The 243491-nt window shown below is 45.9% G+C and overlaps 3 protein-coding genes across 5 annotated transcripts; 2 read left to right on the top strand and 1 right to left on the bottom strand.

Annotated features, from left to right (window-relative positions):
* Window positions 1–9956: 9956 nt before the first annotated feature.
* EHD3 (EH domain containing 3) lies at window positions 9957–44980 on the bottom strand. Its single transcript, XM_051613601.1, has 6 exons — window positions 44385–44980; window positions 37057–37233; window positions 26767–26864; window positions 14503–14915; window positions 13244–13408; window positions 9957–11989 (listed from the first exon to the last, which is right to left on the bottom strand). Exons 1-6 carry the CDS (start codon window positions 44609–44611, stop codon window positions 11462–11464), a joined length of 1608 nt encoding a protein of 535 aa, XP_051469561.1. The 5' UTR covers window positions 44612–44980; the 3' UTR covers window positions 9957–11461.
* An 8261-nt stretch (window positions 44981–53241) lies between these two features.
* CAPN14 (calpain 14) lies at window positions 53242–74634 on the top strand. The gene is given in 22 exon segments (XM_051615031.1): window positions 53242–53472; window positions 55751–55766; window positions 55769–55810; window positions 56707–56825; window positions 57461–57524; window positions 57527–57593; window positions 58641–58815; window positions 59484–59549; window positions 60629–60714; window positions 62143–62215; window positions 62841–62954; window positions 62956–63001; window positions 63655–63828; window positions 64579–64590; window positions 67384–67544; window positions 67546–67629; window positions 70732–70819; window positions 71561–71571; window positions 72541–72597; window positions 72993–73061; window positions 73203–73276; window positions 74432–74634. Coding segments are annotated over 22 exon segments (2013 nt in total). The 3' UTR covers window positions 74616–74634.
* Window positions 74635–118202: 43568 nt separating this feature from the next.
* GALNT14 (polypeptide N-acetylgalactosaminyltransferase 14) lies at window positions 118203–237024 on the top strand. Of its 3 annotated transcripts, none has more exons than XM_051615323.1 (15): window positions 118203–118348; window positions 162463–162632; window positions 186821–186919; window positions 202488–202555; window positions 205070–205135; window positions 206854–206975; window positions 211417–211504; window positions 212180–212264; window positions 214664–214767; window positions 220368–220494; window positions 223640–223732; window positions 225037–225120; window positions 226977–227121; window positions 235230–235349; window positions 235980–237024. In XM_051615323.1, the coding sequence occupies exons 1-15, from the start codon at window positions 118223–118225 to the stop codon at window positions 236136–236138; spliced, it is 1656 nt and encodes a 551-aa protein (XP_051471283.1). In that variant the 5' UTR covers window positions 118203–118222; the 3' UTR covers window positions 236139–237024. The 3 variants fall into 3 exon arrangements, with proteins under 3 accessions (XP_051471283.1, XP_051471282.1, XP_051471284.1); XM_051615322.1 differs by having other exon boundaries at window positions 220353–220494; XM_051615324.1 differs by lacking the exon at window positions 226977–227121 and having other exon boundaries at window positions 220353–220494; window positions 235980–236110.
* Window positions 237025–243491: the final 6467 nt, after the last annotated feature.

Genomic DNA, 243491 nt, shown 5'->3' with positions numbered 1-243491 from the left:
CTGGTGTATCTGTTCAAGTGCTTTGTGGGTAGCTGAGCTTCTGGACCATGAAGAAAAAAGAGAATTTTTGAGTGTATAACCCATGACCATGCTCTTAAAGGCAGTTTGGCAACAGGACTGTGCAGAGGAGACAGGCTGATGTCCTAGTTAAGCTCACCAAGTGCCACCAGTGATGCAGAGCATATCTCCAAGCTCTGGCACTTAGACCATGGCGTGACCAGACTTTGCCAGTGTGGGGAATAATGTTTTTTATTTTTATTTGTTTTTTGAAGCAATGCTTCTCTCAGCATGGCTTGGGGTCCCTCTTGGCTGGAGGAGTACCTGTGAAACCAATTCCAGACAGATTCAACATCTCCATCCTTCTATCTCATAACAGATAGTGAGTGCACTTGGAAACCTGGCTGTGCTTCATGGTTTCTGCTCTGGTACCCCAATCTGAAACATATCTTTCAATACACAGATCAACATTTTTTCACTCCGCTCCTCCCTTCCCTGTTTTTAAATGATGGTCTTCAACCCAGAGCACTCTGTGCAGAGAGGTGAGCATGACAGTGTTCAGCATTTCTAGGAAATGGGATCATTTCATGATTACCTGAAGTCTGTGGCCCAGCATAGTTGATAGAGCATAACTGTACTCATGTCTGAACCCATTTTTCTATTTTAATATGCACTTATCTTTCTAATAGGGTATTTGAAGACATTTATCTGAGACCCAGTAAAACTGTGGCCTCTTTTTTTCTCCTTGGATTACATTCATTGTTTGCACTTGCAATCTGTTAGGAAGTAAATAGCTATTTGCTAGGGCTGTAAAAATCACCCTTTCCTTGTACCTTATCTCATCTTCCTGGGCAGAAGTCAAGAGCCTCTTTCTTTCCCTCCTCCACCCTTTCCCTCTTGGAGATAAAAATGAATACAAATGATCCAAAGGGTATAGTATGCCAGGTATTTTGCACACTCATCTCTGGAGAGCTGATAGGAGCAGCCTATCTCTCTTGGAAACAGCCTCTTGGCCTGTTCTTTCTTGCTGGAGTCAGCAGTTGCTTGCAGGGCTGGGAGGTACTTGTTTCCTGTACAAGGAAAACTACAAGAATTTCAGGGCAGGTGATGAGGTTACATCTGATGCTGAGTTGCCTCAAGAATAACTAATACTATAAGCTCATTGGCAGGTCTGGTGGCTTAATTGCAAACCTCCAGCCAGCACAGTGGTGTCCTTGAAAGGCATTTTCTTGGCTAGAGAGGGAAAAACGGGTTGTGAACAGGTCTGGCCGGCCTTGGAGATGGTGGGAAGCCAGATTTGAGAATCCGCTTTCCCCAGGGGTCTCCAAGTGGCTTAGGTGAGCTCACCAGGTCTATGTCATCCTGACTTTGGCAGTCTTTCTGTGTAATCCACACCTCCAACATTCAGGTCTGCACCAAGAAGCTGGGTGGGTAAATACCCTCCTGGGGAAAGGCCACGTGCCCCTCAGGTTGTGGCAGTGGCCTGTGGCTTTTGGCCAGGCCACACTGGCTTTTGTTGATAACTGCCCTCCTGAAAGGAAGTGGTGAAAGGCCACCAGTCTGCCTTTATTTCTGTGAAACATCTGAGGCGACCTATTGCAGGCAAATTGTTGGAAACATTTGTGACCTTATGTGACCCCTGCAGGGCTGGAATAGAGGCAGCTGGAAAGGGCAATGTGTGCTTGTTTGTCATGTTAGCAGTTTATCATCTCCTGCTCTGCAGGATTTATTTGTCTCCTCTGTGAAGGAGACATCCAGGTTTCCAGCTGGGTGGAGAATAGCTGCTTTGGGATGGCTGGACAGACCCTCATGGAGGCTCAACTGGCTTTCAGCATGCTCTCTTTGCACCAGCCTACTCTAGCTGTGTGGACGTGGCACCTTACCCAACTTCTAGTAGTTTCCCTTCCATACCCTGTTTCTAGGTCTGGGGCTCCCTTTGTGTCTTTGGCAGCTTCTCCTGAAGGCTGGGGGGGGAAGCTACCTCTGCTCTGGTGCCTTGGGACTTGATGTGGAATGGCTTTCTCCAGGGGTTTACAGGACAAGGGTCTTGCCTATCTCAGAAGGTCTTCGACATGTCAGAATAAGCACTTCTCTTTCCCCTTCCACTCTTCCACTGCACAGGTTGGATGAAGATCTGTACTTCCCCCAGACTGTAGTAGGAGGGGAAGAAGAACAGAGGGTGGCCTTGAGAAGAGGAATTGCTGTGAAAAACCACAAACAAAGCCAGTAATTGCTCCTTCCAGGTTCTCACAAGAGACGTGAAACTCTGACCTTGGGTCTGAATTGAAACGCTGCCAAGGCAGAGATGATGTGGTGCTTCTGGAGTTTGACCCAGCTGTGTAGCGGATGGAGGGGGAGGGAAAATCTGGTCCAGCCTAGACTTTGCCACTTCATAAGCAGCACATAGTCTATTCTCAGCGTTGTTCTGCCTAAGTGCTGAGCCTGAGGCCTGGCAGAGCCTGCTTCCCAGCATCTCCTCTTATAGACATGAGAAACATAGCTCATAAGGCTGGAGAAGTATTGAATGCAAAGGGCTGAAGCAACTGAACTGGCAGACCTTAAAGGAAAGTACTGCTGCCAAACCTCAATGATTTGTCAGTCATCATTCCTGCAAAGTGTGTGCTGGAAAAAAACAAAATTCCCAAAAAAACCCCTCTGCCAGGTTGCATGGTTGCATGGACAGCTTTGAGATTATCTGTGGTCTGTGGACTATGGTTTGGTATCTATGGGCCGGATGTTTGAGTCATCCAACTGCTTTTGTTGCATAGCATTGCTATACTTGATGGCTACAGCTGAAAAGGCAAAGTCCATGTCTAGCTCTGTCAAGAACTAATTGCTGGTTATAGCGTTTATGGCCTGCCTTTGGCTGAAGCAGGTATGAACCAGAGCTTAAAAACTAGGTCCCAGCGTATGGGGTTGACATTCAATGCTTACTTAACTCTTGTTCTGTAAATATCTCTACCTGCTCCTGTGTATGAGACCTCTCTGGGCAGTAAACTTCTTTCTCAACTGCTCTTCCAATTGCTGGACTATCTGTTGCCCCTGAGCAACCTATGAATCTCTAGACTAGTATTAAATGGCAACCACTAGATCGTCTCCTTTCCTCTTTCAAGACTGCTCAGTTTCAGAAGGAAGCATCAGGTCTTGCAAGGCTCTGAAGGAGGAAGGGATTTATGTATGCTCTACTAATGTATGTTGGGAACTGCTGGTTGGACTCTGGGAAGCGTATCGTGATTTCTTTTTATTATTCAGTTTGCATACTGTGGTTTCTTGGCAGAGAGGATGTTGGTTTGCTTTTTCCCCTTGGCAAGAGGATTCATCAAAGATGATGCTATTAATTAGAGACCTGTCGTGTTCGGCCCAAACCACAACATCAATGGTGAGCCATAGCCCTAGAATCTGCCACGGAATGATCCATACTGCACTGGAGAAGGATGGAGCTTCAGACCATTCCACCCCTTGCCTTTGCGAATCACATATGAAAGAATTACAAGCAAAATCTACATTCAGCACAAAAGTTTTCATGAGTTTCACTCATGCTGCAACACCCCCCTCCCCCAATCAAAATAAAGATAGCAGCACAATACCACACAGAAAAGAATAATTTAGACACAATCCACTCCTTGTTCATTTACCACAATATTAACAACAAAACATTCCCCATAACCACACTTCAGTCCATGTTTTGCCTGTTACTTTTCCTTATTTATATCCTTGTCTCTGTTCCATCTGGGGTGCCAATAATATGGTGGTTCTTTGTCCCTCTTTCCTGCCTGGCTCATCATTAATGTTGTGGTTTGGGACAACACGACAACAAAGGAACATCCACATGGCTCTCCTGCTGACACGCACAAGCACACTCTGGGATGAGGACAAAGTTCATGGGTCAAGACAAAGGACAAGGAGGGTTCTTCACCGATTAAGGTCCCAGGCAAAACAGACTCAACTTGGGGAAAAAAATAATAATTTAATTTCACACTAATCAAACACACACAGGACACAGACAACACAAAGAGCAGGGCTTACATATGTTATCCCCACCCCTCCTTTCTTCCTGGTCCCAAATCACATCGTTCCCGGTTTCTCTCCCTCCTTCCTCCCAGTGGCACAGGGGGATGGGTCAGTTCACGGGCTGGTGGTTCTTGCCGCGCCATCCTCCTCAGGAAGCATTCCTTACGGTTCTTCTCTGCTTCCCTGTGGGGTCCCTTCCACGGGAGAGAGTCCTCCACGAACCTCTCCTTCATGAGGCTATTCTACAAGGTCTGGAGCAAGCTGCTTCAGCGTGGGCTTCCCACAGAGTCACAGGCTGCTTCGGGAACAAACTCCCTTTGTGCTGGGGTTTTCCAAAGCTGCGCAGAGTCCACAGGAAGCAAATCCTCTGGCCACAAAATCCAAGTCCAGTGGCCAAGTTCACCACTTCTGGCACCCCCAGGGAATGTTCCACCACATTCCTCCACGAGTGCAGGGGGACACCCTGTCTTCTCGCCATGGGTTGCAGGGAAACTTCTGCTTGGGCACCCTCTTCCCCTCCTTTCTCAGCAACCACCAGCACCGCTCTCATCCTCCTGCAAAGCTCTTCTCCCCCTCTCTTAGCTCTGCTCGGGTGTTATCGCAGTTCTTCCATACGTTAATCGCTAAGGCACACCTGTTGTCCCTCTAATGGCTCTTTGGTTGGGTTTTGGGGCAGGGGGAACTTAGCCTCTTAGTGGAGCCACTCCTGTGGCCCTTTCCCTGCTACCAAAAAACCCACCAAACCAGAACTAGACCTAATCTTCCTTGTGCCAGATGATGTGGTCCTTAGTTTGCTGAAGATCTATTCCATGCTAGAACTGGACTGACAGGTGCTATTTAGTTATTATAGATGCTTAAGCATGACTGGTGTATGAAGGAACTCATTACTGGCATATTTGGGTCCTTCCATCCTGTTGGGTCCGACAGGTGTTGGGAACGGACTGCCAGAGGCTAGGATGATTCTGTGACGTTCCTCCGTTCCTCTCTTACAGAGAGGGCTTTTTAAAGGGACCAAGGGTACACGCAGAGCTCGCCTCTCACAGAGGATCGATCGCCTCTGGGCCGAATCTTAGAGCGGAGACAAGAAATACCGCCCTCACCACGCCCACAAATTGTTACTGAGACCAACGTTTAGTTTACGAATTAACCGGCTTATTACGGGTTAACACAAATCGAGGGACCAAGGCTCAGGAGAGGTAGGCTAAGGATATGTCCGGGAAATAATTAAAAAGTCCTATGCCCTTATTAAATGTACACTCCAAAGAAGAGGTGTACAATCAATGGAGTATAAGGATAGGAGTTGAGCCCAGCAGAGAATTTAAGGGAGAGGGTGTGTATGGCTTTGTTTACCCTCTCGTGGCGCGTGTTTTCTGGAATGCGGCTTCTTTTCCGGCTGGCAGGGCTCGGTAGTAGGTTTGGGGGGGTAGGTAGGTAGGCGGCTTCCCGGCAGCAGGGGCGAACCCCCTGCAGCGTCCTGGCTGGCAGCGGGCTCCGGTGGCAAGCTCGGGCAGGCTGGAGCCCGGCAGACTCCGGCGACCGGGGATCCCTTGGGGAGCGGGCTGGCTCGCCCTCGTCTTCTCCGGGCAGCGGTAGTGGCGTTCCAGGCGGCTTCTGGTACTGCAGCCCGGTCCCCTCCAGGTTTCAGGCAGAGCGCAGCAGCAGCCTCTTTTTGTAGATCAGAGATCACCGTTCAAATTAGATATCACTGTTCAAATTAGCCAATTAGCATTGGCCAGGTACGTACTCTTTCAGAGGCAGTCTTTAGCCTTTTGTCCATTTTTCTGCCGGTTATCATAACCCTTACGCTCTTTTCTTGTTTTGTATTTATCTGGTAGAGTGGGGGACCTTTTCAGTCCATCCTTGGCTAAATCAGCAAATAGATGTCACTCTTGTTTTGATGGCTTGAAAGACATTTTGTTTAGTCTTATGTGGGGGTAGGAGAGAAGAGGGATCATTCCCCACACATCCTAATTAGGGAGAAACTCTGCTTTTTAGAATTTAACATCCCTGCTAGATGCCAGCTGGGACCCCATACAACTGTGTACAGTTAGGTTACAAACCGGAGACATCTGTGCTGTGTGACATGTAAACTTCAAAGATGGTTAGATGTGGAACATTTCCCCTTGTTGTCTTTGTGAATGGCTTAAACATGGTAAGCAGACATACAGTGAGCTCTTATTTTGATTCCTTTTCACTGTCTTAAAAAAAAAAAAAAAAAAAAATCTGCTTTGGAAGCTATTGTTTGGAGGTAAGGTAAGTGGCCAGTGAGCTTTCTCTGGGAGCTGTGCTTCCTTCTGGCCCCTGTGCTGTCATCACCTTTTAAGGAGCATCTGTGATTCTCATCTTACTGATAAATGCAGAGGGTGGTAGACTTGAGTGGTGGGTAAAAGCTAATCAGAGAGTTTATAGTAGGCATTTTGCTAAGTGATCTTTTGAGGTGTAAGGAGACCCACGTACACCCTTTGTCTATGCAATGGCACAGGCAGAGGAAGACAATATAATCCAAGGCCTATAAATATCTCCCACGTTCATGTATTCAGAAGACACTAATGGAGTCCTTGCTGATGCTTGTTTACATGACACGTAGCTAACTGGACAAGAGCCCATTGGAAGCCCTACCAACGCGTATAGTGTTTGACATGCTCCTGAGCAGTGAAGTGATCAGTGGAACAGGCACACCACAAAGAATGTGTGCTGTACTTGCCAAGGATTTCTCTACTTTTGGGCAGAGAGGAATTGTTTCAAAGTGTGTTCGTATAGCTTTAAATACGGGCTTTGTCACTCCGTTTGCACTGCCTGAATGAGTTGGAAAGCTATGTGATGATTGACTTGCCTGCACTAGCCTTGAACTTCTTGGAATGTTGAGTTTCCAAACTAAGCCTTGTTTTCCCCCACCCTTGCACAGACTGGGAAGAGAAGGGAAAGGTTAATGAGTACAAGGAAGGAAAGGAAAAGACCAGAGAATAATAGATGCTGTATTGTGAAAACTCCATGAAAATAACTTGAATGTTACAGTCAAGCTGCTCCTCTGGAATAACTCAATGCTGTTCTCCCTGAGTGTTTCCAACACCCTTCTGTCAAGCTTTGAAGCATTTGAGGACTTCTGAGCATAGGAAGGGTTTAAACAGTCTATCATGTCCCTTGATTTGCCAAAGCCTAAATGTGGACTCACCTTATCCCTCTTACCGCAGCTTGTCCCTCTAGTAAGAGAAACATTGAGAGAAGGAAGCCATCAGTGATACAAGGTGTGGCATGTTCTGAAGTGAATTCTGGAGAGCTTGTCCCTGGTTCTTGCTGGGCTTATAGGAATACTGTCACTTGCCTACAACTCTGTTGTTATACAGACAAAGCACTAAGGTGTAAGGAGAGCAAGATAAAAGAACAGTTTCCAGACCTCAATCTGAATGTCGTTGTATGAAGTTTATGTTGGAATGCAAGATGATGGAAAAACTGATTCTAACTTTTTCCGTTTAAAAATCCCTCTAAACTCCAGGATGCTGGATAAATTCCAGTGCACAGAAGTAATTGCCTTTTGCTAAACTACATACCTCCTGTGAAATGTTATTCAGGGAACCTTGTGCAATTACTGTCCTTCTCTTCAAATAAGTGGTTGACGAGGGCTGTTGACAGTCACGTTCCACAGTAGAGAGAACCTGATTTTCAAGAAGCCCATGTATTAGCCCATATAGTATATAGGTACAGATTTTCTCCTCCAAATACTGTCCAGAAAACAACAGAAAGACAGAAGATGAAATGCAATTCTTCCTCATAGAAAGGACCTTTTTGTTCTTCTGACATTGTGCAAGCTCTTCTGTCTGAAGGTGGGTAGAGGGGCATGAGAGGATCAGAAAAACTGACATATTCATGTGGTAAAAATCTCCTGCCCACAGATAAGAGCAGATTAATAGGTTCGTCTGTATAACATCCTGGGGAAACCTCGTCCAGTAATTGAGAACTGCTCTTAGAAAAAGGAAGCTCTGTTGGACACAGGTAGTTGCCTTTGGGAGCATGGCTCTGTGAACCAGCAAGAAAAGGAACAGGCCCAGAAGGCTGGTAAACAGCCTGAGGTACTGGTGAGCTTGGGACATCACATCCTTGCCACATATGTGCGACACAGTACAGATACCTGGGATTGCCCAAATAGTCATGACCCTAAAAGGAGAGGTAAAAATAAAAAAGGGGATGGAGGTGGTGGTGCAACTTGTCTGTGTGAAGGTGATGGAGAAATTCATATTTTTCTATCGAGAACCTCAGGGTGCCTGAGGTTTGGTGAGGGTTATGTTTGGTTTTATTTTAAACTACCCAAAGAGCTTAGCAAGCATGAAACATGCAGGATAAACTTACCTGAACATGGGGAGCTATTTGTAAACTGCCTCTCTAGAAATGCAGCCTCTCAAGTTGTTGTCCTGTTCCCTCTAACAGGGTTGCTTCATCTCCTGCCTTGTTGCTGAAGCACAGTACAATTGAGTAACTGCCTGTCACTAAAATGCTTGTGTTGGTTTTCCCCTTCCGTGTGACTGGGGAAGTTGCAGTGACAGTGCAAGTGGTTTCTGAGCGAGTGCTGAAAGAAAGCCTCTGTGCTGCAGTGTTGAGGTGGTGTTTTGTGCACCTGACCTGTGCTGGCAGAGCTCTTTGTGCTGCTGTCCTGCTGGCACTTCTGATGAAACATCTCAGAGGGGTTGGCACAGGGACATGTAGGGCAGGAGCCTCTGAATGAGGTGCAGAGCTGAGGCAGGAGCTGTGGCACATGCTTGTAGTGCTGGCATTTCCTGGCCATGGTGCAGGGGGTGATTGCTGCTACCAGTGACTTTGAAAATCTCTTGCTGTTTCAACAGCAAGCTTTTTTTGACATGGCTATAGCACAACCACAGTCTATGCAACGAAAACTTGTACATCCAAGCAATGAACCAGAAAAAGCTTTGTACCCTGAAAGCCATTTGATACCTAGTCCAATGAATCTTTGGCTTACGTGAACTCTTTGCTGGTGTATACTGGAAAAAGTCTAGTAGACTTCACCTTCTCCCACCGCAGCAATCTTCTGCTTTGTAAGAAAGTGTTACATTTCAGCATAATATGACTGGCATAATCAACAGCTGTATGAGTAGCCATCAGAAAATCAGGCCCACAAAGGTAGGGTGCTCCATTCAGCCTCAACCCTGTCCCTGAACCAGGAGTCAGATGGATGCCAATTCTATAGGAGGACCTCAGCTGCATTAGCTGTGCATGCTGTAATGATGGATAAACTGGGGGTTACTGGGTAGTTGAACTGGAATGATATAATCTGATGACTCTTCTCTAAATTTGCATTTATTGCTGCTTGCTCTCCACCCTTATTTCCTCTCTCATGCTGTACATGTGCTAAATGGAAACTCTGTCAACCTTTACAGCTCACGCCTTCCTTCTGAGCACTTTCCCAGCACCACTGTACCTGCTCTAACTGTCTTACTCAGTGCACTTCACTGGCCTAGCTTGGGGAAAAATGAGTACTGTAATGAACACGTAAAGAAAGAACAATGAAGACAGAAGTAAAATTAAAGCCAGTGAGATTTAAGAGTAAGGTTTTTTTGTGTTCTTTCTAGATGTTGACAATTTTGTAACATTCTCATCTGTGACTGGCAAGCGGAAACTCCTTCAATATATTCCTTTTCCCAACAAAATATAAGGTTGTTACCTCTCCCCTGTGTTGAACACAGCAAATTGTAGGTACAATTCCACTGGCTTCAGCAAGTATTGAAGTTGTGAGTAGACTGCCATAAGAGAGAAATGTTGCAATGTTAACCAGTCATTCAGCAGTATACATAAGACCAGCAGGGCTGATCTGTACATGCATATTTGGGAATGTGCTAAGGATGATTTACTCATTCTGTTGCACATAGAGATAAGGTTGCTTGTTTTTTTTCTTCTTTTCAGCTGCATTTCATTTTGCTATGTAAAGAAATAGACAGATCTGGCCTTTCTTTTTTAATAATGTTTTGGGACCAGGGTGTACAAAAAAGGTTAATGCATTAGTTTTTTAAGACAAATGATAAATGTACTGCAATAAGCACATCCTACATACACAGAATATAATTCTCTATATAATATGAACACAGAGATATAAAATAAGTTATACTTGTCTTGGTTTTCCATCACAGTAGGAGCTTAACTTATATAAAGTGATAACAGGAACTGAAACAACACGCTGCTCCAAAGCAACAACAAAAACCAGTAGAGTGCCTGTGTGTGTCTTTGAGAAACAAAGTAGGAAATTGTGGGTTTTCTGCCAAAATCAGGTCTTAAAAACAAAAATATCATAGAGCATGAAAGAGGTGGGGAAGGTCTCTTGGCTCAGGGTGGAAGTTCTGGAGAGGATCAAGTGTTACTGTGTTACTGTGTCATGAGGAGAATGGGTGAGTATCTCTGCTATATTTGTGGGGGCACAGGCTGTAGAGCAAGCTCTGCCCACTGCCCCACTGTGTTATCTGCTCTTATGATGGACCATCTACCTGACAGTGTGGGTTTTTTATCCTTACAGTAAGAGTGGGACCTAGAAGTTTTCATTGTGCATGGTGATGGAAAGCAGATCACCTCACAGGAATGATAAACACCACCATTGTTCAGAGAGAAAACATGACCCAATGGCTGTGAAACCTCCAGTGAGCTTAGGAGTGGTGTGCTTCCCTTCCAACCTACCTGATGTCTGCTCCTAGTTTCCCCTCCTTCTGTTTCCCTTGGGAGGGTGGCTCTTGGTCATGCCTGCAGAAAAAATCTCCTACAGGACTGAATGGGAGGTAGAGGTGACTGGGAATTCTTATTGCCTGCCCACAATGAACAATGAGGAACTCCACCTGCCTGGTTCAGAGCTGTTTCAGATTTTATTTATAGTTTTTTCTTTAAGGATGGGGAAATGCTTGTAAATTTGCATCCAACAGTGAATTAGGGTTCCTAAAATTACCTCTGGGGTTTAATATCTAGTATTTTAGTGGGGGCTTATTTTAATTAAGAAGTGCTTTTTAGTTTGGCCAGTAGTTTGGAGATCTTGTGGTTGCCTCTTCACCATCAAGATCACAGTTTCCTGAAGTTTGTGAGACCCATTAAACAGCAGAAGGTGCAGCCAAAGCTCAGGAGTGACACTGGCAGTTAGCGTATTTCTTAGTGACTATTCTCCCCTCAAGAAAATAAGAGTCCACTTCAGATTTTTCTTCTGCTCCCACTTATCAGATACTTCTAGTTTCAACATACTTTCTTTACCTTCATACTTACAAACTACACATTAGAAAGCACAGACATTACACTGGAAGAGCTAATTGCATATTATCATGAAGGATTGGACTCTTGCTCTGCTTTACTTTTCATACAGCAAAATACATATAAATCCAAAGGTGATCTCACATCTAAACATATAACTTAAGTTAAACATGTTTTTCTAGATATTTTTCCCCCCTTCCCTTTCCCTCTCCCTGTAATCTTCCTTTTACTCTGTTATTTTCCTTTTGGATGGAGGGAGGAGATGGGAAGGGAGCTCATTTGGCAGCTCATGACCCTCCAGCTTGACTTTAATGAGATGATTCGCCAAGGCAAACTCCTCATCATCCAGCATACCATCTTTGTCAATGTCGGCCAGTTTCCATATCTTGCCCAGCACAGTGTTGGGCAGTTTAGACCTTACCATCTCTTTCTTTGCATTGGCACCGGTAATTTTACCATCAACGGGCGAGAGTGTGTAGAAGATCTCATCATACATGGGCTTGTCCCTGGCCACCACCCATTCAGCATCATCGATCCCTTCACCAGCGCCTTCACCATAGCCATGGCCAAATGGACCATGCAAGGTGCCCTCGAAGGCTCCTCCCTTCACCATCTGGGTTGGCCGCTGTGACTCTTCCTGGCGTACAAGCACCATGAGCTGGGCGATGTCATTGGCCAGCATGTCTTCCACAGTCTCCAGCAGCTTGCTCTTCAGAGGCTGGAACTTGCTAAAATCCTGGGCTTGCAACTGATCCTTGAAGCAGGACAACACAGCAAAAGGTGAGTGACATGACCATGCACAGTGCAGTAACAGTGTAGAGTGGGATGTCTGTCTGTCGCTTGGCTCAAAAACCTGCTATGGCAGAGAAATGGGAAGCTTGGCATTTCTTCCTCTGCTAGCCCTCTTCCTCAGCACGTGACGGGGTCCCCCTGGCTGGCCTTGCTGTTACTTAAGTGCTCCTAAAGCCCTACAGAAAATAATCTTACCGGCTTGCAAAAGGGGGACGATAAGGCAAAGAGAGAAGTGGTTTACTCAAAGACCTGGATAATGGCTATATGCAAACAGACTCCTTTCCAGGCCTTGAAGACGAAATTGTTCAAGGCAAACTGGTTGTGCAGCTTTTGCTACATGATCCAGCCAGTGCTTTGTGTTCCCTCACTCTCTGTATTCTGGGAAGGCGATGGCATGCTGGCAAAAGACTATTTTACTCATCATCATGCAGGACATCTTTCAGATGCCATAAAGACAGTAGCATGTCTATAAAGAGGTGAGCATGTCTGTAGAGCATGGCTCAGTTTTTGTAATTTTCACAGGTAAGCAAAAGTGCTTTCAGTAGGGCCTGCAGATAACTGTCTTCTAAAAACTGTGAAAATACATACAGCTTTATTCTTCACCCTCTACTCATTAAATCCACAATATTCACTCCTACTGGATTGGTATAGTTATTTTTAAACAGTTAAAGACACATTTTAACAAGCACTGAATTGGATCTTCTGTTGGATACACGCCAGAGATCTCATTCCCAAGAACTAACAGAAAATACATGTTTTAAAAAAAGGAGCCGATGCTGTATTTTCCATAGGGAGTGAGTAATGACTTCAACAGCTAGAAACTCAGAACAGGTTTATGCTTGGACTGAAGCCACGCAGCAATGTAGCAGTATCCAGCATTGTTTGATTATACAATACAAGGCTCTGATCCAAGGTCCTTTGAAGTCTTTGACTTACATGAACACTGGGTCAGGCCTCAGCTCTGCAAAACAGAAAACCCACTTCTCTGCTTAAAATAGAAAAGGGGTTTTAAGTTTCTGCAGCCTCCTTTCTCTCTCTCTAGAAACAAAGAGTGAAGCAGAAGACAAAAAAAATGCAGCCATTGAGGAAATGGGCATATGTAGGCTTTTTAAGATATAACTTTTCTTTAAATATAACTTAGCAGTATTCTTAGGCCTGAAAAATTTGCAAATGGAACCTGGATGTCTGGTGCTCTGGCTAAGATGCCACTGCTTACCTGCATCTTTCTCAGATTAGGGAAGTCTCCTGGTGAGATCTGATGCTCCCGTTCAATCCGGGCATAAATTTCTCCCAAGTTGTTAACAAGCTCTTTCTTTTTATTGTCTTTCCCAAACACTGAGGGCATTTCCTTCTTTAGGGAGCTGATGATGTAGGCATGGACCTGAAGAGCATTAAATGATATGAAATGAAGTGTTAAAAGAGCACGTCAGAAAATTCTTTCCAGCAGAGAGAATCTGCACCTAGTACTCAACTCCATCTTGTCCCACCCTGAAGAGCAGTCTCTTCAGTTGCCTGTACCTACTTGTCATTGCTTCAGTGCTGTTCAGCTGTGTGTTCTGGCTGTGTTGAGACCAGGTGAAGACAGGGTATGAGACAGAGGGCATACAGAGAGTAACATTCATACACACTTCCTGGAGCGAATGATGTTTTGATTATTTTCCTTCCACTGGGCATGGACTTCCAATGAATAGTACCTTTCCAGTCCAAACCAAACATTCAGGTTTTGGAGCTCCCTAGACTTTGTTTAATGTTTTGGTACCAACACCAGTCTGTAACTTATGTGACATTTTGCTTTCTGGGTTGTTGGTTTTTTTTAATTATTTTTTTTATATATATATATATATTTTTTTTTTTGTTTGGGGTGTGTTTTTTTGTTTTTGGTTTGGGTTTTTTGGTGAACTAAGCATTTTCTCTTAAAAGTAAGACCCTTGCACAGACAGCTTTTTAAGGATCTTTTGATCTCTTTTTCTCAGTTGATACGGTGTTCTTGCCAGTATTCTGAGGGCCTTCAGTCAGCTCATTTCAAATACAGAGAGATACAGCAGGTTTGTTTACTGTTCTTCTGAGTGTCCACCTCCTCTGCATCCATCTAAGCCAATACCTCGCTTGGCTAAGAAAGTTTAAGGCAAAAGACCCACAGCTTACCAATTCCCTTGGTGTTTGATTCTGACATACTGAATTGGTCCTGATTGCTACCACAGAGCAACTGCTTTTCAGAATCCTTCAAGTGCTACCTGCCTTATCTGTGGCTGTCTTCCTCTCTTTGGACTGTCGTGATTGATGCACCAAGCAGGGGAGGTGCTTTCTTCTTTGAGGTACATAGGACTAATAAGCAGGGCCTGAGTAAAATGGGATGGAAAAAAGAGTAGGATCCACCAGCTCTGCAAGACAAACTGGCCAAAACCATCTCCCCATAGCCTGCATACTGCAGACAGCCCAAACTGAATGCTTGGCTTCTTCTGTGACAACACCCACCTTGGCCAGCCGAGCTCTCTTGATGAGATCATTCAGCTTCCTCAGGGCTGCATTGCGGGGCAGGCTCTGGATATCTCTGAACAGGTCCTGCTCCTCTGCCTCAAACAACTTGCGGTTGTCAGGAATGAGCAATGGGTGGGACCAGAAGGAGCCAATGTAGACCCTGATGACCTCAGGAGTGTTGACAATCTTTCCCAGGGACCACATGAGCGCACCGTACACCCGCATCAGCTGTTGAGTCTCTATCTGGTCAGCCTTGTTGAGAACAACTCTCATCTTGTCCTCGTGATTCTTCAGGGCCTTGATGACCTCGGAGAATTCATCAGAGATGTCCAGCTTGTGCGCATCAAAAAGGAGAATGATACGGTCAACCCGCTCTGCAAACCACTCCAGTACAGCGGCAAAGTCATAACCTGCAGGGGGTGGAGGAAAAAGCAGAGACACACATGTATGGGAGTAGAGAAACCTGCCTGCTTTATCTGACTATGCCATTTGTGGGTAAATTTGCAAAGAGGAAGCTTCTCCAGTAGATCAGGGAGCTTGATAAAGAAACATCAAACATCATTCCTAGTCCCAAAGAAGGTGGAGATAAGGCTCCAAGAGGACCTTACAGTAATCTTCAAATACCTGAAAGGGGCTTATAAGAAGGCTGGGGAAGAACTGTTCATAAGGGCATGTAACAACAGGACAAGGGGTAATATTTTTAAACCTAGAAAAGGGTAGATTTAGGTTGGACATGAGGAAGAAGTTCTTTAACATGAGGGTGATGGGTCATTGGAACAGGTTGCCTAGAGAGGTGGTGGAGGCCCCAAACCTGGAGACATTTAAGATCAGGCTTGATGGGGCTCTGAGCAATCTGTTCTAGTTGGAGATGCCCCTGTTTATTGTAGGGGGGTTGAACCATTGAATTAAAAACCCAGGATTCAAATAACCTGACTTACCTGAATAACCATCCTGTCACACCCGCTGCATGTACACAAAGCAAAATTATTTGTGTGTACTTAGCTAAGTACTTGATGCTTAGAAGACAGCATTCCTGTGAACACCAGAGGTGGACTCAAGCTACAAGCAGTGGGTTCAAATTTCACATGCCTCACAGCTAAGGATAATGCATGCACAGCGTTAGACTTGGGCCTACCCCTACACAATACAGGGCATGATAAATAGTGTTATGTGGAGATTCTTTTAAAACAGCAATGACAGCAACAAAATGACCTTTCCTAGGTCTGTGATGTTTTTTCCACCTTTGAATCCTCACTGAGAGACTGGTGCTCTCCTTTTGCTCTGTCAGGCTCTCCTGTGCAGTGCAACATCTGGGGTTATCTGTGTTGCCAGAGTGCTGCACTCCATTAGGAGAGATCAGGACACAGAATATGCTATTTGCATCGAAATCCTTTAACATGCTATTTTAATCCTGGATTTAATGAATGATAATTAGTTCAGTGATGGGTTCCTCCCCCATTTTTTTTCCCTTTCTGTCCTCTCCAAAACCTAGAGGGCAACCAGTGCATCCTAGTCTTTGGATTAGTACTCCAGAAGGAAGGACTGCTGACTCCTTGAGAGTCAATTATAGTTTGCTCCTTAGAAGAAAAGGGGAGAGGGGACCTGTTCTTGCCCTGTTCTCTTCCTCAGGATCTACAGAAATCATAGATGGAGGAGACAGATGTTTGTCCCACCAGTGGTTTTCTGTTCACTAACGACACTGATGCTGCCTCTAGTCACACCAAGTGATGCTGGTCCTGGCTCTTTGCTCAGCTACATCCGATGCAGAGATCTTCAGAGAATTCAGACTTGCTATAACTTTAGACAAAGACCTGCTGAGCATACTTTTTGGTATCTGTGTATCTTGTCCATGTATCTAATCTCTGTAACAATCATGACTTGGGACCTCTTGCAAATGAAATAAACTTGCTCCTGTTTGCTTTCAGGTATTAACAGCCTTTAAATCTTAGATGTCCTCACTGTAGGGAGCTCACCGCCATGTGTCTAATTGCATATCTGCTGCAAAGCTATGCATGCAGACTCCTGCCCAAACTGCATTAGGAGGCATGGACAGAAAGAGCCAATGCCAATACTTCATTTCCCTTGGACTGCGCTCAAGCTGTAAGCTGTCCCATGGCAAGCAGATCAATGAATTTGCAAATAAGGATTCCCCTGATCTTTGCTAAAACCAGCATGCATACCCATATTTAATGGTCAGTTCTCCCTGGGCTGTACTGGAAGTCATATAGCATGGTAAGACTGTATTCTTCATATGGAGCGCTACACAGCTTTCTTTTTCAACACGGAAGAAATGAGTCAGGGCAACTTTGGAGATGTTTGTGCATTGAATTCTGTCAGATATCACTGACTGGGACACTTTCTTGTCAATCTGGCATGTTTGAATTGCACCATGACTGCTTCTTTCAGCCTTTTTCTTGTGGGAATCTAGGGAGAAAGAGAGTCAAGCACACTTTGTAATACTACAGAGATGTCCTGTCACATCCTGGTGATGTGGATGGATTCCCATCTTCTTTACTTCAGGAGAAGTGGAGACTGATTATTTTTAAAAAGGAAAAAAAAAGGCAGTATTATAGTTTTGGTATTAGCTGAGGACTGACCTTAGTCCTTTGAACTGCCTGGGTCTCAACGTTCTACCCAACAACAATGTGCCCTTGTGGCCAAGAAGGCCAACAGTATCTTCATGTGCATTAGGAGTGTGTCCAGCAGATCGAGGGAGGTTCTCCTCCCCTTCTACTCGGTCCTGGTGAGATCTCACTTGGAGTACTGTGTCCAGTTCTGGGCTCCCCAGTTCAAGAGGGACAGGGATCTACTTAAGAGAGTCCAACGGAGGGCTACAAGGATGATTTAAGGGACCTGCCTCATGAAGAAAGACTAAGAGACCTAGGGCTTTTCAGTCTAGAGAGGAGAAGACTGAAGGGGTATCTAATTAATGTCTATAAATAGATGAGGGCTGGGTGTCAAGAAGGCAGGTACAACCTCTTTTCACTTGTGCCCTGTGATAGGACAAGGGGCAATGGATTCAAACTCTAGCACAGGAAGTTTCACCTCAACATGAGGAAGAACTTCTTTACTGTGAGAGTTACAGAGCACTGGGACAGGCTCCCCAGAGAGGTTGTGGAGCCTTCTCTGGAGACTTTCAAGACCTGTCTGGATGCCCTTCTAAGTGATCTGCCCTAGTTTTTTTGGTCCTGCTCTGGCAGGGGGGTTGGACTCTATGATCTTCGGAGGTCCCTTCCAACCCCAAACATTCTGTGGTTCTGTTTGTCCAAAAGTATCTTCAGGTGCTTAGCTCTGTTGATTTTATCAGGTGTCAAGCCTGGATCCAGAGCAGCACTTAGAGGGTATCTGCTCTGAGAACCCCTCTCTTTCCTATTAATGAACAAAAATGTTGATCTACTCAAAAAGGGGAATTAATACCTGGTCAGATCTTTTGTATATTCCCAGCTGTTATAGTAACATACAGTGACTCTTGAATGCTCCTGTCTAGATTAGCAGACTTGCTTTCCCAGCTTCATTGCTTGTATGGAAATAATCTCCTGTCAGGTGTTCTGTGTATCTTCATTAAAGAGAGAACAAAGCCCTGGGGAGTACCACTTGGTGATGTTTCAGAGGAGTCACAACAGCATGGGTTCATGTGCATCCTATGCTGGGACAAAAGCCCAACCCACATGCTGTATGTCCCGCTTGCTTTGGTGCTTAAGGAAACATGTGAGACCTCTCTTGTTGGAGGCCAGCTAAGCAAGAAACATCTTTCTTTGTGTGCAACTCTTAACACAGCCAATCACACATGCATCCTCCTGTAATGGAGGAAGCTGGCAAGAAAACCAAGGTGATTGTGTATTTTGTTCTTAAGTGACAGAATCCTTAAGAGGAGGAAAAAGGAAAAATACCTGGATCATTGTTGTTGCTTAACATACAGCATGCCAAGTGGAAAGGGCAGGTGGGATAGACTCTGTTCACAACTATTTACTTGGAGTTATTGACTGTGATGGTGTTTTCTCAGACAGGTGCCTACACATGGGTTATTCATAGGGTTGATTTTTTTTTTTAAGTCTTGTTTTTAGCATATAAAAGAGGAGATTGCTACTAAAGCATTTGGATAGCAGCATGACAGTGTAAAACTCTAAGGACAAGCTATTAATAAAGATGTTTAAACATAAGGTCTTAAATTTGTATTTTAATGTTTAGTTCAGAGCTTTCATTTTCAAAAGACTTCTCAGCAGCAGAGCGAACTTGAGACATTTTGCATGACTCCAGCCAGAGCTGGGGGTGCTCAACACCTGAAAACACATAAATCTTGTTCTGTGACTAAATCTAAGCACGATAGTCTCACTTCAGTTACCCTCTTGCCCCTTTTTTATCTCTCAGATGTGTAGGGCCTGACTCTTTCTTCTGGCAGTTTATTACAGTACGAATTTACACCAAGAGCTGATCTTTTTCACAGTCAAATTAGTTTTCAGAGTGTTCCCTTGCTCATTACTCTGCAAATGCATTACCTCTCTTTACACCCTCTTTTAGTGTTGTAGAGTGTTGCTAAGGCCTCTCCCAAAAGCATCCAGTTACTATCTCTGATTTGGCAGCATTCCAGTAACAAAGTTATCCACATAAAGCACAATTTTATTATGCAGTTACTGGGTATTTGGGAAGCCATCTGCTTGCCAAAGTTGCACAAACAAAAACCTATTATTACTGAACAGACTTAACATAAAGCTAACAAGTCAGCAGGACTGTCAGTGGATTCAGCCTACAGAGAAAAAATTCTTGCAGAAATCCTGCCACCCAGATTCTACAAGGCTGACTGGCTTAATGAATATTTGCTTGTGCACTCCTGGAATACCTGGCAGCAGACATTTCACTCACATCTGGCAGGATTATGCAATTACATGTATGTGAAGTCAGACTAGGCATGATACAATCTTTACGCTGACTGTGGGAAGATGAATGACACCTGACCCAGCATAAAATCTGAATGTCACATTTTAAAGCTAATGTAAACCAGCAACAAGCCTGCATATATTGGTTCAGCATTTCTCACTGTGTAGCTACACTGATTATTTTTTTGTTTGGTTGGTTTTTTGTCCAATAGTAAGCTCACTACTAGATTTCCTATCTTGTGAAACTGTGGCCACAGCCCCTGTGGTGGTGGAGTTCAGCTGGGATGGAAGGGGCATAGCAAGATCAAGTAATGCCAAAAAACCCAAAGCTGCTGCTTTGTACTAGATATCTCACAGCTTGCTGTCAATACTGCTTTAAACCGTGCTGCTGCTTTTAGGAATTTACCTCTTTCTTGCTGAATTTTAGTCACTAGGAGCTGCCTTCCTGTCCTTTTAAAGCTGCTATTATTCAGAGACTGAAAAGTCACTAGATTGTGGCCCTCTACAGGGCAGAGTTTTATGGCTATGTCCCTGTTTGTCAGCTGATAGATTGGCTCTGTGTTTCTGAGGACAGGAACAGAAGAAGGGATAGTCAGCATAGCAAACACTGGCTACCTAGAGATGGAGGAGCCCTTGGAGATTAAATGAGTGCCTATTCCAGGGAGCTAGTGACTTGATCTGAATCACTGGTGACAGTGATGTCCTACCTGAAAGCCCTTCTAAGTCCAGGGAAGAAGACTATATTATGGAAAAACAAGCAGGCAGCTCATACTGGAGGGTAAGAATGTGCCAGCAGGGACAGGTGCTACCCAGGTGTGACAGATGGCCGTAAGCAAAGGAGAAGGAAGGTGACATGATGGTCAGGGGAAGAAAATGAGGGGAGGAAGGGAGGGTAAGCAACACATGCATTTGAGGACAGATAAAATGGCTGGGAAGCAGGGTTGGTGACTGTTATAAGATCCAGGGAGGGATAGCACAGCAGAGAGAAAAGGGTACTGGGAAAGAGTATGAGAGATGAAACAGCTGGGACTGGATGGAAAAACTGTGATTTGGGCAAGTTTCCCTCAGGGTAAGAAGCTGGTGGTGTCCATAAGGAAAGGAGAGAAGATGAAAAACAAGGGATGCATATTAGCTGTACATTACTGCAGCTCATCCTAAGTCATCTTTGTAAAAAGCTGCCCTAGTCCTCTCTGCAAGTTGCTGCCTTCCAAAGGGATATAAAGATATTCCTGTAATGTGTATCTGTGGGTGTGTTGGGAAGTAGACAGAAGTCCTTCAGGATTAAAAGATTTCTATAAATGTTACATGTCATAATTTCTAGAGCAGGTTTCAGCTTGCCAATCATTTCTGCCTTTGCTTATACTTAAAAGAAATAATCTGTTCTGGAGCTGATAATTCACAGCACTGAGAGATGCATCTTCCAGCCAGTATTCTGCATTTCTTCCCCCTCAGTACCACAGACCTAATGGAAACATTTACAAACATTTTGGAGAGTTAAAGGTTTCCAAAGCAAAGGCAAAAAGACTCAATAAAGCATGGCAAATCTGCCTATGTTCTCAGCTAGCTGTCAGATTTCTAATGCTAACATTTACATTACCCAGTACCTGGAGTGACAGAATGTGGCCTTTTGCTTTCATTGTGTTTATTACAAGGGTTTCAGGTTTGGAAGAGACCAGGAGCCTGCAGATCTCTTGCTTATGTCAGTGAAAAGTGAGAGAAACCCCACTAGACACAGTCAGGTTGGGTGGAGTAAAACTGATGAGAGTGTTGTCCAGAGCAAAGCTTCCTTACCACAGCCTGTTTGGCTTCTACGTGCCCATAGCAGAAGTTGTCTCCTCCACCCTTTACATGTTTTTATCTTTGTCATTTATGACAAGTGGGACTGAGTGTTTCCTGGTATTTGGGCCAATCATCAAAACAGTTTCTAGCCAGATTTTGAGACGTCGGAAGGCATCTAAACGTAGGCCAAGTTTTCAAGAGAGGTCAGTGCTGAGTAGTGCTGACACATAGCTGGAATTCCAAGGAAATTTTTCTACTATAGCTTCCAAACACAACCTGAATTCTCCCAGGACATACAGTTTAAATCTGGGCAGAAATCATGTTTGAAAACCCAGCCTGAAATGGCCATCAGTAACTGAAAGCTGCTACCAGTGACCATGAAACACAGTCCTTCTCTGTTGTTACTCAGGTTGCTGAAAGACCACCTGATGGGCATAAATAATGCAAATTGATGAGATACTGAGGGGCATAACTATCTTTCCTTGATGAAACAGATACATAGGGATATTTCTGGAGTACTCAGTAGACAATAAAATTAACAGTTGATTGAAATATCAGACCTGTTAGATCAGCTGTTGAAAATGAGAAAAAAAATAAGTACTTGTTATATGTTAACAGTAGTGAAAACAAAAAGCACAGCCTTTCCTATTTGAGCAACTATTTAATTTCAGTTCTTTTGCATTACTTTTTTCTCCTCCAGTTCTCAAAATGCAAAACGTAGCAGTATTTCCAACCCAAATCATGATGACAGCATGATGACCCTGTCTCCTCACCATGAAAAAAATCATGGTTTGTTCTTCTCAAAACCCAAATACAATATTGAGGTTTTGTCTTCATCCTACTTCCAGGTCAGAAAAGTTAGGCTTGCAGCTTCACATATTTATGAATAAAAAGGGCTAGAACTGTGCAGATTTTATGCTAATTTTTACATTGCTTGTAGAGGAACTGCAGAACTGTGTGACTGCAGGAACAGAGCCTTTCAGCAGAACAGTATGTGCTTGTGAGACTGTGATAAAATCAGGCATGCTGGCAGAGCGCCTACTGCCTTACAGTAATAGAGGTGAACCGGGAAGTCAAAACTAACCAGTGCACTTTCACCCTCCCAGGTGGACTGAAATATAAAACACAAAGAATCATCACCAGTGGGGAGCAATATAGGAAATATTTGAAATGCCTCCCTTTTAGATGCTCTCAGGGTGAATGTGTGTATCATGCTGTTGCTAGCACCGGTGACAAAACTCTGGAAAAAATATTTTCTTGTTGTCATTTTATCCTAAACAACATTGCATGAAGTGGAAGAACATAAATTCCCTTGGTGTTTGCCTTTTCCTTGTAAGCATGACTATTTGAGAGACAGTTGGAGAGCTCTACACTGCCTAAGAATGTTGCCATTAGCATTTTTCTTCTTTCAGGCTGATGAGTAACTAAATATCCCTGGTGCTGGTCATTGGGAGGAAACTTGTCCTTCCCAGGAGAGACAGGAAAGCTAGTGTGCGGTTTCCTTGGCTATGGGAAGCCTGGGCTGCACTGCAGCCACCAGAATGGAACTGGGTGGAAGGCTGGAAGACTGGAATAGTGTGTTCTGGAAGGAAAGCTGATAGGGAATAATGCAGCCAATCCTTAACCTCCTGGCTAGGAACTGTGCTCACAGCTAAAGAGGGAAAGGGAGGTGGTGACACATACAGGGTTAAGATAAAGTAAATGTTCAGGATATGTTCAGGAAGTACTACCCTGAAACAGGGACAAAATACAACTTGGCCAGGCCATTACTGACCCTAGCAGGCTTGGATCTGCTTAGCTCAGGACATGTGTAGGTTGAGACTGATGGTCAGCAGAGCGTGAAAGGCTCAGCTGCCCAGAGATGGCACTGCTGCTGAAGCGCGTGAGTTGCTGTAACCCGGTGGCTTGGTTAGCATGGCAAGATAAATTATGAGGAAGTCATAATTCCTGTCCTGACTTTGCATGACGTGACCTATTGTCCTCCCCTTTGTTCTCATTTATTTCAGTACAGTCATCCCTTTCTCATCTTTCCTCTGAGAAGGATAGCCTGGGCTCATTATCTGACACCAGAACAGTGTTTTGCATATGGACAGCATCCATATTATTATCAAACTGTCAAAGCAGCCAAAACTCTTCTGCTTTGGTACTGTTCTGCCTCCCCTGTTGGCATTTCTGTAGCTTACTTTTGCCTCATGATCAGCTGGAAACAGTAAAAGGAAGAAAAATAAAGCAGAGCTAGGGACAATGCCTAGCTCTCTACATGTGGACATTAATCAGTACATGAAAAAGACTGGAAGATAGACAGATGTTTTCCAGGCAAGGGTAATACAGAAGCAGTGAAGGTCAGGATGCTTTGGGCTATGTCATCCTAGGAACACTGCCCACCTGGCCTGTACATAAAACCTGTATATCCTAGGGGGCCTAGCTACCACACCTGTGACACCATAGGTGTCCACCACAAAGAAGTGCATGAGTCACAGGTGCTATGTAGGACAAATCTCTGCAGGCAGCTTCTTGGCTACATTTTTTTTCAGAACCTGAGAGCAACAGCAGCTGTGTCAGTGCTGGTGATACCATTGCATGCTGAGAGGATGTGGACTTCAGCTATGATAGACTGCATCACCCTCAACCACTTGATGGGCCTGAACCTGCAGGTCTGCTACTGGGAAACTCCTTGGGCTGCTTTGCTGGGGGGGAAAGTGGCTCTTATGACCACATAGGGGTGGAAGAGAGCTGGAAAAAAGCCAACACAGAGCTCTTCTTCAGGATTATACTGCATTCCTTGGAAGAAAGCTTGCTATCCATTAGCAAAGCCTTTCTGGTGGCTACAGGAAGCTGACTACTGCTAGTCCTAACACTGGTGTGCTGGGGATTCTGCATGCTGTCTGTCCATCAGGAAAGGGATTGTGCTATTCCAACAGCAACCAGAAAGTGAATTTAATCCAGAGTTGAGTTCAGAAAAAAGCTTCAGAACCTGGTCTTGGCCCTTGAATCATTCCTTCAAACCCAGTTTCCTTGCTCCTGCTCCTTGAAACACAGATGTAATAACAGGAACAGCTATTGCCTTGAAACTCAAGGGTAAAAGGTGGCCTTTGTGGATTGCTAAACTTTGATACCGTGGTATTCTGCTAAGCTGTCACTGTATAGATTAGCTAATGCTCTTGACATCTAATGGGGAAGGAGACAAGACTTGGGATGTTCCCAGTGAGAGGAATTTCCTATTTTTAGAACTGTTGCTGGTTCTCATGGGATGAACAGGCTGGGAAAGCGTGCCACTTCTTCTGCATCTTTACTTTTCTCCTAAAATTTATGACAGGAAGCTGTTTTACTATCCACTCCTTTCCCTGACCTTACATCACAGGTACCCCAGTCTTAAGAGTTTTAAAACCTAGCAAACAGTAGGGGTACAAAGAGCTCCTCTGTTGCCAGGAGTTACGAAACTTCACAGTGTCTCTTGGGAAACTTCTGCAAGACTCCCTCAGGTCTTCCTTCATTCCAAGTGAAATCTGAGCGGGCTGGGAAGGTATAGAGGCAGGAGCATTTTGTTGTGCCAGCAGTTTTAGCACTGTCTTGGTTTCTGCCTAGAAACCACATTACTCCTCTGTCTGCCTCCAGAACAACTTGCTAACAAAGGCTAGCTGGGTCGTAAGCCTGGTGGCAAAGGCACCAGTCTCACCACTTTTTCCTATTCTTCTTCCATGGGAGCCAGGAGGTGAGCACTCCCTCACAAACCCCAGCTTCCCTGAGATAAGCTCAAGGTAATGCCTGGCAGCAGCCCTTCCTAAACATAAGGACCTCAGCACTCTTTTGACTCCTTCTGCTCCCTGGGCAGATCCCCTGCAGACAGAAATTGCTGGAGTTCTGCCTGCTTCAACAAAGCTGTGTCGATCTACACCAGTGGAGGATCTTGTCCTGTAGCTACTGAAAGACCATTCAATGTGGCCTGCATGACCAGTTTCAGGCTGACCTGGATATAAACGGCAATGTAGTGAGATCCCACTGACCCTGTAATTTTAAATGTCATGATTAGGTCAGTTGACAGTGCTTGTCTGGTTGGAGGTGTAGCAGAGCAGATTCCTGAGATGGTAGGATGAGCAGGAGAGTGCTGTGCTCCATCTAGAGTTCTCACCTCCAGGCAAATGGTGGAATGACCACACAATGCCAATGCTCAAGCACTTAATTGCACTACGAGCAGAAAATTTTTCAGGTAGAATTTGTCTGACATGCTGCAACAGGCCTTCTCTGCTTATAAGGAACATTCCCTCAGCTATTCCCAGATGTTTGGAGAGGCATTATTGGCTCTGGTCAAAGTGCACCAGTGACTTTCCTAACAATGCACAGAGTGCATCAGCATGTTCTGGGATTGCTGGCCCTTACTAGAGTACCTGCAGTAAAGGTACACCAAGGCCCTAGTCGTATTTTTTGACTGAAAAATGTTTACACCATGTAATACAAATTTCTGTTTATCCCCACTTTTAAACACTTCCTGCTGAAGGGAGGAAATGTTTACAGAGCATGGATTTCAACTTTCTCATGAAGGCTTGTGCATCTTGCTACGTTTTGTAAACTGCCTTCTGTAGTTGGAAAAAAAATGTGAGTTTTAAACTAAATCTAGCTGTCCTTTAAAGTTTCATTGACACTTTTTTAGCTGAGGTCTTTGTGGTGGAAGATCCCAGTAAAACAATCAAGACCTGGATCTGTGCAAGGTGGTTCCTCAAAAGAGAAAAGTAAGTTTCAAGAAAAACTTCAGTGCAAAGGAGTGTTATGAAAGTGGGAAATGTGTGAGTCACCAGAAATCTCATGGGACAGAACACTGAAATATGTGAAAGGCTTCAGAAGTCTGAGTGTAGCCTATGCTGCTGAAACTTAATTGTGCATTGTTTATAAGTTGTGTGAATGAGAAGTGATCTTCTCAAACCTGAATGCTGTGATTACTGCTCTTGGCTTTCTTCCAAAGAAATTATGCATAGCTACCAGCTTTGTCTAAGGACCCTGTAAGAAATGTGAGCTATGCCACCCTACAGGGTAAGAAAAGCCCACAGATGTCAGGTGTAAAGTATCAAGATGTTGCCCACTTCAGAGGATCAACCTGACACACTCAGAAGTTCGTAAGAGGCTCTGCAGTATTAATCAGATTCATTTAGCATCCCCAGGATTTCCAGATTCCCCACTGTAATGAGGAACCTGGGTGCCAATGGCTCTTAAGACCAATCTAGTCCTGCACTAGATTTAGGAAGCCTAGACAGTGCAAGAAACCTTTTAGATCAGCTGGAAAGAAACCAGGTAGATTGCCATGGAAGCCTTGCCTACGGCTCATCAGTAACTCACTGAAAGCAAATGTTTCAGGAAAGCAGATAGGTACTAATTGACTCTTTTTGACAGAAGTCTGCTCCACTGGACAATCCTGGACTGTGACACAGATACTGCTGACCTTGTCACCAACCTTCCCTGAGAGCAGATTGGAAATCGAGTCCAAAGGGACATTGATAAAGTCATGCTGTATCTCTCAGAGGCTCCTACTAGTGTTTCTGTCTATAGCTTCTACAGGTCGAGATGAAACTCATATAGAATCCCTTTGGTTTCAAAGAGAACTGGACTTCAGACTTACCTCTGCTAATTCTCTGTTTTTCTCCAGAAAGGATTCCTGGTGTATCAATGACGCTGATGCTCTCTAGCACAGGATTAGGCAGCTGGGCACATACAAACCTGTGTGAAAATAAATGTGTTTAAAATAAAAGCCAAAGGTATTTATGGTGTGCTGAACATCAGAGGCAGTATGAGAGAAGCCAGGCTGTGTGTTGTGTTTTGGGCCTAACACGACAACAAAGAAACAGCCCCCCCACACACACACTGTGGAATGGGGAGGACAAAGGCCAACTTGAAGCTCATGGGCTGAGGCAAAGGACAAGGAGGGTTCTTCACCGATTAAGGTCACAGGCAAAACAGACTCAACTTGGGGAAAAATACTAATTTAATTTCACACCAATCAGATGCACACAGGAGACAGACAACACAAAGAGCAGTGCTTGCATATGTTACCCACTCCTCCTTTCTTCCTGGGCCCAAATTACTTTGTTCCTGATTTCTCTACCTGCTTCCCCCCAGCAGCACAGGGGGACAGGGGATGGGGTTTAGTCAGTTCACAGTCTAGTGACAGTCTGTGGTTCCTGCCGCTCCTTCCTCCTCACAAAGGATTCCTTACAGTCCTCCCTTGCTTCTCCATGTGGTCCCTCCCATGGGAGAAAGAACTCCACGAACCTCTCCTTCATGAGTCCTTCCCATGAGGTCAGGAGCAAGCTGCTCCAGCATCTGCTTCCCACAGAGTCACAGGCTGCTTCGGGAACCCCCTGGCGCTGGGGTCTTCCATTACTGCATAACCCAAGTCCACTGGCAGCAAAATCCAAGTTCACTGCTCCTGGCACCATCAGGGAATGCTCCACCACGTTCCTCCATGAATGCAGGGGGACAGTCTGCCTGCCATCTTGCCATAGGTTGCAGGGAAACTTCTGCTTGGGCACCTTCTTCCCCTTCTTCCTCACCAACCACCAGCACCGCTCTGCCTGTTCAGCTCAGCTCTTTCTAACTGCTCCCTCTGCTCAGGTCTTACATTGATTCTTTCATATGTTAATCACAGAGGCTCATCTCTTGTCCCTGTAAGGGCTCCTTGGCTGGGTTTGGAGCAGGGGGAGCTTCTTACTGGAGCCACCACTGGGGCCCTTCCCCCACTACCAAAAAAAACCAAAGCAAACCAGCACACTGATCTTGCTTACAAGTCTTTAGATGGAGCTTGGAGTTACTCTTAATTTAAAGCAGTGAGAAAGAAGCCAGAACTGAGCACTTTTTATAACTATTTTGCTGCTTCTGGTACATGGTTCTCAGTCATGACCTGCAACAGGTTTTTTATGTGGCTCCCAGATTGTGAATTATTAATGAAAATGTGGAAATCCAAATGTTTTCATTTGCTGTTTAGATTTTAGAAAGAAGTGGTATTTGCTTTTCTTCACTTAAGTGTTCCCCTGCAGGGTCCTGAACTCAAGTGAACTGAAATAACTTGTTTAAAAAAAAATCAGCAATGTTGAAAGATTTTTGTTCTCTTTTACATTTGGTCTTAGACAAAATGTGTCATTTTTGCACCACAGAAATCCTAAAGCATATCCAGCTTGAGACTGCAAGAGGCTGCTTAGTCTTATCCTCCTCCCTCAATGCAGGATCAATCAGATATTTGTCTACAGTGTTCATCAGATCCACAATGCAGACTCACCAACCTTTGCTGAGACTCTACTCCCTACTTAAGTATCCTTACAGCAAAACTTATTTTCTTAATGTCTAACCTCAATCTCCCCTGCTACAATGTATTTCAGTCTCAAACACAGGAGACAAGGAAATGTATATACTATTATCATGCTGTCTCCTCTCAGCCTTTCCTCTGAAGAAAATAGTTTGGTCTTATTTTTTTTCTATCTCTTTTGAGTTCTCTCTAGCTGCTTTTCCAGCTGATTTCTAAATCCCTGAAGACCCTTGCAGCTTTCCTTTGGGTCCTCTCAAACTGCTCCATGTATTTCTTCAGGCACAATGCTCCAAGCTGACATGGTACTCCCTCTGTGCAACCTTGCCAGTAGTGAACAGAGTGGATAGATTGCTCCTTATCTCTTCCATGTGACAGTCTCGTTTATCTATCTCAGTAAGATGTTTGCTTTTCTCACAGTAGTATGTCACTGTTGACTTACATTCAGTTTGTAATTCACTTCTCCCCCCTCTGCAGCTCCATTTCTGTGTAATTGCTCTTCAGCTAGTTGTTCATGTTACTGTGGGAGGAAGCAGAACCACAGGAAGGATGGGAGTTGGCACAAGGGCCACTAGATGCAGTCAAGGCAGACAGAGTCCTGCACTACTCTGATTGGCTGGTTCTGATGAAGTGCCTACAGCTATGACTTCCTCCAGGTTATGCTTCAACCTCACCCCAATTTTTCTACTTGTATGACTCCAAGAAGATCCTGACAAGAGTGAATCTTCATGGGTTAGATGAATGTCTTCTCTCCTAAGCTGTCAGCTATTTCAGCCCACATTCTACATACAGCCTCTCTCCCACATGCACCGCTTAGCAGGTGGCATGAGTGAGAAAGTGGCAACAGTAGAAGCTGGAGGCTGGGTTGATTCTCCTGTTGAGTGTCAGGAACAGAGAGGCAGAGAACTGGGGGCACAAGGCTGTTCCCTGTCCTGCTAGCCCAAGTTTGCTCTCCACTGTAACAGCCCTGACCGTTCTTTGTGGTCTAACATTAAATGGCTCAGGCAAGGGGATTTTCCACCAGTTTTTCTAGGGAAAGTACTCCATAGAAGACTTCAGATACAAGATCAGAGGCCAGCGTGAGTGGCTGCAATCTAGCTCTGCTGGCAAGGTTGTTAAGGCTGCGGCCTTCCTGCTGTCCCAACAGAACTGCAGGTCCTCAGGGGGCATGACAACTAATTGTGTCTGGGGCCATATGAAGGGAAAAATGTGGTGCTAAACTAGTTTTTTCACTACCTCTACAGGCAGAGCATGAGGGTAAAGGAGAAACGTGTTATCCATGATGATTCTTGGTGCTGACAACACAAAAGCAGGATTGACTCCACCTTAGCTTCCCTAGACACACTTTGAGGGTGGGAGGAATCCTGCAACCAAGCCAATGTGATATGAAAGTAATGGCTGAGATCCCTGATTTTTTTTCAGGCCCTTGGTGCCAAATAAGTCCTCCTGCTAGCAAGGTGCAACCTGTACTATCTCTACTGAGATCCCTACAAAGCTAGCATATTGCCAGAAGAGCTGGAGTGGAGAGTGGCCTCTCTCTCAATACCCAGGAACCACCTGGGGCAAGAAGAGGACAAGAGACAGGGTCAGAGAATGGTACTGCAGGCCTGCTATTCTTTCAATCCCCAGCAGATTGTCAGCCCTATTTCTACCCTTAGCCAGGAAGGTATAGGCAGGCACTCCATCTCCTAGGAATGAAGGCAGGGAGGAGACAGACTTTGAGCAGCACCATTAGCTACTGCCACCCTGCCAAATCCTGACTGTACCTTTTGTACTTCCTTTGATTCCTGGAAGGCAGCAGATCCCATCCTCTATTGGTGAGGGAGTACAAGCTGAGGCTGGATGCTTACTCCTGCTGTTCCTCCACTTAGCTCCCCAGGAGCAGCAGGCTCTGCACCCCTACAGGACACTGCCATACCCTGCCACCTCTCAGCTGAGACCATCAGTCTGTGTGAATGCTACTGCCTTGTGCTGCTCTGTTCCTTTCCATTGGTGCCCATATCTAACTGTTACCGTTAAACACCCAAGTCTAAAGCAGACTTGCCCATGGTCACTCTTAGATTAGAGGGGCTGCACTTTGACATTGCCTCCCCTCTTTAAATTTCCTGCTTGCAGTTTCCAACTAAGGTCAGTGCCTTAGTAAACACACAGCAGCAGGAAAATATGTGCAACGCAGAGACAGCCCTGCATTGTCTCCTGCCAAGAAGCCAGGCCCAGAACAGGGTAAGTGTCGGTGGCTTGATCCAGTCCAGTAGATGCACCTTGACTTACATCTGCGAAATTTCTGGCCTTCTGAGTCAATTCTTGCGTGTGCTTAATCTCCTAATTAATTGGGTATTACCATCTGCATATTCAGCACTGTGATGCTCATACTGCTGAGCAAGTCCCCCTTAGCATGTCTTCCTCTATGAGTTTAGAAATCATTAATCCCTTTTTATCTACCAGCAGAAAAGGGGTTAATTATCTGTTGTGGCTACTCCCTGCACTGCCAGTAGGACTTTGCTGCTGCTGCAGCATCACTGCTGGGCCCCGCAGCCCTGCTGTCCTCACAGGCACTTAACTTCACTCTTGCAGGAGAAGAGTAGCAGGTGAGTAACAAGAGCACGGCATGATGCAGTGAACTAGGCTAATGAACAGAGACATCCCTTTCTGTATTCAGAGCAAAGTACATTCAGGACACATCAATCAGTCCAGTTCAGAAGTGTTTGCTTTTTAGCTCTCCATGCCTGGCCTTCTTATTCTTGATATTGCTCTCCTCTGCAGTAAACTGTCTGCCAGCTGTGGCTGTTCTTGGGTGTCAGCAGAGAAGCTCTGAATGATGTTCTCTTCATCTACTACCTCTGCACTTTAAAGTAGAAGGTGTGTTATTTTCTTAAGGCAAACCACCTTCCTCCCCTGGTGCAGGGAGTGGGCAGCCACCTGACTGAACTGTTGGCCAGGTACAGGTGTTCTGGGCCATATAAAGTATTGAAAACATCCCAAAGTCTGTGTGGTGCAGGATCATGCTTATGTATTTGAACTATGAACCTGTGTAATGATCAGATATTGCTTGCAGAGTCACCCTGAAGCACTGTGAGGTTCTTGGCATAGAAGTGACTCCAGCTAGGACCCTCTACTCTCATCAAGCTTCTCCCCATGCACCTCTGCAGGTCCCCTCTCTGTCTCACTGCAGCCTACACCAGTGCTTCTGTGGTCAGTGCTGGTAGGAGATGCTGCACTCTCTGGAGTGCAGTACTGGATTACTCTAAGCTCAGAAGTTAGAAAGAAAGTCAAAGCCCAGCTTTCCTGTTTGGTTGGCTGAGCACTTGCCATGTTTGCCACTTCTCCCACATTATCTTAGCAGGGAAGGCACTGATGAAGGGCATTGTCAGTTTGTTCCTATCTGCCTGCTGTAGCACACTTTGTGCTCATCTAGGATATGGGTGTGTGCTGCTGGCTTCCTGCAAGGCTTAGGTCCAAAATTCAGTAAGGCTGAGCTAAGTCTAAGGGATGAAAAGGTTATATTCCTCATGTCACAGAGCTATTGTCCAAACCTCCTGCTACAGTTTTTTTATGGGAAAGACATTAGAGCTGTCATCAGCTTGCACCTGAGGTACCAGAATGGAGAGAGCCTGATTTTGCTACAAGGGGGACACCCAAGGAATGTTTAAAAATGCAAGAAAGTGAATATATGCATATTGTGCCAGTTCCACTGACTTAGTGGCTGTATCTCATTGGACTATTCAGTTTCAGGGAACTGAGCTGAGGGCAGAGGCAACTAGGAATATAAAAGCAAGGGAGAGCTAAGTGTAATGAAGACATTTACTTCTAGACTCCTGCAGGCCGTGATGTGTTTTGTTTGTTTGTTTGTTCAAGTAAAATGAAGGTTTGTCCCACTTTAATTTATTTATGTGCCTTTCAATGAATGTTTTACATGCACCTGGTAGGACTGGAACGGCTTTGCATCAGCCATGTGGATGGGGCAAAAAAGAAAGAATAGTGTAATGCCTTATCCCTTGAAATTGTTAGTTATGCTGCTCATTAGAATCACAGAATGGTTAGAGTTGGAACAGACCTTAAAGATCACTGAGTTCCAACTCCCCTGCATGGGCAGGGACATCTCCAACTAGATCAGGTTGCTCAGAGTCCCATCCAACCTGGCCTTGAATGCTTCCAGGGATGGAGCTTCCACAACTTATCTGGGCAGCCTGTTCCAGTGCCTCACTACCCTCACACTAAAGAATTTCCTCCTGATATCTAACCTAAATCTCTCCTCTTTCAGTTTAAAACCATTACTCCTTGTCCCCTCACTACAAGCCCTTGTCCAAAGTCCCTCCCCAGCTTTCCTGTAGGTGCCCTTCAGGTACTAGAAGGCTGCTATGAGGTCCTGCCAGAGCCCTCTCTTCTTCAGGCTCCAACTCCCTCAGCCTTTCTTCATAAGAGAGGTGCTCCAGCCTTCTGATCATTTTCATTGCCCTCCTCTGGACACATTCCAACAGGTCCACATCTTTCTTATGTTGGGGGCTCTAGAGCTGGACACAGCATTCCAGGTGAGGTCTCATCAGGGCAGATTAGAGGAGCAGAATCACCTCTCTCGACCTGCTGGCCACACTTCTTTTGATACAGCCCAGGATGCAGTTGGCCTTCTGAGCTGCAATTGCACATTGGCATCTCATGTTGTCCTGGTTTGAGCCAGGATGAAGCCAATTTTCCTTTTACTGATTTTTTTTTTTTCCTTCAGTAAGCTTTCTTTTAACTAGTCACAGAGCCTTCCGACTAAAGCTGGTAAGAGAGGAATGTTCCTGTAACTGCTGGGGCTTCAAGGTCGCACCTTCACTCTGCCAGCTCAGACACTACTGGGAGATCTATGCCCCCCCTGTAGGAGGCTGAATTAGACAGACAGCAAAATTTGCCAGAGATATTCCATTCCATACATCTATGTAAGCTCAGAGGAAGATCAGAGATCAAAGAAGACAATTCCTTCCTTTTTCTTCTTCCTTTCTCTTCCATCCATGGCCAGCGTCCATCCATCACCGTTGACCCTCAGGCTTGAGCTATCCTGGCCCTCATAACTCTCCACTTTCTCCAGTAGCTCCGGAATTCTTCAGGACTGTTGGCAGCTAAGGAGAATGCTGTGAGAGTTGCTGGGGGTGGGGGGAGGCGAAAGGCTTTTGCACATATCTGAACATATTTGTATATAATTGTATATATTTTCTTATATCATTAGTGTTTAAAGCTGTATAGTTTAGTTTTCAATCCAGCCAAGTCTCTCTCTTTTTCTCTCTCTCCTTCCTTACCTAGGTGAGAGGGGGAGGGGATTGAGAGCATTGTTGTTGAACCCGAGTCAAACAGTGACACATGTCTAGCCTTTGGTTCACTAGTACTCCCAGGTCTTTTTCCACATTGTTGCTCTCAAGTGTGTCCTCCCCCAGCCTGTATTTATATCACTGGTTGCCCTGGCCCAGATGCAGGACCCTGCACTTGGCCTTGTTGAACCGCATGAGGTTCACCTGGGCCCACTTCTCCAGCTTGTCCAGGGTCCCTCTGGATGTCACCCTGTTCCTCTGGCATATCAACTGCACCACCCAGCTTGATGTCATCAGCAAACTTTGCTGATGGTGCTCCAAATACCACTGTCAGTATCATTAATGAAGATATTAAACAGCACTGGACCCAGTTTGGACCCCTGAGGGACGCCACTTGCCACCATTTTCCATCTGGACATCGAGCCATTGACAACTACCCTCTGGATGCAACCATCCAGCCAGTTCCTTATTGTGCTGGTTTACTTTGGCAGAAGTTTTGATAGTGGGCAAAGGGCCCCAGGGGTGGCTCCAGCAAGAAGCTGAGAAGCTCCCCCTGCTCCAAACCCAGCCAAGGAGCCCTTACAGGGACAATAGATGAGCCTCTGCGATTAACATACAAAAAAACTGAGATAAGATCTGAGCAGAGACCACTTAAAGAGCAGCTGAGTTAAGAGGCTGAGCAGTGCTGGTGGTTGGTGAGGAAGAAGGGGAAGGTGCCCAAGCAGATGTTTTCCCTGCAACCTATAGAGAAATAGCAGGCTGTCCCCCTGCATTCATGGAGGAACATGGTGGAACATACCCTGAAGGTGCCAGGAGGGGAGAACCTGGCCAGTGGACTTGGATTTTGTGGCCACTGGACTCAGATTATGCAGCTTTGGAAGACCCCAGTGCCAGCAGAGGTGACTGCTCTCTAAGCAGCCTGTGACTCTGTGGGAAGCCCACGCTGGAGCAGCTTACTCCAGACCTTGTATGAAGGACTCATGAAGGAGAGGTTTGTGGAGGACTCTCTCCTGTGGAAAGGACCCCATGCGGAAGCAGGGGAACCAGCAGCCTGTGAATTGACTCTAACCCTCATCCCCTGTGGGGAAGGAGGGAGAGAAACCGGGAACAAAATAATTTGGCCCAGGAAGAAGGGAGGACTGGGGTAACATATACAAGCCTTGCTCTTTGTGTTGTCTGTGTCCTATGTGTATTTGATTAGTGTGAAATTATTCTTTTTCCCCAAATTGAGTCTGTTTTGCCTATGACCTTAAATCAGTAAAGAACCCTCTCTGTCCTTCATCTCAACCCCTGAGTTTCTAGTCAGCCTTTGTCCTCCTCATCCCAGAGTGCATGTGGGGGGGAAGTTGAGTGAGCAGCCATGTGGCTGTTCTTTGTCATGGTGGGCCCAAACTATGACACATCCACTGAACAGTCCACCCATCAAACCCATCTCTCTCCAATTTAGTGAGAAGGATGCTGTGGGGGACCGTGTCAAAGGCCTTGCAGAAGTCCAGATAGATGACATTCACTGCTTTTCCCTTGTCCACTGATGCAGTCAGTAGAAAGCCACTAGCTTGGTCAGGCAGGATTTGCCCCTGGTAAAGCCATGCTGGCTGTCTTGAATCACCTCCCTCTCCTCCATGTGCCTTAGCATGTCTTCTAGGAGGATCTGTTCCATGATCTTCCCAGGCACAGAGGTGAGACTGACAGGTCAGTAATTCCCAGGGTCCTCCTTTCTACCCTTTTAAAAAATGGGCATAACATGTCCTTTCTTCCAGTCACCAGGGACTTCACCTGACTGCCATGACTTTTCAAATATCATGGAGTGGCTTGACAACTACATCCATCAATTCGGTCAAGACTCTGGGATGCATCTCACTGGGTCCCATGGACTTGTGTATCTTCAGGTTCCTCAGATGATCACAAACCTTATCTTGACTTTCAGGGTGACTTTGTCTCTCTGGTCTCCATATTGTGGGCCATCAACATGAGAGTTGTGAGGAGAGGAGTTGCCAATGACTGAAGCAAAAAATTTGTTGAGAATCTCAGCCTTCTCCTAGTCTGTTGTTACCAGTTCACCATTGTGGCTCACCAGGGGGGTATGCTTTCTTTAACCTTCCTTTTCTGGTTTATATACCTGTAGAAGCCCTTCTTGTTTTTCTTCACATCTCTTGCCAAATTCAGTTCCAGCTGCACCTTGGCCTTCCTGACCTCATCCCTACATAACCGGGCAGTGTCCCTATACTCTTCCCAGGACACCTGTCCCCTCTTCCACTGCCTGTGTAGTTCCATCTTGCCTTTTATATTGACCAGCAGATCTTGACTCAGCTACACTGGTCTCTTGCCTTCCTTGCCTGATTTCTTACACCTGGGGATTGAGATCTCTTGTAATTCTATTGATCCTTAAAGATCTGCCAGCTTTCTTCTGCTCCCTTGTCCCTAAGAGCTGTTTCCCATGGGGTACTATTAACTCCTTGAAGAGCTGGAAGCTTGCTTTCCTAAAATTTAGGGTCCTAAACTTCTCATCTGCCTCTTACCCCTTAGGACAGTGAACAGCACTAGTGCATGATCACTGCAGCCCGGGCTGTCTGATGTGTTCACTTACATTTGTGACCATCAGGTCCAATAACACATTCCCCAGATAGGACTGTCCATTTCTTGACTTAAGAAGTTGTCATTGAGGCACTCCAGGAGTCTTGCCATGCTGCTTTTCCAACAGATGTTGGGATGGTTGAAATCCCTCAGCAGGATGAGAGCCTGCAATCATGGTGTTTCCTCAAGCTGAAATAAGGCACTTCATCAACAAGCTCCGCTTGATTGGGCTGCCTGTAGCAAACTCCAGCCACTAGGCTCCCTTTGCTGTCTCAACCCCTAATTCCCATACAAACTTTGAATCAGCTCATGGCTATTCTTTAGGGACAACCCTTCACACTCTATCCATCTCTTTACATAGAGAGCAACATCTCCACCCCTTCTTCCTCTCCTGTCCCTTCTGAACAGCTTGTAGCCATCAATAGCCACACTCTAGATTCATTCCACCAAGCTTCTGTAATTGCCACTACGTCATAGCTTTCCTGTAGCACAGTAGCGTCCAAATCCTCCTGTTTGTTGCCCATGCTGTGTGCATTAGTGTAGAGGCACTTCAGCTGAGCTGGCCACGTCACCTTCTTAGAGGGACACTGTTTTATACCCCCAAGGTGTTTCATGGATGCTATCTTCCTGTCGCCTGTTACCTCTATGACTTCCAGACCTGCAAACTCCCGTTTGTTTGCAGCAGGTTCAGTTTTCCACTCCCCCTTAGGTTTTAACTTTATTCTCTAGCCCAACTAAGTTCTTGAGTACTGACCTGTTCAAAAAAGCATTGCCAAAGGCATTGAGTTTCCTGAATGGTTTTTTGGGATCCACCACAAGTGCGTTTCCAGGAACGATTCCTTCCACATCTCCTTGCATAACTGCTATAAAGGAGTCAGTTGTAGGCTCTGGCCCAATCCTCATCCCAGGGAAATCCTGCTCCAGCAGGTACCTGTAGACAAAAAAAACAGGGTGTGGGCATGAGTCATGAGCTACCCAAGTCCTAAATGAGTTGTACTGAAGATTGCAGTATAATTATGAAGCTCAACAGTATGAATCCTTCCAAGACTATTTTTAGCACTGTCACTGAATTGCTCGATAAATGCAATAGTAGCTTTTTTAGTCAGGATCTCCACATTTAAAGCTTTCTTATATCAGGTATATTAAGAAATTGACAAGATTACAGCTGCTGAAAAAGATCCTATAATGTTTAATCATTTTGTGAATTTAATCCTCAAGACTTCGAAACAGATTTTGCATAGCAAAGTAAAAACAGTGGTTCACTGCCATCACAGTTAATCCTGAAACCTTACCGGCTTTTGGTGCCAATATCAATTATTTCACTGCTACACATTTTAGCAGACTCATCCAACTAATGTGCTTAGCCTCCAGTCTGAATCAGTCACTTAATTGCCAGCTTCTTCTGTACTTGACTGTTGAAGTCTTAAAGTTTCCCTTCCTGTGTGCTTCTAAAATGCAGCTACCGGTCTGCAGTACAAGCTGCTCTAGCATATAGAGCATTAAGCCTGTGGGTAGCAGAGTATATCCCAAACATTTGTTATCAAGCTAAACAGCACAGTAAGCACAGCATCCCTTATTACTCCTAAGCCTCTGGCAGCCTCTTTGGAGTTTACCAAATTTCAGGGAAAGATAAGTCACTCATGGACTTTGAATATGACCCTGGCATCAGATCCTGACTTATCCTGCCAAATTCAGGGTGGATCAGTGGGACATGGGGCAGTTCCCTTTGGCTCATAAAGGCCAAATACCAACACTGAGGTCAGGTCTGTGTTTGTGTGGGAGGGTGCACAAAGCATCCCATCTGGTGGTCCTGTGCTGAAAACTAAGATCATTGTGTCCATGTGGCTTCTGAGAGACAGGTATGGGATGGTGTTAGACCACCTGGTCTGGTGGTAAGCTCTGGACTGTTACATAATGAACATGTGACTGCTAGATTATTAGTTAGTATAATACTGTGTTGCTTGTTGCCAATGGCTGGCACTTCCTCTACCATTGCTTTGACCTCATCTTCAGCATGTAGAAAGTAGAAAATATAGAATTGTTGTCACGTTAATCAGGGGATTGGGAAGAAAGAAATGGAAAAAGGGCTGAGGATTTTTCATTACTGAGATCAGTTCATTTAGGTGAGTCTTAGCAGAGAGGGTAAGTTCATAGAATCATATTATAGAATAGTTTGGGTTGGAAGGGACCTTAAAGATCATCTATATCCAACCCCCCTGCATTGGCAGGGACAGCTCCCACTAGATCAGGTTGCTCAGAGCCCCATCCAGCCTGGCCTTGCACACTTCCAGGGAGGGGGCATCCACAGCTTCTCTGGGAAACCTGTGGCAGTGCCTCACCACTCTCACAGTGAAGAATTTCTTCCTAATGTGTCACCTAAATCTCCCCAGTTCCAGTTTTAACCCATTACTCCTTGTCCTATTGCTATAAGCCCTTGTAAAAAGTCCTTCCCCAGCTTTCCTCTAGGCCCTATGCAGGAGACTACAGGATCATTGTGTGAAGACTTTAACTTTTTTTGGGTTCCCGCTCTCACCATTCATTTAAGAGGTAATCACCATCCAGTGTTTAACAAAACTTGTACTTGTTCAGCAGGGCTATTTAGTAACATCATGTCAGCAAGTGCATCTTCAGTTGCCAATTGGCAAGGCTAAATCAACTGGCTGTAGAGGTAAAACACGGAAGGGAATAGCCAGGAAACACTGCAAATCACAGCCACAGGCTTAGTACATGTTGGTTATATCCATATAGGCTATATGGATATAGGAGTTGATCACCTCCCTTATTGGTATTTTACCATGTGTTTTCTTGTATCTTTTATCCAAAGTACTTCCAAGTCCTGTGCTTACCAGAATGTCACCAGAAGTGACTTCTCTTGACAGCAGCAACTCCGAAGTGGAACAGCAGCCATTTGGCACTTCCCAAAAACCCTGAAATAATACAGGAAGGCTTCCAAGAAGGGTACAGCCCCCTGAGCTCCTATACTAGGGTAGATATGTCCTGTCTACCTAAAGCCTACACAGAGGTTGCTCAAACTTTCCCAGAGAAGTAGCTAATTACTTAACAAAAGCAGATTGCACCTCCATGGCTGGTGAAGACAATTAAATTTAATGGCAGCTACAGTAACTTCTCTCTAGCTTGAATCAGCCACTTTTCTCCCACCAAGGGCTCTGTAGACATGAGAGTTCTTGGCTCACTTCCCTGGAAAGATACTTACACTGAAACAGCTATTTGCTAAGTTAGAAATACTCTGGAATTTAAGCTCAGGCATCCTGGATGGCAAATCAATAATGTCAGCCCCTGATAAACTGCTGCAATGCTAGTCACTGCTATTGGCTTTCCTATGCTCCCGCTTTGTACTTTGCTTTTGGTTTGACACAGTGTGTATCAGCTTTTTTATCAGCCTATGACACTAACTCAATCCATAAAAATAAATCTTTGAGTTCTCCCCTTGCAAATACTAGATAAAATAAATAGGTAGCAATAACAATTATCAAATGCAACAAGTGCTTTTGAGAAACACACCTTACTCCCAATGCTAGGTTGCAGCCTTGCTGTAACAATTACCTGTATGGTTATTTTACAGGTTTGAAATGCACATGTAATACAACTTTTGAGCAGCAGGAGACAAAAAAGCCCAGGAGTTTTGTCATTTATAGACAACGCTTCTGAGAAAATCTAAGGAACAGTCCTGCATGTAATAGAAACACTCCTCCTCCAGCCAGGCTGCTTGAAAGAATTTTATAATGTATCATAGCTCCACTCAGCTAACGTTTCAAATCATTTTTGAGCTTATTTATTGTACAAGACTTAAAAAAAAAAAAACCAAAACCAAAAAACCCTAACAAAAGCACTCTTGTACAGAAGTGGCTACAAGCCAATGCTAATCGACTTAATGTGTAACAAGTGGTACGAAATCAGAGAGATGAAAATTTGCACTGCCTAGTATCATAGCATCTAATTTAAGTAAGGCTTCTCTGGGAGATTCAAATACATAGTGCAGCAGGCTGTATGTAGCATAAGAATGTTGTGGCACACAGGACAAATACAAAGGGACTTATTGACACTTGTCTGACGGGTGGAAGCCGCTTTTGCTAGGCAGTGATGCCAGCTGCCTCTGCTAACAAAAAAAAGCTACAGATCACAGGCAGTTGTAATATTTTTGGGGATTTCTGATAGAGCACCAAACAATGGCTGTGGAAAACACTGACTGACAGATTAATTTCCTCCACCTGTGCAGTATGCCTTACTCTGAGCTGCTGAACACCTTCAGGAGCCTGGAGAGTGACCTCCAGCCAGGTTGGGGAAGCCTGCAGAGAGTACCAGACAGGAGTATTTGTTATTTTACCATTTTTATTTCCAAGGGGTTTTTTGTGGTTTTGTTGGGTTGTTTTTTTGTTGGGTTGTTTTTTTGTTGGGTTGTTTTTTTGTTGGGTTGTTTTTTTGTTGGGTTGTTTTTTTGTTGGGTTGTTTTTTTGTTGGGTTGTTTTTTTGTTGGGTTTAAATCTACATCTTTTGAATGGCCAGTCTGCTTTTTGGTGAAGTACCTGGAGCTGGTATGCAGCTGGGAGCATCATGCTCTTTGCCTTATTTTGCGCCTGTCCCTGCTTCTCTTGAGGGAGAGGTGAGGGACAAGGGCAGGAACGCTGCATTAGTGTCAGCCTGGCTTAAGATACCCTTTTGCAGGTGGGTTTGGAGCAGCATAAGAAATTCCAGGCTCTCTGGGCAGGAATGCCACAGGATGCGGGGGAAGGGGCGTTTGCACATGATGAGTCATGCAAGAGCCATGCAGGATGTTTCATGTGGCAGCAGAGGTGATATGGAGCAGGAAAGGGAAGAAAGGCAGAGCAGGAGGAAATGGTGACAACTGCCTGGTGAAGGCAGAGATGAAAGGCACAAGGTGGTCACACCAGAGCTCTGTGCGTTGCCTCTGACAAACAGTCTGGAGAGGCCAGGATGTGTAAGTGATTAGCTACAGGAGGAAGGGGCAGCTACACCAGGAAAGCAAGACATGCTGACAGTAGGGCTCTGGCAGGCTTGTTTATATTACTAGTAGGACAGCTGGATAGAAGCCAGGATTATTTTTAGAAAATACCACAGAATCTAAGTTAATTAGGAGTAATGTTCTTTTCTGTGCGCCTACCCTCTTACAGGAAACATAAAAAGCAATAGCCTTGCAGAGGCAGGCTCCAGTGGCATCCTGCTGCAGCTGTCAGCTGTTCTCAGGTAGAGGTGTTGCCTTGCCCTTGCCATCATCGCCTTTCAGACTCTGGCCCTGCAGAAAAGCCTCAGCCAAATGTATGCTGAAGAGAGAAATGGGAGTGAGAGTGAAGAGAGGATACAGCAAGAAGTAGGAATGGATAAGCTGCAGTTAGTGATACTACACCTTTCACATAGCAAAATAAGGTTATCTGGGTGCCTAAAGCAGGGGAAAGAACAGCCTGGTTCCACTGAAAACAAGCCAGTGCTCTAGTCTTACTTTGCTGGCTTTGACCCACAAAACTCACCTTCCTCCTTCCTGCCTCAGCCTCTAGGAATGCTTCTTACTGCTGACCTTGACTGCTTTTTGCCATTGCCTCCTAACAAGTCAGCAGCCTCACTGCAAGACACTGCAGCTTATGTGCTTCAGAGCTTTGCATTTCTTCCTTGTTCCATCTCAGATTTCCCAAGGATGATGTCTGAGAGATAAACTGACCTCAGGTAGGTAACAGGTTCTTTGTCCATGTTGACATCACTGGGAGCTAGGTGAACTGGGACCATTTAGTGACACTAAGTCATCTCCCTAAATTGCATAGCAGTATAAGCAGGATACAATATAAGACTGGAGTGGATACATAAGGATAACAATAATTATCCCTCATGCTGACAAGATTATGGAAGAAGTGTCCAAAGGATGTCTCTTGCTTCACTCTAATGTAAAGACATAATGGTTGTTTGCCCTCCCACTCCCTTCCTCAGCCCTCTTTAACTCCTCCCTGCTCTCAGTTTTATCTCCTACTCATCCTCCCACAACAACCCTGGATGCCAATCTGGTGCTTATCCCAGCTCTCTGACCAGCACCTGTGAACTCACACTTGAAGCCTATCATGAGCAACACTTAAGTCTTCTGGCATCTCCTGCTTTTGGTTTGGAACATACCAGAGTAACAGACCCTCACACTCCTCCTATTGTAAGAGGCCCTGGGGCTCCCCAACAGCTTTCACCTTCTTATACACTATTACACACAGATAAAACTGTGTTCCTGGGCAGCTTTCTCAGGACCATTTTACACTCCTGTGAAACAGATGCTTCTGGTCACTTCTGCTTGACCATAGTCTCTGGGTAGGCTCATCTCAACTGTGTGCACAAAGAAGGCTGGGAGAAGAGGACACAAGCATAAATTAAATGCAGCGTGGAAGAAAGGCTCAGATCAGTTTGCTGACAGGAGAGCAAAGGGGTTGCTGCCATACCACATGAGTGCAGATTCAATCTTCTTTTCCTGCAACATCCTTTGGGCACCCAAACTTCTTGCGAAAGGAGGTCAAGCTTACAGAAAAAGGATTCACTGAACAGAAAGGGTCTCTGCTAACTGCAGCATGCAGGTGAGACTGTAGGGAAAAGCTGATGCTGGCTATCCAGAGAGGAGCATTTGGATGAGATGCTCTAGTTACACAGCTAGCAACCTCAAGAATGGATATTCAGCAACCTCATTTTCAAGGGAAGTTTTGATCCGAGGTGTCAGTAACACAGAAGACAGGAAAAGCCCTTCCAACAGGTTTGGTACCAAGTCACAGAACAAAGATCTGGGGTGGAACCAGACAACTATGTAATCCAAGCTAGCCCCTCTAATTTGCAGAAGAGCAACTCCCTTTCTAACCATGTGCCAAATGCTTCTTAAGGTTATTCATGCCTCTTTTCCATCTACCAAATGACTTTTTCACACAAGAAAAGTCTTTTTGCTCAAACTTTGTTTGCCAGCTGCATGATAAGGCAGCAGAAATGTATTTTGTTCTTGGCTCCTGGCTGTGGCATTAACTAAAAGAAATATTACAGCATACAAAACCCCCACTCTCTGTGTTTCTCAAGGTCACTCCTGAAGTGGTACAGACAATTTGATTAACCTCTCTACGCTCCACAGCTCACTCCTCCACCAAGAAATGCTGGCAGAAGAAAGGACTGGCTGCCTGGGGGTTTCATCCAGATTTACACTGGGGTAATTCCACAGATTTCAACATGGCCACACCAGAAAAAGTCTGGAATTCAATGCCAAGCTTATGAATCACATAGGAAACACAGTACAGCTTCAGCTATGATCCCAAGAGAAAGGCTGCTGCAAGTTGAACCAGCAGTGTGGTTGAACAGCCATCTCTCCAACCCATTCCAGCTGAAAAACTTTAACCCTCTCCTTTACAGTTTCACATCAAACCGGCTGCTGGCAGCTGCTCTTTCTTTACAGTTACAAATGAATTTGCTTCTCCCAAAAATCTCAACACAGCAGGACACAGTTAAAACAAGGCTTACTCTTGAAACCCTGAAGATGGGCAGGTCTCTCATCTTCACACACGCCCCAACGGGCACACATGCTTCTCAAAACTAGGCTCTGAGCATTGCCTCTAGGTGCACTGCAGAGAAACATCTAAGCCAAGATACAGAACATTACAAACCCAAGCACGCACTTTACATTTCCCTAGACCATAGGTTGTTGCCCGACCACCCAAAAGCTACATCAAGTTGGAAAGACTGGCTGCTAGAGGTGCTACCCTGACCCAAGCAGCACCGGTATAACCCGGGCCAGGCTTGACGCAGCCTTTGCACTTTGAACGGACAAAAGGGCCCCGAGTGACTCACACCTCTAGGCTAATACCCTGCCTGCACTTCTCAGCCCTGGACTATTTTTTGCCACGCTGGTGTTTCATGGGACATCTCACACCACCCTGTCCTTACAAAGGAACCCTCTTAGGGTTTTAGTGGAGGTGGCACAGAGCAGGGAAGTGAGAAGGGATCCCGGCACAGCAGGGGAAGCAGAGATCCCTTCTGCCTCACCACGGCCCAAAGGCGTCAAGGGTGCAGGCATGCTCAGCAGGCAGCCCTCCAGCCAGGTTTTACCTGATGAAGGTGGTCTTCCCAGTGGAGTACTGCCCCACAAGGAGCACCATGGGCTTGTTGTCGAAATCAGCATCCTCCAGGGCCGGCGAGTGGAACTCGTGGAACTTGTAGTGCTCCTCCAAGGGGAGCAGTTTGGTTTTGTAGAGCTTTTTCAGACCCTCGCTGACCGTCTGAAAAACCTCGGGGTCCTTCCTCCGGCGGTCGTCGGTGCCCAGCCAGCTGAACATCTTGGGGCCGCCTGAAGCCAGCTCCGCAGCGACCACCGAGGCTGCGGCGGGGGGCTGCGGGAAAGGGAGGCGCCGCTGCTTGGCTGCCGGCGCGGGCTACCCCCGCATGCCCTCCCAGGCCGGGCTTGCGGGCGCGCTCCCCTCAGGCGCCCCGCCGAGAGGGCCGCCTTCCGTTACGCGGCCCTCACCGGCGGTTTCAGTCAGAAAGGCGGTCCCCACGGGAGGCTGGAGAAGCCGTTTCTCCTCCCAGCCTGGGCTGAGCCGCGCCAGCGAACACCGCCGACTCTCACGCCACCGCCTCCCGGCGTGGGCATGCCGCAGCGGCAGCGCGGGAGGGGCGGGCGGCGGCAGCTCCGGCGGGGCCCGGCGGGCGGCGTTTAAGGGCCGCCCCACAGGAAATGAGGCGGCGGCGGAAGGTGACGGCTTCTGGCGGGCGCCGCCCGTGCTGGGGGGCGTCGCGTCGCGTCGGGGCGGGAGGCGGCACGAGGCGGGGGAGAAGCGGGGGGACGGTTCGGCCCGAGGGTGCCCCGGGGGGCGCAGCTTTCGCTGGTGGGGCCTGGGCGGGAATTTGCGGCACGGCGGCCATTTTATTCCCTCACTCACTTGAAAATCAACCCCTGTGCGTGCAAGTTCGACAGGGAGCCAGCTGTTTCTGAACCCTGCCATCCCCAGCCCTTCCCCAAACCAGTGACTCGGCTGCACTGCTGCTGCCCCTCACTGCTCAGGGGCTTGCAGAGGCAAGGCTGTGCCCAGAGGAGTTCACCATTTAAGCAGATGAGAGGCGAATGAGCTGCTGTCTGCAGTCCTTTGTCCCTTCAGCAGTTAAGGCTGGCAGGGACAGCTGCGTGGGTTTTCCAGTGGTGACCCAAGACGCAGCACATCCCCAGGGCCAAGCCATAATGGTGCACTGTTAGGCTCTTCTGACTTCTGAGTGACTGGGACAGAATGGGGAAACTTCTGAAGTATCTCTGAATGGCTTCTTCACTGGAGTTTCTCCACTGGGACTGAGAAATGTGGCAAGGGTCAGTTTTGGAAGTGGTCTTGCTGTGTGGCTGCCTCCTGGCCTTTCCTGGCTATTTGCACACAGGAGAAACGCAGGCCTTGTTTAAGCAGAGGTGGTGGTGCAGCGGATTAAATGCAGTTGTTTTTCACAGAGAGGGGACACTCAGAGACATGTGTGGCCTCATGTGCTTGGACAACTATTCAGGTCCCTTTCTATGTATCTGGCTGCAGAAATAGCTGTTTTCCTGGATGCTCCTGTTTGGTGATCCATCCTATACGCTTAGAGGTCCTGTGGACTGACACAGGAGGTGCAAGCACTGACTGTAGGGACCAGCTTTCTTTTTCTGGAAGAAAATAGCAAGCTGTCTGTATTTTCTGAAGTTCAGGCTTCTCTGCTTTCCTGCCAATGCCTAAAGCTAGTGGAATTAATGTTTTGAAACCTCCTTAAACAAATGTTCTTAATTTCTTTAGTTTTATAAATAACAACTTTTGTCTCTAAGAATTTGATTACTCCTTTCCAGAGAAAGCTTCTGCAAATGAAGAGCCCTGTAGAAAACAATATGTTTTGGCATGAATTCCTCATTTTGTAGGAAAAAGAAGCTTTAATCTTTTAGATAGTTCTGCTATTTAAGGTCTGTGCTCCTCCAATGCCATTCTGGTATTTCTACAACTATATCTGGAGTCTCTTTGGTGCTTGCTTATGTATCCTCAGAGCTGAGTAAAGGTCAGGCCAGGAAGCCTTTGATTGTCAATCTCCCCAGGCCACTTTGATGCTTTTCCTGAATACAATGAATGTAGGAGGAAAGCAAAGTTTTTGTTGTGCAAGCTGTGGGAGCTGACTGCTACAGGTATGGCAGAGGCAGGCTTGTCCCATGTTTACTAGAAGAGGATAGATATTAAACATTAAGTTATGCTAATCATAAATATGTGTACTCAATGGTCAAATGGCAAAAAAAAAAAAAAAAAAAAAAAGTTTCCTTGCCTTGTCTGAAGAGAGTCCCCTACCTTTGGATTCTTTATCACCAGGGCAGATCATAAACTAAGTTTACAGTTTTTATAGCTTTCTTTAGGTGACTCACAAACATTGCACAATTTTATTTATTTTCTGCTGTTTTCTTAGCCATTTCTCTCTGGAAGGCTGACTTCTTCAAGGACTTTGTTTACCTTGAAGTATAGAGCTTGCCAAAAGGAGAAGTAAAATTAGGAAAGGAAATTTAGAGTATAATTAGGTTTTTCTTTTTTCCAGAATTTGAACTGAAAATTGTAATTTGTTTTGTAGTTTACTCCATTTCTTAAACAGGGATGGGGACAATAGCAAGTGACCAAGTTTGAAAAGTGCTGGTGACTCAGTACCTTAACACTTTGATAGTTAAAAGAAACTCGGGGAAGCAGTGTAATTCACTAAAACTTCCTGCCAGTGCAGTTACTGTCTCTGTTTATTACCAAGTAAGAAACCCAAATAGACAGTGTCAAAAGTTCAGGTAGCAATGGATTCAACAGGGGATAGTCAGGTTTGTGGGAAAAGGATGAAGGGAGAGGAAGGCTCTGTGGGCCCCCAGAATTAAACCAAACATGCTAATTTGATAAGTAAGGGATGGTGAATTTCCTCTGGTGCAGCTAGCCCAAACTTCTTGACCTCCTGATCTTGTCATACGGCCTAGAAATAAAATTGTCTCCGGCGTAGTCCATTGATTTCCTCACTCATTGCTTTGCCTTTAGAACTCAGAAAGCTGCTGTCTTCCTGTCTTGCCCTCATTGCTCCTTCATGTTCCTCTAAAATATTCTCTATTATGTTTCTCCTACAATTGTTCTGAAGTGTCTTGGTATGCACATGGTGTTCTCTCCCTATCCTGTCCATACTGCTCTTATTCATTATTGCTTGGAGTGGAACAAGGTGCTGGTTTCCAGAAGTGGCACCAGAAATGAACAATGTGGGCTTGGATAATGTATATACAGTGAGTAGGAGGCATGCTTGCCTGCAGAGGGTTTACTCCTTAATCTGTAAGGCAAAGAAAGCACACAGGGGACAGACATCATTAACCCATGTGATGTCTGTAATACTGCTGGAAAGAAAAATCCTCCGAGCCTTTTGCCATGCTTGCCATGCAAAAGCTTTTAGGTTTCTCCTGGAGCTCTTAGATGGTTTTGACTATTTGTCATAGGATATTATGCTGGTTTGGTTTGGTGAGATTTTTGGTAGTGGGGAAAGGGCCCCAGGAGTGGCTCCAGCAAGAAGCTGAGAAGCTCCCCCTGCTCCAAACCCAGCTAAGGAGCCATTAGAGAGACAATAGCACCTCTGCGATTAACATACTAAGGAGCTGAGATAAGACCTGAGAAGAGGGAGCAGTTACAAGGAGCTGAGCTGGAGAGGCAGAGTGGTGCTGGTGGTTGGTGAGGAAGAAGAGGAAGAAGGTGCCCAAGCAGAAGTTTCCCTGCAAACCATGGCGAGATGGCAGGCAGTCCCCCTGCACTCATGGAGGAACGTGGTGGAACATTCCCTGGGGGCACCAGGAGGGGAGAACTTGGCCAGTGGACTCGGATTTGCTGCCAGTGGACTCTGATTATGCGGCTTTGGAAGACCCTGGCACGAGGGGTGGTGACTGTTCCCGAAGCAGCCTGTGACTGTGGGAAGCCCACGCTCGAGCAGCTCCAGACTTCGTGGAAAGGACTCATGAAGGAGAGGTTTGTGGAGGACTCTCTCCCATGGGAGGGACCCCACGGGGAAGCAGGGGAGGACTCTAAGGAATCCTTCTTCCTGAGGAGAAAAGAGCAGCAAGAACCACCAGACTGTGAACTGACTCTAAATCCCATCCCTTATCCTTCTGTGCTGCTGGGGGAAAGGAGGTAGACAAATCAGGAACAAAGTAATTTGGGCCCTGGAAGGAGGGTATGTAAGCACTGCTCTTTGTATTGTCTGTGTGCATCTGATTGGTGTGAAATTAAATTATTATTTTTCCCAAGTTGAGTCTGTTTTGTCCACGACTGTAAATGATCTTCACCCATGAGCTTCTAGTTGGCCTTTGTCCTCCTCATCCCAGAATGTGTGTGAGGGGGGGAGTGAAGTGAGCAGCCATGTGCCTGTTTCTTTGTTGTGTTAGGTCCATACCACAACACATATATACAGACATATACATCCCTCAACCTTACATAAATGCTCTTTTTAGAAATTGTTTGATTTAGTGATTGACAAAGTAAAAAACCTGTCATGACACTATCTGTTCTGAGAAAATGTGGGGGTTTTGAGGGGATTTCCTTTCTGAGCTTTTTTGTAACCTGAAAGCAGAAATTCTTTTAAAATGTATTAATACACAGTTGAATGCAAATTCCTGTTCTGCTTTGTCATTGATATAAGGAGACACTGAGTTTTGTGAACTGAATAATCAAATGGCTAACTAAATAAGGAGGCTGCCATCCACTGAAGCAATGGGTCACTCAAATAGTAGTATGCATGATGGGTTGACCTGTTCTTTCATGTCTTCTGTGGAATATTTTGCATTGGGCTGTTCAGAAATTTTCTATCATTATTCAGTATGCTTTTTCCCCCTCCTCCTGCTTCTACCGCAGTGGTTGACTAGCTCTTGAGGTTACATAGGCGAAACATATATATATATATATATATATATATACACACATGTGCACACAAGTGCACACATAATTACCGATAACATATATACTATTTATAAGCCGCAGGCATCACTGCTAGTGGAACAGTTATCCTTCACTGTGAGGACACACCTGAAGAAGGTAGGACATCAAATGCCAAGTACTATGTAGGGGGATTTCTTAGAGGTTTGAAAGGCATATAACTCTTGTCACCACTTCTTGGAGGCATGGTGCTGAGACTAAGCTGTCCTTTAGGATTAAATGGGTTTATGGGTTATTTGATGCTGCTGGCTGTGCTGAATGCAGCAGCTGCTGCTTTACTTTTCTATAGAAGTGTTGAAGGGAAAAGCAAAAAGTTCATATCAGCAAACATGAGAAGAATGACTGTGATGTTAAGTAACTAGATGAGCCGTGTCAGCTGCCCTGCATGTCGCAGCTCCAAGCTTCTGCCTACCAAATGGTTGGGAACACAGGCTGGTGTCTTAGCGAACCCAGATGTTTTGCACCCTTGTTCTCTCAGTTTTGCTGTTTGGGATGGTTTAGTTGATACTTGAGCACAAAGTATTCTACAGAGATCAAAAGTTTCATCTGTTTTTAACAGGAGTTGTGAGCAGTCAGAAGTTCTAATGATTAAGGTGATTATGAACAGGATGTTTGTAAGCTTAAGGGGTAAAGGACAAAGCTTGAGTAAATGAAGTTTTCATATTTCTACTAGTTTTGATGTAGTTGGGAAAATTTACACAGCAAAGAATACGCATTTTAAATTCTCAACCAAAATCTTAAAAAAATGAATTTTTGTTTGGAGGGATATTGTTTGAAGTTCTGAGATCCATCCAGGCATTTTTGCTACAGACTTCTGTTAACATCAGTGGGAGGTTCTCGAGCAAGTTCAGTGCTTGGCCTTGAAAATCTCAGCACCAGAAGGTGTTAATCAACTTTGCGGCAAATAATCTAAGCATGGGAAGCTCAGTGAAAGGTCCTCTTCCTGTCTGTATGTGCATTCATTTTATAAGAAAATACAATGCAGTGCTTCTTTCCAAGATATTTCTATTTGCTAAAAAGCCTACTGGAAGAGTGGCAATAAATTTTGACATTTTACTTCTGAAATACACCTCTATGTTTAGTCAAAGACTTGAGGTTGTACCTGCAAGTGCTGTTTCTATACTGTGTGTTTAGAGACTAATAGAGGCTAACAAAGCCTAATACGGTTGCCTTTCCTTTTGATTAATGACCGCTAATTTCTGTAGCTAATATTCTGCTGTATTATGAGAATGGTTGTAAAAAATGGGCCCACATCGTTTGTTCTGCTCACCCTAAGATTTATTATTTTGCATACAAACATTTGCTCTGTTCCACACAACTGGAAGAGGCACCTCAGCCTAGATGCAAATGGTCTTCGTTAGATCAGAGGAGCTAGGCTGAGCTCTGTCAGCTGCATGGTTAGCCCTTGAATTGCCCACTGCCCCAGCATTGCCTGAGATGACTTATCTCAGAGACTAAGAGGCTTTTGGAGAAAGAGACCAGCACCAACCTCTATACAATGACCTTTCAGATAGTTGTAGAGACTGATGAGGTCTCCCCTCAGCCTTCTCTTTCTCAAACTCCTCCCAGCTCCTTCAAGCATTCTTCATAAGATTTATTCTCTAGGCTCTTCACCAGCTTCGTTGCCCTCCTCTGTACTCGCTCCAGCACCTCGATATCTCTTTTGAATTGAGGTCCCCAAAGCTGGATGCAATACTCCAGGTGTGGCCTCACCAGTGCTGAGTACAGGGACACAATCACCTCTCTACTTCTGCTGGTCACACTATTTCTAATACAAGCCAGGATGCCATTGGCTTTCTTGGCCACCTGGGCACACTGCTGGCTCATACTCAGCCTCTTGTTAATTAGAACCCCTAGGTCCTTTTCTGCCAGACAGCTTTCCAGCCACACTTACCCAGCCTGTAGCATTGCATGGGGTTGTTGTGGCCCAAGTGCAGGACCTGGCACTTGGCCCTGTTGAAGCCCATACCATTAGCATTAGCCCAACAAATTAAACCAGGAGGTGGAACACCTTGTAGTTGTCTAAGCAGTGACTGTTCATGACACATAAAATGCTTCATTGCGTCTTTTGTTCAGAGATTTTCAGTTAATTTGGAAAAGAGTTTAAAATAATACGACTACAGGCAGGTTCTGTTGGGAGCTTTTCAAAACATATGAAGTAGCTGCATTATTGTCTCGCAACACACATGGTTACAGTCATGGCTGCTGGCTCAGTTTCTTGAAAATAAGGCTACATGTTCAGGTGATTTAAACTTCCATTTTTTAAAACATCAGGGTTTTTTTCATAGGTTTTCAAGGCCTACCCATAAATTTTTGTTCTTTTTCAAATAAATGCCAGGCTGAAGTATGAACTGGTGAAGGGTTACAGTTATTTTATCTGGCATTGTGGGTGCCAGACCAAAAAATCAAATCTCAAGTATTTACTCTTCAGTGTAGCTCAAAGTATGTAATTTGCTCAACAGTTCTTTTCCTGGGGAGCAGCAAAATGAGAAATTCTTCTTCGTACATGTTTTGTCTGTCTATATAAAGTGCAACCAATCTCTAGGATGTTTTCGTCCTTTTGTTTTTCCCTTAATCTGTGTTTCTGTTGCTCTTGTAGCTGTGAAGGTCAATGGCTATAAAAAGGCAGGGTCTGGAGGGAGAAACAGTATTTTGCATCTGGACAAAAAAATAGGCAAGTTGTTAGGCACTTGAGTCCTTTTTCAGGTCTGAAATCTCTACTGTACAATAGAAATTTACATTTTTATTTCCAAGTTTATATTTTAAGGATTTTCTCTGGGTTGTCCAGGAGGATCAGGCCTCATGAATCAGTTGTAGAGTGGTTTTACAAGTAATGAGGGTTCTGCATGGGAGGATAGTGCAATCTGAGGTTGTTTGGTTCCTCACAGTGAATGCCAGTGACCTTCAACTTTGATGGGAGTAACAACCCACTGGTTCCTAACTGAGAACAGTTTCCTAGAGTGCCTGGGGTGATGATTTTGAGACTCAGAGAGCCTCCTCTGCAGGGAAGCCTTCCAAATACTGTATAATTATGGCATGTGAACCATTTATTGAACTTTGTAGCTCAATTGATTTTTTCAGTCTACACTGTAATGAGAAGGCTATGATTGTGATCACCTTGTTACCACGTTTGAGCATGATTTCCCTGCTGAGGTTTTAATAACGATTTCTCCTAGGAGCCCACCACTGGCAGCAAAAGGTGATGACTGCTAATGTTTAACTTAGCTGCTAATATTAAAAAAAGGGCTGTGAAATCATTCTTTGCTGTTTTCAGTGAGGGGGGATGAGAAACATCTGTCTTGGATGTTACAAGAAAAAGAGATCTCAGCATGCTATTTCATATGTGAATCTGTCGTAATCAGCAAGATGGAATGTGATCTCTTGGGGAAGATTGTCTCATTCTCCAAAATGAGGCAAAAGGGGCAAAATAACCATTGAGTGTTTGTAATGTCTTTGTAACACCTATCTTCCTACTTTTTTTTTTTTTTTTTTTTTTTTTAAGAGAAAGAACTACATGCCAAAATGAGATTGAATAAAGACTGTGATTCATGTTGCAGCATGTTATGAAAATATACTGGGAGCCTAAAATAGTCTGGAGAGAGACTCAGAATAGCTGTGTGTATGGCTTCGAAGCTCCAGCAAGAGTCAATGAGGTCACTAATTTTTATTTTGCTCAGATGTACGGTGAATGTAAAGCCTTGAAAATGCAGTGGTAGGTGCTAGAGTAGAATCAGATGAGTCCCTACTTCTGGAAGTGTCACCCCCTGTATTTCTCCCACCCTCCACGCTCTGCTGGCTACAGAGAAAATGTTAAAAGCTATGATTAAATTGACTTTTTACGTTGTTTTAGTTATCAGGAATTATTGTGGAAAAGACACACCTCATCCCAAGAAACCAGGAGTTTCTAGCAGGACTGTGCAGGGTGAGATCCCTGCAAAATCCTTGGTGGAAAAAATTATCCTGGTGTTACTGTAGACTTCACCATGGCTTTTCTGACATACTTGAAGAAAAATAAGTCTCCAGGGCCTTTAGGCAGAAGTGTATTTCAAAAACACACCCCACCCATCCAGCAGAACTACCAGGCTTTGCTGGAGACATGCGTGAAGAGCAAATGCTTGTTCACAGATTACAGCTTTCCTGCTCACATCAGCTCTATTGGAACTGGAACACTGCTAAAAAAACTACCACAAAATTTACAGTGGAAGAGGCCACCTGTAACTGACTTTCAGTGAATAATCTAATGTAAAAGGATTATTATAGTTCATAGCCAGTAAATAGTGTAGGCAGACTACTCTTGCACTTTGATTTAGGTGTGCCTTAATGCTTCTTGAGATTACCCTTACTGTATCAGCTGTCATTTTGCAAGCTGGGGTACATGGAGTTTCATTATTGCCTTTGAAGCATTTGCTGCCCAAAATCATAACCAGCCTTATTCAGTTTATATCAAGTAATGCTTGGAGCAGGCAAAGGGACCAAGCAAAGGAGAGTGAGGGGAGTCAGTGTCTTTGGAGCTCACAGCATCCCAGCATGATTCCATGTTGATATTTCTCATGGTGATGGCCCCTCTCTCCAGAAATCAAGATCTTGATCTTTTAGAAGATTTCTGAATTCCTAGACAGCCCTTAGCCTTTGATCCCTCTCCCATGAACCACATAACGTTGTGATCCTGGAGGCAGTGGCAGGTGTCTTACCCTCTTGCTGGGCTGTTTTTTTTCCTACTTAACTGTTTATTCAGTTCTTTATTGTACTTACAGCTGTCTCTTCCCAGCTCTCAAGGTTGAGCTCCTGCCACAATCAGTAATTGATCATCAATCAGTGTTTTTAGTTCTGGGACCTCTGTTTTCTACTTATGCCCATATATCCAAGGCCTTTGCTGGTATCCCATGCTTAAACTGAACACCACAACAAGAGACACTTGGTTGCAAGTGCTGAAAACAGAGCAAGTTCTCATAACAAAGGGATAACAAGTCTAGGAGGCCAGGACAGGGGCTCAGCACAGAGTTAACAGGCCTTAGATAAGGCCTGTTAACTCTGGGCTATTGCTAGCAATGGCAGTTCTATTCTTACTGAGCCACTGAGCAACATATTGACAATCATATCTTCACATGTAGCTGAGAATTTCAGTAGCACTCACTGCTTATGTTACCATGTCTGTCAGGGAATTCTGCCTGATAATTGCAGGTAGCACCTTCTAGCTAAGTTATTTTCTAGCTGTCATATTTTTTCAGATTTAACCAATTTACTAGAAGGGCTGAGTTTCTGCAAAACTCATGAAAATCACTGGGAAAGTAAAGGCACCTTTGCAAACTGTTCAAGTGAGCTTGAGTATAGCAGCCCCGGTTCTCACAGTTTCATACGCAATTTTGTCTTGCAGAAGGTTCATGTTAAGTCAGGATCTGCAGGTGATGAAAGAAGGCAGTATTCAGGGGCCTGAGCTGGGTTGTGCTGGATGCTGTGAGTGAGTCAGCTATATCAGCATAAAGGTATTTGGGAGGGAAACATGAGTCCTGGCCTCTACAAAGTCCTTCAGGTGTCCCTCCACCTCAGAGATACGAGGAAGGATGTTGTGCTTCCTTCATTCCCTGTGCTGCATGAAAAATGCTGAGGTTCTGCCATTCAGCCTGCAGGCTTGTAGCTTGCTACATCTATGACTGATGGCCTGCAAACTGGACACCCAAATTCACTAAGGACAGGGGTTGGTATCTAATTACTGTACCTGCCTTCTGAGGGTTTGCTGTTTCTCTACTACTGCCTGAAGAGGAAACTAACTGTGAAAATTAGCTTGAGCAATTTATGAGTCATTAGAGTGAAACGTAATTTTGACACTTAGGCTATTAATTTAACGCAGAAGTACTTGTGAGGGAAAAAAATAACAACATAATTTCTCTCAAATAATAATTCACAGACCCAATGGTGTTACAGCAACAGGAACTTCTATAGCAGCCATCAGTTAGTCTGTAGCTTGATTGTTCAAATTGTGGAGATGTCAGCTAGGTCAGCTGAAAGTTTTAACAATTATGCTCTGATATTGTAGCCTATTTTGGCTGAAACTTGTCAGTAATTACAGAGGAGCAGAGCTGGCAGGTGTGAAGGGTTGCCTTCTCAGCAAGATGTTCGTGGAGATCCATAGCAAAGGACCTCAGTGCTAGTGGCTTATGTTGGAGACCAAATTCATTGTAGACAAAGCACATATGTTTACCCAGGCCTGTGGTCACGTTAGCCAGAGCACATGATAACAGTAGAGATATACCTGAAACAGAATAATGTCTGCTGGGTCGAAGGGACCCTAAGTATTTTGAAAGCTTTGAACAGGCAGGAGTGTTTTGTGTCATGTATCTAAGAGGTTTTTATATCCTAGACAAGGAACTTGCTGGATTTCCCATCTTACGAGTTTGCAACTCCGCATGCAGAAGTCCTTGACTTCAAGCTAAACTCACTTACGTTAGTGACTTAACTGTTTCCCTCTTTTCTTTTTGGTTTTGTGCTTCCCAGGCTATGCACAGAAGTCCACTGCAAACAGAAATCAACTTGATTTCTGCCAAGGCTTGGTGGGTAAGGAAGCTACTTTATAAAAATAAGTATTCTTATACAAGCTAGCATTTTGTGTGGAATTTTGACTGTATAAAACGTAGTATAGAAATAAAAGGTGCGCATATCCTTATCTCTTCACTTGTCATGGTCTGCATGAAGATGGGATAGGCTCAAAGTGTGATTTGAAGGGTGAGAGGCGTCTCTGTAAGCTGAAATTGCCATTCTCAGTGTTGCTCTGTACTGCATTAGCAAGGGATGCTCCTACAGTCTTACTGGTCTGTAATATTGCTGCTTGACAGACCACAGAAGCAGGAAGATCTGAGACTTTCACTATCTTTGTATCTAAGGCTTAGTGTGAATGCATTCTCTTCCCAGATTTGCAGTTAGGAAAATATTTTTTATGTCCATGTTGCCCAAAATAAAAGGAGATATTGTCATCTGCACAATAGACAGGAGCAGGACTTTAAGTGCTTTACGCCATTGAACACGAAGTCTGATAAGTACAGTCTTGCATGTGAAATCCACTGTAAATGTTTTTTCTCTTTTGAAAAGTTTTATTTTTTCTAAGAAAAAGGGAAAAGTTTTTTTTAATAGTGTGCATTTACAGAGAACAGAAAAAAAACCATACAATGTCAGTAAAAAACATTGAATGTTTCCATTGAGAGCTATTTCTTGTTAAATTTCTTGTTTAACCAAACAGTATCCAAATGAAAAATCATGAGACAGCAATTATAAACCAGTCATGGTTAGGTAAATAAAGCACACATCTGCATAGTCTCATTTTCTGTATATGATTTCTTACAATTGTAAAGACATCAACACAACAGTTCTTGGGCTAGGATCTTGGTAATTTCCTGAACCTAGCTACCAGCTCTCACTTTTCAGCCAGCTGCATTTGTCCATGTATCTTGGCACAGAGGACTGCTGATTCCTGGCAGCCCTTGAAGCCCTGATGTTCCATCAGGACATCTTGGCTGCAGTTGTGCCACAAAACCAGAGCTCTGAGAGGAAATATGCTGGCATTTTCCACTTCCGGGTGCATCTGCTCCCCCAGAGCGCAGAGGGGTCTTCAGAAGTCCTTTGTCACTTTTGGTGTCACACCCTTAGATATTTTATATGTAGTTCCCTTTGGCCAGGGGCAAGTGGCCAGGGGGAATCCCAGCCTAGAAGGCATCCCTCTCACAAAGCAACACACGCAGTGGATCAAGTACAAACTGCTCTGAGAATATACCTCTCCTTTGCCCTTCTTCCCAGCTGTGCCCTATCCATCTTTTAATTCAGACAGAAGTCTTCTTTCATAGTGGCAGCAGTCAGCAGGACTTAAGCACGTCTGCTTCAACCTTCTATCCTCTTGCCCAGCTCTTGATGCATCTCTGCTACCCTGCAGTTAGGAACTCCTTCCCCAAAATCCCAGCTGTTTCTCATTTTTCTGTTTAATACTTTTTTACACCTCATACATGTTTTGTCTTCTCCTCTGACAGGATGGGGTTGAGGAGTTGGCTCTATGGGTGAGTTCAGCACACCCCCACTGTCCTAAAGCAGTCCTTCCTCTCTGAGGCAGCTTGTCCCAGTGTGCCCACAGCTAAGCTGTCTTGCCTTTCTACCTTTCCTGTTGTTTGAAGGGGAGGTCCCTTCAAAGGGAAACACCAGCTCATTCCTTTCCCCTGACAGTTCTGGCACTTCAGTGAATGGGTTGAGGTGGTGGTTGGTGATCATCTACTGGTGAATGACGCTGGGGGGTCTTTGTTTCTTCAGTCTGTAAGAATGTGTTTTGGGGAGCCCTTCTGGAGGAGGCGTATGCTAAGTAAGTGTCTAAGTGCTAAGTAAGTTATGTAAATAGTGTCTCTAAGATATGTTGGTTGGTGCCTACACAGTTTGTTCTTGTTTATAAATGCATGTCCTAGGCCTTGCCACATTTGGAGTGCGGTAAATTGTTATCATCTTTCTATTATTACACAGTAAAAGCTGCCACTACAGTAGCTGTTTTCAATCCAGGCCCTGGAGTTTAAATTCGAAGGTTTAGGAGTGGGTGCGAAAGACCTATCCTGGGGAGTTGTCCTCTGAATGTTAAAATTGTTTGGAGTGTATTGGCTTGAATAATGCCTTCCTTGTAAATATGCAGAGGAGTAGCAGGCCAAAAAACCTGATTTTCAAAGGTGGATTATTTCTGATGCCTCCTTTGATGTATTATTGATTTGAGAAACCTCCAACATATTTTGCTTTGGGAGTCTGCTGAGGAATTGTATTTTACTTTTGATAGAAATTCCTAATCTGGGGTCCTCTAAAGTAAACATATTGAATAAGTCACATGGCATGGCAAGAACACTGGCTTCACTCCAGGGTGTTTTATCTAGGATGGTTTATTGGGACGAAGAAGTGAGCAACAAGACATAACTGATGGGGTATGTTAATCTTCGGCTGAAATAATCTCTGCAGGGCAAGGACAATTCCTAGTTAACAGAACAAAAAGATCAAAGCAAATAAGATGATTTTCAGTTGTTTCCATTTGTGGTTATCATTAGAACAGAAAGAGTGGAGAAAGTTGGACTCCAGTGGTGAAGAAATTCAGTTTGGAGACTAAACTCTCAAGGCACAATATGCGTCTGAAGGCACTGTATCAGTGTCCCATGGCAGCATTTGCTAAGGCAGAAGTAGTGATGAACGCATTCTCACTGCTGTGCAGCGAGGGATGATAGCAAGTGAAGAGCTCCTTTCAGACTTTTTTAGGAGGCAATTTGCTAGATTCCTCTCTTCCTAATTGAGAAATATTCCCCTAAAAAACCCATGAGTTACAGCCTTCCTCAACCTGTCATCTGTGACTATAACCTTATGTTAATGTCTTTTTTGCTAGACTCTGTGGCTCCTATGAAGATCTTCAGATTGGGCAAGTTTCAGAAGTCTTGGTGGATTTTACAGGTTGTGTTATTATAAGGATCAAGCTTGCAGCAGCTCCTCCTGATCTATGGGATATCCTGACAAGAGCAACCTACATCAGATCTTTCATGGGCTGTCAGACACATTTAGGGGTGGGGCTTGAAGTAACATTATATAGCTTCACAGCTAAAATTCCCTTTGCACAGCTAGTCCCTGTGACTCAAAAAGTATCAAAGCTGATACTTTCTGTAGAAATCACATTCTTAATGTTAAACTTTGCACATGGATGATTCCCTGCTACTCTCAGCTCCCTGTTGTTATGTTTAGGACCTGGTTTATCAGTCAAAGAACCTCTATTAAATAAGGTCCTACTGCATTTTCCCATTTTTGTTAAATTTTCTGTTTTTACAGATGGTGCAATGTGACACAGAGACTCATGGACTGAGCTTACAGCTAAGAGAGAGAGGTGTGTAGTTCAGAACATTAATTCAAATCTTGGCTTCCAGGCCTTATGCTAACACTTCTACTGTAGGGAGAGCCTACTCCTACTCCTGCACATTTTAGAATTGAGGTGGTCTCTAGCCAAAGATCTACAATTTAGGAAGGGACCTTCCCAATCAACCCTTCAATCCCAAGCATGGTGCAAAATATGACTGCTGGGAGCTCAGACTTTATTTTTTTACGGTTCAAATCATTCTCCATTTCTTTTGAGAGTAATTTCTCATACAGGTACAGGTTTCTGGTGTTGGTATGAGTGTACCATGTCAGTAGGGATAGAATAAAAGGTTTGTTTTGTTCTGTTTCTCTTCCTTGTATACAGAAAACAAAGGTCCTGAAGAATGGGTTTGTTGCTGGCCATGCCTACACAGTAACTGGTATTAGAAAGGCAAGACTAGCCCTAATGTCCTGGGCCCAGGTTTGTTTGGATGTCAGCAGTTTTTATTGCAGTCATAGGTTCAACCCTTAGTCAGTGCAGCTACGATGTGTCCTGCCTAATGCTCTTCTCTTAGTCTAAGGCTAAAAGAGACTGTGTGCTTTGTAAAGATTCGCTTTCATGTGTGTCCATTTTAGTATCATGACCTTGACATAAAGGACAATGGATCAGCCTATCTCTAAGGGTGGGAATGATTCACAGGGCTCTGCTGAGACCATCACCTACAAACTGAAAACCTACTTGGCGTAAAAAGCCTTCCTCTGAAGTCACAGGAGAGGCCATAGAAAAATAAAGATATTTGAATACAAGGGCCAAAACAAGAAACACTGCAGATAGAATTGTGACTCAATCTGATCTGCAGAAGGATCATATGGAGCCCCCTAATGATATTTGTCTAGAAGTAAGGGGCAGTAAAATAACTGGTTCCAAAGAGTGGGAGAAAACTTGAGCTTTCCTCTCTTGAATCGATGGATGACTATTTTGTCCAGCCTCAAAAGGAGGTGGACAAGGATGGCAAAAGACTCCAGGGCTTTGGACATTTGATATAGACATGGGTGAAAATGCATTCAGTACCTCTAGCAAGAGATACTAGGAAAGAGTGGAAGAGATATTGTGAACTGGATTATGCACACCTGTGTCTCACACACAGCAGGAGGGTTTTAGGTATGGACTTTATCAGTCTGGCTCCTCTGATGGGTTGAAGAGCCAGGCAGGAGTAAGAGATTGACTGAGCATGTGGAGCTGATGTGACATCGGCTCTTCTGGTCTATGTTGCCAATGAAGCCCTTAGGCAGCCCAGCTCCCTCTTCCCTAGCATGGCATCCCTGTTCAGGAGGCACTAATCTATGAGGTCACTCCATGGGCTGCATTGTGCTATGCCACTGCACTGAGGTAGGAATGTGGCTTCATCCTGGCTCAAACCAGGACAGAGAACAAACAAAATATTTGTTAGTGTGCAGCATAGTACAGTAATGTAAACCAAATGAGAACTGCAGAGACTTTGGTAAGGACAGTGTTACTGTTTTCTGCAGGTGACCTGTAAATATGGACCAGAAAACTTAGTGAGACTGAGAGATCCATGGGGAAAAATTGAATAGAAAGGAGACTGGAGTGACAGGTGATTTTAAAAAAGGGAAGGCTGATGCTGAGTGGGAAGGAAGATTTCTTGGACAAAAGCTGCTGCCATCTTCAGGCAGGAATTAGTGCTAAGCAGCATCAAGATAAGTTGTTTGCACACTCTCTGGTGTCAAAGCAATGGCTCAATACGTTTGTATTTCTTCAGCAGAAAATGCTTACGTAGTTGGGCTCACTTTAGACATGAAGCTTCAACAAGCTCAGTTCTGCTTTTCCATTCACTGAATGCCACAGGAAAAATAATACAAGCATTGGATGCTGACCACATTGCTGTGGTCTGGATGGCATGCAAGGTGACAGATAACTGTACAGGAGGCTCTAAACAAACAGCATGTTTCAGGGCACATAGGATCCTTTAGCACAGGAGGGACCGTGAAAAGTCATCCATAGGCTGCAAAGTGTTGGAATTGGGTGGCTGCAAAGGAAGCCTGGCTGTTTGAGGAAATCATACAATCATAGAATGGTTTGAGTTGGAAGAGCCCTTAAAGATCATCTAGATCCAACCCCCTCCATGGGCAAGGACACCTCCACTAGACCAGGTTGCTCAAAGCCATTACCCCTTGTCCTATCTCTACATGCTCATATAAAAAGTCCCTCTCCAGCTTTCTTGTCAGCCACCTTCAGGTACTGGGAGTACAAATACAATTGTGTATGAGATCGGAGGAATAAACTAGTGAGGCAAATGGGCCCTATATTTGCTTCTGCTTGAATTTTTTATTTGGATTCATGAAAGACAGTGGCTTGCATTCTAGACTATGGACAACTGTAGACTTTTGTCCTATTCCTCTTCGAAGCAGAGCATGTTCCTTCCTTGGAAGCTTCACTTCCTTTTTCTGCACAGACCCTATTTGCTGAGGAGGAGGGAAGAGCAAAGGGAGGTGTTGGGAATGTAAGTGACTTTCACCTTGTCTGTAGGACAGTAACTTCTCTGATGCGTGTCTGTCACATAATGACCAGCTGTTCCAGTTGAAGGGCATAATGAGCAACATACTGTAGGCCTGCCTTTTAAACAGCTCCCGGCTGCCTCTTAGCTGTCCTAGTAATTCATTACGCCTAATACTCTTCCTATTATGTCTCCTTTGACAGAAAGTTAACTAACAAAACTGATTTAGATTTTTATATTTTAAGTATTTGCAAACTGCATGCGCAAGTGAATGGGCTGTCTAATGGAAAGGGGCATTTCTGGCTTCTGCTGGAAAGAACTGGAGGCATTAAACGACAACTCATGGGACCCTGAGTGCTTGTGGACTCTCCTGTAGCTTGAAGGCATGAGGAGCCTGTGTTTAGTGGGCAATGAACATGGGAGATATGTGGGGACAGGGATTTGGCCTCTTTTTATAGAGGAAGGCTGTGTCCTCTGCCTTGAATTTGAGACCATGTTTGATTATTCACTTCATGCTTTTGCCCTCAGCTCTTACAAGTGGGAGCTGCTGAGCCCAAAGGAGATTATGCTGAACAAAAAGAAGGAGGATGAAGAATTCTTAGTAATGGCATAAGTCTTGCCTCTCCTCTCTCTGCCAGTAGCTCTGAGGCTATGTCTGGAGATCAAGCCGCACATTGTCATTTAGATCAAAGCATAGGTGATGTGCTTTGTAACAGCCCATGCTTGCTTTCTTGCTCTCCTTTTCTGCTTGACAATGTAAGAAGCAGTAGTCATGCTGTCACGAAAGAGATGCACTGTTCTTCAGTGGCAAGAGTGAGGGAGAAGCAGGACACTGCCAGGTTGCCAGCGATACTGGAGGCTTGGGCAGCTTTCAGGAGCTTTTGTCCTGCCTGTTATAAGATAGCTTTGGGAAGGTCTTGCTTTCCTTGTTTGTGGTTTCTTCACAGCTTCTGCCACGAGGTGGCAATGTTGTCGCCCTCGTAATTTCACTGCTGTCTTTGGTGACACTTTAATTTCTGCTGCTTTCCTTTGCTGAAACTTCAGTCATACATTTTCTACTGTTAGATTTTGATGTTAGAGCAGACGCTCTCTTCTTTACTGCCCAATAAAATATGAACATTACCATATGTAACACAGAGTGGTGCAGCTTCGAAGTTCCCCGCTCCCTTTTCTTTTTATAAGCCTTATGGACTAAACTAAACTGCTGACAAGATGTCTCTTGATAGTCTTTTCCCACTATGTCTCTGTGAGATTTCAAGATTCATTTTGTAGATCTGATGATCTGTAAATTAACTCCAGATCTGATGAGCCAGGAACATGGGAAGAGATGGACGTACTCCCTTGAGAAGAGGGAGATGGGTTAAAGGAAGCACAACAGGAGGAAGTCTGCTCTTTTGGATTACCCTGGGATAACCTTGCTCTGCTGACTCAGTTACCAGCACCTTATAGCTATAAACACAACCCTGACAACAGAAACCTTCACTTCCTGCTAAACCCTCCACACAAACATCAGAAATAAGCCACTGAAGGACTTCAGCTATTTTCTGCTATCAAAGTTGATGCATTACTTGCAAATATAGGGCAGTGGGCTGGTTATGGCATGAAATGAGCTGCAGGAACCTAGAATCAATTGCCAGCACTGCGCTTCTTTGGGACTTTAAGCTTGTCTGTTAAAATTTGCATCCTCAGTACCTTCAGGGAGTATTTTAAGTCAAGTGAATGGGAAATGCAGAGGCTCAGCCCTTCTGGAAGTAGAGCAAGTAAGGTCTGAAGTCAGCTAGCCCATACACCAGAGATGACAGGAATAATGATGCATTTATAAACAAAATGAGCTCTTAGTTGCAGATGAGTGGAAATGTAGTTCCTTATTCCTGGGCCTTTCTCCTGTGGTTGCACTGCTAAATTTGTAAACTGCACCCTAAGATTAAATCCCTGTCGGGTCTGGAGGTCCAGATAACCTGTGATGTATTCAATACAATGCCAGGCATAATGTGTGAAGCTGGCAACCAATTGTGATGGAAAATTACATAAAAATACTTTTCTTGTTTTGCTTAGGAACATTTTGGATGAACACTCAATATTGGCTGAATGTTTTAGCAGCCTCAGAGAGCAAGAAAAGCCAAGGTCCCTGCAATGTGGTTATATCCCTGATGCAGAAACATAGCAGCAAACACCAGAACTGAGCTTCTTACCTCTTCATTGGATTTTCACTTTGTAGGTTTTGAAGGATTGCTTTGCCTTTCTTGCTTTCACCAAATAGGAAAACTTCCAGACCCTGTAAATTGCAGAGCTTTTCAGACCAAGAGTGTTGCTGTGTGCAGGGTGGTGTGTGCTTTTTTCTCCTTGGCTGTGCCCAGTCTCCTCACACATCAAAGCTAGGCTACCTCAGGCTCTGTGCCTCATTGCTGCCTCTCCAGCATGCTGGGTGTCTGCCTTCAGCGTAGTGAGAAATACATCTTCCTTGAGAGCACACTGAGCTTTATTTTGCCCTCTTTGAGAGTATGTGCAGGAGCTGGGCAAGGGTGCCAGGAGTCCCTTTATTTTGGGGCAGGGAGAGTGATGTCCACAGGTTATTTCCAACCATGGTAAAATTGTGCTTGAGAAGTGTTCCTAGTATGATGTGGTAGCTGCCCATATGTGGATGCTGCTGGTTCCCTGTGTTTCCTGGGGCAAGTGGATATCACTAGAAGGAGCAGAAGTTCCCCTCTTTCAATTCGCTGCTTATCTGAATGCCTTGCAGAGCCCTTTCCTTCCTTGTAAAGGGCCACAGCTCTTGCTGCTGTAGATTTACACAGTTATGTAGAGGTGGCTGTGGGGAGGGATTTTCAGGTGGGGAGCTGAGGTTTCTAAAGGCAAAGACTCCAGCTGAATTAAAGTAGCTGCTTCAAAGAAATGATATGGCTATGTTGTGCAAAGCCCAGGGGCCCTGTCTGACAGGATGCCCCGTTTCTTTTCTTTCTGCAGGTGGACCTACAAGTGAGTCCACTGTCACTGCTGCTGGCTGCTTGTTGAGGGACCTGGGCTGGTGCAGCTGTTATGACAACATGGAAGGTGTTGTGTTTGCCTTTTGTTCCTTGGTGGACAGCTAGTAACAATGTATTTGAGTTCAGTGAGGCACCACAAGTAAGTTACTACTAATGCAGGAGTATCTACTGACTCTCCTGAAGAACAGCCATATCAGGAAGGCTCAGTGGCCTTAAAAAGAGGCATTAGTTGTTCAACTTTTGCACTGGAGTTTTAAAGGTATTATAAGGGGCAATAGTGTTTACCTGATCTGCACTCTGTCCCTCCTGCAATTGCAGGGTGGTACCCCAGTTCTTCGCTGTGTCTGAGCTGGACTCACTGCAGCTCGCAGGGGAGCCAGAGCCACTTTCTGCTCCCTCCCAGTCTTGGGATGAGGTAGAACAGATTCTGTGTCCCAGGCATGGGAGGAGTCTTCTGAGGAGCTCAGATTCCTTCCTGGCTGAGAATGCTCTGGAGCTGATGCTACAGATCTTTTTTTCTTCCTCAGGCCAGTTGTATTTCTCGCATTTTCTTTAGCCAGGATCCTGCCTTTGGAACCTGAGGTTGGGCTCTGGAAATTAAACCCTGATATAAGTCCTACCTTAGAGGGTGATGTAAACCAGGAAAAGTACTCCTTTTATCATGAAAGGGCATATCTTCCAGTCTGTTACTATGCAGAACACCTCTTAAATGAGAAGCCTTTGAGTTTGGGCTGGCAAAGAATTAGTTTGAATGTATGGTCAGGGCAGCACAGTTGTGTTTCCAGTTGCTGCATTTCCAGCATGGTAACCATGAAGTAAGATGCCACTCCTTCCTGATTGTAGAATCCTGAAAACAGCTGCCATGAGACACAGGACAGCATGCATTTGTGTGGGTGGGGTCCTCATTCCGTAGCCATGTGGACACTGTTCTCTGTAGCTGCAACCCTCATTCAGCAGTGACCTTAACAAACAGGACACTGTCCTCACCAGATAAGGAACAGTGGCAGTCAATTGGAACACTGTGGAGGTAGAGTGCAGAAGACCCACTTTTTTGTTTGAGGCAATTGAACAAAAAGAATGCATGAAAATAAGGCTCACTGTTTGTCCAACCCTGTTGAGGGGGATCAAGCAACCACATGGACCACCATTCTCCACTGACTCATTTCCAGAACATTCTAAAACCCAACACCAAGTCTGCACAAAGTAGGCCAAGCCTCACCTAGGAGAGGCAGGGCTAAGTGTTATAACAGGCAGACTTGGAACGCTTGGTGCGCACCTGCCATCCAAGAATCACAGCTTCACACTAAGATTGTCACTGGATCCAAGGGTGGTGCTTATCTTTTCTTCGTCTCTCTCTGTCTCTAACCTTATTATGGGCACATAAGGGTAAGATTGTTTCTAGTGTAGCAGTCGTAACCGCTTGGTTCGAGAATACAATCTTGCCAAGTTTTGCTGGTTGTAAACTGTTGCTTTGAGAATAATATTTCTGTATGGTTTTTGGACAAGCTTCGTAACCTTACCTGATTTTAAGTAAAGCTATTCATGTTTGAACATCCTGGGTAATATTCCTTATCCTTAAGTGCTGCACAGAGAATTAAAGAAGTGAATCTTGCCTACTGGGTTGTTAAAAGAGATTAACTAGAAGAGGTTAACTTTGCCCCTGTTGCTGTTGAAAGATGTTAACTTTCCCTGTACCCACCGTGTGGGATGGGCCTGAACCTTACCCTAACCCACCTGAGTGGGACAGGACGCTAACTTAAATATTTTGGGCACTATCAGGGTTACAAGTGAGTTAAACTTGTGGCAGAGGGAATCTGAGTGTGGCCCCAGCACACTGCTGTGCCGCACTCAAGGGGGAATGGTGGCAGCTGGGACTTCAGTTTGAGTTTTGTAGCAGTTGCCACAATCAATACAGAGAGATGGCAAGACAAGAGCATCTAAGGTATTGGAACTAAAGTCAATGAAGTATTGACTGGAATATAAAAACTTTAAATTTATCATAAAGGGCATGAGGAGGAATAACTCTGAACCCTTCAGGAGAAAGACTGCTCTATTAGCAAGTAAAATACTGATAAAGAAATCTATGAATCTGTGGAGTAAAGTGGCTAAATATTTTGAGGAACTGCCAGGATCAGAAGGTGACAGTGGTCTTAGGTAGCAGGATTAATTATTTGGCTTGTGTACTGGGCACTCAGTGGCATTAAAATTAGTTCAGTGTTGCCTGGATCAACACTTTATCCATCCTTCTATTGCAGAAAAGTGCCTACAGAGCAAAACATCTGTAAGAGCCTAGAGTGGCAGGCAGATCAAGAACACATGCATGGAGTCAGGGTTAGGGATTAGGTTGCTTCTGCAGTACACTCAGATCACAGATGCTCTGAAAAATCTGCTGCCAGATCCCTAGTGCAAAGGACAAGCTGGCAGCAAAGTGCATGGTACCTATGGGTTAGGAGAGGTGTGCAATTCCTAGAGCAGTTCCTGTCTGCAGTTGTTTCTGCCAGTATAGAAATCACTTTTGCAGTGGCTTAAATTGACAGGAGCCTTCCAGTCCTTGTTACTGTTCCTTGCAAGTATTGTTACATTGTTGATAATGTTGCAGAAAGCCCCGTTCTTTATTAATTTAGTCTTGGGCAGGTGTGGCGCACGCTAGAACCGCTGTGTCCTGCGAAGAGAAAGGATGTTTTAGGCCCTGTTACCTGTTTGCGCTGTAAAAAAAATCTGAGGTGTGAGTAAAGCTTGTCAATGCCATACCTGTGAATTTTCCATGTGCCTTTTGTCTGTTCAGAACTGGTGCAGAACACATTACTCTTCTGTTTCTTCCCTCAACAGTACCAGGAAAGCAACAGAAAGCTGCCTCCAGTTTTCTTCACCTGGGATCAGCCTGTGAACAAGCACCAGGTCTTCCTTGATGAGCGGGAAGTGACTCTTGACTTCCACCTGGAGCCCACCTGGTGTCTATGTCATTGTCCCATCCACCCTGGAGCCTCAGCAGAAGTCTGAATTCCTCCTGAGGATCTTCTCCAGGAAGCATGTTCTTCAGTGATACGCTGCTGCCCCTCTGCCAGTATTTAACTCTCTGGGATCATCTGGTCTTTCTAGTCTAAAGGGGGCTTCATAAATACTTCACCATGCAAAAGACAGCAGAGTCCCTTTTGGAGAGGCTGGCTGTGGGTCTCTCACAGCATAGAATGCCCAGTGGATGAAGCACTGCTTTTGGTCTTATCCTTTCTAGAAGTGTTGACCTAGGCCCACAGAAGGGATTTTTGAAGCAAGCTTGTGTTTGAGGCTGGAGAAAGACAGCAGTTTTTAGTGCCAGTAGACCCTTCTGGCAGTGCCAGCATGGTTGTTTGTGCAGAAATGGTACTTTGGGGATTTCAAATGCCAGCAGCCCTTGAGGAGCTGTATGGGCATGAGAGCTTCCTTACTACAGCTGTAACACTGGGGGAAAAAACAAGCTGCAAAAGTGGGTTGGGGTCCCTTCTGGGGATGGGGGATCCTACCCAAGATAAGACAAACACACAACTCTGGGATACCTCTTTAATTTGTCTGCTTTTTTGCCGAGAAATTTCCAGAGAAATGGGTGGGAACAGTTCTCACCCTCTCTAAGGTGAGTATGAGAAGAGTGGGAGATTTATAGTTTGGTCTTCATCTCTGGGTGCTGGGTTTTTCCTGTTGCTCTGCCTGTGGACAGGCTGAGTGAGAGGCTTGTATTGCAGCACTTTTGAAAGGGCAGCTTCTGTTTACAGGCAGATTCCCTTGGGCCATATGGATAGCTGCAGTCAAGTGTGGGGGATGAGAAAATTTTTAGATGCCTCTGTTAGCTGCCTTTTTGCAAACTTATTTTAGTGACACCGTCTTATGTGCTCTGTAGCCTTTCCTGCTCATGCCTTTTTGGAGATTCCTGGTCCATTCCTGCACTTCTTCCCACTCCCTTCATGCCTTGAAAGTTTTGAAAACATCATGGGACCTGAGTGGTACTGTTCCCATGCAGTGGTCTACAGAATCTTTTCAAAGCAACTGAACTCAGTGACAATGCATGCATATGTGCAATTTTTGCAAGAGAGTTTATAGCATAGTCTGTTCCCTGGCATAAACAGGACCATTCCTTTTTTTTTTTTTTTTTTTTTTTTTTTTTTTTTAATCCTAATCTCCTCTGTATTCCTGTATAAAGGAAGATAGAGACCCTTCTCTCTTTCCTTGGCATGGAGTGAACCCTAGCCTTTGTTGTTGCACATGCAGCATGGTGGGAGGGAAATATTCCTCCCCACTGAGTATTATCTGAGTATTTCTTTCAAAGAAATAGCATTTCCATGAGGTGAGGAGCTACCTAAACAGTGAGCTACTTCAGTGGTGTAGTACTGATAGCAATGGTGGGGAGAAGGCGGAAGGGCAGGGGATGAGAGTGTAGTTCTGGGAAACCATCTTTCAGTAGTCTGACTTGGAGGGTGGTATTTTTTTTCCTTGAATTAATTATTTAATATTTTTTAAAAAAATATCTTAAAATTGTGGATTGGTATGAAGGTGAGGTTTGGGAGGATGTCATTGCAAAGCATTTTGAACAGATAAGTGTGTTCATGAGCTGCCAGGGTAAACTCCTCCAGAGCTGTTATGTAGCTCTGTGGAAGTATGGGAAACAGAGAGGGGCCACTGGAGGTTGGGCTCAGTGTACAGTGCTGGTTCCACGCAGCAGATTTAACCACAAAGCTTAGAAATGTGTTAGCTTTGGGACAGGCATACTTCTCTACTTAACAGGGTCTGAATGCCTGAAACTTAATGCCACAGGACATTGTGGATATGACAGTATCAATAGGCTCAAAAAGTATTAGTAAACTAATGGGCAGCAGGTCCATAAGCAGATACTTAAGAACTAGGCAAGGATGTACCCTCCAAGGTCTCTTTTTCAGCACGTGTGGGTGCCAGGAGAACCGGAGAATGGACTGCATAAGCTGCCCAGGCTCATGTGCTCTCCCTAGACATTAATTCCTATTGCCTGTATTGGGGACAAAGTGGTGGATTTTGTGAATCCAGCCTACCCTTTAGGGTCTTCATAACACTCATTGGAGAAAGTTGCCTACTATAGAACACCCCCTGAAATACTGACATTTGTCTCACACATCCTTCCACTTTGTTGGCAGCTGACTTGTTTTGATAGATGAAGTAAGTACTAGGTATCCCATCACCTTTTTTCACAAATTTTCCTGGTAACATATGATCCTTGTTGTGAAAGATTCTTCTTAATGATCTCTCTATCTCTCTGGCCTGATTTGGGACAGAGATGACCTTCAGGAATCCCGTTTGAGGGATGTAAATGTTTCACCTTTCAGAAAAGCTGGCTGTTTTTATTTAGCAGTATACTCTGTGTTCGACAAACACAATTTCACAAAAACACGTTTGCATTTTGATAGCAATGCTTTGATGGAAGCTGTTACTAAAAACAAGCAGTGCTTTTAATTTATGCAACTTGTTTAAGATTTTGATTTTGAGTATGTTGTGCCCTTCAGATGTGCTAGAAATTGCCACATATTGTGAGGTCCTGGTCCTGTCAAGAGGTTTAAGTACACACAGAGTGAGCAGTACTGCCATTTCTCAATGCATTTACCTGGCATGCTTCAATGATGTGAAAACCGGCTTTTTTTTTTTTTTCTCCTTTTTTCTTTTTTTTTTTTTTTTCCTTTTCCTTAGAGTGGCATTTTTAAGAAGTCCTCCAAACAACAAATTTCAGTTTCTAAAAATCCTGTAAGCTTCAGTATAATGAGGAGGTGAGAGCTCTGCTTTGAAAACTTTGGGGAGTGAGTATTCCAAAGTTTCCGGTTTATTTTTTATTTTTCTGGTTGATTATAAGAGGGAAATATTTGAAGCTGGTCTCTTGACAGTGTACTTGATGGGACAGATGGCACCAGGACTGAAAGGTTAATGCTCTGGATCCTCACTCAGTGTAAATCTATGTGGAGCCCTGAGAACTCAGCCCAGAGCAGATTGCAGCTCTTGCAGGCTGAGAATCTTGTCATATTCAAAGAGTGTCTTTTCTATTGATTTTCATATTGGCCAGAACGGGGCCAGAAAAGCAGAAAATTAAGATGAAACATGCAGGGAAAACAAAAGAGGAGGAAAAGTAATTTAAAACTTGAAAAAAAAAAATAAATTCTTCTCTGCCATATCACAGAATCCTGAAATAAATGCTGTTCAGCTCCAGAGGATCCTGAATAATACATCTTGGAAAAGCAAGTGCTGAAAAATAATGTTTCTGTAAAATATACCCCTTTAGAGAAGAACCTCAGCTCCTGAATCTGAATTCTGGGAAGACTCTTCTGATGCCATATTAGCTTTCCAGAGAGAAAGGATTTGCTGGGGTATGAATCAACATTTTATAATTTTATAAGTGAAGCTAATCTAGTTTGAATTTGAAGAAATGAAAGAATGAAGAGGAAGAGCAAGCATAGGTATTGTGTATGGATGCAGACTCCGAATTTGACATCCAAACCCAGCCTGACCTCAGCCTCAACTCTGAAACTGTATCTCATTTCGCTCTGTGCCACTGCTACAGTTTTGTCAGCACCACCACAAGAAGGTGTAGCGAGTTAGCCTGGTCTGTAGGCAGTTACGTGGTGGAAGGGCATCTTGTCTTTACCTTGATGTGCCCGAATCATGCCGGCTATTCCTATTTACTGTTCTCTGCTATGCATGCATAGGGCTGTTCTATGCTCTGTGTTTGGGAGACAGGATGGACATGCAGGTATAACTTAAACTTAAGAGAACCAGGTGAGCCTTGAGGTTGTCTTTCTCATGAGGCCTGTGACATCTACTCTGCCAGTGGCAGTCCAGAGCACTCCACAAGCTCATAATTTGGCCCTCTGTTATAGATAATGCTGCCTGGACAGCAGTGAGGCATTGAAGTGGCTCATTTCTCTGAATGACAGCAGTGAAGTTACACATGTAATGATGAATCCGGTTTTCTTTCCCAGGGTCTTCACTGGTAATAATACAGAAGAAACACCATCCAGCCATTATAGGCAACAAAAAAGATAAACAAAAGACTGATGTGGTGCCTTTTCCACTTAGGCTGAATTTGACATTGTTCCATTTCCTACAAATGAGGACAAAGATAGCTCTTCTGTCTTTGCAAAGTGACCCACCAGCCACTGTCTTACCTTGTGCAAAGACCATGTTGAACAGAGAATCTTGATGTGTCATAAGTTATCATATGACATTAATCTAAAAACTTTACCGTACTTGATTCATATTTACTAAACAGGGCTATTGCAAGATTAAAACATCTTTGCTTTCTGCAGAGAAGGAGTTAGTGAGTTATGGTTCTGTCCCTTGCTCAGTCAAAATAAGTCAACCTATAATCATGATTTGCAGTGAGATTAGAGTCTATTTATGTTACTCTTTATGTAACTTATGTATGAACCAGGAATTCTAAGCTTTGATATAGCATCATGTTTTCTGTCATGCCTGTACTTTTAATTATATTAACAGAGCTGGCAGTGTGTCTGTGAAAGAGAGACAGATATGCTTAGTACAAGGGTTTCAATTAATCTGCAGTGCTGCTCCCCAGAGCTCTTCAGGTCAAGTGGCTTAGCTCAAGGTCATACAGTAAATTCTGTTTTGGATTACAGTTTTGGATATTCTTTTCCTTCCATTTTCTGTAATAGCTGAAGATGGTGCACCATATTTCATTCATATTACACGCCTGCAGGGAGCTCATATTGGATTTTCTGAGACTAGTAGAATCCATCCTGTTGCCTCAGATTTTTGTCATCATAAATGATATGTCTTCTCAAGTGGGTCTAAAGTTTCACAAAGGCTTTGGCCTTGAGCCTTCTCAAGTGAGAGGGAATTTTGTGAGTCCATTTTTCTGAGACATGTTCAATGATGCCTTAAAACAATCTTTTTCTTCTTTTTTTTTTTTTTATTTTTTTTTTCCTCTCCATATTTCCAGAATTTTCACCTAAGTTTCATTCTGGATGCCTGCCAGGGTATCTTGGCACTTCTGGATGTATCCTTGACATGAGTGATACTTCTGATTAATGTAATACTTCACTGGAACATTATTTCTTAGGGCAGACTGAATGTTACTATGATTTCTTTACCACCAGGACATGGCCCTCCTTATTGAACTTCTCACCTTCCATAATAACAGTTCAATTGTGATGGAATGGAATTGGTTTGGGAAAGGGTGGATTCCTGCTGCCTCTGAAATCAGCAGCCAGGTTTCCATTGGCATTAGTGGGAGGATGATCAAGCCTATAGACAGGCTTCTGGGGTAAGAAATCATTATCCTCATGTTAGAGTGGTGATGAGGTTTTGGTTTGTTTGTTTGTTTGTGTGATTTTTATTTGAGTACTCTCTGATGTTTAATTGAGATGTTCTCACCTTAATTCTCCCATGAAGCTGAATACCTCTGGAACACTGAGTATCCAGGAATTCAGAGTCCTCTGGAAAAGGCTGCTTTTCTATTTGGTATAACAATAATTTCTGTGACACCTTGCAATATCTCCCTGCTCACAATCCCTTTGGTGTCTGTTGATTTTTGAGGGGTTGTTTTGTTTAATTTTTTTTGTTTTGGTTTGGTTTGGTTTGGTTTTTTTCCCCTTAAGGAAGTTTTCCAGAAAAAAAGACACTAGCAAATCAGAAAAGCTTGACCTTGTGGAACTACATGCAGCTGTACAGGAGACAGGGGAGCCCACAGCACATCTCAGCAAATCTCATCCTCTTCCTCATAAAGGCTGGAGAAAGCTGAGGGCTGGGAAACATCTGGAGAATGGTAGGTAGAGCCCAGGAGAAATGGAAAACACCATAGGCCATCTTAGCCATCTTGCTTCCTTCTTTAGCTGGGTAAACATATTTGAAAATATTTTGCTGTGGGATGGACTATTTAATCTTTGCCCCAGTGTGGTCTCATACTGAGTTCTCTAAAATAGAAGTATCAGTCTATTTTAGACCCAGTTTTAAAATCCTTTCCTGCTAGTTGCTAATTTAATTTTAAAAGACTGTGTGGAGTTGTGCGGATACACGTGGGAGGCTGGGTCTAGTAAATTGCTACCCCTGATTAACAGCTCAGGGGCTGAGCCTGGAAGTCTGGGAGTTAAACAGAGGCGATACTGGTGCTAGACTTCACCAATCTAATGCCTGAAGCTTGATCTAGAAATGGAAGACCATACACATGGGACCAAATACTCTGTTGCTGTTACTGATCTTTATGTGGGGGCTGGTGCTCAGTCCTGTAGCTGTGTTTGCAGGTTTACAGTTTAAGCATCACTCTTTTTGGAGTGTGATTCACCCAGTTCATCTGAGTCAGTGAAAGCACAATGAGAAACCGAGACAGACTTCTGCTAATGTAAATCCCAGGACGAGAACTGAAAATACTTTTGTTCCTTGCAAATGCTGCTTGACATTGGGATTTATGCTTTCTGTATGAGCTTTCTTTGGGTTTTTTTCTTAATCTCTTTTCCTACCCTCTTGTAGAGTATTTGTCTTAAACACAGCTGCTGTTATTACTTTCATTCACTCATGAGCAAAGGTTGCCCCTGTGTATTTTATTCTGGCAGGACTGTGAGTATAGGCAATCAGATCTGAACCCTTTTAAGTTTGTAGGAGATATCTCCAAGTGGTCCTCTGGTTAAGGCTGGCTGATATTTGATAATCTTAGGGGAGATTTGAAAAACTAAGCTGTTGGAGACCAAGCTGACTGAAGACCACGCAGTTGTGCATGCTGTCAGTTGTGTGTGCTCACAGCTGTGTGCACACCCATAGCTGTGCACATTCAGCTGCCTAAAACTGGGAGTTGCATTTGTTTTCCTTTATTTATTTATTTATTTTCCCTTTTATGAAGGCATTTCACTCAGGAATGAAGTTTGTAATTTGGTGGCAATCAGATATGGTAACCCTGACTTGAAGATCTGCTTTGAGAGCTTTGTGTACTTCATGCTTTGGGTGGAGATCATGGAGATGAGGCTGGTGCAGCGAGGCTGGCCAAGCAAACTGGGCTGCCCAGCTAAGGCCTGGTACTTCTGATGCTTTTCCAGATGAAAATGGCAAGGTCAACATTAGAAGAATTGGGTTTCTGCTTAGACCAAGAGCAATGAATTTAAAGGAAAGGACAGATATAGAGGAAATCAAGCTTTCCACCAGTCACTTTCTACAGACATGCAGGTTGTACATATCAGTGTGATTTAGCTCCCTGCAGGTTTGCACAAGCCTTCTATAGGAGGAGGTAGGTAAATTATAGATGGAGACTGCTTGTTTTCCAGGAAGAGGAGTGCCTTGGAATACACCTTTTCCAGGAAGAAGGGAATCTCAGAATATACCTTTGGTGGGACTGCAGTTGTGATGATGAAACAACTTATACTCAGTCTGTGAGCTTGTGCTGTAGACACTTTGCATGTGTCTCTTAAACTGTAGTGGATGCAGTTGGGACAGCCTGCATTTTGAGGTTTCCCGGCTGGAACCCTTGGGGATCTTCCAGCAGCAGAACAGAGATTTGTAAAATTGCAGAAAAGCAGGGGTTGGAAAGGACATCTGAAGGGCATCTATTCCAAACCCCCTGCTGAAGCAGGTTCATATAGAGCAGGCTGCACAGGATTGCATCCAGGTGGGTTTTGAAAATCTCTGGAGGGAGACTCCACAACCTTTCTGGGCAGCCTGTTCCAGTGCTCTGTCACAGTCAAAGTAAAAAGCTTTACCTCATGTTCAGATGGAACTTCTTGTGTACCAGTTTGTCCCCATTGCCCCTCATCCTGTCGCTGGGCACTGCTGAAAAGAGTCTGACCCAATCCTCTTGACATCTGCCCTTTAGGTATTTATATGTATTGATAAGATTCTCTTTCAGTCTTCTCCATGCTAAACACACCTAGGTCTCTCAGCCTTTTCTAATCAGAGAGATGCTCCATTCCCCTCACCATCCTCCTAAGCTATCTGCTGGACACTTTCCAGTAGTTCCTTGTCTTTCTTGTACTGGGGAGCACAGAACTGGGTACAGTATTCCAGATGGGGCATCTAGGGCAGAGTAGAGGAGGAGGATAACCTCCCTTGACCTGCAAGCCACACTTTTCTTAATACACCCCAGGATGCCACTGGCCTTCTTGGCCACAAGGGCACATTGCTGTCTCATAGTTAAGTTGTTGTCCACCAGGACTCCCAGGTTCTTCTCTGTAGAGCTGCTTTCCAAGCAGGTCAACCCCTAACCTGTACTGGTGCATGGGGTTACTCCTCCCTAGATGCAGGACCCTACACTTGCCTTTGTTGAACTTCTTTAGGTTCCTCTATGCCCAACTCTCCAACCTGTCCAGGTCTCGCTTAATAGCTGCACAGCCCTCTGTGTATCAGCCACTCCTCCAAGTTTTTATAATCAGCAAACTTGCTCACATGCACTTGTGAATAGCTTACAAACTCTGCCTTTGAGATTTTTCTTGAGATGGGGTGTCTTGGCTGATGTTGATCTCTTGGCTATCAATTTGATGCTCCTCATTTATTTCTTTCACAGAGGCCTTTTGCAACTTAACATAAGATGGCAAAGGCATATATCTCTAGGAATCTGAGGTAAAGCCCTTTCCCTGACTGACAAAAGCAGGCTCCTTCATTTCATGTGGAACTGTGTGTTTTGTGCTGTAGTGTTGAAAAAAGTATCTTTACCTGATCACTCACAGAGTACTTCAGAATCAACAAGAGGCTTCAGGCTTCTATGTCTTGTGCTTTATTATGGCTTCTCCTCCTTTTGGAGACAGAAAATCTCCAATGCCCCATAGTCCAGTACATTTGTGACTATCACAGAATTCTCTCAGGGATGGGTGATTTCAACCTGCTTTCCCATTACTTTACGGTGGATGATGATGACAATGTATTCCTGAAGCAATGCTGTAGAAGAGGGGACAACCAGGCCTGTACCAGGATGTGAAAGGCTGCCTTGTATCAAATTTTCACTGGGCTCTCTGGGCTCAGCCCTACAAATTGCCTCTTATGTAAAGAGGCAGACTTGCCTCTGCCTCAGGCAGACTTGACCTAATGAACACAGACTTGATGAAATGAAGTTTTTTTCTAATGAATATATTTATTTTGAGTCCTATTCCACATCAGATAACCCTTCTGAGAAGAGACTGCTACATGTCAACCACTACAAGAACACGATGTGACACCTTAGCAACTAAGTTGTTGCTGTCACCTACTTCATGCTGATGTTACCCTGTTATTGTTCTAGGACATTGTGGTACTGTCCAGAGGCTGTGCTTTGTGATGTGGGCTCTTAAGCCAGGGAGAGAAACTGCCCCTGTCCTGAGCGGCCTGTCACTTAATAGTGGAAAACCCAGTTCTGCAGCTGGTAGGCCCATGGTAGAGGGCAGAACCAACATTGATTTGACCAAGTGGTGAGCTGAACCTTTGTTGTGGATGGAGGATGTGATGTTTTCAGCTCTATTTCAGAAAGGCAAGAGGTTTTCTCTCCTTATTGAAAAGTACAGTGATACATAAACTGCTGTCATATTGTTTTTAAGTCATTGGAAACTGGCAAGGAGTAGATGTTCTCTGTAGCATGATATAGGAGTAGTCTGGTAAAACATTTGGATATTTGTCAGTTACTTTTTATAAAGTTGGATAAGAAAGAGAATGTGTGTACTTTGAAATCATGCAGGCACATGTAGGTTGTAGCTAATTAAATAGTGGAGACCAGGTGTGTAGCTGTCAGCATGATTAGAGAACATGTTAGAAGTGGGACTATTCACATCAGACTCCATGCTAGAGTTACTTGTTGCATCTATCTTTTGCATCACTTTCTTACCATTTATTTATTTGGTCTGGAAATGTCCATACTAAGTGGCTGTTATAGGTTGCTGCTTTGATTTTTTAAATTATTTTTTTCCCCCCAATTCCTGTGGATAGTACAATTGTGTCACTTTTCCAGTGCACAGCCTAGCTTAAGTGCTGAACGAAATAGCTCTGATGGGAATGAACATATAATGAAAGACCGTACTCTAATGCTTTTGTAGGAAGGAGTTATATTAAACTTGCATAGACAGCCTTCCCTCTGTTTTTTGTTTGTTTGTTTGTTTTTGTTTTTTAATTTTTAAGTGCTTAATCTCATAAATATGTTTTTAGAGTGCACATGAGATTCAGGAATGCGATGCACCATATAAAAGAAAGTAAATACAAGCAAAAGACAGCTCAGGTATATGCTTACCACTGTATTGAAGCGTTTAACAGCATAAGCCTATTGAGAGAGAAACCCTATCGTATAAGTGTTCCCAGTCAGGAGGCATTGAACAGTAAAAACAACTGTGGACTCTTTATTTCTGTGGGAAACTGTTTATTTCTTCCCCACACAAGTCTAAACAAAATGCCTTTTAAGCCAGCGAAGGCCTCTCCTGATTATCCCCAGCTAACGAACTAAACCAGACTTGCTTCTCAAGGACAACTGAACCCAAAACAACAGATGTGGTCCGGGACAGAAAGGATGGGCGACAAGCCGTCCTGTGCCCCTGGCAGTCACCGCCTTAAAGTGGGGCTCATGGACGCTCATTGGCTCTGGGCAGTGACACTGACTGGACAGGTGGGTCAGGGGGTATCAAAGGGGCGAGGGCAGCAGGTGGGCCCTTCCCTCCTCCCTGAGGCCCGTTCGGACGCTTTCTGGGTGGGACACCCCTCTGGTGCGGACACTGGTGCTGGGACCCTGCCTGCCTGCCTGCCCCGGGTCCAGCCTGAGCCTCAGCGCCGAGCGTGCCGGGGTCCCGAGCCCTGGGGTCGGGGCCGGAGCCCCCTCCCCGTGTTGAGGGGAAACCAGCGGCCGCTGCACCCGCTGCCGAGAGGCCGCCCCTCCGACACCACGGACCTGCCGTCCTGCCTGGCGAGACGGGGCCACCGACCAACGCTGCCGCTGGGAACGGAGCCGTCGGGGACATCGCGCGCCACCCCCCCGTACACACTCCTCATATTCACACACAGCGCGACCTCTTAAGGAGGACTGACGTCGGGCTTCCTTCCCTCCTCCCTTTGGTCCTTAATCCTCTCCACTAAAAAAGCACAGGACCTTTTGCATTGCCTCCCTAAAGGGCACTTTCTCACTGTGTATATATATATATATATATCTATCCCTGGTAGCCATTCACATTTGCATTGTCCCTAAACATCATCCCTCCGTTTGTGTTAACCCTTAATAAACCAATTAGTTTGTGGAGTAAACCTTGGTTTTAGAGGCTATTTCTGAGCGTGGTGGGGTGGGGGTGCTTTCTAACTACCACCCTGAAATACGGTCCCGCGGTGGCCGTTCCTCCGTGAGAGGCAGCGCCGCGTGTGACCCTCGGGCTCATTCACAAACCCCTCCACATCGGGAGGGGGAATCACAAAAGCACCTGACAGCCGGTAGCCCCCCGGTACCGGCTTACAACAATTTCCCAGAACAGTTTTTTCTAAACAGTATCACTTTCATACTGTTTTAATGAGAAAACTGTTAGAACCACATAAATAGGTATGTTTGTGCTTGTTTATAACAGATGATGTATCTATCATCTATTGTGAGTAGCCTACTGTGGTGTCACTGGAGGCACAGGGTTCAGATCTGTGGAGCAGAGCAGATTAGCAGGAGCAGGGACATCCAGGGCATCCTTGAGCAGTGGTGTCACAGTGCTGCCATCCTGCCAAGCTCCCAAAGAGGCTCTGTTAGCAGCTCCCATCACAGAGCATGTGCCCCCTCCCAACGGTCATGCTTCTCCTTTTTGTGACTTGCAGCTGAACATGATGATGCAAACTAAATTAGCCTGGTTTAATTTGCACTCGACTCAGTGGGGGATGTTATAAACACTGAATTACTGTGTGCAAGAGCAGCACTGGAAGAACCAGAAAGGTTGACTGAAGGAGCTCAGGTCTTGCTCTTTCAGTATGCTCTGAAAAAGATCGTCCCTGGCACCTCCAGGGATATCCAAGGGAGCCTGTGTGAGTGCAGATTGTTCACAACAGGACTCTGCTGGACATGAGGGGTGGAAATCTGTCAGTGTCAACTGAGTTTGTTGCACAACGTGTGTAAATCAGTTAAGCAAGAATCATTTAAGGCTAGGAATATGCTGGACATAGCTCTGCTACAAGCATAACTGTGATGTGGGGCATCCAGCTTCAAATTGCAGTTGATTTTAATGTTGTACACATTGGTTTTTATATCATATTTTGTACTTATTTACTTCACACCTCTGTAATGCAGAGCAATGTAATGGCAGGGAGATTATTTTGCTATTGATTACTTGATCCAGGAAAGAAACAGAATTCATCCATGCCATGAATCATTAAGCATTTGCAGCAATAAACTTTATCGAGCCATGTGACTTGCTGTTACAAAATTGTTAAGAATGCTTTACTGGAATGATTATACCAAACCATGTACAATTCAGACTGAATTATCTGGCTCCCAGTAAAGTGTTTTTTGGCAAGGATGCTTACTCAGATGCTGTGAGGCTTTTATATTGCTAACAGCATAACATTTTCTGGGCAATTCTGAAGATCTCATTTACAATGTACGTTGTGGAAAAAAATGGTATAAAAGGCTGTTGAAGGATGCATTTGTTTCTAACCACCACATTTATAGAGATGCTGAGCTTTGCAGTGGGTGCAGAAATGAAAGAAAAGTGCGACTGTGGATTAAGACTAGTATTTCAAATGAGAGTCCTGTTTGGAAAATACAGGTGCAAAGAACAAGAATAGCAATTAATGTCTGATGTGTGAAGAGGAGCGGGATTGTGAGGTATACTGTAACGATAAGACTGAGTGGAACTTGAAAGGAACTAATCAGCTCTTTACAAAAAAAAAATTAAAAAATCAGCTAGAGCTGATTACCACAAGACAACTGAAAGTATTTCAGGTTTCCTGGAGATAGTTGGTGCACACATTTAGTGTGCAGTCAGGGTACAGCAGGTGCCTGTCAACCTCGCTGCATGCATTCTGCACAGCCATGCCTTCTGTCTACATGTCTACAGGACAGATTCTACTCTCAAGCCTAACAGGAGTCAAAAAGGGCCTAAGACTTACAGCAATGACAAGCTTGGCTGGAGCAGTGATGGCCTCAGTGCCTCAGTGAAGAGCTGTGGCAGAGACCTGACACCTACCTTCAGGCAGAAGGGAAGAGCCACCCTCTTGGGACAAATCACCCCAAGGCAAATGACCCCAAGATGATGGGGCTCTTGCCCTTAGACAGCTGGCACCGACTGCCTTTGGAGAGATACCAAGTTTGAGATGTGAGTATTTCTGCCTGTGTATTTCTTTCTGGGCAATCAATTACAATTTAAAGGTCTACATGCTGTTAAGACACTGCAGCGTAGTTCTCTGCCTCAAGTCTCATCTCTCCTTTCCACCAGTTTTACAGTGGGGCCTGCCATAGACTGCTGCCATACCTAGAAGCTCTTTGCTGGGAGGTGTTGTATTTATATAAGTGGCTACTGCACAAGTGGCTACTACCATGGCTGGCCAAGCTGTGCCAGTGGACTTTGACCATACCATGAGATGATCTGTGTAGGGTGAATAATGTAGCTTTGTTTTTAGTTATTAAACAGTACATGTAATCTTAACTACATGACCCACAAAAGGGACATCTAAAGGGCAAGCTGTCGTAGTACTGGAGCCATAGAAATGAGGACGTTGAAGCTTTTGGAAGGAAAAGCCTGTTTCCTGGGGGTAGGTAGTGCCCAAAGGCTGGCTGCTGAGCAGAGTGGGTGCATAGTGGCCCAGCAGCACAGACCTTTGCGTGGGGCAGTGATGGGAATGAAGAGACAACCTGGGAACATGAAGTCAAACCCCCTGCCAAATTCAAGTGTCCGTGACTCCTTGTTCATCCCCTCTCCTGTCCTGCATCCCTACCAGGAGATTGATTTAAAACAATGGGATTCCAAGATATGTAAACCTTAGAGGTTTTTTTCAGTTCATCTGTGAGCTTTTCAGACCTGTGTTTCAAGCTTTCCATCTAAATACAGAAGGCTCTGGAAACTTTTCTCCCCTTAGTCTCATTGGACCCTGGCTGAATGCAACCCTATGCTCCAATGTGGAAGAGGGGCGAAAACCTCACAGATACGATGTTTATATCCATAGTCAGAAGAATTAAGGGCAAAATCACCCTTTGCTGTTACTTACAGTGCTAAGGGAAGGAAGAGCAGGTCCTCAAGGTGCTGGCTGCTGTGTGACCCAGAGAGCAGGACTTGCTGTCTACTTAGAAAAAAAAGTGCTTCTGCAATGCCCAGAGAAGTGATCTGTCTGTGTCCAGCTTGGGGCTATGCAGTCAAGACTTGATCTGAACCTCAGTCTCCTGAAGACTAGCCCATCAGCTCCTCTTCCTTTTCTGTACGAGCAGGTTGCTGCTGTATAACCCCCTCACTGCTGTGATCTAGGTTTTTCCCTATAAGCAACAGTTCTTTCTCATTCACCCCAGGAGCTCAAACTGTTATTCCATCCCAAGGTTTCGGGCTTGACAAGAAGCTAGTGATTGCTGGGCAGTTCTTCTGCACCTCACTATCTGCACGTATGCCCCTGCATATACCCACACACCCCGTGTCAGCTTCTTCAGAGATAGCTGCCATACTGTGCTGAAAGAGAAGGGAAAAAGATTATTTTTGTCTCTCCTGTGCAGGGAGCAGCTCCTTGCAGAATTAAATGCTAATGATTGCCTTTGCCTTTCCTTGCTGCTGAGTCTTACATTGGATTATACCTGAAAAGCCGTATCGCCAAGCCTGAAGTTCAATTTATCAGTGCAGTCAGGATTGATTTTTTACACTACCTGTTCAGGGGAAATGAATGTCTCTATCACACTCCCTTCCAATGCAGGCAGACTTTTGTTTTGCTCCAATCAGATATGTAATGTAGGAAGCTGATTTTCCACAGATAAAGAACTTACAAAATCCTGATTTATTCTACCCTACCTGGCAGTGCCAAGACTGATGCTGCTTGCAAAACACCCACCTGGCTACAGATACCAAGCAGAAGTTCTTGCTGCCTGGGCTTCTATCCTCCTTTTTATTTTTGTTGAAGAAGTGGAGAAAGGTGTCATAGAAAATGGTCCTTGGGTGAATTACATGTTCCCTTTATCACTAATAACATTACAGCTGGATTATCAGATTTGTCCTTGGAGTCCAAATTCATTGTAAGAGCCAGACTGAAAAAAAAGTTGAGTTTTATATACATTTTCACCTATTTTGTGAGACAATGGAAATGAATTTTGCTGCTGGTGTTGAGGTGAACAAGTTTTTCTAGGAAAATTAGAACCCGCAATCTAGCTCAAGAGAACTCCATTAAGAAAGCATGCTAATAAAATTCCAGTTTTCTCTCAAAGCCCATTTTGATGGATTATTTAGTGAACCATGTACAAATGTGGAAATTACATTTTCAGATAAAGAAGACCCAGGATATGGATTGCTATGAAGAGTCCTATTTTTGAAAGATCCATTTTTTTGATGAGAAGTCATGCATATGTCTCATGTGGAGGGAAGGATTAAGAGTCGATTACTCTGTGGAAACACGTAGAGATCCTCATGTTCCTGGAAACACGGCTGCAAGAAGGATGTCTATAGCTGGTGCTCATTAAGTGAGATGAAATGAAAGAGGTAGTTGGTCTAAAGTAGCTTTTTCTTTCTCATAAATATGCTGCAGCTAGACATAAACCACTTACTGCTTGAAAGCAGTTCTGCACTGCTAAAGAGCTGAAGGTCATGAGGGTAAAATTTGGTGTTAAGCAACCATGACCTAGGTGCTTTCAGCCTGGCTGCTGATAGTGGCAACACTTTTTTTTGCTTGGGCTGAGGCTGCAGAAGATTCCTGCCTCTGCAGCTAAATGCCAAGTTTCCAGAGAATGCAAGGAGCAGGGTTATGTCTGAGATAGTCTTGTTACCATTGTCTCTCTCTTCCTCTTGCCCTCTTGAAAACCAGGGTGTTAGCTAGGAATACTGCTCCAGAAATTGTGGCCATGCCTGCTCTGTGAGTCTGTAAATCCAGCCCCCTATTAGAACCTTTCCCCTAAAACCTGGGAATGCACTGCAGAGCTTTGGAGCACACAATGAGCATGTTCCTTTCAGGGTCATGGAAATGGCCACAGGCCGATTGGGGTGCAGTGAATATCTTGAAGGGCTGCACATTTTTGGGTATGAGATTTATATTGCCTCCTCTTTATAACTTGGCTTTTTACTGTCATTTATTGTGTTTCCTTTTGAAAGGAAAATAGAAAAGAAACTTAACATCACACCCTCATCCTAACAGCTCAGAAAACCCTGGTCTTAGAAACTGACTCTTATTTATAGGGCATGAGCATGCATGTGTCAAGAGATTAAAAACTAAAAGGCTGAGGGAGAAACACCTGAACTGTCATTCATCTCTCTGAACTGATGTCTAAAGTCATACAGGAACTGGCCCATGTCAGATCATGCATCTCAGTACTGGGGTCTAATTGCATCCATGAAAGTGAGGGGACAGATCACTCTAAGTCTTATTTTAGCTTGTAATCATACTTGTCAGAACCCTTTTTTGAAACCCAGGTGATGCCTGTGTGGTTCACATCCACAATGGCCAATTTCTACCAGTGTTGTACTACCTACCTTTCAGTGATACTGGAGAAATGTTAGCCTGACATCAAGATGCTCATTCTTGGGGACTGTGGAGGACTGTGATTCCTGGCTTCCCCAATGCTCATTGCGCAAATATGGACAAAAAAAACAAACCCTGAGCATCTCCAAAGTACTTTGATCTGAAGGGCTTATGATTTTTGAACAGCTGAGACCAGCATTACTGAGAACTCACTTTCCACTTTAGCCTGCTCTTCTTCTTGCACAGGGGAGAGCATGGAAGCAAGGCTTGGGCACTTCACAGCCATCGTCTGGATCAGTATTTTCTAATGTACGTAAGTTTCTGAGAGTTTAAAACACTGAGTTTTGCAGATATTTAATGGTACAAAACAAACAAACAAACAAAAAGGGATATTCTATCAAACTAACACATAGCTAAGCACAGAAAGAATTTAGGGGATTAATTAAGAGAAAATATTTCATATGCTGCAAATATAAACTGCTGAGTCCAGTAGAAGGAACCCCTATTTCTTGTCCATCTTTTTTTTTTTTTTTTTTTTTTTTTCCAATGTAACTTGTAAATGTACTTGGAAATACAGAATCTCAGGAGAAATTTGGTAGCAAGGCCATGGAGGGGTGCCATTCCTCAACACTACTCTTTAAATTACTTAAAATATTGGTGATAAATTTGAAGAACACCAAAGGACTACTCCAACCACCTGAAACAGCTGAAGCAAGCTGAGAAGTCCTCATTGCTGTGCTGAATTAAGGAGCCACATAGCAAACACAGCTGCCTCTGGAGGGCTTACTTTGACAATATTTCAAGCCCTTCCTGCTCTGAGGCAGATATTCATCCTTTCTCAAATTATTTAAAGCAACCAGAGGCATCAGCTCCTCAGCTGGCCCACACTGCTGCATATGCGAGAAAGTTAGGAGCAGCTGAGAGTATTTCTCTGTAATGACTTAGCCTATAATAGCTGCCTCTACAACAAATACCAGTGAGGTTTTCTGATGCTGGTAGAGCTGCTTTTCTAAGAGGCTGTGCTGGGTGCTTTTTGCCCTTCACAGCATGGGTCTGGGAGCTGAGCTTGCCACCAGGATGAGTGGCAGGGTGAAGATCCTGCAGCATCAGCTGTAGAGTCAATGTTTCTCTCTTGCTGAATAACCCTGGACTTAGGACTGCTGAGGTGAGGGATGAGGCTGTCCTTGTGTTAATAGGAGCTGGCTCTGATGGGATCAACCTCTTTTGCATTGCTCAGGTAGCAGGGTGAGGGTACCCCATGGGTGAGCATGCTTGGGAAGTGGCCCACAGTGCCTCTATCAGTAGCTGAGTTTATGGGGGACTGCAAGGCTATTTTAGACTGCTACCATTGCCCCCCCAAATTGAGGATACTTGTGGCTGCTTTTGGGCTGTGCTGGGTAGAGCCAGGCTGGGGCCTGAGCCTCTCCTTGCATCCAGAACCTGGAGGAAGATAATGAAAGGATTCAGCCTCCCAAGCTGGGCTTTTTTGCTCAGCTCTTTAAACCTGCAAAGACGAATTTAATAAGGTGGGCAGAGCACAGCAAAGGCTTGAGACACAGGTTAGGTGTTAGCTTTTATGTATAGCTGGGTTCAAGGTCTTTAGACAAGACTTAATCTTTTCTATAAACAAACAACACATTTGTTTACATGAATAACCCACATCTATTATGCAAATAATTTCCCTGATGCTGTTTCTACTGAGAATAATATTCAGTATAATTACCACATTTATTTTGTGAATCTGTTTACATAGGCTAACTCTCTATATAACAGGAGTACCCAAGCTGCCAGTCGTGTGTGCCCTCCACTTTCTATTTTTCTTCTGGTAGAGCATTTTGGGACTGTTTGAGATGCCTTGGCAAGAGCAGAAGGATGTCAGCATCCTGCCTCTGTCCTGGGCAGAGCACCTGCTGCTAATGGAAGGCAGCTCTACCCTGTTAGCTCATTTGCTGTTTGATCTCCAGATCACTGTAATGAGGCAAGGAGCTTTAATTAATAACTTCCCTTTGGGTATAAGGCTATTTTAATTTTCTGTCTATTTAAGTTGGTAATTGCCACAGAGTTTGAAAATATTCTAGGTTTTAAAACTCTTAATTATGTTCTTGTGCATATGCATCATCTGCTTGTGTTCTCATTACTGCAAGGAGGTCAGAACCTGAAATGTTGGAGCAGCTTCCTCCAACTATCTCACATACACAGAATTTCCTCCAAAATACCACTCATTGTGTGAGATAGCCCAAGCTGTTTGGAGCATGTCTTGCCACCCAGAGCACATTCTGCTCTGTTTTGTTAAATCAAGATGCTTCTCTTCCTTCATGTGTCTCACCTGGGTTGCTCCTACTTGAGATGTCCCCATGCTTGTTGTACCAGCAGTTGAAATGTTTGTTCAGGGAAAGATATTACCACGTCTTAGTGGAAAATATTTCAACTTTCTAGGACCCTGATTGTCACTTTACCTGCTCTGTTTCCACCTATTGATCATTCTGGTTCAACAAGAGTCTTTGGGACCAACAAATTCTAATTGAATGCATTAATGAGGTTGTATGTGGGGAAGGAGAAATAATGCTGTTGGTCTTCTAACTTGTTCTTGCTCAATAATAGCAAAACAAATGTGTGCAATTAAACATTACTTCATTTTCTAAACAGCAGGCTTGAAATTTTGTCCTGCTACTGGGAAAATCAAGCTGCTGCTTTGCTTTCTAACTAACTGCAATGATTCGGTGATGGGAAATGAGATGTTAATCCACCCAAGCACACTCAGGGTTCAATATTGGTCCCTTGTAGGCAGGTAGGATTTGTTGCAGCATGTGTGTTTTCCTGTAGGAGGTCACAGTGGATCCCGTGAAAAGATTGACATAGAGCCATAATCTTGGCTCTGTGCTCTTTTTGCACAGGGTAACTGCTTGCTCTACACTGTTTTTCAAGGAGATGCAGGGTTACTTGCCCCTTGGAGCTTTTGCTTTGAGAGCAGGAGATTGGCTGATCAAATATGAACCAGTCTGTCTTTACACTTAAAGTATTTGTATGTGGAAGAAATGTCTGTTCCTAGACACTAGACCTAAGTAATGGGATTGAAATCTTCATAAATTAGGTAGTGTGTGACTCAGTCTCTTCAGTTTTTGGATCCCTCAGGAGAGGAATTAAATTTTTTCTATGAAAGTCTTATAGGAGGAAGACAAGGGTAAAATTTTTCGTCCAGCTGTGAAAATGGCCCTTTCCACAACTGTGTGGTGCAAAATTACAGCTGTGTTAATAGATGCTTAAATCCCAATTGGCATTGGGCCACACTTAAATAGCACAGAAATGGAGATTTTTGCTCCAAAGTCTGCTTAACACCTGCACACAAAAGGACAGAGGCATGAAGGGTGTTTTAAGGACAAAACTTTATTTTGGCTAATGTGTTCTCTTACCCATCACCCGACTTATTCTTTATTCTGTTGAATGTCACCTGTCCAAACTGCAGTTATGGGCTTGAACGTGTCTAGAAGTAGTCCTGCAGCTGGTTAAAAGGACTAATTTGGCATATTAAAAGTAACAAGGGTTTGGCCTGAATTCCTGCAGTGTCCTCAGCTTTCTTAGAGATGGATGGAGTGTGTGTGCACATGCATACCTGCACACAGTAGCACATCTCCTTGGGAGGCAGCTGAGCAGCCCTGCTTCCCCTGTAGTGTTACAGCAGCACTTGAGTCCTCTGCGACCATGGGTACTGCCAAAGCTGTGTGGAGGACTGCAGAGTGTCCAACACCTTACCAGCTGCTGCTGCTTAAGATTCATCTGCCCTGTGCTATTTTGCTTATTGATCACCTGCTGCAGCTTGGCCCATAAAGCTATCTGCCTTTTTATTCTCCAATGCTCTTTTGTGGCCATTTGCAGTGGTTGCTACAGGTTGCTGCTGCAGCAACCTGAAGCCACACAGCTTTCCCCTAGCCAAAGCACTGAAAACCAGGCTGGGGGATCAGCAGCCATGACTTATTTTCTGGGGAAGGCCTGTGGATACCTGTGTTGAGAAGGATGAGGAGCACTATCAACCACAGGCAGAGAGAGACAGGACCTGGAAGATTTAGATCTGCGGCAATAAGCTACACAAAAGCAGAACTGGTCAAAAGCAACCAGTGAACAGTACTGAAGTAGGTCACAGCAGAAGAGCACTGCCCAAGGGACCTGTTCTTGTGCTCCCTAATATGTGCCCCAGCTTCATGCTGAAGTCAATATGACTGCCTTTAAATCTTGCATTACTCTGGCCCTTGTTCACTCACCTGCTTTTACATGCATCATCAGGCACCTGGAAATGCTGGGAGATAGTAGAAAGGCTGCATCTACTCCAGAAAAACCTGTGCTCCAGAAAACAGCAATGGGGGAGAATGTTAATCACAAGTGCAGGTGGGTGGCTGTTCAATTGCAGTTGCTAAAGATGCAAGCTATAATACCTTGTGCTAGGCAGGAATTCTCCCCATCTTTCTCCAGTCCTGCTATGGAGAAGACTTTGCTTTTGTCCCAGTGGTGAGGGAGCTCAGCACTGCCTCATCCGTGGGTGCCACATAAGCTAGACTAAAGGTGGGAGCCTAACATTTAGGAGCTGCAGGTGAATGTCTGGATGTGTGTCGGGCCGCTGTACTCAGGGAACAACCTGTGTTCCTGCAGCTGATTTGAAGAGAACTTCAATTGACAAATGCTACTAAAGTAGCTTTTCTTTTTATTTATTTTATGCATAGCATTTTCTGACAATGTAAATTACCTAGAGATACCATTGTGGAAAGTTTGCTAGAGAAGAACACTTGTGGTTTAATTAAAAAGAATGAAAAATCCTTTACAGTTATTGAAAAAGGTATGCATGCATCTCCAAGTGGCAAGAAGCCCACAGCAATTCCTCAATTTTCCTTGCAGCAGTAGGTGAGGAAGTGCAGAGCAATATCTTCAACCAAGTGGAGAAGATGAATGCTTCACAGGTTCGTGTTTGATGCTCCAGTTTCTGTTGCAGGTGTAGGACAAGCCGTTATCTCAGTGAGAGAAAGGAGACAGACTTTTTTTAAAGAAGCTTCAACTTATTATCGTGACATGACAACAAAGAACTAGCCCTGTGGCCACTCGCTCAGCTCCCCCATCAACCCCTCCTTGTGGAATGGGGAGGACAAATGCCAACTAGAAGCTCATGAGTCTAGACAAAGGGCAAGGAGGGTTTTTCACCAATTAAGGTGTCACCGTTTGACTCAGGTCCGACAACAATGCTCTTGATCCCCTCCCCCCCCCACCCAGTTAGGGAAAGAGAGAGAGAAAAAGAGAGAGACTTGGCTGGATTGAAAACTAAACTACACAGCTTTAATTAAAACATTAATGAATCATATAAGAAAATATATACAATTATATACAGATATATTCAGATATGGGCAAAAGCCTCTCGCCTCCCCCCACCCCCAGCAACTCCCACAGCACTCCCCTGAACTGGCAAGAGTCCCGAGAAATCCCGGAGCCGCTGCTGGAGAAAGCGGAGAGTTATGAGGGTCAGGAGAGCTCGAGCCTAAGGGTCGGCAGTGATGGATGAGCAGAGTCCTCCCCGGACGCCGGCCATGGACGGAAGAGAAGCGAAGAAGAAGGAGGAAGCTGTCTTCTAAGATCTCTGTCCTTCCTCTGAGCTTATGTAGATATATGGAATGGAATATCTTTGGCCAATTTTGCTGTCTGTCTAACTCAGCCTCCCATGGGGGGGTCAGAGATCTCCCCATAGTGTCTGAGCCGGCAGAGTGAAGGTGTAACCTTGAAACCTTAGTAGTTAGAAAAACATTCCACTGTCTTATCAGCCTAGCAGAACACACAGTTGCTAGTTAAAAGAAAGCTTACTGAAGGAAAAAAAAAATCAGTGAAAAGGAAATTTGGCTTAATCCTGGCTCAAACCAGGACATTCCACCCCTTACTCCATACCATATATTACATACAGGCTCTATACTTTACCAGCTGTCAAATTAAGGATTCTCTCCCAAAGTCAGATTACCTTGAGGTACATATTGTACTTCACCATCCTCCATCATCACACACCAGGTATGTCCAGGCCCCTGAGCAAAAGCAATACCCCTGACAGGTTTACCTTTGCCTGAAGCAGGATAGACCCAAACACTTTTACCCAGCAGGTTTCTTTCACATACCACAGGGACTTTATCCCCATCTGTAGTATGCAAAAGGTCTGACTGGGCAGGACCAGCCCGATTGATGGATCCCCTGGTATTAACTAACCAGGTGGCCTTTGCCAAATTTTTATCCCAGTTTTTGAAAGTTCCACCACCCATTGCCTTTAGGGTAGCCTTCAACAGACCATTGTACCTTTCAACTTTCCCTGAGGCCTGTGCATAGTATGGGATATGGTAGATCCATTCAATACCATGCTCTTTAGCCCAGTCAGTGACAAGACTGTTTTTGAAATGAGTCCCATTGTCTGACTCAATTCTCTCTGGAGTACCATGTCTCCACAAAATTTTCTTCTCAAGACCCAGAATAGTATTCCTGGCTGTGGCATGAGGCACAGGATATGTCTCCAACCATCCTGTACTTGTTTCCACCATTGCAAGCACATAGCGCTTACCCTGGCGGCTCTGAGGCAGTGTGATGTAGTCAATTTGCCAGGCCTCTCCAAATCTGTACTTTGACCACCTCCCCTCATACCACAAAGGTTTCAACCGTTTTGCTTGCTTAATTGCAGCACATGTCTCACAGTCATGGATGACCTGTGCAATAGTGTCCATGGTTAAGTCCACCCCTCGGTCACGAGCCCATTTGTATGTTGCATCTCTGCCCTGATGACCTGAAGCATCATGGGCCCACCGAGCCAGAAAAAACTCACCCTTGTGTTCCCAGTCTAAGTCTACCTGGAACACTTGGGCAGCCTCATCTGCTCGTTGGTTGTGTCGATGTTCCTCAGTGGCTCGACTCAGAGGCATGTGTGCATCCACATGACGCACTTTTACCTCCAGTTTTTCTATCCGAGCTGCAATGTCTTTCCACAGGTCAGCAACCCAAATAGGTTTACCCTTTCGCTGCCAGTTATTCTGCTGCCACTGTTTTAGCCAACCCCACAAGGCATTTGCTGCCATCCATGAGTCAGTGTAGAGGTAGAGTCTCGGCCACCCCTCTCGCTCAGCAATGTCCAAAGCCAGCTGGATGGCTTTTACCTCTGCAAACTGACTTGATTCACCTTCTCCTTCAGCTGCTTGTGCAACCAGTCGTGTAGGACTCCACACGGCAGCTTTCCACTTCCGGCGGTTCCCTACAAGACGACAGGAGCCATCGGTGAAAAGAGCAAATTGTTTCTCAGTCTCTGGTAGATGATCATATGGTGGAGCTTCTTGAGCTCGTCTCACCACTTCTTGTGGTGGCATTCCAAAGTGGGTGCCTTCTGGCCAGTTTGTAATTGCTTCCACAATACCTGGACGATTAGGTTTCCCTATTCGGGCTCTTTGGGTGATCAAAGCAGTCCATTTACTCCAAGTCACATCGGTGGCATGATGGACAGGAGAAAGGTTATTCTGGAACATGAATCTCAGCACCGGTAGCCTGGGCGCCAGAAAGAGCTGTGCTTCAGTGCCAATCACTTCTGAAGCGGCTCTAACTCCTTCATATGCTGCAAGTATCTCCTTCTCAGTTGTTGTGTAGTTGGCCTCGGAACCTCTGTAGCTCCGGCTCCAGAATCCCAGGGGTCGACCTCGAGTTTCCCCTGGTGCTTTCTGCCAGAGGCTCCAGTTGGGACCATTGTGTCCGGCTGCAGTGTAGAGCACGTTCTTGATGTCTGGCCCTGTTCGAACCGGTCCAAGGGCCATTGCCTGCGCAATCTCCTTCTTGATCTGCTCAAAAGCTTTCTGTTGGTCAGGACCCCATTTGAAATCATTCTTCTTTCTGGTCACCTCATAGAGAGGTTTCACAATTTCACTGTAAGATGGAATATGCATTCTCCAGAAACCAACAGTCCCTAAAAAGGTTTGAGTGTCCTTTTTAGTTGATGGTGGGGCCATAGCTGTTACTTTGTTAATCACATCCATTGGGATCTGGCGACGACCATCTTGCCACTTGATTCCCAGGAACTGGATCTCTCGCGAAGGTCCCTTGACCTTGCTTCTTTTTACAGCAAAACCAGCATCCAGAAGAATTTGGATGATCTTTTTACCTTTCTCAAAGACTTCTTCTGATGTGTCACCCCACACAATGATGTCATCAATGTACTGCAGGTGTTCTGGAGCTCCACCCTTCTCCAGTGCAGCATGGATCAGTCCATGGCAAATGGTTGAGCTGTGTTTCCACCCCTGGGGCAGTCGATTCCAGGTGTACTGGACTCCCCTCCAGGTGAAAGCAATCTGTGGCCTGCACTCTGGTGCTATGGGAATAGAGAAGAATGCATGAGCAATGTCAATAGTGGCATACCACCTAGCTGCTTTTGACTCCAGCTCATACTGAAGTTCTAGCATGTCCGGTACAGCAGCACTAAGTGGTGGTGTCACCTCATTCAGGCCACGATAGTCCACTGTCAGCCTCCACTCACCATCAGGCTTTCGCACTGGCCAGATAGGACTGTTGAAGGGTGAATGAGTCCTGCTAATCACACCTTGGCTTTCCAATTGCCGAATCAGCTTATGAATGGGGATCACAGAGTCTCTGTTGGTGCGATACTGTCGTCTATGCACTGTTGAAGTGGCAATTGGCACCTGTTGGTCTTCAACCTCCAGCAACCCTACTACAGAAGGGTCATCTGAAAGGCCAGACAAAGTACGCAGCTGTTCAGTGTCCTCAGTCTCTACAGCTGCTATACCAAAGGCCCACCGGTACCCTTTCGGGTCACGGAAGTATCCTTTCCTGAGATAGTCTATGCCAAGGATGCACGGAGCACCTGGGCCAGTCACTATAGGGTGCGTTTGCCACTCCTTACCAGTGAGGCTCACACCGGCCTCCACAATAGTCAGTTGTTGAGAACCTCCTGTCACTCCAGAGATAGTGACAGGGTTTGTCCCTTTATGATTGGATGGCATTATAGTGCACTGTGCACCAGTGTCCACCAAAGCTTTATATCTTTGTGGTTCTAATGTGCCAGGCCATCGAATCCACACAGTCCAATAAACTTGGTTGTCCCTCTCCTCCTCCTGGCTGGAGGCAGGGCATCCCTAGGGTTGAGCATTAGAGCTCGATGAACCATCCTGGTTGTTGACTGGTGCAACCTTCCTCTTGGAAGAACCATCTCCTGGCTTTGTTCTGTTTAGAAGCTCTTGCACACGTAACTGGAGCATATCAGTGGGTTTCTTGTCCCAGACTCTCATGTCCTCTCTAAAATGATTTTTCAAGAGAGACCACAGGTGGCGTCGCAGTGAGTCCCATCCCTCTCGCTGCTGTCTCGTAGCAGGACGTCTCTTCTTAATGGCTGCAACACGTGACCAGTTGTCTCTAGGAAGAATCTGGAGTTTACTTCCCCATCCGTTTGGCATCTTATACTTCCTGTCAGTCATTTTTTTAATGGCTGAGGTTTGGAAGTAAAGGGAATCAGAGAGGATGTCTCCATACTGTCGTGCTTTAACAGTTACCTCACGTACAGTTGGTCTTTCGTAACCTTCAAAACATCCCATGAAGGAGAATATATGGGCATGCGCTGCTGGTACAGCCTGAACAAACTTCCGGAACATTTGCATGTCACACTCAACATCATCAGGATCTGTGATTCCATCTTTACTATAGATCACTTCTCGCACAGCAATCTCTCTCAAGTAGGTGATGGCTTTCTCGAGAGTGGGCATTCTGCTTCGGCGCCATCCGATGTCACTCTTGTGGGGATATCTCTCTCTCACAGCTGAAAGAAGTCGGTCCCACAGGGTAGTAGTTCCTGTCTTACTACTAAGTGCTCTGTCAATACCAGCATCTCTGGCCAGGGATCCCAACTGCTTGGCTTCTCTCTCATCCACATTGTAGGTCTCAGCACCACTATCAAAGCATCGGAGCAGCCAAGGAAGGATTCCCTCACCATCAATGCAGGTGAAGTCCTTTCTCATGAGGCGCAGTTCTTTCATAGAGAAAGGGTGGGCAAGGTCATCGTCGTCATCTGATTGAGGAGGACCTGCTGTTCTTTTATTTCCTTGAGAGTGACCTGGTTTTTTATCTGTCTGAGAGTGGCCTGGTTTTTTATCTGTCTGAGAGTGGTCTGGTTCTTTATCTGTCTGAGAGGCACCTGCTCCATCAACTGTATTAGAATCCTCTTCTTCCTCACCCTCACTTTCTGCTGCTTTTGTCTTTGCCTTGCTCCTAGTCACAGGGTCAACTAGCTTGATTCGCGATGGATCAGGCTTTGCCTTTGTAGAAGCAGTTGTTTTTGTAGCAGCAGGAGTGGTGGTATTGGCAGCAGTGGTGTTGGCAGCAGCAGTGGCAGCAACATTGCCTGTGGGGGAATGGCAGTGAGCAGAACAGCATCTGGCCCTACGCATCCACAATATATTATAAACATTCAGCAAAAACATCCCCACTGCAACCATGCTATTCACATCAAGAGCTGGGAGATTCAGCTTGAGAGAATATGGAGAGGTAAAATTGAACCAGCTATTGCTGTTACCAACATGGACCGTTCTATTCACTTTAGGAGTTGTACCAGTAGGACTAGCAGTGTAACCGTACACATACAGTGTCCCCATAGAGAACAGTATCATCATCCCTAGGATCACTAGGCTGGTAATGATACGGTTGACTATGGCTACAGTTCTGTCAATAAACCACAAAAGAATCACAAGAGCAGCTACAAAGTGCAGAATGCCCTCAGCTACATACCACATGTACAATTGCAGGTTTGGAAAAAGATCCAATAGATTCATTGCAGCAAGTGTCTGTTCAGTTTTCAATCCGTCAGGACACTCAGCAGAATTATTGCTCATTGCTATCTGAGGGATTCCTCCCCTCAGAGATGGAATTTGGACACTCCCAATTGATGAAAATGTGTAATCTGGGCTTAAAATCAAGCCCCACGTTGGGCGCCAATTAATTGTCACCGTTTGACTCAGGTCCGACAACAATGCTCTCGATCCCCTCCCCCCCCCACCCAGTCAGGGAAGGAGAGAGAGAAAAAGAGAGAGACTTGGCTGGATTGAAAACTAAACTACACAGCTTTAATTAAAACATTAATGAATCATATAAGAAAATATATACAATTATATACAGATATATTCAGATATGGGCAAAAGCCTCTCGCCTCCCCCCACCCCCAGCAACTCCCACAACACTCCCCTGAACTGGCAAGAGTCCCGAGAAATCCCGGAGCCGCTGCTGGAGAAAGCGGAGAGTTATGAGGGTCAGGAGAGCTCGAGCCTAAGGGTCGGCGGTGATGGATGAGCAGAGTCCTCCCCGGACGCCGGCCATGGACGGAAGAGAAGCGAAGAAGAAGGAGGAAGCTGTCTTCTAAGATCTCTGTCCTTCCTCTGAGCTTATGTAGATATATGGAATGGAATATCTTTGGCCAATTTTGCTGTCTGTCTAACTCAGCCTCCCACGGGGGGGTCAGAGATCTCCCCATAGTGTCTGAGCCGGCAGAGTGAAGGTGTAACCTTGAAACCTTAGTAGTTAGAAAAACATTCCACTGTCTTATCAGCCTAGCAGAACACACAGTTGCTAGTTAAAAGAAAGCTTACTGAAGGAAAAAAAAATCAGTGAAAAGGAAATTTGGCTTAATCCTGGCTCAAACCAGGACATAAGGTCATGGGCAAAACAGAATATAATGTCACACTAATCAAATACAGGACACCAACAACACAAAGTGCAGTGCTTACAAACGTTACCTCACCCCTCCCCTCTTCCTGGGCCCAAATTACTTTGCTCCTGATTACTCTTCCCTCCTTCCCCTCAGTGGCACAGGGGGACAGGGGATAGAGAGATAGAGTCAGTTCACAGGCTGGTGGTTCCTGCTGTTCCTTCCTCCTCAGGAAGAAGGATTCCTTACACTTCTCCCCTGCTTCCTCATGGGGTCCCTCCCATGGGAGAGAGTCCTCAACAAACCTCTCCTTCATGAGTCCTTCATACAAGGTCTGGAGCAAGCTGCTCCAGCATGGACTTCCTACAGTCATGGTGACTAAAGTTTAAACTTTACTAACTTGGGTAAACCAGGAACTAAGTAGTTAATGTTGATAGGGGCCCTTTTTGTAGAGACAGGAGGCCACTAGGGTGTCTTTTATGTCTAACTGATAAGCGCATACCTTAGATAAGGGAAGTAATGAAAAAGGGTCTTCTCCAAAACTCTAGCTACAATCAGTTTTGCTGCTGCTACCTAAGCGAAATTGCCTTAGGTCAAACGTACGCTGTGAGGAAGACCTCGAGCCTTCATCAGAAGACCCCTGCCCACAAACACCAGAAGACAGTGTACATGTATTATAATGAGTTCTGAAATGTTTAGCATAATCCTGCCCCATTCTCAAACATAAATGAACATGTATGTCTTTCTTGTATAAATACAGAAAATCTTTTGTCTGTGGCATGCATATTAGGAGGAGCTACCCCCACAAACCAAGTGCTGCAATAAAAAATACCTGCTTTATAGCTACTTCAGGCTACAGAGTTTCTTTACTGGCATCTTCCGTGAATCAATGAGCTGCTTTGGGAACAGTGACCTCCCCTGGTGCTGGGGTCCTCCAAAGCTGCATAATCCAAGTCCACTGGCCAAGTTTACCCCTCCTGGTGCTTTCAGGGAATGTTCCACCACATTCCTCCATGAGTGCCAGGGGACAGTCTGCCATCTTGCCATAGGTTGCAGGAAAACTTCTGCTTGGGAGCCTTCTTCCTTTTCTTCCTCACCAACCACAAGGGATCTTCACCCCAGCACTGCCTTTCACCTCTCCAGCTCAGGTCTTCCTTTAACTGCTCGATCTGCTCAGTTCTTTTGTATGTTAATCACAGGGGCACATCTATTGTCCTTCTAATGGCTCCTTGGCTGGTTTTGGAGCAGGGGGAGCTTCTCAGCTTCTTATAGGAGCCAGCCCTGGGGCCCTTGCCCCACTACCAAAAAATTCCGCCAAACCAACACTTAGAATTCTCCTGGTGTTAGGCCAGACCTGCCTATAACATATGTGGTATTCTCTAAGAGAATGCAAGAACACTGGTCACCATAAACACTGGCCTTTTTTTTCCCCCCCCCACTTTTGTTACAAGAGAAAAGCAAAGGCATAGCTTACCTGCCACAAGAAATGTAGGATAATCCTCAGAGTATCTGCAACAGCTTTCATGCTTTCATGGAAGCTGCCTTTTGAGGTGGTACAGTACTGCCTGAGGTGGCAGAGAGCCTTTGCTGCCATTCACAACCCTGACAGCTGTGTGTGACAGTAGCTGAGGCTAGGAACCACCAACTTAGGCCACATGTCCTTGCAGCAACATTCCACAGGACCAAGGCATGGTGGTGATCAGTGCTGGAGACCTGGTGGACCCATGTGGCAAAGCAACCATCTCCCCTTGCTCCTATGCAAAGGACTTGCTGGCTTCTCCCCTAAGGTTCAACAAGAATAAGTGTAGAGTCCTGCACCTGGGGAGAAAAATCACCATGCACCAATATTGATTAGGTGTTTACGTGCTAGAAAGCAGCCCCATGAAGAAGGACCTTGGGGTCCTGGTGGACGAGAAGTTATCCATGGGACAGCAATGTGCCCTTGTGGCTAAGAGAGCAAATAGTATTGTGGGATGCATTAAGAACAGCGTGACCAGCAGGTCAAGGGAGGTTCTCTTCCCTGTCTCCTCTGCCCTAGTAAGACAACATATTATGTCCAGCTCTGGGCTCCCCAGTTCAAGAGAGACAGGGATATGCTGGAAAGAGTCCAACAGAGGGCTACAAGGATGATTAAGGGACTGGAACACCTGTCATGCAAGGAAAGGCTAAGAGACCTAGGGCTCTTGAGTCTTGAGAAAAGATGACAGAGAGGGGACCATATTAATGTCTATAAATATCTGAAGGGTGAATATCAAGAATGGGCCAGTCTCTTTTCAGTGTTGCTCTGTAATAGGACGAGGGAAAACAGCACTAAGTTACAATACAGGAAGTTCCACCTCAACATGAAGAAAAACTTTTTTACTGTTAGGGTAATGGAGCACTGAACAGGCTGCCCAGGGAGTTTATGGAGTCTCCTTTTCTGGAGACTTTCACTACCCACCTGAACACGTTCTTGTGTGATCTTCCCTAGGTGTTCCTGCTGCACAGAGGGATTGGACTTGATGATCTTCAGAGGTCCCTTCCAACCCCTATGCTTCCATGATTCTTCCCATGTTGACTGAATAAGGGACAGACCAAGTGACCTGGAGGCTTTTTGAACAGCTAGAGATCATAGAATCATAGAATGTATTGGGTTGGAAGGGACCTATAAATATAGTTGTCCTGGTTTGAGCCAGGATGAAGCCACTTTTCCTTTCACTGTTTTTTTTTTCCCTTCAGTAAGCTTTCTTTTAATTAGCAGCAAGTGTTCCAGCAATGGGCTGATAGCAGCTGGAAGGTTTTTGTTATTGCTGGGACTCCAAGGTCACATCTTTTGCCCTGCCAGCTCAGACACTATGGGGAGATCTATGAGCCACCCCCACCCCCCACCCCCACCCTGTAGGAGGCTGAATTAGACAGACAGCAAAATTAACCAGAGATATTCCATTCCATATTATCTATGTAAGCTCAGAGGAAGGTCAGAGATATTTCTTCTTCCCTTCTCTTCCGTCCATGGCTGGTGTCCGGGGAGGACTTCATCCATCCATCACCGTCGACCCCTAGGCTCGAGCTCTCCTGACCCTCATAACTCTACGCTCTCTCTGGCAGCTCCAGGACTTTTTGGGACTGTTGGCAGCTAAGGAGAGTGCTGTGGGAGTTACTGGGGGGGTGAAGGCGAGAGGCTTTTGCAAATTCCTGAACACATTTGTATATAATTGTATATATTTTCTTTTATCATTAGTGTTTAATTAAAGCTGTGTAGTTTAGTTTTCAATCCAGCCAAGTCTCTCTCTTTTTCTCTCTCTCCTTCCCTACCTGGGTGGGAGGGGGAGGGGATCGAGAGCATTGTTGCTGATTCTGAGTCAAAGGGTGACAACAATTTATTAGCATCCAATGTGGGGCTCAATTTTAAGCCCAGATTGTAAATTTTCACTCATTGGGAGTGTTCAAAATTCCATTTCTGATGGGAGGAATCCCTCAGATAGCAACACTTCTTCTGAATTTCATGACCGATTGAAAACGGAACAGACACTTTCTGCAATGTATGGGCTGGACCTTTTTCCCAACATGCAACAGTACATGTGATATGCAGCCGAGAACATTCTGGTCTGTGTAGCTGCTCTTGTGATTGTTTTATGGTTTATCAACAGAACTGTAGCCATAATCAACCGTATAATTACCAGCCTAGTGATCCTAGGGTTTATGATACTGATCTTTATGGGGCACTGTATGTGTACAGTTACAGTACAAACTCTAAAGTGAACGGAATGGTCCATGTTGGTAATGGCACTAGCAGGTTCCAGTTTTACCTCTCCATTTTCTTTCAAGCTGAATCTCCCAGCTCTTGATCTGAATAGCATTGTTGCAGTAGAAATGCTTCTGCTGAATGTTTATAATATATTGTGGATGCACAGGGTGAGGTGCTGTTCCACTCACTGCCAATCCAGCACAGGCAATGCTGCTGCCACCACCACCACTGCTTCTGAAACCACCACTCGTGCTGCTACAAAAACAGCTGCTTCTGCAAAGGTTAAGTGCACTTCCATTTGAATCAAACTACTTAATCCTCTGACCAGGAGCAAAGTAAAGGCAAGACACTCCTCCCTTTTTACCCACTCCCATCTGAAACACCCAGAGTTTCTTCAAGCAATGATAGAGACTGAAATTGAGGAAGCAGACAATTCTAAATCAGGTAATGGAGCAGGTACCTCTCAAACAGATAAAAAAATCAGGCTCTTCTCAAGCAGATAAAACAGCAGGCCCTCCTCAATCAGATGATGAGGATGACCTTGTTCAGCCTTTCTCTGAAGGAACTGTGCCTCATGAGAAAGGACAATGAGAGAATTCTTCCTTGGTTGCTCTGAAGTTCTTTGATAGTGGTGCTGAAACCTATAAAATGGACAAGAGACAAGCCAAGCGGTCGGGATTGCTGGCCAGAGATGCTGCTATTGATAGAGCATTTGGTAGTAAGATGGGAATTACCACCCTGTGTGACCAACTTCTTTCAGCTGTGAGAGATACCCTCATAAGGGTGATATTGAATGGTGCCGAAGCAGAACACTCACTCTTGAGAAAGCCATTACGTATTTGAGAGAAATAGCTGTGTGAGAGGTGATTTGTGATAAAGATGGATTTACCAATCCTGATGATGTTCTGTATGGCACACATAAGTTCCGGAGGTTTGCACAGGCTGTATCAGCAGCACATGCCCCTATATTCTCCTTTATGGGATGCTTTGATGATGATGCAAGACCAAGTGTGCGTGAAGTGGCTTTCAGAGCACGACAGTATGGAGACATGATCAGATTCCCATCAGTTCCACACCTCAGCCATTGGAACAAATGACTGACAGAAAGAATAAGATGCCAAACACATGGGGAGGTAAACCCCAGAATCTCCCTAGAGACAACTGGTCATGTGTTGCAGCCATTAAGAAGACACGTCTTGCTACGAGACAGCAGCGAGAGAGACAGGACCCACTTCAACGCCACCTGTGGTCTCTTACAAAATTATTTTAAAGAGGACATGAGAGTCTGGGACAAGAAACCCGCTGATATTCTCCAGATACGCGTGCAAGAGCTACTAAATAGAACAAAGGCAGGAGATGGTTCTTCCAAGAAGAAGAAGGCTGCACCAGTCTCGATACAGAATGGTGCATTAACCTCTAATGCTCAATATTAGAGGTGCCCGGCCTCCAGCCAGGGGAGGAGAGGGACAACCAAATTTACTGGACTGTGTGGATTCGATGGCCTGTCACATTAGAACGACAAAGGTATAAAGCTTTGGTGGACACTGGTGCACAGTGCACTATAATGCCATCCAATCATAAAGGTAATGACTCTGTCACTGTTTCTGGAGTGACAGGAGGTTCTCAAGAACTGACTGTTGTGGAAGCTGATGTGAGCCTCACTGGTAAGGGCTGGCAAATGCACTCTATAGTGACTGGCCTGGATGCTCTGTGCATCCTTGGCATAGACTATCTCAAAAAAGGATGTTTCTGTGACCCGAAAGGGTACCGGTGGGCCTTTGGTATAGCAGCTGTAGAGACTGAGGACACTGAACAGCTGCATACTTTGCCTGGCCTTTCAGATGACCCTTCTCTAGTGGGGTTGCTGAAGGTTCAAGATCAACAGGTGCCAATTTCCACTTCAACAGTGCACAGACGACAATATCGCACCAACAGAGACTCAGTGATCCCCGTTCATAAGCTGGTCTGGCAACTGGAGGGCCAAGGAGTGATCAGCATGACTCACTCACCCTTCAACAGTCCTATTCAGCCAGTGCGAAAGCCTGATGGTGAGTGGAGGGTGACAATGGACTATCGTGGCGTGAATGAGATTACATCACAGCTCAGTGCTGCTGTGTTGGACATGCTAGAACTTCCCTACAAGCTGGAGTCGAAAGCAGCCAGGTGGTATGCCACTACTGACATTGCTCATGCATTTTTCTCTATTCCTCTAGCATCAGAGTGCAGGCCACAGTTTGCTTTTACCTGGAGGGGAGTCCAGTACACTTGGAATTGACTGCCCCAGGGGTGGAAACACAGCTCAACCATTTGCCATGGTTGCACTGGAGAAGGGTGGAGCTCCAGAACACCTGCAGTACCTCATTGTGTGGTGTGACACACCAGGTGAAGTCTTCAAGAAAGGTAAAAAGGTCATCCAAATTCTTCTGGTTTTGCTGTAAAAAGAAGCAAGGTCAAGGTACCTTCATGAGAGATCCAGTTCCTGGGAATCAGGTGACAAGATGGACCTGGCCAGATCCCAATGGACATGATTAACTAAATAACAGCTATGGTCCCACCATCTACTAAAAAGGACACTCAAACCTTTTTAGGGACTGTTGGTTTCTGGAGAATGCATATTCCAAGTTACAGTGAAATTGTGAAACCTCTCTATGAGGTGACCAGAAAAAAGAGCAACTTTAAAGGGGGTCCAGAGCAACAGAAAGCTTTTGAGGAGATTAAAAAAGAGATTGTGCAGGAAATTGCCCTTGGACCAGTTTGAACAGGGCCAGACATCAAAAATGTGCTCTACACTGCAGCCAGGCACAATGGTCCTACCTGGAGCCTCTGGCAGAAAGCACCAGGGGAGACTTGGGGTTGACTCTTGGGATTCTGGAGCTGGAGATACAGAAGTTCTGAGGCCAACTACAGGACAATTGAAAAGGAGATAGATACCAGCAGCATATGAAGAAGTTAGAGCCGCTTCGGAAGTGATCGGCACTGAAGCGCAGCTCCTCCTGATGCCTAGATTACCAGTACTGAGCTTCGTGTTCCAGAGTAACCTTTCTCCTATCCATCATGCCACCAATGCGACTTGGAGTAAATGGACTGCTTTAATTACCCAGTGAGCTTGAGTAGGAAGGCCTAATTGTCCAAGTATCATAGAAGCAATTACAAACTGGCCAGAAGGCACACACTTTGGAATGTCACTACAAGAAGTGGTGAGACAGGCTCAAGAAGCTCCACCATATGATCATCTACCAGAGACTGAGAAACAATTTGCTCCTTTTGCTGATGGCTCCTGTCATCTTGTAGGGAACTGCAGGAAGTGGAAAGCTGCCATGTGGAGTCCTACACGACTAGACTAGTTGCACAAGCAGCTGAAGGAGAAGGTGAATCGAGTCAGTTTGCAGAAGTAAAAGCCATCCAGCTGGATTTGGACATTGCTGAATGAGAGGGGTAGCTGAGACTCTATTTCTACACTAACTTGTGGATGGCAGCAAATGCCTTGTGGGGTTGGCTAAAGCAGTGGCAGCAGAACAACTGGCAGCAAAAAGGTATACCTATTTGGGTTGCCGAGCTGTGGAAAGACTTTGCAGCTCAGATAGAGAAACTGGTTGTGAAAGTGCATCATGTAGATGCACACGTGCCTCTGAGTCAAGCCACTGAGGAACATCAACACAACCAATGAGCAGATGAGGCTTGGCAAATTGACTGTATCACACTGCCTCGGAGCCACCAAGGTAAGCGCTATGTGCTTACAATGGTGGAAACAAGTACAGGATGTTTGGAAACATATCCTGTGCCTCATGCCACAGCCCGGAATACTATCCTGGACCTTGAGAAGCAAATCTTGTGGAGACATGGTAATCCAGAAAGAATTGAGTCAGACAATGGGACTCATTTCAAAAACAGTCTTGTGACTGACTGAGCTAAAGAACATGGTATCGAGTGGATCTACCATATGCTATACTTTGCGCAAGCCTCAGGGAAAACTGAAAGGTACAAGGGTCTGTTGAAAGCTACCTTAGAGGCAATGGGTGGTGGAACTTTCAAAAACTGGGACAATCATCTAGTCCAACTCCCCTACAATAAGCAGGGACATCTCCAACTAGACCAGATTGCTCAGAGCCCCATCAAGAGTGACCTTTAATATCTCCAGGAATGGGGCCTCCACCACCTCTCTAGGCAACCCATTCCAGTGATTCATCACCCTCATATTAAAGAGCTTTTTCCTAATGTCCAACCCCTTTCTTTCCAGTCTACCCTTTTCTAGTTTAAAACCATTACCACTTGTCCTATCATTTCATGTTCTTGTGAACATGTTTTCCCTAGCCTTCTTATAGGCCCCTCTCAGGTATTGGAAGGTTGCTATAAGGTTCCCCTGGAATCTTATCCTCTTCAGGCCAAACAACCCCAAGTCCCTCAAGCCTGTCTTCATAAGAGAGGTGGTACAGCCCTCTGATCATTTTCATTGCCCTCCTCTGGATGTGCTCCAACAAGTCCACATCTTTCTTGCGCTGGGGGCCCCAGAGCTGGACACAGCATTCCAGGTTAGGTCTCACCAGGGCAGAGTAAAGGGGCAGGATCACCTCTCACGATCTGCTGGTCTCACATCTTTTGATGCAGCCCAGGATGCAGTTGGCCTTCTGAGCTGCAATTGCACACTGGTGGCTCATGTCAAGCTTTTGATCCACTAGTACCCCCAGGTCTTTTTCCATAGGGCTACTATCTAGCATGTCTTCCCCCAGCCTGTATTGATATCTCTGGTTGTCCTGACCCAGGTGCAGGACCCTGCACCTGACCTTGTTGAACCTCATGGGGTTCACCTGGGCTCACTTCTCCAGCTTGATCAGGTCCCTCTGGATGTCATCCTGTTCCTCTGACATATCGACCACACCACCCAGCTTGGTATCATCAGCAAACTTGCTGAGGGTGCTCTCAATGCCACTGTCAGTATTGTTAATGAAGATACTAAACAACAATGGTCTCAGTACAGACCCCTGAGGGACACCACTTGTCATCATTTTCCATCTGGACATTGAGCCATTAACCACTACTCTCTGGATGTGACCATACAGCCAATTCCTCATCCACTGAACAGTCAACACATCAAACCCATATCTCTCCTGCTAAGATCAAATGGGCAGTCAGTTGGCGAGGCAGCAGTGACTACTGAGGTAAGTCCAAGGTGGGGGTTCAATCGTGTGGTACAGGGGGGGTTTCTGAGTTCAGGGACCTCACTCAAGGCCCAGTGCGAACCAGGAAGTCCACAGCCGCCAATCAGGCATGGAGGGGGCGCAGCCAGGAGCAGCACAGGAAATAGCCTTTGGGGACGAGCAACCCAGAGCATGGTGAACAGGAGTGGGCAAACAAGGATGTGGCATATCCATGAGGCATGGCACAGCAGTGTACATGGGGGTGTGGCACATCTGTGAGGCATGGCACGGCAGTCTGCACAGGACAGTTTGCATGGGCAAGGCGAGCAGGGAAGGCAGAGCTTGAGCATACGGGCAGGCACCTGTAGCACACATCCTTAGTGTCACACAGGGAAATATGGTGATCACTAGGCGCAGAGCCAGAGCTGCACCTGTGGCTAAGGGGTCTGAGCCATCCACCCCGATGGTGAGAGATGCCTCAACCCAGACAGAGGTAGGGAAGAGGGAGGAAGCCACGCAGACCACAGGCTGTGGGAAATGCCTAGACCTCTCCCACGGGGCAGGGACTGATGGCAATCCTGCATGTAAAAGGTGTGTGCAAGTGGATGACCTTTTGCAGCAGGTGGCAGAACTGCAGGAGGCAGTGAGAAGGCTGCAGAACACTAGGGAGGCAGAGAGGGAGCTAGGCAGTCTTTTTCAGGCACATACTGAGGCAAACCTACAGCCTAACTCCACACATCACATATCTCCAGCAATAAACACAGAAAGGAGGGATGTAAACAAAGATAATGAGAAAGAGGAACGGATAACAGTGAATCATGGGCCAACAGGGAAACATGTGAGACTGTTTTGAAGAGAGCATATCTCAAATGCCTCTATGCAAATGCACAAAGCATGGGGAATAAACAAGAGGAACTGCACACATTGGCATGCCAGCAGGTCTATGATGTTATTTGGATCACTGAGACATGGTGGGATGGCTCCTACGACTGGAGTGTGTGGATGGCTGGGTATAAACTGTTTAGGAAGGACAGAGATGGCAAAAGAGGAGGGGGTGTTGCCCTCTACATCAATGACCAGCAGGAGTCCATGGAGCTCCACCTGGGGATGGATGAGGAGCTGACAGAAATGCTCTGGGTCAGGATTAAAGAGAAGTCAGGGGCAGGAGATATCATAGTGGGGATCTGCTACAAGCCGCCTAACCAGGATGACCAAGTAGATGAGGCCTTCTTTAGACAGATAGGAGCTGCTTTGCACTAGCGAGCCATGGTCCTCATGGGGGACTTTAATCACCCTGAATCTGCTGGAGAGACAACACAGTAAAGCACCAGCACTCCCAAAAAGTTCCTTGAGTGCACTGATGACAACTTCCTCCTCCAAATGGCAGAGGAGCCAACCAGAAAAGGAGCTTTGCTGGACCTTGTTCTCACCAAGAGAGATGGGCTGGTGAGTGATGTGAAACTCAGTGGGAGACTAGACTGCAGTGACCATGACACCGTAGAATTCAAGATTCTTAGGGCAATGAGAAAAGTACGAAGTAAGCTGAGAACACTTGATTTTAAAAGGGCAGGCTTTGATGTCTTCGAGAATCTGCTTGGTAGGGTAGAATGGGACAAAGCCCTAGATGAGAAAGGAGCCCAGGAAAGCTGTTCCATATTCAAAGGAACACTGTCTGCATGCTCTGGACCAATGTGTCCCTACAAAGAGGAAGGCAGGCAGGAGTGCCAGGAGGCCTGCATGGATGACCAGGGAACTCATGGACACACTTAGGTGTAGAAACAAAATTTACAGAGAGTGGAAGCAAAGCCAGATACCCTGGGGGAAGTACAGAGAAGTAGTTAGAAAAGGAAGAGTTCAGGTTAGGAAAGCAAAAGCACAGAGAGAATTGGATCTGGCAATGGAAGTTAAGGGCATTAAGAAAAGTTTCTATAGGTACATTAATGATAAAAGGAAGACTAGGGAAAATGTGGACCCATTTCAGAAGCAAACAGGAAAGCTGGTCATCCAAGACACAGAGAATGCTGAGGTACTCAGTAACTACTTCGCATCAGTCTTCACCAGCAAGGACTCTGGTCACGCCCCCCATATTACAGAAACCAAAAGCAGGGAAAAGGAGGATCCACCCACTGGATGAAGAGGAGGTTCAAGAACACCTAAAGAACCTAAAGGTGAACAAGTCAATGGGACCTGATGGGATTCACCTGCAGCTCCTGAAAGAACTGGTGGATGAAGTTGCAAAGCCACTGTCTATCATATTTAAGAAGTCATGGCAGTCTGGTGAAGTTCCTGCTGTCTGGAAAGAGGGAAGCATAACCCCCACTTTCAAGAAAGGAAAAAAAGAAGACCCAGAGAACTACAGGCCAGTCAGTCTCACCTCTGTGCCTGGCGAGATCTCGGAGCAGATCCTCCTGAAGACCCTGCTAAGGCACGAGAACAACAAAGGGGTGATTGGTGACACCCAACACAGCTTCACTAGGGGCAAGTCCTGCCTGACTAATTTGGTGGCCTTTTACGATAGCGTCACAGCCTTAATGGGCAAAGGCAGAGCAACAGATGTCATCTACCTGGACCTGTCCAAAGCCTTCGACACTGTCCCACATGACATTCTGGTCTCAAAACTGGAACAATACGGATTTGATGGATGGACCACTCACTGGATAAGGAACTGGCTGACTGGTCACACCCAACGTGATCAACGGCTCAATGTCCAAACGGAGAAGTGTGACAAGTGATGTTCCTCAAGGGTCAGTACTTGGACCAGTTTTATTTAACATCTTTGTTGGCGACATGGACAGTGGAATTGAGTGCACCCTCAGCAAGTTTGCTGATGACACCAAACTGTGTGATGAAGTCAACACGCTGGAGGGAAGGGATGCCATCCAGAGGGACCTTGACAGGCTCGAGAAGTGGGCTTGTGCAAACTGCATGAAGTTCAACAAGGCCAAGTGTAAGGTTCTGCACCTGGGTCAAGGCAATCCCATGCACGAATACAGGTTGGGAGGAGTAAGGATTGCAGACAGCCCAGATGAGAAGGATTTGGGGGTAGTGGTGGACCAGAAGTTTAACATAAGCCGTCAATGTACACTTGCAGCCAAGAAAGCCAACTGTGTCCAGAGCTGCATCAAAAGAAGCATAGACAGCTGATCGAGAGAGGTGATTCTTCCCCTCTGCTCTGCTCTGGTGAGACCCCACCTGGAGTACTGTGTCAAATTCTGGAGTCCCCAACATAAGAAGGACATAGAACTCCTCAAGTGTGTCCAGAGGAGAGACACAAAGACGATCAGAGGACTGGAGCACCCCTCCTATGAAGATAGGCTGAGGAAGTTGGGGTTGTTCAGCCTAGAGAAGAGGAGGCTCTGTGGTGACCTTATAGCAACTTTCCAATATCTGAAGGGGGCCTACAAGAAAGCTGGGGTAGGGCTTATATACAGGTGTATAGTGAGAGGACAAGGTCAATGGTCTGAAGCTTAAAGAGGGGAGATTCAGATTGGACATTAGGAAAAAGTTCTTTCCTGTGAGGGTGGTGAGATGCTGGAACAGGTTGCGGATGCCCCCTCCCTGAAGGTCTTCAAGACCAGGTTTGATAGCGCCTTGAGCAACGTGATCTAGTGGGAGGTGTCCCTGCCCATGCAGGAGGGTTGGAACTAGATGATCTTTAAGGTCCCTTCCAACCCAAACCTGTGATTCTGTGATATTTTCCAACTTAGAGAGAAAAATGTGGGGGACTGTGTCAAAGGCCTTGCAGAAGTCCAGATAGATGACATCCATACATCTTTCTTTGTCCACTGATGCAGTTGCTTCATTGTCGAAAGTCACTAGGTTGGTCAGGCAGGATTTGCCCGTAATAACACAATTCTGGCTGTTCTGAATCATGTCCCTGCCCTGCATGTGCTTTAACATGTCTTCTAGGAGGATCTGTTCCATGATCTTCCCAGGCACAGAGGTGAGGCTGACATGTTGGTATTTCCCAGGATCCTCCTTTCTACCCTTTCTAAAAATGGGTGTAATGTTTCCTTTCTTCCAGTCACCAGCAATTTCACCTGACTGTCATGACTTTTCAAATATCATGGAGAGTGGCTTGGCAATGAAATCAGCCAAGTCCTTCAGGACTTTGGGATGCATCTCATCAGGTCCCATAGACCTGTGTATGTTCAGGTTCCTCAGGTATTTATTAATCTTGTTTTCACTTACAGGGAAAGGGACTTTGTCTCCTTGAGAGCAGTGAGGAGAGAGGATAATAGTGACAACTGAGGCAAAAAAAGTTGTTGAGCCTTCTCAAAAGTTGTGGAGGCTGTTTTCAGCCTTCTCCTCATCTGTTGTTACTAGTTCACCAATGTTGCTCATCAGAGGGGTATGCTTTCTTTAACTTTCCTTTTCTGGTTTACATACCTGTAGAAGCCCTTCTTGTTTTTCTCTACATCCCTTGCCAAGTTCAGTTCCAGCTGTCCCTTGGCCTTCCTGACCTCATTCCTACACAAACAGGCAATGTCCCTATAGTCTTCCCAGGATACCTGTCCCTCTTCCACTGCATGTGTCATTCCATCTTACTGTTTAGCTTGACCAGCAGGTCTTGACTCAGCCACACTGGTCTCTTGCCTTCCTTGCCTGATTTCTTACACTTGGGCTTTGAGATCTCTTGTGCTCTATGGAAAGCATCCTTAAAGATCTGACAGCTCTCTTCTGCTTCCTTGTCCCTGAGACCAGTTTCCCACTGGGAATTCCTTGAAGAGTTGGAAGTTTGCTTTCCTAAAATGTAGGGTCCTGACTAAGCTTCTCATCTGCCTCATACACCTTAGGACAGTGAACCACCCTAGTGCATGATCACTGCAGCACAAACTGCCTTCAACTTTGACATCCCTGATGAGTTCACTTCCATTTGTGATCATCAGGTCCAATAATGCATCCCCTCAGGTAGGACTGTCCATTTCTTGTCTTAAGAAGTTGTCACTGAGGGACTCCAGGAGTCTTCTGGATTCCCTATAGCTTCCCATGCTACTTTTTCAACAGATGTCAGGGTGGTTGAAATCAAAGCAAATTTTCCTTTTACTGTTGTTTTTTTTTTCCCTTCAGTAAGCTCCCTTTTAACTAGCACCAAGTGTTCCAGCTAGTGGGCTGATAACACTGGAATGTTTATGTTACTGCCAAGATTCCGAGGTCACTTCTTCGCTCTGCAGCCACAGGGGCTACCGAGGCAGAAGAATCGTATCTGTAACTAGATAGACAGCAAAACTGGCCAGAGATATTCCATTCCATATATCTATGTAAGCTCAGATAAAGGTCAAAGATCACAGAAGGCAACTTCCTTCCTGTTTTTTTCTCCCCTTCTCTTCCATCTGTGGCTGGTGTTCAGGCAGGACTCCATCTAACCATCACCACTGATCCCTAGGCTCGTGCATTCCTGACCCTCATAATTCTCCCCTCAGCATCTGTCTGCTCTGCTGCTCTCTTTGGCAGCAGTCCAGGACTTTTCGAAACTGTTCACAGCTCAGGAGAGTGCTGTGGGAATCGCTATGGTTGGGTGGAGGCAAGAGGCTTTTGCACATTCCTGAACACTTTTGTATATAATTGTACATATTTTCGCTTATCATTAGTATTTAGTTAAAGCTGTCTAGCATAGTTTTCAATTCAGAAAGTCTCTCTCCCTCATTGTCTCTCTCCTTCCCTACCTGGGTGGTGGGGGAGCGGATTGAGGACATTATCATCTCTGGTTTAATTGCCAATCCTGAGTCAAACCGTGACATTAAGGTGCAGCATTTACTGTTGCCACTGTCTCTCTCCTCTCCACAGTTGGAGGAGATCCAAAAAGGCATTTTTTTTCCTGTATTAAATATAAACCTGGAAGGTTCACTGACATGACTGTTTGCATTCACAGAATCACAGAATTTCTGGAGTTTGAAGGGACCTCTAGAGATCATCTAGTCCAACTCTTGCACTGAAGCAGGATAATCTAGAGCACTTTACACAGGACTGTATCCAGGCGGGTTTTGAATATTCCCAGAGATGGAGACTTCAAAATGTCTCTGGGCAGCCTACCCCAGTGCTCCATCGCCCTCACTGTAAATAAGTTTTTCCTCATATTTAAATGGAACTTACTGTGTTCCTACTTGTACCTGTTGCCCCTTGTTCTGACACTGAGAACTACTGAGAAGAGCCTGTCTCCATCTTCCTTGCACCCACCCTTTAGATACTTACATACATTGATAAGGTCTCCCCTCAGCCTTCTCATCTTCAGGCTAAAGAGTCCCAGCCCTTTCACCCTTTCCTCATAAGTGAGAGGCTCCAATCCCCCCTATCATCTTCATCACCCTCCTCTGGACTCTCTCCAGTAGCTCCCTCTCTCTCTTGAACTGTGGAACCCAGAACTGGATGCAGTATTCCAGCTGTGGCCTCACCAGGGCAGAGTAGAGGGGGAGAATGACCTCCCTCAACCTACTGGCCACACTCTTTATGCAACCTAGGATTCCATTTGCTTTCTTGGCAGCAAGGGCACATGGATAATTTACTGTCTATCAGGAGTCCAAGATCCTTCTCCTCCAAACTGTTTTCCAGCAGATCCACTCCTAACCTATACTGGTGCTTGAGGTTCTTTCTTCCCAGGTGCAGGAACTTGCAACTTGCTCTTATTGAACCTCATGAGGTTCTTCTCTGCCCAACTATCCAGCCTACCCATGTCATGCTGAATGGCAGCACAGGCCTCTGAAGTATCAGACACCCCTCCCAGTTTTGTATCATCAGCAAACTTGCCAAGGATACATGCCGTCCCTTTGTCCAGATCATTGATGAACAAGTTGAACAAGACCTGGCTGAGTATTGATCCCTGAGGGACACCACCAGTTACTGGCCTTCAACTCAACTCTCATCTGTTGATCACCACCCTCTGAGTTCCGTCACACAGCCAGCTCTCAATCCACCTCACTATCCACTCATCAATCCTGAGTTTCCTAACAAGGATGTTATGGGAAACAGTATCAAAAGCCTTGCTGAAGTCAAGGTAGGTAACATCTTCTGCTCTTCCCTCATCTAGCCAGCCAGTAATGACATCATAGAAGGCAATCAGGTTGGTCAAGCATGATTTACCTTGGGTGAATCCATGCTGATTTCTCCCAGTTACATTCTTCACTTTCACATGGTTTGTGATGACGTCCAGAATGATTTTTTCTAACACCTTACCAGGGACAGAGGTGAGACTAACCAGCCTGCAGTTCCCTGGGTCCTCCTTCTTGCCCTTCTTGAAGACTGGAGTGACTCCAGTCCATAGGCACCTCTCCTGTTCTCCAAGGCCTCTCAAAAATGAAGATGGAGAGCGGCCTACCAGTAACATCTGCCAGCTCTCTCAGAACTTGTGGATGCATCTGTGGGAAATTATTCTTCTTTTTCCCCACATACGTCTAAAAAAAATGCCTCTTAAGTCAGCAAAGGCCTTCTGCTGATTATACCCAGCTAACAAACCAAAACCAGGCCTGCTGCTCAAGGAGAAATGAAAACAAAACAACAGGTGTGGTACAAGGCAGGAAGGATGGGCAACAAGTCATGAATCGTCTCTAATGGTTTCTGCCCCAGCTTGGGGCTCATGGATGCTAACTGGCTCTCGACATTAGAATGTTCATGCATTGCAGTGATGACACTGACAGGATAGGGGGTCACTAGTCTAGCAGGTGAGAGAGTGGCCTGCTCGGATGCTTCTTGCATGGGACAACTCCTGCTGTTCCTCAGACTTGCCCTGCTGCAGAGCCAGGCATCAGGACTCTGCCAGGCCTGCCTGCCTGCCCTGGGGATCGAACCTGAGACATAACGGTGGGCTTGCCAAGGTTCCGACCCCTGCTCCGCCGGGTCCTTCCCACAGCCGTCAGGGTTTGGCTGGGAGCCCCTCACACCCCGTTTTGCTGCTGAGCCTCGAGGGGCTGCCCCTCCGGAACCAAGGACTTCAGGACCCTGCCGTAGCTGCCTGCCAAGGAGAGAAGCCAACCACTGCCGCTGCTGCCTCTGCCACTAGGGAACAAGCCGCCGGGGACTGCACTGGGGGCTGCACCCCCCACAAGCCAGCCGCTGGGAGGGCAGTGACTCCATACAACCCCTTCTTCCTCTCCTCATTCTTGCACAAACATCGCGACCTCTTTAAGGAGGACTGTGGTCGGGCTTGCCCTCTTCCTTCCCTCTCCTTTGATCCACAACCCTCTCTCAGAGAGAACATCTTAAGGGCACAGCACTTTTTACATTACTTCCCTGAAGGGCCCAGTACATTTGCATTACTTCCCTGATATATCCCTGGTAGCCATTTGCCATTTTTACATTTTTCTTAAACGTCATCCCTCAGTCTGTGTTAACCCTTAATAAACCGGTTAATTCATAAACTAAACATTGGCCTCAGTAACAATTTTTGGGTGCGGTGAGGGTGGTATTCTAATATCTGCTCTAAAATATGGTCCGGAAGCGTCTGTTCCTCTGTGAGAGGTGAGTGCCACATGTGTGCCCTTGGTTTCATTTAAAAACCCCTCCAAATTGAGGGGGGAAGTCGTGGAAGCATCCTGACAGCCAGTAGCCTCTGCGTTGGCATCGGTTTGCCACAGCATCCCATCATGGCCCATGGATTTACAGATGTCCAGTTTGTCTAAGTGGCCTCTAACCTGGTCCTCCTCTACAGAGGGAAAGTCTTACTTTATCCAGACCTTATCTCTTACCTCTGGGGTCTGGGATTTAAGAGGGCTGGCTTTTGCAGTGAAGACTGAAGCAAAGAGGGCATTCAGTAACTCCACCTTCCTTGTGTCATCAATCACAAGGGCACCCGCCTCATTTGTCAGTGGGCCTACATTTCCCCTATTCTTCCTTTTTTTATTGATGTACTGGAAGAAACTTTTCTTGTTGTCCTTGATGCTCCTCACCAGCTTTAGCTCCAGGTGGGCCTTAGCTTTCCTCATTGCATCCCTGCATTCTCTTACAACATTCCTGTATTCCTCCCAAGTGGCCAGACCTGTTGTCCACATTCTGTAAATTTTCTTCTTTCCTTTATTTTTTTTTCCAGAAGACCCCTACTCATCCATGCAGGTCTCCTACCTCCTCTGCTTGATTTCTTCCTCATAGGGATGCACCAGTTTTGAGCTTGGGGCAAGTGGTGTTTGAAAGTTGCCCAGCTTTCATGGACATCCATACCTTCCAGGGCCTTGACCCATGGTATTACAGCGAGTAGATTTTTGAAGAGGTTAAATGTTGGATTCCTGAAATCCAGGGTTGTAGTTGTGCTCATTTCTCTCCTACTTCCACCCAAAATAGTAAATTCCACCATTCTGTGGTCACTACAGCCAAGTCTGCCCCCAAACCTTCACATCCCCAACAAGACCCTCTTTGTTTGTTAGTACCAGGTCTAGCAGCACACTGCCCCTCATAGGTTCCTCAATTACCTGCATCAGAAAGTTGTCATCAACACTTTGCAGGAGCCTTCTGGACTGTGTTGCCTTTCCAGCAGATATCTGGGTGATTGAAATCCCCCATGAGAACCAAGGCCTGTGATCATGAAGCTACTTTCTGCTGCCTGCAAAAGGCCTCATCAGCTTCCCCATCCTGATCAGGTGGCCTATAGTAGACACCCACAACAGTGTCATTCACATTGGCCTGCCCCTTAATGCTCACCCATAAGGTCTCAACATGTTCTTCCTTCTCCCCTGGCGAAAGTTCAGTACACTTCAGGTGCTCTTTCACATAAAGAGCCACTCTGCCACCTCACTTTGATGACCGATATTTCCTGAACAGTAGCCGCTGCAGAAGGGGTCCGCTGGCACAATCCTTCACTCTGGTATGCCTCGCCATTTCACCAAAATGGCATAACGCACAATGGCACAATTCAAACCACAGCTCCAGCCCTAGATAAGGAGCAAATGTTATCTAAGTCATCCCTCTGGGAGCAGGTTGGGTCTGTTGGGGTTGTGTCTGGGCTAGGGGCATGTGCGGGCCCTGCACCTAGGGGGCACCTTAGCTGTTTGGTGGTGAGGGACAGCTGGGCTTCTTTTGAAACATCCTGATGCTCAGCATGTACTAAACCAGCTATTTGGGAGCAGCTTGATGTGCTTTCCCTCCTCTCCTGGCCCTGTTCTCAGTGTGGTTAAATTCAGTGAAAGTAGCACACACTTTTTCAGGGGTAGGAGAGAAACTTCTCTATTAGCTTCTTTCACCAAGTCTGGAGCAGGGACCAAAAGGGTGCTGTTGACCACAGAATGAAATCCATCTCCCAGTTTAACCACTGTTACCATCTTGACACTTTAAAATGCTGATCTCTTATTTTTGCAAACATATTCTTTCTGGTGTACCTGCTGCTGCTAACAGCACCTCTTGGTGGAGAAGCTGCACTGCCAGCAGCAGCAGTCAGACCTGGCCTGCCCCAAACCACTGACTCTGCACCAGGTCCCCTGGCAGTGGGGCTCTGTGTCCCGGAAGCCCTTCTTCAGCCAGAGCTTGGTGGGTTTGCTCCACCTTAGAAGTTGTGGTTGTCTGCTGGGACTTCCCAGCATCCTGGTTCAGGGGTAGTTTTTGATCCTTTCCTCTGATAGCTTCTCAAGTGAACCTGTTAACCCCCCTCCAACTTTCCCAGAACAAACTGCAAACTGTGATCCTTCTGGAAAAGAGATGTGGGGTCGTTTCATGTGGGTTTGTTTGGTTTTGTTTTGCTTTTGTTTTTCTGTGAATGGGATACAAGATATGAACTGAACTCAAACCCAGGAGTATTCCTAGTAAAAACTACACTGAAGCAGCACCAGATGGTTAGTAGACCTGGCGAGATGAGATTCCTTTGGAAATATTCTTGCTGAGCTTTATGGATGCTCTTGAAGTAGCAAGGAATGCTACATCTCTCTACTGCGGGACCCTAAAGTGCCATTGCCTGAGGCTGTGGTTGTGAGGAGCTCCCCTTCCACTCAGAAATTATGGTCTGGTTTTGCCCTCAGGGAACAACTACTTTTCATCAACTTTGCGATGCTGATACCAGCAAATGCTAAATATCAATTTCCTAGACTGTTTTTCTGTCTCTGGATGTAGTACGTGCCTTAAATTTTGCTCTCTTGGAAGCAGGTGGTGTGTTATGGACCTCACTTGCGAAGCATACGAGATTGGCAGATGATGAAAAATTGTAAGAATGGGGAAGATACGGATATCAATAATACAACAGAAGATTTTTTTTTATTGCAGCAGTTTCAATGGAATTCCAGGAGGATTTTTATACAAGTCTCCCAAAGTCTGTGACTTTAAACAACTCTAACCTACAGATTGGTATTCTTGCCTCATTCTTATTTAAATATCCGTGACTATCATCTGCTTGGTATATCATCTGTTCCAGCACATACCTTGGGAGGAATACACTTTTTTTGGAGATTGTATGCATTGCTAGAGCTCCTGCCTCATCTCGGGATACCTGCAGGGGGAATCCGTGGGGTTGCATCACGGGATTTGTACGGTATCACTGGTGTTGCCACCCTCCTCACTGGAATATCAGCCGTGCCAGCAGGGAAGTGCCAGTCCTTTGCCCGTGGTCTCTGCCAGACACAGCTGGGTTATTGGTCACGGCGCAGAGCCCTGCTAGTAAAGCTTTCCCTCAGCAGAGGGAGTTCTCTCTCAAGGTAGTAAGACAGTATTATTATCTGATTGCCTTTTTGTCAGGTCCATCCAATTTACTCCCTTACCTGTAATTAAATTTGTAATGTATTTCACTGATATTTCCTATATCCCCCCCCCGTGTTTTGTAATAACTTCCGCTGAAATTCTGACCTACAAAAATTACAAGATTTGTAAATCCAGCTTTGAATGCTAAAAGGTGCCTTTATCTGGAAAAGCTTTCCCAGCATGGAGAGAGGTGTGGTAGGAAACGCTAAGCACCCTCTGCAAACCTGTCAGGAGAATGCTGTGTTACAGCAGTCGAGGTCACTTTGTCCCAGCTAGGAAAACACCAGTAGCTACTTTCTACTCATGGCAAGGCAATCTTCTGGTCAGAGAGCCATTCCTGTTCCAAAGGGGTTGGAGGGAGGGTATGTGACAGGCAGCAACCAGCAAGTACCAGTACCCCAGGGTGGACACAACATGGTAAGAAAACTATTAGCAATATGAAAAGCCACCACTAATGTACCTCAGCTGCTGAAAGCTGTTCAGGTGCTTCACCTTAGCTTTCCAGAGAAGTCACGAAGCAACAGTTTGGGGAGAGAGTAAAACCTCCTGTGTCCACCTGCAGGTCCTCTGCCCAGCTTGGGCAGGGAAAGTTGTCTCATGGTGGCAGAGTTGGAGAGCACCTCTGAAAATAAATTAGAGGATGAAGATCACAAATTATAAACTAGCAAGTGACAGAAAACAGCTGAAGGAAATAACAAAGCCAGGAGGATTATGTGGGCAATTCAAAGGAGACGTTGTTTACAATATGTGCATCAGATTTTCCAGCATTTCACATCTTCTCTCCAATTTGTTCCATGTTACTTATGCATGGATTCCCATTTTTATGGGGTTTGTGCTATAGTTTTTGTACTAACATGAATAACTCACATCTGTTCCAGTGCATCATTTATTCTCTAATGTCTTCTGCAAGGATTGCTCAGCTTGTACAATACTTGTCCATGGCAGAATCAGATGAGCAGTGAATGAGGCAGGTGAGCAGTGACAGTTGGGTGAGGCAGTTCTTTTTTGGAGTCCTATTCTGTTGTTTTGTTTGTTCTTGTGTTGCTTTTTTGTTTGTTTTGTTGGTTGTTTTTTTCCTCAGCAATACTCTGCGATTTCCACTTTGGCTTCCATGCTGGACAGGCTCGCTGTGCACGGAGCCAGGAGGGAAGACCCTGCTGGACACAGATGCTGGCCAAGGGCCACCCACCCCCACAAGACCACGGCCCAGTGTCGAGCTGCTGCTGGCAGGCATACCACCGCCGTGCTCTGCATTGACGATTACGATTTTAATTTTTTAAGTGTTCTTGTCAGCTCTGGAGACTTACATCTTCTTTTCCAAATCCAGTAATTAAATTCCACCTACCTGCATTCCCCCTGCTATTTCAATTGGATGAATGAATCTTCCCGTCATGACCTCCCCTGTGTGTTGCTGAGCGCTAGCCTCCCCTCGCCTCGGGAGCGTGGTGGGGACCGTGACGGACCAACTCGGCACTGCGCTGCCCGGCCACCCGCACGGAGCGTGGGCGGGGGGAGAGATGGGCGACCCCGGTTACACTTCCGCTACCCCTCTCCCCCGCCTCGAAAACAAACCCAAACAGAACCCAGTGTACCCGCTGCCGCCGTCCCCAAGAGGCCGTATCTCCGGCGCAGAGGGCCGGCCCCGGGGAGCAGACCCTTCCCGGGCCAGCAGCTCCGACCCCAGCAGCCCGCTCCCCCCCCCGCCGGCGCCTCCTCCCTTCCCCTCCCCCGCAGAGCATGCACAGTCCGCAACTCGCGTCACCGCCTCCGAAGCAGGCAGGCAGGCAGGCGAGCCCCTCCTCCCAGCCTAGCCCCGCTCCCGCCCTCCCTTGCTCTACATCTCGGCTTCTCAGCAACCCACGTCCCCCTCCCCCGCACTTTATCCACCCTCCCGAGGATGAGGCGGCCGCCGCGGCGGTTGATGCTGTCTCTGCTGGGGGTGCTCTGGCTCGCCGCCCTCCTTCTCTTCTTCGGGACGAGAAGGAAGTTTGAAGCGGCGGGAGCTGAGGGGCGCATGCTGGAGGTAAGGAAAGGGTGGCGGGGCTGCCCTGGTGAGACACGGGCTGGGCGCTCCGCCGCCGTCTAGGAAGAAGCTCCCGATGGTTTTCGGGACCCCGTCCCCATCGCGCTTCCCTTAAAGTTTTGCACCGGGTAAGGGGAGGTCAGGCCGTTTCCTTACTCCCCTCCAGTGAAGTAACCCCCCCTGGTCGCTCAAGCAGCGACAGTCCCAGCCGCCACCCCCCTTCCACTCCCCTCCCCCTGCCTCGGTTCACCGGGAGCTGTACCCACTGGGGCTCCCCAAGCCGTGGGTACCGCCAGGGAGGTGAGAGACGCGGGCGGTGCCAGCCCTCTTCCCCGCCGCCAACTTCGAGCATCCCTTGCTTGGGGCCCTGGGTCTCTGTGGGGCGAGGAGATCAGCACATCTCAGGAAAGTGAAGCGCTTGTTTCGTGTCACTCATGGGGGACGGGTGACTCCTTTTCCCATGGGTCACGCAGCGTTTCCATTCCCTCTACTGAACACAAAGGGCTCGTCTATCCCCTGGCCGAAACGAGAGGGGAGCAGGCAGGGAAAGTTTTGGTGGTCCGTGGTCGGGGCTCAAGGGCTGGCAGACCTGCATGTTCATCAGCTGGGTTAAACCTCCGGGGCTGTTGAGTATTGATTTTGTTTTAAGCCAGAGCACGGATAGGAGTATTGCCCTGTAACTCAGCCTGGATGCAAGAAGGTTGTGTTTGCAATCGCTTGTTTTTGTGCCATGTTTGAATCGCTGAAATGCACCAGAGTGAGAGCATGGAGAGCTGGGAAGAGCATCCCACTCGACCCAGAGGTGAAGCAGAGAAGTTTCACTGCCCAAACACTGTGAAAAGCAGAGGAGCTGCAAGTAGCTTCGCTTGAAAAAGGTCTCATGTCCTCTCCCTCAAACAGCCAAGAGTAGTCTGAGCTTAGCCAAGGGTTAACTGTCCAAAGGACATGGATTATATGCTGCTCTTAGTTATACTGCTGTAAATCTGGAATAAATTAATTGTCGTTAGAGCCAAGGTCCTGAAAATCTGCTGAGGTTAAAGGTTATCATGGCAGAGAAAGGATATGAGCCCTCAGCCTCATTTTTGTAACAGTTACACGCAGCTGAGTGTTTGGTCAGTGACTAACAGCAACTATACATGTTGGCTGGGTCTTAACAGAGTCTCATATATGTGTCACCTCTGAAACTGAATTAATGACCTGATTGGGGGGGAAAAAAAAAAAAAAGAAAATTAGAACTCATATAGCGTAATTTCGTTTTTTGCACCTGGAGGAATTACTGGTTTTCCATGTTTTTTAAATAAAAATTATTTAGGATGTTTATTCAGGCTCTCAGAAATCTTTGAATCCTAGCAGAGGGGAATGAATCTATGCAATTTCAGGCCCTGAAATATTTATTTATTTATTTATTTATTTAACCAGGGGAAGGCAATAAGTCACTGAAAACAGAGTTAGAAGACAAGTGCTTTCTTAAACCATAACTGTGCTTTGGTGTCAGTAGGTTTCTGTCAGAACTGCCTTCTTAAAAATTGCAAAATGAGACCTCCCCTATTGGACATGAGCTCCTGTGTTCCCCTTGAAATGAATCAACTGGTGCTTCTCTCTTAGCACCAGTTGCAGCTGAATAGCAGGTCTGAGCTCTCTGCTCCTTCTTGGTTCTCCCCCCACCCTGAGGTGTGCGTTGCTGATGCTGTTATGGGCTGGGCTGGGCTCCCACAGCTGGCAAAGTGAATGTCTTCCATCATAGAGGATCAAGCCCTGAGATTTGAAGTTGCAGCCAGTGAGTTGCCGTAACTCCATCAATTTGACTGCTAAAATTGCCTTTCCTTAATTTCCTATGAATTTTCCATCAAAACTGTTGCATCACCTTGAGATCCATAGAGTGCAGATTCTTTTTGTTTTGTTTTGTTTTGTTTTCCTTTTAATGCATTACATGTTTTGTCTTTGGAAACCATCTTTGAGCTGTATAAATTATAAGCTAATTGTGAGAAGGAAGATGGGGTGTCACTTCAGTTAACCCCTCTGAGCAGCTGCAGGGCTGACTTGTGTACCAGAGATAGGGATGCTACAGTCTAGAGAGGAGCCTGGCAGCATGTACCATCCCTCTGGCTGGTGGGACCAGCTGCCAACAATGGAAACTTGAGTAGTTACAGTTGTCCTCCCAAATTCCTTGAGAAATAAGTGCAGGTAGTAGGTTGCTAACAGCAGTGCAAACTTTGTAGCACAGCTTTGGTGGAGAAATGGAGCAAATCCACATCAACTTCCCTGGCAGCATTTTTCAATGTAGGTTTGTTTTTTTTTAATCCCCCTCCCTTCTCCCTTCTGCCTTCTCTCTCAGTTGAGCTTTATTTCTGTGGCAATGTGCACACCATATATCACGCCTCATGTCGATTTAACCTTTGGACCCTTCTAGTTAGGCTCCAGCTGGTGTTGCCTCCCCTTGCCCATTCCTGTCTTCCTGCAGGGCTCATGGCATGTGCATGATGCCGGAAGGTGGCAGTACCTGAGCTTGCCAGCTGGCTGTAGTGTGTTGGTGGCTTGCCAAGGTCCAGTGGCAGACCTACTCCTCATGGAGCTGCTGCCCTCAGCTGCATGAAGGGCTTGTCTCCATTGCTGTTTTTTTGGTCTATGAGTCCCCTGGCCCTCTAGCCCAAATCCTGTGCTAGATCCAGCACTTGGCTTCCTGAAGGAAGGCTTGTGATGTTTTTTCTATACCCAGAGAGCCTTATGTTGGGGTTTGCAAGGAGCATGAGGGTTCTGCTGTGGTCTTTGAGTCCTGTCTGCTTGCAAAACATGCTGTGGGCCTGGCGTCCTGTGTTTGGGGCATGTCTGACAGCAGTAGCTGAGCTTTCCAAGCTGCTGGTGCCCAAAGAGGCAGGCACACCTGCCTGTTGTCATTAACTTGGCTTTACCTCCTATATGTTTTTACTCTCTGTTTTCCCCTCTACTTCTGTCTCTCACCACTGCCTGGTGGCAGGCAGGCTCAGAGGGCTCCTCTCCTGCCAGCCCTTACTCCCCTCAATCCCTGTCACTGTCTTTCCCTCCTCCTCATCCTGTATGAAGGTGTAAGGACACAGGGCTGGCTGGGGTTATAGATCTGCTGGGATTTGTTGAGGCCCCCTGCCCTCTTGTGCCTTTTCCTGGAGGGTTTAAAAATACTTTGCAAGCATTAATTAGTTCCAGCCTGTCTCCCTGCCCTGACGCTTTTCTGGCTGGATAAACTGGGACCTGGAGAGGTTAATTGAACTTTGTATCCTTCTGGCTCTCTTTGACACTGGAGGAATTGAAGTCACTCAACCTTCTTGGGAAATTAGGCTTGTGAGTGACCCACCTGAAGTTGAAGAAAGAGGTTGCGGAGGAACTTGGCACCTGCTCCAGCCATCTGGTCTAATGGCTACGGCATCTCACCTACCTCCCCCTGCTCTGGCCCTTTGGTTTGCTTTGGAAAGGGGACACACATATAAATTAGTAATGTAATTACATTAAGAAATAATGAGAGGAACTGTTAAGCAGGATTAATTACAAGCAAATTCCCAAATTGATTTGTGAGGAGTACATGTACCTGTGGTTCTGTAGGGATGTTTCTTGAGTTTGCTGGCTGTCCCTGTGGTGCCTGTGCCCTCTGCCAGGCTGCAGCCACCCCTGGGGGGTGCTGAGGAAGGAGCAGGAGAGGGGTAGGTGACAAACCAACTCCTTGGTCATCTCATCCCTTTGCTGAGTGAATCCACAGAAGACCAAACTGGGGAGCTGGTTGGACAGCAGAGCCCTTCTGCAGTCAGGGGCTCATGGTGGGGTCTGGGATTGTGCTGCCTGGTCTAGTGTGAGGTGTCTCTGCTTATAGCAGCTAGGTTGGAACTAGATGATCTTTAAGGTCCCTTCCAACCTTAACCATTTTGTGGTTCTGTGATGCTATTCTATGATTTCCACATCCATTGCTAAGTACACTGGCAGCAGAAAGCAACTGGATTACACCCCATCTCCGCCACCACTGAAGCTTTGGACATCCTAGAAAACCTGGGTTTGCTCCTAGACATTTCAGGGTGGGATTTCACATGACAGAAGTTTCCTCTTCTCTCCCATCCTGGACTTAACCATACTTCCAGCCAAGCCCCTAGGTACTCTGAGCATCCCTGACATTTTGTTCTTGACAGCTTTGGCACTTCAAGCCCTTAATTGTTAAGATCTGAATTTCTGCAGCATACACAATTATTTTAATCTGTTAAGTGGCTCTGCTGCAATAAAACTGACAGGAATTTAATATCTGGAAACTGTCAGCTGAGCTACAGGTGCTGAGGGTTTCTAGCTGGTGACAATGCAGAAGGAAGTGCAGGCTGGTGTGAGGCATACAGGCACAAAGCTGGCAAGTGTCCCTTCACATCAAGATCTGATCCTGCAGGCTGTTGAACACCCTGGAGTGCTTTCAGCAGGCAGCAAGGGTGCTGAGCCTCTCATCACCTCCCAGAAGTCATCCACCAACTGTATCTGAACATATTCAGCAAGGAGCTCTTGCACTGCGAACACTAGTACAAGCTAAGTATATCAGATTCCTTTTTTTTATCAAAAGGAATTTTTCCTCCCTGGCTTTTCTTCTGCAATCCAGCCCACAACAGACCCACCTTCTCTCCAGAGGCAGTGTCAGCTGCTCTTCAGCCATTCGTCAGAGGGAGCAAGCCAGCACGCAGGAGGGAATGAAGAGAAATAGAAACCCCAAACTCAACAACAAAGTCTTCCTACTCCTCCTGCATGCACCACTGGCTCCGAGCACAGGGCAGAAAACTGCCCAAGCTGTCCTCATCTGTGGGACCAAACTGGGCAGGTCTTGTGCATCAATGGCTGCTGTTTCTCAGGCCTTCCTTGTGGTGGGCTTGGGCAAGTGGTTTTCTCAGCACAGCTGCCTCCCTGTACAAATGCCTGCATCCTCATGGAGCAGGAATGAGGTGAGAAGTCCTACTAAAGTCAGCACCCAGGCCTCTGCCTTGTATGTCACATTTAATTAATATACTCACTACATATCAACATGCTTTCTGAGATGCCTGTGAAACAATAAGCAGTCAATGAAAACCCTATTAATTTTTCATTGGTAATTCCAATGAATGAATTTTATCCCTATCACATTCTGGTAGAGATACATGTTGCAGCCGTTGCTGATGGGAACATAAGGAAGACCAGAGGAAGCATGCGCCCACTGCTGTATGAAGTGGGTGCCCTGGTAAAGGAGGACATGGAGAAGGTGGAGTTGCTTAATGCTTACTTTGCCTCGGTCTTTACCACTAAGGCTGACCCTCAGGATTCCCAGATCTTCCAGACCATAGAAGAAGTCAGGAGGGAGGAAGACTTCACCTTGATTGAAGAAGATTGGGTCAACTAAGAAAACTGGACATCTTCAGATCCATGGGCCCTGATGGGATGCACCCATGTGTGCTGAGGGAGCTGGCAGAAGTCATCGCTAGACCGCTTTCCATCATCTTTGAAAAGTCCTGGAAAATGGGAGAGGTGCCTGAGGACTGGAGGATAGCTAATGTCACTCCAGTCTTCAAAAAGGACAAGAAACAGGACCTGGGTAACTACAGACTGGTCAGCATCACCTCCATCCATGGAAAGACGATGGGACCAGCTCGTTCTGGGGGCCATCTCTAAGCATGTGGAAGAAAAGAAGGTTATCAGAAGTAGCCAGCATGGATTCACCAAGGGGAAATAATGTCTGACTAATCTGATAGACAAGGCACTATATAGACAGATAAGAGCAGCTTCACATTCACAAGCCATGGTGCTCATGGGAGACTTCAACCACCCTGACATCTTTTGGAAGAGCAACTCTGCTAAATGCAAACAATCTGCGAGGTTCCTAAAGTACAAGGATGATAACTTCCTTTTCCAAGTAATCGAGGAACCAACAAGGAGCAGTGTGATGCTGGATCTTGTCCTCACCAACGAGGAAGGGCTGGTGAGGGATGTTAAGCTCAAGAGAAGCTTAGTTTGTAGTGACCATGAAATGGTGGAGTTCAAGATCCTTAGGGCAGCAAGGAGGGCTCACAGTAAGCTTACTACCCTTGACTTCAGGAGGGCAGACTTCAGCCTCTTCAAGGATCTGCTCAAGAGAGTGTCATGGGATAGCATGCTGGAGGGTAGAGGGGTCCATGAAAGCTGGCTGATATTTAAGGATCATCTTCTCCAGGCCCAAGAGCATTGCATCCCGTCTAAGAGAAAGCCAAGTAGAAACTCCAGGAGGCCGAAGTGGATGAGTAAGCAGCTCCTAGAAAAGCTCAAACTGAAGAAGGAAGCACACAAGGGGTGGAACCTAGGGAAGGTATGCTGGGAGGATATCAGAGAGGTTGTCTGAGCAGCAGGGGATCAGGTTAGGAGAGCCAAATCCCTGCTAGAATTAAATCTTGCCAGGGATGTTAAGAACAATAAGAAAAGCTTCTGTAGGTATGTTGGGGAGAAAAGGACAACCAAGGAGAATGAAGGCCCTCTCCTGAAGGAAACAGGTGAGGTAGCAACACAGGATGTTGAGAAGGCTGAGGTCCTCGATGACTTCTTTGCATCAGTCTTCTCTGGCAAGTGCTCCAGCCTCAACACAATGGCCATGACAGGTGAAAGCAGACACTGGGAGAGTGAATTACCCCACTGTAAGAGTAGAGCAAGTTTGTGACCATCTAAAGAACCTGACGGTGCATAAATCTATGGGGCCTGATGGGATTCCTGCATGGGTCCTGAGGGAGCTGGTGGATGCAATTGCTAAGCCTATGTCCATCATATTTGAGAGGTCATGGCAGTCTGATGAGGTTCCTGCTGACTGGAAAAAAGGGAACATAGCCCCTGTTTTTAAAAAGGGGAAAAAGGAAGACCCAGGAAACTACAGGCCGGTCAGTCTCACCTCCGTGCCTGGCAAGGTAATGGAGCAGATCCTCCTGGAAAGTCTTCTAAGGCACATGGAAAATAAAGAGGTGATTGGTGACAGCCAACATGGCTTCACTAAGGGCAAGTCATGCCTGACCAATCTGGTAGCGTTCTAAAACAAAGCAACAGAGATGGTGGATGGTGGCAGAGCAACTGACGTCATCTACCTGGATTTGTGCAAAGTGTTTGACACTGTTGTACATAACATCCTGGTTTCCAAACTGACAAGGCATGGATTTGACAGATGGACCACTTGGTGGATGAGAAATTGCCTGGATGGCCACACCCAGGGAGTTGTGGTCAATGGCTCAATGTCCAAATGGAGGCAGGTGACGAGTGATGTCCCTCAGGGGTCAGTATTGGGACCAGTGCTGATCAACATCTTTGTTGGAGACATGGACAGTGGGATTGAGTGTATCCTCAGCAAGTTTGCTGATGATACCAAGCTGTGTGGTGTGGTTGACACCTTAGAGGGAAGGGACACCATCCAGAGGGACCTTGACAGGCTGGAGAGGTGAGCCAATGCCAACCTCATGAAGTTCAACAAGGCCAAGTGCAAGGTCCTGCACCTGGGTTGGCACAACCCCAGGCACAAATACAGGCTGGGGGGAGAACGGATTGTGAGCAGTCCTGAGGAGGACTTGGGGGTGGTAGTCGATGAGAAGCTCGACATGAGCCACCAGTGTGTGCTCACAGCCCAGAGAACCAACTGCATCCTGGGCTGCATCAAAAGAAGTGTGGCCAGCAGGGCCAGGGAGGTGATTCTGCCCCTCCACTCTGCTCTGGTCAGACCCCAACTGGAGTACTGTGTATAGTTCTGGTGCCCTCAGCACAAGAAAGATGGAGAGGGTCCAGAGAAAGGCCACCAAGATGATCAAAGGCCTGGAGCACCTCTACTATGAAGACAGGTTAAGAGAATTGGGGCTTTTCAGCCTAGGGAAGAGAAGGCTCCAGGGAGACCTTAAAGCAGCCTTCCAGTACTTGAAAGGGGCCTACAGGAAAGCTGGGGAGGGGCTTTTAATCAGAAAAGATAGTGATAGGACATGGGGTAATGGTTTTAAACTGAGAGAGGGGAGATTTAGGTTAGATATTAGGAAGAAATACTTCACCATAAGGGTGGTGAGGAACTGGAATGGGTTGCCCAGGGAGGTTGTTGATGCCCCATCCCTGGAGGTTTTTAAGGCCAGGTTGGACGAGGTTTTGTGCAACCTGATCTAGTGGTAGGGTTCCCTGCTCATGGCAGGGGAGTTGGAACTTGATGATGTTTAAGGTCCCTTCCAACCTTAATGATTCTATTATTCTATTATAGTTTTCTATGATGAGGTGACAGAATGGATAGATGCAGGGAGAACAGTGGATGTTGTCTTCCTTGACTTCAGTAAGGTTTTTGACAGTGCCTCCCACAACATCCTGGTGGATAAGCTAAAAAAAAATGGAGTTGAAAGAGCGGACAGTGAGACAGATAAAGAACTGACTAAACAATAGAGCTCGAAGGGTTGTGATCAACGGTGTAGAGTTCAGTTGGAGACCTGTGACTAGTGGTGTTCCCCTGGGGTCAATATTGGGCCCTGTCTTATTCAACATCTTCATCAATGACCTGGATGAGGGGATGGAGTGTATCCTCAGCAAGTTTGCTGATGATATGAAGCTGGGAGGATTGGATGATATACCTGAAGCCTGTACAACCATTCAGTGAGATCTAGACAGACTGGAGAGTTGGGGAAAGATGAGCCTAATGAGGTTCACCAAGAATAAGTGTAGAGTTCTACACCTGGGGAGAAAAAAACCCCACGTACCAATATAGATTAAGGGTTGACCTGCTAGAAAGCAGCCCCATGAAGAAGGACCTTGGGGTCCCGGTGGACAAGAAGTTATCCATGGGACAGCACTGTGCCCTTGTGGCTAAGAGAGCAAATAGTATTGTGGGATGCATTAAGAACAGTGTGGCCAGCAGGTTAAGGGAGGTTCTTCTCCCCCTCTCCTCTGCCCTAGTAAGACCACATCTGGAGTATTATGTCCAGTTCTGGGCTCCCCAGTTCAAGAGGGACAGGGATATGCTGGAAAGAGTCCAACAGAGGGCTACAAGGATGATTAAGGGACTGGAACATCTGTCATATGAGGAAAGACTAAGAGACCTGGGGCTGTTTAGTCTTGAGAAAAGGTAACTGAGAGGAAATTTTATTAATGTCTACAAATATCTGAAGGGTGGATGTCAAGGGCCAATCTCTTTTCAGTGGTGCCCTATGACAGGATGAGGAGAAACAGCACCAAGTTGCAACACAGGAAGTTCCACCTCAACATGAAGAAAAACTTGACTGTGAGGGTGATGGAGCACTGGAACAGGCTGCCCAGGGCAGTTGTGGAGTCTCCTCTGGAGACTTTCAGTTCCCATCTGGACACGTTCCTGTGTGATCTTCCCTAGATGTTCCTGCTGCAGCAGGTGGGTTGGACTTGTTGATCTTCAGAGGTCCCTTCCAACTCCATGATTCTATGATTCTGTGATAAATATTAATTGAACAAGATCTGTTGGCTTTGCAAACAAGTGAGCGACTGGATGTCCAGACACCTTTCTTAGCTCAGTGCTTTTAAAAAAGCATCAAGCAATGATGGAAAGGATTCAAGGATTATGCTTCTTTGCAGCTAAGTTGCTAAATAAATTACTATGCAGTTGGCATGTGTCTTGTAGACAAGAGGTGTTGAGCACCAGAAGAGGAAAAATGCTTTTTATGCTGCTTTGGAAGGATAGAAGGAGCTGGGAAATTCCCTCTTCTGTGCTCCAAAGGAGTGGTGGAGGTGGTGATGCTCTTGAGGTGAGCTGGGCTCAGGAGTGTCATGGCCTGTCTTGTGACGTGTATCTCCTGGCAAAATCCTTGTGGAGCATGTTGCCAGCAGTATCACTCTGGGCTGCAGCATCCCTCATGAGCTGGTGTGCCATGATCTGTCATTGTCCTCTTGGTTGGTGACAGGGAAGGGCCCTTGCCTCTGCAGCTGGGTTTATAGTAAGGCTCAACTCTGGCTTGTGACCCTGAGCCATTGGTAACCTTTAGGGGTGCACTTGACAACAGAAAGTTCTGCTTTTGAGCAAGAAGGTCTCTGAAGTCAGCTCTGTGCCTGGATGCTGAGGCATGGTAGACACTGGATACATGTTGTGAGGTGTCTTCAGGCTTAAGAAAGATGTCAGCTCTCAGGGGAGGCGTTTTTCCTATTTATCCTTTTGCAACCTCAGGTATATACCGAGATGGATTATTTACTCAAAAAAAACAGGCCTTTCCATGGTAAGAGAACATGATCCTGATTAATTTTCATGTGCTCACAGCCCAGGGCCTGTCTTGGCTGGGTTTGTGTCCTCCTCTGCCAAGGTGCCTCTTGACCCTGGCTCTGCATCCTGATCCATACCTCCCTGTGGGCAGGGGACTCACCAGATGTAATGGATGCAGGATAAGGGCTGTGAACAGCTGTGACAAGGGAGGGCAGGTCTGTGCACCATTTTGTGGTACCAGGATTAGAGTTTTTCTTTCCCTCCCAAAGACAAGAGGCTGGTTGCAGGTATACAGATCAGGGCAGAGCACACAGAGCACAATCTGCTGAACCACTGTGGTGTAGGACAAAATCACAGAATGGTTTGGCTTGGAAGGGACCTTAAATATCATCTAGTTCCAACCCGCCTGCATGCACAGGGACACCTCCCACTTGACCAAGTTGCTCAGAGCTCCATCCAGCCTGGCCTTGAACATTTTCAGGGAGGGGGCATGCACAGCTTCCCTGGGCAATCTGTTCTAATGTCTCCTTACCACCCTCACAGTGAAGAATTTCTTCCTAATAATCTAACCTAAATCTCCCCTCTTCCTGTTTTAATCCATTACCTCTTGTCCTATCACTCCATGCCCTTGTAAAAAGTCCCTCCCCAGCTTTTCTGTAGCCCCTTCAGGTACTGGAAGGCCACTTTAAGGTCTCCCTAGGGCCTCCTCTTCTCCAGGCTGAACAACCTCAGCTCTCTCAGCCTGTCTTCATAGGAGAAATGCTCCAGCCCTCTGATTGTCTTCATGGCCCTCCTCTGGACTCGGTCCAAGAGCAGGCACAAGCTGGGAATGCACAGACCCTGGAAGGGCAGCACTGGGAGAAGCAGCCTGGCAAATAGCACCAGCTTATAAGCCCATACAAATGTAGTTGCAGTGTTACTGTCCCAGGCTGGTAAATCCATGGGTAGCTGAACACGGGACTTGAGCAGAGGTGTTGAGAGCCAAGTATTTTCTTGCATCTGTGGATGTGTGCATCTGGGTGCTCTGGTCTCTTGGCTGGTGGAAAAAAGCAAGCTTGAGAGAGGTCATGGAAATGCAAAAGCAACCTACTGCAGCTGGGAGAGAGAAACACAGTTATAACCATTTCCCTTATACGAGTGCAGCCCAGCATTTGGTGCAGTAAAACCAATTACAGGAAATATATCTGTAATGAAAGCAAAAGCAGGGTCTTTTTAAGAAAGATGTTTGCATGAATTGGTAAGTATTTGTAGCCTAATGAGAAAGGGTGCTGCGGATTGATTATTAATTGGAGTAGCATGAGCAGGGGATTGCTGGCATTAGCTGTGTGATTCTTGCTGGCTTTCTCTCCTTTAAAGAAGGAAGGGGTGAGGTGTGCTGGTTTGGTTTGGCAGGATTTTTTGTAGTGGGGGAAAGGCTCTAGAGGTGTCTCCTGTAAGAAGCTGAGAAGCTCCCCCTGCTCCAAAATGGTGAAGGAGCCAGTTGAGAGACAATAGATGCACCTCTGGGGTTAACATACAAAAGAACTGAGGTAAGACCTGAGCAGAGGGTGCACTTAGTAGAAAAAGAAGAGCTGTGCTGGAGAGGTGAAAGGCAGTGCTGGGGTGAAGATCCCTTGTGGTTGGTGAGGAAGAAAGGGAAGAAGGTGCCCAAGCAGAAGTGTCCCTGCAACATATGGCAAGATGGCAGGCTGTCCCCCTGCATTCAGGGAGGAACGTGATGATACATTTCCTGAAGACACCGGGAGGGGTGAACTTGGCCACTGAACTTGGATTTTGTGGCCAGTGAACTCTGATTATGCAACTTTGGAGGACTCCAGCACCAGGGGAGGTGACTGTTCCTGAAGCAGCCCCATGACTCTGTGGGAAGCCTGTGCTGGAGCAGCTTGCTCCTGACCTTGTGGGAAGGACTCATGAAGGAGAGGTTCGTGGAGGACTCTCCCCTGTGGGAGGGACTCCATGAGAAAGCAGGGGAACCACCAGACTGTGAACTGACTCTAAACCCCATCCCCTGTCCCCCTGTGCTGCTGGGGGGAAGGATGTAGAGAAACTGGGAACAAAGTAATCTGGGCCCAGGAAGAAGGGAGGGGTGGGGGTAACAAATGCAAGCCCTGCTCTTTTTGTTATCTGTGTCCTGTGTGGTTTTGAGTAGTGTGAAATTAAATTATTATTTTTCCCCAAGTTAAGTCTGTTTTGCCAGTGACCTTAAATGGTGAAGAACCCTCCTTATTCTTTTGTTCAGCTCATGACCTTCTAGTTGGCCTTTGTCCTCCCCATTACACAGTGTGTGTGTGGAGGGTGACTTGGGTGAGTGGCCATGTGGCTGTTTCTTTGTTGTCATGCTAGGCCAAACCATAACATGAGGAAGAACAGATGATGGTTTTTTTTTTTGTTCTCAATCCACTTTCACATGCAATGAAAAAGCCATTTCCCCCCTCCTTTCTCTCCCAATGTAATGTTTAGATTTTGCCAGCAACACTTAGCACAATTGCTTACTAAGCTGCAATTAAATTGATTTCCCACCCACTTTCCCCATTTTGGTTCCAATATCTCAGCAGGAGTCAGCGTTGTGGGAAAAGCGAGTCAAGGAAGAGATCTTGGGGCTCCATCTTCTGCTCAGCTATATAAGTATCCCTCCATTCTTCCTATGTATTTCCATAGGAGCTGAAGAAGCTGGGCTGCCATATATAGCTGCTGTTCAGATGGGGAGGGCAGCCCTAGATCAGGTTGGATCAGTCTGTGGGGTACCTGGGAAGCTGCCTGCTGTGGGTTGTGTGTTGGATATCCTAGGGGGCTGGAGCTCTGGGTGCCTGTGGCACAGGGATGCTGGGAGCATGAGGATGATTTCTTATCCTGAACTAGTGCCTTCAGAAAATGATCAGTGGTGTCAGGTTCAGCAGTTCACTACTTTGTTTATGGAGGTGGGGTTAGTAGTACTAATAGTTTACCTCCAACACTGCTTGGAAGCTATTTATGAGCCTTAGTTAACCCTTACAGCTTTACAAGGGAGTGTTTTGGGAAAGGACAATGTGCCAGTCTCACTTCTCCATGGGTGTCTCATGCTGGGCTGGGGACTGTCCCTGGCCAGACGGGACATAGAGACATTGGTGGCACCCAGAGGTCTGCTGGGGGAGAGCTTGTGCCCCACACCAAACTCTGCCTTGCCATAGATAGGTGGAGATTAGTGGTGATATACTGCAAAGATGCTTGAGCTCTGGCTTTGTGATAGTATTTGGAGGAGCAAGTGAGCTCATGATTACATTTCATCTTTTCATCTTGGAGAGAACTGCAGGAAGTGCAGTGCCAGAAGGGAATTGATTCTGCAACCAAACAGGTTCATTTTCAGATCAGGCTAAAAGTTAAGGGAAAGATAGATTCACACCCCCCACCCCCCTCACCCCCCCCCCCCCGCCATCTCAAGTGTGATGGAGGGTTTTAGCATTTCCTCCTGCTTGGTTTTCTAGTAGAAATGCGAGCAATAAACCCCACTGGAAAGTGATACAAGGAGAACAGGGTTTGTGCGGTGCAAAAACAAACGATCTCTGAAATCTCCTATTCTCTAAAAACTGTTCACAGAGCCAAGGAAACTGAGACAGATCATTCTTTCTTTCATTCTCCCTCCCTCGCTTTCGTTCTCCCTCCCTCGCTTTCGTTCTCCCTCCCTTGCTCTTGTTCTCTCTCTTGTTCTCTCTTCCCCCTTCTCCTTCTCCCCTTCCCCTTCCCTTTCTTTTTTAAAATTTTAATTCCCCCCCACTTTTTTTTTTTACTTTTTTTTTTTTTACAAGGCACTGTATAATAAGGCCAAATAATAAGGCCAAATGATGCAATTTGGCCAAAAAAAGAGAGTAAGGCTGCTTTGTCCTGGCTCTCTAAACAGCTTTGCCTGCATTTAGACACACACCATTGCCTCCTCAAGGACCACTGTCGGCATTTACCAATTACAAACACACCTCATCACACATTATGGAGGCACGTGGCTTGCAAATATGAGGCAAGTATGTTCAATGGTGTGGGCCACAGTTGCAGCCCCCTTGGACCAGGGAGAGTTGGTGCATGTCTTTTCTTTCTTGTGCATTGAATATTTAGTTGCTTGTTCTTAGGTGAGATGAGGAAGAGATGGGAGGGAAGAATTACAGATAACAGCAGGCTCATTTTCAGTGGTTTGGGTCAGTTATTTTTTATTAAAAATTGGTTTTTTTATGTTTTTTAAGAGTGTTTTTTCTTCTGAATTAGAGTAATCTGCTCTACCCGATGGGTTGATTTAGGGTCCTTCTGGATTGAATAATGTCCTTTAGGATCTGCCTCCAGGGGTGTTTGGGATGCAGCCCCTTTGTGCTTTGACCTTATCCAGCTGAAATTTGAAACGGGTCAGGTTAAAGAAAGTGGGTGATTTTTCCAGTGGGATGGGCTGTGGGAAGACACAGGGAAGTCACGGGAGCTGGTGTCTGGGAGCTGAGCTGGAAGATAAGCTGTCACGTTGTATGCTCCTGCCTTTTGGCAAGAGCAGGGCTGGATGTGGAGAGAGCAGGCAAGAGCTGTGACATTTGTTATGCCTATCACATTTTCCCTGCTTGATAATACGGTGTAACTTGGAGAGCAAGAGACTCAAACGTGCATTAAGCAGCCATCTGCTTCTTTGACTGGGATCAGAATGGCTGAATATCCAGTGATAGGATGAGGGGCAATGGGTGCAAACTGGAGCATAAGAGGTTCCACGTAAACATTAGAAAAAACTTCTTTACTGTGAGAATGACAGAGCACTGGAACAGGCTGCCCAGAAAGGTTGTGGAGTGTCCTTCACTGGAGACATTGAAAACCCACCTGGACACATTTCTGTGTGATGTACTCTAGGTGATCCTACTCTGGCAGGGGGGTTGGACTAGATGATCTTTCAAGGTCCCTTCTAACTCGTAAGATTCTGTGATTCTGTAATATCCATGTAAAACTTGATGCTAAACTGTGTATGGTGTGTAGGCTGCATAGGACATACTCCATGTGGTATTGTGAAATGCTTTGTGAAGCACCTTCCCATCTCACAGAAAGGCCTCTGGCTTAGGTCTCTTAAAAAGGGCAAAAACCAACCACCCTGCAGCCATTGGGGATGGCTGCTCAGCGCCCTTGGTCCTGTCTGCTGGCCATGGTGCCTGAAGGAGCTGGTTTTGGGCTGGAGGAGATGACAAGGGTGGCCTGGGGCTGGCCAGCACCAGTTCTTCCTGCCTGGCTGGCATGGCATCGATTAAAGGAGGGATGGACAGGCTTTGTAGTGGTAGAAGTTTGGCACATCTCTTGGGGAGCTGTTAGCAATGATTCTGCTGTGGCATTGAAATCCCTGGGAAAGGGAGAAGGAAAAAATAAATTTCCTTTTTTTTTCCTCTTCTTGTTAAGTTTTGGCATTATTTCCATATAACTAAGTACCCACAAAGAAACTGCGCTGTAAGTTTGAAGAGTGAGAATGAGGGTTTCAAGTGGATCATGCTGCTGTATCCATCACCTCTTAAATTTATGTCCTTGAAGTGGGTGTAGTTGGAATCCTCCCTAATGTGATGATGCAGAGAGTAAACACACAGCATTCAAGGTGGCCTTGGCGCCCTTTTCAAGCAACTATTCTGTTTAATTCTCTGCTGCTCCCTGCTGAGTCTGAAGCCCATAGATAGAGGAAAACATTGTTCACTTCAACACAGACTTCTCTCTCATGTTCTATGCTCGTGAAACTCTTGGTAATAACTGGGTTTGCACAGCTTCTCGATCAGTAAGTACATGTGTCCCTCTTGCAGAGGTGATATGTGAAGGATTCGGCCATTGCTAGAAATGGTGAGAAGGTCTAGCCTACAAACAGCCTGAAGTCTGCTGAGACTTCAGCTGCTGTGGTCTTAGGGATTTGTGCAAAATTAGGCTTTGCAAAGGCTGCTCATTTTGCCTGGTTTGGGGACATTCTCAGGGGAAAAAGTGAAATATCTGAGCCCATTAGAGAGGCTGTCACGTGCCGAAGTTGAAGTCCCAGCCCCAGAGATTGGAGAAGGAAGGGCATATCAACACAGAAGTCACCAGGACTTTGTAAGAAAACAAAACCAACTCTCTTCTTCCCTGGTTTTGGTATTTGAAAGAGTCTAGTTCTCTCTGCCCAACCCTCAGTCCTCTGCAGTAAAAAATCAGCCACGGCATTTTAGAGTGAAATAGCTGAAATTGGAAACCAGACTTTTCAGTGGCAATAAAAGAGAATTGGATTATAAGAGTGGAATTTTGGTGGTGCCCACTGCTGCTGGTGACGTGCCTTGCATTACTGTGTGCAGATTTGGATGTATCTCCTCAACAGGGATCTCCTGGATACACTTGTGCACTCAAGAAATACAACATTTCCAAAACTGAATGTAAAACACAAACACCCTTGCAACATGAGAGTGAGCTGTGGCAGTCATCTGAATGCTGGGGAAAGTTGTTCAGATGTTCTTCACCTGAGGCACCACAGGGCTTGGGGAGATGTGTAAACCTTCCCTTCTGGAGTCAATGTCAGTAAAGGAAATTCAGCTCCAGTTTGGCCTTTGCAAGCGAAAGCTTCACTAGCAGGTGAAGCAGGAGTCAGTGTGTGTCGGCACTTGAAGGCACTGGCTGCTGGGAGGTGGAGTGTGGTCAACCTGCCTCAACAGGCACAAGTAGTGTTCTCCAAAACAGGATTTAATTGTTGTTAGTGTTTTAGTGCATCCTTTGGAGATCAGGACTCCCTGCTGGCATCGTGGCCAAATCCTGACAGTAGATGCATCCCAGAAATTAAGAACATCTCTGCTATTTAACCAGAACCTTGTACATCTGCTAGTTAACCAGTGCATTGCTCTTAGACCACAGTAATTAATTGGGGTAGAAGCTTGGATAAAAACACTTGCCCTAGGTGGACCAGCACACACAGGTCCAGCACAGGGCTTTTCCCGTGTGATAGCCAGAAGTGAGCTGTTTAAATAAAGTGTAATTTGCAGCTTTTAATCTCTGTGATGCCTGCATGTAGGCAGCTGTATTTGGGATAAGAGGTTTTTCTGCTTCAATTAATTTTATATCAATATGAGCTGAATAATTACAGGTGTGAATGAGAGGCCAGGTAGTTATTTCCCTTCCCCCAGTGCACAGCCTGTGCTGATATAGCTGTGGAGCTGGGAGTGCCTGGCAGCACAGATGTTAGGCTAGTCAAAATGTGCCTGCACCAACACACAGCTGAACAGTTCTGAGTTTCTATAGGTAAATAGCAACTGGGATCAAGTAATTTTTAGTGCAGATCTGGTAATAATACCAGTTTGAACATTAGCACTGAGTGTATGGCCTTAAGAAAGCCAGCATCTCTCTTTCTGAATGCAAACTTAAGCCCCAAGATGCTACCCCTATCTTCAGGCAGAACTAGCAGCCTTTATCTGCAGGTGTAAAGCAGATGAATTTCCACTTTTTACCCCTTATTTCCAGAAACTGTGTTTTAAGTCTGTAGGTCAGGAGTGGCTGTACTTCACAGGCATTTCCTTACAGTAGGCTGCAATAGATAACTGGCCTTTTCTGTATAATTTTTTTCTTCTGAATTGTATTAATCCAATAAAAAAGTAGAAGTTTTAAAAGTGCAAATCTTTTTCCTTTGAGAAGGGACTAATGCTTGACCTGGAAAGTGTGATACATCTCTTTTTCCAAGATGCAGCTAAACTCGTGCCTTGCTCAGAATTTCTTTTCTTCCCCCAGTAATCTTTTCCCAGTGCATCAAACATAGGTATGAGAGATTAATTTGCTAAGAGTCTTAATGTTTGCTCCATGTTACAGGGACTCCAGTTCCACATGGGGCCAGCTTGAACTGAAGAAAGTTTTAAAACCACTCAGTTCATCTCAGCACATGCTTAAGGGCTTTTGCCACATGGGAGTAGGTTTTGAAAAGAAGCACTGGGTGCCAACGTTTGTTCTTCTCTAACTGGGGTTGATTTTGGATGCTTTAAGGAGCCATGGTGAGGTTTGATAATCTAGCAGTATGGTTTAGTGCCTTCTCTTGTGCTGCCTGGCTGTGCTCTTGCAAGGAGCCACAGGGTGATTACAAGTGTTGTTAAATGCCTGTGATATGCATGCTATTAGAGTGTTTGCTCCTGCAGGCTCAACTGTCTGCTGCTGTTTGCAACAGCATTGCACCAAAGATTAAACCTCCAAAGCCGTATTGAGTAGTGTGTGTGTGAAGCCCCTCCAGCTAGGATACTCAAAGGCAGAGTTAAATCTCTCCTGTTTGCCCACTTCCTTTTTTTTTTTTTTTTCTCCGTTTCTTAAGTGGGGGCATTTTTTAAGCAAACAAAATGCAGAGGAAAAGGTTCAGAGCCATGAAATGAGGCTGGAAACCAGCCCTTCATGAAGAGGTTAAGAGAATGGGGTATGGGCAAGGAAAAGGATCTGGGGAGGTCAGGGGACACGTGTGATGCAGCTCTGCTGTACGTGCTCCTTGTGCCCTTTTCAGGCATGGAGGGAGAAAACAGCAAACTGAGTAATATATATGTGTGTGTGTGTGTATATATATATATATAGATATACTTGGGAGTATATAACTGAGTAATATAGATAGATAGATACTTCGTAGTGTGGCAAAAGAAGGATTGACAGAGGTGCTATGGCAGTGGTGTGCAGAGGCTTTTGGAGCTGAAGCCAGCAGCTGCTTATCATGGAAGATCCCCATTCCTTCTTAATCTCTTCTGGGTGCTGGGGAGAAACTAATCCCTGTTTGTTTGGTTTTTTTTCTCTGTGGATTGGTCAGTGTTGGGTTTGGGGAGTGTCCATTTCCTGCCATGCTTATGCCATCGTCCCAGCTCTCAGGTTTCATTTGCTGGCACTGGGATGCAGCAGTTTCCCTTCAAAGCCTCTTCCCTCATACACAGCTTCAGCTGCCACGAAGGGGCTTCAGCCTGCCAGGTGTTTTAGGGGAGAGTCAGAAGCAGTTTCTTGGTACCTTTCTTAATTTGTGGGCTGTTCTCCATGCCTCTTAGTCCCCTGAGGCCATGTCCCCTCTCTTCTGCCTGTTTCCCTGATCAAACACAAATATTGCAAGCACGTGGCGTGTCTCCAAGGTGTCCCAGTGCTTCCTGTTATGACCCAAAATGTGCAACTTCCATCTAGATTTGTAGGCTCATAGAACCATTTTGTTTGGAAAAGACCTTTAAGATCATCTAGTCCAACCATAATCTAAATTTACCAGCCATTAACCTAATTCTGCTGAGTCTGGTGCTAAACCATGTCCCTGAGCACCACATCTACACATCTTTTAAGCACCTGCAGGGATGATGATTCGACCACTTCCCTGAGCAGCCTGTTCCAGTGTTTGACAACCCATTCAGTGAAGAAGTTTTTTCTAATATCTAATCTAAACCTTCCCTGGCACAACTTGAGGCCATTTCCTCTCTTCCTATCACTTGTTAATAGGGACATCTGATTCTAAAGACTCTGGTTTAACTTGTGGGGCTGGGGACTTTGAAAGACCCATGGGTGCCTGGAAGAGGGATGCTGAGCCTAACATCCTTGTTTGCGGAGAAATGCTAAAGGCTTTCCAAAGCAGGTTTCTGGAGGCAGCTACAGTGGCCTCAAATGTCCTGTCTTTTCTGCGTTGATATTGCTAGGGAGAAGGCTTATACCTCCATCAATAACTTGCTTGAGTGGCTTGCTTTCTGCAGAGTTTCAGCAAAGAGTCCTGATGAGGTAGCTGTTAACGAGCCTGTCAGTTAATCACTCCCCTCGTCGGTTTCGGTTAGAGGGAGCAGCATGGCAGGGATGCATGGCTGGGTGCTAGCTTGGAGGCTTTGCTTGAGGTTCGTTGAGCCACCATCGATTTTTGAGCTTGTCACACTGTTCATTAGGAGAGGAAAAGCAAATTAGGTGCTTAGCAGAAATGCTCTGAGTCGATCCTGGTGGAGCGTGTGTCTCCACTTGCCTGGTTACGGGGGGAAGAAAAAAAAATAATCTTGCCCAAATTTCCTCCACTCTTAGAGCACTCAACCTCAAACTTCCTGTCTTCCAGGGGTACCTGGCAAGATGTCTGTCTATCTGTCCCAGCATTGCTGCATCCTCCCAGATTCACCACAATAAGAATGGAGAACATTGCACTGATGGTGCTTTTGGTTCCTTGGGATGGTGGTGGGATGATTTTCTGCCCTGTCCCTCCCCTCATCATGCCAAGCTCCCACTGCCAGGCTTGCCATTCCCTATTGGGCTCAGCATGTCCCTTCTTCAGGCAGCTTGTGCCAGAGCTGCACTGATCAAGGCAGTAAATCAGCTTGCCAATGCTGTGGAGATAAATTATGGCTGTAATGTGAACCAAGGGAGAGGAGAGGAGAAGAGAAGAAGAGAAGAGAAGAAGAGAAGAGAAGAGGAGAAGAGAAGAGGAGAAGAGAAGAGGAGAAGAGAAGAGGAGAAGAGAAGAGGAGAAGAGAAGAGAAGAGAAGAAGAGAAGAGAAGAGGAGAAGAGGAGAAGAGAAGAGGAGAAGAGAAGAGGAGAAGAGAAGAGAAGAGAAGAAGAGAAGAGAAGAAGAGAAGAGAAGAAGAGAAGAGAAGAGAAGAAGAGAAGAGAAGAGAAGAAGAGAAGAGAAGAAGAGAAGAGGAGAAGAGAAGAGAAGAGAAGAAGAGAAGAGAAGAAGAGAAGAGGAGAAGAGAAGAGAAGAAGAGAAGAGAAGAAGAGAAGAGAAGAAGAGAAGAAGAGAAGAGAAGAAGAGAAGAAGAGAAGAAGAGAAGAGAAGAAGAGAAGAGAAGAAGAGAAGAGAAGAAGAGAAGAGAAGAAGAGAAGAGAAGAAGAGAAGAGAAGAGAAGAAGAGAAGAAGAGAAGAAGAGAAGAGAAGAAGAGAAGAGAAGAAGAGAAGAGAAGAAGAGAAGAGAAGAAGAGAAGAGAAGAAGAGAAGAGGAGAAGAGAAGAGAAGAAGAGAAGAAGAGAAGAGAAGAGAAGAGAAGAAGAGAAGAGAAGAGAAGAGAAGAGAAGAGAAGAGAAGAGAAGAGAAGAGAAGAAGAGAAGAGAAGAAGAGAAGAGAAGAAGAGAAGAGAAGAAGAGAAGAGAAGAAGAGAAGAGAAGAAGAGAAGAGAAGAAGAGAAGAGAAGAAGAGAAGAGAAGAAGAGAAGAGAAGAAGAGAAGAGAAGAAGAGAAGAGAAGAAGAGAAGAGAAGAAGAGAAGAGAAGAAGAGAAGAGAAGAAGAGAAGAGAAGAAGAGAAGAGAAGAAGAGAAGAAGAGAAGAAGAGAAGAGAAGAAGAGAAGAAGAGAAGAGAAGAGAAGAAGAGAAGAGAAGAAGAGAAGAAGAGAAGAGAAGAAGAGAAGAAGAGAAGAAGAGAAGAAGAGAAGAAGAGAAGAGAAGAAGAGAAGAAGAGAAGAGAAGAAGAGAAGAAGAGAAGAGAAGAGAAGAAGAGAAGAAGAGAAGAGAAGAAGAGAAGAAGAGAAGAGAAGAGAAGAAGAGAAGAAGAGAAGAGAAGAAGAGAAGAGAAGAGAAGAAGAGAAGAGAAGAAGAGAAGAAGAGAAGAGAAGAAGAGAAGAAGAGAAGAGAAGAAGAGAAGAAGAGAAGAGAAGAAGAGAAGAAGAGAAGAAGAGAAGAAGAGAGAGAAGAAGAGAAGAAGAGAAGAAGAGAAGAGAAGAAGAGAAGAAGAGAAGAAGAGAAGAGAAGAAGAGAAGAGAAGAAGAGAAGAGGAGAAGAGAAGAGGAGAGAGGAGAAGAGAAGAGGAGAGAGGAGAAGAGAAGAGGAGAGAGGAGAAGAGAAGAGAAGAAGAGAAGAGGAGAGAGGAGAAGAGAAGAAGAGAAGAGAAGAAGAGGAGAGGAGAGGAGAGAGGAGAAGAGAAGAAGAGGAGAGGAGAAGAGAAGAAGAGAAGAGAAGAGAAGAAGAGGAGAGGAGAAGAGAAGAAGAGAAGAGAAGAGAAGAAGAGAGGAGAAGAGAAGAAGAGAAGAGAAGAGAAGAAGAGGAGAGGAGAAGAGAAGAAGAGAAGAGAAGAAGAGGAGAGGAGAAGAGAAGAAGAGAAGAGAAGAGAAGAAGAGGAGAAGAGAAGAAGAGGAGAAGAGAAGAAGAGAAGAGAAGAAGAGAAGAGAAGAAGAGAAGAGAAGAAGAGAAGAGAAGAAGAGAAGAGAAGAAGAGAAGAGAAGAGAAGAAGAGAAGAGAAGAAGAGAAGAGAAGAAGAGAAGAGAAGAAGAGAAGAGAAGAAAAAATTGGGGAAAAAATAGCATACTCAACAATGCGTGGGCTTTGAAAGGAAACATTGACCTCCACCAGAGCCCCTTGGCACAGTGGCGGGGTCCTAGTGATAACTCAAGGCTCTGTGGTGGTACCTGCTGGGGAAGGAAAATGGGGTTCCTGTGTGTGCACACATGGGTACCCCAATGGGACAGCAGAGCCACCCTGTCACTCTGCTATCCTCCCTCACTTGCTGACAGCAGCTAATGGATGGTGGAGATAAGGAGGAAGCTGGCATCTGCAGCATGCTCCAAGGTATGGGGCTAGATGGAGGGCACCAAATAGAGCTAAATCACAGGCAAATTTATAGTCTTGCTGTCTACAGCTGCAGGGAGGGTTTGAGCTGAGATACTGTTCTTCATATGTCTCTGCAGCTCTTAAGGTGCAACCTCTCCATTTGCTGCTTGACTTAGCTAAGTTTCCTTTTTTTTTTTTTTTTTTTTTTTAAATTTAAAAATGCTTTCCTGCTGGTGAAAAGCTGACAGCTCCTAAGGCTTAGGTCTTCTACAGATTTCTGCAGGCAGTGATGGTTTCCAGGTCCCTGGGCTGCCCAAACCATGTCCCTGAGCCCTGGCCCATGCTTTGGGGATTGTTCTGAGTCAGTGGCATCCCCATGGGGTGGCTAATTATTCACTCGGAACTGAGCAGAACCTGGCAGCTCCCCGTGGGCCACAAACCAGATGTCAGGTAGCAATGATTTAAAGCCTCTGTCATCTGGAGACAAACTGTTGATAATGATTCTCTTTTTATAGACAAGGACTTCAAGGCATGACTAGATTTAATAGGAGGATGCTTTGTAGCTGCTGAGCTAAGTTTAGCAAGATCTTAGACAATTTAACTAAAAATGAGCTAAATTCAGCTAAAATCTTCAGAGGACTGTCATTCTTAATGAGGAAAAAGAAAAATCAGAGGGGAGAGAGAAGAGTTACTAACACTGATGAAGTTGTAATGCTGGCTGGTGCACACAGGAGTGTGTCCTCGCTTTTGAGGACAAGGTGATGCTGCTGTGTTTTGGGCATCTCAGCAGGATGGGTGCTGGGTTGGAAGAAGTTAACGTGGGTCATGGGAAGTTATCTGTAGGGAAAGAGAGGGATTTCACCAGTGGACCTCACTGCTGCTGGGAATCTGCAGGGTCAAGCCCTTGATGGCTTACAGGACGGGGATTTGACACCTGGGTGGCCACCGTCAGCTAACAGCTGAGGAGGGAAAGAGATGACCAGAAAAAAATAATTCTCATGGCTTGGCACAGTCTCTCATTGGCAAAAAAGCGGGGAGAAGCTTAACTCATAAATGAGCTGTGTGTAGCTGGCTAGCACAGGAATTTGCATCTTCCTGGCCAGTGTCAGAAGTGAAGTGCCTGGCTGGATGGTTTGGGAATTACTTCTTTTCTGAGGTAGGGTATGGAGAGAAACCAATGCTGTTGTAGTCCTGTGCCCTTGGAAGTTAAATGTGAGGAGTGAGAGATGAAGAAAAGCCTCTGTGGCTGAAGGAGGAGGTGAAAAAGAACAAGATGAAATTCTGCCAGACTGGCCATCAGCTTGGAGGCAATGGTTGACTTCTGCTGTGTGCCTCGGGATCTGTCACATCCAGGAGCACTTAGGAGCTATTTTTCCAACACCAGAGCCTAACATCTTTCTGGAGATGTTAAGCTGCCAGTGAAAAGACAAATTGCTGGGGATGTACAAAGGGTTTGTTTGTAAATTTTTAGTTTATCTCAGTTTATGTTTGAGTTTGCTGTGAGCCCCACGGAAGATTATTCCTGGTAGAGGATCTGGCAGTGTTAGTGGCTTTCTGCCTTTTGGCTTTTCCCAGAGGACTAACCAAGGGGTGTCAGCGTTACTGGCTGGCAGTGGCAAAGCTGGTCTGTGGGGCTACTGTCTCCTCCTCTTCTGCTGAGGAAAGGTGTGGAACTGATGTCACCTGTAGATCAGGAGAGACTGGATTTGTGGACTATGAGTGTCTGACCTGGCTTTTATCCACTCAGCTGTTTCAGCCCTTGGAGCTGGCAGAGTCATTGCATCTGAGCAGTTCTTATGAAATTGGAGTCAGGTAGGCTGATGCCAGGGGAAGGTGTGTGGCAGCATCCCTGCCTGCACAAGGGAGCCCAAAGCCTGGCCCGCTGCAGGAGAGAAGGGGAGCAGAGCTGGTTTGGTGAGCTATAGATGGGTTTGCCCAACATCTTCACCTCACTTCTGGGGCAGGAATTACTGCAGTGCTTTCAGGAAAAGTGGTATTGGAAGAAATATCTGGAGGCAGAAATCTGAATAATCTCTCAGTTTTTCATGCTGGTCTGATGAACTTCTGCTTTCAGAAGGGAAAAACATGTCATGCAGTCTTTTTTCTTCCTTCAAAAAACCCAACCCCAACGACACCCTCTGTCATTAATACAGTGAGTAGTACAAGGAAGAAATATTTATTTTTAGTTCATTACATTTCATTGAGTATTTTATCTATAAACATTCACCTTCACCTGCCCAAAAGCACTCTTTCAGCTAATTAATTTATTTCTTCTGTCTGGAAACCCTTCACAGACAGCAGTTCCCCACCAGCAGGGCAGACCACTTGCTTGGGGTCCCTGGGGATGAGGGAGTTGGCAGTTTCTTTTAAAGATGTCTTCTCTCCAAAAATCCCCTTGAATTAAATGAAGACTTAGAAAAGTTGTTCCTGAATTTTTTGTGCCAGCATATAGATATCAATAGAGCCCTTTTGCAAAACAGAACAGAAAGGAAAGCATTCATTTCAACATCTCTGCATTTATGGATTGATTTTTAAAGAGCGCTGTTAGTTTCACTGCCAGTAAATAGTACAAGGACTATTTAAAACCAGAGTGTCAAGGTATAGAGGCAGGCATTATATATAATCTGACTTGCTGTTCAGCTGTAGTTCCTGCTTGTGTCTGATCAGAAGATAACTGCAGAGACCAGGAATGCCAAGCCAATGTACTTCCAGCATTTTGGTTAGTAAAATAATTATGAGCCAGAGTACCATAAGAGGCTGGCATTACACTGTTTCAACAGCCCGTTGAATAGATCTGATCATTTTTGTGCAATGCTTTCTTAAAAGTAAGGAAATACATGGTGTAGCTATTACTTGGTGCCTGCTTTTGAGGAAGTAATTATTTATAACCCCCTTGCTAAATAAACAAATTACATGTAATGAAAAAAACCCAAAGCCTATAAACTGCAGATTGCTACTCCTCCCCATAATGCAGATGATTTCTGGATTTCTTCACTTGCCCCCTGCCAGATGGAGGTCAGAGCATCCTCCCCTGCCCAGAGGGCAGCTGCCAGCCTGGCTCTACCTGACCACAGCGAGCAGGGCGTTGTGGTGCAGTGGCTTTTTACACTTCACCTTCAAACATCTGGCAGATAATTTCCTAAACAGCTAAGTATCCTTGGGCCAAGGATAACTCACCTTCCAGTGTCATTACCAGTCTATCTCACATTATTATGAATTAAATTCTGCTACTAATGTGATTTCCCTTTCCTCACCCCTGACTATTTAAACTCCCTGTTTCATGGCAGGTTTTGGCAGTGCAGTGCTTTGATTTTCATTGATAGGTGGTTTTGCTTTTCAATTTCAATTCCAGCTACTTTGGATTTGGGAGAGCAGAGGGGGAACCAGGGGTGGGGGTGGAGAGGAGTGTGGTACAGTGGGTAGGAGACACTACTTATCCATGGGCATGTCTGTCTCCTCTTGGGAAAAGTGAATCCGTGATGCTTTAGCATACTGTTTAGAACAGCCAAAATAATACGAAACCCATATATATATGTATGTCTGTTTTCCTATGTATAGGTTTTCTGTAGCTGGAAGGGGGGAGGAGGCTGTTGCCGACATGAGTGGTGTAGCCTCAGATGCTGCATGTTCCTTATGAAGCTGATGCTGCTGGTTTTCAGCATCCTTATCAAAGACATGGAAATGTGTCTTGAAGTTGTTTCTCCTCTTTCACCTCAGTGGACTGCCCAGGTTGCCCCTGCATCAAAGCAGTGGAGACTCCAAGGATGTCACTCTAGAAAGAGAAAAGGACCTGTTTTTGAGGAGTGGGATTGGTGAAAGAAAGGAGATGGATGTTAGCAGAAAAAACTGGCTCTGAGCTTGTCTTCTCCCTAGCTCTTAGTCTGCTGCTCTCATCCTTCACCCACTGCATCTTGCAGGTTCATGGACTCACCGAATGTGAAGGGACCTTAAAGATCACCTCATCCCAAACCCCCAGTCATGGTCAGGGACACCTCCCACTAGACCAGGTTACTCCAAACCCCATCTAACCTGGCCTTGAACACTTAAGGGAGAGAACATCCACAACTTCCTTGGGCAACCTGTTGCAGTGTCTCACCACCCTCACAGTAAAGGCTTTCTTCCTAATCTCCAATCTAAATCTGCTCTCTTTCAGCTTGAAACTTCCCCCTCATCCTGTCACTCCATGCCATTGTAAAAAGGCCCTCCCCAGCTTTTCTGTAGGTCTCCTGTAGGATGTGGAAGGAGAGAGCTGTTGGGGTGGATGGCAATGTGTGACCAATGGCCTTGCTGTTCCTGCAGCCACAGCAGGCACCTGCCAGCACAGCCTTGCCATGAAGTTTTTCCTGCTTTAATATTTGAGAATAGTTTCTGGGAGCAGAGGACCATGTGGCTCTTTGATTTCTCGGCAGCGTTGGGGTTCCCTGCTGGGCTGAGCGAGGAGCTACCTGCATTAGGGTAAGCCTGGGTAAGCCAGATCAGGTCTGGGGTCTCAAAAGCGATGCAGGTGCTTTGAGCTTGCCCTTTTTTTCTTGTGTAATCTATGAGCGCAACAGAGGCCAGGAGCTGTGTTTGGGGTGGGCTAGTGTCAGGGCACTTTTAAGTTGCAATGCTTGGCTCCTGGAAATGACAGAATCTGGCTGTAACATTTGTGGCCTAAATTTCAGTCAGTCCCATGGTCTTTGAGTCTATTTGGAGCTGGGATATTTTTTTTTTTTTTTTTTTTTGAGGTTGGGTTGAACTGTATCCAAAGGGCTGCCACATATACCCGCAGCTCTGGGAAAGTCCAGCACTTCCATTAATGGCTTACAGTACATTCCCCATGGGTTTATATCCTACAGAGAGTTTCTGGGCTACTGCGGGCATAGCAATTACTGTCTCTGCACTATAGCTGCCCCATCAGGACATGGAGAAAGGATGGGGAGCCCTAGGTGAGGCTGTGCTGCACCCTGGTCAGCATTGAGGGGATTGCCCTGCACCAGCTCTATTGCTCTACACTTCCTTGTGAGGTGAAATTAGGCTGGGAGCATGGCAAAAGCTAGGTTTGCCACCTGCTTCACCCACGTCAAGGGCTAAAAGCAGCTTGCTAATTTCCTTTGTAAGGCTGTAATGAAAATTATGCTCAAAGCAGAGCAAACATCCCATTTCTTTTGGCCTTTAATTATATAATTAATTTTCTTTATTTAACATGCTTGCTCTTCATGAGTCAACTGAATTCTTCTGTAATATTTTTTGCTCAAACATGTATCTGTGTTGGTGGAGAGAGCATTTTAAAATGAGCCTTGCAGAGCTTGCCTGAGATGTCCTAGTGTTTCTTCTGACTTCTCCCAGTATTGAGCTAGAGTGGTTACTCATGTCACGATTCCAATGTGTTTTCCCTGCTATTTTCAATACAGATAAAACTGAAACACAAAGAAGAATTTTAATTTTATTCCTGGTCTTCACTTTTGTTTCAGAAAGTAAGGGGCCATTTGGATTAGCCTCATACTGGTGGTAGAGCCCTGCTCCAGGCTCCATTTCTGTTCAGCATCACTGTTGAAGGCCAAGAGGTAAGGGAAAGGCCAAAGTGAACCTGCTGGGGCTCAGCTGTGGTGCCAGAAATATTAGACACCCCACCATATGCTTGGTGGTTTTGTTTCCTATCTTGATGGGGAAGAACATCTTGTCCTGATGTGCCTTGCTTCCACTACCCGTTTTCCCACTGTGCCTTTTAGCATCCTGGACTCATATTTTAGAACAACGAGGCTTTTGCAGCTTGTCTTTTTGTAGATTTTTAAGTAGTGAAGCACAGGACAGGACTTTTGAGCAGCCTCTCCTGGGTGATTTGTGCTTGGGTTTTTTACCTTGCTGCTGGCAGAAGTGAGTGATGCTTGAGGAGTGAAGTTTGCCCCAGAGCAAGCAGTGAGGACTGGAGCATGTTCGGCAGGTTGGCTGCATTACTGGTGAACCATGGGTGGTCAAGGGGTGAGGGCAAGCAAGGTGCTGCTGTGTGGATCCCTGGTGAATCCTGCTGTTTTCTCCCTGCTGACTCAGAGAGGACTGCACGACTGGAAATGGTGCAGAAAAGGGGGGACATGAGGGGACTGAGGCTTTGGTATGGCTTGTCTTTGAGAAGTAGGCTTAGGTTGCGTAACCTGGGTTGGAAGAACAGGGTTGTGTTGGAGATCTGGAAGATCATTAACAGCAGAGAGAGGGCAGATAGGAAATCCCTCCTGTCTTTCCTGGACAAAAACTGGGGTCATCACAGGAAGCTGTCAGGGGCCAAGTTCAATTTGGGTGGAGGCAAGGTTGTGACAGCATCTTCTAGGTGCTGAAATCCTCCACGGGTTCAGCAGTGACTGGACAGACATATGGGAGAGAGGTCCATGCAGACAGAAAGATGGGAACATGCTGCCAGCAGCAGGGTGCTCAGAGGTGTCTGTGCTCACTCGCCTGTAGTTTTCCCTTCCTTTGCTGTCAAGACTCCCATCAGAGATGGAGTATTTAGGTAAGTGTCACCACTGCCTTTCTGAGCAGCTTTCTGTACATGGCTGTCATGCTGCTCCCCAGGGGCCAGATTTCCCACTCCATGCCCCCAGCACATCCTCGTGGCAGCTCTAGCAGTTCAGCTTGGAAGCTCTTTGAAGGGAAGGGTGTGTAAATGAGCAGGAAAAACATGGTGTGCATGCATAATATGTGTATATACACTGATATATTAAAGCTGGGGCTGGGTGTGGGAATGAGCAGCTTGGCAAGGAGGGAGCACCGGTCCTTTCCACCTGGGGAGTGGAGTGAAGTCTGCAGTGGGGCCAGACAGGGACCAAACTCCTCATCCTTACCCTGCCACTCTGTGCCCTGGCTGTGTTACACCACACTGGCCTTCGTCTGGGAAATACCAACCCCTGGATAGGTCCAGCCTGTACCTCACCTTGTCTGCACCTCCCCCTGCCTGATGCTGCTTGCTGGGCAAAGAGCCCAGAAGGTCAGAAGCTGACAGAGGAGAAAACCTGTAAAAGTAATTCAATTTCATATTTTTTTTTCCCCACCCCTCTGAGCAGCATGTTCCCTGACTCGATGCTGTCAGAGCTCTGGGGTTCAAGGGGGTACAACTGCAGCAGCTGTACCTGGCTTGGAGGATTCTGCCAGTGCTCACCCGGGGCAATGAGGAAGGTGCACCCCCGCTGATGAGGCTGCTATGACTGTACTTAGTGCTGCTGTCCTACCTCTCATTCCTGAGATCTAGAGCACTTTGCAGTGAATTATTCAGCAGGAGACTCTAAGTGACCATAGTATCATTAAGGTTGGAAGGGACCTTAAACATCATCAAGTTCCAACTCCCCTGCCATGAGCAGGGAACCCTACCACTAGATCAGGTTGCACAAAACCTCGTCCAACCTGGCCTTAAAAACCTCCAGGGATGGGGCATCAACAGCCTCCCTGGGCAACCCATTCCAGTTCCTCACCACCCTTATGGTGAAGTATTTCTTCCTAATATCTAACCTAAATCTCCCCTCTCCCAGTTTAAAACCATTACCCCATGTCCTATCACTATCTTCTCGGGTGAAAAGCCCCTCCCCAGCTTTCCTGTAGGCCCCTTTCAAGTACTGGAAGGCCTCTATAAGGTCTCCCTGGAGCCTTCTCTTCCCTAGGCTGAAAAGCTCCAATTCTCTTAACCTGTCTTCATAGTAGAGGTGCTCCAGGCCTTTGATCATCTTGGTGGCCTTTCTCTGGACCCTCTCCATCTTTCTTGTGCTGAGGGCACCAGAACTATACACAGTATTCCAGGTGGGGTCTGACCAGAGCAGAGTGGAGGGGCAGAATCACCTCCCTGGCCCTGCTGGCCACACTTCTTTTGATGCAGCCCAGGATGCAGTTGGTTCTCTGGGCTGTGAGCACACACTGGTGGCTCATGTCGAGCTTCTCATCTAGTACCACCCCCAAGTCCTTCTCCTCAGGACTGCTCTCTAGCCGTTCTCCCCCCAGCCTGTATTTGTGCCTGGGGTTGTGCCAACCCAGGTGCAGGACCCTGCACTTGGCCTTGTTGAACTTCATGAGGTTGGCATTGGCTCACCTCTCCAGCCTGTCAAGGTCCCTCTGGATGCCTGGGTAGGAGAAAAAGTCTTGGCTTGTGTAGCCAGTTCTTTCCAGTGCATCTCTCTGGATGCCTACATTGACGTAGGTAGCAGCAGCACATGCTGCTGCTGCTGCTGCAGAACAAGCAGTCTGGTTACTATCTGCTTGCAGGCTTGCTGGGGCTGCAGTGGGCAGTGAAGCAGGGGCACTGCATCCCTGCCTTTGTCAGGGCCATGCATACGTTCATGGTAGGCCATCCAGCTCAGAGCTGGGATCCTACAGTGGTGAGTCCAGAGCTCTTCACATTTTGTGAGAGCCTTTGGGCTCTAAGGAGGGCAGAAATAGTGTGGAAATGCTCAGTTGGAGCTTGAGATGCTCAGTTGGAGCTTGTGCTCTGGAGGAGCCTTTACAAGCAGTAAATGGAATATAAAGGCAGTCAGGTGGGGTTTTTTAGAGCCATCAGGACCAGTGCTGGTTGGGGTACTGAAGCTTGCCTCCTTGTGCTGGTTTGGCTTGATGGGTTTTCTGTAGTGGGGCAAGGGCCCCAGGGGTGGCTCTGGTAAGAAGCTGAGAAGCTCCCCCTGCTCCAAAACCAGCCAAGGAGCCATTAGAGAGACAATAGATGCACCTCAGTGATTAACATACAAAAGAACTGAGTGGATCGAGCAGTTAAAGGAAGAAGAGCTGTGCTGGAGAGGTGAAAGGCAGTGCTGGGGTGAAGATCCCTTGTGGTTGGTGAGGAAGAAAAGGAAGAAGGCTCCCAAGCAGAAGTTTCCCTGCAACCTATGGCAAGATGGCAGGCAGACTGTCCCCCTGCACTCATGGAGGAATGTGGTGGAACATTCCCTGAAGGCAGCAGGAGGGGTAAACTTGGCCAGTGGACTTGAATTTTGTGGCCAGTGGACTCTGATTATGCAGCTGTGGAAGACCCTGGCGCTAGGGGAGCTGACTGTTCCTGAAGCAGCTCGTGACTCTGTGGGAAGCCCGTGCTAGTGCAGCTTGCTCCTGACCTCGTGGGAAGGACTCAGATAGGTTCATGGAGGACTCTCTCCCATGGGAGGGACCCTGTGGGGAAGCAGGGAAGGACTTTAAGGAATCCTTCTTCCTGAGGAGGAAGAGGCAGGAACCACCAGCCTGTGAACTGACTCTAAACCCCATCCCCTGTCCCCCTGTGCCGATGGGGGGAAGGAGGGAGAGACACTGGGAACGAAGTAATTTGGGCCTGGGAAGAAGGGAGGGGTGGGGTAAGGTATGTAAGCCCTGCTCTTTGTGTTGTCTGTGTCCTGCGTGCATCTCATTAGTGTGAAATTAAATTACTGTTTTTTTCCCCAAGTTGAGTCTGTTTTGCCCGGGACCTTAATCAGTGAAGAAGCCTCCTTGTCCTTTGTCTCGACCCATGAGCTTTGACCTCCTCATCCCAGAGTGTATGCGAGGGGAGGAGTGGAGTGGGCAGCCATGTTGCTGTTTTCTTTGTTGTCATTTTAGGCCCAAACCATGCCATTATTGGCAAACCAGGCAGGAGTGAGACAAGGAACCACGACGGTCCCCTTCTCTTTTTGGGAAGGATAGTGCTGCCTAAGCCTGTCCCTCAAGAGACAGGTGGCTTTTGCAGTGGCAGAAGGAATCTTTGCCCGGAAGATAGTTTTGTTTTTTCTTCCCCAGCACCATCTCTTCTCTCCCTGTGGGAATGATTTTTAGGGGGCATATATACCCTAAAATACTGCTTACCTCTCTATATAAGCTTTGGCCCCTGCTGCCAACTCTGTGTTGTCCTCGGGCTGTCCCTGCTCCATGGACCTGCTGTGTCCCATGCCCCTGCTGCCATACCTAGCCACAGCTCTGCTCAGTGTTTGCTTTTGCAAGCAGCAGCGCTGTGCCAATGGAAGGTGGACAGACCCTGGATATCTGACTGTGCCCTGCCCAGCCAGGTCACTCCAGCTGTGCCCTGCCTCTGGTCTCCCCATCCCAAGCTAAAATGGCATAATTCCACAGTGCAGCACCGTGCTTGAGAGTTCCGCAGTGCCTCTGTTTTCAGCTGGCAGAGGTCCATAGTCCTTCCTCAACAGGCGTATTTATTTCCCAACTCATCATACCTTGCTACAGTGCATTTCTCACTGGCCAGGGTTGAGGTTTTTGTATACCTATTACTGAGCCAAGATAGGAGAAGGTTGCGTTGACTCATACACTCTAAATTTTGCTGCTTTATCTCTGGAGGTGTCAGTCATGTTGCTCTCAGGCCTGGGATTTTGTAGACACTTCAGCAGCAGGTAGCTAAGGATCAGAGGTTTTGATCAGTTCTTGCTGTCACAGATGTTTTATATCTAATTTCTCCTTGAGGAGAGTTGAGGAGGAAGATGGGCTGGCAGCTGGGTAGTACATGCACCCTGGAGAATTGTTACCATCACCTGAGCTTCATTTCCCTCCACCTGCATGTGGAGCTCTGTGTTAGAGAAATTCCTGCCTCTCTGCAAAATGTATGTGTATCAGATATGGTGGTCACCAAAGCTTTTCGATACTGGGATCGTGTCTGACAGGTGGGCATCAGCGGGTCCTGTGGACTGGCTGTGCACTGAGGGTTTGCAGAATGCCCCATGGGTCAGTAACCCACAGCCCACGCTGCACCTGACAGCTGCAGAAAACTCACCCCTGGCTCCTCCATCCCCTTGATGTGGGGTAGGGCAGCCTGTATGTTTTCTGGTGGTGCTTCTAGATATGTTGGAGAAGCTGTGAAGCCTGAGATTTTCTCTGCCAGTACCAAGGTAGCTGCTTGGTATGGCTTGGGCTGGGCTGGCCTGCAACACATTGCTGCACAGTGTGTGTCCACCAGGAAAGCTCTTTGAGGGGGTCTGGGGCATTTTGGTTGGATACCAGCAAGGGTTTTCCTCCACTCTTCCCACTCTGCAAAGAGGAAAGAGAAAAAAAGCCCTTGTGCTGGAGCTGCTCAGTACAAGTGTTGCTCCCTGGGAAGCCTCCTACCAAGTGGGAGCCTTGTGAGTTAATTGTAGAAGCAGGGAAACTGAGGCACGGCTGGGGGCTTTTCCAGAGCTGGAAATCATTTGCAAGAGATGGGAGTTTTGACCGCATTTCTTGTCCTTGCTGAGCTCCTTCCTTGGAGCAGGCTTTGCCTTGGTGCCCCCTTGGTAAAGCTCTAAAGCAGTTAGTTGACAGAGGGAGGCAGAAGGGCAAGCTGGTGGCTTCCTGAAGACAATTAAAGCCATGCATAGAATTGCCTCCTATATTTGCAATTATTGTATTTTGCTTGAATATGGGTTTTTTCAATATCTGGGGTTTTTTTCCCCCTAGGGTAGAATAAACCAAGGTAAAACAATGGCTGAGCTTTCCCTCTCTTTGAAGGCACTTTTCCCTTCACATTAATATGCTGCTGTGATCCACCACCCCTCATTGCTGCATGGTTTTGAAGGGCAGCTTCTTAGGGAGGGATAGTAGCATTGGTTTCTAAAGCTATGTAAAGATCCCCATGGAAGCAGTTACCCTGGCTTTGCTGCTGTGAAAAGGCCATGTCAGGTCAAGGATGGCTGGTGTATTAACAGCGCAATCCTTGCTCAGGAGGTATGATTCAGATGAGCTGCCTGCTTTTTAAAGGGCTAGGTTCAGAGCAGGACTCTGGCTGCTGACTCCTTTCCCCTTCCCTCCCTGGTCCACTTTCCCCTTCCCATCCCTCCTGATGATGCCATCCTGGGCTGTCCTTCAGCTTGTGGGACCCTTGTCTTGGTGGAGAAGTGGGAGCCTTTCTCTCATCTCTGAGATCCTCAAACTCTGTAGTTTGGTAAAGCTTTGGCTTTTAGGCAGAAAGATGAGTAAAGCTCAGCTGGAGACCTACGTACTAGATCATCTGCTGCTCCTGCTGAAGCTTGGGAAGGCTGATTTGACCTTCATGGCTGGGAAGCAGCTCATATCCATGCTATTAAAAAGGCACAGAAGGAAAACAAAACACCGTCTGTTCATGCAGGAGCTCCCTTCACCACTCCATTTACCCACCATGATTCTGCACTCTTCCCAAATGTGTTTGACCTCCAATGAGAGTGAGTCCAGAGGAGGGCCATGAAGATTGTCAGAAGACTGGAACACCTCTCCTGTCAAGACAGGGTGAGAGAATTGGGGTTGCTCAGCCTAGAGAAGTCCCTGGGGAGACATTACAGCAGCCTTCCAGTACCTGAAGGGGCTACAGAAAAGCTGGGGAGGGACATTTTACAAGGGGATGTAGCAATAGGACAAGGGGAAAGAGTTTAAAGCTGAAAGAGGGTAGATTAAGATTGGACATTAGGAATAAATTCTTGGCTATGAGGGTGGTGAAACACTGGCCCAGGTGGCCCAGGGAAGCTGTGTATGCCCCCTCCCTGGAAGTGTTCAAGGCCAGGTTGGATGGGGCTTTGAGCAACCTGGTATAGTGGGGGGTGTCCCTGTGCAGGCAGGGAGGCTGAAACTAAATTATCTTTAAGGTGCCTTCACACCCAAACCATTCTGTGATTCTGTGATCCTGGGAATGCAATGAACCTGGCTAGCATGCAGGGCACATGGGATGCTGCCTTCCCTTCTTTCCCAGTTAGTGTCCCTGAAGCAAATTTTGAACTTGCCCATGCTGTGCTGCCAATGGATGGTGGCACTGAATGGTGACAGTGGGTCGTGGAGGGCTTGCCCATGGTTGCTCTGGTTAATGTGGTGTAGTGGTCATGAAGATGTTCTCTGCCATCTCCTGACACTGCGACCAGCCCAGAGAAGGGTGCCCAGGAGACCCCCTCTTGCAGGGAGCAATGACACTCAGGGGAGCAGGAGCTCCCTAGCAAAAGATGGAGAGGGTCCAGGGAAGCTGCGGGCATCCCACTGCTGGTGGGAGCAGCAGTGGGGGACAATTGCGATAAACCTGGGAGGCTCACCATGGAGCAGAGCTACAGACAGAATAGTAGTTTTCCAGCTTTTTCTGGTTTTAAAAATCTGAAATACGAAAAAAAAAAAAGTTCTCATTGAAAGCAGAAACTCTCTTTTAGACTCTTAAAACCTATTTGATCTTATTTGCCATCTAAAATTACTGTTTGCAAAACCATTAGAAGAGTTCAGAGGCACCAATGGGCTCAGGCTGACCTCACTCAATCCTTTCTCAGGGGAGTGTAGGGCAGTTTGAACCTTTTATCATGGAGGGTTGAGAAAACTGAAGTCCAAGCAGTTGAGTGTGAGTGGTTGATCCGAACAGTCCCACAGCATCTCTGGGGAGCTGCAGGCAGGAGAAGAGGAGATGACAAAAAAAATATCTCCACCCTCCTCCTTGACTCCTGGTGCAGACAAAGCTGGGTCTTCACTTTTCTCCAGTCAGCAGCTTGGTTTGTGCTGATGTCCTAAATATTCAGCTCACTATACAGTGTAACATATAAATAAAACAGAAACAGGCAGCAATATTCTCCAGGAGAATATCATCTGCTTCCTGGCCTTTCTTATTATAGAGGATTTGTTGTCATGTGTCAGGCTGTCCTAGAGGCTAATTTATTATTTTAAAGAATTAAAGTCTTTGTTCTTTATACAGCAAAGCTCTTCTGTACAGCTGCATGCAAGCATCTGATTTTGGGGGTCCAAGAATGAAGAACATCTTTCCAAGTGGGAGCACAGGGAATTTCATAGCTGGATATTGTTTCTACAGTTCAATGGCCTGGATCTTGCACTCCTTTCCATCATCACAGGGTGGCAGGAATTTCTGCAGCATGTTAGAGATGATGGAGGTCACCATGGGGATTCCTTGGGATCTGGCAGGGGTGTGCGGTGCTGGCCAGCATCCTCTGTGCAGCCTCTTCCCCTGTGGTGTCATGGTGCTACAGCCAGCAGAGGAGAGCATCATCCATGCATGGTGCTTAGGCCCCGGCTGCCTGTTGGACACAGGGGTATGTTTTACCCCGGCACCGCCGCTGGCATGGCGAGTGCTTGCTGGTAAGCAGTGTGAGCTCTGATCCGACTTGCTTTCTCGTAAGGGAGGTTCTGGAAACAAAATTTGGCCTTTCATCAAAGCAATCTGTCATCTTTCCTTCCTTGCAACTCAGAGTCCCTGGCTCCTGATTTGCAAATAAATTCCCCATTCTCGTGGGTGCTATGGCCGTCCATTTTAAAATGAAAGCTTTGTGATGCCCTTACTGGAAAAAACATCAATAATTCTCTGGTGACTTTTCGCGCCATTGTGTTTGGCTGGAGACTATAGAGGATTTAAACCTCTGGAGCGTATTTTGAACCTTGTTTATTGTTTACCACAGATACAGAGAAGAAGGTACACAAAGAGCTTGTTCTAGCTGTGGTTGACTTAATGGTGTCCCAGCTGCCCTAGCCCTGGGATGGCTCCTTGCAGTGGGTCAGAGGCTAATGGCCTGTGCTGATGCTAGCTGAGTGTGGAGATGATCAGAGGAAGACACTGGAGAGCCTGAATGGAGATGTTTCCATCCAAGTAGTGGTTGCAGCCATAGTTCTTAATGGTCAAGTCTTCTTCCAGTTCTTCAAGGTCAGGTAATTTTCCATGACCACTTTCCAGTCTTTTTCAGTCTTGTTGCCCAGTGTGGTAGGTGTCAAATTGCCTAAATGTGTGTGCAACACAGGAGTGATCCAGACAGTGCCCACACTGAAGTGGGCATTAGAGGGTGCATAGTGGTTGGGAGAGAGGTAGGTAAAAAAAAAGGGCAGTGAGCGTGGTGGGCAGCAAAGGTGGTAATAGCATGGCCTTGGCTTTAGGGCCAAGGGAGAAAGTGGGACACTTGGTAGAAGGTCCTCAGGGACTGGTGTTGCCTGCTGAGCTAGCAGAGAAGGCAATACTCTAGCCTTTGAAGACAGAGCAGCATGCCTGTGGATCTGTGTGGGTAAGTAAAGGTGACTGGCAGCAAGAAGCTTAATGGTGAAGAAGCTCTGAGCTTCTCCAGGGACCCCAGCTGCAGCACAGGCTTTGCTGTAGAAATGCTTTTGCTTTATTTTGGTATCCATATTAATATTTTATTTAGTGAGGTTTTTAAAATTATTTTTTGTTCTTTCTTCCTCCTGCAAGTGGGGTCAGAGCAGACTCAAACCTGCAAGTCTCCCTTCAGAGGCAGTAAATCACCTCCAAGCAGTGGGAGATGCTGGTCCTCCTGGGGTAGGATGGGATCCTGGCAGACACGGGTCTGCTGTGCATCCCCCAAGATTCACCTGCGGGTTGTGCCCACATACTGGTGCAAGAGGAAGAGGAGCTTCGCCACCCTCAGATAAAGGAGCTGGAGCTAAAATCCCCATGGGACAGAAGACTAATTAAGAATAGATGATAGCCAGGGCCCAGAGCTTCCTCCATTTCCGTTGTGTGGTTGGTGTCAGCACAAAGTTGGAGAAGGCAGTACTGAGCCAATGAAGCACTTAAGCAAGTACTTAACCTCAGGCATTTAAAGAGGGATTTCTGTGGGCTCTGCCAAATACTTGGAGTCACTTAAGCTTGTATTGAAGTACTTGATTGGCTTGGGGGCTGTGCAGTTTGAGGGAGGGAGTAAGAGGAAGGAAGCGTAGGGCATGACCTTTCCAGGGTTTGTGAGGGTTTGCTGCTGAGCAGTATCTGTTGCACTGGAGAATGTGTTGCAGGATGGGTATGAAGCCTGCTCTTCAGAGACCCACAGCCTGGTTTTGGTACTGCCAAGTATTATTTAGACAGGGCAAAGAGCATGGCTGTGGTGCCCATGTCTCTCCCTTGTATCCTGGGGATGGGGCCATCGGGATGCACAGAACTGCATGCATGTGGCTAAGCCAAGCCACTGGGCTCTGGCATTGTGGAAAACTATACCAAAGCACCTGATCTAGGGATTCAAGAGGGAGGAACATCTTTCCAAGTGGGAACACAAGGATTTCTGTAGTTGGATGTTGTTTCTAGAGCTCACTGGCCTGGATCCTGTGCTCCTCTCCATCATCACAGGGAGGCAGGAGGTTCTTCAGCATATTGGAGATGATAGAGGTCATCAGAGAGATTTCATGGGGTCTGACTGGATTATGCAGTGCTTTGGAGACGTGGAAGGGGATGGACTCAGTGTGATGCTGTCCCACTTCTTTCCCCTCTGGGGCTGCTTAGTGCACATGCTGGCACTGGGGCATGAGTAGGGGTGAGCCCTACCCTGTTTGAAGTATTATAATCCTTTCAGATGGCATTAGTGCCTCAGCTGCTAACAGCTCTATAATTGAACCTCTTATTTGCAGGGGCCCCACGCTTCAGCTTCATTTGTATAATGCCTGGTTGCAATTCCTGCTGCAAGATCGCCCTTTGCCTCCAGTGCCTCCAAGATGTGCTGAACATGCACACGTGATCTGACCCTCCTGCCCTCCTGCAGGCAGAGGAGCAACCAAGTGTGACGGTCAACATCCCGCAGGGTATCTGAGTTTCTGGAGTTTTCACTTGATCTTGGAGCTTTTCCTAGGCTGATGGTTTTTGTTTGTTTGTTTGTTTGTTTGTGGTTTTTTTTTGTTGTTTTTTTTTTACCCTACCCTCCTTTTTTTATTGCCTGAGTCCTAAGGAAGGCAGGACAGAAACTCAGCAGGAAGTGCTTGATTAAGGATTATGTATGGATGAGATTTTCCAGGGAAAGCAGGGTGTGAGTGGGGCTAAGATAGAGGCATAATTGGCTGCCAAAGATTGGGGTTCCCTGCCTGCCTGCTGGGCTCCCTTAGGTTTGCTGCCTTCTGAAAGGATGCGCAGGGTGCCCATCCCATTCACCTCGGTCTATTGGCAATGCTTGGCAACTCCAAAAGTGAAACAACTTTTATTTTAGCAAAAGCTGAAGTTCTTTAATTTAAAACAGTGCCACAAAAGAAGAAACTGAATGAGAATCTGCTTTTGGCTCATGCCACCCACTCCTTTTCTTCCTGGCCAGCTGGAGGCTATCCCTGGGGACCAGTGTGACATTCCTGTCCCTGGTCATGACCAGCTCTGCCCAGGCCAGGATTTTCACCTGAAATGCCCTTTCCCCATTGGGCCATCTCAGTGTGGCCAAGGTGCTTCTGCCAGGTGCATGCTCCCTGACTGGCATCCAGTCTCCTCTGGTCTCCTGTGCTGGGGGCTGCCTGTGGGTGCAGGCAGGCTGGAGCAGAGCATCCCATAGGGATGCTGTGGGCCTGCAGCAGCAACTAGCTGAGTCGATCATTCCTTCTTCCTGCTCCAGTGATCCCAGCTGTACTGTAATTAGACAATTATTGTACCATTAAAATGTCATATTCACAGAAATCTACATAAACAAGGCACTAGCAGTTGCCAGAAATGTGTTGTTTCGCTGCTAATGACCTGCTCTCCCCCACAGCAACACTTAATTTTTTTTTTCCCTTTTTTTGTTTGTTTCTGAGTCATGATTTAAGAGACAGATGAGGAATTCCATCTTTGCACTGAGAGGCTTTAGATCTTTATTGTATAGTTGCAGTGAAAAGCTGCTTCTGTGCTTGCTGGGTGAGTTTGCTGTTTGCCCTTCACTGGTGAAACAGTGGGAGGTTTTGGAGGAGTACCTTCAGCAGGTAATTTTGGGAGGGTGGTGCCTTTACTGGGTGGTTTTGAGGGTGCTTTAATGAGCTGGCAAAGGGGAAGGCTGTCTGTGAGCCCTGCTCTAGGTTGGGTGCTGGTGTGAGATGGGAGCTCCTCTCCTCAAGAAGTTTTGTGCAGGTCTCTTTGCATGGGGGCGTCCCTCTCATTGACCCTTCTCGGGACCCCTCTAATGTGGTGTTGGAAGGGTCAGCACGTGTTTGCTGAAAGCAGCTGGCTACCCCTTGGATATTTTTTTCCATTCCGCACACTCGTTGAGTCTCTCTTCTCAGCATTGACTCTGTTTCCTATAATTAATATCAGCTATTAAACTGCAATGTTGAAAGAGAAATTACATAATTCCAAGAAACAAAAAAAAAATAAATAAAAGAAGAAAATTTATTACTGGTACATGAGAGAAAGGGAATCTGATACTTGGAGAGGGAAGCCCTCTAGAAGATAAATAGAAAGGCAAGTAGAGTATTGACTTGATCCTTTTCTAGTGAAGGATAATTAGGCTTCCAAACTGAGTTAGATCATAATAAATTAAATCTAGATTTCTGCACATCAGTTAAATAACTCCCAAGACAGAATTCTAGTGTGAGGAAGATGTGATAATACATGACGGAAATATTATAACAAAGACCTTATCTGTCAACCTGTAACTGATTCACTGTCCCTAGATGAGCAAAGGGGATTTCTCCTTACCCTTTAACTTGCTTTCCCTGTTCCTGCTCAGGTGCTGAGAAACTGGCAAGTTCCTGCATGCATGCCTCCCACACTTGCGTAGCTGGGAGATTTTCATCCAAAGCCACTGCCTTGTCTTCCCTTGCCATTTTGAACAGGTATTTTTTTGCAGAGGTCAGTGCACATGTGTGTCCAAGCATCCTGCTCCAATTTCAGTTACCCTTGCTGGAAGCTGGGATCTCAGGATGGAAAACTGAAGAACAACTAGAAATATTGGACAGGAGATGTGGATTGAAAGTAAATGACCAAACATGGATACCTGTTCCTGGCTGAGAAAGTTAACTCAATGCCTGGGCTTGTTTTGTGGCCAGAGAGTGATAAAAATAACTTTTAAATCTCTATTTGGCATCTTTTGGTGTTGATCTCAGATGTGTATTTAGCTCCTGGTATTTAGGAACCATCCTATTGATAGTGTTCCTCGACCCAAAAATGAGAGTTTTGGTGGAATCCAAGAGGGCTGATGTGTTTCAGGTAGAGATTTCACAGGGCTATTAGTTATTCACTGTGGTGGGAACCAAGAATGCAGTCCTTGGATGCAAGGTATATCCAGGGTAGGATAAGAAGCAAGTGCTATGGGATAAGCCGCTGCACATGCCTGTTTACCACTGAGATCCCACAGTAGCTGGTTGGTAGTGGGGAAAAGGTGTATGCTGGGGAAATGCCATCCTAGACCTCAAAGCACATGCCAGGACCCTCCCACATGCTTACCTCCTGCTTCTGCTGACCTGGTCAGAGCCTCACTGCCCTTGCAGCTCGTCCCCTTCCAGGTGGTCTAAGGCTATTTGTTTTAATTGACATTAAAAATGTATATACACACATCCAACAGCCCTAAGTGCTATGTGGCTGCTTTTAAAAGCCATTTCTCTTCTTATGAAGTTTGATAAAACTAACTTTCACCTTTCTTCACAATGTTAAAATTTAGGGGCTGCAACTCTGCAGCAGTTGTTTTAATGGCCTCAGGGCCCCCAGGGTCCTAATGAAGTCTTATAAACATCAGGCTGTCAGTGGCTCTGCTGTGCAGTCAGCTCACTTCTTGCGGATCTTTTACTGCAGCAGTAAATAACATTTTGCAAGATGCCTTAGAAAAACATAAATAATATTTATCACCCTGTGTACATTGGCTCTCCCAAAAGCCTGCAGGTGGGTTACATACATTCTCCTTGTAAACCACCTGCTGTGACCTTAGTGCTTTCATAACTTTCTCACAGCCATCCAATAACTTCCTCCTGTTCCTGAGTAACATTCTCCCAGTCTGGGTGATTTCTTCTCAGAGGTTTCTTCTGAGCTTCCTTACAATGGGCTGAGTGCTGGAGGAGCTCCTGTGAAGGCTGTGGGATCACACCTGGAGAGGATGAATACAACTTGGCATCTGGAGCCCCTGCTTCCATGAGCTCTGTTGGCTTTTTGAGGGTGCTCATGAGTGGTGTGTGGCATCGTGTTGCTGGAAGCGCCTGCCTTGGCCCTGCTGCCATTCACTTTCAGGAGCTTGTGCTCCCTCCTGTGCTTCCTATGACTAAAGAAAATGCACTGCCAGATGCAAGTAAAATAGATTATGAGATTAAAATTGCCCATTTCGAAAGTGAAACAAAAAAAATCGGAGCTTCCAAACCCCCTTGCTTTCTAACACTCCTCACCGCAGTGGGAGGCTAGGTGCGGCTGGGTAAGGATTCCGAGATCAAGACCCAATAACAACAAACAAGCTGTTATTGAGCAGGCATTCTTTATTGCAGCGCTGGGAAGCACTGGGGAATTATCCACCATGAGTGCTCCAACGAGTCAGTGAAACACCCCTACTAATATACACCAAAAACATGCATATTCAGTTCCATGTCAATGAGTTCCCAGAATTCTTCTACATAGTAATTTTATTTCCTGGAATTGGCTATCTTTATAATTATGCAGGCTCAAGGGTCTCCTGTGGGGTTCTTTGTTGATTCTAGTCCTTTGTCGTCTTTGTCCTGTCTCCAGTCTCCCGCTGGTAGATTGCCCAGGTGGGTCAGAGTCCACATCAGTGTGTCTGTAGGCGCCCAGGGTCTTAGAAGACTTGATGTTATCACAACCTACAGGATGCTTGGCATAGTTGACTGATAGTTTCACAAAGCACCTTGTTTTAAAGCAACCCTTAGTATAGAAATTCATTATTTTAGTAAACTTTTATTAGGCTATATTTCTATTGAATTTACTAACAAATATTCTATGATGTATCAAAAGCTTAATTTTGTGCTATTAGCAGGCAAAATCGGCGTTGTTATAGTGTGAGCTGGGGGGGGGGGGGGTGGGGAAGAAATTAAGGACAAAAGACCAATTATTGGATAAGATTACAATTTTCTTTAGGCCTGAAATATCTGTAAATGTTTGCATCTCTCTGTGTTACACGTCCGGCTGGGATCAAAGAGTTTGTGCTGCTGTAACAAGAGATCTCTGTAACAATGAGATCTTATCTGTGCTGCGTTGTGCTCTCTGATTCGTCATCTGAACCATGCCACTGAGGAATGCTTAGCTCTGCTGAGACATGCTGAACTCCTCCCCAGTCCCGACAGCACCAAGCCACCAAGGGATGCTTAAACCCCCTGATGGCTGTCAGAGCTGTTGAGTATCCCCAAAATGCAGCTCCTCCATCATTTTGAAGGAGAGGGACCTCATGGGCACATTCTTGCCTGTTCTTCCTGCTGTAGGCTGAAGTCCTTGGTGGAAGACTTATTGTGGCAAAGGTGGACTGAAATCAGGCTGGGAGGACCACAGTCCCCTTCTTCCAGGGTTCTGTTGCTGAAGCTAGTCCTGGGGTCAGGATGCAACTGTAGAAATGTGGGATTGTGCTTGATGGAACTGCTTCTCTCTGATGGCTCTTTCCTGCCTGAAGGATTATAGTGGAAAAGAAGCATGTGGTGTAAAATATCTTTGGCTTTTAGCTGAACAGAAATTGAAACCCTAACAAGACCTTTGCACTTTTATATTGCTCAAGATGATGCTGTTTGAGAGGGAACCCACCAGAGAACTGAATTTGGCTTCAGATTAGTAATTTTCATTTCAAATTGGCAGACTGTCTTTGATGTGCTGATTCAAGACCTAGGAAAAAACCCGAAACCTGAAGACCTAATGAGGCTCCTTGTTAGCCTGCTCTTGCAATGTTTGGTTGTGCCATGGGGCTGACCAACCTCCAGCGGGGCTCAGGAGGACCTTCAAAGTGGGGTCAGATGTCCTCCAGTCTCTCCTCTCTCTAATGGGGCTGACTTTGTGCGCACAGGGCTCGGACACGGATTGGGACGACCTTTGGGATCAGTTTGAAGAGCGGAGGTACCTGAGTGCCCGGAGGTGGAAGGGAGGAGAGGACCCATACCGGCTCCATGCCTTTAACCAGCGGGAGAGCGAGAGGATCCCCAGTGACCGTGCCATCCGTGACACACGCCATCACAGGTTCTACCTCCCCCCTGGTTTCTCCTGATCTTCCTCACAAAACTTCGTTTTAGGGGTGGATAGTTCCAGTCCTCTTCAGAGAGATAGTTTTGGAATGCTAGGTGGGTCTGGGCCCTGCACCCATGCCCAGTGGGGTTAGTTCTGCCTGGGTTATATTTTTAGGATTTAATCTTTCACTTTACTTGATTTCTTGGTATGTCTAGTAGTCCTAAGTCTATTAATTAAAACTTATATAAATTATTCCAGGATCATAGGGAAATAAAGGAAAAGCCTTTTTTTAAAAATTCTTTTTTTATTCAGAAGACTATGCTAGAGCACATATCCATGATGAGCAAAGTCTTCACTGATGCTGGAAGCTCTTGCTCTGCAGAGAATGCAGTGAGACAGTGCAAGGAGGATAAAATAACTGTTGAGCACTTACTTTGTGCTGCAGAGAGAGGAGTTAATGTGGGGAGTAAGGGACTGTTGGTGAGGGAGAGGGAGAGGAAGGTAGGAACTTACAGGGTTACTGGGTGCTCCCGCACTGTCAGGTTCAACAATATCCTTCGGCACCCAAAGAACCTCTTAGAAGATGCAAGGACAATTGCAGCGAGGGTTGCCTTGCAGGACTCACAGTCTCTTGCTACTGTCAGGGTGAGAAGGGCAGGGTGGGAGTTTTGGTGCCCTCTGTGAGTGCAGCTATAGCCTCCCTCTGATTGCCACTCCAGACTCATCAAGGAAGAGCTGCCCCTTATGGCTGCAGGTTGTTGATGGTTGGTGGTGTTAATTGTTAGTGTGCTGGATGGAGCGATGCCAGAGTGTCCCACTGGTTGAGGAAATACTCCTAGGCTTCCCTAGATGCAGTTTTCTTCCTTGTTCTCCAAAGTCACAGCCTATGCCTGGGCCCCACCAGCAATCCTCAGGCCACAGCCAGTGCAACTCTTCCCAAGGAGCTGTGTTTGGCATTACGTCCCAGCCTGCTGGCAGCAGCCATCCTCTACTGCCTTCTCCTGGGAGTCATTTTGGGGGAAATCCTGCTCCAGTGGGATCTCTGTGCTGGACCCAGCTGTGGTACCTTGCTGCCCAGGTCAGAGCAACTCAATTCCCAGCATCGGACCAGTCTCTGAATTTCCCCTATTCCAGTCCAAATGCAGCACTTAGGCTGTAGTTCTCCAGCCCTATAGCAAGCAAAGTTCTTATTTATGTATGTATGTATTTATTTATTTATTCTTTTAGCTCCTTTTCATAGTAAGGACCAGATGCTCCTTTCTCCAGAGAGGAGCTGTCAGGCCTGACAGACGCCTGGTACAGCTGAGCAGAGAGCAAGTGCGCTATTCCTGGGAGAATTAATGCCAGGGATATTAACCACCTGCCCTACTTAAAGGGAAGATTGACTTGGCTGCCTCATCACCGTGTCTCTGCTGTGCAGTGGCAGCCACCTTGTTCCTGGGTGGACGGGTGCTGCGATGAGTGCTACTGCAAAGGAGAAGTTCTCATTAAGAAGGAAGCGAGGGCATAACATGTAGGAGGGGCTGGGACTAATTGCATTTGCTTCCAATTATCTTAACTTGGTAATTGGATTCCAATTTATTGGATATGTATGAACAATGCTGCAGATGATGCACCATTAGCTGAGGATTAGAGTGGCCAGGGATGAAATGGGGCTTCAGGGAGACCTGGGGGAGGCAGGTGCTGATGGGTGGGATGGAGGAGAGAGAAGAGTCCAAGTATGGTGGCTGAGGGAGAAAGGAAGGTGCAGAGTTTACAAAGCGCTCTCTGGAACGAAATCCTTGCTCATGTTGCAGGTGTCTGGGGAGCTGCTGCAGGCTATGCTCTGGCACTGCTGTGTCTCCTGGGAGCTGGTCCTGAATTGTCCAGCAGAGCTGGGTAGGAAAGCATGGATGAGAACAGCCTGCTCTAGCAGCAGGGAAAAATCGCTGGTGGCTGCACAAGAACATGTAAAGAGAGTCCAGTATAGGGTGACCAGAAGGGGTGTCTCCTGCAAAGGGGTAAGGGGAGTACTGGTAGCAGAGACATGGGGAAGTTCCTGGGGCTCACACTGTGACCCACTGAAGGCTGTGCGTATCGACAGCAAACCTGGCTTAGGCTGCTTTGAGTGAGCGAGACTGGAAGTGCTCAGGCTTTCTTGGGTGACAGTGAAGCCAATGAGTTGGACCTTGATTCTGATCTGACCTTGGGGGAAGGCAGGTTCTAGCACAGGCCCCACACCAAGGAGCACCACTGTGCGTGTAGTCATGCCAAGGTGCTCCTTCGCAGCTGCTATTCCCAAAGAAAGTTCACGTGAGGGACAGGAGACTCTGGAGAGGGTCTTACCCACCTCTTGAGCATGTCACCATGGGCAAGCAGGCTGTTCTTCAGCCTCTCAGCCAGATGCTGTTGCCCAAAGCAGCTTGTTCTGCTCTCTGAGCAGGTTCAGTGTGTTTGCTCTCCATCTCTTATATCCTCTGTACAAAGTGTGGCAGCACAAGGACTCACAGACCTGCAGAGCATGGTCATGGCCAGAGACCAGCACCTTGATCAAAGTGCTTGGGATGGGGGAGAGCTGCTTTTGACAGTATCTCTGTGTGGTGTTTATCACCAGGATGGTTGCAGACGTTTTCTTGGAGTTTTCTTTGCTAATCCAGCCAAGCCTCTGGACTTTCCAACAGTAGCTGAATAACAAAACCTGGCAAGGGCTGCAGTAAGCTCCTTGACAGAAGGCCATGGAGAGGGCAAATACTTTTGGCAGGGTGGGATATGGCCCTGACAGCAAGTTGCTTAGCGTTGTTTTCTGGATTGATTTTGTTATTAAATTGCAGCTGGCGGAATGGTTTCAGATGGAGAGGAATCACAGTACTCTGAGGAACTGGAGCTGGAGAAACCATGGTTGCTTTCCTTGCCTGCCTTTGGCCAGCACAGGGCTACATCCTCATGCTCCATTTATGGGTGATTTCAGCCAGGGAAAAGCCATGGTTTCTGTGGACCATGTCATGTGTTTCAGCCTGGAAGTTCTCACAGCTGCAGCATTGCTCCTGGTGACCTGTCTGCATTTCCCTGCTGTTGATTGCAGAGAGCAGAGAGGAGAAATCAGGGATGAGGAGAGTAAATGAGGTAGGAGGACAAGTAAGAGTCACCAGCAGACTTCTCTAGCTATTGCAAATCATCTCAGCCAGCCTCAGACATCCCCCGCTGTCTCGTTTCATGCTTTTTCCCCCTGCAGTGCCAATACGAGTTCAGTAGTGCTGTATCAAGAGCTGGCAGACTAAGGAGGCCAGGGATGGAGCCTTCTCAAATCCTGTCATAAGGCAATTCCTCCAAATTTTTTAAGCTCCTTCTCTCCCTGAATCTCAAGTGCTTTACAAGAGGCCCTACCTACCCAGCTAAGCTTGAATTTTACAGCTACTTGAGGAGCTGCGTTTGTGTTCCTGTGTGCATGTCTGAGAGAGACAGCAGCTGCTAAAATTGTGGTTGAAATATGAAGCTGGCAGGGAAACTGGCAGATCTGAAGATCAGGTGTTGCATTGTCTGCTGGAGAGGAGAACACCCTGGCAGCTCCCTGGTGCCACCCTGGTGGCCTGGTCACACCAGCCTGTGCCCCCTTTGTAGTCTGTCCTGTTCCCTTTGCAGGGAACACTACATGCAGTAAGACATCCTCCAGGTTTCCTCACTCAAACTGCAATGTGATGCCCACTGGAGCGTCCAGTTGGTGGGAGAGGTGCCTGGGGCTGGTGGCTCTGCTGGTAGGAGCAGTTCACGGAGGAATTCGAAGCCTGTAACATTCCCATGGAGCAGAGAGCTATTGTGGACTTGAGTTCTCAAATCCAGAAATGTCAGGATTTGAGCCCTGGAGCAGAAGCGCTACACATTGCAGCATTTTTTTTACCTATTAATTGTTGTGCACATTCCATGGGTGCAGAGGCAGAATGTTCAGCATTACGTTGGAGCAGCTTACTTGGTGTAGTTGAAAATACCTGTGCTGTGCATGGGGATGACCGGGAGGAACATCTGCAACCAAGGGTGGTCCTACTTCTGCCAGGTGTGGTACTGGCATACAGGGACATGTGGGGCTGAGCATGCATTTCCATGCTGCACAACTTCCATATGTCTTCATGTCCCATGTGAACATGTTTGGTATGTGAAAGTGTGCACAGATTGCATGAGAGCAGGTGTATCACATGCAGGTTTTGAAGTGACAGTGGTTTTAGCTGAGTAGACAGTTGCATCCCAGGAGTGGCCAACAGTCAAGTGCACTGAGACTATTGTAATACCTTCTTGGAAGTGAAGAGTCAAAGAGGAGAAAAGTAGATTTTGACAGCATTGACTTAACATGGTTATGGTCCCTTTAGACTTCCCACATTGCCTTGTCTTCCTTCAACTTTGTTGCCCACTAGACAAAAACTTCTTTGAGATGAATCAAAGTGAACACTGAGCCTCAGCTGCTAGAAGTGCATTTTGTACCCCATATAGAGATTTAGGCATCCTATCTTTCGCACTTGATTTCTTGACAGTCTTTGGAGGAGAAACTTACTGTCTGGAGAACATCACATGTGGAAAAGCCCATCTTATTCCACAGGCAGAACAGAGTTGGGGCTCTGCTCTGCTGTCATCAGTGGTACCTGAATGTTAGACCTGCAGAAGCAGGTAGGTACCTAGAAGGCAGCCAAACCCCCTTTGAATTGAAGGAAGATTTGCCTGGACATTACACAGATGGTCCTCAAACAGTTGAGAGTGGCCTCTGGATTGTATCTGAGCTAATCCCATTTCCTGTGTAATGCAGACTAAGTCCTAAAGGACTCTGTTATTTTTAAAAATTGCTTATTCAGGCAGTGTCTTGCAATTTGCGACTCTGGATACACCGGGTTGTAGAACAGGAAAAGAAGTGGTGCACATAGCTCTCTTCGTGTGTGCATGTAGTCTCCCTGTGCCTGATGCTGCTGGTGTGTCTGCCCAGTGCAGAGGGCTGGTGGAACAACAGAGAGCAGAGCATACCTGAGCAGAGATGCCTTGAGTGTAGGGGGGGTGGATGGACCTCTTCCATGAGGACAAATAAAATTGTACTGTCTAAGATGTGGAGGAGGGACCCCCGTGAGGAGAATTTGGGAGAGAGAGTACTCAAATGTTGCCCCATCTCTGGACTTGGCATTGGTGAAAGCTGGAGGTGGTGTCCTCATGTGACCATGTGTGCATGCTGCTGGCTTTGCTCTCTCCTGCACCCTCCTGGGTGGGCTGAGGGTCCCTGTGTGGTTGCTCCCCTGTGAGAAGTGTGGGGCTGGCAGCAGCTCTGTGGGCTGGGAGTGGTTTGGTGCAAGAGGCTACTGGTCTCTTCTTGCTTTTGGGCCTCGCTATTAGCTGCTGTGTGGCTGCCAGCAAAATCCCAAAGAGTTTTTCTGTCCTTTGGTCTGTTGTTTCAGCTGTTACAATGTTTTCTGGGTAGAGCCTGGCCATTTGTGATTAAATTACAAAATAAGGCTTATCACATTTGGGCAAAACCCTGTATGCTTGAAGACTGTCCCTGGGCCTCTTGTCTGCAGAGTATGCTCTGAGGCTGAATTAGCTGGGTAAGAGAAGATCTGAGATCCATCTGCCTTTAGTCTTGTTCCCCTCTGTCCTGGTTTAAGCCAGGATGAAGCCAATTTTCCTTTTACTGATTTTTTTTTTTTCCTTCAGTAAGCTTTCTTTTAAATAGCACCAGTGTGTTCCAACTAAGGCTGATAAGAGTGGAATGTTTTTCTAACTGATGGGTCTTCATGGTCACACCTTCACTCTGCTGGTTCAGACACTGTGGGGAGATCTATGACCCGGCTATAGGAGGCTGAATTAGGCAGCAAAATTGGCCAGAGATATTCCATTCCATATATCTACATGAGCTCAGAGGAAGGTCAGAGATCACAGAAGACAACTTCCTTCCTGCTTCTTCTTCCCTTCTCTTCCATCCATGGCCAGCATCAGAGGACAACTTCATCCATCCATCACCATCTACCCCTAGTCTTGAGCTCTCCTGACCCTCATCACTCTCCATTTTCTCTGGCAGCTCCAGGATTTTTCGGGACTGTTGGCAGCTAAGGAGAGTGCTGTGGGAGTTGCTGGGGGTGGGGGGAGGCAAGACGCTTTTGCAGATATCTGAACATATTTGTATATAATTGTATATATTTTCTTTTATCATTAGTGTTTAATTAAAGCTGTGTAGTTTAGTTTTCAATCCAGCCAAGTCTCTCTTTTTCTCTCTCTTCTTCTCTACCTGGGTGGGAGGGGATCGAGGGCATTGTTGCCAGACCTGAGTCAAACGGTGACAACAATTAATTGGCGCCCACCGTGGGGCACCATTTTAAGCCTAGATTATACATTTTCATTAATTGGGAGTGTTCAAAATTCCATCTCTGATGGGAGGAATCCCTCAGATGGCAATGGGCAACAGCTCTGCTGAATTTCCTGACGGATTGAAAACTGAACAGACGCTTTCTGTAATGAATCTACTGGATCTTTTTCCAAACATGCAGCTGTACATGTGGTATACAGCCAAGGGCATACTGCTCTGTGTAGCTGCTCTTCTGATTGTTTCATGGTTTATTGACAGAACTGTAGCCATAATCAACCATATAATTACTAGCCTAGTGATCCTAGGGTTTATGATACTGGTATTTATGGGGGCACTGTATGTGTACAGTTACAGTACAAATCCTAGTGGTACAACTCCTAAAGTGAATGAAACAGTTCATGTTAGTAATGCCAGCAGGAGGTTCAATTTTGCCTCTCCATTTTCTTTCAAGCTCAATCTTCCAGCTCTTGATCTGAATAGCATTGTTGTAGGGATTCTTCTGCTCAATGTTCATAATGTATTGTGGATATGTAGGGTGAGGTGTTGCTCAACTCACTGCCGCTCCCCCACAGGCAATGCTGCTGCCACTGCTGCTGCCACCCATGATGCTGCCACCACTGCTGCTGATACCACCACTCGTACTGCTACAAAAACAGCTGTTTTTACAAGCTTACACAAGAAGTGGGCAGGTCTCTTTGGGGACTCGCTGGCTACAGACTAGGCTGGAAACATAGTCCTGGGAAATGGTTGGTGTGTGTCCAAGTTCCTATCCTGGGACTGGCTGTGGCCACCCCAATGCATGGCAGCATCTGTAATGTTTACTGCCCCATGTTTGTTGTCCGGTGAGCCATGGAACAGCTTGCCAAGAGGTGAAGGGTTGAGGAGCAGGCCAGCTAGACTTGATGGCTTCTGAGGCAGTGCCTGGTGGCTTCAAGGGACGAAAATTGATGAACATGATGATCTTTTTAAAATATCCCTTTCTATTTAATGCCCTCTTCTGAAGCTTTTTGGTTGCTTAATGTTAGAGGAAGGAAGTAATGATGAAAAGAGGCTGCATGAAATGGGATTATGGTGGGCTTGAACACAGAGAGAGGTCACATCTCCCCTGAGGTGACTGCCTGGGTCTGAGATGGGGACAGTCCTTGGCCAACGCTGCTGCTGAGACCATCATTGCAACATCCACTTGTCCTCAAGAACCTGTTCTTCTCTCCTCAGATGTGATGGGGCTTCTGATGTGGTGCTGTTGGCTCTGCTGGTGCTTGTCCTGAGGGTTAGTGTGTTCCCCAGGCTCCACTGACATTTGAACCACCCAGCATGACTCACATAGACCTCCCTGGGGAGAAGAGAGGCTTCCAAGTGCTGAGATTCCAACCCCGGCTTTTGCTCAATCTCCAAAGCAGCCTGCAGTGCCACTCTGCCCTCCACCCCCTGTCTGATCGCTCCCTGGATCAGGAGGTGGTGAGTCAGGTTGGTTGACATCACCTTGGCAGTGATGGAGGGTAATCATTACCTCCAGGCTACCTGCATCACAGCAAAAGGATAGCCATGCTCTTGGTTTCTGAGGAGGTATGTCTTCCTCACCATGGCAGTGCAGTAGCTCTGCTCAGGTTTTTGGACCACAGCACATCTGATCCCAGAATGTGAAGTGTGTCCTGGAGTCACAGGTTCTAGTGCTGGATATTCATGGCCACCAATGGGACACAATCTGAAGTGCCATGAGATGCTGTGGTTTTGTCTCTCAAGGAGCTGCCTAGAAAAAGGGGCTTTAATTAAAAACAGTACTGGGAAGGGATGCTGGGGCAGGGGGAGGCGGATGTTTCCTCAGGAGCAGGGCTGGTTGTGTCTCAATCATGGAAGCTGTAGGGAAATGACAAATGCTTATTCTGTATAAGTGGTGGATTTGCATTCCTATTCCTCCCCCTCCATTTATTTTTCTTGAGTGAGAAGAATGAGGGCAACACTTGGGAAGGAGTTGAGGAGTGAGCTAGACTGTATGAAGAGCAGGTTGAAATGTATATAGGTGGGTGTTGTGAATGCAGGAGGATATGTCAGTTAAGTGGCTGTGTTACTTTTTTTTTTTTCCTCTGGAGGACAAAGCTACTCATATCTGAAAGACTGTGAGTTATGGAGCCTGACTGCACAGTGAGCAGAAATTATTCCTGAGCTGTGTTCTTGGCTAAAAGGTGTCTGCAGGGCAAAGGGGATGAGCAGGACGGGTATGAGAGGAACCCATAGGACTTTGGGGATTCGACTCCTGGCAGTGAGAGTGACTCTGGACTGTTCTAATGAACCCCATGGTGTAACACTGAATTTGCTACATGCTATGATTTGTTTCTCCAAATTGTTCCTTGTCCCAGCCACACAGTGCCTTGCTGGGTAGGAAGAGCATACACAAAGAACAGGTGACCTCCCAAGAAGAGCCCAAGAAGCTTGCTTGGGAGCAGGCACAGCCCCCATCCTAGCTGTCTCTTTCCTGGAAGAGAACACCTTTATTTTGTTTGGACTGATGTTTTCCTTGTAAAAAAATTGCCGTTTCAGGGATGAAAAAAGCTGAAAACTGTTTCTCCCCTCTTTCCAAGTGATAAATTTCTTTCACCTAAGTTATTTTCATTTTGTTTCCCTGTGAGACAGTTTTGATTTCATTTTGAAATTTCCCACCCACCTCTCCTGTGCATTTTACCAAGAGAAATATATGCACAGAATAGGTGTGGGTCAATCTGAAATTACTCTTCCCTTGTCCTTTTCCAATTTCTCCATTTACTCTGCTTGCATCCCAGGCCTGTTCTCGGCAGCATCATGGGGAGATATTGCATGATGTATCCAAGAACGAGGGCTGCTGTGCAAGCACTGGGGGAACATTCGTCTCCACAGTCCCTGTGGGAATTTGCTTCAGTTGTTGATTCCCCCCATGATAACAGATTTGTCATTGAGATGAAAGAGTTGAGGGAGCCCTTGGGGTTTTCCTCTTGTTGGGTGGATTGAGGAATTGGAGCAACGAGGGGAGAGACTGCCCCAGAGCTGGCACCAGTGGTGGAGAGAAGGGGAATGATGCTCTGGTGCCAGAGCTATGAGCTCTTGGCTGAGTGGCAGTGCCTTGGTTTAAAGCATCTCCTCTACCTGATGGCATAGACTAGGATGAGCAGAATGCATACAGCTTTTGTAGCAGGGTTTTGCCTCTGTTAATACTCCGCAGCAAGTTAGTTTGTGTTGAGAAGTAACTGCTGTTAGCCCAGAGTTGAGATGCTGTCTATCCATCAATCTCCCATGTCTCTTTCCAACTTTCAGTCTCTCACTCAGTTCCTCAGAAAAGGCAGAGCTGGTACTGGCAGGGCTAATTATTCCTCAAGACAGAAGATGTGATAAAATATTAACCTTTTTAAGAAATGGAGCCCCAGTTAATTAGCTCCACTTCTACAACACATTCACTTGGAGATAGACGCTCATTCCCGAGATATCTGTCTGTGGCACAGTGTTCTTTCTGCATGTCCCTGTTGCAATGAGGGACGGGGAGGGAGGAGAGCTGGTAATTTAATAAAAGACAGTGACCTGCCAGTCACTGTACCCTGAGGATGAACAGCTCCATTTCAAGCTGAGCAGCATCTGAGCACGGGCACCACTGCTTGCCTTTGAGAGGCTGAACCTGGAAACAGAGATGAAGCAGATGGTGGGATCTGCTCCAGTCCCCATGCATGGGTTACCTTGGTGTTGTCAGTGACACCTCTCTGGAGACTGAATTTGGGGACTGTGCAGTGGACAGGGCTTGGCAGAGCTGAGTGAATAACTGTGTTTTGGTTCTTTGGTTATTTTTAAAAAAGGAAAAGACAGGAGTTAGCAATTTCAGGATAAAAGAAAAACAAAACTCTAAGTGAATCTGAAAGTAAAATTACAGGAAAACTTAAGGCCAAAGTGATCTGGTTTTCTCATCATGAAAAGGAAAACGTTGCATTTAGATCTCAAATGTTTTTGACACTTCTAGTCATCTAAAAATGACAGGTGGTATTTAAACACAAGTGATTTCAAGTATCAGATGGAAGGTACAAGTTGGGCTCCTCTGGAAGAAATGATGTGCTGGAGTGGAAGGGATGCTGCTATGTTTGTCGGCAGCTGCAGGTGCTGGTGGGAGGACATGGTAGTGCAGTGGCAGTCACTGCACAGGGGGGAGAGCTTCTTCTCCCTGGAGGGAGGAACTGGGGGGATCTCTGATAGGCCAGGATTGACCACAACCCCAGCTGTGGCCCTTGGGATGGATGGACTGACACTGGTCAATCCATGGAGGCATTTGGACTCCTCTTAAAACTCCATGTGTCTCCTTCCCTGAAGTGGAAAAAGAATCCTAGGCTTTATAGAGAACAGCAAGCCATGCTTGTCCTAGTGCCCATTGCAGAGAGTGATATGGCACCATCCTGAACCATGTTGGAGTCCACTGATGACTTCACGATGGACATGGCTTCATCACCAAGTGCTTTGGCATTCCCGAGGTGCCATTGGTCACTCTATGCTAGAGTCATCCTCTGCCTTTAACTGCTATAACATAGTGACTGCTTGTTTTATAGTTGCTAACGTGTCATTGATTACTTTGATGACTCACTTCAAGTAATTCTGGCAAAATGAAGTTGTTTTTTTCTAACTTTTGTGCTTACCTCAGTATTTCTATTGACCCAGTGTTTGTGTAGGCTTAAATTGAAGTTGGGTATGCAACTAATTCTCTGACACTCGCTGCTATTGAAAATTAAGGCTCTGAGACAGTTTTCTTCTGTCAAACTTGTTTGTTTTTTCAGCTACCCAGCACCTTAAAGTCCTCCTCCATCCACTGTAGTGAGAGTGTGTACAGACAATGCTTCGGGAGCATTTGGGTGGATTTTTTCTTTAAGTGCTTTCAGATTCCTGCATGCTTGAAGTGTTTTTCAGCCATCACAGTATGGGGTTGGGTTTGTACTTCTCCAGTTATGACTAAGGAGGTGTTGTATGGATGGGAACTTTCTCTGATTTGCCACACAGTGGCAGGAAGCTCTGGTAAGAAGCATCCTCCCTAATGGATCTTTACATCCTTGGTTCTGACCCTCTGAAATGCAATTTGAGGTTGTCCTGACTTCTGAAGATCTTTAATAAAGGATTGATGGCTTTCCAGGAAGTTGCAAGATGCCAAATTTTGCTTTCATGTTCACCAGGTGAAAAGCTTTGATGTCATCAATCTGGTATTTCAGTAAAACTTGGCATCAGAAATCTGGTGACAATTGAGAATTCTGCTGAAAACACAAAAGGTTCTTTTTTTTTTTTCTTTTCACTTTTCTTAGCTCCTTTAAAAAAAAAATAAAAATTGCCTCAATGCTGAGGAGGGAAGAGTGAGCGGAGTCAAGAAGCAAGAGAAGCCATGAGTCTGTGTATAGAGCCCTAGAAGTCTGTATTATTCAGGAGCTGCTTTGAACATCAAGATACCCAGTTTAGTTTATCTTGTTTTTAAAAGCAGTCATGTTAGTATCTCCTTCCTTTTTAGAAGGTTCTCTTTTTCCCCCATCTTTTTTTTTTTCTCAAAGACAAAAATCAAGCAAATTTTTAATATAAATGCATCATCTCCTCAGTATTGAGGTTCACAGGCAGCAGCACGTCATGAGCACAGAAGGTTAGTTTTGTCTTACATTTTTTCCTTTCTTCAAATTTAGCTGATTAATTTTTTAGATATCTATCTTTAACGGAAAAGACAGAGAGAGAGAGAGAGAAAAGAAGGAACTGGAAGGAAGGAACTGAAAGAAGCAAAGAGTTAGAGGAAATAGTAATTGTGCACTAGACAGATATAGCACTGTTTCAATTTGCAGAAGTTGTGTAGAAGAATGTCCTTCTTGGTCAACCGCAAAAAAAACCTGACCATCTCAGGTCAACCTGGAGTTGAGCTGAACCCAGGTTCCTGTTTGTAGGTCCCTGCCCTGATAGGGCAGCATGCGGAGCGGTCCTCTGCCAAGGCTTGGAGCTGCTTGCCTTCAGGCAAGCACTAGCTGTGATCATAACACTCATGCTAGCCTATCAACTCCAGAAGAACCCAGAGGCTGAGAAGACCTCTTTCATAAGCAGCTGCATCGTCTCCTGCCCTCCAGAGGGCTCTACTTGTTTTGCCTATTTTCTAGTATGTTTATAGTAGCATGTGTTGAGGAGGAGAGAGGTGGGGACTTGGGTGCGTTCCTCTGGTAGTCTAATCTAGAGACAGAACTGGTTCACCACCTTGGCAGCATTTTCCTGATGGCCTTCTTTAGAGTTTTATAAAATTACATCTATCTAAAGCCTGCTAAAGAATTTCTTGTCAACTCTGATTATAACCGCCACTGAGTATTTATTGCAGATGTGCCTCCTAACCCTGGCTCAAGCCCTTGCACACTACCAAGTTGTCTGCTCAAACAAGGATTCCTCTCGTTGGATCACCCCTGTTTCGCACAGCCCCAGCAGCCACTGAGGCTGTTGCATGCCACCCTGGGGATTTTTCAGTCCCTTTTTTGGGAACGCAAACCTGAAGGCACATGCCCGTCCAGCACAGAGAAATACTACTGACCCTTCTCAAGGGTACTTTTTCACTTTGGCGAGGCAGACTTGCCAAATTACTAGTGTTCCCTGCAGTCACATGGCATCACCAGCTGACATGTGAACCCTTGTCCCTTTTTTTCCCTTTTGACACAGCTGCTTTCCAGAGTCCTCTGCCTTCCAGCTGTTTTTTTCAGCCTCTCTTTTCTCTAGGCCTGTTGATGTGTCAGTATCACCCATGATCATGATCATGGCCAGCTTGAGGTGGACCTGCAGGATCAAGATAGATGCAAGAAGGTCTGTAGCTGGTGACAGTTCCCACAGCCACTGCTCTTCCTATTGTGCTACAAAGGTCATATATGTGCCCTGAGCAGCGACGTTCACACTGAAGTTGTGGTGCTCCCTGGTGGAGTGATCAGCATCTTGATATTATGGAGGAAATCCCAGAGCTTTCTCAGTAGTTTTTTGTTTGTTGTTTTTTTTTTCCCCAGACCTGACCCCAGGTGCAGGATGTGCAAGCAGCCATCCCCTGACCTGGCCTCAGGTGCCAGCCAGCACCCATGGTACATAGTGAGACTGGAGATATGCAGCAAGGCACACCATGGTAAGCCTTCCATTTGGCAGTCTTATCCTGCTTGAAGGGGTGCAAAGCTTACTCACAGAAGGAGGAGATACTGGCTTATCTTGGGAAGACGAAGTAAGATTTTGAAGGTCTCTCGAAGATGAGTGACAAAGAATTTTGTGGTAACATGCAGGAATGATGCCAAGAAGAGCAGAGTGGTGACAGGAGGTGAGTTGTCAGGAAGACGGCCACTGACTGCTTTATGTGCTCCAGTCGTGCAAGTACTGAATTGTTATATCCCATTTATACTGTGGTATGAGACTGATGCATTGACTGTAATGATTCTTGGATTTTCGGTCTCTGGTGGGCATGAAGTAATGATTGTTTTGAAAGGTACTTTGCTGTCCAACACAAGTCAATTGGCTTAATGCATGGATAACTGAGAAATGCACAGATGACTGGAACAAATGCCAGACACCATGCTACCTATCGGTCAGGTGAGACAGTGCACAGTCCTGTCCAGCAGTAAGTTCTACGAATTCATTAGCTTCCATACAAGTTGGTACACACAGTGATATATAGCTCTAAATCACAGCATGTTCAGGGGCCTTATTAGAACATTTTCATGGAAGTCACCTGTAAATTTGCTTCTACACAAAGAGTTTAGGCACAGTGGTTTCCCTCTGGCTGGGGGCTATGCCACTCTGAGAGGTTTTTCTGAGGTGTGTGACCAAGGTGCCTGCATGTCCTCCCATCCCTGCAGGTGTGGGGAGCCTGGAAACATACAGCACTGGCTGAGGCTCTGATCTTTTCCCTCCCACTGGTGATTGTTTGCTTGCTTATGCTGGGTGGCTTCTTCTCTTCCTAGGGCAGTAATTTTAATTTTCCTCCAAGGCAGTCATTTTTCACACCTGGTTGGTTGTCAAGACTTGCTCCAGTTTCCTCTGGAGTCCCAGAGGGAGGAGTTGCAGTGACCTACACCAGTAGCACCTGGCTGCAATAGTTAGGTCAAGCAGCTCAATCCAGAGGCTGAGCTGGTTTTCATGATAAGAAATAAGATTATGAAGAAAGCTCTCCTTGTTTTCCTTTCCTGAACTGCCACCCATTTCCAGATGTGGACTGGCTCCTGTCCCTTTGGTAAGGTACAGATGTTTTCAGCATCTCTAGTCTTTCTCCTTTACTTTTCCAGTCTTTCCAGCTGGGTGTGGGGTGACAGCAAGGTCCCTGGGAGGTAGTTGCTGACTTACTGGCATGTAGCCTAAGCAAAGCTGTAGAGCCTTCTCCCAAGCATAGATGACTTGGTCCAGCCTAAGTCCAGGCCGGAGCAGGGAGACTTGCTCCAGTCCTGACTGGCTGAGTCCCTGCAGAGGTGTGCACCAGGCTGGCAAGATGTCTTCTTCCAGCATGGATGTGAGCTGAGAGCTTTGACATAAGTAGTAACTCTTCCTCAAGTTACTGTGGATATTTGTATAATTTAGTTCATTTTTTTCTGTGAGCTATAAAGGAAAGTTTGTGTTTTTCCCCTTTCTCCACCAATTTGTTTTCTGCTTTTGGTGAAGCGTCTGAGTCTGTAACATACAGTTCATGGTAGCTGCATTGCTGTGACGTGACTATTGTACGTGTCTCCACTCAGGAGCCATCAAGCTTGGAGACCTGGTCAGACTAGAGGAATGTCATCTGAAACCCAAAGTGCTTGGAGATTGATCCACTGGTGGTGGTTCTATTTCTGATGGCAGGTCCTTGTCCTCTGGGTTGATGTGAGAGGGAGAGCCCTGTGAGTGCAGTGTGGAGACAACCCAAATACTCCTAGTTTAGATGTGTGGTGATGAGGCTGCTCTTCCACATATTTTCAAGAAGAGAGGTGCCAGGAGGGAGTTAAAAGATGGTGTAGCTCTTCCTGCTGCAGCAGGCTGTTCAAAATAAATATGCAGCGAGTTCTTTGGAAGTGGTGAGGTGTGTTGGGGAGAGTTTGGACTTCACAGAAAACATTAAAAATTCAAAGCAGAGCTGTTGGCAAGTGATGCTCATTGAAGCAAAAAAGAATAATGAGCAGAAGCCTGTCAGGGGAAGCTGGGGAAGCAGGATGAGGAAAACAATCTCTTGAAGGAAGTTAACGAAGTACAGGAGAGGGTGAGCATGAGAGGTGGGTTTTGTGCAGCTCTGTGGGCATGTGATGGCAGATGTCAAGGAGAAAAAAACACTGAATGAGCCTTGAGGTTGACCAGAAGGAGCTGAGGAACAGGGTCCATCTCTGTTTACACCATTAGTCTTTACTTTGTGCTGTGTAGTGGTGTTTCCAAGGTGGGCTTTGGTTTGGTGAGGGTCAGTATGACTTAAGTCTGCCATTTTAAATGTAAAATGGGTTGACAAGCCCTGGGAATGTGCAAGCATTGCCCCATCAGGAGGATCTCTACAGATGCAGGGGTGGTTGTGTGTAGAGGCCAACAGGATGTGATACCCCACATCCTGGGGGATGTAGGGGTAGAGTAGAGAGGAAGTAGGATTAGAACACTGGACTTCAGGAAAGCAAAATTTAAACTCTTCAAAGATCTTCTCAATGGAATACCGTGGTTCAGGGCCCTGGAAGGTATGGGTGTACATGAGAGCTGGGCAACTTCCAAACACTACTTCCTCCAAACTCAAGACTGGTGTATCATTATAAGGAAGAAATGAAGCAGAGGAGGTAGGAGTTCTGCATGGATGAGTATGGGTCTTATGGAAAAAAGGGAAGAAGAAAATGTACAAAATGTGGAAAACAGGACTGGACACTTGGGAAGAATATAGGAACCTGGTCAGAGAATGAAGGGATGCAATGAGGAAAGCTGAGGCCCACCTGGAATTAAATCTGGTGAGGAGTAACAAGAAGGGTTTCTCAGTAGAAAAAGGAAGACTAGAGGAAATGTAGGCCCACTGATTTATGAGGTGGGCGCCCTAGTGCTGGAAGACACAGAGAAGGTGGAGTTATCAAATGCCTTCTTTGCTTCAGTCTTCATTACTAAAGCTGACCCTCTTGAATGCCAGACCTGGGAGGTAAGAAATAAGGTCCAGAGAGAGGAAGACTTTCTCTAGATAGAGGAGGACCAGGTTAGAGACCACTTAGCCAAACTGGGCATCCATAAATCCATGGGCCCTGTTGGGATGCACCCACGAGTTCTGAGAGATCTGGCAGATGTCTAGGCCTCTCTCAATCATCTTTGAGAGGTGATGGAGAATAGCAGAGGTGCCTGAGGACTGGAGGAGAGCCAATATCACTCGAGTCTTCAAAAAGGGCAAGAAGGAGGACCCAGGGAACTACAGGCCAGTTAATCTCACCTGTGTCCCTACTAAGGTATAGGAGCAGCTTGTTCTGGACGTCATCTCAAAACATGTGAAAACAAAGAAAGTCACTTGGAAAGGTCATGGATTCACCAAAGGGAAATCATGCTTGACCAATATGATTACCTATTGTGATGACATAACTGGTTGGCTAGATGAGGGGAGAGGAGCGGATGTCATCTACCTTGACTTAAGCAAGGATTTTGACACTGTCTGCCATAACTTCCTCATTGGGAAATTCAGGAAGTGTGGGCTACATGAGCGGACAGTGAGTTGGATTAAGAGCTGGCTGTGTGACAGAACTCAGAGGGTTGTGATCAATGGAGCAGGGTGGAGTTGGAGGCCTGTAGCCAGCAATGTCCCCCAGTGGTCAATACTCAGTCTAGTCTTGTTCAACATATTCATCAACAAGCTGGATGAGGGGACAGAGTGTGTCCTCAGCAAGTTTGCTGATGATACAAGACTAGGAGGGCTGTGCTGCCATCCAGCGTGACCTGGACAGGCTGGAGAGCTGGGCAAAGAAGAACCTAATGAGGCCCAACAAGGGCAAGCGTAGGATCCTGCAGCTGGGGAGGCAGAATATTCTGCACCAATATAGGTTAGGGGCAGACCTGGTGGTAAGCAGTATTGAGGAGATGGATCAGGGAGTCCTGGTAGATAATAAATTATCCATGAGCCAGCAATGTGCCCTTCACGCCGACAAGGCCAATGGCATCCTCGGGTGCATAAGGAAGAATGTGGCCAGTAGGTCGAGAGAGGTCATTCTCTCTCTCTGCTCTGTCCTGGTGAGGCAACGTCTGGAATATTGTGTCCGGTTCTGGGCTCCCCAGTTCAAGAGAGACAGGGAAACCACTAGAGAGAGTCCAGCAGAGGGCGACAAGGATGACTGGGGGACTGGAGCATCTTCCTTGTGAGGAAAGGCTGAGAGAGCTGGGACTTTTTAGCCTGGAGAAAAGAAGGCTGAGGGGAGCCCTTATTAATGCCTATGGGTATTTAAACTCTGGGTGCAAGGAGGATGGAGCCAGGCTCTTTTCAGTAGCTCCCAGTGACAGAACGAGTGGCAGCAGGCACAAGGTATCATAGAATCATAGAATCTTAGGGGTTGGAAGGGACCTCGAAAGATCATCTAGTCCAACCCCCCCTGCTAGAGCAGGGTCACCTAGAGCACATCACACAAGAACGCATCCAGGTGGGTTTTGAATGTCTCCAGTGAAGGAGACTCCACAACCTCCCTGGGCAGCCTGTTCCAGTGCTCTGTCACTCTCACAGTAAAAAAATTTTTTCGTATATTCACCTTGAACCTCCTGTGCTCCAATTTCCACCCATTACCCCTTGTCCTATCACTGGTCATCACTGAGAAAAGCCTAACTCCATCTCCCTGACACTCACCCCTTACGTATTTGTAAACATTAATGAGGTCACCCCTCAGTCTCCTTTTCTCCAAGCTAAAGAGACCCAGCTCCCTCAGCCTCTCCTCATAAGGGAGATGTTCTGCTCCCTTAATCATCTTGGTAGCTCTGCGCTGGACTCTCTCAAGCAGATCCCTGTCCTTCTTGAACTGAGGGGCCCAGAACTGGACACAATACTCCAGATGCGGCCTCACCAATGCAGAATAAAGAGGTAGGAGAACCTCTCTTGACCTACTAACCACACCCTTTCTAATGCACCCCAGGATGCCGTTGGCCTTCTTAGAACAGAGGAAGTTCAATTAAATATGATAAAAGAGCTTCTTTACTATGAGGGTGACAGAGCACTGGAACAGGCTGCCCAAGGAGGTGGTGGAGTCCCCTTCTCTGGAGATTTTCAAGACCCGCCTGGATGCAGTCCTGAGTAATGTGCTTTAGGCAATCCTGATTTAGTGGGGGAGTTGGACTAGATGATCTCTAGAGGTCCCATCCAACTCTGACAATTCCTGATTCCATGAAATGGGACTGTCTCGCCCTCTGCTCAGCAAGTTACTGGTATGACAGTTTCCTATGCTCCTCTCCTGCCCAGCCTGTACCAACACTGACTGGTGATGAAGCTCCCAAAATTGCCTTGCCAGACGAAGTCACAGCATGCTGGTCACTAATGGTCCAGGAGTAGAGCATCACCCCAGGCTGCCTTTCCCAGCCCTCACTCCAGGGCAGGCAGTGTTTCCCTCCCTGCCACTCCCTGGGATGCTGCCAGGGATGGGCCACGCCACAAAACCTTGCTCCCTCTGGGCCTCGGCTTGGGATGCCACACTGCATCAGGCCCTGAAAGCACAACTGGTCCCCCAGCAGTGGCCACACCTCAGCATATGAGCATGCTGATGCCTGCAGAGGAGGGACAGCAAAGGAAAAGGAATTCCATTCTCATAAGCAAGGCATGGAGTAGGTCCCCATAACCACACGGGGTTACACAGTAGGGAGGCACTATTAATCATCACTGTCGAGAGCTCTAGCTGTCATCCTGTCATCCTGTCTGGATGTGTTTCTGAGTGGCCTGCCCTAAATTCTGTGGTGGTCCTGCTCTGGCTGGTGGGTTGGACTCGATTATCTCCAGAGGTCCCTTCCAACCCCTAACATTCTGTGATTCTATGACTTTTTTCAAGGGCATGTAGTGATAGGAGAAGGGGGAGTGGCTTTAAGTTGGAGAAGGGTAGATTTAGGTTAGATGTTAGGAGGAAATTCTTAACTAGGTGGTAAGACACTGGCACAGATTGCCCTGGGAAGCTGTGAAAGCTGTATCCCTGGAAGTGTTCAAGGCCTGATTGGATGGGGCTTTGAACAACCTGATCTAGTGAGAGGTGTCCCTGCTTGTGCAGGTGGTTGGAACTAGATGATCTTTAAGGTCCCTCCACACCCAAACCATTCTGTGATTCTGTTAAATTATTTCAAATTTTAATGGGGAGTAACCTTAAAAGAGAAAAGTGAAACTTTGCATCAAATGAAAGTTTGACTTCTGGGTTTGGAGGAGGAAATAATAATTATGTCTCCATCTGGATGCTCTCACTGTGATTTTTAGGATGGGTCAGCCTAGCTTCTGTCTTTCTTTGCCTCCCAAGATGCTGTGAGCTAGCAGAGCAGCCCCTGTCACAGGCAGTTCAGTGGTTCAGTTTGGCAGCGTTCCTGCTGGCACTTGCTGTGCTGAGATTGTTCCCCAGTCCTGCAGCAAGATTTCAAAGGATGAAACTTTTAATCACTTCAGCCAGTGAGTTTCAACACACTGCAAATACAAACGATGTAGTTGTTACATTTTTTATTGTAGGTTTTGTTGGGGTTTTTTGTTGTTGGTTTTGTCAGAACGTTCTGAAAACAAACAAACCACAAATCCATCAAACTTTGGTTGGTTTCCTGAAAACATTGTGGGTGTTCTTGTTTAGTTGTGGGTTTTTTTGTGGGGTTTTTTTGTTGGCAATTCGGTGACCTGTGAAATACCATAAGCAGCACAAAATGTTTATCCAGTGACAGCCTGAGGTAGCACAGGCAGCTCTTAGTGGGTTTATTTTCATTATTGCAGCAATTTTAAGGCTGCATGTGGCAATTTTCACTTGCATTGAGGTATTAAATTGAAATTACCCAAGATGTAATTGTCACACAAGAAAATTCTGGACATACTGGTTTTAATACTTTTCCAAGCTGTGGTTTTTATTACCCAAGCAAGTGCCAAAAACCCACTTGTAGTCAACTGCTTAAACTGAAAACTGCCTTTTGGAGAGCCAGGATGTTTACCTGCAGTTACACTGAAGGCTGGGAAGGAAAAAAAAATAGGGATCAACTGGAGGAAAGTTTGGGAAGGCTCCTGAAAGAAGAGCCCAGGGGTAAAATCCTGGGCAAGGGCAGATTCAAGGCCACACAGGGACCCCAGAGGAGCCCTGGTAGGTGCTGAAGCTCAGCCTAACCCTTTGCAGGCTGGTTTTGGGGAGGCGAGTTCCACCTGCAGTGTAGTGCTGTGCTCACAGGCAAAGCAAGGCTAGGGGTTCTGCTGTGTCCCAACCTGCTCCGTAGTGGCAGCGCAGCCATTGATTCCATCTTTGGGATACATTGGGCCTCTTTAGACGGAATCAAAGAATGGTTTGGACTGGGATCTTAAATACCTAGTTCCAACTCCCCTGCATGACCAGGGACACCTCCCACTAGACCAGGTTGCTCAAAGACCCATCCAGCCTAGCCTGGAACACTTCCAGGGAGGGGCATCGACAACACAACCTCCCTGGGCAATCTGTGTCACTGTCTCCCCACACTCACTGTCAAGAATTTGTTCTTAATGTCTGATGTAAATCTACCCTCTTTCTATCATTACAAGCCCTTGTAAAAAATCCTTTGCCAGCTTTTCTGTAGCCCCTTCAGGTGCTGGAAGGCCACTCTGAGGTCTCCCTGGGGCCTTCTCCAGGCTGAACAACCCCAACTCCCTCAGCCTGTCTTCCTAGAAGAGGTGCTCTAGCTGTTGGATCATCTTCATGGGGGTCAGGGTGAAGCGAAGGAAGCTATAAAGTAGGTCTTCTTTATTGCAGCGCTGGGTGTGTGGGGGATTGCTCCTCCAAACACGCACACCAACGGACAAAGACAGTACATATTTATTTACTTAAAAATATACATATGCATTACCTAACAAAGAAATAGGCAGGATTAAACAAATTAGTTCAAAAAATTCATTATAATATTTAAATAGTTTCCCCGAAATCATTAACATAAAATAACAGTCATTCCTGCATGCGCAGTGCTTCTCGGTGGTCGTGGGCAGGGGTCTCTTGGAGGAAGGCTCACAGTCTTTCTTTCTGGGCACTTTTCCCCTTAGGCCATATCATCTCTCACTCTGGCAGGTTGCGTCCATCATTCTGGCATACTGACTGATGAAGCAGGCATGAATAGGCACAGACTGGCACAGCCTCATCTGGATCCTGTTTTGTGTCTCCCACAAATGTCTCCCCAATGTCTCTATTAAACATTAACATTAGTAGATTCTACTCTCTAACATTATATTAATCTTAAAATGTTAACTCTTAATCAATAAACAATGTTAACCCTTAATCCATAGACCAATAATATTAAAAAATCCCTTAATCAACAGATTCCCTAATATTATAAACCCCGTAACCACGAGACCCCTTTAATCAGTCACAGAGTCAGCAGCCAAGCTGCAGAGGTGCTTGTATATGACATTCAGTGTTTCCCATGTGCACATTGTCTAGTTAGGCTGATCTGGTGCGTAGACAACTGGAGTTTTAAAAGCAAGTTGTTGTCACGTGTGAGGAGACTTCATTGCACCGCTGGCAGGCTCAGCCAGTATGCGGTATCCCTGGCACTCCCACTGGTAGTTGATACAGCATGCATCTACTGAGCCTTTATTTATTTGCACCTCAACTATTATAGTAACATAAGTGAAGTACTGATTATTTTTGCATTTTCCACCCTCTTTCATTGTTTGCCAGAAATAGTTTTCCTTGTTTGCTCCACAGAACCCTTGCTGATGCCACGCAAGAAGTGGGTGGAAGGACATACATCTGGGAGCGGTTCAAAGTTAATGGTGTAAATAGAACAGGGAGAGCAATCGTCATCATCTGTCCCTGCAGCTCTGCAAAGCAAGTGAGAGCTGAGCCTCAGGGTGAGAAACCAGGCACTGAACAGTGGCAGCAGCTTCTTTCTCATAGAATCAGGGTGGGAAAGCTCAGCTGATGTTGGTAACTGAATGATGCAAGTGGCCTCGGTGACCCAGAGGAGCACCTCGGGGCATGACCCGGTGCTGTTTGGAAGCTCAGAAACCCTTTGCTTTTGGCATCCCAGAGATTTAATTTTGATGAATGAGGGTGTTGTCACGAGGCAATGTTACTGAATTTTCTCCGGCATGTCGCGTAGCCATGCAGCTTTGGTGTGCTTTGAGGATGGACCTTGAACTTTAATTGGTTCAATGATTTATTTTTGGGGTTGGTGACTATGCTGAAATAACAGGTTGGTAATAAGGAATCTGTTTGGTCAGGGATTTGGGAAAGGTTTTGAGTGAAACTATGAGAGAAAACAACAACCACTTTAGTATGACTTTGCAAATGATTTGTCCCACCCAAGATGTCTTTTTTTTTTTAGTTTTGGAATTAACTTCACCTGTTGCACAATATTTTTTCCTTTCACTTAAGTCACTTTGTAAATACTCAGTAATGCAATTTCAAGGTGAAAAGATGAAAAGCCTCATTTAATAGAAACAAACCCTCAGGTATCTTGACATCTCTGAGCTGCAGCATGATGCACTGATAGCATAAACCAGCAATATCTGGCTACTGTTACTTGCTTTCTCCTCCGCATCAACTGAATTTTCCATCTGTTTTTACTTCACCTTGCAGATACCATGGTCCAAAGCTTTGGGGGACAAACTGATGGTTTAGTGGAAGAGTGTTTTCTCAGTTCTCTTCCCTGCTTCATTTGAGGATGGCGGTGGTAGCACCTGGGCAGTGACACGAGGGCAGGCGAGTGGTGCATGGATGGAAAGGGGCGTGATGGCTGTGATGAGGAGCTCCTTAGGCTTAGCACAGGATATCCTCCTGTTGCTGGTCTGTCATCTTAATGTCATCACAGGAGCTGACAGGGATCTGTAAAGAGCAGCACAGATGTAAGAGGTTTCTCTGGATTTTCTTAGCTGAGAGCATGTTTGTGTCAGTCTGTAAAAGTCACAAATGTCATCAGCTAAAGGTCACAGAGTCTATGATGTTTCCTCCTGGGAAGAAGGCAGCAGGGACTGTGGTTGCAGTTTTGAGTTTTCATCTGCGTGCAGGCTGGCTTGGAAGTGGTTAAATCCCAATCTTCCCTGTAGTCAGGTTATGCCATTAAGGCAAAATGAATAAGGAAACAATCGGTTTAGAAGCAGGACTTGGCTTACCTTGCAGCCAGCTCCTGGAAATTGCTGCTTCAGGAGATGGAAGTGAGGCAGCTTGGAGCTAGAGCTGCAACCATGATTCTCTCTTACCTCTCCCAGTGCCACTATCTCACTATGTGAGAGTGCTTGGTCCCTTGCCTCAATTTAAAAAAGAAAAAAACCTCGCCATGAAAGTCCAGTACTTCTGAGGTGACACCAAAAGCCCCATGAAGCTCACAAAGCCACCCAGGCAGCATAAGACTTGTAACTGGCCTTCTGCAGGTACCTCACCTCTGCCTTACCTTTAGCCTGAAGGACCTGTTTGTGATCCTATCATGCTAACATCAGAATTGCCCCAACTGGCATAAAAAGAGAGGGCCCTTATCTTCCCATTACCTATTGGTGAAGAGGCTGGTGACACCAGGAGGGCATGCTAGCTGGGAAGCAGTGGTTAGAGAAGAGGACTGCAAGCTGGGTGCCTTAAGCTCTTTTTGCCGCTTTCATTCTTAGTGACTTACTTGGCAGTTTCTGGACTCCTTCAGAAAGGATTCATGCAGAAAAGCTCTTCTTCGTTATTTGGTTGTTTTTCAGCAGCAGCTGGAGGACCATCCAATGATGGACTTCACTGCCTGCATTAATTGAGTGAGCTCCCACTTCAAATTCCAGTGCCTGAAAGGCCTTTTTCTCTTTCTCCCTCCCCAGTTGTATGACTTTGCACTATGGCCAGGACCTCCCGCTGACCAGTATCATCATCACCTTCCACAATGAGGCCAGGTCAACCCTGCTAAGGACCCTTCGGAGGTAAGAGCTCCAAGCCTGCTGGAAATGCTGTTATTTGTAAAAGCTCCTAAAAAGGTGAGTGGGCTAGATGTTTTCATAAAGGCAAAATCTATTTCCACTCACTGCAACTACAGACTGGACCTGTCAGCCACAGTTTCAAATGATAAATGGGTTAAATTAGCATGAAAGCTTGTCTCTGAGAAGTATGGTTTATAGTGGGATTGCTGAGGAAAGCAAGTAACTGTGCTCCCTTTGCAGATTCTAGCACAGGGCACTCTTGGGGGAACAACAGATTAGACAGTGTCTGGGATAAGAGATTTTATATCCAGCTGGGTGTCAGTGTTCAGCTGCATTTTGTCCCAGTAGGGACAGCTGTTGTTCTGCAGATGCCTGCTCTGGTGCTGCTGTTTGAGCTTCTCCAGTGACCCACTGAGTGCCAGAAAGGCTTGCTCATTGAGAAGCCTTAATGGTGCACATACCAATTACATTTTCAAGGATAGTTTCTGTACTTCTCTGGATGCACAGTGGAGTGCTCTGGGCATGTGGCCATTCATTCATTTGTCAGTTTGCTCTTGGCTGTGTTTTGCTGTAGTGGATAGACTAAAGGCTTCAGTTTCACAGCAGGTTTTTGAAATCGGCATTTAATCACAGTGTGCCTTGAATCTTCAAGTTCTCTTGTGGGAAGATTTAGTTACGTGTGTTTTCCACACCTTTGAGGGTTCTACCTCCAGATCTCAGCTGATGGGTTCATCTATAGGGAGCCTGGAGTGCTCTGCTCTGTGCCAGTAGTAAGCTTTTACAGACATGTTATGCCCACATAGTGAAGGTTTTATGCTCTGCTGCAAGCCTTGTCAGTTAAACCCTGGCATCCCCAAGGACCCCTTGCCATCATTGTTGCTGGTCATACTGGCATTGCTGGCTGGGGAGAGGCTTCAGCTGTGCCCTGTTCGCCATCATGTCCTCACTGGGCTCTCTTCTGCAAACAGCACCGTTCCTCATGTGAATGCATCCAGTGCTACAAGTGAGTTTGACAGTCCTGAAATTGAATTCCTGCTTTGCTTTATGGTTTCATGCCCAATCCCATCTCCCTGTCTTCACACTTAATAACCTGTCACAATTTTGTCTTGAGTGTGTGGGTTTCAGATGTGCACAGCACTGACAGTTGGTGGTGTGTACCAGCCCTTGATCCTGGACCTTCTCTTTTATCTTTGCAGTGCCTTCCATGGGTATACCATTTTCCAGAACCCATTGTAACAGAGATGCCAAGTGCAGTCCTCTAGCCACTGACATATAGGATGCTTGTAACATGTAAAGTGCAGGAATGGACTTTAATCTCATTGCACCCTATAACTTAGCACTTGACCGTCCTGGCAGGTATGATGATGAGTGATGTCACATAAGAGATGTTAGACCCACAATATGGTTCTTATGCCTGGATCCCCCATATCTGGCTTTATTAGAGAACTGTTTATTGCAATGATAACAAGGTTAGAAATACAGGTAATTTGATTTTTTTTCCTTCCTCCTGTAATATTTTGTCCTCTGGAATTTCTGATTTCCAACTATAAAAATACTTTATTCCTTGTTTTCCTCTTCTTTTATTTGCTTTACTTGATTAGTTGGCTTTACTGCTTTCCTTACTCCATTGCTTGTGATTTCCACCACAGCTTTGCCCCTGTGTGCTGCTTCTGCTAGCTCGTATGTCCTGGCAATTCCAGCACTCGTGTTTTGTCTGCAGAGGTTTTCACCAGATCCAGGACCCCTTCTGAGACCTCTTTGCTGAAGGCTGACTTCCCAATGGCACCAGAGCCCCATGGAGCGTCCCACTGAGCCACAACATAGAGGCAAGCCTGGGTAGTTAAGAACCAAGGTGACAGCTTCAGTCCCTATCTCCCCTGCCTTTCCCTGGACTGAGATCCTCCTTTTTCTTGTCCCCATGTTTTGGAGGTGGCCTCCTGGCATCAAGGTTCACACTTTGAGCACAGTGCTGAGTAAAATGGGCACCTCTTCTAGCCTCTTCTCCGCAGTACATCTCCACGGTGAGCTCTTGGTATAAGCCAGAGGACAGATGGTCAGACTGAGGAACAGAGAGCTGATTTAGCCATGGCTCGTGGAAGATTCAGAGTTGCAAACCTGGTTTCCTGAGTTCAGCGAGTTGAGTTTTCCAGCCCCATTGCAAAATGAGTTATTAACCACTGTGGCAGAAAAAAGAAACAGGGCAGAGGGACATTTCTTGGCTTGTTCAAAGCCATGGGGCGATCATGCACTGTCCCCTTAAGGGCAGCACTTCTTATAGGGGCCCATATAAACACAGAGGGGAGCCAGAGGGAAATGCTGACGACTGCACTCTTTAGCAGGGATGGAAATAATCTTTCAGAAGGGACCACATATATGACAAGCAGGAGGGATTTTGCTATTCCTGTGCTTTTCCTAGGTGTTTAAGAGCTTCCATGCTCACCAAGTGCTGAGGCTGAGCTGTATCGCAGGTCCAGTGTGTTACGTTCAGCTCTCGGTGGGATGCTCTGACTTGTGAAAGAGAGGCACCAAGATGTGGCCTCCGTGGCAGTCTTTGCACATTGTGAGCCTTTGTGACTGTTCATTTGTGAACAATTTGCATTGCCAGAGCTATTGAGTAAGCTGATAGACTGTGTTGAATAATGAATTAATTTAAAAGTTTCATGATCTTTTCTGTAATTGTTTGCAAGCTGGAAGAAAAGAAGAGGGGAAAAAAAGAAAATAAAAAGAAAAGCTAAATTAATCCAATGCCCAATTATCTCCAAATGTAGTGGTCAGTGTTTATAAATGTGTAGTAACTATACTTATGAATACGTACAAAAGTCCAGGTAGTATGTGATGAGTGTAATGAGAAAGGGTTTAGAAAAGGGCAGAAGAGGCCAGGAGATGGTGAATAGCAAAGTAGCTTTTGAAGTGTTTTTTATGGGGGGGGGGAGGGCGTTGTACTGTGAATAAACTGCCATTGGGTTGTTTTAGCCACTCACTTTTTAAATTACCTTGGGCAAGTTTCGTATCCCTTCATGATTCACTTCCATGTATTTCAGTCTCCAAGGTTCAGTGCATTAAATATAGTGCATGGAGATGGGACTGTGTGAGTAAACCCAAGGAGGGCATGCAGGAGCAAGGGAGAGAATAAGCAATTTAAAACAAACAAACAAACAAAAAACACAACAAAACCCAAAACATAGGAGCATAGGGAACTGTCATGCCAGTAACTTGCTGAGCAGAGGGCGAGACAGTCCCATTTCATGGAATCAGGAATTGTCAGAGTTGGATGGGACCTCTAGAGATCATCTAGTCCAACTCCCCCACTAAATCAGGATTGCCTAAAGCACATTACTCAGGACTGCATCCAGGCGGGTCTTGAAAATCTCCAGAGAAGGGGACTCCACCACCTCCCTGGGCAGCCTGTTCCAGTGCTCTGTCACCCTCATAGTAAAGAAGCTCTTTTATCATATTTAATTGAACTTCCTCTGTTCTAAGAAGGCCAACGGCATCCTGGGGTGCATTAGAAAGGGTGTGGTTAGTAGGTCAAGAGAGGTTCTCCTACCTCTTTATTCTGCATTGGTGAGGCCGCATCTGGAGTATTGTGTCCAGTTCTGGGCCCCACAGTTCAAGAAGGACAGGGATCTGCTTGAGAGAGTCCAGCGCAGAGCTACCAAGATGATTAAGGGAGCAGAACATCTCCCTTATGAGGAGAGGCTGAGGGAGCTGGGTCTCTTTAGCTTGGAGAAAAGGAGACTGAGGGGTGACCTCATTAATGTTTACAAATACGTAAGGGGTGAGTGTCAGGGAGATGGAGTTAGGCTTTTCTCAGTGATGACCAGTGATAGGACAAGGGGTAATGGGTGGAAATTGGAGCACAGGAGGTTCAAGGTGAATATACGAAAAAATTTTTTTACTGTGAGAGTGACAGAGCACTGGAACAGGCTGCCCAGGGAGGTTGTGGAGTCTCCTTCACTGGAGACATTCAAAACCCACCTGGATGCGTTCTTGTGTGATGTGCTCTAGGTGACCCTGCTCTAGCAGGGGGGGTTGGACTAGATGATCTTTCGAGGTCCCTTCCAACCCCTAAGATTCTATGATTCTATGATACCTTGTGCCTGCTGCCACTCGTTCTGTCACTGGGAGCTACTGAAAAGAGCCTGGCTCCATCCTCCTTGCACCCAGAGTTTAAATACCCATAGGCATTAATAAGGGCTCCCCTCAGCCTTCTTTTCTCCAGGCTAAAAAGTCCCAGCTCTCTCAGCCTTTCCTCACAAGGAAGATGCTCCAGTCCCCCAGTCATCCTTGTCGCCCTCTGCTGGACTCTCTCTAGTGGTTTCCCTGTCTCTCTTGAACTGGGGAGCCCAGAACCGGACACAATATTCCAGACGTTGCCTCACCAGGACAGAGCAGAGAGAGAGAATGACCTCTCTCGACCTACTGGCCACATTCTTCCTTATGCACCCGAGGATGCCATTGGCCTTGTCGGCGTGAAGGGCACATTGCTGGCTCATGGATAATTTATTATCTACCAGGACTCCCTGATCCATCTCCTCAATACTGCTTACCACCAGGTCTGCCCCTAACCTATATTGGTGCAGAATATTCTGCCTCCCCAGCTGCAGGATCCTACGCTTGCCCTTGTTGGGCCTCATTAGGTTCTTCTTTGCCCAGCTCTCCAGCCTGTCCAGGTCACGCTGGATGGCAGCACAGCCCTCCTAGTCTTGTATCATCAGCAAACTTGCTGAGGACACACTCTGTCCCCTCATCCAGCTTGTTGATGAATATGTTGAACAAGACTAGACTGAGTATTGACCACTGGGGGACATTGCTGGCTACAGGCCTCCAACTCCACCCTGCTCCATTGATCACAACCCTCTGAGTTCTGTCACACAGCCAGCTCTTAATCCAACTCACTGTCCGCTCATGTAGCCCACACTTCCTGAATTTCCCAATGAGGAAGTTATGGCAGACAGTGTCAAAATCCTTGCTTAAGTCAAGGTAGATGACATCCGCTCCTCTCCCCTCATCTAGCCAACCAGTTATGTCATCACAATAGGTAATCATATTGGTCAAGCATGATTTCCCTTTGGTGAATCCATGACCTTTCCAAGTGACTTTCTTTGTTTTCACATGTTTTGAGATGACGTCCAGAACAAGCTGCTCCTATACCTTAGTAGGGACACAGGTGAGATTAACTGGCCTGTAGTTCCCTGGGTCCTCCTTCTTGCCCTTTTTGAAGACTCGAGTGATATTGGCTCTCCTCCAGTCCTCAGGCACCTCTGCTATTCTCCATCACCTCTCAAAGATGATTGAGAGAGGCCTAGACATCTGCCAGATCTCTCAGAACTCGTGGGTGCATCCCAACAGGGCCCATGGATTTATGGATGCCCAGTTTGGCTAAGTGGTCTCTAACCTGGTCCTCCTCTATCTAGAGAAAGTCTTCCTCTCTCTGGACCTTATTTCTTACCTCCCAGGTCTGGCATTCAAGAGGGTCAGCTTTAGTAATGAAGACTGAAGCAAAGAAGGCATTTGATAACTCCACCTTCTCTGTGTCTTCCAGCACTAGGGCGCCCACCTCATAAATCAGTGGGCCTACATTTTCCCTAGCTTTCCTTTTTCTACTGATGTACTGAAAAAACCTCTTGTTATTTTTAACCACAGTGGCCAAGTTGAGTTCTGCTGGAGCCTTGGCCTTTTTAATTTTCCCCCTGCATAGCTTCACTACAGCTTGGTATTCCTCGTAAGTTGCCAACCAACTTTGGCCATAAACTTTCCTTTTGTTCCTGAAGTCCAGTCAAAGCTTTATATTTAGCCAGGCTGGTCTTCCCCATTGGCTCATCTTTTAGGTCCTGGAGATGGCCTTCTCCAGTGCATTTAAGCATTTTTCCTTGAAGTATGAGCAGTCTTCCTGGGCTCTTTTGCGATTCAGGACTGTCTCCCAAGGACATTCTTAACCATGCTTTGAAACAGGCCAAAGTCTGCTCTTTGGAAGTCCAAGATGGCCATTCTTCTGGTTCCCCTTGACACATGGAAATAACTCCATAGCCCAAAGAAACTACAAAGCAGGTATTCTTTATTGCAGCACTCGATGCGTGCGGGATAGCTCCTTCCATACACACACACTAACAGGTAAGAGCGATACATATTTATTCACTTAAAGCATACATATGCATTACTTTTCTAAAAGGAAGGCAGGATTATGCAGATTAATTCCCTGAATTCTTTATAATATTTAAATAATTTCCCCAAAGGCATTAACTTAAAGTTACGCTCATTCCCGCATGTGCACTGCTCCTCGGTGGTCGTGGGCAGGGGTCTCTTGGAGGAAGGCTCATAGTCTTCTTCACTGTGCTGGGTCATGTTGTTCCTCATTCTGGCAGACTGGCTGATGTACCTAGCCGAATCCTGCTTCTTGGGCTCTCAGGCGAGATATACCCTAGTTCAACACAATACCTCTACAAACATTAACAGGTTCTACTACTCAGCATCATATAGGTTTGGCAAATTTAACCCTTAAGTCTTTAATTCACCCTCATTGGTTCTCCAAGAATCAAGAACTCTATAATTTCATGATCAGTCTCCCAAGATGACCTCCAACCTTTACATCCCCCACAAGGCCTTCTCTGTTAACAAGCAGCAGATCCAGCAGGGCACTGTCCCTAGTTGGCTCCATTACCAGCTGTGTCAGGAAGTTGTCTTCCATACACTCCAGGAACCTCTGGGACTGTTCCCTCTCTGCTGTGTTATTTCCGGCAGACATCTGGGAAGTTGAAGTCCACCACAAGAATGAGGGCTGGTGATCGCGAGACCTCTGCCAGCTGCGTATGTAATATTTCATCAGCCTCTGCATCCTGCTTGGGGGGTCTATAACAAACTCCCACCATGATATCTGCCCTATTGGCCTTCCCCTTGATTCTCACCCATAGACATTCAACACTGTCATTCACCATGTTAAGTTCTGGGCATTCAAATCTTGCCCTAACATACAGGGCCACACCACCATCTCTCTTTCTTTGTCCTATCCATTCTGAAAAGTTGGTAGCCATCAATCACAGCACTCCAGTTTTGTGAGTCTTCTCACCATGTTTCTGTGATGGCAACTATATCATAGTTTTCTTGTTGTGCCGTGGCCTCCTGCTCCTCCTGTTTGTTGCCCATGTTGTGTGCATGGTGTAGATGCACTTCAGCTGAGCTAATTTTCCTGCCACTTTTTTGGAGGGACAAGCCCTGATTCCCACCTGACCACACTCAGACACTTCCCTAGTTACCAACCTGTCAGTACCCTCATGTCTTTATTACCACATGGATCGCCACCCCTACCTCCAGTGAGACAACATACTGCAATACCTTTCTAGCACTTTTACCCACAAGCACTGGCATGCAGCTCCCAGGCTTCTCTATAGTAAGCCCGGTTTCATCCCCACCCCGCTTCAAACTTAGTTTAAACCTCTTTCAATGCGCCTTGCTAACTCGTCCCAGCATCCTTCTTTAGTTTCGGGCTAGGCTTTCCTCACCTGTTGCCAGCATGTCTCGTGTCCTGTAGATCAACCCATGATCAAAGAAACCAAAGTCCTGCTGGTTACACCAGTCTCGGAGCCAGGAATTAATCTGCTGGCTCTTCCTGTTTAACCCCTCATCAATCCCTGCAAATGGTGGGATAGAGGAGAACACAACTTGTGCTCCTGCTCCTTTAACCAACTGTCTGAGGACCCTGAAGTCTCTCTTCATTGCCCTTGGACTTCTGGTAGCTACCTCATCGCTGCCTACTTGAAATATCAGTAACGGGTAGTAATCAGAGGGCTGAACTAGGATTGGAAGTTTTCTCCATATATTCTTAATCCTGGCACCAGGGAGGCAACTGCCCTAAGAAGTGGGTCTGGCTTGCATATAGGGCCTTCCACTCCCTTTAGAAGTAAGTCACCTATGACAAGGACCTGTCTTTTTTTCTTAACTGAGGTGGTTCTGATACGAGGTGTAGTCTGGCTCTGCCTCAGTGGCACCTCTAAATTTGGTGAGCCATCATCCTCATCACTATTTGGTTCCCCCATCATATCTGTTTTGCAAGGTCACCTGGGGAGGTGGAACAGTTACTCAAGTGACGAATCTACCATGCCTCTTGCACCATGCTGGAACTTGTTGCCATTGCTCCTTATCCTGTAGACTACTGCACTCAGCCAGCTGAAGAGAGGACAGGGAGTGCTCTGCATCATGAGCCCTGCCTGACCGTTGGGCCTGATTCAGGTAGGCTAAGATCACCCTCTCACACTCTCTGATACTTCTTAGCCTCTCCACCTCCTCCTTCATCTCTGCAACCATGCTGAGTAGATCATTTATCTGCTCGCACCTCATACAGCTACTCTCTCTGCTGTCCTCTGGTATGAACAACAGGCTCAGGCACTCCCTGCAGCCAGAGACCTGGACAGATGTATGTCTGTGTGGGACCTCTGTCTGGGTTACCACAGTCCTGTTACTCTGTTGAGCGGTCTTTGTTTATTTATTCTTCAAACTTACAGCTAGGGAGCTCAGAAAAGGCATAAGGAACCTTAATTATTTACCTCTCACTGATACACCAAAACACATCCTTTGGCAAAATTCCTGATGTGAGTGCTGTGAACATCACATCAAATATTTAGTTCTTTAATTAGCAGAGAGAATATGCCTTTCATTTTCTAGTGCTGGTAGGTAAGATAAGTGATGTCCTGAACAGCCAGCACTTTGTAGCTTCCCCTCAAGCCTCTAACTTACCTGCATCCAGACACATCAGAGCTGGAGGAATGACAAAGCTGTGAGCCCCCTTCCTTACACAGCAGCAGCACCATATAGAGTCTGTGCCATAGCTGAAATGAGACTGATAAAAGAATGAAAAACAAGCCAGTTATTGAGCAGAAATTGTATAATTAGCACTTTGTACTATTTTTTTATTTTATCTTTGCTTAAATGCTGGACTTTTTTTTTCCTTAATTTGCTGCTTCTCTCTCACCACGTCTTAGTATACAACCCTCCATGCTCTTTTGCCTTTCAATGTTAACATAAGAGAACTCTTGAATTTCAAAGAGGTAGATGTTTGAAATAATAAAATGTGAAATGTGCAGTGTAATCAAAGCTTATTAAGGTGATTCTTGGTGTGAAGTCTCTCTTCCTACATAATTAGTAATTTTGGGTTATTGAAGCAGTTCATTTTGGCGGGCATTTCCTCTCTGCACTCTGAGTCTAATTTCGATAATTGTAACCCTTGCGGCCCTTTTGACACTTTATTATATTCCCAAAGGTTTGTTGAATTGTTGTTTGTTTGTTTGTTTGTGTTTGTTGGGTTTTGGGTTTGTTTTTATTGGGGTATTTTTTCCCCCTAACAAGTCCCAGTATGTAGCTATGGAGAGAATGAGTTAGTAAGGATTGGTGTCCAAACTCACCTCACTAAAGTGACTGTTATTCTGTATCATGACCCAAAAAAACCTGACCTGTGGTCAGAACATCTGAATTCTTCCCTTACATGTCAGGGTGACTTTTGCACTGATATTTATTTGGAGTGGTAATTGTTGGATCCAATGCTTATCTCTGTGTAGGTGGAATAGGATCCAAATAAATTGTTGAGGAAAATGGAAGGACCTTATGATGCAAATTTAAGGTGAAATTCTCCATGGTAACATCTGTTCAATGTCTGCTAAATCCATTGAAACAAAGAAAATTTCAGCATTAACTTTTCAAGATAATTCAGCAGCTAATCTGGTCTTACTGAGTTGAATAAGCATAAGCACTTTCTGGACTAGAGGCATTTTTCATTTTGATGGTAACAGGTCTTTTAGTCATTTATAAGAGAAAGTGTTGTGATCTCAGCTCAATATAATTTAAAAGCTGTTTTGATTTTTTCAAATATGCCCATCACTGCAGTATTTATGTGTGATTTCACTGAAAAAAATCTATGAATACCAGAAGCACTTCAAAGCACTATAATATTAATTGTCTTCTGATTTTGCCCATATGAAAGGAAAGTATATAAAAAAAAATCAAAGCTAAGCAAAGGTGCAAGTAATAGAAAAGCTAGCTTTGAATTTTTAAAGGTGATTTTATAGTCTATCTGAAAAAAAAATAAATCCCTATAATATTAAAAATTGGCAAGATTCAGAGCTTCTGTTTTCCAAGGAGCAGGGTCCTGTGCTTCCAGCCGCATGGGTTTGTTATTGTGTGGCTGATAGAGCACAGATAGAAAAAACATTGGAGATGTGAATCTGGCCTTGCTGAGAAACTGGCACAATTGCTCTCAGCTGTGTTCATGGTGTTGTGGCCTTTGGTGGATCTCTTTGTGCCTACATCAAGTGGCCTTTTAGTGCCTACACCAAGAGGCAATTTTGGGTCTTGCAGGTGCCTGTGCACAGACCTGCAAGGGCAATAATGAGCTCAAAGCCTGCTGACATCAATGGACGTTGGATCCTTTAGAGCTGTGACAGACGCAGCCTTTGGACTACCCTCATCAAGGCTTTTTTCGTTTGGGATTTTGAAAGTGTTGACTGGCAGATGAGTTCCACAAGGGAGGTAATATGAGAAGGCCAACCATATCCTAGTCTGCATCAAAAGAAGTGTGGCTGGCAGGTCAAGGGAGGTGGTTCTCCCCCTCTATTCTGTTCTCATGAGACCCCCCCAGGAGTACTGTGTCCAGTTCTGGAGCCCCCAACACAAGAAGGACATGGAGCTCTTGTAGTAAGTCCAGAGGAGGGCCACAAAGATTATCAGAGTACTGGAGCATGACTCCTACAAAGACAGGCTGAGAGCTGGTGTTGTTCAGCCCAGAGAAGAGAAGGCTTCAGGGAGACCTTAGAGCAGCCTTCTAGGACACCTTAGAGCAGCCTTCTAGGACCTGTAGGGGCTACAGGAAAGTTGGGGAGGGACTTTTTACCAGGGCATGTAGTGATAGGACAAGCAAGGATGGCTTCAAACTGAAAGAGGCTAGACTTAGATTAGATATTAGGAAGATATTATTGACTGTGTGGGTGGTGAGATACTGGAACAGGTTGCCTGGGAGGTTGTGGATGCCCCATCCCTGGAAGTGTTCAAGGCCAGGCTAGATGGGGCTTTGAGCAACCTGGACTAGTGGGAGCTGTCTCTGTGTGTGCATTGGGGTTAGAACTAGATGATCTTTAAGGTCTCTTCCAACACAAGCCATTGATGATGGTTCATGGAGCTGGAGCAGTCCTCAGAAACATCCTTTCCTTGTCAGTCAGCAATCTGACTTTTTCCCTGTCTTCCTCTGGACACCCTCTGTATCCCACAGATAGCCATTACTGAAATTCAGGGGACACCATCCCTTATATAGAGGATGGTGAGCCATGGCAGGGAGCTGGCAGCAAACTGCTTGACCTGAGAACAGAGGGAGCCTGCAGCTGAACAGAGACTGGGCTGCACATCCCCCCAGCCCAGCACCTCCAAATGGTCCATGCTGGATTTTTTTTCCATAAGCAGTGCCCTGGAGGGATGTGCAACCTGGGGGGAATTACTCATAATACTCTGAGTCTACAGCACAGTGCAGTGGTTTTGGTTGAGTTATTCTTGCTGGGACCAGCAAAAGCAGAATCAGTCCCTTTGTGACGGCTGTAGAGTTAAGCCCTTTGTTGAGCTTCTGGCAGCTGAATCTGTGGGGGACTGGGCAGAGACTAGCTTTGAATATTCAAGTTGTGTCTCCCCCTTCTGGCCTCAGTAGGTTATTTATTTATTTATTTAGCGAACTTTTTTAGAAGTCTACTTTTTCCTGCATGTCACCTCCCACAAGATGGGTATGACACTGTCATGTCCCACAATGTGGGCATGGCTCCCCAGAGGTGGGGGTCAACCCAGGGAGATTTGGATCCAATCCTCCTCTCTTAATTAATCTCTTTCAGCAACCCATTTGGCAGAATTAACCTCTGGAATTCTCTGTGCAGTATTCTAAGTGTAAGACCATTACCCAGGAGGCTTATACAAAACATTACTTAAAATTGAGTAAGGTTATAAAGCCACACAACTCTCAAAGCATCAGATAACAACTAGCAGAACTTAGCAAAATGGTACTCTCAAAACAACAAGTTACAACCAACAGAACTTACTAAATTGTACTCTCAAAACAATGGGTTACAACTGAAAGAACTTAGCAAAATGAGAAATGATGTTACCCTTATGTGCTGAGAATAAGATTAGAAACAGAGAGAGCGAGGGAGAGAGATGAAGAGAGGAATAGAGAGACGAAGAGATGAAGAAAGAGACAGAGAGACAGAGATTAAGAAAGATGGGATAGGAAAGATAAATCACCACCCTTGGATCCAGCGACGGTCTCAGCATGACGCTGTGGTCCTTGGATGGCAGGCTCAAACCCTGAGCATTTTGAGTCTGCCTCTTTTATGGCACCTGGCCCCGCCTGTCTGGGTGGGGTTCGGCCTACTTTGTGCAGACTCAGTGTTGGATTCAGGAATGCCCTGGAAAATGAGTCGGTAGGGCACAGGGGTCAGGGTGATCACTCAAACCCCCCCTCTATCCGGGTCGACTAAGCAATGTCCTGTATTTTCACACGTGCTCTGTCCTTAAACAGGAAAGTGGTCTTTCACAAGGTGGCACTGTGCCCCCACGGAGCTTCTCTTGCTGGTCACTGTTCCTTATCAGGTAGGGACAGTGTCCCATTTATCAGGGTGGCTGCCAAAGGAGGGGCTCCCCTTTCAAGAACAGTGCCCAATTCAGTTTATCAGGGTGGTTACTGAAAAAGGGGCTCTCCTTGTGAGAACAAGGTCCAGGTGGTTTATTGGATGAGAACCCTACCCAAACATAATGTCCAGTTTGTCATGGCCGCTGTTTTGAGACAGTTACTCATTTTGGGACTCTACACAGCAGGTTTCACCAAGTTGGGTTTCCATGCAATCAGTGCTTGTTAAATATTCCACTGAGCATGGTATTGCTCTCCTGTCTCTCTGTACTGATGCTCAGCTGTGGTAATTTGCTGAGCTCAGCTCTCACAAATGGGGATTTTTTTAAAATAGCAAACCTATTAATAATAATAATTTAAAAACACTTGACAGGTGGAAACATCACATCTAAATTGCTGTGTGCTCCAGTGGGAGGAGGGGTGTTCAGCCAGTTTTTCCAGTACTTTGTGCAGGCTGCAGGTGTTGACATGGTGGTGATATCTAACCCTGCTTGGTGCAAGCCTTGCTGATACTGAAGTGGCCCCAGCAGCTCTTGGCTCCTAGGGCTCCCCCATGACTTCGGGGACAGAGGCTGTTCTTTTCCTCCCCACCCCAGCCTTAATATTCAAAGCATCTGAAGTGAGGGAGATATCATGGCTTCTAATAAAATCCTGAAACTGGAGGAGGTGGGGATTGTCTTTTCAGGGAAAGTGATTTTTGCGGAGATCCACAGGTGAGGTGCTAGCTTTACCCACTATGGTCTGAGATAAAACTCCCCTTTTTTCAGAGTTTCTGCTGGGAAAAAAAACCACAACCAAACATAGAGGGAGGATGCATTTCAAGCATCTGCTTTGGTATGTTCTGTATTTCTTTAAAAAAATAAATCTGGCTCAATTCTTATTCTTTGGAGGGTTGTAATTCCAGCACCTGGTAGGGTGAGGGAACACCAGTGCAGGCAGCAGGCACCTGGCAATAAGCATAGATACTCCAAGCCCTCCTGGGTGAGATGGGCTCGCTGTTTCACCTCAAGAGGGTTTCATCAGAGAAATGCAGCACTTTGGCTGAGCGTCAGATATTTGGGGGTGATGCCATGACATCCGTCTGGGCTCCTGCCAGGTGGACCTTTGGGTCCCGAGAGCACCCAGGTCCACAGGGATCCTGCCCTTTGGAGTCCTCTTGACTGCCGTCTGGTCCAGGTATGTGCTTTCCCACACTTCGAGGGTTTTACCAGAGCTTTGGGAGCCTGAGAGTCTGGACAATTCTTTCAATAACAATCTAGAGGTATCAGTGGCTTCAAGGCTGTTAGCATGCAGAGCATCTGCCCCTTATGCCAGCAAGGAGTTTTGAAGGCTTTTTCTAACCCAGACCAGAATGCAGACTCAGAGGTGAAATGTTTGGGGGGATTTTAAATCCTGTGTGAGAAAGGATCAATGCTCAGGATGAAGACAAAGAAGCTTAAATGCTGGAAAAGCCCTTACAGCCCAACTGGCATTATTAAAGCCCAAGTCAAGCCCTTAGGAGATTTTTAGGATGCCCTGGGGTTTCTGTTTCAAGAAGTCAGCCTTGACCTTTTGCTGGGGCAGGATTTTAAGCATGTGTGATTCTGCCAACCTCTGCGCCCTGTAAGAAAAGGGAAGAACAGGTTTAGACTTTTTAATAATAATAAAAACCTTGGTTTCTGTCACAATTTGGCTCCAGGTTGGCAGTCAAATCAATAACAATAATGCTCTTGATCCCTCCCCTCCTCCCCCAAGGTAGGGAAAGAGGGAGAAAAAAATGAGTGTCTTTCTGGGTTGAAAAGTGAAACAAATTGATTTTAATTATTAGTGATAGGGAAATATATATATTTATAAAGGGATGTGCAACACCCAAGCCCCTCCCTCCTCCCCCAGCAACCCTCACAGACTTCCGCCTGAAGGGGGGAGTGTCTGGGTGCACAAACAGGGTCCTCAGATGTCGGTTGTGAGGAAAAATGGAAAAAAAATAGAGAGAGACAAAGAGAAAGCAATAGAAGCCACATAAGCAGAAAAAGAGGGAGAAAAAGGAAAACCAAAGTTCTTGACTTCTGTGATGTCTTAACCTATACTGAAAGCCAAATAGAGAAAATATTATGAGATGGGAATATTCTGAGTTGCTGATCCTGCCTTCAGTCTAGTCTGCTCCTCCATGGGGGGGAAGCTGCAGACATGAACTTCAGAAGTGTCCTTGGTTGTTATCGGTCCACGAGCACTGCTATAAAAAGTTCACTGAAAGAAAAAAAAAAATCAGCAAAGAGAAAATTCGCTTCACCCTGGTTCAAACCAGGACAGTGTCGTAATTAAGGGAAGATTGTAGCCTTCACCAACATTTCACAGTGTCTGTCCACCTGGAGAGAGCTATGAACTACATCCTCCAGTCTCTCTCTTTTGTTAAAGATGTGGGCTCCAACCCTGCTCTTATCCTCTCGGCAGTCTCTGAAACACAACCAACTCATGGATAAAAACAGGAGTAGTCCTGCCACAGCTGTGAGCTCCGTAAAGATGGGTTTGAGCTGGGTAATCTTCTCTGTGTTGGTCCTGCTGTCAGCAGTCAATGTATCATTAGCCCCAGGAGAGGTAAGAGGGGGATGGCAGCTTTGTTGTAAGTCCCATTAGGACGCTTGTTACAATAGGTATATCATTGTAAAGTTGGTTTCTTGTGGCTTTACATGGCACTCTTGCTCACAGAGGTGATTAAGGTGAATCTCAGCTGTTTCCCAGGAACACCAAGCACTCAGCTCTTAGATCAGGCTACAGGGAGCTGATAGCTGGGCACTGTAGGTTCTTGGATGGTTTTGGAGTCTTCTGGAAATCCAAGCCTGGTCTTTTGTACTTTTGCAGGGATCGATTCCTTGACTTTCACACCCCATTTGATGGGTTGTTGAGTTGGTCAAGCACTGTCATGGATTTTCTCTCTTTATTCTTTAGTGTGCTGAACCGCACCCCAGTGCACCTCGTCCATGAAATCATACTAGTGGATGACTTCAGTGATGATCGTAAGTGACCCTTTCTGTGTTAAAAGTGAGTGGCCAAACCAAAAAGAGACTCTGAGAGACTGGAATTTATGCAGAGAAGGAGGAAGAGTTTGTTGAAGTTAAAGGAAATTTAAAGCTCTGTAGGTGTGGAAAGCAAACCCCAATGTGCCAGGTTTGCATCACCACGTGGAGAATTCAAATTCCAAATGAGCAAACATACTCTCATAAGAATAATACAAGAAAAGCCTATGGTAAATATTTTTTTATGTCCAGTAGACATGAATCCAATCCTTACCTGGTTGTATCCTGCCGCAGCTGTGGTGTATTTAATGTCTTTCAGCTGCAACCAGCAGCCATTCTGGGCTGACACCACTGGAATTGCACAGGATTATGATAGTCTGACCATCCTGATGCATGTATATGTTCTGCATATGTTTACATAGCTGGCCAACAACTCTTGATTATTTTTTTTCCCCCACCCTCTTTTTCACCTGTGTAAAGAGGATTTCCTGCAAGGGCTGCCCATTTCTGAGATGCATGATAAATAGTGCTGTATGCCACAGACAGCCCACATCTTCTTGACATGTTCTCTTGGTTAATAGTGTGACTCAAGTGGTCTGATCTCCAGCAGAAGTCAGTAGCTGGAGCCCCAGGGCCTTCCAGGGAACTACCCCAGCTAAAGACCTTACCTGATTAGATGAGTGATTGGAAGATCCAGGTGCTGAGAGTAAGTGCTGAAAAAAGCTATCTCAGACATAAAAAGGATGATAAAATACAGTTAGGTTGAGCAGTCTGTGGCACTTACATTTCAAGGAGCTGCAAGATGTATCTATTTACTAGAAAACATGAAAACAAAGCCACAGAGGTTTTTTAAAAAATGGATCTATGCTTTGCTCTTGGATGTTATAAATAGGAAGTGCCTCAGACCCACTTCTCGCCATCAGTGCCTCCCTGGGGAGTCACTGAAGCCAGGGTAAGGGTTTGCAGTGATTGCAGTGAGCTTTGTAGCAATCCTGGTGCATGGGGACCCAGGCCAGGTGAGCCTGGCAACCGACAGAGTGGCTGCAGCAGGGAAAAGGAGCTGGTGCAAGGGCTGGAGCTGCCCTAGGGTATTGAAAGGAGGAGGAAGTAAATGCCATTTTTTGGCTAAATAGAACAGCGCTTGACTTCCTGAAAGCAGAAAGGCTTGTAGAAATGCAGGTCTCCTGTTGTAGCATGCCCATGAGTTGGGGAGAAGGAGCAGGGCTGGGTTTCAACTCATCCCAGGGTTCTCGGGGGGAAACTGTTGCCCGTGTAACTTAGGGCAGCCCCTCAGCTACTGAAAATCTGTGCTTCTTAGCTGCCTTACATCTTCTTTCCTGTGATAGGCTGAGCCTGCTGGCATCTAGCCTGCATGCATTTACATAAAATACATGTATTTGCATAATATGTTATACACACATTGTCAGTTTGTTCCCCCTGCAGCCCACCCCAAGCAATTGGAGCTTTTATCTCGTGCACAGCTGTGTGTCTCATACCTTACCTCTCTCTGCCTGCTGACCTCTTATTTGCTGGGATTGTTGTTCTGCACACAGGTTCATGCTCTTCCCAGCAAATTTCTTCTGCAGGTCCATACCAGCCCCTGCCACTTCTGCTCACCTGGTTGTCCCTAACCACTCTGGACTTGAGTTGTTAAGGATACCTGTGTGGCAATGTGTCTTGTCAGCAAAGTTGCTGGGGGGATGAAAGCGCTTGGAGGTGTCAGTGGGTGCAGGGGGTGGGTGGCAGGGATGGGGCACATACATGTGTGGTTTTAGTGGCAAGGAGGAAGAAGCAGAGCAGTGAGGGGCGTGAAGGGGCTGTGGAGGTCATGGCATGGGTGTGTGGAGGTAGAGGGCTGTGCTGGGTGCACCTGCCTGCAGACCTAGCTATTCTTGGGAGAAATCTGCCTGAGGAGGGATTTTGGGGCTACTGGCAGCACCAGGGCAAGAGCAGTGGCAGTAACTGCTTTTGGGACTGCAGGACCTCCCTAGCTCAAGTGTGGGTGGCCTCTCTGCCCTGTGGACCTGCTGCTGCCCAGGCATGAGGAGCTCCCAGCTGCTCCATGGGGTTTGACCATCCCTTTATCTCACTCAGTGGTCCTAGGCCTCCTCAGGAGGCTCCTGTCCTGCTGGACAGGCATGCATCAAATAGCTTATCTGTTGCTTTGCAACTACCAAAAATAGTCAATTGCACTTACGTAGAAAAAGTCAGATTCTGGCCTCAACTACGGCTCTTCTACACTCACTTTACATCATAATTCAGCTGTTCTCAGTGTACATCTGTGCTGGGTTTACACTAGTTTCATGAAAACTGCTGCTCTGCCAGTTCTGAGTTACAGTGTGTGAGCTGAGGGCTAAAACTATGGTGCCCCAGCAGCGTCACCACCCTAACAAGCCATCAGCTAGTCCACTACGGGATCTGCTCCCTGCTCCCAGTTTCACTTGCGACCATTTTTTGCTGCTGGAGCCACGACAAGGGCTGAGGGTGACATGTCCTCCCTTTGTGTTTTCCAAGCTGACGACTGCAGCTTACTGGGCAAGCTCCCCAAGGTGAAGTGCTTGCGAAATGGACGACGAGAAGGTAAGTGCTGCCTGCCTGCTACCCAAGTGGAAACCCAAATTTTGGGAGGCATGAGAGCAATGGAGCAGGGGGAAAAACCTCAGGAAGGGGCGACAAGGGAGATCAGCAGCTCCTAGAGATGGAGGGCCCTGATAAAAAGAGATGTGATAATGTGATTGGAGTTGGAATGGATCCCCTACTTTTTGCTGAAAAAGATGGAGCTATTAAGATACCCAGTGAGGCTCAGCTGTAGTTTATTAGCCAGGAAATTAGAACAGGCAAAACAAAGCCCCAGGTCTTCTTTTTAAAGATGTTTGCTCTCATGAAGGAGAGGAGATCTGCTCCCGCTGCTTCGGTGTGATTTTTTTTTTTTTTTTAATATTTAATTATAGTTGAAAAATTTAGAAGGGGCTATATGGAGGATGAATGTATGCCCGACTGGGCTGCTGCTGGCAACCTTTTGAGTTATTTTTCCAGCTCCACATAGTCTGAATGGGTGTTTTCACATCCTGCTTTACAGTATTAGGAGAACAAAAAACAAGTTTTGTCATTCTGAAAATCAAAGGTATGAGTCAAGGTATGGATCAGGTTGGGGAGAATAAGGAACAGAGAGGGTTTGTCTGTGGATTCTTTCTGCATGAGGTTTCAGTTCTGCAGGTCTTCTGTCAGGGTGGTATCTCCATCATGAAAACCTATCTGCATTGGCAGGAAGGTAAGGGAGGTCTCCATAGGTCTACACCTCCTTCTCTCTCCTGTCCTATTTGGCAACATGTATGTTCTCCCCTAGCACTGGATGGACCTGGATGTGTTTGTACTCTATAAAGCAGTCAGGATTTGGGAACCCAGCCTGGAGGGCTCACCTCACTTGATGCATAGCTGAAGCTGTGTTCCTCAGGACCTACCAGGATGTGGGAAGGGCTGGGGTGGATACAGCAGACTTAGCCTATCCATGTGATCTCAGACATTGCTGAGATACAGGAACAACCTGTATTGCAGGGGCCAACATGGTAAATGCTGGATTGCTCCAGGCTTCATTCTTCTGTCGCTCTCCCTCCTGTTCAGAGGCTGTTCCTTGGCCTCTTTCCTCTAAGGAGCTTTAATATTACATAGGTGATCTCCTTCTGTGTTAACTTCATATGTGGCTGCTCCCTGATATCTGCCCCTATCTCATGTATTCCTGCTGTTTCTCCTTCCTCAATAAGCTCTGCTCCCCTTGAGCCACCTGCATGTCCTCCTGTTTTCCAGTGGAGCACATCCCTTCTTCCATTGTGGTTCACTTGAGCATTGGCCGCAGGCAGGAGGGTTGTTGGAAAGCTGGTTGACTCCTGTCTAAATAGGTGGTTTCCCTCAGAAAACTCACCCTTGACTCCCCTGGCCCATTCCCTGCTGGCTTAGGTCAAATTAGGTTTATTACCGCAGTGGGTTAAGGAAACTTTTAGAGTCCTGTTTTGCCCCAGAAGGTGACAGCCAAAATAATAGTGCGTATTACAGATTGGCATTAAATGCCTTAAATCATGAATTTAGGTGGAGCCATTTATTGCTTTATTGACTGTGGGACATGGTTGGCATGACTTGCAGTGCCAGGAGGGAGACAATGAATCTAAGCCATATTTTATCCAAATGGGATTTAGAGGGATCAAAACTCAGGAGATGTGTCAATATGGGAGACCATGCCGGAGAAGTCCAGGGACATCGCCCAGTCATCCGGGTGGTAGCTGACGTGGTGTGTCCCTGAACAGGTCTGATCCGGTCCCGAATCCGAGGTGCAGATGTGGCACAAGCAGAAGTCCTGACCTTCCTGGACAGTCACTGTGAGGTGAACAAGGATTGGCTGCTCCCTCTCCTTCACAGAATCAAAGAGGTGAGTACTCCTGAGAGAGCAGGGACACCCTTGGGGGATGCATTGCTGATGTCCACCTATTCCTTCTTGATGGGTGTGGCCACCCAACTGTAGCCATCTGCATGCAGACATCTGAGTAAGAAAGCAATGAGGTTTTGGAATGCAAACCAGCCTTTTCTGGTCTTCCTCTACCCAGCAGGCAGGCAGGATTGTCTCTGTGACTGGGAGAGTGTGTGGGTGGGTGGGACATGGTACCTGCTGGGGCAGTGGGACTCTGGCAAGCAGAGGTGAAGTGGTGAAACGGGAATAGGTGGGCTGTGCTCCTGCAGAGTTTTTAATTAGGCTCATGTAAAATGCTCAGTGCTGATGATGTAAGGGAGTGATGGCTACTTGAATAGGGGCTGAATTTAATTTCATGAAATTAAGTGGTAATAAATTAATTTAATAGGATTTAAATTCTGCTGATTTCAAAAGAGACAATGATATGTGCCTTTCACCGGGGGCCACTCTCACCAGACATGCACAGGGAGACTCTCAGCACCTTGTCACTGGAGTCAGAGGGAGCTCTGTGCTGTTGACCCACTGGCACAGTGCAGGGGATGAAGCCTTCAGCTCCATCATGGACACATGGTCCTTTCACTGTGGCTCATTCCCCCACGTTGTTATGCCCCTGATTGCTAGTATTTATTACTCAGTAATTTTTAAACTACTGAATTATGTTGAAACTGGGGCATATGAGGAGCAAGGGTGGGTGGGTGAGTTATGGAGGAACCTGCATGGCTGGTGTTGATGGTGCCCCTCATCCTATGCATCCTGCTTTTCACCCTTTCGTATGTGATAGCTGTGCTGACTGGACTGGGCTTTTCCCTGCATGCAGCAGCAATGGGACAGGAGGAAGATGGACACAGCACCAGGTCAAGGTGGGTGAGGGCAGTGGGTGCTGCTGCCACTCATAGTTCAGCCAGTGCTGGAGAGGACCTGGCCTCAGTTTGCAGGCTGGGCCACAGTGCTTCTGCTAAGTGGGAATATAATGAAAATGGCCTTTTCTTGTTATTGATCATAGCTCTGGTGGAATTACAAGAACACATGCTGTGAAACCGCACTCGAGCCTCGTAGTGGGCTGCCCCAGAGTGGATTTCACCACTAAACTTTACTGCATCAGTTTTTTCTCTGAGCTTATTTAAGGTAAACATCTCTTGTTCTCTGCCAAAGCCCTTCTGTATTTTGGGGCAGTATATACAAAGCAATTCTCTCTTTCCCAGGCAAAGCTTTCAGGAGAAGAGCAGCAGTGTCAGCAGGAAGGGGACATGCAGAGCTGCCTCCCCATGCAACTCTGGGACTGTGCCCCGTGTTTGGCATTCGTAGGGTGACAGTGGATGTCACATGCAGCATTGTCATAGGAATTTCACCACATTGTGGTCTGAATAGGGCATCAAATGCACGTCATCTCCGTTAACTCCTTTTTTGATCTGCTGGGTTAAGTCTTTCTCTGGCTGGAAGGAAGGCAATCTGTAGGCTTGCACTGCTGCTCATGCTGCTCTTACCCTGCCTGGTGCCTTGCAGCCCAGCCAAAAGACAGAAAGAAAGACTTCCTATGAAGAGTGTTGAGGGACTTGCAAACCAAGTGGGGTCCTGCTTACTTGCTTTTGAATTGCTCACAAAAGCTGCAGGATTAGGGCAGGAGGTCCTCAGTTTCCTTCTTCCCAGGCCCACTATACCCATCCTATCCATCAGGCAGGATTGAAATATTGATCAATGAAATGAGTGAAATGTTACTGCTGCCACTTTCAGGCTGTGCTAAAGAGGTGGCTTCCCTGTCTAACTGCTGCCAAGAACATTTCTAGCTGCCTAGAAAGAGCATTTTCTTACCTTGTCACTTCTAGGAACAGTTTGCTCACAGGTAATATTATTTAAGTTTCAAGCAAAGGAGCAGTGAGGGGTTCTCACCACCTCCAGCAATCCCTTTGCATCTCATATCTTCTTGGGCATAGCAGCTACTCCTGCAGCTTTATATGGTGGGAAATCATAGAATCCTAGAATCGTTAAGGTTGGAAGGGACCTTAAAGGTCATCAAGTTCCAGCCCCGCTTACCATGAGCAGGGAACCCTACCACTAGATCAGGTTGCACAAAATCTCATCCAACCTGGCCTTAAGAACCTCCAGGGATGGGGCATCAACAACCTCCCTGGGCAACCCAGTTCCTCACCATCTTTATAGTGAAGAATTTCTTCCTAATATCTAACCTAAATCTCCCCTCTCTCAGTTTAAAACCATTACCCCTTGTCCTATCACTATCTTCTCGGATGAAAAGCTCCTCCCCAGCTTTCCTGTAGGCCCCCTTCAAGTACTGGAAGGCCACTATAAGGTCTCCCCGGAGCCTTCTCTTTAGGCAGAACAGCCCCTATTTTCTTAACCTGTCTTCATAGCAGAGGTGCTCCAGGCCTTTGATCATCTTGGTGGCCTTTCTCTGGACCCTCTCCATCTTTCTTGTGCTGAGGGCACTAGAACTGTACGCAGTACTCCAGGTAGGGTCTCACCAGAGCAGACTAGAGGGGCAGAATGACCTCCCTGGCCCTGCTGGCCACACTTCTTTTGATGCAGCCCAGGATGCAGTTGGCTCTCTGGGCTGCGATCACACACTGGCGGCTCATGTTGAGCTTCTCATCTAGTACCACTCTCAAGCCCTTCTCCTCAGGACTGCTCACAATCCGTTCTCCCCCCAGCCTGTATTTGTGCCTGGGGTTGTGCCAACCCAGCCACAGGGCCTTGCACTTGTTGTTGTTGAACTTCATGAGGTTGGCATTGGCCCACCTCTCCAGCCTGTCAAGGTCCCTCTGGATGGTGTCTCTTCCCTCTTGGATGTAAACCATACCACACAGCTTGGTATCATCAGCAATTTTGCACTGAGCACTCCCACTGTCCGTATCTCCAACAAAGATGTTTAACAGCACTGGTCCCGGTACTGACCCAGCTTCATAATAGCTGAGTAAATACAAATGTCCCCACAATATGGCAGGTTAAGTGAAGCAGGAAGAGGGTTGCACTTTTGAAAGCTGGCATTTTGCAGTAAGACACTCAGCCAAGACATAAAGGGGGTTTTACTGGAAGGAGTTGTGCCATGTAATGAGTAGGACTGCAATTGAAACTGAGGATGGGTGTCAGCTGGTTAGAAGTGCTCACCAGTAAGATGCTTGAGGGGCATTTTTTAAATTACTAGATACGATCTTTACCCTCTACCCTGCAGCATTCGGTGTGGAAAGCAGATGCCTGAAACCTTTCCCCTACCCTCAGGCAACTAAAGAATGTTGAGCTGGGGCAGTTTAGGAGGCATTTGGAGCAGCTATGAGAGGTTTGAAAGGCTCACTGCACTTGAGCACAATATGGGTTTCTCTGTGAGGTACATAGGTACAGTAGGTCTTGCCCTTTTAGTGGGATGTTTGACTTGAAGAAAATCATATTAACATTCCTGACTTGATGTTGTTGTAGAAGTAAAAACTGTTTGTCATACTCAGTTGGATAACCTGAGTACTAGTCCAGGTCCCAGCTCATGGCCTTCGGTTTCTTCTTCCTAAGGCTGCATTTGAATAGTTCTTTGTTAAAATTAATTTCTAAACCAAAGGTTTTCTGAGCAAGAGGGCAAGTGTGCTCTGCTGCTTTCCTTTGCATGGATGTGAAAAATTATTTGGTTTGGCTAGGGTAAAACATTGAAGTTTGAGCTATAATTGGAGTTTGGGAATTTTTTTAAAGAAAAAGGGAGATAAGAGACCAGTCAAAGCTGTCAGTCTTTTCCTCCTGTAGATATTTTTCTTAATAACTGTTTGTATAATCTCTTTGCCCATAACAAGATGTTAATTAAATCACCACCAACTACTAAAAATAATTATGGTCTTTCTTTTTAACCCTTTCATACCCTTGGAAAACTGTATCCCCATAGTTTGTACATTTTTAAAATGCTTATATTTAAGCTGTTTGTCTGTGTTTTACCTCTGTCATTTCAACTGCCTGTTTGTTGCCTGAATTCTGAAATCCAGTAAAAGCTATTTAAGGGAGGTAGGAAAGGAATATGATGATGAATTTGCAAAAGGCAGACAGAGCTTTGCATCCATTGAAGTTCAGTGCTGAGTACACACACAGTCTGCAGAGGGAAAGGCTGCAAGTGAACCTGAAGCCAGTGAGAGGTGCTTGCTCAAGCAGCATGCAGTCCTCTTTCCCAGGAGAGAGCATGCCTGCCTTCTCAGGCTTCCAGGAATACCTATGCCACTTGGTGCTCCTTCCATCAATTCCTTGGTTGAACTGATGTGACGACTGAGGAGGAGGAGACAGTGATGGGCACTCGACTCTGAGAAACCTGAAAGACACCAAGATTTCCAGCCACCTGGTGTCTCCAGGAGTTTTAGGCATCCCTTGACCAGTTTGAGTGGTGTGATCTGAAGCCATGGGTCATTTTTCATCTGCTTTTCAGGATCCCAGTCGAGTGGTCAGCCCTGTCATTGACATCATCAACTTGGACACTTTTGCCTATGTGGCAGCTGCCTCAGACCTCAGAGGAGGTAAGTCCAAACTGCATGCATGCCCTGTGGGCATACATCCTGTGGTGTGAACGTGCAGTGGCCCCAGGAGCTGGTGGCTCTGCACTACACAGCTCGTTCCTGCTCTTTTGCAAAAAGCACATTAGCACTGTTCAGTGCTTCCTGCTGGCTTTTTTCAGGCTATTTTAGAGACAGGTAAGCGTGGCCTGAGTAATGGTGTTTGCTACAGTGGGTAAGGCAGTCAAGCAGGAAAGGTCATGTCAAAGCTTCCCTTGGCAGCATTGTAAGCTGGGCTGCCAGCAAGAGGAGATGGGGTTTGTCTAGGCAACAAATGGAGGATGAGACCATAGCACTTAATAGTATGTCTGTGTTATTTGTAGCATGCAATATCTGTGAGTGTGTATCAGTGTAAACAAGGGGACAAAGTGAGGTTTCATCAGCAGCTTTAATTCTGACTTTTCCTGCCTTTGGACTGCTCAACTTGGCAATTGTAATGCAATATGTTATTTCTTGTTCATATGCAGTAGTAAAATATGTTAGTCGTTGAACTCTTTTGCCAAGAGCTGTGTCTCTGAGGCTCAAGTCACAGAGGAAGTGGGGAAAACATTCCATCGAACATGGTTTTGCAGCCTCCATCGCTTCCTAATCCATACCCATTTCTAATTTTCTGATGATATTTCTCTCCTTTGGTTTTAGGTTTTGACTGGAGTCTGCATTTCAAATGGGAGCAGCTTTCCCCAGAGCAGAAAGCCAAACGACTTGATCCCACTGAACCCATTAAGTAAGTCAAGAGGATTAAGGAGGCAGCTGAGGAACTTGGGGCAGGACAAGCATCTCGTCTGACCTCATGTGTGTCACCATGCTCCATAGCAGTGAGATGTTCCTTCCAGTACAGTTCTGAACTTCTAATACCTATAGCGAGCTCCTGGCTATCTTGGGTTTTGCAGTACAGCTTCACCTCCCAACATGAAAGTCTGAAGGTTGCTACAGAGGTAGAAGGGGTATATTTATGGTTATTTGTCTTTTGGTAATACTAAGGAGACTGAATGTGGTTAGGAGAAAAACCCGGTGCTCAAGACTGCTGCTTCTCTGAGCTCAGCTATCACTTAGAAATTAAGGCAGTGTCCTTGGCCAGCTTGATAAAACATAGTGTCTAGTCCAGCCTTTTCAGATCAGTGCTGCTCTCCCAGACTTTGCTGAAGCCTCCTCAGAAGTACAGAATGTGCACAAGATAGCAAAACTGAACAGGAGAGATAGCATCTGTCCCAATGCTGTGGAATGAAGGAAGTCCCTCATTCTGCTGAAGACCTCTCCTGGCAGCAAGCCAAGTGCTGGTGTCTGCATCCCTAGCCATGAAGCACTGTAGTGTGTGGCATGGAGGAGACCCAGTGTTTGGGGAAGCTCAGGGCCTCGGAAGGCTCACAGGGGAGTAAAGTACTCCTCCTTTGGATGCTGTTGTTAACAGGAGCTCTCGTTGACTTCCTGAAGACTCACGTTCCAGGTTGTTCTCCCTTGTAGGACACAGTGGGGACTCACCTGGGGACAGCAGTCACCCCAGCTGCTCCCAAGCCTAGGCCCATGTTATCTGCAATTGAATGGAGACGGGACTTGTGCCAGTAAATGGCAAGTCTCCTTGAGCTATCTTCTGGGCCTGCCCTCCCCACCTCCACAAACCTCTGTGCAGTTTTCCTAGCTAATCCAAAGAATGAAAAATATCCATGTTTCGAAATAAAGATCACACAGCTAGTGATGGCTTTTAAAAAGCTCTTCTGAATTGACTCTGCCTACCCCTCCCCAGTGGAACAGTGCTCTTAATAGGCTGGTTTCCAGCAAAAAGCCCATCTGAGTGAATAATCCCCTGAGTGCTAAGTGCATTTTTGATGATGAAGCCTACAATCAGGGCTGTGAACTTTGTGTTTGTAGGAGTTGTGTTGCATAAACCAGTCATTAAATACTAGGCAATTTATGATTGACAGCACCAAACCCAGTTTGGTGGGTTTTTTGGTAGCAGGGGAAGGGCCCCAGGAGTGGCTCCCATAAGACACTGAGAAGCTGCCCCTGCTCCAAACCCAGCCAAGGAGCCATTAGAGGGACAATAGATGCACCTCATCGATTAACATACGAAAGAACTGATATAACACCTGAGCAGAGAAGCCCATGGGAAAAGAAGAGCTGTGCTGCAGGAGAAGTGCTGATGGAGGAGAGTAGTCCTGATGGCTGGTGAGGAAGACGGGGAAGAAGGTGCCCAAGCAGAATTTTCCCTGCAACCCATGGTAAAATGGCAGGCTGTTCCCCTGCACTCCTGGAGGAATGTGGTGGAACATTCCCTGAAGGTGTTAGGAGGGGAGAACTTGGCCAGTGGACTGGGATTTTGTGGTCAGTGGATTTGCTGCCAGTGGACTCTGATTGCACAGCTTTGGAAAACCCTGGTGCCAGGGGAGGTGGCTGTTCCCAAAGCAGCCTGTTACTCTGTGAGAAGCCCACACTGGAGCAGCTTGCTCCAAACCTCATGGGAAAGACTTAGGAAGGAGAGGTTCGTGGAGGACTCTCTCCCATGGGAGGGACCCTGTGGAGAAGCAGGGAAGGACTGTAAGGAATCCTTCTTCCTGAGGAGGAAGGAGCAGCAGGAAGCACCAGCCTGTGAACTGACTCTAAACCCCATCCCCTGTCCCCCTGTGCTGCTGGGGGGAAGGAGGGAGAGAAACCAAGAACACAGTGATTTGGGCCTGGGAAGAAGGGAGGGGTGGGGTAACATATGCAAGCCCTGCTCTTTGTACTTTCTGTGTCTTGGTGTGTGTTTGATTAGTATGAAATTAAATTATTATTTTTCCCCAAGTTGAGTTGGTTTTGCCAGTGACCTTAAGTGGTGAAGAACCCTCCTTGTCCTTTGTCTCAAACCAGGAGCTCTGTCCTCCTCATCCCAGAGTGTGTGTGTGGTGGGGTGGGAGGAGTCGGGTTGAGTGAGCTGTTCCTTTGTTGTCGTGTTGGGCCCAAACCATGCCAGAAACTGAAAGAAAGGCATAGATACTTTTTGAGGTGTGTTGTCCTTGTTTGGTGAGAAAGAGACACATAGGTAATGTCCTAATGAGGGAGGAGGCAAAGTAAAAGGCTGCTTCTCTGCATCCAAGTGCTGCAACAGTATTTGAGAGTATGTCCCCTCTTCCCTTACCTATTCTGCAGGACTCCCATCATTGCCGGAGGGCTATTTGTGATCAACAAGTCCTGGTTCAATCACCTGGGGAAATATGACAGTGCCATGGACATCTGGGGTGGGGAGAACTTTGGTAAGTCGCTCTTCTTCCTATGCCTTGCTGTGTTGGCTTCTCTTCCTGAGTCATATCAGATGGATACAAGGTCATTTTGGACTTTGCTTTCAATGCTCTGCATGGTTTCCCTCTCATTCATGGGTTATGGTCTGCAGTGAGTAGGGGATCCAACAACATGAATAATGGGAAGTGAGCAATTGTTAGTACTTGGGACTCCTTTCCTTCAATGTCACTTTGATTTTGTATAGGCAAATACCCTAAACCATAGAGTTTTCAGCTTTGGTGTTACAAACAGATAAGAGAATATTCCTATTCCTTCCTGATCTTATTTTATCACTAATAAAGCAAAGACGCATCTTACTCTGTTGTCTGATGACAGCATTTCAAATCTGTAAACTGAGGCATCAGTGCCTCTCTGAATTTGCAGAGTGCCTGAAACAGTAGCTCCATCAACATGCTGCGAGCAGGTGGCAAAGCAAAATGACTGCTTTTCCATTCCTTTGTCACTAGATGGCTGAGCACTGCCAGGCTCTTCTTGACCCTGACATTTTTCCTGCATGGGAAAAAAAAAAAAAAAGTTAAGAGCTGACCTAAGTTCAGTCACCTCTGCCCATTATCATGGGGCAAGGTGGGCATTAAGAAATCTCCTGCATGCAAACATGAAAGAGGTCTTGTATCCCATGTCAAGTGAAGCTGGATCAGGCTGGGCTGTTTTCTCTTTGAAGCCATAGTGATGTTGCAGATCAGAGCAATAGACTGTATCCCAGGAAAGAAGAGGGAGGCACTTAATGTCTGGGAAACAGACCAGAACCTGGTTTTAACAGCACACACATCTTTGGAATTTGGCTAGCAAGGAAGGAAGGATCTTGTGTCTTAACACATACAACAATGCTGTCAGTCATCCAAGGGAGCAGATGCTGCTGCCTTGCAGTAACCAATCCGCAGTTGTTTCCTTCATATGCCTTTTTCCTCTTGCATATTTTATTTATTTTTATCTTGTTATGCAGTAGGATCTCTGGCCCCTATGCTTTCTGTCTATGAGTGGGTGTCCTGCCACCAGTCTGATCCAAAGCAGCTTCTTCTCTGAAGAAACCTTGGAGAGAGCAGCAACTTTCCCACCTCTCCCCCTCAATCAATGGCCCAAACAAAGCATTCAAGAAAGGAACTAGACAGGAGGAGAGGGTCTGCTGTCCTGTGCCTGACCCACTGTCTCTCTCTGCTCCTCACTCCTCTCTGGCAGCAGCCAGCAGGAGCTGCTCCTGTGTCATGAACAGTGGCAGGACAGCCTGCCCTCCAAGAAGCTCAGTCCTGGCAGCTTGTCCAATGTTCTGCAGCAGCAGGTGTTGTGCTCCTTACATGTGGTTATGGCTCATCCTAGGTAGTGCCATGTTTTCCTTGCTGGTGCTATGCCCTAGGAGGCTGGTCCTGACTACACAGGCACTGGGTGTGCTGCCTCTGGCATCAGCACAAGGTGAAGAATGATCTAGGCAGGTTGACACTGCAAGAAAAAAAGAGCAGGTCTGCTTAGCAGCAGGGAAGCTCCTGTCTTATCACCTTGAGAGCAGAAGCATTCCTGGCTCAAAGCTGCATCTTCTGCAGCTCCAGGGATCATATCTACCTGCTGAAACTTGTGCTTTAATTGCTTCTACTGGGACCAGAGCAGGGTCTGCAGAGTGCGATGTGTCTGTAGCAGAGAGCTCAGACTCCTCACCATCTCCAGCCTTTCCAGCACTATGTTCTCATTCTGGTTTGCAGTGCATAGAGATCACCTCATCCCACTTCTTTATTATGCTTTAAATTAAGAGCAGTCAGGGATTGAATAGTGCAGGTTCTTTCCCTCATAGCACTTCAGAGAGCTGCACTTCTCCTGGGCTGAGCAGAAGGACCACAGGAGGTTAAGGTACAAAGCAGCAGCCATTCTGTGGCTTGCATCTCCTTGGCTGATTGTCTCCCTTCACTGGATACCCTTCTGACTTACTTGGCAGCACTGGCAGGGTGGCTGGCATGGTGACACACAGGCAAAAAACCCCAGCCACGTGCAAGGGGAACCAAGTGCAGCAGCTTAGAGCAGCTGTGTCCTGCTATAATCTCATGTCTCTGCAGCTGTGATTAAGGTTTCTCCTCATATTGTATCAGGACATGCACAAGGGCATGTTTTAATGGCCTGTTAATACCAAGCCCTGTGGAAAGTGGTGAGGCTCCAGCTGCTGTTGCAGTTCTTGCCTGTGAACACAGCGGTGGAGGGAAGGGGATTTCAGGAAAAGAAGGCTACTTCCTGCTGTGCTTTCCAGCCCTGCCTTTGCTGGCCCCTGCTGTCAGGGCCAGCTGTTGGAGATGGGCTCAAGCTTTGAATTTTGGATCTGGGCATCAAAGGCATAAGAGCTTTCCAGCTGTGTCGGCTTCCCATTTCCATCAGCTCAGGAGCAGGCTGGCATGCTGCAAGCAGGGATTGGAGTGACATGAATCTGGCTTCCACCTCTGCAGCAATGTGCACCTTGTGGCTGAGCCTTGTGTGCTTTGGAGGTCTGGGCTCTAATTATACTTTGCTCCCTGAAGCAGTTAGTTGTTTCTGAAAGGATGGCAGCCTTGTGGGCCAGCTGTGCCTGTCATTGGAGTAGAAGAAGTCCTGTCCACACTGCCCAAGTGGACTTACCACCACAGGCACCTTGTCTTGCCCGCATCTGACCTGGAGCAAGTCATTCTTATGCTGGCATTTGTGAGGCCCAGAGCATGAGCTGGCAAAGAAAATGGGTGGGTGCTTGTCTCACTTCTGTCATTAAATGTGGCAGGAGGGAGAGTGAAAAGGAATTTGCCATTTTGGAGTAGAAATCACAGATTCATAGAATCATTTGGGTTGGAAAAGACCTTTAAGATCATCAAGTCCAACCTTTAACCCTACTCTACCATTGTTCACCCCTAAACCATATCTCCAAGCACCACATCTATATGACTTTTAAATGCATCCAGGGATGGTGATGCAACCACCTGTCTGGGCAGCCTATTCCAAAGCCTGACAACACTTTCTGAGAATTTTTTTTTCATAATGTCCAGCCTAAGCCTGGTATAGGTTTAGGCCTTTCCTTCTTGTCCTGTCACTGTTTACTCATGAGAAGAGACCAGCACCTACCTCTCTACAATGTAATTTCACGTAATTGTAGAGAGCGATAATGTCTCCCGTCAGCCTGCTTTTCTTTAGACCAAATAGCCCCATTTCTCTCAGCCACTCTCCATAAGTCTTGTTCTCTAGGCCTCTCACCAACCTAGCTGCTCTTCTCTGCACCAGATCCAGCACCTTGATGTCTTTCTTGTATTGAGGTGCCCAAAACTGAACACAGTACTCAAAGTGAGATCTCACCAATGCCGAGTACAGGGGAAGTATCTCTTGCCTAGACCTGCTTTCCACACTATTTCTAATACAAGCCAGGATGCCGTTGGCCTTCTTGGCCACCTGGACACACTGCTGGCTCATATTTAACCGCTTGTCAGCACCCTGGGGCCCCTTTATGCCATGCAGCTTTCCAGCCTCTCTTCCCCCAGCCTGTAGCATTGCATGGGATTGCTATGGCCCAAATGCAGGACCCAGCACTTGGCCTTGTTGAACCTCATACAATTTGCCCATTGATCCAGTCTGTGTAAGCCCCTCTGTAGAGCTGCCCTATCCTAAAGCAGATCAACACTCCCTACCAACTTGGTGTAATCTGCAAACTTGCTGAGGGTGCATTCTATCTCCTTATTGAGGTACTGTGTCCATCAAGTACTGTGTCCAGTTCTGGGCCTCTCACTACAAGAAGGATGTTGAATTGCTGGAGCATGTCCAGAGAAGAGCTACCAAGCTGGTGAAAGGTCTGAAGAATAAGTCCTATGAGAAAAGGCAGAGAGAGCTGGGGCTGTTAAGCCTGGAGAAGAGGAGGCTGAGAAAAGACCTCATTGCTCTCTACAACTACCTGAAAGGAAGTTGTAGGGAGTTGGGATTTGGCCTCTTCTCTCAAGTGAATAATGACCAGATGAGATGAAATGGTCTGAAGTTGTACCACGGGAGCTTTAGACTAGATATTAGAAAGCATTTCTTTACCGAAAGAGTGGTTGGACACTGGAACATGCTGCCCAGAGAGGTGGTGGAGTCACCATCCCTGGAAGTGTTTAAAAGAAATACAGATGTAGTGCTTAGGGACATGGTTTAAGCACTGAACAGGTAGATTAGGGTTGGTGGATTTAGGTTATGGTTGGACTTGATGATCTTCAAGGTCCTTTCCAATTGGGATGATTCTGTAATTCTGTGAGGTAATTGATAATTATGTTAAACAGAAGTTGTCCCAACACTGAGCCCTGAGGAGCTCTGCTTGTGACTGGCTGCCAGCTGGATTTAGCTCCATATACCACTGTTCTCTGGACGTGGCCATCCAGCCAGTGTTTTATCCACAGACAACATGCCCGTCCAAGCCATGAGCTCATTTTGTAATGACAGTGCTGTGGGAGACAGTGTCAAAGCCTTTAAGAATTCCAGGTAGACAATATCCATAGCCTTTCCCTCATCCACCAGGCAGGTCGTCTTGTCATAGAAGAAATCAGGTTTGTTAAGCATGACCTGCCTTTCATAAACCCATGCTGACTGGGCCTGATGACCTGGTTGTTCTCTGCGTGGTGCATAAAGACACACAAGATTATTTGCTCCATAATCATATGTGCTATGTATAGCTCTAGATTGTCAACAGATGATAAAATAGGACGCAAAGAACAGCAGAAGCCTTTTCTTTTTTATTTTATTTCTTTTCTATGCTGGTTCTGACTAAGCATGACTGCCTGACAATATAGCTGCAGATTCATAGCTTCACAGGCGTTAGGACCAGATGGACCCATTAGATCAGCTGTTCTGCTCACTTCTCCTACCTTGCTAGCTAGGATTTAATCCAGCTCCCTGCCAAGAGCCCCGGAACTTCTGGTTGCAGTTGTGCCACAGGCTTGTTTTCCTGCAGAAGGGCCTTGTGGGTCACCCAGAGAGCAGCTTGAGGCAACCAGGAAACATTTCCCATACTGACAACATATCACCACTGAGCTTTGATTGTGTGAAGGTGTGTGCCTTGTTGGTCTGCAACATCGGTGCTCATGGCCCACAGTATGTGCTGGGCAGGGTAAGCTCCTGTCCCCTTTGGTACAGGTGTTGGATGCACAGCTCTCTGTCCACTTTGCAGAATCAATAGTGGATTCATAATGACCATTGTCATCATTAAGAAACAGAATTCATGGCCTCTCCTGGTGAATTTGACAGCCCTTTGTAGGGAAGTGACTCTGAAATAGGCAGTGTGGAAGTAATGATGGGAGAACAAAACAGGCAAGAGAATTCTGTCATGTAGGTAGAGCTGCATGAAGAGGGGCCTATTTACAATCTCGCTCTTGCCATTGTGATAGCACCTGCTATACTACAGGCAGCTTTCAAGTGCCCTGACTTCAAACAGTTTTCAAGAAGCTTTGAAATACACTTTTAAGGAGAGCCTAGGAGAGCCCCTCTGGTAATTGATTTACCCCAGTTTAATGTGGCAGAGGAGGAAGTGAGGGTTAATACCAGGATCCAGCCTTCTCTAGGACAGAAAGACAAAATACTGCAGCTGTGTTTCTTGTAGAAATCTCTTTCCGTGTGTGGATGTGTGGAGGGAGCCTGGAAATCATCCCCTGCAGTCGCGTTGGACATGTCTTTCGGAAGAAACATCCATACGTCTTTCCAGAGGGAAATGCCAATACATACATTAAGTAAGTGTTTTGTGCCTGCTTAGTTTTTATGAGGTGGAATAAGGCTGCCTTGTTGGGAGGGGGAGCAGAGAAGATGGGGAGAAAAGTATGTTTGGAAAGTTTTGAAATATCCCTGGGCAGAAATCTCTTGAGCCAAAGAAAGCAAGCCAGTATGACTCTCCCTTAGCATTTCTACAGTGTCTGTCACTACTCAGTGACCTTATCTGGCTCAGAAAGTTTGGTTACTGATGCCTCTCAGGGAGGGGAGCCAAGCAGTGTGCCAGAGTGGGTGGCTTTGCCTCCAGGCTAGTGGCTGCAGCAGGCAATGGGCTGTACCTCGCTGGTGGGGGTACTGAAGGAACTGCCAGGGTGTCCCAGCTGAAGGGGTCCTATCCTCACATGTAGGAACATAGACTAAATCAGGTACTGAAACGGCTGGATGAAACGGGCTAAGATCCTGGGAACAGCAGGCAAGGAAAGAGGCAGTCCAGCAGTGGGAATCAGCACAGGAAAGATGATGGGAACAGGTAGTGAAGTCAGGAAAAATTTCCTCCTTTATTTAGAGCATGAGGCTGAAGCTTGTCCATTAAGTAAATAACACAGAAAAACACCAGGGGCACTTGCAATTGATGCAGGGTTGCTTCTCAGCTAAGCAGCATCAGTGTGTGTTTACACAGCAGACATCCCTTATAGTGTGACTTCCCCGGAGTTATAAAGAGCCAACAGCATTAATTGTGAAGACCCAGCACCTGCAGTGGGGGTACCCTTTCCCAGGGCTCCCTGCAGCTTCCCCACACTTTGCATGACATACTGAACTGGGGAAGTGCAAATTACATCTCACTGTTATGTCTAATACACCATTTTGAACTACACAGCATGAGGGTCAGAAAGAGGACCTGTCACCTTGCTTCAAAAACACAGCAGTGAAGGGCACGAGACATTGCTGGCATCAAGGAGGAGGGCAAAAATTTGAGAGTGACAAGGAGGGCTCTTGTTTTTAATAGTGAAATAAGACTCCTACAGATCAAACTGGGATGCAGCAGAATCTCCACTGTGAGAGTCGCTGTGAACTTGAGTGAAAGGGCAGTGTCTGTGTTGCATCACCTGCAGGAGAAGCAAAGAAGCACTTGAATGGGGCCAGCTCTTGTGGCTGCACCTCAAGCACAGGGCCATGGAGGCTTCAGGGAGGTCTAAACCATCATCCAGGTGTGAGGCTTGGCATTTATCCCCATATTTCTTGTAAACCTGAATGAGATCAGGAATCCAGTGAAAAAAGCCCTGCACAGTTGGGGAAGATTAGGTACAGAACATAGAATTTGGTTTGAGTTGGAAGAGATCTCAAAGATCATCTAGTTCCAGCCACCTGCATGCACAAGGACACCTCCCATTAGACCAAGTTGCACAAAGCCCCATCCAACCTGACCTTGAACACTTCCAGGAAGGAGGCAGGCACAACCTCCCAGGGCAACCTGTTCCAGTATCTCACCACCCTCACAGTCGATAATTTCTTCCTAATATCTAATCTAAGTCTAGCCTCTTTCAGTTTGAAGCCATCCCCGCTTGTCCTATCACTACATGCCCTGGTAAAAAGTCCCACCCCAGCTTTCCTGTAGCCCCTTCTTAGGTACTCTAAGGCCCCAGGGCCTTTTCTTCTCCAGGCTGAACAACACCAACTGTCTCAGCCTGTCTTCCTAGGAGAGGTGCTCCAGTGCTCTGATCATCTTGGTGGGCTTCCTTTGGACTTGTTGCAGCAGGTCCATATCCTTCTTATGTTGGGGGCTCCAGAGTACTCCACAGTACTCCTAGTGGAGTCTCACAAGATCAGAGTGGAGAGGGAGATTCACTTCCCTTGACCTGCTTGCCATGCTTCTTTTGATGCAGTCCAGGATACAGTTGACTTTATAGGCTGCAAGTGCACATTGCTTGCTCATGTTGAGCTTTTCATCAACCAACACCCCAAAGTTCTTCTCCTCAGGGCTGCTGGCCACACCACACAGCTTGGTGTCTTCTTAGGTCGATTTATACACTGGCTAGCATTTCTAAGAGCACTTAGACTATTACAGTGCCACTAAGAAGAGAATCGAAAGCACCATGAATCAGCAAGGGACTGAAAAGCATTCTGGAGAAACACATCTGTAGGCATTAGGAACTGGGATTTTAGTAACTTTATGGTATCTATCAGCCTTAAACTTAGCGTAGGGGTATATAGATAGAGAGGAGAAGCAGCTTCCAGCAACCTGATACTATGTGGTACCTGTTTAAACAGAGATGTTAACACAAAATATCTCCATCTTTCTGCCAGATACTGATTCTTTTTTTTTTCCACACAGCCTCTTCTTCAGTGCAAGACACATCTTAGGCTCCAGTGTTGTGCTGGGTTCATGTGCAGACTATCTCCTGTTCTAGCTGTGTGGGATTTGGCTGTGTCAGAGCCTGTCCTGTGGCACCAGCAGCCCAGTGGCAGATAGCAATACTTTGGAGGCACTGGTCTGCCTTTGAGTAGGAGCTTGTAGGACTCCCCAGACCTGGGCAGGGATAGGCAGATAGGCATGGAACAACAAAGTCATTTGCAAGATTTAGAGTAATCTGAATCCAACAGAAGATTTTCTGAAGTTCATGAACCTTATGCAGACATGTGGCTGATGTGGAAGACTGACATTTATGCGACAACACTATGGCCACAACACTTTAGGTTTTAGTGCTACAACGTTTTAGGTTTTCCCTCAGTGAAATCTAGGGGTGCAAAGGAGGAGAATCCATACGGGATTGACACAGTGGAAATATTTTCCTTCAATCTTTGGCAAATTTAGCATTGCTTTTCAGAGTTCCAGCCAGCCACTAAATAAAACACCAGGCATGTGTGCCTGGGAGATGACACTCCAGAGAAGCATCAGTTCTGAGTCTGGTGGATGCAAAGCATCCAGGTGAGTTTGAAATGGTGAATTCTTCACCCAAGCTTTGGCTTGTTGAGTTTGGCCCCTGGAGTAATGAGGAGAAGGAGTACCTCCTCTAGTAGTGAGAAGTGGGCTGGCTCAAAGGTGGTTTGGGTGGAGCCAAAGACCAAGTTGAGGGTGGGAGGAGAGCTGGATGAATTAGTTGATGCATTTTAGAAAATGTCACTTTGGAGGTTTCCTTGGTTTCACCTTTCTTCTGTTGACTCTTTTAGAAACACCAAGCGCACAGCAGAGGTGTGGATGGATGAATTCAAGCAGTACTACTATGCAGCTCGTCCTGCAGCCCAGGGGAGACCTTATGGAAAGTAAGTGTCTTTCTTTGCTTGATGTGCTCTCTCTGTGCCCTGCCTGTGCTTTCCCTGCTGCAGCGGGTGTTCACGGTGACATCTCTCTGCTGCGGAAACCCACCTACATTGTTTCTGTATTAATGCTCAATTAAATGATAGGCAGATGCTATGAGCACACCAATGAAATGTATAAACAGCTAGTTTATATGCGGTGCTAGTTTATCCCAGTGAGTGAACTGAATGGAGGTGGGGGAAAAGCCCCTCTGCCTATATCCTGCTCTTGACAGGTAGAGGGACTTCTGGTCCCAGAGTGGAGTTTGGGGAGAAGAGTCCACAGGTCTTGCTGGCAGCTGAGGGCCAGGAAGATAATCTAATTTTGAGTCCACTAAGACTTTACTGGAAAGTGCTTTGTATTCAGGGAGTTTGCCATTCATTCTGTGAACAGTCAGGAATGCTTCCCTGCCAGGGAGGTCAGTACATATTTTTGTTAATTTCTCATTTTCATATGCTCTTCCTTTCTTTAGAAGGTTTTCTTTGGACCACAGTGGGTTCCAAATCCAACTGCAAATTCCTTCTGGTTATTCTTCAATTTATAAGGGAAATAAATTGAAATCCTGGTGGATTTTGCCACTGGAATAGGTTGCCTAGAGAGGTGGTGGAGGCCCCATCCCTGGAGACATTCAAGGTCAGGCTTTATGGGGCTCTGAGCAGTCTGGTCTAGTTGGAAATGTCCCTGCTTATTTTATTCACAGATGGAGGCTGGCCTAGAGAGGAGCTGGAGTCTGAAAATGTGCAGCATGATCCCTCAGCAGAAATTTGACCCTGGTTAGGGAAAGAAAGAAGAATTTTGCTGTATGGTTAACTTCTGCTGACTTAAGGGGTATTTAGGGGCTCTTGTGAATCAAGGCCTTCTGTAGTCCTGTAAACCAAGAGTAACTTATAATAGCATATATTAATTTCCTAGTACATTAATATATTAAATTAATGCTTATTGCATATAGTAGATAGCATACATATATTTACTAATAATTTATAAGTTACTGTACTTTTCCATGAACCTTTTATCCACCACACTCCAGACTCCTTGTTAAAATTTCAATATGTCATCATCATGCCATTTTACCAAGTGAGAACTCCAAAGAGACAGACATAAAAATGATTGACTCAGCTCATGCAGAAGATAGCAGAAAACCGAGTGGCTGATGCTCTTGTGTTTGCTCTCTGTGCATAACTATTGGGCTTCTTCCAGATTTCCTTTTCTGGTGCATTGAGTCTCACCTTCATTATTTCCGTTGTATGTTTATGAGGTTTTTTTCCAACAGCATCCAGAGCAGAGTGGAGCTGCGGAAGAGGTTGAAATGCCACAGCTTCAAATGGTACCTGGAAAACGTTTATCCTGAACTTCGGTATGGATGTCATCTTTATCTATCTCTAGCAGGCCAGCAGGATGCCCCCATCCCTCCTGCCCTGACAGGGCTTTCCCCTGCCCTTCCAGTCCCCATGCCTCCCTCCTGTCCCAGAGACACAGGCACCACCTCCCTTGGGCTTCACAGAAGGGCATAGTGAATTTTGTGCTGGCTTTAAATATGGCTTACTCACAGTGTGATGTGATTAATTTGTGATCCTGCTTTCTCTACGCAGTCTTGCAGACTCTGGCTTTTTGCTGCAGGGCTGGTGAGGGGCAAAGCACCAGTGATTTATTTTGGCTCTTGGGGCTTCCTTGGGTATCCTCCTGCCCATGCTGCAGGACAGGTGGTGTAGGGAAATAATTTTCTTTACAAAAGTATCCCAAGGTGGAAAATCCAACCCACCTTTGGTTGGGTTGTTTCAGTACTTAATGATTCTTGCTTACAAAAATAGCACACCTAATTCCCAGTCCTTTTACACCATACTGTGATACTCAAGGCTTTTCTGTTATGAAACCATCCACTCTAGGAATTTATGACCTATGTTCAGGTGGCTCTGCCTTATTCCTGGACTAATGCTTTGCTTAATATGCACTCCCACATCTGCTTTTGTGCAGATCCCTTTTAGTTACCAAAGTTATTCCAGAAACCATTGCATCCAATAATCCCTCAGTCACTATCAGAAGCCAGGCTCTAATAGGACACAGAAATTTTGGAGATACATCCAGGGATCTGCTGATGAAAAGGCTGAGTGAATTTAATGAAAATTATTTATAATTTTTTTTTTTTTTTTTTTTTTTTTTTTTGCTATATGGGGCATTGCATAGCATCATTTACATAGAATGCCAGGGTTCTGTAACTGTTATAAAGTTCCCATTCCTGTAAGCTGAAGGCTGACCTTCAGCATGCTCACAGTCTGTTGCTTGCTCCTTGTCACAGTTTGACTCAGGATCAGCAATTAAACCAACAACAATAATGCTCTCCATTCCCTCCCCCAGGTAGGGAAGGAGAGAGAAAGTGAGGGAGAGATACTTTCTGGTTTAAATACTAATGATTAAAAAAAAATAAAAATGTGCAGTTGTATACAAATGTGTTCAGCAATGTGCAAAACCTTGTTGCCTCTCCCCACCCCCAGCAAATCCCATGGCGTCTCCTGACCCATGAAAAGTTCCAAACAGTTCTCGCTGCCAGAGAGAGCGGCAGAACAGACAGGAGCTGAGGGTAGAGTTGTGAGGGTCAGGAATGCACAAGCTTAGGGATCAATAGTGATGGATAAATGAAGTCCTCCCCAGATGCCGGCAATGGACAGAAGAGAAGGGAAGAAGAATCAGGAAGAAAGTTGACTTCTGTGATCCTTGACCTTACACTGAGGTTACGTAGATATATGGAATGGAATGCTTTGGTCAATTTTGCTGTCCTTCTAGTCCAGTCCTCCCTATGGGAGGGTTGCAGATACAACTCTTCTGGTGACCTTGCAGTCCTGGCAGTAACATAAACATTCTAGTGTTATCAGTTCACTAGCTGGAAAAGTTGCTGCTAGTTAAAAGAGAGCTTACCAAAAGAAAAAAAATAAGTAAAAGGAAAACTAGCTTCATCCTGTCTCAAACCAGGACACTCCTCTGTTTGCCTTGTGCAGCATTATTTATTTCCCCCTCTTATAAAGGCCATCCATCCATCTCTGAGACCTGCTTCTGCAGTGTCCCCGTCGATGTACTGTCCTCAGTGGTTCAGTATGGTAATACATCTTACTGCTCTCATTTTCTGAAGGTTAAATGGTATGACTGTAACCTCCTTACCCCACTGAGCCTCCCTGTGCCTGGGGAAGTAGGGAGGTTGTTTTAATGCTGTTTCCATAGGATTCCTGAGGAATCACTCTATCAGACTGGGATGATCAGGCAAAGGCAGAGCTGCCTGGAGTCACACAAGTCTGAAGCCCAAGAGCTCCCTGCCCTGAGCTTAAATCCTTGTATCAGCAGCAAAGGCATGGCAGCAACAGCACAGGTAAGATGTGTTGCCTATCCCTGTGATGCCAGCTGGAGAGAAGGCTCTAGGGCAGCTTCAAGGGGATTTCCTCACTTTTCTAAGGGTCTGTTGGAGCCTTAGAAACCCATTCTGGCAACCTGTGGACTGCTTATCTCTGTGCTAGCTTATGCTGAGCGCTTACTTCTGCTCAGGAATGCCACGTTTTGTTCATCTGCAGAGACCAGAGAAAGACAAAGAACTATAGTTTCCTCTCATCTTTCAGCTTTATTTCTTTCAAGGTGCACTGAATCACAGTGGTCTGAATTCTCTCAATATTAGATTGCCTATGAAACTAGTGAGAATTTAATGAGAATGATCTTGGTTTTTTTCAGTCTCATTTTTTCAGGCTCACTGAGATGACAAAAAGCTGCATGAATCAGTGCTCTCAAAAGCATATTCTAGGAAATGTTAGAGTCAAGAGCAGGCACACGTGACTTGCAGCAAGGTCACTGGAGCGAGACCCTGAAAACACAGCTTCAAAACTTGTCTTTTCTTCAGGCTCCCTTTGTAGTTTTCGGCATGTCAATAAGCTCTGTCACTGTTCCCATCTATAAAAGAGAGAGAGGATAACCATAACTTGCTTCTTCATGGTGCTGTGAAATAATTTAATAGGCAATGATGTGCTTGTTTCCACTTGACTGTACATCCTTAATCCTCATGGTTACACATTCCAACCAGGTAGCTATGCATATCAAAGGCCCAGTCAGAAGATGCTGCTAAAAGTTTGTGCAAATTAAGCAGGTCATCATGTGCATCTCTTCTGCATGCTGTTACATGCCTGCCTTTAGTCAGGAAAATAATAACTGCTTCACAGCCTGGTAAAATCAACAATGACTACTTGAATTTAGTCAGTTGAGGAAATACAGTGAGTATAACTGCAAGTATTGCATAGTTGTAGTTCTTATGGTTTAACTGGTTTCCAGGTTTTAGAATCCTTTTTCTTCCACTGCTACATGGAGTGTTTGCACAAACAACAAGAGAAGCAAAGTGATGAGAGCTGGTCACTGTGTTTTGCAGTATCAGCTCTGCTGAAGGAAAAAAAAAGTGTTTTAGTGACAATTGCAGCTTTCAATGAATTGGATGTTTTCTTAAAAATCAGAGAAAATCAGGATGGAAAATGCTGCTGCAGGCTAGTGTTTGAAAACTAAATGGCATTGGTATTTCTGAAATATTAATTTTATGTGGTATTTTAAAATGAGAAATGTCCTGCCAACAACGTGGATTGTTTCATTCCCATCAAAGACATTTTAGTCTGACATTTCTATGCAGTAAATTTTTTGCAGTTTTTCATGCCACAAACTTCTCATCTTCCCATTTTGATTCTGCAGCAGTATGCTGGATGCCAACACCATTTTTTTGTGCCCATCCAGGACGAACTTTGCAGGGGAACAGAAAAATGCACGACAAACAGATTGCTGGATAGCTACTCTCAATACACAGGCAGGAATAGAGAAAAACCTTTACCATTTATTTTCTGTGTTCATCTACAATAGTTCTCTGTTACTTGTACCCATGAAGAATGTTTCAGATGAAAGCAGGATATTTAAATTTTCATTGTGAATAGAAACTTTTATTTCAATTACACAATTGTTACAAGACCACCTGAATTTGTGGGTGACATGGGGGTTAAAGTCACCTGGCTGTGTAGACTAAATTATGCAGCAGTCCTGAATGCTACTTAGTTTTTTATTACATACACTAGAATAGAGCGATAATCTTCACTTTTAACATACTGAAGTCACATCTTTTTTATTCTAAGCTTCATTATTTGAAAAATAGGCTTAGCTAAATCAAAGCTGTGTTTTCCTGGCATTCCGTAATTACGATGGAAATATCCCGGCCACCCAGATCCTTTTTTATGAGTGCTGGTAGCACTAATTTGGTGGCTTGATTGCCTTTCTGAAGCTGTCTCCCTGCCCTTTACATGCATGAAATTCTGGGACCAGGTGTAAGAAGATCTGAGCTGTCATAAATCACCATGGTTTGAGAGGAACAGGATCTGTCAGATGGCAATCAATATATCTTTATTTTAGTTTGTTTCTATCTATAGTGGAGTGAGAGGGTGTTGTGAGTCCTCCAGCCACATCCATAGTTTGGGTAGATCGGGAAGAGTACTCTGGGTGTGATTAAATCAGATTTACACCCCAGCAAATTTCAAAAACCCTCCTTGTTAGTGTCTGGTGTTAGTCCTGAAGTGTGTAAAGGCACACTGAGGCACAAGAAGACCCCTATCAGAGTAGGAGAACTCTGTCTTCTTACTCTTGGAATCTGCTTGGCCTTTCCCTCTACAGAAAGCAGTCAGGGCAGGCTCTGTTCCCTGGGGTGGCTCTCAGAGGGACCTGTTCCTGACTTAGTGACTGACAGAGATCTTTGTGCAGTGCTGTCTGTCCCCAGGACACAGTGGGATATACCTGTGCTCCTGTCCACCTGAGCCTTTTTACTCTATGTTTTATTGTATCTAATCTGCTAAATGAACTGATTGATTTAGTTTTTCACAAGAGAAATGCATCTGAGGGAAAATAATCATCATATGAGTAGTTGGGTTTGTTGTTTTTCTTTCAAACTAAGTGTCAGTAAATATTAGTCCATACATCTTTGGAGTAGACATCTGACTCTGGGACTTATTTAAATCATTAGCAGTTCTGGGAAACTTAACATACTCCAGATAAAAAAACAGAAGACACTTCACCCTGTATACTCATACACATATAAGCAGCAGCTGCAAGATGAATATAAAGTTAGTCATCTCCTAGACAAGTGATGAAAAAGTGGGAAGGTTGCATCATACATTTCCAAGGCCTGCACCCCAAATTATCTGGCCTGCATCCCAAAAAAAAATCTAGGCCTTGGAGCTTAGGGGCTGTCATTGCATTTGGGTGGCATGTCCTTGACACTTATTGTGAAGGAAATGCAGTGTGATCATCTGCTTGATGTGGCGTTGAAGTTTACCCCCGTTGGCTCAAGGACCTCTATGGGCTGTACTTTCTCTGGAGAACATTTAGCATGTATCCAAACTAACCTGACAGTGTCCCTGCTGAGACATCTCAACCATAAAAATTCTCTTCTGACCTTCCTTCCCTCAAAAGTCTTAATTCTTCTCCTCTGTGGGCAAGTCCTGCCCCAGCTGTAGGCCAGCTGGAGCTGTGGCCAGCTGTGGCTGGCTGTCAGCTGTACCACCTTCACACCTGGGCTGCTATGGGCACCTTTTACATTTTGTTTTCCCTCTCCTGAGATGTGCGTAAGAGCTAGTTGCATCCCTTTTGATGCAACTTTTGATGAGTGAAGCACTTCGGTATCCTTAAGTGACCTTGGGAAATCCCTCCCTGTTATTTTAAAAATATAATAACTGGGGGCTGAGGTTGTTCCTGGCTTCTTGAGAAACATTTTTCTCTAGCTGCTGCCTTGCCTTTAGGATACGGCTGACCTCCTTCTTGGCAGCAGGGCATGTACAGCTCTGTCACATAATGGTGGACTCCCATGGGTTTGCACCTTGCCAGGCAGATGGGCTCCTTTCTCTTTCTGTCAGCCACGCTACATCAAGCCAGAGGTCACATTTAAAAATAATTTTCTTAGTTCACAATGATGCTGAGTAGCAGTGACAAATGCCTGCTTGAATGATGGTAAAGCCTTGAAAAATTAGTTGTGAGCCTCAGATGGGGGCTAGTGTTACACAAGGCTTTGGAGAACCGGGTTTGGTGGTTGTGGTGGCCAGCTAGTAGCTCTGCTCTCCCACTCTACTCTCTTTCTCCTTGCTCTATCAGTGTGTCATCAGGATCTGCCTTGTCTTTGAAAAGGCAGAAAATCTTGATTGGAGTCTCACCTTGTGCATCTGTTTTTCCTTGGTGCCAAGGGTCAGCTCTCAACCCAGTTGGTATCACTTCAGGCTGGTCTGAAGCCCTGAAGCTTGAAGGTCTCCCTTCTTAGGAGTACCCTGGGCTGCCACATTCACCACAAGCCCCAGGATGTGAAGCTCTACTGTTGTTACTGTTGTGCTGCCCACATCAGTGCTCAGTGTGCCGGGGTGTAGAAGATAAAAGTAGTTTCTCATGGGGAAAAGAGCATGAATTTTCATCTCAACTGCTACAAATAAAGGAAGAGATGGAGTAAGATAAAAATTTGCATGGGCATTAGCCTGCATTTTAACTCAAGCTTTTAATGTATTCTGTGGTGTTCAAGTGACTTTTTATTTTTTTTCAGAATGTCTTCATTTCTGCATCATTTTGTCTGGCATTCATCTAGGGCTGAAAAGAGACAAGACATTATTAGAACTGGATAAAACATTTTCAACAGGACTGGCTTCCCTAAAAAGCCATTCTACCAAAACAGAAGAGCTGTGTGAAAATCTGTCAGTTTAGATAAAGACAGTAGCAGGACACCCTGGGGGCAAGAGGGGGGGATCCAATATCAACTGTCAAACTGGCACAGATATCTAGCTCTGTTGACCTCACTTCTTTTGATGAAGAGCAGCTTAGGAGAGATGGTTACCACCACCTTGTCTATCCCATGGTGCTTTGCTGAGCACAAGGCTGGTCCTACTTTTGAAGGATGCAAATACATGGAAGGCTTAAACAGAGCCTGGTCTGGAAACAAAAGCATGGAGAGAACCTCTGGGAGCAGTAGCCATCTGTGAGTTACCTCACTGAAACAAGGAGGTTAAGAGGTCATGAAGTCCCACTCCCTGAGTTAGTTGGGGGATCCAGCATACACAAAAGTTGCAGGACTAGCTTGCTGCTGCCACTGCCGAAGAGCCTCCTGGGTGTAACTCAGGCCTTGTCCTTGGCACCCGATTTCCCATGCTGATAGTTCACACGTGCTGATAGCATGCATGGTTGGGATGTCTGGAAGGTGTTAATGCAGGATCAGGTAAATTCTGCCCTGTCTGACAAAGAAGTAGTTGCCAGAAGGCCCTTTCAGTACAGACTATGGCTTTGAAAACTAATGGTTGTTTTGTGCCAAAATCCTGGGAAGCTGTCACTGAGAAGACTGTGGGTGGGCTGTTCAGAAAGCCAAGTTTGATTTCCATTAGCTGGTGGGGAGTAGTAGGCTAAGAAATGTGGGATGTGATGATCCATCACACATTCACAGTGTGAAGTCCTTGTGAATCTTGGTCTGCTATGCAAAAATGTGTTTTTCCTTCCAGATGGCTAAGAACCTGAATGAAGTGGGATTTATATTCCCAGGAATTAAATGCCTGTAGCCATCTGTTTTGAAGTCAGGGAGAGGAGTGAAAGCTGATGGTGACAGATACCAAAGGGGTTGAAGAGTTTCACTGCTCTAATAACTCATGATAATGCAAATCAAAGTCTCTGCCATTCACAGTCATGGGAGTTGCAGGTGTCCCAGCTCTGAGGTCAGGGCAGCCACTTTTCACCTCCACTCTGGCACTCAGAAATGGTTGCAGTCTCTCAGGAACACCTTCTACCCTTCATTTTTCCAGTCCCAGCCTAAACTGCCACACATTTGAGCACTACCTTCCCTCCCATTGCCAGCACCCATGCTCACTTCGCTCCTCTGAGAGCTCTGACTTCTCCATATCTGAGCTCTCAGCTGTTCTGATTTCTCTCTCTACTTATTCTTTCACACCAGCTTTTTTTTTCTGTACCGTGTTGAAACATATACCATGGCTCCTGAGGTGAATTGCAGAAACCCTCTTGCTTCCTGGCCCTGCTCTTTCCAGTGTGGTCATTTCCCTCTGCTAGTATAGCCAGGCTGCTGCTTGCTCTGTAGTCCTGCTCTTCTCCCCTGCCATGGCTCAGCAACCTGCATTCCATCTGCTCCCACTGCTGCTGGCCTGACTACTATCTCAGAACTGCTTACACAGCAGGCTTTAAATCTTGCTTTGCACCCTCGCTTAGAGGTCCTCAGAAACCCCTACAAATCCTAATTTTAATGTTAATACTCTCACTAAGTTGTAAGCAAAAACACTTACTCCAGAAGTCACTCTCTGGGATTATATAAAAGCACAGTTTGTCATTTCCCATAAGCCAAAGCAGCTCTTTGCTTGTGTCCAAAGGCTGAGGTGCTAAATGCCTTCTTTGCCTCAGTCTTTAGCAATATAACTGGTTGTTTCCTAGACACCCAGTCACCTGGGCTGGAAATGGGGAACTGGGGCAGAATGAGACCTTAGTAATCCAAGAGGAAATGGTCAGTGGCCTGCTATACCACCTAAACATCCATAAGTCTATGGGCCGGATGGGTTGCACCCAGGTGTACTGAAGGAGTTGGCAAATGCACTCACCAAATCTCTTTCCATCATTTACAAGCATTCATGGCTAACTAAGGGAGGTCCCAGTGGACTGGAGGGTAGCAAATGTGGTACCCATCCACAGGAAAGGCCAAAAGGAGGATCCAGGGAACTACAGACCTGTCAGCCTGACCTCGGTGCCAAGGAAGGTCATGCAGCAGATCATCTTGAGTGCCATTACAACCAGATGATCAGGTCCAGTCAGCACAGGTTTATGAGAGGAAGGTCCTGCTTGACAAACCTGATCTCTTTCTGTGACAAGATGAACTGCCTGGTCGATGAGGGAAAGCCTGTGTATGTTATCTACCTGGACTTCCATAAAGGCTTTTGAACAGTTTCCCATAGCATTCTGATGAAAAAACTGGCTGCTCATGGCTTGGACGGGTGTATGCTCTGCTGGGTAAAACACTGGCTGAATGGTTGGGCCCAGAGAGTGGTGGTGAAAGGAGTTAAATCCAGCATCTGGTCACAAGTGGTGTTCCTCAGGGCTCAGTATTGGGACTTCTCTTTAACATCTTTATCAGTGATCTTGATGAGGAAATAGAGTGCACCCTCAGTAAGTTTGTAGATGACACCAAGTTGGGAGGGAGTGTTGATCTGCCTGAGGTTAGGGAGGCTCTCCAGAGAGATTTGGACAGGCTTGACCAATGGGCCAAGGTCAATTGTATGAAGGTCAACAAGGCCAAGTGCCAGGTCCTGCACTTGGGCCACAACAGGCCCATGCAATGAAACAGGCTTGGAGAAGAGTGGCTGGAAAGCAGTCCAGCAGAAAGGGACCTTGGGGTTCTGATTGATAGGTGGCCGAATGTGAGCCAGCAGTGTGCCCAGGTGGCCAAGAAGGCAAATGGCATCTTGGCCTGTATTAGAAAGAGTGTGGCAAGCAGGACCAGGGAGGTGATTGTCCCTCTGTACTCAGCATTGGTGAGGCCACACCTCAAATACTGTGTCCAGTTTTGGGCACCTCAATACAAGAAAGACAATGAGGTGCTGGAGCATGTCCAAAGAAGGAGAAGGAAGCTGGGGAAGGGCCTTGAGAACAAGTCTTATGAGGAGTGGCTGAGGGAACTGGGACTACTTAGTCTGAAGAAAAGGAGGCTGAGGGAAGACCTTATCTCCCAATAAATCATCCATGGGTAGAAAAAATGATAATTCCAGAGAGCTTTACACAGGACAAAGGGTCTCTGCTCCCCTAAAGATTTTCTTGGGCTGAGGAGCTGATAAAGAGCAGGTAAACATGAAAAGCAGCATGAAAAAAAAACAAAAACAACAGAGTCCTTTCCCTAGGGACAGCCTAGGGAAGCAGGAATAGCAGCAGTCATAACAAACCAGTAAAGCCAAAGTCTGAAGTCTGATCCCACTCCTTTGATGTAAAGGGAGCTTTATCCTTGATTTTTGTGACATTTGGGAACAGAATCCCAGAAATTTCAAACATTTGCTGTGGATCACATCCTCTCTCCCACTGCTAGCTGCAAAACATTTCTTCTGCTCTTTCCTTGTAAAGGAGGATTGCATATTGTGTGGCTGCACATTTCTGCCTCTTTTGCCGGTTTTCTGTGTTCCCCAACCACAGTCCAGTTCTGGCTGTGAAATCTTTTGTCTTGTAAACCATTTTATTCCAGCAGATTTTGTAATAATTTTCTTTGGTACATACAGTCCCTCAATGACAGCAGCAGTTTTGGGAAGGCTTGAAACATCCTAGTGACTTCTCCTAGTGCCTCTTGAAATCAGTGAGGCTTGTGCTTGGTTTCCAAGGGTCAAGGCAAAGTGTGTGCTTTCCAGATAGAAGAATACCGTTCATCAACCCTGATCTCTCACCTGCTTTCTTTTTCTTCCTCTTTGCAAGGAATGGGCATACACATACAACCACCAAGTTCGTCAGCAGCAGCTGTGCTTGTCCGTGTACACCCTCTTCCCTGGTTCCCAGGTGCTGCTGTCACCTTGCAGAGAAGGTGACAACAAGCAGGTGAGCCCTTTCATTGATACCCCATTTTCTTTAAGGTTCCCTTTCTTTCAACATAGCATTAGTGCCCATCAAATTGCATGTGCTCTGCCTTCCTCTGGAAAACCCATACTATCTGGGAGTAGAGATTCTGGCCTGTTTGGCCTTTTGCCAAATGAGTATGTTGATGTCATGGTTTGAGCCAGGATGAGCCAGGATGAAGCCAGAAAGCAGGACAGTTGATAAAGTTGTCTATTAGTGCGGGTGGTGATCTGGATACTTAGCTACAGATGTCAAACCAAAACTGGCAATTTAGTTCACATAGGCTGCCAGTCAGCCAGCAGATGCTAACATTTCTCTGCAGTTAATCATTGGGCTGGCATTTGAACCACTTACCTGGGGAAAAAGCTGTTAGCAATATATTATCTTCCTGAAGCTAGCCAGAGGCTGAGCTTCAACGAGTCTGCTTCTGATGGGAGAAATGCTCAGCATATGCTCTGCTGGGTGTGGGCTGGGGGGTCTTGTACTTGTCAACATCAGTCTTTACAAGCTTAGTGACAACTCTCCTCTTGATGCTGAAACAGTATAGTAAAAGCATAATGAGGAGGAAACTTGTTCACCCGTTTCTCCTGACATGTGTGTATCTCTCCTCAGCGGTGGGGTAAAGTTGGGTCACACATTGAACACATAGCTTCACGCTTCTGTTTGGACACTGAGACAACTGGGGACATGAATGAGAGCACCAAAGAACTTGTCATCAACCCTTGCGAGAGCACAGCCATGAGTCAGCGCTGGGACATGGTGATGTCCTGACCTACTTGAGGACTTACACAGAAGGAATGGGCACTGATATGTTGCTACACACAGCCAAGATGCACCAGATGGAGCTGAAATGCAAAACCGTTAGGGTTTCTTATGGACAGGAAAATAATCATTCATGGGACAGGAGAAGAATCATTTAAATAAAAATAAGGACATGGCACTCCAGCAGATATCTGCAGGGCATGTAGCTATTGTTGGCCTGTTGGCAGCCACACATTCGAAGAGAAGAGACAGCAAAAAAACAAGCTTGAAATGTTTTAGAGGGATACTGGGGCTCCTATGACAGTAGAAGAGCCCTGAAAACAAAAAAGACTCAGCAGAACAAGCATCTCAATAGCTTTTGGAGGGTGAGGCAGATGTGCCAGGAGGAATGTGCCAAGGGATGCTAAGAAACGTTGCCTGGGATCAGGTGGAAAACAGTGAATTATCTTTGCATTTTTCATTGCTGTGGATGAGTTTGTTTTATGCAGACACTGTGATTGGACCTTTGTTTCATGTTCAAATTTTTACCTGATCCTCCACATACATGATGTTTATAGAGAGAAAGAGCAGTCATTTATGGGTATGGCCAGGATCAGACCAGGAAGTAGTGGGGAAGTCCTGCTCCATGCTAACTGCACATGGGGGTTTTTGAATCTCCAAAGCCCATGCAAACAGAGGATTCAGTGTGTGAGATTAAAGGATACAAACCACTGTGAAGCTGGGAGGAAAGACAGTAACATGATTATTTCTCCTCTCTGAAAAGTCGTGGGTGGGTCTTGGTCACTGAAATCTTCCCTATACTCTCACTGTGTATCTTTCATTAACTCAGATCTGGAATAAGTAAAATTTTTCACTTTTCTTCCATAAAAGTATTGGTTTTGGTAATTGAAGGTAATTGTGTCGTATCTGTGTTTCCCAGTTTCCTAGCTGCGGAAGTGCTGATATTACTGGTTTTGATACCATGTATCTTGGTAGCCCAAGATGTGAAGTGCTGAATAAAAGGTTCGGGATTCCTGCAGTCACACCTGTGAGCAGGGAAGCAACCATGGGTCATAAAATACCTCTCTGCCAAAGTCATTTAGTGTAGGCAGATTTGGCGCATGATTTCTTCATGTTTTGGAGATGAGGTCATGTCAGGTGCTATAGCTAAGTGGGAGTGAGATGACTACCAAAGGAGAATAGGACCTCAGAAGAGGTCTTAGGAGTAGGAGATAACTATAAAGTTCTTTTCCATCTGGCCCTTTCAAGCAGCTCCCACTACAGCAGCAGGTAACAGGCAGTGAATCACAAACAGCTATACACACAACTCTCGTGCAGGAGAAACTCTTAAAGGAAACTTTTGCAAGACCATCAATGTGACTTGAAAAAAATAGTTTGTGTCTATAAAAATGCTAGGGTGTAATGAAAATCCTATCCTTTATTCCCTGTGCTGCAAATTATAGGTAAAATACTATAAGCCTTCAAGTGCTCTCAGCATCCCTGCTTGAATAAACTGCTGGCTTTCTGAATTTGGTGCCTCAGTTTCTCTTACCTCAATGCTGAGAGAAAGCCATATGTTTAAGTCTCCCTGGTTATAGAGGCAGAACCTGCATAACTATTCATTTACAAAAGCTTGCAGGGTATAAATGCTTTCCATGTGCTGCAGTGATGACTAACCTAATCAAGCTCCCTTGGTGCAAACCTCAAGGGCTTCTGTTATCAAAGGTCTGGAGTAAGCTGTCCTTTCATAGTGGGAGATGGCATTGTTCCCATGTCACCACTTTGTGAATGAAACAAAGGAAAGCACTTAAAATGGAATGGAGCCACTTTGCAAAGAAGGGTAGTGACTTTGGGCTCCTTCTATTTAATTGAACTGCGAAAATATCACACCTACTGTCACTGGGGATAACAGGTAAGTGGTAATAATTCCTGGTCTAGTGTTCACGTGGGAAAGCAGAGCTTGCAAGCTTAACATGTTCACACCTGTACTGTGCCTGCAGCCCGGTACTCCCCAGCTGCTGATACATCAATTCTGAAGTATCTCAGATCTATCTAGCTTTATGATTTTCCACCTAAGCCAAAATCATCCATTCTGCTGACAGCCAAAGCTCTCTAAACAGGTAATGCTGCTCTCTGCCTTAGCAGAAACAGCAGCCTCGCTGCATGTGTGTGCTTGAGCACATGAACCCATAAGACCTGCAGGGATGTATTTTAGGAAGTTGTTTGACCAACTTTTCAGCTCTCTTGCACTTTGTGAAACCCACAAGCTATACCAAACACCTGCTATTCCAAAACACACACGAAGGTGATCACTGTGAGCTTGTTGGGGGGCAGTGGAAAGCAGACAGTGGGGAAGGTGACATTCAGCTAAGTGTCTTGCAGGCCCAGAAGCCATCAAGTTTGGAGCAGACCAAGGGAGCTGCAGCTACTCAGCAAACTGGTGATTGTGTCTCATTCATTCATTGACCATAAGTCTGAGACTGCAGCTTGTTTCATGGTCCAAAAAATGAAATTAGCCCTATGGCTAAGCAGTGTTTTCGGAGAAGCCTGTGGGTGTCAGCCTGACTCCTGGGAAGCTTTATATAAGCTGACAATGGACTGGGAGTCTCCAGAGTTAGCCTCAATATGGCATTTAGCAAATCTTCTGCTTAGTGTCCCTGCAAGGAGACCTTTCATGGTGTCAGGGGAAAGGTTAACTGCTGCTAAAATCCAAGTCACACCTTTAGGTTTATTTTGCTTATTAAAATATGCCAGAGACAGATGAACTTTTTTTGCTTTGTATTTGTTACTTGCCTAGACATTTATTATCGTGCTGTGAATAGATATATGTGACATCAAGTGTATCAGATGGGCTCCTATGCCTATACCTCTTAAGCCCTAATGCCATTTGGTAATAACGTTTTTTGGTAACATTTCCACTGAACAGAAGATAAAGTAGGAATTAGGGTTCTAATCCTGGCGGTTGAGCCTTTATGATCTCCAGGTAAGTTACTTCTTGTGCCTTGGATAAATTTGATTCAGAACAGTAAATTCAGGGCTAGAACTACTACTGCCTCTTAAAGATCCAATCAAGGAGATGCAAAAAATCCCAAACACCTTAACTTACTCTTCACTTCCAAAAGGTTCCAATGAGAACAAATCTACCTGGTTTTGGTTGGGCACTGGAAGTCTTACAGTCCCTACCTTGCTGTTTATATGATATCCATATATTTTGTGGTCATCCTTTCTCTGTACCAGCACAGTGCCATGAGATAACATCAAACATCAATGCTTGGAGCCTCAGCAGTAATTTCCTAATAAAGAGATGGAAACTGAATTCAAAGATCTTTGATTGTCCAGTGAGGCAACAGGAAAATGAGGCTAGTGAATGAGCACCGGAGGACTGTTGTTCAAGACAAGCACCAGTCCTGAGTGCTGATTGCTTCTCTACTGCTTCTAGGGGCACTTGGGATAGCTTACTTCATTCCCCTGCCTCAGTTTCCCAAACTTTTGGTGAAGAGTGAATGCTCTGAACAGAGAAAACCAAGCCTTGTTTTTTCTTGAATCCAATACCAGCAGTGCTGGTCTCGCAATGGATTGGCAGTCTTTGGAGTTAGCCCTATGTCCCCTTATTACCTTTCTGGTTTGGATCTGGTTCAGATGGAGCTAGTATTCCTAATAGCAGCCTGCATGGTGCTGTGTTTTAGATTGGTGACCAAACCAGTGTTGATAACACACAACAAGGTTTTACTAATTGTTGGGCTTGCACAGTGTCAAGGCTTTCTCCATCTCTCACTGCTGCCCTGGCAGGTAGGCTAAAGTTGGGCAAGAGATTGGGAGTGGACACAGCAGCAACAGCTAGCCCAAACTGACCAATGAGATGTCCCATACCATACAATATCATGCTCAGCAGTGAAATGGGGGCTGGGGTGAGGGAGGAGAAGGGAGGGTGGGCTGGGGAGAGTTTTTCCACAGTTGGTGTTGTTTGGAGACTGGCTAGGCATCAGTCTGCAAGTGGTGAGTGATTGCTTTTGCATTACTTGTTTGGTTTTGGTTTTTTTCCCTTTCACTTATTAAAGTGTCTTTATCTTGACCCACAAGTTTTTCTCACCTTTGCCCTTCTGATCCCCATCCTGTTTGGGGGAGGAGTGAGTGAGTGACTGGGTGGGGGCTTAGCTGCCAGCCAGGGTCAACCCTCCACACTGCCATAAGTGAACTAGGATCTGCAGTGTAGCTGGCTGGTATGCTTCATGACTTGGATTCTGATCACAACTGTGCAATAGGGTCTGCACTGCTCAAATTTCAGATCTTAAAATCTTTAGTGAAAAGCTAAATTATTTGTGGAACTAGGGCTAGAATTATTTGTGGAACTGGTAAAAAAAAAAGCAAAATCAAGCTGATTACAAACTGCTCATAATCAACTTACAAACAGCAGAAGAAACTGTAGCTCATTAATGTTCTAGCTAAATTAATTTTGAATGATGAGTCCAGCTTCAGGTGTAATATTAGGTGGCTGCTTTAGATGGCTGAAGAGTTTGAGAAAGTCTGACCTGGGTATCCAGCTTACACTGAGACTTAAGGGCTGAAATCCAGTGGAATTACTCCAGATTTATGGATGTTTTCCTTATGTCCACTGATCTGTTACTCACTGGAAATGCCTTCAAAACCCTGTAAGAATAAAAACCTTTAAAGCTGCTACATTTCCAGTTGATTCTAATCAAGTTTTGAGTTGAGCAGCATTTTAGGTTAGAGCTGACAAAAAGCAACATACACATTTGCAGGTGATAATGCTGCTTTTGTTTTAGAGGAGGCTGTTTTGTTTTCTCTGATATTACTTGAGCACTAAGGAAATTCAAGTTGGTTTGTGTGATGAAGAAAAGAAAACGACTGAGTTTCAAGGTTGGGTTTTACATAAGCACAATTATCTGTGCTTATCATAACTTCCCATCACAACAACTGTTGTCTCTTACTTTTCTGTCATTTATGAAAGAAGTGTCCAAACAAGATACTGCTACTGTACAGGGTTAAATTAACTTGCAAAATCAACCAACCAAGGAGGAAAAAAAAGAAGGGAAAAAAAAAAAAAAAGGAAACCAAAAGGAGATTTGAAAGCTTATTCATAACCTGATACATGTAATAAAAAAAGGATATTGCAAAATCAGGACTGTTCCCAGGTTTTGGAGTCAGCAAGCCAGTATAAATGTGTTTAGGGTTACTTTTAAGAGAAGGTGGAAAGAAGAGGTCTTTAGTGTGAACAAATGTACTGATTATAAGCATACTTTTGCCTGCAATTTTTGCAATCAAAGCTTTTCTACCTTGGTCTGTGACCTTATTACAGATGGAAATGTCCTGGTTAGCCTGTCCTACCCCTCAAATGGAGAAGAGTGGGAAGAAGCAAAATCCTGTCTGAAGGTCAAGTTGATACATACATATCCAGCACTGATCGATCTGCAGGGGACAGGGTGGCATTCACAGCTGAGCTTGTTGCCTTTACTGGCAGAAAGCAAATCTTCTATTGGTTTGCCTGTATGCAGCTTTGGAAATGAAAGGTCCCATATTCATTTATCATGCTAATTAATAGTAGTTGTCAAAAATGCCTCAGAGTATAAGAATCTAGAAGGGAAAGGAAAAATTCATAGTGCCTCAACTGGACTTGGTAAGTAACTGGACTAGAGGAAGAAAAAGAACATGTCCTTAACCTGACTTCAACTTCTATGGCAAATAATAATGGTAACAGCTGTGGATGGGTGTGAAGGGACTATGCGCTATCCAGTCTATGATTTAAAAGGTCAGCCTTGAGCTATTTTAATGTGAGGAAAATGGGGAGTTAAAGCTCTGCTTTCTAAATCATGTGTCCTGTGTGCTCAAGTGTGCAGGGCTGTGCTGGAGCCTGTGAGGAGGCCTGTCTTCCCAGACTTACAGTGATAGCTTGTTGAAGATGGTTGGTGGTGAGCTGAGCATGCCCTTAAGATGATATACCTTCCTAGTACAACATGTCTGCTCCTGGGGGACTGATGCCAACCTCAGCATAGCCGGTGGGAGCCCAATTACTTTTGACAAGACCCTGATGGAGCGAGAAGCCAGGTCTGTTCAGGCAGTTGTGAGTTGTTCCTTGGAGGCTCCTCTTTCTAGAGCACTTAGCTGTCTGGTGCATCATTCAGCCTACTTGTCGGCATATTACCAACTAATTTAAAATTACTCAAACAAAACCTTATCAGTGCATGAGACCAAAGAATATTAGTGGGCATGATGAAAAGGATGGCTTTTATTAGCCACTTCAAAAAACTGAATCCTGAGGAGCTACTGAGGCCATTATTAGCTTTTTCCACTCTTCGTTTCCTTCTGGTAGCAACCAAGGACATGTTGATTCTTATGGAGTCAGAGTGTGGCTGCAGGTTCTTTACTCAGTAACACAAAGATTACAACTTGATACCAAGTAGCCTGGGAGAAGTGTGAGCATGAAAGTACAGTGACCTTTTGCTGTAGACCGTGAGGATCCCTTGCATACAAGTCTTGAAAAGGCCCCCAAGCTTTAGGAGCAATTAGTAATTAAATAAATTAATAACAAGATCTGCAACATGAGTAGGGGCATATTTATTATTAAGCAGTAGACTGCAGTCTAAATGGAAAGTGATTACTCCTCCTTAGACACCAAAAAAGGTATGTTCATAAAGCCAAATGGCCAATATATTGTATGCTTTCATGAGTACAAATACTGGGTCTGCTTTACTCAACCTCAGGGCATTCTGTATTTAGAGACAAACAAATCAAACTGTTTTAAACTACTGGAGGACAAAGCTGTACAACTGTCACAGTTTGACTCAGGATCGGCAATTAAACCAATGACAGCAATGCTCTCGATCCCCTCCCCAGGTAGGGAAGGAGGGAGAAAATGAAGGAAAGAGACTTTCTGGATTGAAAACTAGACTAGACAGCTTTAATTACATACTGATGATAAAAGAAAATATGAACAATTATATACAAATGTGTTCAGTAATGTGCAAAACCCTATTGCCTCCCCTCACCCCCAGCAACTCCCACAGCATGTCCTGAGTTGTAAGCAGTTCCGAAATGTCTCCCCGTCTGCTGCTGGCAATAGTGGCAGAGCAGACAGAAGTAACATAAACATTCCAGCATTACCAGTTCACTAGCTGGAACACTTGCTGCTAGTTGAAAGAGAGCTTACTGAAGGAAAAAAAAAAACAGTAAAAAGGAAATTTGGCTTCATCTTGGCTCAAACCAAGACATTCCACATGTTATTCCATACCATATATTATATGTAGGCTCTGTATTTTACCAACTGTCAAATTAAGCATTCTCCCTCAGAGTCAGATTACCTTGAGGTACATATTGTAGTTCACCATCCTCCATCATCACACACCAGGTGCGTCCAGGTCCCTGAGC

This window comes from Apus apus, chromosome 3 (assembly GCF_020740795.1).
Source record: "Apus apus isolate bApuApu2 chromosome 3, bApuApu2.pri.cur, whole genome shotgun sequence".
Lineage (NCBI taxonomy): Eukaryota > Metazoa > Chordata > Aves > Apodiformes > Apodidae > Apus > Apus apus.
Note: the sequence above shows the minus strand (reverse complement) of the source record. Positions and strands in the feature narration are given on the sequence as shown.

Coding starts and splice junctions, on each gene's coding strand:
- EHD3 (XM_051613601.1), bottom strand. CDS start 44,611: ATGTTCAGCTGGCTGGGCACCGACGACCGCCGGAGGAAGGACCCCGAG. Junction 14,916..26,766: donor AAAACAGAGAATTAGCAGAG/GTAAGTCTGAAG, acceptor CACCCCCTGCAG/GTTATGACTTTGCCGCTGTA. Junction 13,409..14,502: donor AGAGAGCTCGGCTGGCCAAG/GTGGGTGTTGTC, acceptor AATGCTCTTCAG/GTCCATGCCTACATCATCAG.
- GALNT14 (XM_051615322.1), top strand. CDS start 118,223: ATGAGGCGGCCGCCGCGGCGGTTGATGCTGTCTCTGCTGGGGGTGCTC. Junction 214,768..220,352: donor CTGGGGTGGGGAGAACTTTG/GTAAGTCGCTCT, acceptor AAAATACTGCAG/CTGTGTTTCTTGTAGAAATC. Junction 225,121..226,976: donor AACGTTTATCCTGAACTTCG/GTATGGATGTCA, acceptor CTGTTTCCATAG/GATTCCTGAGGAATCACTCT.